Source organism: Cetorhinus maximus, chromosome 18 (genome assembly GCF_964194155.1).
Source record: "Cetorhinus maximus chromosome 18, sCetMax3.hap1.1, whole genome shotgun sequence".
Taxonomy (NCBI): Eukaryota; Metazoa; Chordata; class Chondrichthyes; order Lamniformes; family Cetorhinidae; genus Cetorhinus; species Cetorhinus maximus.
The window spans coordinates 37,137,049-37,380,841 of NC_135896.1; the positions used below are offsets into that span (position 1 = coordinate 37,137,049).

A 243,793-nucleotide genomic window follows, 5' to 3' on the forward strand; every position below is an offset into this window, starting at 1 on the left:
AACCTATATAACAATGATTACATTCATTCAAGTATAGCAGGCAATTTTAGTCATGATAAAACACAACCCATGCCTAATGTGATCTTTACTTAACAAACCAGTTAAATATTAATGTAGCCCTTAACAATGAAGCAAATAGCGTAGTAGCTGGTCATTCAATCTCCCTCCCCCCCTGACCCCTCCCCTTTCAAGCCTGCTTTTCATATACATTTATAATACTAAAAGTTACACCGTATTGATGTAGAGAGCAAAATTAAGTAAAGCTTTTGTCACTTAGTGGAGAGTGAAATATTCCTTGCAGCATCTGCTTTGAGCTTTATCCCTCACAGCTGTTATCATTTTCATGTGGTCAGTAAAAGCAAGTTTAAAAGGCAGTACTCTCCTTTTTTCACTTACCTGATAACAGCCTGCTATCTCTCTGCCTTGCTGAAGTTGTTAATTGAACATCCTCACCAGATGATTCAGCTCTCAGCCCAAAATACATCAGGATTTTGGAAGATTACGCGGAAATTGATTTTCTCATTATCTGGAACTGCACACAAATAGATTTCCCCATTAAAAAATTCGGAATTGCGTTTTCTTGGGATTTTCTTGAGCTGTACTGTGAAGAAATTGTTTGGTCACCAGTTTTTACGCACAATGAGTTGAGAGTTAACTATTTCATAAGCTACAAATTTAGGCAGATATTAAACTATGCAGGTGATTTCTTTCATATTATTACTGAAATGAAATGTTTTTGGCATATTCCTAATGATAGACGTGAAGTATAATAGAAATATAAAATGTTTCAGGGAACTAACTTTCCTGACCTATGCCCTCAGGTAAGGATCAGTTCCTGGGTCAATGACTAACCTGAAGAACTCTTGCAGCAGTATCCTGGGGCTGAGATAATTGACCTCCAATAACAGCCAAAATCATCTTTCTTTGTGCTGCCATGACTCCAACCAGTGGAAAGTTTTCAAACAAAAACAGAAAATGCTGTGGAAGAGCAGAAGAAAAGTCATACGGACTCGAAACGTTAACTCTGTCTCTCTCTCCACAGATGCTGTTAGACCTGCTGACTTTTTCCAGCATTTTCTGTTTTTGTTTCAGATTTCCAGCATCCACAGTATTTTGCTTTTATCTTAGTGAAGAGTTTTCCTCTGGCTCCCATTGACTTTAATTTTGCTAGGACTATTTGATGCCATATTCTGTCAAATGCTGTCTGGATGTCAAGGGCAGTCACTCTCATGTCATGTGTTACCTTTAGCACTTTTGTTTGTGTTTGGATCAAGGCTGTAAAGAGGACTGATTCGTTCAGAGTGGCCCTGGTGGAACCCGAATTGAGTAGTGGTGAGAAGGTTATTGCTGAGTAAGTGCTGCTTGATCGCACTGTTGTCAATACCTTCCATCACTTTTCTGGTGACTGAGAGTAGACTGATGGGCTGGTAATTGGTTGGATTGGATTGGTCCTGCTTTTGGTGGACAGGACATACCTGGGCAGTTTTCCACATTGTTGGACAGATACCAATGTTGCAGCCATACCAGAATGGCTTGGTTAGGAGCACAGCTAGTTCTAGAGCGCAAGCCTTCAGTGCTACTGCTACAGCTAAAAGCCCTATAGCCTTTGCTGTATCCAGCTATTTCTTGATAACAGTAGAATGAATTGAATTGGTTGAAGACTGGCATTTGTGATGCTGAGGACCTCAGGAGGAAGCTAAGATGGATCATTCACTCGGCACTTCTGGCTGTGGAGGGTTGCAAATGCTTCAGCCTTGTCTTTGGCACTGACATAGCATTTATCAGCTGAATTTATCGTCATAGCTACAGACACAGACACGTCATTGCTACGAGACAGAATAGTTCCAGGTCAGTATGAAAATATCAGTAAGAATAACTCTGCCAGGATGAAACTGACATAGATAAAGCTGCATTGTGGAGGCCCAGTTGTTTGACTTTTTCCCTGTAAATTCTCTAGAAAGTGCTATTGCTCCTCCCCCAAATTCTTCTTCATATTTCTCCACTGCATAATAACTGCCATATGCCTGGTGCAAAGCCAAATTAACAACTGCAGCACGCATAGACTGGTAAACCCCATTTAGACGACAGTTTTTAATTTATTGTATTGACAAATTAAATGCAGTATTGTGATGGAAATAATGTGGAGGACGGAAATCAAGAATTGGAATTTTAAAAACTCCATTTTAGATTTGGAGGAATTTTACAGCTGTTTACATTGAAACAGAATACAGTCCCCTGTGCCTGTTCCACCAATCCAATAGATCACAGTCTAACTCACCTCAACTCAATTTTTCTTGGATTTGTTCCATATTCCTTGACACCTTTACCTAATAAAAATCTGTCCTCTCAGTCTTGAAAATTTTAACTGATCCAGCATCCATTTCCTTTCAGAGAGAGAATTCCACATTTACACTACCCATTACGGAAAAAGTGCCTCATAGTTTTAATCCTAAAGGACCTAGCATAATCCTGGATTCTGGATTCACCAGATGATAGTAACCAGTAACCTGCCCACAAATTATGTTAAATTGACAAGTCTGTAGTTCCCTGGTTTCTCCCTCTCCCCACTCCCTTCTTAAATAATGGTGACGTTTGGAATTTTTTAACCCAATGGCTCAAATCCCGAATCTAGAGAACTTCAGGTACTGACCTCTGTCTTTCAAAGCTAGTATTGTCATCCTCTTCTCAAAGTCTAACTTCTCCCCTTGCAGCTTACTTGGACATCCCTAAGCTCTCTTCAATGTCCTAGAAGAACTCCAGGTTTGATTTGCTCCAGTTTGAATCTCTCCTCAGGTTTCTGCACTTGCTACAGCTTTGAATTGATCCTAATCAGTCAAACATGACATCCTCAAAGATCGTAGCTATTGTGAGTTTTCCCTTTAACTCCTCCTTGGTGTCCCTACAACCTTTGATACGGTGGATCAGATCATCTTCATCTAATGCCTCTCTTCTGTTATTCAGCTCAGTGGGACTGCCCTCACTTGATTCTATACTTACCTATTCAATAATAACCAGAGTCAGCAACAGCTTCTCTTTCCATCCCAGTACCAGTAACTCCTGGAGTCCCTGAAGCATCTAACCTTAGCTACTATACCTTCCAGATTTAGATGCTACCTCTTGGCAACATCATGCAAAGACATGAGGGTCAACTTCCACATGAATGCTGATGACATCTGACTCTACATGTCCGCCAACTGCCTCTGTGCTTTCAGACTGCTTGTCCAACATCCAGTCTTAGATAAGCCACTTTGACTTCCAAATAAATATCAATAAGACCAAAGTCATTGGGCAGAATTCTCCCATGCCCCCGTCGGCAGGCTCAATGGCTGGTGGGGGGGGGCAGGAGGTGGTGAGAATTCAGCGGGAGGTCAAAATATCGGTTTCACGCCAGCGCAATATGATGGCAAGATCTTCTGCTACTGCCCACCTTGGCAGGTCGCAATTCCCGCCAGAGGCCTGTGTGAAACCAATTTGCACCGCTAATGGGATGCAGATAAAAGCCCGACCGGAATTGCCCCCCCACCTCACCCCGCACACATCCCCTCCCCCCACCCCCCCCACTGCCCGCCCACCGGCCACACTTTATCAAAAGCCACGCCCCCAGTCCAGAGCACACCTGGACCAACGTGGCATACAAAATCCGGGACTTACTTAAGAAGTGCCTTGGGCAGCTCGCAGAGATCAGAAGAGAAGATGGAGGCCTCCAGCTACCGGACCCTGGGACACCACGTGTAGTGCAGGGTGGGTGGATCTTCTACACGAAGCAGCTTCCAGAAGGTGGGATTTCTTGGTGGAAGAAGGTTTCGGAGTGCAGAAAAACATAATTTTCACCATTGCAAGGCTGCAAGCAACTATGCCGAGCCTTGTGGTGGCAATCCCGAGATGCTGTATGGGGGTTGGGTCATCGCGAGTGGCTAGAGATGCAGGTCATCTCAACTGGGCAACTGAAAGGGATCCCAAGCATGTGGTTTTGGCAATGCTAGGGCCCTGGGACACATAACAGTTTGAAGGATAAAGACTCAGTGTGCGCGGGACAGCGTGTGCACATGGCTCACAAGGGCCCTGACCCATACCTTTGCCTCACTGCAGATGCCTCATTCCAGGGGATGGGGTGTCCACAGGAAGGAAGGGGCAGTCGGAGTGGGCGGGGTGTGCGGGTAATGCTAAGTTAAGCACTGCAGCTAAAACAATTAAGACAGTAGGTGCTAGTAAAGTGAAAATGGTTATATTTGCAATGGTTTTCTGATTGTGACTTTCAATTGATCACCCGTGCAACCAGATGTACATTTAATATTTCTTAATTTTCCTTTCCCTCCTACTTCGTCTAAGTGCTCCCCCGAAATCCACAGCAGGGTTGGAGGCAGCCGGCTGACCAGTTGTCCCTGTTGCCTTGGATGACTTTGCTGACGTCCTCTGGAGACCTAAGGCCTGGAGGGCGCGGCTTCCTTTGGCTGCCCTGCTGTGGGCCAGCTGCTCCCTCTGCAGTGACAGAAGATGCGGTTGAAGGGGTCACAGGCAAAAGTGATTCAGAAGAACTGGACAACCTCCGAGATTCCTGAGTGGAGGTCCCAGGGTGTTCCTTGAAGTGTGGCTGACCCCATCCTTTCTTCTCCCTCTCTTGTCCACTATGGCTTAGCTTGTCCTGTTCAAAGATAATGGAGAAGATGGAGTTGAGGAATTGTATTTAGCATCCATTTGTACAGAGCAATTTCACATTTCTTTCTATACTTCCAGTCTTACAGATAACCCCCTGGATTGTGTGGTATTTCATTAATGCACTGCACGTTGTCCAGAAGGGTTCTGGGCCAGCACCTTCCAGAGCGGTGAGCCCATCCACACAAGGATAAGGATCACAGCTGATTTTATTTGCCGAGGAAGCCAAATCCCAGAGAGAAACTTGTTTTACTGATCATAACTTGTTTTTGTATTTTGAAAACAATGGGAAAACTGCTGATCCCAGAAGCATAGAATCCCAGTAACACTTTTAGGGCTTTAAAATTAAAAGATTAAAATTATGCAGTTAAAACGGACTTACAAAAACATTCCCCAAAAAACCCACTTGGTCAGAACACACAAGTAACACATAAGCAGTTCCCTTATAGATTTTAACCATAAAAATCCAGTAATATCACCCAAGGCAAAAACTGCTGCTACTTTAATAAAGTATACCATATGACTTCTTATTCTCTTTTACGCTGCTGTGGAAAACTGAAGGAAGATCAGGAACAGACTGCTTTCTGAATACAAAGACTTTGCTCACTTGAAACTGGATGGCTGCTTCAATTTCACAACTTTTCCCAGCACAGAGCTGGTCTCAGGACATTTCCCCAACACAGCCAACACAACCCAACTAACTATCTCCCTTAAATATCTTTTTTTCCCCTTTCGTCCAAGATTCCATTGTCCTAAGCACCTCTTTGAACTCAACTTTTCCAAAATATAAAAATCTTTCATGTCTTCCTATTGCCTCCACTTTCGGGCAAAATAAAATTTAATAACCTTCTGTTGTTTACTTATGAAACCTTTGTAAGTTGCAAAAGTCCCTTGTCACTTCTAAACTCCCTTTGAAACTTAACAGCTGAAAAGTCAAATTCCTACTTATCTTATAATGCAAATTTCAAACCCAACCTATTTGTTTGTGCATTCAACTTCACCATAGCCTTTCATTATAAGTGCATGCATCTAGTACCTTTGCCTTTCATCTCTCTGATCTCATAGACAAACTGCCTTTCCTAACCTTCCCCCAGTTTAATTGCACACGTACACACATACAATCACAGCCTTCATTACAGAATGCCATCATATTCCCAAAAATATTTTTAAAAAACCCATCTTCATACAGGGGTGTCCAATTGCCACTCCAAATCACTTTGGGTGCCCAAAGGTCCCTGCCTGACTCCTTGAGAGGAAGGGACAGCTGGAGGGAGGTCACAGTATCCCATCCCCCTCTTGGTACCAACTGCAGAAGCTCTCCCATGGCTACCACAGTGGAGTGCAGATCCGCGTGCATCTCCAGCAGGATCTGCTGGACTAGGATCTCCATGGAGCCTGCCAACCTCCCCATGAAGACATCAATGCATGCACAGGTCGGCATCACTTCATCAGTGAACAGGCAGATGGACTCCTCCAACTTAGGTGCCAGCTTGTTAAGGGTCTCCAACACCTCTGCCTGATGTTCCCCTGCCTCTAGCTGACCCACCGCCATCAGTTGAGAGTACAATTCCAGAGTCCCATCATCGGACTCGGACCTTGCAGAAGCCCCTCTCCCAGCACTCCTCCAAGTACCAGTGAGCTCGGCTGACCCTGCCTCTTCCTGCTGCAAACTCGTGTCCGTGCAGTGACCACCAGATTGTGAGACCCTTCTTACTCTAGAGCTAATACCGACTGAGGTGTGTTTCTCCGGGCTGTTGGAGGGTGCAAGTGTCTACTGTGATGCCCCTACAGTTGCACATGTCTCTTAAGTTATCTCCTTGTTTTTCTCCGGGATTGGGCTTGCACTGAAGTTGGGCAGGTCTTCGTCTGGCTCCAGGTCTTCATCTGGCTTGGGCCTTGCCTTTTTCCAGGTGGCACCTGTAAGTGAAAGAGGAGAGAGCAAGTGACAGCAAGAGCTGCCTTTGACCTGAGGTTTCTATGAAATGCATGTATCCTTACTGTTTGGATGCCAAAATCCAGTCTCCTCATCCCCAATGGCCTGGTCCCGCTCCACCCCTGCAAGCTGGGCTGCCCTCTCCTTGAACTCAGCCACTTCCTTGAAGTGTGGCTGACCCCCTCCTTTCTTATCCCTTCTCGCCAGCTATGGCTTAACTTGTCCTGCTCAAAGATAACACAGATGATGGGTTTGAAGAATTGTATTTAGCATCCATTTGTACATAGCAATTTCACATTTCTTTCTATATTTCTAGTCTCACAGATAACCTATTGGTTTGTGTGGCATTTCATTAATGCACTGCAAGTTGTCCTGAAGGGTTCTGGGCCAGCACCCTCCGGAGCAGTAAGCCCATCCACATGAGGGTAAGAGCTCAGAGAGGCATGTCCTTTGTGGAACTTACTGGTGCCCTCTGCACCTGAGCTCCTTCCCCCACCCCACCGCCCCCACCACCCCAACCTCCCCGCCTCTCCCTTCCAGACAGCTTGTGAGCTCTCTGTCTGGAAGGGTGAAAGAGGTACAAGTGGTCACTCCACCTGCAGAGTGAATGGATTGCAGTGAGCCTATGAAGCATCACCTTGACATTGCCACTGAGGCCCATGTCCCTGACTTTCATTCATTGTGGTAACTGCAAGCAGCTGATGCTTATTTATCCTGGTGGATTGCATGAGGTTGTTCATTCTCTTCTAGTATTGGATGGCTGACCTACACTGGACACCCTGGGTACTGACAGCAGTGGTGACCATTGCCCATGCAGGGTTGGTCTCCCTGCTTGGCCTCCGCCTCCCATCAACTGGGTACAGGATGTCCCTCCTGGCCTCCACCTGGTGGAGGAGGACACCCAGGGATGAATCGCTAAACTTAGAAGCAGGAGGTCCCTGTCCCCTTCCTGCTCTCTCTCTGCCTCCACACTGCCTCAGACCATGTGCTGATGAAACAATCATCCATGTCTTTGTCCCCTCAGGATATGACTATTCCAATGCTCTCCTGGCCAATCTTCCATCCTCCACACTCTGTGTCATTAACTCATTCAAAAACCCTACAGCCCACATCCTAATCTACACTAAGGGCAGAATTTTGTACTTGATGGGCAGGCGGGCCCCACTGGCTTGGCGGCGGGCGAGCAGCTGATCGCCGCCACCGAAACGGGCCCCACCACCATTTTAGTGGGCAGGCCAATTAAGGCCTACCCAGCGGGCCGCCCGATGGGAAGCGCTATGCACTTCCTGTGCGGAGGGGGGGTGATTCCCCAACTGTCAGAGTACGCTCTTTCGCGCATGCGCCCGAAAGAGCACACATCTCCCTGAAGCAAAGTGATGCCTCAGAGAGATCGCTGAAAGACTGGCAAATATAAAAAATAGAACAATAAAAAATTCATTAACATGTCCCCCTCATGTGAAAATGTCACACAAGATGGGACATGTCAATGAAATAAACAAAAACTTTATTAAACGTTTTTAAAACCGCTATCAAACCTCATCCCGCCACTCGATGAGGTTTGTAAACAAATCACCTATCCGCCTGCCCGTTGGGCCCATGCGCCGAGCTGAAGTTCACACAGGCCCCTCAAAATCGTCAACGATTGGCAAGTTAAGGGCTTTAACAAGGCCTTTAATTAATGGCGGGCACGCGTTCCGCTGCATAGCCCGCCCGCCGACCGAAATATCGCGATGCTGCGCGCTGACATCAGGACGCTCGCGTGACGTCAGCGTGCAACATTTTAAGCTCTGGCGTGCAGGGTCCGCCACCCACACGTCAGCCAGAAAATTCTGCCCTAAGTTTTCCTCACCCATCACTCCTTTCTTGTTGATTTGGCTCCTGGTCCCTCAACGCCGTCAATTAAATATTTTCTTGCTTGTGTTCAAATCCCTTCATATGCTCACCCTTCTTTGCCTACTTTATCCCTACATCTCTGTTCTTTCAATTCTGCCCTCTTGTAGTTCCCATCCTCCCTTCACCAGATCATTGGAAATGGTGCCTTCAGTCACCTGGGGCCAGATTTTCACCATGGAGGTGGTGAGAAACTGCACGAGATGGATCTGTTTTTGTGTCAGAAACCTATGTTATGACATGGCAGATGATGTGTGCCATATGGATCAAATCCATGAAGCAAACATGATCACACGGCCACAACTGTTTTGCAATTTATATTTTATTTTGAGATGTGTGCCCTGAATTCAGAAGTAATAAGACTACCACGACTTCAGAGGTTTTTAGAAAACTAAATTAAACATTTATTAACAAAAGAAGAGATTTCAAGCACATGCATAGGTCTACAAATTACTACTATAACCCCTAAAAACCCCTAATTAGTCTGGCCCCCAGTTACACCTCCACTAAGGCAATAGTTTAAAAAAAAGATTTAAACAAAACAGGCAAAGTTACATGATACCCTGGACAGTAGAATTCAAAGTGAGTTTTCTCAGCTTTGGTTCCTATAGACAGCGATTTGATGCACAGAGGCTCGAGACTTTTCACACTTGTGTTAGATCTTAGAATTCCTTCTCCTCTGGCACATAGCCTTCTGTCCTTTTATACACATTTTCCCTTTCTAATGCAAATTCCATTGTTCCGAAATGTCTTTGAAACTTTACCTTTCTTATAATATAAATCTTTCATAGTGCTCAATTTATCAGTAATCTTTGGGAAAAATAAGCACACTGTTTGGCTTAGCTTATTCTGGTTAGGTATAACATCTTACCATCTCCTTGAAACTTAAACTAACCTAATTTATCTAAAAATGCAAATTTTCCTTACACCTCACATTGTAAAACTTCAGCCATGTTTACGCCTTTAGCATTTCAAACCTAGTTTCTTTTTGATGCACCAAAGTCTCTGGACCAGCTGTTTCCAATTCACTTAAATCCACCCCCCCCCGCCACCCCACCCACCCCACACACACACACACACACACACACAGAAACTATCCAAACCCCACTAACAAACTACCTTTACAATAAATCACAACAATATTATGAGAATTATTATATTTTCATGATACCCCCCAGCTTAAGGGAAAATGAACCGTCATAATTTAAAAAGACTGCTTCACTTTCTTAACCCATCTTACATTACCTCCTATACTTATCTATATACTCACACTATTACATTACCAGATGCATGCATTAACATAATATATATATAAATCCTTGGTATCAACAGAAATCATTCAAATCCAGTGTCCAGGTTTTTAAATGTCCAATTTTCCCTTTGAGCTTCAAACTCTTGACAATGTATCTGTGATTAGATTTTCTTGTCCACCTAATCTGTAGATTAAATGGTTGCACTAATAAACTCCATATGAACAGCCTTGCACTTCTGTCTCAAAATTTGTCCAGAAACTTTAAAGGATTGCGGTCTGTATAAACAATTGTTTATGACAAATTGTTTGCAATATAAATCTCAAAATTCTGCAATGCTAATGCCAGACCCAGAGTCTCCTTTTTGATCATTGAATATCTTCTCTGTTGGTCATTCAACTTCCGTGAAAAATGCCCTATCGGTTTCTCAATTCCAGTTTCATCTTCTTGTAACAGCATGGCCCCAATGCCTATATCGCTTGCGTCAATGGCCAACTTAAATTGCTTGGCATGATTGGCTACTGCCAAAACTGATGTCGTAGTCAATACAGTTTTTAACCTGTCAAGTGCCTTCTGACACTCCTGTGTCCATTGAAATTTCTTGTTCTTTTTTAATGGTTCAGTCAATGGAGCAAATTTCCGATACCCATTCATGCCCAGAAATCTCAAAACTTCTGGTTTTGTTGTAGGCACCGGGAAATCCACAATAGCCTTGACTTTCACATCTCTCAGAGCCACCTTACCATGTCCAATTGTATGGCCTAGATATGTAACTTGTGCTTTTGCAAATTCACTTTTAGCCAAGTTCATCACCAAATTAGCTCCTTGTAATCGACTAAATAATTCTTCCAGATATTATAAATGTTACTCCCACATTGGGCTGAAAACTATCAAGCCATCAATATAAACAGTCCTGCAATTACTTTGTTTGTAAGTCTTTGAAATGTTGCAGGTGCATTTTTCATACCAAATAGCATGACTTTAAACTGATATAGTCCATCTGGCATCACAAAAGCCGATATCTCCTTTGCTCTCACCGATAATGGTACTTGTCAATTTCCTCTTAGCAAGTCAATCTTTGTGATAAATTTTGATTGTTCCACTTTCTCAATGCAATCTTCCAACCATGGTATAGGCTATGAACCTGCTTTTGTCACTGCATTCACCTTTCGATAATCCACACGCAGTCTTTGTGTTCCATCCAGTTTTGGTACCATCACAATAGGCAAACTCCAGTTACTGCAACTACGGTGTCATTTTGAAGCATGAATTCAATTTCTTTCTGCACTTGTGATAACTTTGTCAGATTTAATCTATAAGGATGTTGCCTTATCGAAGATGAAACTTATACACACACATCGTGTATTGCTAAATTCATCCTCTCCAGCTTATTCCCACAAATAGCTTTGTGTGACTGCTTCTCCAAATCACTTTGACATTTGTCTGGAAGGTAACTCAATATTACATTTAAATTTTCAAATACTCCCTCATTATGCAATTTGATTAGAGGAAAATCAATTTCAGAATCCTTCATTTCTACCTCTTTCTCTTTATCTACCAGCACTAACACCTCCTTTTGTTCCTCTTCCCTGTCAAAGTACTTTTAAGCATACTTACCATGACACACCATCTGCTTCTTCCTTCTATCTGGAGTATTTATTAATTAATTTACTTCACTCAGTTTCTTGTCAAGCCTGCACCTTGCCTTTAATGAGTCACCCAGTACTGGTAACAGAACTAGCACTTTTTCCCCAGCCTCAAAAATATTGGCTGTAGCTTTCCTGTCTGCCCTCACTTTCATCATTTGCTGTGATATCTTTAAATGTTCCCTAGCTAACTCATATGCTCTGTCCAATCTTTCTCTGAAGTTTTGATACATAATCTAGGAGAGTACTTTTGGAATTTTGACCCATCAATTTCTCATGAATCAATTTCAGTGGTCCTCTTACTTTATGATCATAGACTAGTTCGAAAGGACTAAATCCAGTCGATACATTAGGACTTTCCCTAATGGCAAATATCAAGAATGGAATTCCCCATCCCAATCCTGTGGATAGTCCTGACTATACGGGTCATCATAGCTTTTAATGTTTGATGCCATCTTTCCAAAGCTTCTTGTGATTTAGGATGGTAAGCTGTTGACTTAAACGGTTTTATCCCCAAACTGTTCATTACTTTCTTAAACAGCTGTGACATGAAATTTGAACCCTGATCTGATTGTATTTCTTTTGGTAAATCATATCTAATAAAAAATTTAGTCAGCTCTTACATTGTCTTTGTTGTATTATTTTTCAAAGGCATTGCTTCAGGAAATCTTGTAGAAACACCCATTATTGTCAGTAAGTACTGATTCAGAGTCATTGAGTCATAGAGGTCTACAGCACAGGAAAAGGCCTTTCAGTCCATTGAGTCTGCGCTGGTCAAACAAGTACCTAACTATCCTAATCCCATTTTCCAGCACTAGGCCCATAGCCTTGTATGCCATGGCATCGCAAGTGCACTTCCAAATACTGCTTAAATGTTATGAGGGTTTCTGCCTCTACCACCCTTTCAGGCAGTGAGTTCCAGATTCCCACCACCCTCTGGATGAAAAAATTCTTCCTCACATCCCCTCTAAACCTCCTGCCCCTTACCTTAAATCTATGCCCCCTGGTTATTGATCCCTCCAACAAGGGGAAAAGCTCCTTCCTGTCTACCCTATCTATGCCCCTCATAATTTTATACACCTCAATCATGCCCCCCCTCAATCTCTTCTGCTCCAGGGAAAATAACCCCAGTCTATCCAATCTCTCCTCATAACTAAAACTCTCCAACCCAGGCAACATCCTGGTAACCCCTCTGCACTCTCTCTAGTGCAATAACATTCTTTCTATACTGCGGATTCCAGAATTGCACGCAGTACTCTAGCTGTGGCCTAACCAGTGTTTTATACAGTTCCAGCATAACCCTCCCTGCCCTTATTTTCTATGCCTTGGCTAATAAAGGCAAGTATCCCATATGCCTCCTTAACCACCTTATCTACCTGTCCTGCTACCTTAAGGGGCCAGTGGACATGCACACCAAGGTCCCTCTGATCCTCATTACTTCCCAGGGTCCTACCATTCATAGTGTATTCCCATGCTTGTTTGTCCTGCCCAAGTGCATCACCTCACACTCATCCAGATTAAATTCTATTTGCCATTGATCAGCCCACCTGACCAGCCTGTCTATATCCTCCTGTAATCTAAGGCTATCCTCCTCACCATTTACCACCCCACCAATTTTCGTGTCATCCGCGAACTTACTGATCAACCCTCCTACATTCAAGTCTAAATTGTTTATATATACCATAAACAGAAAGGGACCCAACACTGATCCCTGTGGAGCCCCAATGGACGCAGGCATCCAGATACAGAAACACCCCTCGACCATCATCCTCTGCTTCCTGCCACTCAGCCAATTCTGGATCCAATTTGCTAAAATGCCTTGGATCCCATGGGCTCTTACCTTTGTTATCAATATCCCATGTGGGACCTTATCAAAAGCCTTGCTGCAGTCCAAGTAGACTACGTCAAATGCATTGCCCTCATCTGCACACCTGGTCACCTCTTCAAAAAATTCAATCAAATTGGTCAGACTTGACCTCCCCTTAACAAAACCATGCTGACTGTCCTTGATTAATCCCTGCCTCTCCAAGTGGAGATTAATTCTGTCCCTCAGAATTGCTTCCAATAGTTTCCCCACCACTGAGGTTAGACTAACTGGCCTGTAGTTCCCTGGTTTATCCCTTCCTCCCTTCTTGAATACCGGAACCACATTGGTTGTCCTCCAGTCCTCTGGCACCTCTCCTGTGGCCAGAGAGGTATTGAAAATTATTGCCAGTGCCCCGCTCTCTCCTCCATTGCCTCACTCAACAGCCTGGGATACATTTCATCCAGGCCTGGAGAGTTATCTACTTTTAAGCCTGCCAGACCACTTAGAACCTCCTCCCTTTCTCTGCTAATTTCTTTAATTATATCACAGTCCTTCTGCCTGATTTCCGTACCCACATCATCCCTCTCACTTGTGAACACTGACACAAAGTATCAAGTTCCCCCCTACACATTCTATACTCCTCTGGGGCTTCCGCTGTTTTGTGCCCTCAGTATCTGCCATAAGCCTCCTTTTTCCTTTTTATCCAATCCTGTATATCCCTCGACATCCAGGGTTCTCTGGATTTGTTGGTCCCACCTTTTATCTTTACTGGAATATGTTGGCCGTGCACTCTCCCTATTTCCTTATTGAATAAGTCCCAGTGCTCTGACACAGATTTACCTAAATATAGCTGCTCCCAGTCCACTCTGGCCAAATCATATCTGATCTTATTAAAATTGGCCTTCCCCAATTTAGAACTCTGCTTTCTGGCCCATCCTTGTCCTTTTCCATAACAACCTTGAATCTAATGGAGCTATGATCACTATCTGCAAAATCCTCCCCCACTGATACCTCTAACACTTGCCCGGCTTCATTCCCTAGAAAGTAGATCCTTCTATGTACTAGTTTAAAAAGCTCTCCTGGATGCATTTTAAGAACTCCATTCCCTCTAAACCTATCACACTATAACTAACTGAGTTAATGTTGGGGGAGTTGAAATCCCCCACTATTACTACCCTATTATTTTTACACTTCTTTGAAATTTGTCTACATATCTGCTCTTCTATTTCTCTCTGACTGTTTGGGGGCCTATTGTACTTTCCACTTTTAGTCTTAGGGAGGGGTCCTACACAATCAATCATGACCCTCGTAAAAGGTTCTTCAAATGCTTGAATTGGAATTAAAGGTGCCGGCTTATTCATTGCTTGTGGTTTCCCTATCACCTGACATGTGTGACATGTTCTACATAACTTGACTACATCTCTGTGCAATCCAGGCCAAAAAAATGTTTCTAATTTTGCCTGTGTCTTTCTAATTCCTAAATGTCCTCCCATTGGAATTTCATTAGCTATTCTCAGGATCTCATTTTTGTATCCAATTGGTACAACAATCTGACACACTTCCCTCCAGTTTTCATCTTCTGAAACATGATACGGCTGCCACTTTCTCATTAACACATTATCCTTAAGGTAATAACATTCTGGAATATATTCTGCCTCTGTTTCTGAGTAAGCTGTTTGATATAACTATTTTATTTGTGTATCCTTTTTCCTGTAACTCTACCAACTGCCTTGAGCTAAATACCTCAGGTGTATTATCCTCCATTCTTTCTTCCTGAGCAATCTTATCAAAAACAGTGTCAGCTGATTGGACTTCAACACCTTCTCCCTACCTCTTAACTTCCTGTTTCAACCTGTGAGCCTGTGATTTTGTTACCACACAATCTGAAAACAATCCAGAATGCTCTTCCTGCAACACTTCTGTTGAAAACACGTTTACAGGCTGCTCAACTACCACAGGCATCGTCCACATCTGTGGCCCAGCTATATCATTACCTAAAATAAATTAAACACCTGCAATGGGCAATTTTTCCACTACTCCAACAATCACCTCACCTGTTTCCCACTTACTCTTTAAATTTACCTTCCACAATGGAATAGGTTAAGTATCTCTATGAACCCCACTTATGAACCCCATGAACCCTGCTCCTGTAATACTCCGTTTGAACAAAAAATGTCACTATCCCACAACATTAAGGATTGACTAGCCCCTGTGGCTCTTAAAATTTTAATATCTTTACCTACTCCACCCTGTACACATGGAAAGACTTCCTCTTCACATGCAAAATCTTTAAACATTTCTGCAACCTGCTCCTTAGAACTCTCTTGGTTAAATTCCGAACACATTCCCACTCTTTACCTATCATTGCTTCTTCCTGTTTCACCTGCACACAAAGCACTGGTTTTTCCTGTGCCTAAACTGTCTGGAGTTCAAATTTTCATGGGGTGACCTGTTAATTCATATGGGGATGAGTTTCCTGTGCAAATAAAGTGACTGGGAGCAGGAATAGAGGCAGGTTTCAATCCCTCAAAGCAGCCATCACTGAGGCTGCTGGTTATCCTGAGGGAGAGAGTTTGGGCTGGATTTTCATCACTGAGGTGAGTAGTAGGAGTTGATAAAATTTCCAGCTCAGCCTACTCACCTCAGGAGAAAATTTCAGGAAGGATGGAATCTTCATTCCGTGGTGGGAGGTGGGAGGTGGGAGGATGGTAGGTGCAAGCTACAGTCAGGCCAGCTGACCTGGTAGAAAGTCAGAGGCAGCCACAGGTGCTGCAGGCTGTGCAGAGGCAGGCTGTTTTAAAGACCCACCTCAGTGCTTTTCTGTTAATGAAACCAATTAAACTAACCCATCAGTGCTGTGGGACTTGGTTCCAGTTATAATCAAAACAGAAATGGGCTCCAGCCCTGACCTTCCCCACGGTACCCATGCCCCATGCATGCCACCTCATGCCCCTCACCCACACCCCCATGGCCTCCATGCATTTCATGCCAAGTTATGCCCCCAACCAATCTCTATGGCTCCTCATGCCCCCATGCTAAGCTGTTTGACTCCAGTCTGGCTTATGGCAGCGCAAATACCCTCTGAAATTATGCTCCAGTCATGGAGATGCAGTGGAGATCCTAATAGTCACCCGATCACAAGAGAATGATGACAACATGTAGTGAGGACACTCCATAGATCTTCACATGGCTTCTGAGAATGTCTGACTCCTGTTTGGCTGAGGGCAGCTCACTTGCACTCCATGATCAGGGCCATCTCAGAGATGCAGCCATGAAACTTTAGATGCATCTGATGCTGTGTCCGCCTTCAGCACCTCAGTCCTACAGGAGCTGGTGCACAGCATCACTGGTCGCAGATGCTGGTGTGATAGGGCCAGCCCCACCTTAAAGGTGCTGAGAGCATACAGAGAGAATGAGAGAACTCTGTGGTACAAAACAAAAACAGAATTACCTGGAAAAACTCAGCAGGTCTGGCAGCATCGGTGGAGAAGAAAAGAGATGACGTTTCGAGTCCTCATGACCCTTCAACAGAACTGAGTAATATTAGGAGAGGGGTGAAATATAAACTGGTTTAAGGTCGGGGGGGTGGGGGGAGAGAAGTTGGGGGCGGGGGTGGTTGTAGGGACAAGCAAGCAGTGATAGGAGCAGATAATCAAAAGATGTCACAGACAAAGGAACAAAGAGGTGTTGAAGGTGGTGATATTATCTAAACGAATGTGCTAATTAAGAATGGATGGCAGGACACTCAAGGTACAGCTGTAGTGGGGGTGGGGTGGAAAGACTAACAGGGCATTAAAGGTATAGATTTAAAAATAATGGAAATAGGTGGGAAAAGAAAAATCTATATAAATTATTGGAAAAAACAAAAGGGAGGGGGAAGAAACGGAAAGGGGATGGAGATGGAGGAGGGAGTTCAAGATCTAAAGTTGTTGAATTCAATATTCAGTCCGAAAGGCTGTAAAGTGCCTAGTCGGAAGATGAGGTGCTGTTCCTCCAGTTTGCATTGGGCTTCACTGGAACAATGCAGCAAGCCAAGGACAGACATGTGGGCAAGAGAGCAGGGTGGGGTGTTAAAATGGCAAGCGACAGGGAGGTTTGGGTCTTTCTTGCGGACAGACCGCAGGTGTTCTTCAAAGCGGTCGCCCAGTTTACGTTTGGTCTCTCCAATGTAATGGAAACCGCATTGGGAGCAACGACTGCAGTAGACTAAGTTAGGGGAAATGCAAGTGAAATGCTGCTTCACTTGAAAGGAGTGTTTGGGCCCTTGGACGGTGAGGAGAGAGGAAGTGAAGGGGCAGGTGTTGCATCTTTTGCGTGGGCATAGGGAGGTGCCATAGATGGGGGTTGAGGAGTAGGGGGTGATGGAGGAGTGGACCAGGGTGTCCCGGAGGGAACGATCCCTACGGAATGCTGCCAGGGGGGTGAAGGGAAGATGTGTTTGGTGGTAGCATCATGCTGGAGTTGGCGGAAATGGCGGAGGATGATCCTTTGAGTGCAGAGGCTGGTTGGGTGATAAGTGAGGACAAGGGGGACCCTATCATGTTTCTGGGAGGGAGGAGAAGGCGTGAGGGCAGATGCACGGGAGATGGGCCGGACACGGTTGAGGGCCCTGTCAACGACCGTGGGTGGAAAACCTCGGTTAAGGAAGAAGGAGGACATGTCAGAGGAACTGTTTTTGAAGGTAGCGTCATCAGAACAGATGCGACGGAGGCGAAGGAACTGTGGTGCCTGCCCACTACATTCTGGCAGCAATGACCAGCACCGCCGAGGTGCAGGCATCAGTAATGTTTCCAGGGAGTGTGAGGTTGGAACATCACTGTGGTCTGAAGACTGCACAGAGCACAGGGTAGAGGTCCTGGACTGAAACACCTGCCTTTTATCTTGTCCAGAAAGGTTTTATATCTGAATGACAAGAACAATGCTCATCAGAACAAGGAGCCATAGGCAGGGAGACATCCTTGGGAGTTTATTCACAAAAGTGAACAGTTTGTACAAGTGATCAACACCCATGCCCAGGCTGTGCAACTACTTTTACCTAACGTTCCTAACCCTGCCACTACATTTGGTGCTCCCCGGACACCCACAGCAGAGGTGGAGGCAGCCTGCTGACTGCAATGCCCTGTCTGTGATGACTTTGGCCTCTGGAGGGCCGAGACTTGGAGGGCACCGGCCTGTTTTTGGGTTCCTGCTGTGTGTCAGTGACGCCCTCCTCAGCCTGTGAACCTGGAGCTGCGGAGATCACAGAAAGAGGGTATTTGGATGCATCGGTCACTCCGAGGGTCACCTGGGTGGATAGCCCGGAGCATACACCTGCTGATCCTCTTCTCTATGGGTGCCTGAGGGCTCCTGCCTGACTCCATGAGTGGAAGGGTAGCTGGAGTGAGATCGAGCAGCCTAGCACCCCTCTCATGTACACACTGTTGGAGGCCAGCTATGGCATCAGCGATGAAGTTAAGCCCATGCAGCAGTGCAGGACCAGTGTCTTGGACCAAGGTCTCCATGGTGGGGGCCGCCATCCTGCCAGCATTGACCTCGGTGCATTGCGATGCCGGCGCTATCACCTCAGCCTGGAGACGGACAAACTCCTCCATCGTGCCTTGCAATCTGAGGAGTGCGGCGGACTTCCCTTCCTGATGTTCCAGAGCTTGCCTTTGCAGCTCCAGCAACTGTGACATGACCGAGTCCAGAGGCTCATCATCTGACTCGGACTCAGCAATGTTCTGGTCTCCAGCAGTCCTCCGACTGTTGGGAACCTGGGAAGTCCCTGCCTCCGCCTGCTGTGGATCAGAAAATGTGATGTTCTCACCAGATTGTGATCCCGAGGCTACTCTAAAGCTAGGTCCCACTGAGGTGTGTGTCTCTGCGCTGGTGGAGGGTGTAGGTGAGCGCTGTGATGGGAGGGTGCCTCCAGATTCCTCTTCGGGGTTTGATTGGAGACCCTGGGTCATGGACTCTGTCAGCTGTTTGGCGGATGTGCCTGCGAAAGCAAGGGGAGATAATTAGTGCATGGCAGTGGCCTGTGAAAGAGGACACATCACTCAAGGCATGGTTGTCTGATGGATGTTGCACTGCTGGATCCTCACTTGGTAGAGCAGCGCCGACCTCACCGTCAGTGCAGGACCGGACCCAGGCATCGCCAGCTGGCTGGATGGCTCTGTTTTCGAATTCTGTCAGAACTTTGATTTCCAGCATCTCTCCACCTGCCTGTGTCCTTTCCCTCCTGTTGTGTGCCATTTATCCTGCATGGATAGAGATGGGAGGGTGTGTCAGGACACCTGCTGGGTGAGATGATAAGTATGCGTGGCCTGTGTGGGTGATGAGTGGTCCCATGGACGGGATGAGGACAATAATGGTATGTATGAAAGAGTGAATGGTGATGCCCCTTGCGCAGGCAGTGAGTGAGATCCCTGTGGATGTGTGATGGGTTTGTGAGTGTGTGAGTTGGGAGTGATGAAAAGAGTGACTTACCCTGGCGGAACGGAAGAGATCATTCATCCTTTTGCGGCACTGGGCCACTGTACTGCTCTGCAGGGCATTGGTGCTGACCACCGCTGCCACCACCTCCCAAGCCGGGTTGATGTCTTTGCTGCCCATCCTACGGCCAGAACCCGGGTAGAGCACATCCCGGCGGGCCTCCACGGCATCCAGCAGTTGCTCAAGGGACCCATCATTGAAGCGGGGGCGGGGGGGGGCGGGGCTGCAGTCTTTTTCCTTTGCTGGCCATGTCTCCCCGGCACCGATGGTGAGCTGGTGGCGATGTGCACGTTGCTGGAAGCTGCCTATTAAAGATGGCAGCCGGCGTGATGTAACAGCAGGGTGGGGGCGGGCGGGCAAATGAAAGCCCGCCCGCCATGGAAACGGTGTGTTTCGCGGGAGTGAATAAATAATGAGGCGGGTTCGGGGCGATATGGCGTGAAAACCTGCCATTTTCGTCGGCAGATAGGATTCCATTTTATCCACTCGTTACTGTAATTAGTGCAATTCTGGGAAAATTCCGCCCAGAATCTTTACAGTGCAGAAGGAGGTCATTTGGCCCATCGAGCCTGCACTGGATCTCTGAAAGAGCATTCTGTCTAGTCCCACTCCCCTGCCTTATCCCTGTAACCCTGCACATTCTCTCTTTTCAGGTAGCAATCCAATTCCCTTTTGAACACCTGGATCAAAACTGCTTCCACCACCCTCTCAGGAAGTTTGTTCCAGACTCCAACCACCCTTTGGGTGAAAAAAATTTTCCTCGAGTCATTTTTACTCTTTTTGCCGATTATTTTGAATCTGTGCCCCTTAGTTCTTGATGCTCTCTTAAGTATGAACAGTTTCTCACTATTTACCCTGTCCATACCCCTCAGGATCTTGAATATCTCTATCAAGTGTCCTCTCGCCTTCTTTTCCCCAAGGAAAACAGTCCCAACCTCTCCAATCTATCCTCATAGCTACAGTTCTTTGTCCATGAATAATTCTTGTGAATCTCCTCTGTACTCTCTATTGCCTTCACATCCTTCCTCAAGTATGGCACCCAGAACTGGATGCAGTACTCCAGATGAGGCCTAACTAGCATCTTATACAAGTTCAACATGACCTCTTAACTCCTGTACTCCTGTATTAATAAAGCCTAAGATACTATATCCTTTATTATCTGCTCTCTCAAAATGACTTATGTACATTCATATACACTGAGCTCCCTCTGTCTCCTTTAGAGTTTCTCCCTTTATTTTATACGGTCTCTCCATATTCTTCCTGACAAAATGAATCACCTCACACTTTTCTGCATTGAACTTCATCTACCACTTGTCTGCCCAATCCACCAACATGTCCACATCCTTTTGAAGTTCAAGACTATCCCCAACACAGTTCACAACATTTCCATTCTTCATGTCATTTGCAAATTTTGAAAACATGCCCTACGCACCACAGTCTAGGTCATTAATATATATCAGGGAGAGAAAGGATCCTAACACTGACCCTGGGGAACTCCACTACAAACCTTCCTCCAATCTGAAAAACAACCATTTATCACTATTCCTTTTCCTGTCACTCAGCCAGTTTCTTATCCAAGTGCCTACTTTCCCTTTTATTCCATGATCTAGAATTTTGCTCACAAGTCTGTTGTGTGGCACTGTATCAAATGCCTTTTGAAAATCCATATACACCACATTAACAGCATTTCCCTTATCAACCTTCTCTGTTGTCTCCTCAAAAAACTCCAGCCAGTTAGTTAAACATGATTCTCCCTTAATGAATCCATGCTGGCTTTCCTTAGTTATCCTGCACTTGTCTAAGTGACAATTGATTTTGTCCCAAACTATAGTTTCCAGAAGTTTCCCTACCACTGAATTCAAATTGACTGATGCATAGTTGCTGGCTTTATCCTTACACCCCCTTTTTAACAAGGGTGTAACATTTGCAATTCCCCAGTCCTCTGACATCATGCTTGTGTCTGAGGAAGACAGGAAGATTATCACTAGTGCCATACAGGATTATCACTAGATTATCACTAGTGCCACACAAAACCATGGAGGAGTGTTTTCAGTGTGAAGACAGGACTTTGTCTCCATGAGGTTTCTGTGACAGTCACTCCTACCAATACTGTCATGGTTAATACATCTCTGACAGGTAGATTGGGTAAGGATAGGGTCAGGTAAGTTTTTGCTTCATGTTGCTTCTCTCGCCAGCTACTGCAGGCCCAGTCCGCCAGACCTGTCCTTCATGACTCAGCCAGCTTGGTCAGTAGTGGTGCCACTGTTGGTGATGGATATTGAAGTTTTCCGACCAGATTGCATTCTGTGTCCTTGCCACCCTCAGCGCTTCTTCCAAGTGGTGTTCAATATCGAGGAGTACTGATTCATCAGCTGAGGGAGAGTGATGGGTAGCATTCAGCGGGTGGTTTCCTTGCCCATGCTTTACCTGATGCTATGAGACTTCATGGGGTCCAGAGTCAATATTGAGGACTCCCAGGGCCATTTTGGTGGGTTTGTCCAGTGGAACAGGACATACCCAGGGATGGTGATGGAGAAGTCTGGGACTTTAGTTGATTTATGATTCTGTGGACGAGGTCAGGCTAGTCTATGAGACAACTCTCCCAGTTTAGGCTCAAGTCCTAGGATGTTATTGTGAAGAACTTTACAGGGTTATCTGGGCTGGATGTGCCTTTATCATGCCCAGTCTCTATATTAATGTCAGGTAGTCTATCCAGTTTTATTCTTAGATTTTTTTCTGTAATGGTTTGATACAACTGGTGTGCTTGGCCATTTCTGAGTCAATGACATTGTTGTGGGGTCCTGGAGTCACACATGGACCAGACCAAGGAAGGATGACAGATTTCCTTCCCTAAAGGACATTTGCAGACCAAATGGGATTTTACTATAATCCAATAATTGTGAATATTAGATTTTTTTGAATTTAAACTTACCAAACCTGTTGAAGCTTTTTTTCTGACACACCCTTTTTGTTCTTATGTGCTTAACTCTTTCTCACCCAGACCCAAGACAAGCTCAATACTTTCACAGCCATTTCTTGCTGTCTTAACTGAAAAGGAGTTACGTGTGCATGTTTGTTATTTCTGTATTGTCACATCCCTGGAGGGAATGAAGTTGCCATAATTCAAATTCCTTGTCTGCACCTGTCTCTGTGCATTTCAGATAAAAGGGAAAACTGAAGATATTGGAAGTCTGAAGTAAAAAAAAAGGAAATGTAGGAAAAGCACAGCAAGCCTGTCAGTACCCGAAAAGAGAAAAGGTAGTTCAGCATTTCAGGTGTGGAACCGTCATGAGTATATTTTCCTCTTGTGCTGAAGGAGGACTTGCAGTGAATCCGTATTTAATAACCACCAATCAAAATGGCTGGTGCTCCCATTGGCTTTAGCCAATTTGAAAACACGGATAACAAAAACCAGGCCAATTACAGCGCTCTTGTAAGAATGTTCGTTTCACACTTCTCAAGCATCTGAATTGGAAAGTAAATAACAATTTGTTTCAGTTATTTGCTTTTTAGCTTTTCACAGCATAAACAAAGCACGGAATAGCACAAAATGGAACTTTTAATCTGGTTCTACTTCCAGCTAGTCCTGCTTACCTCTTTACTCAACTCCACTTCCTCTTTCACTTTGCACCAATATAATCTAAATTTTACTATGTTATGACACCAAAAATTACATACATTTTATATCATTATGATGAATGATCATGATCACATGATCATTTGTATTGAATACACTAAAGCTACAATATTGTTGCAGTTATGTTTTTGTAACACAACCATCTTTCTGGTTTCACATTATAGGCTAGAGGATACTCGTGAAGTTCTGTCAATCCAGGAATCTGGAGAACTGAGGCCTATGTGACAGAGCATGAGGGTAGACAGTGTGTGTGTGGGTAGAAATAATAAGGAACTTGGAGTCAGTTCAGAGCAGTTGGATCCTCAAGCCAGGTGAAAGTATTTACAGACAAAGTGCAATTGGAGATATTTGTGAACTGCAATGCTGGTTCTGCTGTCAGTCAGTTTCATCTGCTATTTCCAAATCATGGGGTGTATATCAATCATACCATTTTTTCTCTTCATGCACAGATTTTCTCATACATTTTACACAATTAGTATGCCTCATTTTATTTTGTTTGGTGAATTTCAGCAATAGCAATTATGCAGCAGTGAATGTCGAAAGTAAATTGTAATAGCTGAGCATTAAAAAGTAGAGCAGGCATAAACTCTATATTTAGAATACACAGGATATGCAGAAATGACTCGGCACTTAATATGTTCAGAGTTCTCACTGTATGTGATTAATTGTTTCACTTTAGAAATGCAAAGGTGTGGCCATAGGGTGCACCTGCACAGAGATTCAAAGAAACAAAGATTATTTTATGAACATTGCACAATTTTCATCACTGACTCCTTTTTTGAGAACATAGGTGTGTTTGCTTATTTTGGAATGTCGATCAAAACATCTGGGTAGCTAGTTATAAACTTGCACTTCCTGTGCATGCTAACTTCCAGCTTTTAGCTGCTCCATGTGCTGTGGCATTGTTTTACTTCCATATTCCATTGAATAAGGCTTGATCCAGTACCCTTATTTATTCATTGAATAACAGCTTTTGATGCATGTCTTATTTTCCTTACTTGATTGCACCTTTTTCCAATTATAATTTGTTTTTTTCTCCAATTAAACACCCTTGCCCTTGACTTTTTTTTATCCTTTTCTAATCTAATAGTAAATGTATTAGTATTTTAGTCACTGTACCTCTCATAGATGGCTATATGCGTGTCTATGTTGGCAGGTAAACTCCTTTTCTATGAGCCAATTCTTTTTTTTTACAAGAATTCTCCTATTGCACATGTTTCTGTCATAACTTTTTCTCCGTATATGCATATTTCTGTACGGACCATTCACTACGTACTCTCATATGTCTCTTTCCCAACTTGTGTCTTTCTTCATTGTGTTTTTCAGTTTTGTGTGAAGGAAACCACTTTTCCTCACATGCCCATGGATGGAGGTTTCATGCCTTGAAGGAGAACTGAACGTGGTTTGAGATGATTCATTGAAAGGGATCTGCTGCCTTGTGGTTTTATTGCCTTTGGTAGTATCCTGAGTTACACTGCCCCTTTTACCTTGGTGTACATCCAATATGACTGTGGCAATGTAACTTCATGTACTACCCCCTTCTTGGGCTGGGTCTTACCAGACCACTGCAGATGGGCTCGGAGGTGGGAGAGATGGTAAAGTGGCCCAATGTTTAAAAATAAGGTGTTGCCCATTTAGGACAGGGATGAGGAGAAAACTTTTCTCTCAGAGTGTTGTGAATCTTCGGGACACTCTTCCTCAAAAGGCAGTGGAAGAAGAGTCTTTGAATATTTTTAAGGCAGAGGTAGATAGATTCTTGCTAAGCAAAGGGGTGAAAGGTTATCAGGGTAGATGGGAATGTGGAGTTGAGGTTACATTCAGATCAACCATGATCTTATTGAATAGCGGACAAGCTCAAAGGGCTGAGTGGCCTACCCCTGCTCCTAATTCGTATGGTCAAGAGAAGCCTGACGTGTTCCCGCCTCCCAGGAGTACTCTGAGTGGCAGGACTGGCAGCAGCTTGACCACCTGCCAGCTGGTGATGGACAGCCAATTAATTCAATTAATTTGCCTGCTGGTGGCAATTTTAACACAACACCAGGATTTTATCAGCATTGGTACAGCCCCCCCACCCACCTGGGAAGTGCCCTTTACATAAAAGCCTCCCAGCAGCTTCCTGGACAGGGCCTCCTTTCCCGACAGCTACGTGTCCTACAGAGGCTCATGAATCCCTGGAATCCTCTGTCCCAGGGAGCTGTGGCGACTGGGTCACTGAATATATTCAAGGCTCAAATGGACGGATTCTTGAACAATAATGGACCCAAGGGCTATGGGGAACAGGCAGGAAAGTGGATTTGAAATCACGATCAGATCAGCCAGATCTTATTGAATGGTGGTGCAGGCTCGAGGGGCTGTGTGACCTATTCCTGCTCCTATTACAGACGTTCTTATGTTCTCTTAATTGGCTGCAGCCAGTAAAATTACTGCTTGTGATCCTGCCGTCTTTGCATGCTAACTCGGGACCCACGTTTGGTCCAAGCAGTGGGAGGCATGGTGTGCCAGTAAAATTCCAGCCCTGGTGTTCCTTTGCTCTTTCCCTCCCTATTTCTTTCTCCTTCCTATAGCTTTGTCCTTTGCTTTCTCATTATCATTCTAATTGTGTTGAAATATCGTTCTCTGTGTCATTTTCACACCCGCAGTGTTTCTTTCTCGTTGTGTTCCTTTCACTGCATTTTTCTTTCTCAAGTCTCCCACTTTTACTTTGTATTTATTTATTCTTTTTTTCTCGCTGGGTATCTCTTTATCACTGTATAAGACAGTTTTTCACTGTTTCCATGTTTATCTCGCTAATGTTCTCACTGAATATTTGCATGTGTGTCTTTCCCTCTCTTCATTCCCCTATATGTGTTTGTGTATTTCTTGTACTGTGTTTGTATGTTTCATTGTGTACACCTCCCACTTTTACTGTATTTGTGCGAATATACCTTCCTCTCCTCTTTATTTTTGTATATTTCTGTCTTTCTTAGTTATCACTGACGGTATATGTTCTTTTGATAGAAATAAATACTTTTTTGTTTTTATGCCTTTCATTTATTTTTTTGTGCTTCAGTTTCCACATACAACACATTTTCTGATGAGAGGTTTATCTTAAAGCACAGAGCCATAATGATCTGTGACAATTATTAGTAGAACATTAGATGTTTAAACACATGAAAATTGGCAATCATTGTATCTCTTACTCTGAAATCTGAAGCACTCTTTCTTGCTGACTTGGGTTTTCTCGTAATTCTTTCTTCATACAGTGTCCCAAAATTGGATATGAATTCTTATGTGCTAATGGAGTGTATCCTGTGTTCCAAGGGCATGACTGAAGATTCTATTCACAGACTCTAGTATTAACATTACAAAAAAAATTGGAATAAAATTTTATTGACCTGCATAGCTCTTCTGAAAATCATAAAAATAGGACATTGAATTTCACTAAAATGCAATTTAGTCTTTTGAACATTCCAATCTCTTTTAGCATGTTTGGCCTTGCAAGTGGGACATGAAGGCCCTAAACATCGACTATCGTGCCTGGGAGTCACTAGCTGGTGAAAGAGGGGAGTAGCAACACCTCCTGTGAGCTGGTGTGCACTACCACAATAACCAATGGCTACAGCAGCTTGGCAACAGGCGCGAATGTCAAAAACAACAACCCACAATGTCACTTGGCGGCTTCATGTGCGATGCTTGTGGCAGAACCTGCCTCTCGAGGATTGGCCTTCACAGTAATCAGCAAAGGTGCCCCAAATGAAGACACCCCACCCAAATGGGACTGTTTGCTATGTGTCCAAGGTTTTGGAAGTAATGTCAAGGGGTGAATTTTATGTTTTTGGGCAGGGTGCAGGAGGCCAGTTTGGAAGTGCAAGGCCTTGCTGACTCCTGCCTTCACTCTTTATTTCTTTTTTTTGGTTCATTAATGGGATGTGGGTGTCACTGGCTAGGCCAGCATTTTTTCTGACAGCATTTAAAAGCCAACCACATTGCTGTGGGTCTGGAGTCACCTGTAGGCCAGACCAGGTAAGTGTGGCAGATTTCCCTCCCTAAAGGACATTAGTGAACCAGATGGGTTTTTACAACAACCAACAATGGTTTCCTGGTCATCATTAGACTTTTAATTCCAGATTTTGTTTTGTTGAATTCAAATTCCTCCATCTGCCATGGCAGAATTTGAACCCGGGTCCCCAGAGCATTACCCTGGTTCACTAGTCCAGCAACAATACTACTACACCATCGCCTCGCCCTCTTTATACAAGCCAAATAAAGCATGCTGTAGCCAATTGGCTGCCGTCTAGCGGAAACCAGCCAACTAAGTGAGGGAAGGGTGAGCAGCACACTGAATCTGGCCTCCAGGGAGGCCCATCCAGCAGGAGAGGAGTCAGGCCAGGAACCAGAAGTCGGTCACAGCCACCCATCTAAAGGCACCTTGGTATGAGTTGGTGGCAGTGCTGGAGAAATCTCCTTGTGGAAGAAGAACTTCACTGACAGAAGGCTGTTCGGAAGCCTGAATAGATTGAAGTATTGGAGAAGCAAGAGGTAAGAGTATTTTTTTGCATTTTGGTGGTTATTGTGCCAACAGTGTCTCATTCAGGACACTTGCCAGGGATGAAAGAATATCTTGGCATCGTTTCTTTTCTGAATAACATGTGTTCCAAAAAAGAATAAAAAAGTACCCTTTAACTCTGTTTGCCTTTCCACAGAAAAGGAACCTCAATCAGCACCTTCTCCAGCTTTACATCTGCAAGGAATAATGGATGAAGGGTAGATGGAGCGGCCAAAACCAAGAATAGCCCCATGGTTCAAAGATGACTCCCTGCGAGCCTTCTCCAGTCTGTGAGTGATCAGCGGGGAATCCTCATGCCAGCTGATGGGAAGACGAGACCCCCCGCCAGACCAAAGAAGCCTGGATGGCGGTCGCAGAGGTGGTTAGCAGCTGTGGGGTCATCCAACGGATGACTGTTTGGCTGTAAGAGGCTAAATGACTTCTTACAATCTGCCAGGGTGAATGTGCAACCATTTCGCAGATGGACCTATGTGGAAGGGTGTGAGGATGTGATGTGTGCCAAGTATGGGATTGCTTAGTGTTTTGGCCAATTGCACAAGGTGGCATGAAGCAGGCGTGCCACTATGCATGGCACTGGGGATTCTGTGGCCGGGGTGGGGATGGTGGGGTGGTGGGAGTTGGGGGCAGTTGGTGTAGTGGTGAGGTTCTGAGATGCAATACCTATTAGTTAGTAAGGATCATTGACAAGTTTTGGCCACCGACAACAGACATGTTGGGCACACAAATGAAAGTATGATGCTTCCATAGAAGATTCATTACAATGTCCCCTTCTCTCTGGAGGAAAGGAAGGCACATAATGCCTGCGAGAGGTCAAGGACAGGAGACGGAGTATCTGACCTTGCCATTTTCACTCCGTTGGAGGAGGAAGTGCTGGAGCTGGCAGCTAACCAGCTAACCATTGGCAGTGGCCAGGTTTGAGGATGGTCCTGGGGCGGTGGAATTTCAAGAACACATAGCTCTTTCCTGCAAAGTTAGTGCTGAAGTGAGGAAGGTGAGGGGAATCTGTGGAAGGCGGTGGTGGGGTAGCATTGATGGATATGACTTTGGAGGCTTGCAGCATTTGGGGAGGAATGTGTGTCTCAATTTTGAAGGCACTGAGGTTTCAATCCTGGTTACCATCTCCCAAAGGGTGTATATGTGTGTGTGTGTGTGTGTGTGTGTTTGCCTGTGTCTGCCTGTGTCTGCGCGTGTGTGTGTGTGTGTGTGTGTGTTTTCAGGAAGTCTGTATCTCTGAAGTCATCTCAAATGAAGATGGTGACCTTCATAATTCTTGCTTGTTTCCCCCCCCAGGTAAAACCCCTGCAGCACCAGCCACCAGCCCTGAGGGCAGACCAATGTTAACCTCTGAGGTGGAGGAGGGAGTCTCAAAGGTTGCACCGTCACATCCTTGCACAGCACCTAGCACCAGCGCTGGTATATTCAGCTCAGTGGGTATGAACAACTCAGCTGTAAGGGATCCACACAGTGGTGCTGTCAGAGACAGGGATAGTGCAGGCCCCTGGCACACGGAAGATTTCTGCAGGTGACCTAGTTACTGAGCCCCAGGCTGATGATGGACCTCTGGAGTCTTCTGTCAGGTGACAGATGTTAGATGTACAGGGGAGGCGGTGGCATTGTGGTATTGTCACTGGACTAGTATTCCAGAAAATCCAGGGAAATGCTCTGGGGACCTGGAATCTCACCACAGCAGATGGTGAAATTTAAATTCAATAAAAATCTGGAATTAAAACCATTGCTGACTGTCGTTAAAAAAACCCATCTAGTTCACTAATATCTTTTCCAGAAGGAAATCTGATGTCCTTACTTGGTCTGGCCGACAAGTGACTCCAGACCCACAGCAATGTGGTTGGCTCTTACGTGCCCTCTGAACAAGTGCAATTAGAGATGAGCAATAAATTCTGGTCTAGCCAGTGATGCCCACATCCCATGAACAAACACAAAATAAATAAGGCACATGGAGATGTGACAGAGCTCCAAGGAGATTGCATGCATTGGCATGGAGAGTGAAGGAATCTGTTGTGATATCACTTTCAGAGACAATAGGCTAATGATTAAGTAGCCAGGATTTAAACCATGCAACCAGCAGGTATTGTTCAGAGTAGCTTTCAGTTTAGCTAGCAGCATGTGGTATGAAGGAATTGCTGCTATACTTCCTTGTTAACAATAGCTGTTGAATCTTGATAGTAAATCTGTCTGCTGAGGAATCCTGTATTATATCATCAAATACACCAAACCTACAATTGGTAACTTTGTATTAAGCAGCAGTGGTTCCTGTTAAACAAATGATGCAGATTTAAATATCACAGGAAAAGCCACAGACAAGTTTTTGTGCCGTACAAAGGCTGTATATACATTGAAGAAACAGGGAGGCAGTACAGACAGTGTTTTACAGAGCAGTGAGTACCTGATTTGTGGGATAGTCAGATCAATGGTGAATCGGGCAGTCCATTTTGAATGGGCAGTTGATTTTGAGTCAGGCGGTACAAGTTGCAGGGCCATCACAATGTTCTTGGGTGACATGCAACCGATAGAAAGCAGGCGAAACAGAAAAAATCTTGAGCTCTAGCCAAAAAAAAAGAGGGGGAGAGGAAAAGAAAAACACGCAGCTTCTGCATTGCTGAGTTTTCCCACTGAGTAGAGAAGCTACAAATCCCCTACACATTGACAGCATTCATAAAAGACAGGAAACATCAGGAAGCTGACCAACAAATTTACCAGCACGAGTTGGAAGGACACAGATATCCTATCTGAATTTTGGCTTCTTAAACACATGATGGAGCTACTCTTTTTAGGTTTATTTGTTACAGAACTGGATAAACAAGCAGTGAAAATAAAGATAGCCATTGGAAACAAGGGGTTGTACAGAGTCAACATTTGGAGTCTATCTGAGGAGGATCAGAAGGATCCTGCCAAGTTGTGGAACATGTTGGAGAATCAGCTTCCTCCTACTTCTCTTTCCCTTTCCCTTTTCTTTCGCTTTCTCCTCCAAATGTAAGTTTATTAAATTATTGCAGTACTGTAAGCTATTTTATGTACAGCTACTCATGATGATTGTTGTTAAAGCTTAATAAACAAATTTTTTAAAAAATACACTGTTTAGAGCTGATGGCTTACAGTCAACAACCACAAGAATTAATCAATCGGTTCGTCAGCAAGTGCCATGATAAGGGCAAAGACTGATTTCTCAGAGGCTGAGCTGTCCGAATGAGTAATGGATCTGGTTATAATTTCAAAGCCAGTTGAAGCTTTCCAAAGAGATCTGTTGGAGAAAAAGAAAGGTCACGATATTGACACACTGCTAAAAGATGGCAGAAAATATGAAGCCATTGTAGCTGGACAACAACTCCTGCAAGTATAAGGTGCAACTACCTGTGTTGGCACAGAGACAGGACGCAGAAAGGAAGCGAGTCTTGTGGGAAGTGCAGTCTGCTGCACCCACCACAAAGCTGTGCTGCATTCCAAGAGCTTTGAAGATATGCAGTGTAAAAGGGCTTTGTGCTTGTCTACGCAGGAAATCTGGCTCTAGAGGTGCGACCAGTGGTAAGATGCAACCAATCAAAAAGTATGTGCAGTGTACTGGCAGCAACAACAGGGAGTGTGCCAGAGACCCACATAAGCACAAACACATACATAAAATTAGTGGCAAGACAGACCAGAGTGAAGATGCAGAGTGGAAAGTTCTTCAACTGGAAAATGAACAGGCTTTCCACATGGTGAATGTGACACAATGTGTGGGTGAAGTCAAAACGGTTAGAAGCTTTCGGTACTACCATATGCATCATACGCCCGAAGAAAAGCAGCAAGTATACGCCCACAGGCAAAGTCAACACTGGAGCGAGCACGAATATCTTAGCAGTCAGAATCCTGAAGGATATGTATCTGGAGCAGTGGAAGTCAATGATACAACCTACGACAGACAATCTAATTGCGTACAGTGGGTCATCGATTCATTGCATAGGTACATTGACATTGAAATGCAGCTACAGCAAGCCTGCATAGAAACCACAAGTATTTTACCTGGTGAACACGTGTGGACCAGCAGTAGCAGGGTTACCAGCGTGTACAGAACTCAACCATACATGATAACTAAAACTCATTCTAAAGAGGTGCCCACAAGATTCCAACATTAGAGGAATTGAATCCCAAATTCACAGGAACAAGGTTTTTCTCCAAATTGGGCACCAAACACTGATATTGGTGGGTTTGTTTGGTCTGTTCCAGCAGCTATTGAACAGAATTACTCAGAGTAAAATCCTCGAAGACTACCATGAATACAATCAACACTCCGACAACACACAGGATACCAACACACTTAAAGGTCAAGAACACCCAAGTGACGAGTTTAGATCTCAGGAAGGTCATACCATTATGAGATTCAGGGGGATTGTTAAACCACCTGTACATTACACAGACACTTCAACCCTTAAATTCTTAAATCTTTAAACTTCTGAACAGAGATTTATATTTTGTGTAAATAGTTTTCCCAACTACACTAACATGTATGCCCTTTCACTCTTAATGTATATAATGTTATCTTGGTGGAAAAAGGGGGATGTTGTGATATCACTTTAAGAGGGAATATGCTAATGAGTAAGTAGCCAGAATGTAAACCATGTGACCAACAGCCATTGTTCAGTGGCGCTTTGAGTTTAGCAAGCAGCATGTGGTGTGAAGGAATTGCAACTGTACTGCCCTGTTAACAATTTCACTCTCTGAGTCCATCTTTGGATGTTTTCTAGACACAGTTCTACTGCTAGGTGTTATAGAGTTGTACAGATCTCTTAGCTGGCATCTGTTCTTTCTTAAGTTCACTCCATTCGGTGTTGTGACTTCATAGGATCTAGGCTCAGTGCACGCTTTGGATACTTCTGCGGGTAGCCAAGTTCCTTGGGTAGGATGTTGAATCTTTATAGTAAATCTGTCTGCTGAGCAATCCTGTACTACATTTTCAAATAAATTGAAACTGCGTTTAGTTTACCAGTCCTGTGTGAGATTGGCAAGTTTGTATTAAGCAAACATAGAAATACAACAGAGTCTGTTGTATTTTTTTTCAAAACATGTCTTCCTCTGTTGAGGGACTGATAACTGTCATGGAGGGGCAAAGCAGCTCAGTGATGGGACACTGGGTATGCTTTCTGACCTGCATTCCATCACATTGTCTCTGAGCTCTGGGGCCCAGAACCTAAGCGAGTCAGGGATAAGGCACCTAATTCACAATCAGGTCCTGGTTCCTCTTAGGAAATCAGAGAAAAAAAATGTTTTTTTATTATTCATGTGATGTGGCTAGGCCAGCAGTTAATGCCCATTCCTAGGAGGGCATTTAAGAGTCAACCACAACCATATGTAGGCCAGGCCAGGATAGCAGATTTCCTTCCCAAAAGGCAATGAACCAGATGGTTTTTTTTTAACAACAATTGACAATGGTTTCATAATCACCATTAGACTTTTAATTCTTGATTTTTATTGAATTCAAATTCCACTATCTGCTATAGTGGGATTTGAACCCTGGTCCCCAGAGCATTACCCTGGGTATCTGGATTACCAGTCCAATGACAATACCACTATACCACTGCCTCCTCATGGTGACAGATAAGCAGCTGGTGTTGCCATTGGGACACTTCCCAGGGCACTTCTGATGGGGTCAGTCTCTCCTCCACCCCTCTGCCATTGACACAAAATGCCGCAGAGTGTCACAGCAATAAATGAGCCTCCTGCCACTTTGCAGCAGACCCCCACTTTACAGGGCCCCTCATGGCCTTAGGTGACCAGAGGACATCTACCAAAGTCATCCCATGCAAAGGGTATAAGGGTCAACAGCCTGTCTCCCCACAGTTGGCAGCAAGGGAGGTGCACCATGCTGTAGTACCCAGAAAAGATTTAAGAAAACAGCACATTAGTCACACATGGGTTTACAAGGGTGATTGTGTGGCTCTGTCTGTTATGAAAAATGTTTTAATTTTGTATTAAAATACTGTTGTTTGCACTTGCTGCTCCAGCTTCTTTAGTGTTTCAAGTGTGTGATGTGATGGTTTGGATTTGGATGGACTAAATGCTTTCAATGGAATTTGGGTTCAATGTGGGCCCTTCAGATTGGTCTCATTTGGTCCCTCACCATTAGAGTCTGCACAGGCGGACCTAATGTCGAAGCTTGGGAGAGATGAAGAAGAGGTGAGTATGGCAAAGATGGTTTCATAGAGCAAGTTGCACATTACTTGGTAAATCTCCGTATTATTAGAGACTCACACATCTCTCTGGGATCTAAAGCCTCCTGTGCACTGGCTTCCACAGCTGGCTGGCATGGCTCACCCTCCTCATAATCATACTCTTCCTCAGACTCCTCATCAGAAAATGCGGCTCGCTCCATTAAATCCTCCTCTGCCAGGGGCTCCTCTCACTTGAGCGCCAGGTTGTGTAACACGTAGCAGATGAGTGACACACGAACAGGAGAATATTGCAGTGTGCCACCTGAATGGTCCAGACATCTAAATCTCATTTTGAGCAGAGCAATGGTTTACTCAATGATCACCCTGGGCTCTTGTTGTATCTCAGACTCTGTATGTGGATGTTTGATTGGGGCCATGAGCCAACTCTTGAACGGGTATCCCTTGTCTCCCAGAAGCCAGATATCCAAAGGTTCAGATAGACAGAACATCCCTAGCACCTGGGAGTGCCTAAGTATGTACAAATCCTAGGATACCATGCACACATCTGCATAATCCTCTACCTATGGTCATGCCCTTTTTCTGTTCACAAAGGCCCCTGTCTGGCCAAAGGGGCTTTGGTTGCCACATGCAGGTATGTCATCCATTGCCCTGTTGATTCTGTTGGCAGGATAGTGCCTTCACCTAGCTCTGCCTCCACTGCAGGCCCTTACACAGCAGCAGGTTCCTCACTTTGTTGAACAAAAAGGCGGAGATGTCCTTGGTCAGCTTCCCTCCACCATTTCCTTCCCCTTCTTTCCTCCTCACCAGAGGAAGAGCCTCCTCCAGAGTGGACTATGCTCATGGGGGACAGTGATCTCTGGGTCCTATACTGGAGTCTACAAGCTTCAGTTTAGTCTTCTCTGTAGGCCGCCTTTATGTCAATGTCTCCTATTGCAGTTAAAAATATGAATTCATGCACTTAAAGCACTAGGAAACTTTCCCACTTTCACCAGCAGACTCTTCTGCTGAATGCAGCCATAGTCCCACTTGCAGCCTTTCTATCCGCCATTTCACCGCTTCCTTATACCTGGCACAACTCACATGTGATAAATGGCATGCACAATATAAAATATGAGTCTAAAGATGACTTGGCCTTAGTGAAGTTTATTTAAATTGGGGTGGCACCCAACTTCTGTATTATCGGAAACCAGTGTGATGTAGCAGTGTGTTATCAACCCAACATCATGTTGTCACATTTTACAAAAGCACGGTGGGGAGGTGGGGGGGTGGGGCAGCGCACCCAGCTTCCAAATATAAAATTCATCCCCAAAAGACAGCTGTTGAAGAGGACACAGCACAGTCTACAGGCCCTGACAATAACCTGGATGTAGTCCTGAAGACCTGTGCTCCAGAGCTAGTTGCTTTTCTATCCAAGCTGCTCCAATATAACTACAACAATGGTATTTACCTGCGGATGTGGAAAAATTCCCATCTATGTCCTGACCACAAAATGCAGGACAAATTGAACAGGGTTAATTGTCTCCAATCGGCCTCCTCTCAATCTGCAGCAAAGTGATGGAAGGTGCCATCAACAGTGCTATCAAGTGACATTTGCTCAACAAATTGATGCTCAGGTTGAATCACTAGGCTCCGGGTTTCATTACAACCTTGATCCAAATTTAGCACCAGAGCTGAATCCCAGAGGCGAGGTGAGAATGACTTCCCTTAACATTATGCAGCGTTTGACAGAGTGTGGTACCGAGGAGCTCTAGCTGAAGGGGAAAACTCTCCCTGCCTCCAGATCTGGCACAAATGAAGATGATTGTGGTTGTGGGAGTCCAATCATCTCAGCCTCAAGGCATCGCTGCATGAGTTCCCCAGAGAAGCAACCTAGGCCCAGATACTTTATCAAAGACCTGCCTATCCCAAGCTCGGAAGTGGCACTTCTAGCTGGTGATTGACAACAATCAGCTCAATCCACAATTTCCTAATGATGCAGCCTGTACTCACATGCAATAAGACAAAAGACAATATTCAGGCTCAAGCTGAAAAGGGGCAAGTAACATTCTAGCCACGCAAATGTGGGCAATGACCACCTTAAACAAGAGAGAACCTAACCACCAATGGCATTATCATTGTCAAGTTCCCTACCATCAACTCTTGTGGATCATAACTGATCAGAAACTCAATTAGACAAGATATACATATGCCACAGCCACTAGAATAGGTCAGAGGCTGGGTATCCTGAAGTGAGTAGCTCACCGCCTCATTGTTCAAATCCTCTCTACAAGGTTCAAGTTGCAGGGTGATGAAATACTGCCCAACTGCACCATCCAGAACAAGCTGTCTTAAATAACCATCCCTCCACCAGTGGCAAATCTTGGGTGCTGTGTATCCAGTCCACAGGATGGACTGCAGCAAATTTCCAAGGTTTCTTTCACAGCACCTTGCAAATCCAGGACCATGACCACAAAGGAGGACAAGGGCAGCAGATGCATGGGGACACCATCACCTGCAAGTTTCCTCCAAGTTACACACCATTTCAGCTTGGACATGTATCATCATTTGTTCATCATTGCTTGTTCAAAATCCTGGAACTCCTTACCTTTTGGAAGTACCATCAGCATATAGCTCTGGTTAGACCATAAGACATAAGACACTAGGAGCAGAAGTAGGCCATTTGGCCCATCGAGTCTGCTCCATCGTTCAATGAGATCATGGCTGACCTGATAATCCTCAGCTCCACTTTCCTGCCTTTTCCCAATAGCCCTTGATTCCCTTACTGATTAAAAATCTGTCTATCTCAGCCTTGGATATACTTAATGACCCAGACTCTACAGCCCTCTGTGGTAAAGAATTCCACAGATTCACCACCCTCTGAGAGAAGAAATTCCTCCTCATCTCTGTCTTAAATGGGCAACCTCTTACTCTGAGATTATGCCCCCTGGTCCTAGAATCTCCCAGAAGGGAAAACAACCTCTCAGCATCCACCCTGTCAAGCCCCCTAAGAATCTTATATGTTTCAATAAGGTCACCTCTCATTCTCTAAATTCCAATACGTACAGGCCCAACCTACTCAACCTCTCCTCATAAGAAAATCCCTCCATACCTGGGATCAACCTAGTGAACATTCTCTGGACTGCCTCCAATGCCAATATATCTTTCCTTAGATAAGGGGACCAAAGCTGTTCATAGTATTCAAGGGATGATCTAACTAGTGCCTTGTATAGTTTTAGCAAGACTTCCCTATTTTTGTACACCATTTCCTTTGAAGTAAAGGCCAACATTCTAATTGTATTCCCTATTACCTGTTGAACCTGCATGCTAGCTCCTTGCGATTCACGAGGACCTCTAAATCCCACAGTGCCACAGTTTTCTGCAGTCTTTCTCCATTTAAATAATATTCAGCTCCTCTATTCTTCCTGCCAAAATGCATAACCTCACACTTTCCCACATTATATTTCATTTGCCAAGTTATTGCCCACTCACTTAAACTGTCTATATCCCTCTGTAGACTCTTTGTGTCATTCTCACCACTTGCCTGTCCACCTATTTTTGTGTCATCAGCAAACTTGGCGATAATGCATTCACTTGCCTCATCCAAGTCATCAATATATATTGTAAATAATTGTGGCCCCAGACTGATCCCTGTGACACTCCACTTATTACAGGTTGCCATCCTGAAAATGCTCCCCTTATCCTAACTCTCTGTCTTCTATTAGTTAGCCAATCCTCTATCCATGCTAATATGTTACCCCCAACACCATGGGCTCTTATCCTTTTAAGTAGCCTTATGTGCAATACCTTATCGAATGACTTTTGGAAATCCAAATATATTACAACTACTGGTTCCTCTTATCTATCCTGCTTGTTACCTCCTCAAAGAATTCTAATAAATGTGTCAGGCATGATTTCCCCTTCATGAAGCCATGCTGCCTCTTCTTGATTATATTATGCATTTCTAAATGCTCTGCTATTACATCCTTTATAATAGACTCTAACATTTTCCCAATGACAGCTGTTAAGCTAACTGGCCTATAGTTACCTGTTTTTTGTCTCCTTTTTTAAATAAGGGTGTTACATTGGCAGTTTTCCAATTGTCTGAGACTTTTCCAGAATCTAAGGATTACCACCAGTGCATTCACTATCTCTGTAGCTACTTCCTTTAATATCTTAGGATGCAACCCATCAGGTCCAGGGACTTATCGGCCTTTAGCTCCATCCGTTTCCATAATACCTTTTCTCTAGTGATAGTTATTGTATTTATTTCCTCACAGCTTTTTGCCCCTTGATTATTTAGTATTTTTGGAATGCTATTAGTGTCTTCTACCATGAAGACTGATGCAAAGTATTTATTCAACTCCACTGCCATTTCCTGGTTTCCCATTATTATTTCCCCACCCTCATTCTCCAAGGGGCCTATGTTCACTTTGGCCTCTCTCTTCCTTTTTATATAATAAAAGAAGCTCTTACTGTCCATTTTTATATTACTTGCTAGTTTACCCTCAAGGTTTATTTTCTCCCTCTTCATTTTTTTTGGTCATCTTTTGTTGGTTTTTAAAACTTTCCCAATCTTCTGGCTTACCACTAATCTTTGCCACATTGTATGTTTTTTCTTTCAATTTGATACTATCCTTAACTTCCTTGGTTAACCGTGGTTGGTTTACCCCCTTCCTAGTATCCTTCTTCCTCACTGGGATATATCTTTGTTGTGAGTCATGAACTATTTTCTTAAACATCTGCCATTGTTCAACAACTGTCCTTTCTGCTAAACTCCTTTCCCAATCCACTCCAGCCAACTCTGCCCTCATTTCTTTGTAATTACCCGTATTAAAGTTTAGCACAGTTGTTTCTGATCCAAGTTTCTCACTCTCAAACCGAATGCTAAATTCTGCCATGTTATGGTCACTGTTTCCTAGGGGATCTTTTACTCTGAGATCATATATTAAACCTGCCTCATTACACATTATCAGATCCAAAATAGCCTGATCTCTGGTTGGATCCACAACATATTGTTCTAGTAAACTGTCCCAAATACACTCTATGAATTCTTGCTCATGGCTTCCTCTGCAAATTTGATTTTCCCAATCTATATGAAGATTAAAGTCACCCATGATTAATGTACTGCCTTTTTTACATGCCCCCATTATCTCCTGATTTATTCTCTATCCTACAGTATAGCTACTGTTAGGGGACCTATAGATTAGTCCCACCAGTGTCTTCTTCCCCTTGCTATTTCTTACCTCCACCCATAAGGATTCTACATCTTCCAATCCAAGACCATTTCTTGCTATCGTACTCACTCCACCCCTAACAAAGCTACCCTGCCTTTTCTTTCGAGAGGTCACATATCCCTGAATATTTAGTCCCCAGCTTTTATCTCCTTGTAACCATGTCTGCGTAATGGCTATAAGATCATACCCATTAACCTCTATTTGTGCTGTTAATTTATTTATTTCATTCTGAATACTGCATGCATTTAAGTAAAAAGCCATTAATTTTGCCTTTTTACCATTTTTCCCCCCTTTGACCCTATTTGCTGTTTTTTTTAATGTTTATACACTCTGTCCCTTCCTGTTACACTCTGGATATCATTACCTAAATAACTGCCCTGAAAAGCTGCCATATCCTTTTGCTTTTTAAGCCTAAGGATCCCCTTTCCAGAGCCCTCTTCCCTTTATTTAGCTTAAAACCCTCTCTACAGCCCTAGTTATTCGATTCACCTGGATACTGGTCCCAGCACAGTTCAAGTGAAGCCCATCCCACCAGAACAGTTCCCTTCTACCCCAGTACTGGTGTCAGTGCCTCATGAACTGAAACCCATTCCTCCCACACCAATCTTTGAGCCACGCATTTAACTCCTTGACTTTATTTATTTATCCTATGCCTGTTTGCCCGTGACTCAGGTAGTAATCCTGAGATTATTGCCTTGGAGGTTCTGCTTTTTAACTTAGGTCCTAACTGTTCAAATTCTTTCAGCAGGGGCTCCTTTCTAGCAACATATCACCCATCCTGCCATCACTATTGTATTTAATTTAATTTATTTATTAATTACTCTAGTATCCCTGCTCTTTACAATTTATTGTAATTAATTTTTACACCAGTATCAATCTTATACTTAACAAGCTATTTTTAGGAAAGAAAAAATAAGGACTAGAGATCTAAACACAAAACTAAACACATTAATTTTATTTTAAAGACTAGAAATACTCAACATGTCTACTCACCAATCAGCTGCTCTGCGCACGCTTTTTAAAATGAACTCCCCTTGCTCTCCGCTTGCTTTTTAAAATGAACCCCCCTTGCTCTCTTTTTAAAAGTTGGTTCAGTTGGTAACACTTTTGCCACTGAATCAGAAGTTTATAGTTTCAAGTCCCATCCCAAAGACTTGAACCCTAAATCTAGACTGTCATTGCAGTGCAGCTCTAAGGGAGTGCTGCATTATGGAGTTACTGTTTTTCAGATGAGAAGTTAAACCAAGGCCCTGTTTGTCCTCTTAGGTGGATGTAAAACACCCCATGGCACTATTTGAAAAAAGCAGGTGAGGTATCCCTGATGTCCTGGCTAATACTTGTCCCTCAAGAAATACTTAAAAGAAAACAGATTATCTGATCATTTCACTCAATGCTGTTTTTGAGATTTTATTGTGCACAAGTTTGCTGCCACGTTTCCTACAGTGACTACACTTCAAAAATATTTAATTGGCTGTAAGCACTTTGGAATGTCCTGAGGTTGCGAAAGGCCTGTAGAAATGCATGTCTGTCCTTTTTTTTGTCATGGACTGCAGCAATTCAAGAAAAATCCCCAACACCATCTTCTCAAGGGCAAGAAGGGATATGCAATAAATGATGTCCTTACCAGTAATCCTGATGTCCTGAGAAAGAGTTGTTAAAAAATAGCAAGCCTCCAGTATTTTAACTTAGTAACTATTCTTCACACTTTAACTCTAGGATGGAATGGTTTTTGGTAAATCGAGGGGCTTGGTGAGATTCAGTGAGGTACTTATGTATATAATATTGCCATAATTCCATATTTAAATAGGGTAAATTTTTGGAGTTTCGGGCACTGCACAACTTATGGGCGAATGGTTAGCAGTGGCTTACAAACTGATTTCATGAAAGTGAACTATCCAAAACTAGAAGGATTCTGACTTCTTGTTAAAGTCCGAGAATTGCACTTAGACACCAGTAAGTTTATTTTGTAGAGTTGCCAACCATTCCAAATTGCCCTGGAGTTTCCAGGAATTAAAGAGTAATTCCCAGATCACAGCTGCAAGCAACCTGGGAGAAAAATCGCAGGAGGCATTTTTTAAAAATGTTGATATTTTCGTTTTCTTTTATTCTTCATAGAAGTATTGGAGAAGGGTTATAAAAGGCTGTTTATCGGTGGGGCAGTCCGAGTGGGACATCATCCAATGGAGCCTCTAGGAATACATCCAACTAGAGGTAACAACCCCAGATGTCAGTGAAATGGTCAATTTCCCTATTAACTTTGGAATGTGCAATATTTCTTGTTAAGAAGCCTGTTTTGACTTCTTTAATTGGGCAGACAGATTCCAACTCTATAAAGTTTGTTATTTGTTATGGTTACCAGAGTCAGTTCAAAGCATCTATGAATCCTGGTGTACCATGGACATTCCAGCTTGACATTGGCCTTATGGCTGAGCCTTATATGGTTCTGAGTTACCTTTTCAATTTTGCTAAGCTATAAAATGTGCAATGATCAGCTGTATATGAGCTCTGGGAACAGAAGCATTGGTAGAGGGCAACAGAGGGTCACTGATCATGGAACCATTCAAAAGTTTCACAGTGGTGGTTATGGATATATTTGGAATGTCATACATCCAAGATGGATAGCAGCAGACTTTAAGAAGATGTGAACAGACTAGTGAAATGAGCAAACATTTGGGAAATGAAATTCAAAGCAGAGAAGTGTAGTGACGCATTTTGGAAGGAGAAATGAGATGAGGCAATATCAATTATATAGCAATTATATGGTACAATTTTAAATGAGTTGCACATATACAAATCTTTGAAGGTGACAGGATATGTTGATCAGGTTGTTAAAAAATCATACGGAGAGTATAAGTAGAGGCATAGGGCAGAATTTTAACCACCAAAGGAAAATGGGTTCAGGTGCGGGCCGGCAGTTAAAATGGTGATGGCATGGGAACCTGCCATGATCTTGCCCACTTTCAGGTTAACCAAGGCAGGTTTGTAAGCAGAACACAGATTTAAGATAATTGGTAAGAAAGCTGGGGGTGGGGGGGGGGTGCAGTGAGTTGTTAAGATCTAGAATGCATTGCCTGAAAGGGTGGTGGAAGCAAATTCAATAGCAACTTTGAAAAGAGAATTGCGTATGTGCTTAAAAAGGAGATATTTTCAGGGCAATGGGGAAAGAGCAGGCAGGTGGTTCTATTGGACAACTCTCTCAAAGAGGCGCCACAGACATGTAGGTTGAATGGCCTTCTGTGCTGTATGATTCTATGAATCTAAGATATATACACTTAACAACACAAGAAGCTAAGAAAGAGGAGGATCTACAACCCTCTTGGGCGGAGAATTAAATATTTCAGAATACTTGACCTTTAAGAGAGATAAGCTAAATGGAAAAGGAGGATTAGCCCTGATAATAACAGATGAGATAAAGATAGTGGTGAGAAAGGATCTTAGCTCAGAAAATCAAGAAGTAGAATCAGTTTGTTGGAGCTAAGAAACAGCGAAGAGCAGGAAACACTGATGGGAGTTGTTTGGAGGCCCCATGACAGTAGTTGTACTGTTTGACAGAGTATAAATCAGGAAATTGGTGGTGCATGTTACAAGAGAAATATAATAATCACAGAAATTTCATATTAATTGGACAAACCATATTTGCAATAATAGTGTGGAGTGCACATATTTGGAATACATTCATGATAGTTTTCTAAATCAATATGTCAAACAAACTAGGGAACAGGTTATTTTCAGTCTAGTATTGTGCAACCAGACAGGATTAATTAATAACAAAATAACAAAGGAGACTCTAGGGAAGAGTGATCATAACATGGTAGAATTTTATCTAGAGTTTGAGAGTGATGCACAAAACGAGGGTCTTAAATTTGGGCAAAGGAAACTACCTTGATATGAGGGACAAGTTAGCTAAGCTAGTTTGGGAAACTGGATTAAAAGATATGATAGTAGATAAGCAAGGCTTATTTGTTTTTATAAATAATATTTTGAATAAATAATAATATATTTTTATATTTTTCCCTTATGGAATAAAAACCCCACAAGAAATGTGGTCCAACCATGCCTAACAAGAGAAGTTAAAGGTAGTATTGGATTAAAGAAAGGGCTTATAATGTTGCCAATAAGAGTAAACCTGAACATTGGGAGGATTTTAGAATTCAGTAAAGGATGACCAAGAAATTGATAAAGCAAGAAAAAATAGGTTGAGAGTAAACTAGCAAGAGGTACAAAACAGATTTTGAAGGCTTACATTGGTCTCTAAATAGGAAGAGATTAGGAAAAGTAAATGTGGGTACCCTAAAGGCAGAGACAGGAGAAATTATAATGAGAAATAAAGAAATGGCAGAGACATGAAACAAATATTCTGTATCTGTCTTCATGGTAGAAAACACAAAACAATTCCAGATGTAGTGGGAAGTCAAGGGTCCAGTGAGAATGAGAAAATTAAAGAAATTAGAATTAGTAAAGAAATAGTACTTGAGGAATTAATGGGAGCAAACACCCACAAATCTCTGAATCTATTGGCCTGCACTCCAGAATTTAAAAGAAGTGGCCAAAGAGATGGTGGATCTATTGGTTTTTATCAGCCAGAATTCCTTAGATTCTAAAATGGTCTCCTTGGATTGGAAGATAGCAAATGTAACTATTCAAGAACAAAAAAGGAGAAACGGAGAATGATTGGCCAGTTATCCAGTTATCAGCAATAGGGAATATGCTAGTATCTATTATTAGGGATTAATAGGGCACTTAGAATATGATCGGACAGAGTCAACAGGGGTTTATGAAAGGGAAGCTGTGTTTGACAAATCAACTAGAGTTTTTTAGGTTGTAACTAGTAGGTTGCAAAAGGCATAATCAGTAGATGTAGTGCATTTGTATTTTGAAAAAGGATTTGATAAAGTGCCACACAAAAGTTTATTACACAAAATCAAGACTCATGGGATTTCAGGTAACATATTAGCATGGATTAAGAATTGGCTAACAGAAAACAGAGAGTAGGAATAAATGGGTCATTTTCAGGTTGGTAGTCTGTAACTAGGGGTTACCACAAGGATCAGTGCTTGGATGTCAGCTATTTACAAAATGTATCAATGACATAGATTAGGGGACCGAGTGTAATGTATCCAAATTTGCTGACAATACAAAGTTAGGTGGGAACATGAGCTGAGGAAGATGCAAGGAGGCTGCAAAAGGATATGGATAGGTTAGGTGAGTAGGAGTTGGAATATAATGTGGAAAACTGTGAAGTTATGTTCTTATGTTTTGTATGTACTTAAGTTCTTGTGAATCCGATAACTACCGGTTTCACTCACTATTTAGTTTTAAGTAATGTTTCACATTTACGTGGTTTCAATATTGAACCTTCAACATCTCTATCATATCATTGCTCAATTACCAGCTTTCAAGACTTAAAATCTAAGGGCTGAATTTTCCCATCAGAGGTGGGAATCAAAAGCCGGGACTGATCTAGCATCGCATTCCTGCCACCATCTCGATCCTGCCGTGAAGCATGATTTTGCAGTACCCAGATCCTTAATTGGCCCGGAGGCAGACCTGTCCCCCATTTCAGCAGGTCTGATCTGGAAATGGAGGCGGACCGATTCCAGAGTGAGCCTGATGAAAGGACCACCTTGGCTGCCATCTTTTCAGGGAATCTTGAAGTCATCTTGAACTGGTGGTGGAAGAGGTTGCCGAAAAGAGGCTGCAACTTGGCGTGTGAGTACTGACTTCCACTCTCTTTGCTGTCCGATTTGGAATACCCCTATGAAATATGACCCAGAATATTTAAACTCTTATAAAATATTTAAGAGCCTTGGAGCCTTTACTCGGTTCCCTCAGAAGTATTCTGTAGGCCCGGCCTGTCTCTGCCCCCTTCCTGCATGTGTCCACTCTCTGTCATGCGCTGCTGCAGCAGATCTCAGTGGTGTGCTGGTATTGAGCACAACAACCCATTTCAGGGGCTGTCCTTTCAGATATAAAGACACTGACAATACAATGCCCTGGGCACTCCCAATTTCACGCCATCCCAATGGAATTCGGAGCTCAAGGAGGTCTGCCTGCCAAGAACCTTGCCACACAGCAGGAACTCATTCCATGATAACCTGTAAACATGAACAGTGAGGCAACTATCACTTGTAAAGAACTGAGAACTCAGTAGCCCCTCACATTACTATAAGCTTTCCTAGCTGATGCTATACTCACCATGAAGCAAATGGCTTCATAGTGACTTCTGTACTTTTTGCACTCCACTACCAGAATGTCACAGTCAGGCAGCAGCTAGGCAAACCCATGTACATCAGCTCCATGGTCCATGGATGTGGACCTCCAAGTTCTCATTGACAAAGTCAGGTACAAGAGGGCCATCATCTTCCCACAGGGCCAACAACTGTCACCAACGATCATGAAGAAGTCATGGATCAACGTTGCTGACACAGTCAGTGCCATGGGAGCAGCACCGCACTTGGCTCCTGTAAAACAGTTCAATGACCTTTGCAGCATGGAGGGGTGAGTCTGACCTCCATGATGTCGGCTAGGCCCTTTGCCATGCAGGCTGCAACATGCCCAGGAGCTCAGGGGCACAGGATACATGCTGTTCTTCTCCTTTGGGAGAGTCTGTGCCCAGGACACTCACCCAACTTTTGTAGAAACTTAGTAGCAGAGTGCTTATGGGGATAGGTGATGTTGCCAACATGTTGCCTTGATCCATCAGGAGGAGCTGCCCTTCTCCATGCAGGACTGCAGTGCCTTGGCCCCTCCCCTTCTTGCCCTTGCAGGAGAAATGGGCACACAATACCCAGGAGATGGCCTGGACCAGGTGTGGGACCCAAGTGATGAAAACCAAGGGTAATCAAGGAGACAACTATAGAAATAGCTCAGGTTCCTCAGCAGGAGTAAGTTGGTGATCGTGAGACCACCATCCCAAGTACACATGGCCATTGAGAGGTCCATGAATGCATGGTAAGATGGGAGGGGTGTGGCACCATGTAACACCTCTGAAAGCATGCTGAGCACTGGGCGATATGAAAGATCTCAGCACTGCAAAGTCTTCAGGATCGCCAAGGCTAACTGTCATTCAGTTCCTCTTGTGTCTCCCACAGGTCCCAGCAGTCTCTGGCAACCCTGCCCCTTTGAAGAATTATTTGGGCAGCAGAATGGGGAGGTGATGTCCAAGTATGTACCGTCATAACAGATTGGCACATCATCCACTAATGCAGACACTAGCACCTCAGTGGATCCTTATATAGAAATTGTGGCGCTGCGTGAGGAGCACAGCACTTTGCGCAGGAGGAGGTGTCTGAGGCAGAGGCATCTGTGGACAGTCCTCCTCACAGGGAGAGGACAGTCACAGTGATGCTCCACTGGGCAGTGAAGAAAGGCCTCAAGAGTGGGGCTCAGTACTTGGAACAACAGGGGCAAATGTCTGGTCATCTGTTGGAGTTCTCTAAGGCTGTGCGGGTCATGGACTGCGATTGGAAGAGTCCATGGAGCAGGTGAACTCAGCAATGTCTTGGAGCTTTGAGTTCATGAGCTATACCATGAGAGAGCAGCCACCCTCATGGAGAGCTATAAGTGACAATACCCAGAATGCTTGCAAGAACAGTGATGTCCTACACAGGGCACAGAATGCTTTATGTAGCCTGGACCAGTCAGTACAAAATCTAAGAACTGATGCCCATGGAATACATGAAGCATGAGCAGCCTGGACAGGACATTTGAATAGGTGGCCCAACAATGGCTGGAGGGAATGCCAGCAATGTCCCAGCAGCAGACTCCCTTGAGCTAATGAGAAAGCTTACCAAGGTGCTGAGGATGTTCTAGAGGAGGATACGGCATCCCTTCATCCTCAGTTCCCTCAGGCCCTCTAACAGAGCACTGATCTGTGTGCCAGGTCCCAGGGACATCAGCTGTCCTTGCAAGGGCGCAGGCACAGCAATCCCAGGAGAGGCCCCAGTACATCCCTCCAAGTCAAGGATGGCCACCATGGTCTTCAAAGCTGCGAAACCAGTGATGTGAGCAGGCTGCATCCATCTCCTCCAAGGCAACAAGGGGAGAACAACGTAGGAGTGCCTAAATACGGAAGGAAGCATGTCAGGTAGATCACTAAGTGGGTCACTGTGGTGTGTTATAGATGTTGCAGGCAAATATCATGCTTGTCTCACTATCTAAACAAATTCACTCTTTTGGGGGGCATGGGGATGGGGAGTGGGTCCAAGCCTGATGTGGTGTTGCAGGTAGAGGGTGGACTAATAAATGGACCTTTGTCTGTACAGGAGAAGAGAAGCTATAATTCCGTGAGCGCACAAGAACAGGTGGTGGGGTGGTCAACCTGCTCATCCTGAGCAAATGTGAGATGGACGCCCTAGAGCTCGAGGGCGAGCGTGCACCGAGGTCATCAGGTCACAGAGAAGCAGGTATCTCGGAGAAAGCTAAGAGTCCAGTGGACAGATGAGGGACAGGCGGAGAATGCAGACAATGTAGGGTCCTCTCATCTCAAAAGATAACTTCTAATCAAGGGTCCGCAGTGATCCAGCAATGATGATGCCACCATGAGGCTGTTGTCCATAGTCCCAACAGGCTGCCTAGCATGCACATTCAATATGTGATGATTAATGCCACCGACATATTGTCTTCCTCCCTCAGATGCAACATTTTCCAGAGGCACCCTGGACCCTGAGGACCCTCAATTGACACCGTAAGAGGAGCCACACACATATCCACCTGAGTCACACCCACTCTCACTACCAGGCACAAGCTCGGATACAGGGACGTCAGTGGGCTGTAGTCCGTTGGTTCAGATAGTTGTGCACTGTGGGGACGGCATGGTACACTCACATGAGGAACTGGCAGAGGCAGAGAGTGCCCAGGGAGCCAGCTGTTGGAGGACTGCTGGAGACCAGGACGAAGCGGCGTCCGAGGCAGATGATGAGCCCCTGGAGGCATCCATCAGGAAGCACATGCTGGATGTCTAGCAGGATGCACGGGAAGATCTGGCAGAGATCCCCGAGGGTCTGCGTGCCATGGTCTCTGTCATGGAGGAGTCCATGAGGAAATTGAGCACTGTGTTGACCCTGAACACCGAGCGCACTGCCTCCTCCATTGAGAGAGTGGTGACTCTCATGAAGAAGCAGCTCCAGGAACAGAATCGGGGGTTCCAGGGATCACGCCCGGATCTGCACGCCCTCAGGAGGTCACTGCCAATGTGGGAGATGGATGAGACACCTAGGGCGGAATCGTCCCAGATTTGCACTAAGTGCGGTAGCAGGCGGGAAAAAGCATGTCTTACCCACTGGCCGCAATGGCGGCTTTTCACGTCGTATTGTCCCAATCCTGACCTAATAGTAATGCATTCCCGGGAAACACAACGGGTCACTGGCTGGAACTCCATTGATTTGCTCGCCCTGCCATCACCTCAGGCCTTCAGTAAACCGGTCGCCATATTTAAAAGCCGTCCCTGCAAAGAGCTGGCACTCTTCAAGGGATAGGAAGCTGCTGCAAACTGATAACTGTCAAAAGGAGGAAACGTGCTGCCCCCAGATTTAGCAACACCTCCCTCGACCACCTGCCGGACGCAGTGGAGACCTGCGTGAAAGTCCTCTACCTCCACTCTGGGCGAAGACCAGCCAGAAGGTCACAGTCCAGCATGGGAGGTGTTGGCAGCGATGGTCAGCACCAACAGCCTGCAAAAGAGGACAGCCACCCAGAGCAGAAAGAGGATGAATGGTCTCATCCGTTCCTCCAGTGTTAGTCACTCTTCTCATCACTCTCAACTCACAAACTCACAAACCCATCACTCATCCACAGGGATCTCACACCTCAAGGGACAACAACACTAATTCTCACACACACCCTCACATCCTCATCCTGTCCATGTCTCCGCTCACCACACAAACATTCTATGCAGTGCCGTGCATCCTGTTTACACTCTCTCCAGCTGTTTTCGGGCAGGAGAAGTTGGCTCACATCAGCAGGGTGAGGTCCCAGACCGGTGGTGTAGTGGCCCACATTAGGCCCCTCACCCAGTTTGAGGAGTGTGCCACCCTCAATGGTGAGAATGTTGCCTGCGCCTGTGGCGACAGTGAGATCGGCGGCGAACACCCACATGAGGAGCCTGCACCACACCATCCCTCCGTCAATGCAAATGTGAGGGCTCTGTCTCCTGCTTTTGACTCTGCTGCCATGCACTAATTATCTCTAACACCTGCAACATCTGCCCCTTTACCTCCTCCCTCCTCACCGTCCAAGGGCCCAAGCACTCCTTTCAAGTGAAGCAGCATTTCACTTGCATTTCCCTCAATTTGGCCTATTGCATTCGTTGCTCCCAATGCGGTCTCCTCTACACTGGAGAGACCAAACGCAGACTGGGTGACCGCTTTGCGGAACACCTTCGGTCTGTCCGCAAGAATGTTCCAGACCTTCCTGTCGCTTGCCATTTCAAAACACCACCCTGCTCTCATGCCCACATGTCCGTCCTTGGCCTGCTGCATTGTTCCAGTGAAGCCCAACACAAACTGGAGGAACAGCACCTCATCTTCCGATTAGGCACTTTACAGCCTTCCGGACTTAACATCGAGTTCAACAACTTCAGATCATGAACTCTTTCCTCCATCCTCATCCCCTTTTTTCAAATATTTATTTTTAAATTTTTATATATATATGTTTTTCCCACCTATTTCTATTTTTACTATTTTTCAAATTTATTTCCATTCATTGTTTTATCCCCACCTTTTAGCCTATTTTGATCTTCCACATTGTCCCCTCCCCCCACCCCACCCCCACTAGGGCCATCTGTCACTTGCTCATTCTGCTTTCTACTCTTAATGTCACCACTAGCACCCACTTTAGCCAGTATCACCACCATCAATACTCCTTCGACCTTATGTTTTTGACATATTTTGCAATCTCTTCTTTGCCTCCACCTATCACTAGCCTTCTATCCAGCTTAACCTGTCTCACCCCACCTTAACCAGTATAAATTTCACCACATTTTTACTTCTCTTTAGTTCTGAGGAAGAGTCATACGGACTCGAAACGTTAACTCTGTCTTTCTCTCCACAGATGCTGTCAGACCTGCTGAGTTTTTCCAGCAATTTTTGTTTTTGTTTCAGATTTCCAGCATCCGCAGTATTTTGCTTTTATCTAATTATCTCTAATTTGGTTCCCAGGAAGCTCTGCCAAGCGAACTACACCTGCAGCCGGCCAGTCCCTCAGCTCCATCCATGTCCTCGTCTCCAGCCAAGAGGACTCCTCCTCCATCGAAGAGCTGTAAATAAGCAGCCTGGAAGACCTGTCACCGTGCTTACCCACACTCTGCACCAGCGCAGAGACACAGACTTCAGTGGGATCTAGATCTAGAGCAGGCTTGGGTTCACAATCTGCTGGTCACTGCACGGACACGTGTCCACAGCAGGAGGAGGCAGGTTCAGCCGAGCTCCCTGGCACTCGGAGGGCTGTTGGGGAAGAGGCATCTGTGAGGTCCGAGTCAGATGACGAGCCTCTGGATTCAGCCTTCCAACTCATTGTGGAGAGTCAGCAGGAGGCAGGGGAATATCACATGGAGTTGTTCGAAGCCCTCAGCAGAGTGGCATGCGAGTTGGAGAAGCATATCCACCTGCTTTCTGATGAAGTGGTGTCCACATGTGTGCATATGGAGGTCTCCATGGGAAGGATGGCGGACGCCATGGAGTCCCTGGTCCAGCAGAACGCGGAGATGCGCACAGGCCTGCACTGCATCGCAGTAGCCATGGGTGAGTTCCCGCAGTGGCAATGCAAGAGGGCAACGGGGCACCTCAACACCCCACTAGGTGCTCCTTGCCCTCAAGGAGTTGGGCCGGGCCCCTGGGCGCTCGACGGGAGCAGGAGCAGCAGCTGAAAACCCCTGGGGCATTCTCTCAGGAACCTCAGAGACTGTCTGCTCCCTCCGCGTCCCTTTGCCTATGACGCCCTCAACCTCGTCCTCTGTCACTGCAGAAGGAGCAGCTGGCCCACAGGAGGACAGCCAAAGCAAGCCGGGGCCCCAAGGCCTCGGCTCTCCAGTAGACGGACCCCAAAGTCATCAGAGGCAACAGGGCCAACCATTGCACAGACTGTCTCCACCCCTGCTGCGGATGTCAGGGCAGCACCTGGAAGTGTTAAGCCTAGAAAAGTTAAGAAATTCCGATCAAAAGTGGTTGCATGGGTGAACACATTTTGTCACTTTATAATCTGAAAATATATTCACTTTCACTGAATAATGTGTAATGGTGTCTTTCAGCTTCATTTACAGGCTTCACGAGTCCTCCCCCTGCATTCCACCCCCTCCCAGGCCTCGCAACTAGCAGTTTGGCTACACACAGCCAGGCAGCGGGCGATTCTGGAGGGAGAAGTGTGTGTGTGGCAGGGCCTTTCGGAGCCTCTGGATGCTCTCTCCCATGCACAGGAATCCTTCCTCCATCCCACTCATCTCAATATCCTGTGCATTTTGAATGCTGCCTGCTGGGATTCTCTTTCAGTTGTCCATCTGAGCTAACCTGCATCTCCACCCACCCACTGATCGCATTCCCATGCAGCACCTGTTCCCGCCCAACATGAGACTCCTTTCACTTTCAATTTTAGAAGCATGATACTGGTAAAGTTTGCCTTTAGCTCCCCTGTCCTTTCCCCTCCCCCAGTCACCCATGTCCTTTCCCCTATCACTGTTGATTCCCCCTGGTATCACCTTCCACTTCCTCACCATCACCTACTAACCAGAATCTTTTTCTTTCCAGGACGAGCCAGTGAACGTGCATGTTCCCTACATTCCTGAGAACCCCACCCCCATCCACATTAACCTCCCCGACCTCCTCCTTCCCACCCCTAGAGTCCATGTCTACCTCCAAGTCCCCACCAACCAACCTCATTGCCTCTTCTTCTGCTACCATCGTACCCTCGCCCTCCCAGCCTACTGGTTCACTCTGCCCTCTCTCATTCTCACCATTCCTTCTTACCACGTCCACCCTCATTTTGCTCCCAAGGAGACAGTCATTGACTCCATAAACCCCTCCTTTGCACATTCACCTGGGGCTGAATTTTCTGCTCGGCATTCGGATGCAAGCCCGACACGCTTGAACGTGAAATAGCACGCAATTTTTTCGGGCGCCCCAACATCATTGTGCACTTGCGCAGTATTTTGGTTGGTGGGCACGTGCAAGAGCTGGTAGTGCGCCTACCGACAATTAAGAGGCCTATTAAGGCCTTTAAAGTATCAATTGACGGCAATTTTTTGCTGCCCGTCCAATGTTACGGTTGGCGGGTGGGCGAATCAGCCAGGCCTTTGCATTTTTGAGGAAACCTCATCCGAGGGCGGGAGACACTTGAGGGGCCGGGGGTGGGGGAGTCTCGGGGGGGGCAGTTAATCTTGGTCTGTACAATAGTTACCTAGAAGTTAGAAATGGTTTTAATCCTTCTTTTTCTGGGGAACTATTTGTGTAACCCAGTCGGAACCATCTGAAGTTTGTGATTTGAATCGCATTTTCGGATGGTTCCCAGTGTAGGGCAATTGCCCAGGTGAAGTTTGCACTTCTGGGCGATTGCCGTGCAAACCTTAGCTGGGAACATCTGACGGGAATTCCCCAGCACATCTTTGGGGTACACTCACAATAGGACGCTGGGCTGCTCAGAAGTTACAGCCCTGTGGTCTCATCAATGCCCTATATAACTGAAGCATAGTCTCCCTAGTTTTGTATTCATCTCCTCTTGCAATAAATGATAGCATTCTATGAACTTTCCTAATTACTTGCTGTACCTGCATACTATTCCTTTGCTATTCATGCACTAGGACACCTAGATCCCTTTGCATCTCAGAGCTCTGCAATCTCTCACCATTTAGATAATATGCTTTTTTATTTTTCCTGCCAAAATGGACAATTTCACATTTTCCCACATTATACTCCATTTGCCAGGTCTTTGCCCACTCACTTAACCTATCTATATCCCTTTGTAGCCCCCTTACTATCCTACCTATCTTTGTATCATCAGCATATTGAGCAACCATACCTTCGATTCCTGCATCCAAGTCATTTATATACATTCAGTTAGTTAGCCAATCTTCTATCTATGCTAATATGTTACCCCCTACACTGTGAGCTTTTATTTTCACAATAACCTTTGATGTGGCACCTTATCAAATGCCTTCTGGAAATCTAAATGCAGTACACCCACCAGTTTCCCTTAATCCACATGTTACTCTTCAAAGAGCTCGAATACATGAGTTAAGCATGATTTTCCTTCTCAAAACCATTTTGACTCTGCCTGATTACCCTGAGTTTTTCCAAGTGCCCTGCTATAACGTCTTCAGTAATAGCTTCCAACATCTTCCCTATTACAGATATTAAGCTAACTGGCCTGTATTTTCCTGAGGTGGAATTTTCCATTAATGAGACTCAGTGCAGCGGTGGGCTGTTTCTGCAGCACCCACGCTGCTGGCCGGAATGGTGGGAACTCTCGCCCGATTCTGCCCTTGGTGCATCATTAAATATGCAATGGTACGTATCGGTCCTAATCACCTGGCGGGTCGGCAAGCTGATTTGTCTGCCCGCCATCAGCTGGCAGGTTTGAAGGTCTGGATGCCATACTTAAAGGCCAATCCAACACGTACGGCGGGATTTTCCGCACGCGCCCGCCGTTGCAATCTTCCAGTCCCGCCGTAAGTCAAAGGACTTCTGGGTGGGGCGCCACCTCACCCGCAGCGGGTCCCACCCACGACGGAGCCGGAAAATCCCAGCCATAATCTCACCCTCTCCAGCCCACCAGAGATGTCTTGCAGCCAGAAGGCCGAGAGCCTCTAGAAGAAGGCAGCACCCAGCTTCACCAACCAGGCCCTCCAGGCCTTGATCAGAGGGGTTCAGGCACACAGCAAGTGCTCTATACCAGGGATGGCTGCAGGAAGCACAGCAGCCGTACCTCTCCGGCCTGGGAGGGCAACGCGGAGCAGGTCAGCGCGGCTGGCAACTGCGCCCGAAAATCCATCCAGTGCAGGAAGAGGATGAATGATCTCATCCACTCTTGCCAGGGTAAGTCATCCTTTAACTCCTTCCAATATCCAACTCTTATCATGGAATCATGCACTAAAACACTATTCTCTTCAGGGGTTTCAAACAACCATTAGTGGGACACTCATTCTCTCACTGAGACTTTCACATCACCAACATTCCATCGATCATGTTGCTCACACTCCATCCTCTGGCCCTTCTAGGGAGGGCCCACCGCACACAGGGAACATGCATCTCACCCAACCTCTCCATCCCTTCTCATCTCATGCCTTTCTTTCTTCTTCACACAGGCCAAGCTGGCACACAACAGGCACGAGAGAGCGCAGGCCAGAGGAGGAACAGCTGACATTATTGCCCAGTGAGTTTGAGGAGGCTGCAGCCGAGGTGGCCGGGGAGGACAAGACTCACTCCTGTGGGGAAGGGGAGATCGGCCTTTCCCACCAACCCAGTATGGATCACAGCTCCATCATTTCATCAAATCCTGACATTCATATTGAGCCACAGTCTTATCTAGCTCATGGTCATTAACTGAAAATCTATTTTCTATTTTCTCAACACGAGCAGATCGAGGCCCCCAAGCCAGTCCAACACCAGTGGGAGCCCCAGACTACATCCAAAGAGGAAGCTCTGGAAGAACCATCACAGTGCTCACTTGCACCCTCCACCAGCTCAGAGACACACACGTCGGTGGGGCGCAGCTGTAGATTAGGCTCGGCCTCGCTTTCTGGGGAACACACTGACACATTCCCACAGTAGCCGGAGGCAGGTACAGTCTAGGTGTCCAACACTCAGAGGGCTGCTGGAGACCAGCCACCCGCTCAGTCCGTGTCAGACGATGAGCCGTGGCTCCGACATGAGATCGCCTCGAGGTCAACATGGGAAGGCTGGCAACCACCATGGAGACCTTGGTCCAGCAGGTCTTGCCAGATCTGCATTTGGTACTGCACTCCATTGCCACACATCCTGGTGGGTACCATCAAGATGTAGGAAACATGGGGACGAGGCACCTTGACCTCCCTCCGGGTGCACTATCTCCTGCAGAACTTTTGTTAATACATTTGATGGTTATGTGAAAGGTCTTGGCAACTGAAGGCATTGTGAATTTGTACTTTGGAATCCTCTTATTTCGAGGTTTAGCTTCCCTCTCACTCAGCGGTAGTGTCCCCACTGTGAGGTTCACATTCCTGTGTTGTCAGCCTCATTTGAACTAGTCTCCGCACCCTTGTGTGATGTCAGGGAGATGTGTTTAAATCTTTGTTGGAAGTATGTGATGTAAGCAGTGAAATTGGTGAATCTCGCAGCCTGGTTATCTTCATCCAGAGCAAACCTGACATAATAATGGGCCTTCCTGTAAAGGGCACCTATGACCTCTTTTATGCATTGATGTGTTGCAGACTGAGAGATGCCGCACAGGCCCCCTTGTAGATTCTTGGAAAGAACCAGAGACCAAGAAATTGAATGCTACAGTCACCTTCAAAGCCACTAGCAGGAGAAACCCTCCAACTCAACATGGCATCAGGTCTTCACAAAGAATGTGGCATATGTGATGTACCAGAGCTCAGTAAAGCGCATACGTGTATGGCATTTCCTCGCACCCATTTGTAAATAAGAGACTCTTCTATGATTAACCCTAGTTCTGGCGAATCACCCCAGTTGTCTGGTCTCTCCTCCTGACCCTCCTGTTCATGCTCCATGTGACCATGTCCCTCCTGCTGGAGCTGCACGCAGAGTCGCCTCTCCCTTCTTTGCCTCCTCCATTGCATTAGGACCCTGACAAAGGCAGCATTGAGCCATGAATCCGTATCTGTTTTTGCCTTCTCTCTGAAAGGAAACATTAAAGACAATAATGATTCAAGGGGCAAGAAAATGAAGCTCAGAAGATGACATGTTTGGAAACTGTAAGGGTCCATGGTTTTCCTGCCCTACTCGTATGGTGGTTCATGCCGCCTTGTCCCTGAGACACTAGCACACACATCAAGGTGACCAAGGGGGCATCGCAAATATGTAACATCTTGAACCCTGCATGGGATGCTAAGGTTTAACTGAGATGAGTGACCCAACCTAGCTCTGTGCTCCAATCTCTGATGTGGCATATTAACGACCAATCAGTTGCTCATGGTCAATGAGTGGATGCCCTTTGGCCCGTTAGGAGTGTCACATCTGGTGAACATATGACAGGCCTTCATTGATGGAATGTCATATATGATACAGCTGTGCCTCCTTCACTATTTCCTGCATTCCCAAATTCAACATTCCTATATATTATTCTTGAGATGCAGCAACTGTGATGTGAAGCCACTGATTTCTGAGTAGCCCTTTAACAGTGCTAATGAAGCCATTGGCTTTCAATGCAAGGAGGTCTTCCTCCTTTCTTTTTAAGCAGATTCCTGTTCACTTCTGCAGCAACAAGATTTTACAGGGTGACCCCAGAAAGGCGCCCCTCATGTTTGCCCTTCCCCCTAACTGCCATTCCGAAGCTTTCCCTCCCCATTGCACCCACCTCGTGCTAGTCAACCCCACCCTTGTCTCACCCCCGGTTAAAATGTTTTTGAAAGTAGGGGCCTGCATGAGGAACAAAGCGCAGTGGTGTTCCTCAGGACAATGTAGGCAAAGAGCAGGAGCAGACCAACACTACAGCCCCAGCAATGTGGTGTTCATCACAGCAAAGCCGGTGCAGCGCTATGGCAGGAAGCCTATATATGTTCCCCTCACGTCGAAGTTACCAGCGAACTGAGGTCCGACTTGCGCACGCCACCCCTTTTCAAATTGATTTGAGGCCAACGTAATTTCCCACTGGCGTGACGAGATCCTGGTAAGCAGATGTTTTATTGAGCATTCACGACATGTTAATGAAGGCAAATGGTGTTCCAGTCGGCGGGATAACTGACCCGTCATAAACCCGCCATTGGGAAAATTGCAAGCTGCTTTTACACCAGCGGATTTCTGACTTTTTGCCTCCCGCCCGCCACGGCGAGAGGGGAAACTTCCGCCCCCACATTCTGTCTCTCTCCCTTTTTCAATAAAGGAGTTACATTCGCTATTTTCCAATCAATTTTCAGTTCATGCAGTGAGGCCTTTCAGCCAATTCAAATACAGTTTCAAAGATTTCCCTTGTTTGCTGACTCAACTTTGTTACTGTTCGCACCTCCATTCACTGGGTGTGCTTGCTGAGGGTTCCCAATTCCTGGCTGCCTCCTGGAGAATTGCTTGGGGTCTGAAGTTGGGCCTTTTAGTGTGGCCTCAATGAGCTTAACTGATTCCTCAGTAGGTACGGGTCTGGTTTTCCGCCCATGCCCTTTGCCGCACTGTGCGAAATGGGGAAGGCGGAAATGGAGGCAGACTTCTGTCCTCCTCGTTTGGTGGCCATTTTGTTTGGCATTCCGCTTCTATTCTGTCCTGAATTTGGGCCCAAGTTTCTCCAATTTGCTCATACAGATGGAGTATCCTTTATCCAAATCCCTTGGGGCCCATTGCATTTCAATATTCAGATATTTTCGGCTTTTGGATCTACCGTATATACTGTAGGCCTAGGCCTATTTGAATTACACTAGCCTAAGCCTAGGCTAGCTACAGTCTACAAATACTAGCTTGTTTCTCCATTTGCCAGCTCTCACACTACTACTTACCTGTTAACACTTATTACACCTGTAATATATTACATTGCTTTATTAACATACAAATTAACTGCATAGCTGTTCAAAAAACGTTCATTTTTTTCAATGTGTTCGTTTCTCAGATGTACCGGACAAAGGATATTCGACCGGTGCTGCAGATTTCTGGCACCACAGATTGATCTTAATTATTAGTCGCTCTCTGTACTACTTCAGTGGCTGCATGTTTTCCTTGTGTCTTGGTAAGCAGAATTTGATACAATGCTTAAGGCGTGGTCCGTCCAAAGTACTATATAGTTTAAGCATGACTTATTGATCTGTACTTTACCATTTTAGCTTCATTTTTTATTGTTGTATTAGATTGGTTGATCATTGCTCTAAAGTAGTTGAATAAGTTGTGCATCAAGTGCACTAAGTCTCCAAGGTCACTTTCAAATTCCTACTGGATATTTAACGCAATTCAAGGAGTGCTTATGTCACCCATCGTTTCTTCCTTTATGTAATTCATTATATGTACATTTTATGAATTTTGCAACATTTGGCTCAATTACATATTTTGTCTAATGCATTTTGGAATATTCTGCCTTCTTAGAATCAGCTGCCTTTTCTATTGCTCAGCTGCAAATTGATCATGTTGTATTAAATTTCTAAATTAAAGTTCAAATGCCGATCTCCAAGGCATCCCACTCACCAACTTTCCGTTAATAACAGCAACAACTTTTATTTATATAGTGCCTTTAATATAAGATGTCCCAAGGCATTTCACAGGCGCATTGTAAAACAAAATGACATTGAGGCATATAAGGAGATATTAGGTCAGATGATCAAAAACTTGGTCGAACAGGAATGTCATAAAGGAGGAAAATGAGGGAGCAAGGCGGGGAGGTGTAGGGAGAGTATTTCAGAGCTTAGGCTCGAGGCAACTGAAGGTTCAGCTACCAATGGTGGAATGATTAAAATTGGGGGTGCACAAGAGGCCAGAATTAGAGGAGTGCAGATATCTCAGAGGGTTGTGGAGCTGGAGGAGGTTACAGAGATAGGGAGGGATTTAAAAACAAGGATGAGAATTTTATAATCAAGACGTTGCTTGACCAGGGAGCCATTTTTTTTATGTCCTCCTTTATGAATGCTTATGCTTGGAGTAAATTATCATCCTGAATATTTACTATTCTCTGTTCATCCCCTATTAAAGTCTATTCATGTCTTTTATGGTTCTTGACCCTTATCTTTTCTCTCACTGCCTTCTTGCTGGTTAAGTACAGGAAAACATTTTTACTGTTATTCTTTGTATGTGCAACTGTGCTTTTTACAGGACCCCCTTTAACCTTATGATTATCCTTTTAACATGAATCTGCATATTGCTATATTTATCCCAATAAACAACTTCATTTTTCACAGTTTTGTAGAGCTTGTACTTCCTCCTTATTTCACTTCTAATTAAACTGTTAATCCATTTAGGCTTATACTTGTTTTGTCTGTTTCTTTTTGATTCTAGTTGCATACTTAGCACTGCTTAGCATGATGGCTGTGAAAATCCATAAGCTGTGATCTTGGCATTTATAGACCAGGATCATACCCTCCAGTGCCCTCCAGCACTGACCCAATTGAATTTTGCAAGTCAGTCTCTGTACTTCTGTTTAAAGTGACTGCTGACAAATCTGTCAGGATACTGACTTCCAAAGGTCCAACTGTGCGTAAAGGGGAATGCACACAAATTAATTCTACAGCACCAAACTAACCATCAGATAACATGGGGTTTAATTCATATATCCTTCATATTTCCGTGACTTTTCCAAGCTAATGCACCTCCTCACATGATCATTGCACTTTAATGAAACATAGATTGTATGGACCAAAGACACATTAATTGTGGTTCTTTTTACCCATATTAAAAATAATGGACAGGTGTTTTATTCACAAATGGAACAGGTTGGGGGTGTCGGTGCAGACTCGATGGGCCGAAGGGCCTCTTCTGCACTGTGTGATTCTGTGAAATCAATATTTAGTGAAATCGAAAACAAAAGGAACTCAAATAAAACATAACTCCAAGAAATTATAAAGCTACCACTTCTTTGTAAATATGAAAATCTGTGTTTTAAAGTACTTTGCAAAAATGTTATTATTTTACATTTTCATGTAGGTTTCAGCCTAGCTCTCTATATTCCCTGGTGCCAGAAGATTCAGTGAAGCCCTTCACACCATACACACACATGGCTCTCTTCCCAAACCCCTCCCCCACTCATTCAGTAGTTGATACTTGGGGCCCAGCCGAAACTTGGGTCCACCACCACCCCAACCCCAACCCACCACACCCCATCTGAGACTCAGGCCTGGGCCAGCCTTGTTATCAGTGGAGACTGCTCCTCTTTTTTCATTTTCTGATTCTTCTCCTCGGCCTCCCGGAGGTTGTCCAATGATTGCTGATGGTGTAGCCAACAGTTACCTGCCTGTCGACAGCAGGCCCAGCCAAAATAACTCCTCCAGCTCTTCCAACCACAGGTTCTCCCCCTCCTGCCCTTGCTGCTCCTCCAATCATAGATCCTGTCTCTTAAGGAGCAGCAAGAGTGGCAGGGAGGGAACCTGTGATTGGAGGAGCTGGAGCAGTCAGCATGGGAGGGAGAAAACCTGTGATTGGTGGAGCAGCTTCTCACAGATTCTGTCTCTCCCATGTACAGGACACACTTTTCTGTCATTGCTTCCTCCCATCATTGCATTTTCATAGGCTTTTTGGGAGCAATCGAGGGCAAATTTGCCCACCACCCCGTGTATTTTGAAACCTGCTAGGACCGTGCCTCCACATTCTATGTGATAATAGTGTGTAGAAGCGATGTGACACTCTAGAAGTTGTTGTCAACACATAAGATGATAAGATGACAGCCTCCTGAGCTCCTATGGCAGCAGTGTGAGCTGCCGTGTAGCTGTCAGAGTTGCAGTAACTCTCCATCATGGTGTCTGCCACTGCTGTGTTCATACTGTTGAACACAAGGTGCATTTTGGACAGAATGGTGAGAGGATGTTTCCCTTTGTGGGGGACTGAGATGAGGATAATTTTTTTCTCTCAGAGGGTTGTTTGTCTGTGGAACTCTCTTCCCCAGAGAGCAGTGGAGGCTAGGTCGTTGAATACATTCATGGCTGAATTAGATTTTTGATCGACAAGGAAGTCAAGGGTTATGTGGGGGCAGACAGGAAAATGGAGTTGAGGCCACAGTCAGGTCAGCCATCATCCTATCGAATGGCAGAGAAGACTCAAGAGGCCAAATGGCCTACTCCTGCTCATAATTCCTGTGTTCTTGTTACAATGACCTCCTTGTTCTGCAAGTAGCCCTGAGTTAGTTGGAGCTGAACTCCTCCATAGGCTGAGCCATTGTGTACAAGCTCACTGGAAGCTGAGAAGTGCACCAAGCATTTCTTGGTGAATGCACAACAGCCTCCTTTGACAGCTTGGTCCCTTGAAGTCAAATCTGATTCATCTACAGCAGCTGGTATGTAATCACGTCCTCTGGCAGGGTGGTATCTATGGTGTCCTATCACCATGCCCAAACTCTTGCTTGAGTGCCTAGTAATTAATTCCGTGAAGACCACTCCTCTAGACTAATCTGTAAAGTACACATGGTGCCAGTCTCTGAGCTGGTGTTTGCTGGGGTCAGATTGAGTGACAGTGCATCTTCAGGAAGTGGAAGAGGTGTCTCCACATTTTCAGTGCCTGAAATAGAGATGGACAAAGTTTAACTTTTATCGTGAGAGGAATACGTGGCTAGTGAAAACATCTGAAGTTTGTCATGTAGGTTGTAATAGAAGTAAGAAGCGGAAAATGTGTGTTAGTGACTATTATGATCCCAGCTGATGTTAGTACTGGACAAGTCAGATCCCAGTGTGAAACCTGACTTGATAGATCCTAACAGTTTTTTGAAACCGTGGAGGAAAGTTACTGAACAAATTCATAGGACTCTGCTGATGAACTAAAACACAAAGAATAAAACATTTATTAAACAAGAAAAAGTGAACTATATTACCACCAGACCAAAAGATTGAGAAGATCTCAACACAAACACAAGAAAATTATTCAAATATTCACTATTCCTTCACCCCAGCTATATCTTTAAAGGCACATACAAATTCGGAAAGATAAAGCAACTTACTATATCTCTCTTATACTCTAATATTCAGGGTAAGCATGCAGTACATGTGAATTAACAGGCGAACTGTGGTCAGACACACCACACTCCAAAGTAAATTACAGATATGACCCAAGCAGATTCTATGGATTCCTCAACAACTCACCTAGATGTTCGACACACTATGAGCCAACTAGTATCACTGAAACTCTATCTTTCTCACGAGGGTTTCTAGTTTCCACATTTGGAGAACTTGCCCTGAAAAGTGTTAGGATCTATCAAGTCAGGTTTCACACTGGGATCTGGAAATTCTCTCCAAATGTTGCTCCCACTTGGATGGCTTCAACAAGGATCCACCTCCAAGGTTTCAATCTCGCCTTCGAAGATCCCTTTCCTCTGGATCTTTGAGTACGTTCAAGTCTCACCTTCCGAGCACAATTTTTGATCCTCACCCATGCCAAACAGAACACCACTGCTCCCAAGGAGAATCTTGGCCCCTACGGCCCACAGCACGGAGTCACCAACTTTCAGCTGCCTCTTGGGTCTTCTGGGCCTCTCTCAAGTCTTTGCTTCAAGTCTGCACCCTGTAGCTCTGTCTTTAATTTGGAACTTATTTCTCTGTTCCTTACTTTTAACTTTACTTAAGGGACCTCTTTCTAATCCCTGTCTTTATCCCTGCCTGGGACTTTCTTCTGGAACCTCTTTCTGTCCCACTCCCTGGTTTGGGACCTTCTTCTTGGTTTGGGACCTTCACCCTGTCCCCCTCTCCGTTTTCTGATACCTGGGACACATTCTCTCTAATGCCGCTCAAGTTCCGATCACCTGACCTGCTATTTCATGCCATTTCATGTTTTTGCTTCTTCTGCTTATAATAGACGTGCAGGGTCAGTTCCCAGCCTAAAGAACATAAAAAACACTAACTATTTAGTGGCCAGCGCATGCGTGACAGGTCCAGGCTATTTAAAAAAAAACCCGAACTGTGCATGTGCAGCCATCCCCCGGCCGGTACATGCGCAGAGGCCCCAAGCTCCAACTGCTGATCTCAAAACCAAGGTAAGTATTGGAGTTTGTTAGTGCTACATCCTTGTGCAATGTTTAGAGAAGGTGCCTGCCATGCAAAAATAATTGGTATACAGTGTCTAAGATGTGAGGGTTGCAACAATGTGTGAATATGAAAAGAAGAAGTGGAGTGACCTGTACTGCAGTAATTGTAGAATTAGTAGGAGTAGTGCGGCTGGAGGTGTGAACTAGGAGTAACTTTTTCTGAGACTCGAACCCAAACATGCGTGCATCTTGCTGGCTGCATGCCTGAACCTTTTTCATCAGTCCTCAGCACCAATTTCAGATATTTAGGAACATTGGAACTCTTAGGCCAACAGCTTTTATCAGTCTTGAACCTGAAGATCATTTGAAGTTACTTAGATTTTGCTAACTGCTCCCTTTCAAATTTATATATATCAAGTCAACCTTTATATTCATTGCTCAGTCTTTGCCCTTTTGAAAATGATATTGGAATTAAATTTGCCACTAAATCAAACAAAATGGGAAGAACAATCCATTTATACAGCACGAAGAAATGGTAACATATATTTGAACAATCCTGAGTGTGCTAAGGAATACACTAACATATATTCATATGTAGGGTCCTGTCCTCTGCAGGCAAAAGGAACATGTCCAGGCATTGTGCCTTTTTTGAATTAAACAAAAAGGTGGGGGAGCAGTAGTTTTCTGGTATACTGTCCATAGCAATGCCTTGACCAATCAGAGTTAACTTGCCAACTAATCAGTACCCTTTTCTTATGTAGGATAAATTGTTGCTCCCTTTGAAATTTGGCATTCTTGAGTCTGTCCTGATGAGTGCAAGATGAAAAGCTCTGACAGTATGTCTCTTTTTTCAGCAATATTAAAATATATTTCTTGTTTCAAGTAACATTTGCTTATCTGTTCTTCAAATTAAAACCTTTGGCAGAACATATTGGGCAAACTTTTGTGCCCCCTGCCGCGAGCAGGCTGGCAGGCGGAGAGCATAAAAACGGGTTGACCGGTGTCGGTTGCCATGCCCATCGTCTACCCACCTTGTTGGTATTTTACTAGTGATGGGTTAGGTGTTGGGTGACTTGAGACACTTAAGTGGCCTACTAGTGATCACTTAAAGGTCTCCTCCCCCAGCTACTGGTCTTTTAGCAGTGGCCAGATGTGCTCACGCTACATGGCAAGGCTGTCAGGTAAACGCTGGTGACCTGGCTGTGGGTTTGTGGGGAGGTACCTCCTGCTTGGCCACCCTGTGCCCAATAGAGGGACCCACAACCAGCAGAAAAGGCTGCCCTGCTTTAACCCAGCCCCAACCTGTTGATCAAGGCCCTCATCCCTCACCATGGCCTGCCTGACTGACCCTGGCAAGGCCACCCCACTTACCTTCCAATCCAGTCTTCCCCATGGCACCTTGTTGGTGATAGCATCTCCAAACCCACAACCACTGCCATCTAGAAGGGCAAGGGCAGCAGACACATGGGAACACCACTATTGTTGTGTAAGGGACGTCACACACAACCCTCTTTACTCAATGAAAGCTAACTATATTTCATTCTCTCTTACCAGAGAGAAACAGAATAAGCCAGCACACAGCTTGAGGATTGCAAGTTTCCCCATGGGTTCTGGGCGCCATTGGCTTCATGCATATCACTTTGCGGGCATCACATGTCAATTCTGCCCTTCACCACATCCATATCCATTCCCTCAACATCCAGCACCAAAGGCAGTCAATCATAAAGGTCAATGCCTAGTATCCTGCAGCTGTCAAAGTGCCATCACACTGTGGCAGTCCACGGTGCCCAGCTGCATTTGAGCGACCATGGAAAATCAAATGGTGGTTACTGGGCAACAATGGCTATCTGCTGAAGATATGGCTGCTGACACAGATGCACAACCCATGTGTATGTGTGTACTACAAATAGAATGAGAGTGATGTTATCACACAAAATGTGATGGAGAAGATCATTGGCGTGTTAAAACAACCCTTCTGTGGCCTGAATCACTCTGGAGGAGCACTTCAGTACTTGGCTAAGCAGGTGTCAAGATTCATAGTGGTCTGCTGTGTGCCTCACAACCTCACCATCATCAGGAGACAGCCTTTGCCACCAGCTGTGAGGTGAGCAGCTGAGGAGCAGGAACAGGAGAGAACATGAGCTTGAGACTGAGAAGCAGGAAGAGGAATTGAGGGGGTAACCTAAACAACCCCTTTCTGGCCATGAGCTGTCCATGGGGAATGTATCTGAATATGATACTAGTAATTACATCCCCAGTTCCCCATTTACCAACAGTCCCATACTTTTGATTTCCTCCATCACTGATCATCAGTGTCCACTTGGTCACAATGCAAAAATAAATTCCACCACAAAATAAACATTCCAAACCAAATTTATGAATCAAACCATTGCCATATTTCATACAAATGCCATCTAATCACACTTGTTCATTCCTTTAGTATCTTTCTTCCATGTGCCTTTGCCTGTCCTGGTGCTACTTGAAGTGCTACCCTTATAGCTGCAGCATGGCTGATGGAAGGATGCTGACTTTCAGTGGAGAAGACTGCACATGGCCTTGCAAGATGGCATGGATGGCACCAGTCTGGGCTGGCTGGCTGGCTGACAAGCAACAAGGGCACTGGGGGGAGTGGTATGGGTTGGAGGACGAATCCTGTCTTCCTGAGAGCGAACAGCAGGTTTGTGCTCCATAGAGACACCACTACCACTCCCTGGGTAGTGCTTCAGAAATTCTAGCAATCTACTGGAGGACAGATTGCTGGAGTGCTGTGAGACTCTGCAAGATCTTTTGCACATGGTTATCCATAACCACGAAAGCAGCAGTCTGAGTTTGCAAGATAGCAAACAAACCTTGCTAGACAGCAGTCTGAACTTCCCATGCAGCACTCAGGTGTTGGGTGGCTCTTGCAATGGAAACTGCAACACCGACCATCAGATGCTGCATCATGGTTTGGTTCACAAGTGTGCTGATGAAGTTGCCCATTACTTCCATGCTGGATAGGATAGGCTCCTAGCTCTGCACAAAGCCCTGTAACAAGTTGTTGCTGGACTCCTCCATGCTCCTTGATGTCAAATGAATGCTTTCTGGCAGACTTTCCAATGCAGCAAGCATTTTGTTATGCATTGCCATCAGCCTTCTTCTGTAGGCTACTCCATTAAAGTCCTCACCCATGTCCTCTGTAGAAGAACTCTTGTTTGACCTTGCCTTCTGGTGAGCTGGCTCTTGTGCTATCCTTGTCCCCTGCCCAGGCTGCAGGCCACCTGTGCCCATTGTCTCATGATGTGCAAATCCTGTCCCTATGCTACTGTGTAAATTACACGCAATATCATTATTGGGGCTGGCAGCATTGAGTGTGAAGGCGAGTGATGGTACATCTTCATCGTTATTATTTTCTTGCTGTTCCCCCACAGCCTGGTCAGGTTGCAATTCTTGGCATCGAATGGAGAAAGGCACAAAGGTAAGGCTGTGGTATGTGAAGAGGGGGAAGTAAGAAGCACATTTTTGTACAGTCTGAAGCATATAAGTAAAAAATGAGTGTGAGGTGTGGGAGAGCTGGGATGTGAAAAGCAAGATTAGGCATGAGGATAACATTGTCTTTGGTGGTTTACCCATCTGTTGGCCATGACCTCAGCAATGGGCATCCTAATAATGGACAGCATAGTTTCCTCCATGGGAGTAAGAACATGCAGTCATACTTGTCTCTCTCTAGTTAGCTCCTGCTGCCTCTGATTGTGGACCACATTTTCCTGAAAGAGAGAAGGAAGTGTGTTGGTGAGCATTGTGCAATCTGTTTGGATGATGTGCCTTGAACAGTGCATTCAAGCTATGAGATATATGCTTGAGGCTTTCAGCAGTGCTAGGTGCTAAGTACATAAGGGTCTGGAGGAGCAAATAAATGTCAGGTACATGTTTTGATTTACAGAGATTGTTGTCAGGTAAGTAATGGGAATGTGGGGAATTGTGCAGTGGCTGGGACTAATGATGTAGTTGGTAGGATATAGCATTTAAAGATGCAGTCACAGAACTTGACCACTTGTGTGAGGTCATTGAACTTCTTGCGACACTCTGTCCAGGTCCATGAGGCTTGACTCCTGGCATTAACTACCACGGCTATCTGCTCTCATTGAGCATATATCTGGAAGGCCTCCTGTGGATACAGGACATCGCTTTACATTTCTACCTCCTCCACCAAGGCCTTCAGCACAGCATCAAAACACCATAGAGCCTGCTCTCTTCCAGGTTGTGCCATTCTTCAACATTTCCCAGGTCAGAGTCATTTAGTGCAGGACTGCCAGCACCCGCTGCAGTCACAACTCACCTCATGTTTAAGAGGTGCAAATTAGTTTTAAGTGGTGTTAGCCACTCTTGATATTGGCCCCTGGCTGATGTATCTAGCCAATCAACAGTGCGGCTAGTGCTGGTTGGATGCTGAAATCATTGCAATGAACAGGCAGCACAAAATTAGCACAGGATAATTGGTCATCTCGATCCCTGCGCCTGTTTTCAGGGGGCTTTTGAATTTAATCCCTGATGACAGCATAGAACATGATTTTAATCTGAAGATTAAGGTCAATGAATACAATATTGGAGCCAGGGTATGGACTACAAAATATACTTTTGAACCCTGAGGCTTGTAAAAACAAAATAGGCTTTCAGGAACTGTAGAAGTGTGTTCTGTTCAATAAATTTAGATTATTTCAATGCTGAATCTTGCTGTTGAAGGTATATAGTTTTACAAAACAACAAAGTTTCATGTAATTCTGGTTCATATCCTAGTTCTAATATTATAAATGTTGATCATACCCCTGGAGTCTAACCATTTTAAAGTCATGCTGTATAATGTATTTTTATTGACAATCATAACAATTGTTTCCCAGACTTGTACTGCAGCACAAATGTGGTCTTTAAAATGTGGCCAAGCCAAAAGTTTAAGTCTAATAACTTCATGCCTAGTAAGGCCACGCTAAGAATATTTGTCCAATCTCTGTCTTCATATCTTAAAATGGGTATTGATTCCTTAAGAGTCGGGAAGAAAGACATTGACAAGAGGCAAATTTATATCAGTTATCAGGGCTGAGATTATTCTGTTCAGTAAAAAAAGCTGTTAACATGGACAATAGGTAAATTAACTTCAGCGAACTCAATAGTAGAGACAAACTAGTTATTAAAATCATTTTAACTACTAAAAATGTAAATACACGGAGGAAAATAACTTTCAGTCTTAAGAGAGGATGGAGAAACTGGAGCACATAATGTGACAATTGGGATAAAATAGGGAAATCAGGCAGAACTATGACAGGGAAGAACTCACCAGAGAAGGCTATTGAAGCAGCTAGTATAAATAGGTAAAAAGATAATGGGCGGAATTTTACGCCAGCAGGTCCTGCCGAAGTCAATGGAGTTTAGAACATCTCGCCGCATTTTACGGCCTCTCACCCGCCACAACAGATCTGTAAAATTCTGCCCTGGGAGTTTTTCTGCAGTACAGACTGAACAGCTAGGAGATGCCAGACTGAGATGCTACAGTGCTATTCCTGATGGGAAGGTGTAATTACAACATGACAAGTTTACATAGCAAAAGCAAAATACTGCGGATGCTGGAAATCTGAAGTTAAAAACAATTAATGCTGGAAATATTCAGCAGGTCAGGCAGCATCTGTGCAGAGAAAAAGAGTTAATGTTTCACGTCAATGACCTTTCATCAGAACTGAAGAAAGATAAAAATGTAAAAGTTTTTAAGCTGCTGGGAGGGGAGAGGGGAGAGGAAGAACAAAAGGGAATGTCTGTGATAGGGTGGAGGGCAGGATAGATTAACTAACAAAAGATTTCATGATGCAAAAGCCAGAGGGAGCAGTAATGGGTGGAGTAAAGAAAAAAAGGTGATGTCCAGATGAGGCGCGAATGGCTATATAGCAGCCACCTGAATGCAACATAAAGGGATAAAGAAACAAACCAGCAAAAAAAAACAGGCTATGGAGAGAAAGGTCAGAGTGGGAGCAAAGTGGAGAATTAGAATGACAAGCGACGAGAAGCTCAGGATCATGCTGGTGGACTGAATGGAGGTGTTCAGCAAAGCAATCATCTAGTCTACATTTGGCCTCCCCAGTGTAGAGGAGACCATTTGGTGAACAGTGAATGCAATATACTAAATTGAAAGAAGTACAGTATAAGTAAATCGTTGTTTCACTTGGAAAGGGCCTTGGATGGTGAGAAGGGAGGAGGTGCAAGGACAGGTGTTGCATCTCTTGCGCTTGTATGGGAAGGTACTATGGGGAATATATTTACTGCAAATCGATGGATTCCCACAACTACCTGGACTACACTTCCTCAAACCTTGCTTCCTGTAAGGACTTCATTCCACTCTCCCAGTTTCTCTGTCTCCATCACATCTGTTCTGATAATGCAACCTTCCATACCATCGCTTTTGCTATGTCATCCCTTTTCCTCAATTGTGGACTCCCACCCCGCCCCTTCTCACTGTGGTTGACAGGGCCCTCAACCGTGTCCATTCTATTTCATGCTGTTCTGCTCTCATCCCTCCCCCTCCCTCCCAGAAACATGACAGTGCTCCCCTTGTCCTCACCTTCGACCCCACCAGTCTCTATATTCATCTGATCATCCTCTGTCATTTCCACTACCTCCACCATCAAATACATCTTCCCCTCCTTCCCCTTTTCAGCATTCTCCGTTCCCTCTGTGACACACAGGTCTACATCTCAAACATCCCCAGCAACACTTCCTCTCCTTCCTACAGCATCTTTCCATGCAAATGCAGAAGGTGCAATACCTGCCTTTCACCTTCTTTCCCCTCACCATCCAAGGCCCCAGGCAGTCCTTCCAAGTGAAATAGCAATTTACTTACACTTCTTTCAATTTAGTCTACTGTATTCACTGCTGACAATGTGGTTTGCTTTACACTGTGGAGTCCAAACGTAGACTGGGTGACCACTTTCTGGAATGCCTCCATTCAGTTGCAAGCATGACCCCAAGTTTTCCGTTGCTTGTCATTTCAATTCTCCACCTTGCTCCCACCCTGACATTTCTGTTCGTGGCCTGCAACAGTGTTCCAATGAAGCTCAACACAAACTTGAGGAACAAAACCTCATCTTTCATCTCGGCATTCTATAGCCTTCTGGACTCAATATTGAGTTCAGCAACTTTAGATCATAAATCTGCCTCCATCTTGTTCTATGTGTTTCTTTTGTTTTGTTTTCCTGGCTTGTATTTTTATCCCTTCATATTGCTTTCAGATGGCTGCTATATAGCCATTCATGCCTCATCTGTACACAACCTTTGTTTCTTTACTATACCCATTACCACTCACTTTGGCTTTTGCATCATGAAATAATGTTAGTTAATGTCTCTTACCCTCCACCCTATTACTGATGTTCCCTTTTGTTCTTCCTGCCCCCTCCCTCCTCCTATTAGCTTAAAAACTCCTACATTTCTATCTTTCTTCATTTTGATAAAAGGTCATTGACCTCAAACGTTAACTCTGTTTTTCTCTCCACAGATTCCGACTGACCTCTTATTTCCAGCATTTATTGCTTTTATTTAAATTTACATAGCAGTTTCTGTTACGAATGGAGATATAAAAATCTGTAATTGGAAAAGTTAAACTGCAAGAGTATTACAAAAACACAAGACTCATGTCAAAATGTAACATTTTATTTTGAAATCAGGGCATAAACTTTTTGAAACAAAAATAAAAATAAAAATACCTGGAAAAACTCAGCAGGTCTGACAGCATCTGTGGAGAGGAACACAGTTAACACCTTGAGTCCGTATGACTCTTCATCAGAACTAAGGAAAAATAGAAAAGAGGTGAAATATAAACTGGTTTAAGAGGGGGTGGGACAGGTAGAGCTGGATAGAGGGCCAGTGATAGGTGCAGATTGCCAAAAGATGTTATAGACAAAAGGACAAAGGGGTGTTGATGGTGGTGCTATTAGCTAAGAAATGTGCTGATGGTGACATTAAGGGTAGAAAGCAGGACGAGCAAGTACAGATAGCCCTAGTGGGGGTGGGGTGGGGGGAAGGGATTGAACTAGGCTAAAAGGTAGAGATAAAACAATAGATGGAAATACATTTAAAAATAATGGAAATAGGTGGGAAAAGAAATATATATATAAATTATTGGAAAAAGGGGGATTGGAAAGGGGGTGGAGATGGAGGAGAGAGTTCATGATCTAAAGTTTTTGAACTCAATATTAAGTCCGGAAGGCTGTAAAGTGCTTAGTTGGAAGATGAACTTTTTGAGCCTGCATTTAAACTTTTATTTAAGTGATGATATATCATGTGCCTTTTTCAGCTCAATAATAATGCCTCTCCAGATGCCTTCCAATAGTTTGGCACATCAGTCTTCCCTGTGCATACTGCCTTGCTGCAAATTCTTTTGATATGAGTGTCTAGGTCATTGAAGTAAAACACAAATACAATTTTGAGAAACAGTTCTTGTGAAACTCCAATAATAGCACTGAAGGTCTTTTTATGGAAATGGAGCTTTTGTTAGTGACGAAGGTAAGGAGATTCCTATCTGTTGTAGACCTATCATGTACTCAATGAGAAAAGGACCATTTAAAACAAACATAATTTCTATATTTCAAAGTATGTACCAAGCAGAATAACATCATGATCTGATTGCAAAAGGACTGCAATAGTTAAATGGAAACAATCAGTCTGAAAAAAAATGTTCAATATATTACAAAGTGTAGACTTTTAATGAACATTATTATGTTGTTTGGATATCTCAGGTTTTTATTTAAAAGAGTGTACATGCATTCACACAAGTGGTTGTTCACGTCAGATGGCAAAGTGAAGTTGAAACCCACAACCAGATCAGCCATGATCTTATTAAATAGCGGAGTAGACTCGAAGGGCTGAATGGCCTACTCCTGCTCCTAAGTCCTATGCTGCTTTATACCAGATTGCAGATGTTCTTTTGTCCAAACTTAATCATAAGGAATTCATAAGGATATGCATCATTTGACATTTTGATTTTAAGTTTTCACTTTATTTCACAATGGTTAGATATATTGGTATTGGGCATTCGATAAGGTACTGTACATAAAGCTACTTAATAAGTTAAGAGCCCATGGTGCTGGGGGTAGCATATTAGCATGGATAGAGGATTGGCTAACTAATAGAAAACAGAAAGTTGGGATAAGGGGGGGGCATTTGCAGGATGGCAACCTGTAACTAGTGGAGTGCCACAGGGATCAGCGCTGGGGCCACAATTATTTACAGTATTTATTAATGACTTGAATGAGGGAAATGAATGTACTATCGCCAAGTTTGCTGATGACATAAAAATAGGTGGGAAGGCAGATGATGAGGATGGCACAGAGTCTACAGAGGGATATAGGCAGGTTAAGTGCGTGGGCAAAAACTTGGCAGATGAAATATAATGTGGGAAAATGTGAGTTTATGCACTTTGGCATGAAGAATAGAAGAGCTGAATATTACTTAAATGGAGAAAGACTGTAGAAAGCTGCAGCACAGAGGGATTTGCAGATCCTCATGCATGAATCCCAAAAAGCTAGCATACAAGTTCAACGTGCAATAGGGAAGGCAAATGGAATGTTGGCCTTTATTTCAAAGGGAATGGAGTATAAAAATAGGGAAGTCTTGCTAAAACTATACAAGGTACTAGTTAGATCACACCTAGAATACTGTGAACAGTTTTGGTCCCCTTATCTAAGGAAAAATGCACTGTCGTTGGAGGCAGTCCAAAGAAGGTTCACTAGGTTGATCCCGGGTATGGGAGGATTTTCTTTTGAGGAATGGTTGAGTAGTTTGGGCCTGTACTCATTGGAGTATAGAAGAATGAGAGGCGATCTTATTGCAACATATAAGATTTTTAGAGGGCTTGACAGGGTAGATACTGAGAGGTTGTTTTCCTTTATGGGAGAGCCTAGGACCAGAGGACATAATCTCAGAGTAAGGGGTCACCCATTTAAGTCAGAGATGAGGAGGAATTTCTCTCAGAACATAGTTAATCTGTGGAACTCTTAACTACAAAGGGCTGTAGAAGCTGGGTTGTTATGTATATTCAAGGCTGAGATAGACAGATTTTTAATCAGTAAGGGAATCAAAGGTTATGGGGAAAAGGCAGGAAAGTGGAGTTGAGGATTATCAGATCAGCCATGATCTCATTGAATGGCAGAGCAGACTCGATGGGCTGAATGGTCTACTTCTGCTCCTACGTCTTATATATCCAATGTATTTTCATAGTTATTGATAAAATTGTAATGAGACAAGGGCAGCTGAAATAAATTCAATGTTTAAAAAGATTTATATGGGTTACTGATGCATCACAAGGCTCTCAAGGAGACGATCAAGGTATCGTTTTTGTTTACTACACTCTGAACAGAGTAATGCTGCATCCCTGTTACGTTACATCTTTAATTGCTTCCTCCATTGCAAGCAACTGAGTGATGCTGGGGACAGCCTAATGCTGAACTGAGGCTTTTTAGGCTTGCCCAACAGAAAGTATCAAATACCATATCACCCTTGTATGTCTCAACCGTCACACATCTAATGTTGCAACATTAAAATCTATGCTAAACTATTAGGAGTTTGCTCCTGGATATGATGTAACCAAATATTTGCATTGCAATATTAAAACCATCATGCATTGCGTGTTTTAACAAAGGAATGGGAATGATACACGTCTGACAAATATTTAATCCAGTATTTATTAGAAATTTTTATTAAATTCACTCGTAGTTTGAACATGGGCATTTTATAGTGAGACCCTGAGATGTAGGACCCTTTAAGTCACGAACAATCTTCCAGCATTTATGGACCTATAGTACATTAAAGTCCTCTTTAATGCCTTTGACTTTCTAGATGTAGAGATGTCAAATAATAATTTATTATGTAATCAGCTTAAATAAGAGCAATGATGAAACACATAACTTTAAGCCTTTTAAAAAGCACTTCTTCGCGGCTACGACTTTATCTTTTGAAAGATAGCAAATGTTTCAGTTCAATGCTAACTCCCTGTTTATGGAATAATTTTACTTACACCTTTAACTGTAATTATAGAGGAATAGGTGAATAAAACTTAATATTTCTTTTAAATAAAGACAATTCCTCTGTTAGGCAGCTTGTGTTCATTTTAAAGTCCTCCGCAAGAATAAATAGTTCTTAAAATATGACCAATATTCTTCGTCAAAGACGTGTATCGTACATTACTAACATTATACAGTTATTTTTTAATAAAATGTTTAATTCTTATCCGAGCTGGTGCATCATGTAAAAGTACAACAAGAGAATAAAAAGTAGATTTGCTGAGTATGTGTGTTGGTGGCGGAGTGATTGGAAACCACGTCCAGGAGTGCGCGCTCAACCGAACTTGGCGACGGGAAGTCCAAAACGCCCCCGTTTGATGGACACGCGGACTGGCCAATAGCGTGAGGGGTCGTGCGCCGAGCGGAGAGAGGCGTCCAATCGGGAGGGGGATCGATGAGCAGCAATCAGGTTGGGGTGCGCAGGGCCGTGTGTGGCGGCTGCTGTTTCGAGGGAAGCGCAGAGCAGCGCCGGAGGCTGAGGGGAACAGAGAGAGAGTGAGTGACTGAGTGTGTGTGTTAAAGCCGCCGACACCAGCACCGCTCACACACCAGAGGCGCTGACACTCACTCTGACAGGCAAGCTGAACCTGGGCAGGAGGAAAGTTCAACAACAAGAAAGTGTTTCGCCACAACAAAAGGGGGCATCGCGGCGGCGACGACGACGACGACGACCGGGCAGCTCTGGCCGCACAGGAGCAACAATGCCGACCATGATCGAGAAAGGGCCCGAGGTCTCGGGCAAGAGGAGAGGCAGGAACGGGGCGAAAAGTTTTCCTGCGGCGGCGGCAGCGGCATCAGCAGCGGCCCCGGCGGCGGTGGCAGCGGCGGCGGCGGCGACGGCGACGGCGACGACGACCAACGGCAACAACTCGTGGGAAGAAGCGAGCAGCGGCTCGGATGACGAGCATGGTAACTGGCATTAGCCTAGAACTGACTTTCTTTTTTTTAAAAAAAAAATCATCACGGTTTATTTCAATGCGCTGACATGGGTTTGTCGACGTGTTTTAATGGAAATGTATGTTGACTACTTGTTACAGGTGGAGGAATGCGAGTGGGCTCCCAATATCAGGCGGTTGTCCCTGACTACGATCCTGGTGAGTTTTGAATTGTGTGGCGAAATAGCCTAAAACTGTCGTGTTCATCCTCCCCCCCCCCCCCATCCCAAATACTTTTATTCAAGGGGTTAAATTAATATAGGGGTCAGTGAAGGAGAGCGGTGATTGGAAGGGAAGTGGCTTCGTTCTGAGTCGTCGTGAGAAGACTTAATAGAGCAGACACAAAAAGTACAGGCTATTAATTATAATAAAATGAGGGCAGATGAATAACATCCAACCCCCCCCCCCCTGCCCTGCTGTTCGTCTTGAGAATAGCAGCAACAGCAGCGTGTGCTGCAGGCGTGCTTTGCCTTAAATCATCATTTCCTACCCCACCCTGAATAAAATTGAAATATTGTACCGATGGTGTTCGTGCGTTCAAAAGTTCTTCATGGTTTAAAAAATCTTCAGCTCCCGGGTTTGAATAATAATAATTGTTTTATGCGATTTATCAAACTCCTCTCTCTCTCTCTCTCTCCCCCCCACAATCACGGTTACTTTCACATTCGCTATGAATTAGCACGAAAAATGTATTTGAACAAATCTTGTGATTTTTTTTTAAAGCCGCTTCGATTTTCATTTTCAAATTCGTTGAAGTTATATCGCTTTAGCTCAGATCGACAACGTGATTTAAGAAACTAAAGTGTAATTTGGAGTCTGCATTATTTACCGCTGGGCGCATGTGCGAGAAATAGGAAATCAAGAGGGCACTGAAAACGATGCGAAAGGTTGTGAATGCATGCATGTGTCGGGACATAATTAAAAGTTGGGACAATCACATATTCTCATGTGCTTATTGCGAGTAAGGGTTTGGCATTAAGGGGACTGTAGGAAAGCCCCTTGCTGAAAGACTTTGAAAACAAAATTTCAAGTCGACATTTTTAACGTAAATATACAACATTTACCAGTTTTTCTTCATTAGCGAGTAGTTTGCTCCTATTTAAAAGATTGGTGTTTATTCCACCTCTCAGAAGTGTTCCAAACGTTGTGCTTGGATCTTGTAGCTTGGTCAACAAATTTTTAGATGGAAAATGTTTCAGAACCACACTACTTTAGTGTATTTTTATGATTTTTTAAAAAATGACTGCTTGTCATTTTGTTTGTCATGGTAGTGAAAGATTCAGCCTCATGTCGAAAAAATGGAACTGAGTGCCAAATTGGTTCTGTCTAAAATTAGAAATTGATCACAAAAGTGAATTAAACATTAAGGTTTTCCTGTTTAATTTCTCAAGTTTCAGATTCTGTTATCTAGGGTGTTGTTGGAACATAGGGGGTGTCATAGCAATATAAGTCTACTTACTTTCCTTACTGTACTGTACTGTATGTTAATGGTTATGAACTCCAGTAAACTGATGTTTTCTGTTTGAGCACAATGGGGCTGATTATTAAGAGCAGTGACCAAAAGATTTGTTTTAAAAAATGGGTTTTATGTTGGATCTTAAAGGAGGAGAGGGAGCTTCGGGAGGTTTGTATAACTGGCTGGAATCAGAGGAATATTGAGGTGGAGGAACTTTGTAGTACTGGAGGTTATAGAGATGGGAGATGCAAACCCATGAAAGGATTTATCAGAAAGGTAAGAGAGATATTTGGGGACTGAACGTTGATGCAAGTTGGTGAGGAAAAGGTAATGGGTGAGTGGGACTTGTTGAGATAGGATAGGAGTAGTGGAGTTTTGAATGAGAGGAAGTGGTGGTTGGGATGCTGGCCAAGAGAGCATCGGAATAGTTGACAAAACCAAAAATACCTGGAAACACTTAGCAGGTCTGACAACATCAGCAGAGAGGAATACAGTTAACGCTTCAAGTCTGAATGACTCTTCATCAGAACTAAGGAAAAATAGGAAAGAGGTGGAATATAAGCTGGTTTAAGGGGAGGGTGGGACAGGTAGAGCTGGATAGAGGGGCAGTGATAGGTGGAGATTGCCAAAAGATGTCATAGACAAAAGGACAAAGAGGTGTTGATGGTGGTGATATTAGCTAAGAAATGTGCTGATGGTGACATTAAGGGTAGAAAGCAGGACGAGCAAGTTACAGATAGCCCTAGTGGGGGTGGGGTAGGGGGAAGGGATCGAAATAGGCTAAAAGGTAGAGATAAAACAATGGATGGAAATACATTTAAAAATAATGGAAATAGGTGGGAAAAGAAAAATATATATAAATTATTGGAAAAAAGGGGGATCGGAAAGGGGAAAGGGATGGAGGAGAGAGTTCATGATCTAAAGTTGTTGAACTCAATATTCAGTCCGGAAAGCTGAAAAGTGCCTAGTCGGAAGATGAGGTGCTGTTCCTCCAGTTTGCGTTGAGCTTCACTGGAACATTGCAGCAGGCCAAGGACGGACATGTGGGCATGAGAGCAGGGTGGTGTGTTGAAATGGCAAGCAACAGGGAGGTCTGGGTCATGCTTGCGGACAGACCGAAGGTGTTCTGCAAAGCGGTCACCCAGTCTGCGTTTGGTCTCTCCAATGTAGAGGAAACCGCATTGGGAGCAGCGAATGCAGTAGACTAAATTGAGGGAAGTGCAAGTGAAATGTTGCTTCACTTGAAAGGAGTGTTTAGGTCCTTGGACGGTGAGGAGGAGGGAAGTAAAGGGGCAGGTGTTGCACCTTCTGCGGTTGCGTGGGAGGGGGTTGAGGTGTTGGGGGTGATGGAGGAGTGGACCAGGGTGTCCTGGAGGGAACGATCCCTGTGGAATGCCACCAAGAGGGGTGAAGGGAAGATGTGTTTAGTGGTGGCATCATGCTAGAGTTGGCGGATTTGGCAGAGGATGATTCTTTGAATGCGGAGGCTGGTGGGGTGATAAGTGAGGACAAGGGGGACCCTATCATGGTTCTGGGAGGGAGAGGAAGGTGTGAGGGCGGATGCACGGGAGATGGGCCGGACATGGTTGAGGGCCCTGCCAATCACCATGGGTGGAAAACCTCGGTTAAGGAAGAAGGAAGACATGTCAGAGGAACTGTTTTTGAAAGTGACATCATCAGAACAGATGCGACGGAGGCGAAGGAACTGAGAGAATGGGATGGAGTCCTTACAGGAAGCGGGGTGTGAGGAGTAGCTGTGGGAGTCGGTAGGCTTGTAATGAATATTGGTGGACAGTCTATCACCAGAAATTGAGACAGAGAGGTAAGGGAAGGGAAGTGTCAGAGATGAACCATGTGAGAATGATGGAGGGGTGGAAATTGGAAGCAAAATTAATAAATTATTACAGGTCCAGATGAGAGCATGTGGCAGCACCGAAGCAGTCATCGATGTACTGGAGAAAGGGTTGTGGGAGGGGGCCAGAGTAGTGAGGTGATGGCTGAGGTAGAGAAATGGAATTAGTGGCAAGGATATATTTTATGCCTGGATCCTCGGAGGACCTCCCAAGCCGTAGGAGATGGTAAGAAAAGCCACCTCATGTTTTGCACTGAGCTGCAGTTACTGTCATGAAGTTGCTCCTTATTGGGTGAGCTTGACTTCATTTCTTCCCATGCGCCAACACACAATCCCATGTAAATGTTCATTGCTTGCTAAGGTGTAGCCTCAGATGCTGATTAGCTGTTCCCTTGAAAGTTGCCCAACTAGTCACTTTTGAAGTGTGAAGATTGGTGTGTATTGGTTGTCTGTTCAACAGCAGGCATCACGAGCCCAAGTCTGTCTTTGCCCAATATCCAGATGTCAACTTCCAGTCAGGATCACTCAATAGTCATCAGGAGTGTAGACCTTAATTGTCTTTCTTCTACTGTCTTAAAACAGAGGGGAGGGGCTTGGGGAATGCAATTTGAGAGCATGGGGTACAGGCAGCTGAAGGTAGAGCCAGGAATGATGGAGCAATTAAAATCAGAGATGTGCTGATGTATGGGAGGAACAACCCCATGGAGGGATTTGAAAACAAGGGTCATATATCCATAACTCAGCAGTATTGAATTGTGAGTTGCACTTGGGATTGTTCTGGCCTATGTCACTTGTTACTGATTGCATAAGTTCTTTGAACCATTTGGATTGCAAACCTTCATTTCAATACATGTCAAGTGTATGTTACAATTACTTTCTAGGCTAAAGAAGGCTAACTAGGACTCTAGGTTGTTACGTTGATGACATAGCCAAAGAATATAATTTATTTTACATTGAAATGGCCTTGTATGGAATTTGTTATCTTGAGTTTAGTTTGAATTTTTTAGAATTAATTTTAACCTGTAAAACTAGAGTGTGGAATGCGTTTGCATTTTTCAAAATTAAATTATGGTATCCATATTACTGTTTTCCTCTTACAGCACCCTGGTTTCTGGGGCTAAAGTTTCTTTTAAAAATAGTATTTTGGCCTTCACTGTTGTACATTTTAATAAATGATTAGAAGTATGTTCAGTGGACTTGTGTAGTGAAAGTTTGGGACACATGGAACCAATAGATACAGCATGTCTGGATATTGCTTTATAGATGATTGCAGATGGAACAAACCCAAGTGTTTTCTTCCTGCTCCAATGTATTGGTAAGCAGAAGTTTACATGTAACAGTTCGTACCACAGAGAATTATTATTTTTGTGTGTGTGATGCGGTGTTATTGAATAAAGCAAATGTCAGTCTTGACTTTTGAAAGGAACACAGTGAATTCTAGTTTTAAAATCCTTTTTATAAATGTTAAGTGAATCATTTATAAAAGTAGGAGTGCACTTAAAGTCCAAACTTCAAATATTTCTTGGGTGGGGTGGGGGGTTGGGAATCTGTTAATTAGTTGACCTCAAATGAAAAGATTGACAGTTGAGGGGAAGAAGAATAAGATGTAGCAGTGATCTAAATTGATGTTTTTGTTTCCATTGTGCTAAACTATCCAACCAAATGTGAAGCTAGGATGACTAGATGTATAGCTGTGAAGAAAGCTGGTTTTATTCCAAATCTATTAACTGCTTGCATTTAGTCATATGTCTCCAAAGATATTCAGCTTTTGGGAAGCGGAGGCAAAAGACAGAAATTTAAGGAATTACTATGGACTACAGAAAGGATTCTTTTGATGAAGCCAAGATCTTGAAATGTTGGCTGTTTTATTTTTGGAGAAAATATTGGAAATAATTATAATATGTAGTTTGGGGAATTATTTTCTAAGTGGAACAAGTGGTTTAAGGGATATATCTCTTGAGTCTATTTTTAATTCTTTCTCAAAAGTGAACTAAGAAGGACTTGAGTGGTATTTGACAGGTAATTTTAATGTACCTTGGCAATATTTTTATGAAGGATATGCTGAGATTTGGAATAAAAATCTCCAGGTAATAGAAGATTGGATTTATATAAATCTATAAAATACTGGTTCCTCTGGGTCTGGAAGCCAATATAGATGCTGTAGAAAGAATACAGGAAAGAGAAATTGGGTGCAGCTCCAGGAACTATAAGGATAAATGAAAAAAAATGTTATTTTGCATCAAAGGAATAAATAAACATTGGAGTGTGAGAGAAACAAAGTCCTATTAATGTGCTTATTGTTCACTTTTTCCAGTAGAGTGGTGGATAAAGTAAAAAGTTAGTTAAGTATTTGGAGTTTACAGCCAGCATATAAACTGGGTCATGGAATACAATGGAAATGTGTGCATGTGTCTGGTTGACTCTGGATTCTTAAAACATTACATTAAGTTGGTGAGCTAATTTTAGTTTCAGGATAAAACTGTAAAAAAATGAGTTTGAAAATTATTACTTTTAATAGTCACTTTGTACAATTTGTGACAAATGTGAAATTGCAGAGATGTATTTGGCTAGAGTCACAATCTTGATTAGAAAATGAATAGTTCACTTCTTAGTTTAAACTAGTTGATGTAGTTAAGAAATTGTGTATCCTGAAATTCAAAACACTAAAAACTGGAGGCATCTCAATAATTCAGGGTGCATTGCGGTTTACCCAGTGGTAACCCTCATGCTTCTGAGCCATAAGATCATGAGTTAGTTAGGTATTTGGAGTTTACAGCCAGCATATAAACTGGGTCATGGAATACAGTGGAAATGTGTGCATGTGTCTGGTTGACCCTGTACGGACATGTGCTGTACTGAAGGAGTTCTGCATTGTCTTTTCAGAAATTTTCAGATGAGACGTTAAGTCAAAGCCCCATTTGCCTATTATTTTGGACTTTTAAAAAAAAAAATCTCATGGCAGAATTAAAAGAATATTTTCTTGTGTCTAGACTCACATTTATCCCTCATACCATAAGCAATAGTTTAACTGGTCATCTATTTCATTGCTGTTTGTGGGACCTTAGCACAAACTGCTCATTTTAACTACATAAGTAGTTCACTTCACTTCAAAAGTAATTAATTATTAGCAAAACCTCATGTGAAGGGCACTTATATAAATGCAACTGTGTTCTTTGTTTCCATAGTTTTGATGACTGAGTTGGCTGGTAGAAAGTGCAGCTTCTTGAAGGGAAATGGTCTATTCAAGACCAATTTTTTATGGAAAAAGAAAACTTAATATTCAGAATTTTAAAAGTTGGGTAAGGATTGAACTTCGTCAAAATGTGGGGTTTGATATGAAACTGACTTCAACAACAGTAACTTGTAACATAATAAGTTGTCCCAAGGTGCTTCACAGAAATTTTGTAAAGCAGAATTAGCCACCAATCTGCATAAGGTGATTTTGAAAGCAGATGTCCAAAAGCTTGGTCAAGGAAGGGAGGGGCGAGGTCATGGAGGGATTTGAAAGCAAGTGAGATTTTTTAAATCGAAACATTGCTTAAACTGGAACCATTGTAGGTCAGGGAGCATTGGGGTGTTAGGTGAACAGGACATGCTGCAAAAAAGGGCATGTGTAGCAAATGAGGGCACAGACAACAGAGTTTTGAATGACCTCAAGTTTAGGGTGGGTAGAATGTGGGAGGCTATCCATAAGTGTATTGGTCTCGTCAAGTTTAGAGCTAATATAGGCATGGATTAAGGTTTCAACAGTTGATGAGCTGAGGCATTTGCGAATTGGACGATGTTGTGGAGGTAGAAATAGGCGGTCTTAGTGCAAGTATGTTGTTGGAAATTCATCTCTGGGTCAAATGTGACCCCAAGGTTGTGAACACCCTGGTTCAGCCTCAGACAGCTACCAGAGAGAAAAATGAAGTCAGTAGCCAGGTTATAGAGTTTGTGCCACAGGGACTGAGATAATGGCTTCAGTCATCCCAGTTTAATTGGAAGAAATTTCTGCTCACCCAATACTGGCTGTTAGACAAGCAACCTGGTAATTTAGTGACACTGGAGGAGTCGGGAGGTGGTGGTGAGGTAGAGTTCAGTGTCGTCAGTGTGCATGTGAAAACTTGACATTGTTTTTGGTTGATGCCATCGAGAGGCAACATGTAGATGAGAACTCGGGGACCAAAGATAAATCTTCGGGGAACACCAGAGGGAACAGTGCAGGAGCAGGAAGAGAAGCCACTTCAGGTGATACTCTGACTACGATTGAATAAATAGGAATTAACCTGGTGAATGCATTCCCACCCAGTTGGACAATGGTGGAAAAGCATTGGAGGAGGATGATGAGGTCAGCCGTGTCAAAGGTTGCAGGCAGGGTGAGGACATGTAGTTAAGCTTTGTCATAGTCACATAGGGTGACTTTGAGAGCAGTTTTGTGCTGTGGCATGATGGAAACTTGATTTGAACAATTGAAACATGAAGTTCTGGGAAGATGGGCACAGATTTGGGAGGTGACAACATGTTCAAGGACTTTGGAAAGGAAGATTGGAGATGGGGTAGTAGTTGGCAAGGACAGTAGACACAAGGGTTTTTCTTTTGAGAAGAGTGGTGGTCATGTTAGATTTGCAGGAGACAGAAACTGAAGAGAGGACTGTTAATATGAGGACTAAGGAGGGAAATTGTGGTCAGAATTTTATTGGGAATAGGTTTGAGGAAGCAGGAGGCAGATCTCATGGACAAGAGGTAGGAGAGAAGCTCAAGAACAAAAATGTGTGGGATATAATCCTGTAGGTGATTTCTGCCTCTGATGTTGGCTATTTCATTTACTTTGTTCACTTAGCAGCCTCTAGTAAAATTTGGTAATGCTTTCAGACAACTGTTCCATCTTATTTTAGGATTTTGAGTTATGTTTGTCCTGCAAGAAAAATAAAATGGGTTTCACTTTTGGCTACAATTCAATTTGGTTTGTTTAGGCACCAAATTGTCCTTTGAGCACCACAGATAAACAGCTAGGCAGTTGTATAGCAATACAACAAATAGTGAAGTGTAAAATTGTAATTTTCTTACATTGTCTGGAAACACTTTAAAATTTAAATTTACAGTAAATGCTCTTAGAGATGGTTTAACTGTCACCAGTTCAGTACCAGCAGCAAATCAGCATGGCAAAATATGTTTTTTGTGTGCTTGTGCTGCAACTTTCTCCCACTGAACCACTGTTGTAATGGTGCTGTCTGTCTAATATTTCACACTGCACGAAAACAGTCAGCTTTTCTAAATGGTTCAAATTGTCACCAGTTTTGAGAGTTGTGGGGCTAACATTCAAATTGTTGCAACGAATTTTTCTGAAACCTACTAATTGCCATGCTCTTTGTTTACCAACCAAAGACTTGTGTTGTACTATTTTTCAGAAATGTTCCTATCAACATGTCCCTTTGCAGGCCTAGTGATCCTGCCATTGTCTAATCTGACCCATTCCTGAGTGCTTCTGGACATGTGACCCAAACCATCCTTAAGTTCTTCTTGGCCATTTCAGTCCTGCCTTCAGAACTCTTGCTTTGCTTCCAGCCTCACCATCAGGTTTGATCTGATGACCCCTGTGGCCAATTACTTTATTCCTCCTCCCTAGCAGCCACTATGCGGCTAAATTTCTTGCTGTCCTCAGCCAGGGAAGCCTATCTACAGTAGGCCTCATTCAAGGCTGAGACAGGAAGGATTATGGGAAATAAGAAAATGGCAGAGACGTTAAACAAATATTTTCTATGCCTGCACAGTAGAAGACATAAAAAGATACCAGAAATAGAGAGGAATCAAGGGTCTAATGAGTGAGGTACTTAAAGTAATTAATATTAAAGAAATAGTACTATAGAAATTAATATCATTAAAAATCAACAGATCCTTGGAATTAAGTACCCTATATTCTAGGGTTCTAAAACAGGGTGGCTACAGTGAAGTGGATGCATTGGTGATCTTCCAAAATGTTCTGGATTCTAAAATAGTCCCAGTGGGTTAGAAAGCAGCAAATGTAACATTACTATTCAATAAAGGAGGGAGAGAGAAAATGGGGGGGCTGCAGACCAGTTAACTTGACATCAGATTAACCTGGAAAATGCTGAAATCCATTCATAAGGAAGTAGTAACATGGTATTTAGAAAATCATAATATGATTAGTCAGAGATGAAAGGGAAATAGAGGTTGACAAATCTTCTAGAGTTTTTCGAGGATGTATCCAGCAGGGTGGATAAAAGGGAACCAGTGTATGTAGAATATTTGCACTTCAAAAGACATTCAGTAAGGTGACGTAAGAGAGGTTTTTGTACGAGATGAGGGTTCGTGGAGTTGGGGTACCTCATGGATAGAGGATTAATTGAAAGACAAAACAGTAGGATAAACTGGTCATTTGCAGGTTGGCAGGCTGTCACTAATGGGGTGCTGCAAGGATCATGCTGGGACTATAGCCATTTACAATCTAAGTTAATAACTTAGACGAAGAGACCAAGTGTAATGCATCCAAGTTTACTGATGATACAAAGCTAGGTGGAGAAGTAAGTTGAGAGGACACAGTCTGCAAATGGATACAGATAGGTTAAATGAGTGGCAAGAAGGTGACAGAGTAGAATGTGAGGGATAGAAAAACAGAATATTTTTTTAAAAATGAAAAACTGTTAAATGTTGGCATTTAAAGTAATTTGGGTGTCCTTTCACACAAAACAGAAAGTTAATACAATAGCAAAATACTGCAGATGCTGGAAATCTGAAATTTAAAAAAATCCAGAAAATGCTGGAAATGCTTGTGCGTGGCAGCATCTGTGGAGAAAGAGCTAACGTTTAGAGTCTGTGACCTGAGAATTGAGAAGAAAGTTAATGCACAAGTACAACAATTAGGAAGGCAAATGGTATGTTGACATTTTATTGTAACAAGTTGGAGTAGAGAGTAAAGAAGTCTTGCCCAAATTGTACAGGACTTTGGTGAGACCATACCTGAGTACTGTGTACAGTTTTGGCCCCTGTTCCTAAGGAAGGATATACTAGCCTTAGATGGGGTGCAATGAAAGATTCACTAGATGGATTCCCGGGCTGAGAGGCTTGTGCCAGGGTGAAAGGCTTGTCCCAGGACAAGAGATCAAGTAGAATAGGCCTATATTCCTTTAGAGTGTAAAAGAATGACAAGATTGAGAGGCTTGACAGGGTAGATGCTGAGAGCCTGTTTTCCCTGGCTGGAGAATCAAGAACTGGGAGCAGAGTGACATGATAAGGGGTCAGCCATTTAGGAATAAGGTGAGAAATATTTTCACTCAAAATTGTGAAGCTTTGGATTTTTTTTTACCCCAGATGTCTATTGATGCTTAGTTGCTAAGTAGGCTGAGAATGATTAGATTTTTGGACTCTGAAGAGATCAAGGAATATGGGTATTGATCAGGAAAGAAGAGGTAAGGTCAAAGATCATAGTCTTATTGAATGGTGGAACAGGCTCGTCGGGCTGTATGACCTAGTTGTTAACCCCTTAAGTCAACATGGCCCCAACCTGTTAAGTGTAATAGACTCCAAGCTGCTTTAGTTGTATTTACCCTATTTTCTACAGTTAAACGTTTAATCTTCCCAGAACTAAACATTACCTTAAAAATGTTAATATGAACCATGAACTAGATATTCATGACACAGGTTACAGCATTTTAATTCCAGGTATTTTAAAACTGAATATAAATTAGCAAACTGCCATTGAAGAGGTTCTCTGGAGTAGTCCTGGTCACTGGAACATTTACTATCATGTGATTTTATGAAGGTAAGGTGCTTTTGCTACAGGCCTGCACCAAGTTGTAGGCTGTAGGCTCCATTTTGGAACTATTTCAGCTAGTGGCTATCTAAAATATTTTTATCTGCCAACAGGGTAAAAACTATAATGTGTCAAAGATGCATTTATTCCTTGTAAATTAACATGTTAAGACAGAATGCTTGGAAGTGCTCCTGGGGTGTGAGTGGAAAGTATGGCTTTGCTTTGTACAGGTGTGAGCTTTCACAGTTAATGCTATCATCTAAATCTAGAAAGAAGCATAAATACTCCACACCAGGCAGGGATTTGGTCTGCTATTTGTTGAAGCAAATAGTAATCCATTAGTAATCCAGGGACCGGGACTATTCCAGAGAATCTCTTTAATGACAGTTTGTGAATTTATATTCGGTTTTAAAATACCTGGAATTAAAATGCTGTAACCTGTCATGAATATCTGGTTCATGTTAACATTTTTAAGGTGATATTTAATTCTGGGAAGATTAATGTTTAACTGTAGAAAATAGGGTAAATACAACTAAAGCAGCTTGGAGTCTACACTTAACAGGTAGGGGCTGTGTTGACTTAAGGGGTTAACAGCTAAATAAGTAAGTTCCTAAAACAGCAGCTGGAGAACTGGAGACGTGGTGTCTACACTGCTAACCAAAAAATGCAGTCCAGAGGGATGTTTTGTTTTTGGAGTTAGAGCTAAATTAATTGAAAAGCATTCATTGAACCCTGAAAGGCTATGTCATCATGAAGATGGGTGGAGCTTAAGAAGGTTCCCTGGTTTCAGTTTAACTGTGTGTTTGTTGGGAGTGTATGTTCGGCAGCAGGGGAAGACGTTCCATACAGAAAAGATGCTGCTGTTAACAAGCTCAGGCAGTTAGGGCTCAACAAAGCACTGGGGGTTATTTGGTGCAGCTGAGGGTTACAGTTTGGACCTTCTGTGGATTGCAGCTCACAGGGTAGCCCTGGGAGCCATTTGGTGCTTTTGGAGCTCAGGAGAAGTCCTGGGAAGCTGAGAGGATGGAGAAGGTTGCTGGTTCCATGTTGGGGAGGGTTAGGGCTCAGAACCCCAGGGAGCCTTTTATAGCTCATTGCAGCCAGGAGATTGGAGTTGGGAGAAGCCCAGAAGCAGTGCCAGCTTAGTGAAGCTAGTGGCCTGTGATAGAGTTGGAAGTGTGCCAGTAATTAGAGGAGTGAGTGCAGCTATGTCAATCCAGTGGAACGCAGTCTCAGGAGAAAAGATTGAACCATTGGAAGATGAGCAATTGTTGAGGCAGTCTGAATCAGCGTGGTTTTTGGGGGAATTCAGAGGCTACATCTTCGAAAGTGAAGAGTTGAAATCCCTCCTGAGAGTGACAGAATTTTAACGAGATTTTGTGAATCACAGTGGGCACTGACATCTGGGTGGGTTGCTGAGAAATCTATGGGATCTGTCTTGGCTGCATCTGCCCTTTTAATGTGTCGTGTGGTGTGTTGAGCCACAATTTGTCTGTTAATTCATATCTACCTCATTGTTAATTCTGAATGTTAGCATGTCAGAGAGATATTGACCCTAACCAGATCATAATACCTGTGAAAGTGACATTGAGCTGTTGAGTTGAAAAAATTAACTGATTTACTAATGTCTTCAAAGACATCCTGGTGCCCTTTTCTGGTCTGGTCTACACTGCCATACCAAAGTGATTGACTCTGAAGTGATCCAGCAAGCAACTCCGTTGTATTGAACTACTTGAAGAAGATAGGGTTGGAAAATAAATGCCCCTCTGGCCAATGGCCCCTGTATCCTGAGAATACTTTTTTTAAAAAAAAGTTAATGTCTCCTTATATGGCTGAGGAAGATCAGTTGATACTTTTTCTCTTGCGGTTCTAGTGTTGTTCCAAATACTTAACTCTGGTAAGACCACAGGTATTTGTCTTAGTGTGGGACTTTATATTTACTTATTTCTATTGCATACACTTTGATTCATTCTACTGCTGCAATGTAGTGGGAGGTCTTTCTATCAAAGACCCTTGAGTGATGGAAAGGAGAGATGTAGGTGACGTATGGTGATCATTACTTGATGTCTTTGGACAGATATCTGTTATGTATTTTTGCACAGTGCTATCGCATTTGGGTTTACCAAATAAGGGGAGGCGGTGGCACAGTGGTATTGTCACTGGACTGGTATTCCAGAGACCTAGGGTAATGTGGCAGATGGTGAAATTTGAATTCAACAAAATTGTGGAATTAAAAGTCTGATGGCCATCACTTGGTTCACCAATGTCCTTTAGGGAAGGAAATCTGCAGTCCTTACCTGACCTGGCCTATGTGTGACTCCAGACCCACAGCAATGTGGTTGACTCTTAAATGCCCTCTGAACAAGGGTAATTAAGGATGGCCAATAAATACTGGTCTAGCCAGCAACACCTACATCCCATGAATGAATTAAAAAAACACTTACAGCCTATGAACCTATCCTGAAGCTTTTTCAACTTTCTATGACCGATGATTTCTGAATTTCACACCACCTTCTTTGTTATCTGCCACATGTTTAGTCTGAATTGTCTTGGGTTAACTTTTCACGAACATATGTAAGTGCCTTGAAATGGAGAAATATGTCTCGAGAGGATTTCAAAGAACGGAATGAGCATCAGAAGGGTTTACTTCCAGGGACTCTCAAAGTGAGTCTACAGCCCAAACATATTGAATAAAGTTTTGACCACCAGCATGTAATGCAAACTGGCTCAGATTTTCCAGTAATTAGAATTGACCAGTTAAGAGAATTTCACTTCTGACATTCTATAGATCGTTTAATGAAAACAAGAAACTGAGTGAGGTTTAAGTCTCTGAGGACTTAAGTCCTCAGAGAAGCCTCTGTATGCCAAGATGATAGAAGCCATTATATTTCAACTTTCTGTGCCCTGTGCAGAAGTTGTGTGCCAAGTTCAGCTGCTCAGCCAGAAATGTACCAAAAAAGTCAGCATATTATTTGAGGCATGGAACAGCACTCTGAGGACCTAAGGTATTTAAAACTGACCTTTTTGATTTTATATGGATATTAAGAGAAGCCCTTCACTTTCAGGTTAAGAACATCATGAATTGGCTCTGAATTGATGGTATACCAGGTTTTGATTGTAGTTATTTGCTATATGTGCTCCGTAAGCTTAGACATGTTTGTTCTGTGGATACTACTGTAGTTATCAGGGACTGACACTTATTAATGGATACAATGTTTAATATTTCACATTCAATTGAAACCATACTTGTTGATAATATGGAAACCGCTCAACTGATTCATCATGGGGGATTTAATAGCCTGAACTCGTTCATATCAATTCAGTAGTTATTTTTGTCTGGGATCAAGCTTTCAAAATCCATTTTCAACTTCCTTGTACCTTTATCACAATTGTTGGTCGAACTTTTTCGCACCTGCCCTTTTATTTTTAGGTGTCTCCGCTAATATGTTAAATGTAGCTTTGATTAACTTCCATCAGTTTGTGGAGCTTTTTGACAATTTGAATGACTGGACCATTGAGTCCTAATTATCCAAAATCTTGAGTCTTACTGATGTAAGAGACATGTCTAAGCTTTTCGTCTTGCACTCATCAGGACACTCGCAAGAATATCAATACCGAGACAACAATTTATACTGTGTGAAGAGAGTGCTGACTGGCAAGTGGCATTGCCATGGAGAATGCACCACTGATGGTGACTAACAGTTAACAGCCAAGCATTGTTTGAAATTTAAACCAGGCAGCTTGACCCTGATTGGTCAAGGCATTGCCCTGAGGGATGAGTCAGCAAATGGCTGTCACTTATTTTGTTTAGCTGAAACAGGCGCAATGTGTGTACATATTCTTTCTGTCTGCAAAGAACAGGGCCCTGTGACCAATCTTATATCTTGTGGACCTGTAATAATCCCAACATGTATATTGACCAGTGAAGATAAGCTACAGCTGCATGTAACAATTTCCTTACATGTCTTAATGGGCTCCATCCTGTGCTCAAATTCACCTATGAAATGGAGCAGTCAAATGAACTCCCCTTCCTTGACGTACTATCTGAGAAATCTGCGAGGAGATTCTCTACCACGGTCTACCGCAAGCCTACCTTCACTGGCCAGTATATGCGTTGGGATTCTTACAGTTCCACACGCTATAAGATTGGTCTTATCGGCAACCTTATAAATTGGGCCCGAGCCATGTGCTCACCATGCAAGCTTGATGCTGAAATAGGGTGCATCAAAGGCACCCTACAGGATAATGGCTACCCCGATCAGATCATTTCACGCTGTATAATCTCACAAACTCATGAACGGGCCAAAGGCCGTTACTTTCGGTCCTGAAAAGTGCCCAGTCTACCTCAAATTACCCTGGAAGGGCAAGGTATCTCAAAAAATTTGAGCAACAGGTAAAGCTAGCTGTTTCACCCTGCTGTTATGCTGTAGCAACTTGAGTGGTATTTGCCACTAACAGGATGCTGCCCTCAAGCCAAAAAGATGTTCTGCCTATCGCACAAATGAGTAATGTGGTATGAGTTTGGGTGCCAGTGTGATGCTAGGCTGTACGTCCCAAAAACTGGCGGATTGTATCAAACAGCATATCCCAGCCGCTGTTCGCAACGGGCAGGGTAAAGACCGTACCCAAGCAGGCCTGTGCTTGCAAAACTCAAAACAGTGTCCAACAGATGTGATTCTGCAATTGGACAACATTTGCTAAATAATCCTCAATGTGCTAAGAATTACGCTGACAACCAGGTTGTCACTCAGGGCTTGCAGTATGGCGCATTGGAAGCTACATATATTAATACACAGGACCCTGTTCTTTGCAGACAGAACATGTGCATACATTGCGCCTGTTTCAGCTAAACAAAATAAGTGACAGCCATTCGCTGACTCATTGGTCAAGGCATTGCCCTGAGGAATTGGGGTCAAGCTCTGATTTAAATTTTGAACAATGCTTGGCAATTAACTGTCAGTCATTTTCCATGGCATCGCCACTTGCCAACCAATCAGCGCTCTCCCCACATACAGTATAAACTGTTGTTTACCCCTTATGTAGGTATTCCTAGAGTGCCCTGATGAGTGCAAGATGAAAAGCTTCGACAAGCCTTTTTTTTCAAGCAATACTCCAGTTCTGTATGACCAAACAACTATTTATCCAAAATCTTTTAGTCTGAAAACAGGGAATGATCTGAAGGCATTCCATTTGCTCTGGATTCTGAATTTAGCACATAATTTTCTTTTGAACCGATTCTGTAGTAATCCTGTTTTATAAAAGCCTAATTCTTAGACCTGTTAAACTTCTGTTAAACAGCTGTGAGCTGTTGTTTAAAAATTACCAGATCTGATTCATTTTCTGTCGGAACTGGTTCTTGAACATTTGGTTAATTATTCCTTCCCCATTAGTGGTAAATAAACACACAACATTCAGGAACATATTTCATTTTAGTGGCATTTGGAAAAGATAATTTTATTTGGTTCAGAGTCTCAATAAACCTGATCACAGTTCACCTAGAAGCTATGCTATATTGCACACCTGTAGGAGGTAAATGTACAGCTGTGAAGTTGCTTCTATGTGAAAGATCTGGGTAAGTAGGCATTTTGACTGAGTTTTTCCCCAAATGGGACTGAAAATGCTGCTTATGAGCGTTACTATGCTCTTGTTTGATTTTCAAATATGGGCCTCTTAAAATCTTAAATTTCTTGTTCTTAAAATCATATAATTTTTGGACTTAATTTTGGTACTTGGCATTATGAAGCTTGAAACTTGGCTGACTGAATTTTATCATTTAATTGTTGAGTTGTCTGACTTCATCTGAAATTTTTCTTGAAACTTGAGTTCTGTCCACTTATGAGGTAACAGTGCATTAATTCACTTGTGTTTGCATCTCTCAAAAGTTACCCAGTGGCAGACTCATGATTAAGATCAGAGCCTGTGGACTCAGGACAAGCATCAAAATAGATAGCAAGCTGGCTAAAAAATAGATAAGTGTTGGGGTTAAGGGTAGTCACTAAAACTTCAATAGATGGGTAGTGGTGCTTAGCAAGGGTTGATGCTGGGGCTGTTGTTCACAATTTATGTAAATAATTTGGACTCTGGAATCTAAAGTACAATTTCAAAATTTATGGCCAATACCAAATTGGTTGGGGTAAGGTGGGGGCAGTACAACATTGTTAATACCGAGGATGACTGCCACAAAATCCAAGACGTGAATAACTTGCAGATTGTGTCTGTAATTGGCTTGGTACATTTTGGTAGGAAGAATGAGCAGGCCATATTTTCCTTGGGAAATAAAAGTCCAAATGAAATAGAGGAGCAAAGATCGTGGTACAGATTCCATTGTTACAATAGAACTTAACAAGAATTATACTAGAACTGACAGGCTAGCATTCATTTCTCTAGAAATGAGAAAGCTGGAAGGGTCGGTGGAGGTTGACCTATTAAAGGTCTTCAAGATTATATGAAAGGATTTGATAGGGCAGATATAGAGAACTTGAGAGAGACCAAAACTAGGGGTCATAAGTATGGATAGTCACTAATAAATCCAATAGAGAATTCAGGAAAACTTCTTTACCCAGAAGAGTGGTTAGAGTGTGGAACTTGGTATTGTGAGGAATAGTTGTGATGAATAACAGATGCATTATAAGGGGAAGCTAGATAAATATGAGGGAGAAAGGAATAGAAGATTAGTCGCTTGATAGTATAGAACTCGAGCTTTGCTTAAAAAAAGAGAGAAGCTGTCGAATCTTTTTGTCTTGCATTCATCAGGACAGAGGAAGAATACCAAATCTCAATGGGAACAACAATTTATACTGCACAAGAAGAGGGGGCTGATTGGTTGGCAAGTGGATTCTGATTGGTAGAGGCGTTGCCATGGAGAATGCACCAGGGAACAGTTAACTGCCAAACTTTTGTTCAAACCAGACAAGTTGACTCCTGTCAAGGCATTGCCATGGAGAATGAACCAGGGAGTGGCTGTCCCCCAAGCTTTTGTTTATTTGAGAAAGGTGCAATTCGTGGACATGTTTATTTTGTTTGCAAAGGACAAGGCCCTGTATGAGTATATGTAGCTTCTAGCACGTGTAAATGAGCCACACTGTGAACATGATTGATGATAAATTGGTTATTGGTGTAATTCTCAGCACAATCAGAATTGTTTAGGAAATGTTGCCCAGTTGTGGAATTACATTTGATGTTGACGCTATGCTCCGAGTTTTGCAAGCACCGGCTGGTTGGGTATGGTCAATACTCTGCCTGTTACGAACAGCTGAAGGGACGTGCCGTTTGATACGATTGACCAGCCGTTGGGATATATGGCCTATATATCTGGCATCTCACCAGCACTGAAATTCACCTACTACAAATAAGTAATGTGGTATACAGATGTTTTTTTGGCTTGACAGCAGCATCCTGTTAGTGGAGAATACTACTATGCATACTACATAGAATACTGCTGTATAGAAGTATTGTGAAATGGCAGCTTCATTTATTGTTCAAAGATTTTGAGACACCTTACCCTACCAGGGTAATCTGAGGTGGGCTGGGAACTTTACAGGACTAGAAGTTTGCATGATATACAGCGAGCAATAATCTGATTGGGGGAGCCGTTATCCTGCAGGATAGCTTTGATGCTATTTGGTACTCTTGTGTCTGACCTGATGTGTGCAAGATGATAAGCTTCAACAGCATGTCTCTTTTTTTCAGCAATACTCAAATAGAAGATTAATTACACTGATGTGGCTAGATGAAGAATTATAGGAGGAGGCTAATGTGCACCATTACGCTGGCATGGGCAGGTTGGGCTGAATGACCAGTCAGTGTTGCAATTGTATAAAATTGATCTGCCATGAAAAGCAAAAGTCCATTTAATGCGAGCCAACATGAAATTGGCTTAGCCTTAGGAATGCTCGTGGCAAATATAAGTCCACCTTGATGTCCTGTTTTGGCTCCAAGCCCTTAAAGTCATCATAAATAGCTATTTTCCCCACAGCTGTGAAAATACAATTCTTGGGGACAAAAGATGAATCAAACACAGATTATTTGCTTCAGGCATTGTTATCAGTACTTGTTTTTCACATTCTGCATACTAATTCCTTACCTTAGTACTCAGATGTTCTTGTTCCTGTTTTTATTTATTTTCCATATATGCAAGCTTGAAAAGCTGCCTGTATTGTTGAACTAAGATGGAACTTCAGCTTTTATGCTGTGTGGTTGAAAGATCCTATTTTCTGTTAGCCTCATAAGAGAAAGCTACCCTCATGCCGCCTTCATGTATATGGAGGGTAAGCTGTCCCCCAGGGTTGTGACCGGTAATGTGTTTTTGTGTCTTAGAATTCTGAAATGTACAAGACCACAGGAAGTGGTTGAGTTAAATAGCTTGGGTGTTTTCAAAAGGAAACTGGATGAATACAAGAGAAAAAGGAATCAAAATATATGAAAGGATGAGATACGGTAGATGGAATGGAAGGTAACTTGAATGGAATGTAAGCATAGCCTAATGGCCTGACTTTGTGCTGTGTTCTGTAAGATATGTGTGATGAGTTCAAGATGTCCCTTTTTGAGCAGGGTGGTGAATGCAATGACATGCTATGGTGGGCAACAATTCAACTCCCTGTTACTGCTTCAGCACTTTTCTATTACAGAATGGACTGTGGAACACTTTGGTCAGTCAAGTAGTCTAAGGTCTAAAGCATGAAGGAACCATGAAACTGTTCAGAAATGCTCATCAAGAATAAATTGCTTCTCTGGTACAGGTGTGCAGCAGATGTTTGCATTTTCTGATTAAGACAATTTCAATCATGGTCATAAATCTAATACTCGGACCTTGTGATGATCCCATGAAAAATGGCTCCTTTTACAATAGTCATACTGAGTGAAATACTAGTCTGTGTAGCTAATCACTTCTGGAATGCTTTTTTTTTGCAGAATTGAGCCTCTGTACTCATTGTGAATTTTATTCCTATTTCGCCTCCTCAGTTATCTCCAGCAACACTAATTGGTACTTTATAGATTTTATAAGGTGAAGATTTGCATTCAAAATTGTTTAAGTCTCCCATTATTTATGGATAGGCATTCTGTAAGTCTAACATTATGTACTTGTCCTCTAACCATTTCTGCAAACTTTTTCCTTTCTATAAGTTTGCTGAAGTGGCAGTATATATTGCTTCCTGTGATGAGAATACTATACTTCAAGAGTGTGGAACACAGTGCTTGGGAAATGAGTGCTTCGCAAACAGGGTGCTAAAGTAATTGGCGCAAGTGGGAAATCAGTGCAGAGAGGGAAAGTGGCAGTCCTTTTATTCTTTGTCAGATTCTGATGAAAGGTCATCAACCTGAAATGTCAACTCTGTTTCTCTCTCTACAGATGCTGTCTGACCTGTTAAGTATTTCCAGCATTTTATTAACTTAACTAGGTAGACTAACTACAAGTAGAAATAAATGGGTTTGATATAATTCTAGGATCTAGGCTTAAACCCAGTGGTTGTGATGTAATGAGATAGTTATGCTGACCTGATTTTGAGTTTTGATACTTAAACAAGATTCTGTCTTTGGAGCAAAAATGTAATTGGGTCAAATGTAATTGGTATCAAATTTGGCGGGGAAAGCTGCAGTATAGGCTGATCTGGCTTTTACTGATCTTAGAACTATTAAGTATGTTCCATTTGTTTTTAAACCTAAGGCTGTTTTACTGTAGTTTTGATCATTGAACGACCTTGTTGCTTTGAATATTCTTTTGTTGGTCGTGTGACCTGCTGCATTATCAGATTTTGTTGTTATCCAAGTACTTTGGAGGGTATGCATTTAAGTAAATATTTTTACTTTGGAATTCTGCATTTGGAATTGTGCCTTCAAAATATTCAATCACCCAAATGTCAAAATCCAGCATAATATAGTCTCTGAGATTTACAGTGCGTTGATTTTTTGGGTCATTTGATACCTACTTATAGAGAGCCAAATTGGGAACTGATCAATACCTATTTGTTAGCAACCATTAAGAGGTGTAGGAGCTTCAGGAGAGGGAGGAGGAAGAACTTGCCCCTTAAAGTAAGTGACGGGAGGGCAGCCTGTATTAGAATAATCATACAAGGCCTCTGGGTGGAGTGGACCTGAAGGATCAAAATTGTGTTTTCTGAATTTGGATTTTCTTTTCACATTCTTCTTTAAAAAGTGTATTTCTCTTTTGACAATACTCAAACTAATTATTTTTTCTGGAATAAATAATATAACTTCAGCTATTTTATCTCCATGAGCTGCATCACACAGAAAATCCAAGCTGCAATAACACTCAGCAAAACCCCTTTAAATTGAAACCAGAGAATCTCCCTAACTCCACCCATCTCCATGATGATGTGGCATTCTAGGATGTCCTCAAACAGACCTTTAGGTTAAGTATCCCTGATTTAAAATTTCTTCCATTATCTGAAGAAACAGATTTTGCAACCCTTCAGGTTTTACTGAATGCTTTTAAACCAATTAACTCTAACTCACAAAACAAAAACATCTCTCTGGACTGCTCTTACTACAAGGATTGCAGGCGTCATGTTTCCACCAAAAGGCCCAGGTCGTCCATTGTTTAAGTTTTACCACCTGCTGTTTTATGACTCTTGCCCTTCTAGATGTTAGCCTCTTGTCAACATGGCCCCTGAAAGGTCTCTTTCAAATTTTTTCACTCCTGAAAGATTAATTTCTAATTTTTAGACTCTGTTGCAGGTCCTAGACTCCTCAATTAGTTGAAATAGTTTCTGTCTATCTATCCTATCTTCCTTTGAATATTGTGTTTGAATTCCTCCAGTCAGGTTTCTGTGCTGCCACAGCCCCGAATCTGCTTTTCATCAAAGTTACTTATAAGTTTGTGACTGTGACAAAAGTAAACTTTCCCTCCTCGAACTACAGCCTTTGACATGGTTGACCATATCAACCTTCTCCAATGTCTCTTCACTGTCAATCCAGCTAGAGGGAACTGCCCTTACCTGGTTCCAATCTCACCTAGTATATTTATATCCAGAGCATCATTTAAAATGGCTCTCTTCCTGTTTCTGCACTATTATGTCTGGTCCCACAAGAACCTATCCTTGAACCCCTCCTATTTCGCATTTACGTGCTGCCCCTCTGCAATATCATCTGAAAACGCACCATTGGTTTTTACATGTAAGCTGACAACGACCTAGCTGTACCCGACCTGCCCTGCACACACAACTGCTGAAGTTATACCTAGCACAGCTCATTGAATGTAAATTCTCACTATCACCAGCCTCTTCTAACAATAAAACCCCTTTCATAGTACCAATTTTATTAGTAATATAAATATATTGCTTGATCTCTGCTAGCTAGGTGCCAGATTTGGGGTTCCGGAGTGCAGGATTTGCTTCCTTTTCATCCTTTCTCTGCAGCTCTGCTCTACCACCTCATTAAGACATTGTAACTCAGTGTGATGCAACTTGATGGACAGGTTGTCACCATTCTAAACAATTGGTAGCAAGTTCCTCCTAACCACTAATGTCAATGCTTTGCTGCACTTCAAAGAGAGCTTCAGAATCTTCGAAGCATTTCCTTTGTCCTCTCCAGAATGTTGGCCATTTGAGAGTTGAGAAAACAGGACCTGATGATGATTTTTGGCTATCCATAGTATGCAGTCCATCAAAGTTGATTTTGCAGGAGTTTTGCCTGAATGTTTGTAGAATTGGCTTAAAGGAGGACAGTAGCTTTTGTTCGATGGTCCTCCCATTGAAACCAGGGGATGTGGAGAGGCATTGCTGGTGGAATTTTTCCAGCGCTGTAGTCTCTGATACATAGTCCAGTTCTCGCTGCAGTACAGGGGTGTGATGATGCCAACTGCTCTGTACACTAGGGCTGTGATTTTTCTATGCCCATTGGCACAGGCATTTTGGTGGCATGAGCAGACAATATGGCGCGACCAGTTTCATGGCAGTGTAAAATCACTTTGCGATCGTACACTCAGCCCGCTGATGGTGGGCCGCGTTTCCCGCCATTGGACGTTGGGAACATATGAACAAGGAACAGAAGTGGGCCGTTCAGCCCCTCGTGTCTGCTCCGCCATTTAATAAGATCATGGCTGATCTGATAGTAACCTCAAATCTGCATCCCATCTACTGCCGATAACCTAGCACCCCCTTGCTTACCATGAATCTATCCACTTATGCCTTAAAAATATTCAAAGACTCTGCTTCACTACCGTTTCAGGAAGAGAGTTCCAAAAACTCTCAACCCTCTGAGTGAAAAAAATTCACCTCATCTCTGTTTTAGTGGGCAACCATTATTTTTAGTGACCCCTAGTTCTAGATCCTCCCACAAGAGGAAACATCCTCTCCACATCCATCCTGTCAAGACCCCCCTGGATCCCCTATGTTTCAATCAAGTCATCTCTTACTCTTCTAAACTCCAGTGGATACAAGCCTAGGCTGCCCAACCTTTCCACGTAAGACAATCCACCCATTCCAGGTATTAGTCTGGTAAACTTCTCTGAACTGCTTGTACATCTTCATTAAATAAGGTGACCAATACTGTGCACAGTGCTGCAAATGTAGTCTCACTAGTGTCCTGCACAACTGAAGCATAAGCTCCCTACTTTTGTATTCAATTCCCCTTGCAATAAATGATATTTCTATTAGCTTTCCTAATTACTTGTTGTACTTATATACTAGCCTTTTGTACCCAGATCCCTCTGCACCTCAGAACTCTGCAATCTCTCACCGTTTGGGTAATATGTTTCTCTTTTATTCTTCCTGCCAAATGGACAATTTCTCATTTTCCTACATTATACTCCATCTGCCAGATCTTTGCCCATCCACTCACTTAACCTACCTACATCTATTTGCATCCTCATGATGTCCTCTTCACAACTTAATTTCCAACCTATCTTTGTCATCAGCAAATTTGGCAACCATCCTTTCATCCAAGTCATTTATATAAATTGCATACATTGATGCACCAGCACTGATCGCTGTGGCACACCATTTGTTATATTTTGCCAACCTGAAAAAGACCCATTTATGCCTACTTTCTGCTTCCTGTTAGCTAGCCAATCTTCTATCCACGCCAATATATTACCCCCTATACCATGAGCTTTTATTTTCCGCAATAACCTTTGATGTGGCTCTTCATCAAATGCCTTCCGGAAATCTAAGTACAGTACATCCATTGGTTCCTCTTTATCCACAGCACGTTAGTTCCTCAAAGAACCCCAATAAGATGGTTAAACACGATTTCCTTTTCACAAAACCATGTTGACTTTGCCTGATGGCCTTGAGCTTATCCAAGTGCCTGCTATAACTTATTTAATAATAGCTTCTAACATTTTCCCTATGACACATGTTAAGCTAACTGGCCCGTAGTTTCCCTCTTTCTGTCTCCTTCCCCTTTTGAATAAAGGAGTTACATTTGTTATCTTCCAATCTAATGGGACAATGTTGATGACTCCCAGGGCAGCTCCTCCCAATTGTATACCATTGTGCTGCCACCACTGGTGGGCCTGTCCTGCTGGTGGGACAGGACATACCCAGGGGTGGTGATGGTGGTGTCTGGGACATTGTAAGATATGATTTGGTATGTGGGATAGCGGGGCCCCCTGCGGAGGATGCGGTGGTCCAGCCAAAAGTCCATTGATTTTCGGTGGGACCAGATGACCCTGTTGATGGGCAGAGCCAGAAAACGCTGCCTGGTGAATATGACTATCAGGCTATTGCTTGACTAGTCTGTAGGATAGCTCTCCCAATTTTGGCTCATGCCCCTAAATGTTAGTAAGAAGGACTTTGCAGGGTCAACTGGGCTGCATTTGCTGTTGTCATTTCCGATGCCTAGGTTGCTGCCAGGTGGTCCGTCTAGTTTTATCCCTTTTGGACTTTTGTAGTGTTTTGATACAACTGAGTGACTTGCTAGGCCATTTCAGAGCAATCACATTGCACTCGGCCTGGAGTCACGTGTAGTCCGGACCAGGTAAAGATGGCAGATTTCCTTCCCTGAAGGACATTAGTGAACCAGATGGGTTTTTATGACAATTGACAATGGTTTCATGGTCGCTATCCAGGCTTTCACTCGATATCCTGTGTTAGAATCTGTGGGTAAACCACTGTTGATGGGAGAGCTGCAGCAAGCAAACAAATGGATGAAAGACAACAGAGCCTGCGATCCTGATGGTGGGCTTTTGCTCACATCAAGAGTCCTTAGGGCTATAAACTGACTTTGTATCACCTTAAGTTCTTTTCTGAACACCTCCCACTAATCTTCTGTGGTTCTATTAGCACAATTGACCAGTTTACTGTGGCGATCTGTCTCATCGCATTGAAGTCAATCTTACCCAAATCTAACATCTTGTCTGTTTTGTGTTTCTACCTTTTAAGCATGTAGACTGAAATTTTCAAAGCATAAATTTCATGATTGTGTATGCACTGGTTATTGACAAACTGAAAGCGAACCCTTGAACAAATGCTGGCATTATAACAGCATGAGGAATAGGGCCAGCTCCACCATTTAATAAGATCATGGCTGTTCTGATTATGGCCTTAACTCCACCTTCCTGCCTTCCCTTCATAATCCTTGATGCCCTTAACCATCAGAAACCTGTCTAACTCAGCCCTCCGTTGCTCACTGGGGAAGTGAATTCTAAACAGGAATGACCCTCTGTGAGAAGAAATTCCTCCTTATCTCTGTCTTGAATGGGAGGTCCCTTATTTTCAAACTGTGCCCCCAGTTCTAGATTTCCCACGAGGGAAAACATCCTCTCAGCATCTACCCTGTCAAGCCCACTCAGAGTAGGACCATCCCTCATTCTTGTAAAGCACAATAAGTATAGATCTAAGCTGCTCAACTTTTCCTCTTAAGACGAGCCCTGCATACCAGGAATCAGACGAGGGAACCTTCTCAGAACTGCTTTCAGTGCAAATATGTTCCTCAGGTAAGGTGACCAAAACTGCACACAGTCACCTAAGTGTGGTCTCACCAATGCAAATTATTCCCCTCAAATTTTGATTTTTTTTTAAACGCACCTTTCCCTGTGTTGTATATTAGTTTGCAGTCCTACTCGGAGAACTGCCTAATTTGTACTGTAGCTTAGTTTCTATAGTAACTAGATTCAATTTAAGAAATGTTTTAAAAGATTTGCAAGGATGATACCAGAACTGCAAGATTATACTTATCATGAAAGGTATATTCAGAAAGAGATAGGTGGACTGGATTTTTTTTTTGTCTTGAAAAGAGAAGGCTGAAGGGTTACCAGATGGAAGCTTTTTAAAACTATGAAAGGTTTTGATTGAAACACATTTACTCTATTGGTGGTGAAGCGCAAAACTAGAGGCTATCAATATAAGATGGTAATTAGCCATAGTTCACAAAGAACCACAGGCATCTCTCTTCATTAGACAGAGACTATTGGTTATATAGCTTGAGGGGCACCACTCCACATCAAGCATGGACAAGGTAAAGAGGCACGCCTCCATCAATGATATAAGAGAGTCACCATGAAATCAAATAAGGAATTTGGACGAAAATTCTTTATGCAGGGAGTGATGATAATGTGGAACTTGCTACTGCAGGAAATAGTTGAGGCAAATAGTATGGATGCATTTAAGGGGTAGCTAGATAAGTATGAGAGAGAAGAGAATAGAGGCGTATGCTGCTGGAGTTCGAGTTGAATGTAGAAGGATGTGAGGAGGCTGGAGTAGAGTATAAACTGCAATATGGACTGGTTGGGCTGAATAGTCTGTTTATTTTAGCACTGTATATTCTATGTAAAATTGTAAATGGCAATCAACTGAGATCTACGTACCTTTCCTGGTCCATGCAGTTATGCAGTTCACCAACAGTAAATACCCAGCCAACTTATGTGAAGTGGAAGTGTAGCCCCTTCATCACTGACCCCCCCCCCCCCCCCCCCCCCCCCCCGTTTAAGATTGAACAGCTGCTCGTATAAGATTAATATCATAAGAAAAATACTGTCGATTGCAGCGTACCAGTTGACCTTCAAAACCTCCAAAAATCCTCCCAAAAATGGGGGTCAACTTGTATGCTGAGTATAAAATTTGAACCCCTGGTGTGGGTGGTTGTCAAAAAAACCCAGCAATTCATATTAAACTAATGTGGCACGGTTTATTGAATTAATTAATTGTACAAAGATAACTTTAACCACAATCAAAGCATTTTAAACTGTTCAATTCATTGTCTTAGGCATCTTTCGCAAAGAGTTATGAGTTATCTGAGCAATCTTGATCATCTTCTGCAATAATAGACTGTTTCATTCCAAAAAGTTGTTACTAGCTGGTGGTCTGAAATCTTTGGACTTGGTTTGATTTGGCCCACTTAAGTGTACACTCATTGCATTTCTGGTGACGATGTAATCATTCTGACAATTTTCAGGGACCCATTCCGATGCATGCTTCTCAAGATCAGGTGGCTGGTCCCTGTTCTGATGGCTCATTTGGTCTTGGGCATCATCTTTAGGACGGATTCCTCCTTCCATTCTCTTGGTAATTTTTCAATGACGCTGAATTCCCTCACTGCAGCTCAGTTATTTGAGGAATTAGCAAATGTTACGACTTTTAGCTTGCCAGCAGCTTCATTTTTTTTCTTATTCATGGGATGCAGGCGTTGCTGGCTCAGCCAGCATTTATTGCCCATCCCCAATTGCCCTTGTTCAGAGGTCATTTTAAGAGTCAACCACATTGCTGTGGTTCTAGAGTCATGTAGGCCAGACCAGGTAAGGACGGCCTTCCCTAATGGACATTAGTGAATCAGATGGGTTTTTATGACAAATGGCAATGGTTTTACGGTCATCATTAGACTTTTTAATTGCAGATTTTTATTGGATTCAAATTCCACCATCTGCTGTGGTGGGATTCTAACCCAGGTCAGAGCATATTACCCCTGGGTTTCCGGATTACCAGTCCAGTGGCAATGCCGCTACGCCACCAACTCTCCCAATACTTCATACTTAATTTGTTTTGCTGGGGGACCCATTTCTGTTTGTCACTTGCCATGCCATGTGCAGTCTGCTCTATGTGGGCTTGTCTTAAAACGCTGTGCATTATCTCCACAACACAGCCTGTATGGCCTGCTTGATCCCATGCTCCGACTTATAGCATAAGATTAGTAAAACATGTGTTTCTGGGGTGAAAAATTGAGGCCAATTACTAATGTGAATATAGCGCTTTGTAGCACGGGTGGGGGTCCACTTAAATGCTGATTATATGCAAAAGCATGATTTTGTCGCTGAAAGATGGAGTCAACTTGTGTACCAGGTCGACTTGTACGCTGTGATCTATGGCAAAGAATAAATTGTCTTCTGCCACTCATGGTTACAGTTCTTCTCAGAGTATAATTTTACATTGTTTCAGAAGTTGGGGATTGGGTTAGATTTTGAAAACCCTGATCTGCAACAGATCCAGAGTTTGTAAACCAGCCCATTTTGTCACTCTGCAACATAGAAAAATATAAAATGGCATTGCATTTGCTTCATTACACAAGTAAAGATTTAAGCTATTGAACGTACTGAAAATATCTCATTTTGGGAGTTTCTGATATGTTCTTGTGACACTTAAGAAACTCCTTATGATGAGGTGTGATGTCTAACCTGCCTCAATGTCTGCCAATATCTTCAGCTACAAGCTTCACGAAAACAGCAAGGTGGTGAAAGAGCCTGATGCTTGCAACTTTGTAAAGCTGCCCCCCTCCAAAGTGATAGGAAATGCTGTGGTACCTGACAGTGGTGCAGCAGTTGACTGTCCCTCAGCCATAAACAATCACCCAAAGCACTTGTTACTTAGGTTTAACAGAAAACAAAATTTCAGTGGTTTATTCCTGAAATGTGGAGGAAGTACTATCCTTTATTACAACTGTTTTCAAGTGTTTTTAATTGAAAGAAAGACCAAGCTTTGTATGTTTCAAAATGTAATTCGATCAAAATGCTTGCAGAATTTAAGGCTTTGTTACAGATTCTGCCGTGGCCGATGCAAGGTTTTAAGCCAAAGCATTTGATATCTAGTTTTTCAAACTTTTTTTTATCACAAACTGAATATTGCACCTGTTATGCCTGCGAACAAAACATGTTAAATTAGAAAAGACTCAACAGCAGTGCAATTGCAGCTGCTTCCACTGATGAGAACTGAGCATGAGTTCAAATCTTGTGCAGCAGAGAACAATTGTGTTCCAAAGGCTATGTTGAGCATAGCTGTTTAAAAAGTACACTTATGACTTGATTATTATCTAATCTTTGTGTGAGGACTAAAAATAAAGACTGCTGTGCCAAAAATAATGAAGTTGTTGCTATTGGATGTTTTGCTGACTATATCAGTTTTTCAGTATTTCATTTTTAAATGGTGAGCTATTTGACAAAATTGAAAAGCATTTTGTAATTCAAAATTTACTTTACAATTGGCTTTCTGTGGCTAAAAGCCTCTTGGACATGCTTGGACGAATAAAGAGAGCTAGCATGAATTTATTGAGGGCAAATTGTTTGAATAACTTGTTGAGATTTTTGATGAGGTATCTGAGGATAGATGAGGGTGTTGCATTGATTTGCATATGGGCTTTCAAAAAGCTTTTGGCAAAGTACTGCAGAATAACCTTTATTAGCAAAATTGAAGCCAATGCGATAAAAAGGGTAGTAATAACATGGATACAAAAATTGTTTTCTTTTATATTCATTCATTTGTGGGATGTTCGTGTTGCCTGGAAAGCTAGGGATAGAAAACAGAATTTGGTGAATGGCTGTTTGTATGGCTTGCTGCAGTCCATTAGTGGCACTCCCCAATGTTTGGTATTAAGACCACTGCACTTTTGGTAAGCATTAATTAATGACTTCGAGTTGGGGGATACAGAGCATAATATCGGAATCTGCAGATGACATGGAACTTGGTAGTGTAGTAAACAGTGAGGATAATAATATACTTTAGGAGGATATGGCAAGTGGAATGGGTGGACACATGGCAGAAACTCAATGTAGTGGAGTGTGAGGTGATAGATTTTAGTAAGAATGAGGAGAGACAATAGAAGCTGAATGGTACAGTTTTAAAGGGGGTGCAAGAACAGAACATCTTGGAGGTGTTTGTTTGCAAATCTTTGAAGGTGGCAGGACTGGAAAGTAAAGAAGTTAATAAAGTATATGGTATCCTGGGCTTTATTGAATAGAAGCATAGAATGCAAAAACCAGAAAGTATTGTGTCCAATTCTGGGCACTATACTTTAGGAAGGATGTGAAGGCTTTGGAAATGGTACAGAATTGTTCAAAGAATGTGGGATTACAGTTATGTGAATATGTGAAGCTGGGATTGTCCGTGTAGGAGCAGAAAAGGCTTAATAAGAGCCTTAAGTTTTAGAAAAAAGTGAGGATAGAGAAAAGGCAGAGTAGATGTGATATTTAAATGGATTTAAAAATAATTGATACGGTACCAAATAAGAAATCAAAGGATAAAATGGAATTGAGGAATGTGTTCATATAGATATAGAAAGAGAGTTGAAGTGCAGAGAGCAAATGCTCGGGTCAAAGAAAGCTCCTTGGAATGTAACGGTGTAGCTAAAGTGGTACAACAGGGGGTCAGTTTTCTGGGTGCTCTGAACTGCAGAATTTAACTGATGACACCAAATGGGGAGCACTGTAATTTGTAACAAGATCATAAAATGCTCTCAAAACAAATTTAATAGAGGTGTTAAAAAGGATTTAAATAGAGTAAATAAAGAAAAACTGTTTCCAAAGGGTGAAGAATCAATAACGAAAGGGCACAGATTGAAGGTGAATGGCAAAAGAATCAGTGGTGGCATGAGGAAAGACTTTTGAGCTGCAAGTGGTGAGGATTTGTAATTCACTGCCTGATAGGGTGGTGGAAACGGATTCAATAGCTTTCAAAAGAGAATTGGATAAATACTTGAAGGAAAATAATTGCAGAAATATGTGGGAAGAGAAGGGGTAGTAGGACTAACTAAAATAAAAGCAAAATACTGTGGATGCTGGAAATCTGAAACAAAAACAGAAAATGCTGGAAAACCTCAGCAGGTCTAGCAGCATCTGTGGAGACAGAAACAGTTAACATTTCGAGTCCTTCCTCCAAATAAAAGGTGTGGCTATAGGTACTCGCATGGGTCTCAGTTATGCCTGTCGCTTTATAGGGTATGTGGAACATTCCTTGCTCCAGCCTTACTCAGCCCCCTCCCACAACTCTTTCTTCGGTACATCGATTACTTGTTTTGGTGGTGCTTCATGCTCTTGTCTGGACCTGGAAAAGTTTATCAATTTTACTTCCAATTTCTACCCCTCTATCACCTTCATGTGTTCCATCTCTGACACTTCCCTTCCCTTCCTTGACCTCTCTGTCTCCATTTCTGGAGATAGACTATCCACCAATCTTCATTTCAAGTCCACCGACTCCCACAGCTACCTTGACTACAGCTCCTCACATCCCGCTTCCTGTAAGGATTCCATCCCATTCTCTCAGTTCCTTCGCCCCCGTCACATTTGTTCCGATGATGCCACTTTCCAAAATTGCATTTCTGACATGTCTTCCTTCTCCTTTAACCAAGGTTCAGCCATGTCCAACTCATCTCCTGCGTCTCTGCCCTCATACCTTCCCCTCCCTCCCAGAACCATGATAGAGTCCCCCTTGTCCTCACTTTTCACCCCACCAGCTTCCGCATTCAAAGGATCATCGTCCGCCATTTCCGCCAACTCCAGCATGATGCCACCACCAAACTCATCCTCCCCTCACTACCCCCATCAGCATTCCGTAGGGACTGTTCCCTCCATGACACCCTGGCCCATTCCTCCATCACACCCAACACCTCATCCCCTTCCCACGGCACCTTCCCATGCAATTGCAGAAGGTGCAACACCTTCCCCTTTACCTCCTCCCTCCTCACTGTCCAAGGGCCCAAACACTCCTTTCAGGTGAAGCAGCGCTTCACTTGCACCTCCTTCAATTTGGTCTACTGCATCCGCTGCTCCCAATGTGGTGGTCTCTACATCGGAGAGACCAAACGCAGACTGGGTGACCACTTTGTGGAACACCGCCAGTCTGCCTGCAAGTATGACCCAGACCTGGTCATTTGCCATTTCAACATGCCATCCGGTTCTCATGCCCGCATGTCCGCCCTTGACCTGCTGCAATGTTCCAGTGAAGCCCAACGCAAACTGGAGGAACGAACAGCACCTCATCTCCCAATTAGGCACTTTACAGCCTTCTGGACTTAACATTGAGTTCAACGACTTCAGGCCATGAACTGTCTCCTCCATTCTCACCCCCTTTTTTCTACATTCATTTTTTAAAATCCGTTTTAATTTTTATTCATTTATTGGTTTTATTCCCATTTTATTCCATTTTCTCTTTTTTTTTTCCCCACCTTACCCCTACAGGGCCATCTGTTACTTGTTCCATGATGTTCTTTCACACAATGCTACCCTTGTTCTGCTATTATCACATTCTGCTTTCTTACCTTTATGCCACTATCAGCTCCTTTTTTAGCACTAACCACTACCATTAACACTCCCTTTGTCCTTTAGTTCATGACATCTTTGTCAATCCCTCCTCTGTCCCCACATATCGCTGGCCTTCTGTCCAGTTCCACCTGCACCACCACCCCACCCCCCCACCCCCCTTTAGCAGTATAAATTTCATCACGTTTCCACTTCTTTTCACCTCTGAAGAAGGGTCATATGGACCCTAAATGTTAACTCTGTTTCTCTCTCCACAGATACTGCCAGACCTGCTGAGTTTTTCCAGAATTTTGTTTTTGTTTGAGCACGACTAACTGCTCTTTGAAAGAGTCTGTGCAGGCTTGTGACTGAATGGTGTCCAACTGTGCTGTACAGTTATGATTTTTAAAAGGTATTTGATATACCTAATGTGACAGTTTGTCATTTTGTTAACAGCTCCAGCTGCTTTTTTTAATTGGGTTGTTTGGGAGATCCGTAGGACTGGAGGGGTAAAGGGAATAAAATCATATTTTGAGGCTTTACCTAGAGGAGATGATTCACCCTTAAAGCAAATTGTTGCAGATTCTGAGTTTTATGAATTTCTGTTTTGGCTCTTGTTTCAGTGGGTTAGCAGTTTAATAATCTGGATTCAGTTTTCAATCCACCTGGGTACATTCTGCTTTGTTTATACTTCTGGGCACCTTTATGCATGAACAATGGGTACAGGTCACGATGCAGAATATTCAAATATGGACTGGGGCAGCGTAAGTGCAAAAGGGATTGTTTGATGGCAGCACACTGAGCTATTACTTGCACCTCCTTCAATTTGGTGTACTGCATCCGCTGCTCCCCATGTGGTGGTCTGTACATCGGAGAGACCGAACGCAGACTGGGTGACCACTTTGCGGAACACCTCCAATCTGCCTGCAAGTATGGCCCAGACCTTCTGGTTGTTTGCCATTTCAACATGCCATCCTGTTCTCATGCCCACATGTCCGCCCTTGACCTGCTGCAATGTTCCAGTGAAACCCAACGCAAACTGGAGGAACGAACAGCACCTCATCTTCCAATTAGGCACTTTACAGCCTTCTGGTCTTAACATTGAGTTCAACAACTTCAGACCATGAACTGTCTCCTCCATCTTCACCCCCTTTTTGCTATAGCTTTTGGTGAGACATTCCTTAGTGGCCAGATATATACCTTTCCTGATTCAGACTATGTAGATTGGCTCATCTTTATTATAGTAAGATTCCTTTTGTGAATAATCTAATTTGGTTGGTACTTGAAATGTGGTTTTGCATGAATGCGTACTACCATGTTGAGTCCATAGCAATTCTACAGTTAAAAGCCCTAATTTTGAGTGCTCAGACAATACGATTACAACAAAGATAATTTCTAACTTTTTGAAAGGGATTCCATACAATCTAGATTTAACAACAAGTGGGATTCATTTGCGATTCAATGTGTACAATTTCTACTTGCAACAAATTTTGAGGCAAAGAATGTTGAGGCCTTGTAAATCTCACCCACATACTTTACTAGAATGAGATGAGAGATGAGGGACTTCTGTTATGTGGAGAGACTAAAGAGGCTGGGATTGTTTTCTTTTAGAGAAGAGAAGATTAAGAGAAGATTTAATAGAGATGTTCAGAATTACGAAGGATTTTGATTGGCGTGATCTTTGAAAAATACAGCAATGGGTTGCCAAAAACTGCTTATAGTGCTCTTAAATGTGATCTTGTAATACTTAGCCTTCTCTCATTGACTTTGTATTCTATGCTTCTAGTACAAAAGCACTGATTTCCCTAGCCTTTTTTATGGCCAGTTCAAATTACAGCACCACTTTTTAAAGACCATATCTTCACATTTGAAGTCCTTCTGCTGCTTTACTTAATTTAAAGTTTAAGTTTAAAACCATTATTTATGGAGCAATTCCTGAAAACATGTATAGATAGTTCAATGTAGAAAAAATGTGAAGCAATATCTGCCTAACCTGCACAGATATCTCTGTCCTCCGTTAGCATTTTATGATCTTTGTTACAAATTACAGTGCTCCCCATTTGGTGGCATCAACTAAATTCTGTAGTTCAGAGCATCCGGAACACTGACTCCCTGTTCAATACCACTTAGCTACACCTCTATATTCCAAGGAGCTTTCTTTTACCCTAGCATTTGGTCTCTGCACTCCAATTGTTTTTTTCTGAATCCATGTGGACACATTCCTCTTAGTTAAATTTTATTCTTCAATTTCTTATTTGCATCTTTTTCAATTTAAAAAAAACTATTTAAATCACACCTATTCTGTCTTTTGTCTAATCTTTGTTTTTTTTCTAAAATTTCTAGAAGATTAGTCAAACATAATATTTCCTATAGAATTCTACCTTGCCCTGATTAGCTTATGTTTCTTCAAGTATTTAATAATTACATACCATATTATAGACTTCAATAATTTACCAACAACGGAATTATGGCCACCTGCTCATGCCTTTGTCACCTCAAGATTTGGTGATTCTGCTGCTTTCCAGACTGGCCTTCAGTCTTGGACCCTCCATAAAATTGTGCTCATCCAAAGGTTTGCTGCCTGTATCCAACACACTTGAGCCCTGTTCACCCATCGCCCCTGTAACCTAGCTTGATTTACAAATTTTCATCCTTGTTTTCAAATTGCCTACAAAGTCTCATTATCCTTACCTCTGGATCCTCCTGCTGAGATTTCTGTACTTCCCTAATTCTGGCTTCTTCCTCACTATTGCCAGCTATGCCTTCAACTGGCTAGTCCCTGGCAAGTCCCATGAGCTTTGGAATTCCTTCCTTAAGGCCCTCTGTCTCTCTTTCTCTCTCTTGGCTTGCTGCAAATTTAATTTTAACACTTCTGTGAAGCTCTTTGAGATAGTTTAATACGTTAACTGCAATATATAATACAAGCTGTTGTGCATGCCTGTCTTCCCTTCAGGTTTTCCCCCCCATTAATTTTCTCCAACAATGGCCGGGATTTTCCGGCCCTGTCGCAGGCAGGTACGGAAAATCCCGGCCATTGTTGTTACCCTTTATTTTGTGGCTTACCTTGTCTTCTATTTTGAAGAGCATTTTAATTTTGGGACCCTTGGACCACCCAGTACAATATTACTTTATGCATATTTTTGGAATATTTATAGTGTGTGTGACTCTGCTATTTCTTCGCTAGCTTCTACTGATCCTTCAATCTGAACAGTCAGGCCCCAATGATTATCTACCTTAAGTTTGAATAACTTGGTTTAGTCCATCTCCTGGACAAACAGCCTTCATTAACCTTTCCATATCCAACTCTGCTGGACCTATAATTTTAATATCCACTTTCTCTGTGAAAGTGAGGCAAAATTCTTAGTCTTTCTAATTTTCTGCTAGCTTTCCTGAATTTACCCTGGTTGTTTTTATCTATTCTGTAAGTATTTTTTGATCTTTTTTTAAGAATAAAAAAGCAGAGTGGTATTTAAACAGAGAATGACTGCTGAATTCCGAGGTGCAGAGGGATCGAGTTGTCCTAGTATATGAGTCACAAAAAGCTAGTATGCAGGTACAGCAAGTAATGAAGGCTAATGGAATGCTATCCTTCATTACGAAAGGAATTGAACATAAAAGTAAGGATGTTATGCTACAGTTATACAGGGCATTGGTGACACCACATCCCAAAGACTGTGTGCAGTTTTGATCTCCATATATAAGGAAGGATGTAAATACATTGGAGGTGGTTCAGAGGAGGTTTAGACCATAAGACCATAAGACATAGGAGCAGAAATTAGGCCATTCGGCCCATCGAGTCTGCTCCGCCATTCAATCATGGCTGATAAGTTTCTCAACCCCATTCTCCCGCCTTCTCCCCGTAACCTTTGATCCCCTTACCAATCAAGAACCTATCTATCTCGGTCCTAAATACACTCAATGACCTGGCCTCCACAGCCTTCTGTGGTAATGAATTCCATAGATTCACCACTCTTTGGCTAAAGAAGTTTCTCCTCATCTCTGTTCTAAAAGGTCTTCCCTTTACTCTGAGACTGTGCCCTCTGGTCCTAGTCTCTCCTACTAATGAAAACATCTTCCCCATGTCCACTCTATCCAGGCCTTTCAGTATTCTGTAAATTTCAATCAGATCCCCCCTCATCCTTCTAAACTCCATCGAGTATAGACCCAGAGTCCTCAAACGTTCCTCATATGTTAAGCCTTTCATTCCTGGGATCGTTCTCGTGAACCTCCTCTGGACCCTCTCCAGGGCCAGCACATCCTTCCTGAGATACGGGGCCCATAATTGCTCACAATATTCTAAATGTGGTCTGACTAGAGCCTTATAAAGCCTCAGCAGCACATCCCTGCTTTTATATTGTAGTCCTCTCGAAATAAATGCCAACATTGCATTTGCCTTCCTAACTACCGACTCAGCCTGCAAGTTAAGAGAATCCTGGACTAGGACTCCAGACTTCTGAATTCTCTCCCCATTTAGAAAATAGTCTATGCCTCTATTCTTCCTACCAAAGTGCATGACCTCACACTTCCCCACGTTGTATTCCATCTGCCACTTCTTTGCCCATTCTCCTAACCTGTCCAAATCCTTCTGCAGCCTCCCTGCCTTCTCAATACTACCTGTCCCTCCACCTATCTTTGTATCATCTGCAAACCTATCCAGGATGCCCTCAGTTCCTTCATCTAGATCATTAATGTATAAAGTGAAAAGTTGTGGTCCCAACACTGACCCCTGCGGAACTCTACTAGTCACCAGCCGCCATCCTGAGAAGACCCCCTTATCCCCACTCTCTTCCTCCTGCCAGACAGCCAATCTTCTATCCATTGCCTCTAACACCATGGGCTCTTCTCTTACTGAGCAGCCTCCTGTGCGGCACCTTGTCAAAGGCCTTCAGGAAGTCTAAGTAGATAACATCCATTGGCTCTCCTTTGTCTAACCTACTCGTTACCTCCTCAAAGAATTCTAACAGATTTGTCAGGCATGACCTCCCCTTGATGAAACCATGCTGACTTTGCCCGATTTTACCATGCACTTCCAAGTATTCTGAAATCTCATCCTTAATAATTGACTCTAAAATCTTACAAACGACCGAGGTCAGGCTAATCGGCCTGTAATTTCCGGTCTTTTGCCTCACTCCCTTCTTAAACAGGGGGGTTACATTAGCGATTTTCCAGTCCTGTGGGACCCTCCCTGACTCGAGTGATTCCTGAAAGATCACCACTAACGCCTCCACTATCTCTTCAGCTATCTCCTTCAGAACTCTGGGGTGTAATCCATCTGGTCCAGGTGATTTATCCACCTTCAGACCTTTCAGTTTTCCTAGCACCTTCTCCTTGGTAATGGCCACCATACTCAACTCTGCCCCCCGACTCTCTTGAACTTTGGGGATGTTACTCGTGTCTTCCACCGTGAAGACTGACGCAAAGTACCTATTCAGTTCCTCCACCATTTCTTTGTTCCCCACTACTACCTCTCCAGTGTCATTTTCCAACGGCCCAATGTCCACTTTTGCCTCTCTCTTACCCTTTATATATCTAAAAAAAACTCTTGCAATCTTCTTTTATATTACTGGCTAGTTTACCCACATATTTAAACTTCTCCCTCCTTATTTCTTTTTTAGTTGTCGTCTGTTGGTCTTTGTAGGCTTCCCAATCCCCTGGTTTCCCACTGCTCTTCGCCGCATTGTATGCTTTCTCTTTAGCTTTTATGCTGTCCCTGACTTCCCTTGTCAGCCATGGTTGCCTCGTCCTCTCTTTAGTATGCTTCTTCTTCCTAGGGATGAATTTTTGCTGTGTCTCCCAAATTACTCCCAGAAACTCCTGCCATTGCTGTTCCACTGTCTTTCCTGCTAGGCTCATCTCCCAGTCAATTCTGGCCAGCTCCTCCCTCATGCCTCTGTAGTTGCCTTTATTCAACTGTAATACCATTACATCTGATTCCAGCTTTTTCCTCTCAAATTGCAGGGTAAATTCTATTATATTATGGTCACTTCCTCCTAAGTGTTCCTTCACCTTAAGCTCCCTTATCAAATCTGCCTCATTACACATCACTAAATCTAGAATTGCCTGTTCCTTAGTGGGCTCCACCACAAGCTGCTCCAAAAAGCCATCTCGTAGACATTCCACAAATTCCTTTTCTTGGGATCCACTATCAACCTGATTTTCCCAGTCTACCTGCATATTGAAATCCCCCATGATCACTGTAACCTTGCCTTTCTTACACACCTTTTCTATCTCCTGGTGTATCTTGTGTCCCACATCCTGACTACTGTTCGGAGGCCTGTACATAACTCCCATTATGGTTTTTTTTATCTTCAGGTTTACTAGATTGATACCTGGGATGAGTGGGTTGTGTTGTGAGGAAAGATTGGAGAGACTGGTCTTGTTTCCCCTGGAGTTTAGAAAATTATGGGGTGACTTAATTGAAGTATGTAAGATCCTGAACGGTCTTGACAAGGTGGATGTGGAAAGGATGTTTCCACTTGTGGGTGATTCCAGAACTAGGGGCCACTGCTTTAAAATTAGGGGTTGCCCTTTTAGGACAGAAATGAGAAGTTTTTTTGAGGGTTGTGAGACTTTGGAACTCTGCCTCAGAAAACAGTGGAAGCAGGGTCATTGAGTGTTTTTTAAGGCAGAGGTAGATTGATTCCCAAGAATCCAAGGTTATCGGGGGTGGATGGCAATGTGGAATTTGAAACGCAAACAGATCAGCCATTATCTTATTGAATGGCAGAGCAGGCTTGAGGGGCTGAATGGCTAATTCTGTTCCTTTCTTGTATGTTCGTATAATCATCCTTCTGGCCCATTGAACTTAAACCTTCAATGAACCTCTTTTCCTTACTGAGTAGTTGTACCCTTTGCACCTGTTGAAATAATTTTGTTGCCAGACCTCAGTTCTAGTTTCCAGTTTTCTTTCCATTTAATCTCAGCACATTCTGTTTCATCTTATATTTTTTTCCCAGTTAAGTACATTTTGTCCTCAACTTCTAGTTATAAAAATGAAAAATAAGTTAATCTTGTGATGACTGCTTTTAAAATGCTTTTAGGTCACACATTTGCTCTGCCTTATTACCCAGGACTGGGTCAAATAGTTCTTCCCTGATGGAGCAGCAACATATTGACTAAGAAAGCAGCCCTGCATGCACTATAAAAAGAAACCTTGTTTTTATCATAAACATTTCCTTATTCCAGCCTATTTTGGATAGTTAAAATCTTTAATTTGTCTGCAGTTTCAATTAATTTATTTGCTTTGCATTAGTCTAGAGCACGTTCCCACTAGTATGATTGATTCCTTTTCAGTTTTCCAGTATGATCATTAGAATTTCACCCTTTGCAGTGTAAATGCCTAATGGTTGCATCTTAATCTAGTGAAATTGCCAAATAATAACATGTAGATTTACGAAAAATTACCACGTGCAGCTTTTTAAACAAATGAAGTTCTCTTTCAGCATGTACAACTAATATTGGATGTCCCAAGTTCAAAATCATTTTCAATATTTTTGCATCCTTGTTTTTGTGTATTATTTTAAGGACTGGGGCATGGGGTAGAATTTTAATATTTTGGTACGCTAGTAGGTTTAACTAAATGTATCTGGGTTATTCTGGATTATTAATTTATCTGGGCCATTTTACTAAATGTTGATAATGTGAACAATGGCAGAATTCTATTTTTCCTTAGTTCTGTTGAAGTGTCATGCGGACTCGAAACGTTAACTGAGCTCCTTTCCACGGATGCTGCCAGACCTGCTGAGTTTTTCCAGGTATTTTTGTTTTTCATAGTGATTAATCTAGTTCTGATGGAAGATCGCCGACCTGAAACATTATGTTTTTCTCTCGATAGATGCTACCAGACCTGAGTATTTCCAGCATTTTCTGTTTTTACTACAGTGATTATTTAGAGTGAATGCTTATTGCATTTGGAGTACAAGTAACCGAATTTCCCTGGAAGGTGCTTTTACGTTGCACTTTTACCTCTGTTCCCAAGCACAGGAATCAAGTTTAAAAACTGGTTTCCAAGCCTTGGGGAGTCCTGATGCCTGAATGTAAAACTCTGCTTTGCAAACCTAGTCCGGATCTTCTGCAGTTTAGAAGTATCTGAGGTGACCATGCCATTTTTTTTGACATTTAAAGCTGATCCATTCAGCAATGCTTAAATTTGGGATTTGGGTTTTATTTTAATGGAATGTTCATCTGTGCCACTTTTGCTGAACGGTACTATCATGGCAGGATTCCAAGTCTGATATGTAACGTGGATCAGGACAGATTTTGGGAAAATATTACTTTATATCAAGTAGAAATTAGACTTTTGAGTTGGACTTAGTGTTGTATGGCTGCTGAATAGAGTCTCAAATTTTTTTTTGTAATGAGATTGATTTTTTTTTTACCCTATGGAAGTCTTCCAAGGCCATATCCTACCTGTAACCGTGAGGAAAGGCAATCAGCTCCCAGGCTTCTGTCAGTACCGGATTTCGGCTAGCTGTTTGGCTAAGATGCACAGGACAGAAGTCCTATTATCTTTAGTTTTTCTCTTTCCTGTTCTCTTTCATCACATCATGCTGCCTATTCTCTGGCCCCACATTGTAGCAGTGTAGTTAAGGTTGGGATGTCAGGGGGGTTGGATTTTCACTTATGCTGACTTCTGCTAATATTCATATGGCTGATGCATAAAATGTGTGACAAATTCATTGCATCTCATTTGCTTTTTTTCTTTCCAGTCAGTGACAGTTTGAAAGTTTGCACTGGGATGGTCCATGCATTTTTCCGACCTCCAACAGCAGCAGTAATGTCCCTTAGCACAGTGGATTAAGCAGTTGAAGGCTTTACAGTCTTCCAAGACAGGCTGGCAAAGTGGTCTTGTTACTAATCTGTATTGTACTTTTTTCCAATCATTATCAAAGGCATTAAAAGAGGCAAAGTCTCTATATGTAAAAATAAACAAGTGTATGGAAGTTTATGCTTGCATAATTATTAAATCTAGATTCAGTGTTGTAGAAATTACCCTGAATTATAAACTCAGCTGTTTCTATAGCATTCAGAAGTTAATTGCAGAATTGCTTCCTGAAGTGGCTCTATAAATGCAGCATTAGACTTCAACTTAGAACAGCAACAACAAGCTATATAGCACCTTTAACATAATGCAATGCCCCAAGGTGCTTCACAGGAGCATTATGAAACAAACTCAGGAGCATTATGAAATGAAGACACTGAGCTGCAAAAGGAGATATGGGGTCAGATGACCAAAAACTTGGTCAGAGAGGTAGGTTTTTAGGAATGTCTTAAAGGAGGGAAGCGAGATAGAGGCAGAAAGATATAGGGAAGGAATACCAGAGCTTGGGGCCGAGGCAACCGGAAGCATGACCACCAGTGGTAGAGCAGTTATGATTGACAATGCACAAGAGACCAGAAATAAAGGAATGCAGGTATCTGAGGGTTGTGAGGCTGGAGGAGAATTTTGAAATCGAGATGTTGGTTGACCAGGAGCCAGTGTCATTGAGCACTGGGCTGATAGTGGAACGGGACTTGCTGCTCATCAAGACGTGGGCAGTAGAGTTTTGGATGACCTCAAGTTTATGGAGGGAGACTAGCTAGCTCGGAGTGTATTGGAATAGTTGAGTCTAGAGGAAATGCGGGAATAATTGAGTTTCAGCTGCAGATGAGCTGAGAAAGGGATGAAGTCGAATGATGTTACAGAGGTGGAAATAGGTAGTCTAAAAATGGCATGAATATGAAGTTGGAAGCTCATCCCAGGAGCAAGTATGTCACCAAGGTTGTGAAAAGACTGGCTTAAGCTCAAACTGTTGCCGGTGTTGAGACCCTTGGCCAGGCCTCCAAGTTGTTGGTGAGATCCAGAGAGGGGCCAATAACATTTTGTTTAAAGTAGGTAAAGTTTGAGGTTTAAGACACCGTCTAATAAAATAAAGCCACAAGATTCCACGGGTTTTGAACAAACAAAAATAAACTTTACTATACAAGGTCAGAAAGATAAAACAATTTACAATATCTAATATTCTAGCATTCGGGATAAGTATGAGGTGCATGTGAATTAACAGGAAAACTGGTAGAACACATCATGCTACAGAATAAATGTCAAATATGAGCAAAACAGATTCCATGGATTTCTCAACAACCCACCCAGACATCTGTTACATTGTGAGCCAACTAACCTCACTGAAACTTCATATTTCTCACAAGGGTTTCCAATCTCCATCTTTGAAGATCTTGCCTTGGAATTCTCTCCAAAAGTCACTCTAACTCTGATGGCTTCAATGATGGCCCAACTCACATGGTTTCAATCCCATCTTCCGCAATTACGTTTCCCTGAATTTCTGAGTACACTTGAGAATCAACTTATATGTACAATTTTGCATCTTCAGCAGTGCCAAGCAGAACAGCACTGCTCCAAAAGGGTACTGTTGCCCCAGCGGCCCGCAGCACTGAGCTACCAGCCTTCAGCTACCTTCTTGGATCTTCAGGGCTTCACTTGAGCCCTCTTTGACTATCGGGGCCTCTCCTGAGCCCACTTCACTTAAGAGTCCGCTCCCTGCAGCTCTTTCTTTAATTGGTGACCATTTCTCATTTTTTTTTATTCATTGGGACCTGTTCCTGACTCCTTTCCCTTGTCCCTGCCTCTGGGACACTTCTTGGGATCTTCTCCTTGTCCTCCCCCCTAGTCCCTCTCTTTGGGATACTTACTTGACTATGGTGCTCTGCACCTGGCCACCTGGCCTGGGTTTTCTCCTGTTCTTTTTTCTCTATGCGCAGCAGCACAGGGCCTGTCCTGACCCTGAAGAACGTGAAATATCCAAACTGCGCATGTGCAGCCAGCTCCTGGCTGGCGCATGCACGGGAGGCCCGAGGTTCATCAGGACTTGGAGTATCCGACCTCCAAGGTAAGTTTGGGTTTCTTAACACCAAGGAGAGGGTAGGAACTGGTAGTTAGGGAATGGAGTTTGGAGTGGGGAACAAAACAATGACTTCAGTCTTCCCTGTTTTTATATGGAGGAAATTTTTGTTCATGCAGCACTCAATGTCGGATAAGCAATCTGATAGTTTAGCAACAGTGGAGGAGTCAAGTGAGGTGGTGGTGAGGTAGAGCTGAAACAGTTGCAGAGTGCAGAGTGGAAGTTCCCACCATCACAGATGTCAGCCTTCAGCCAGTTCAATTCACCCTGTGGTATCAGGAAATGGCTGAAGACTATGGATACAGCAAAAGCCATGGGCCCTGACAACATCCCAACTGTAGTATTGAGTTCTTATAATTCAGAACTAGCTGCGGCCCTAGTCAGGCTACTGCAGTACAACTATTATACCGGCATCAGCCTGACAATGTGGAAAATTGCCCAGGCAGGTTCTATCCACAAAAAGCAGGACTGATCCAGCCCGGCCAATTACCGCCCCATCAGCCTTCTCTTGATCATCAAAAAAATGATGGAAGGTGTCCATAACGCTATCGAGCACCACTTTACCGATAACTTTGCCAATGTTCAGTTTCGGTTCCACCAGGGCCACTTGGCTCCAAACCTCCGTTACAACCTTGGTCCAAGTATGAACAAAAGAGCCAAAGGCAATACATGAAGTGAGAGTGACTGCCCTTGACATCAAGGCGGCATTTGGTCAAAGAGCCCTAGCAAAAATGAAGTCAGTGGGAACCTAGGTGAAAATTATCTATTGGTTGGAGTCATACCTAGCACAAAGGAAGATGCTTGTGGTTAAGATCATCAACACCCTTGGGGTTGCCATTAACCAGAAATCTTAACTAGACTAACCATACAAATACTGTGGCTAGAAGCAGGTCGGAGTCTGGGAATTCTGTGCAAGTAACTTGCTGCCTGACTCCCCAAAGCCTATCCACCATCTACAAGGCATAAGTCAGGTGTGTGATGAAATACTCCCCACTTGCCTGGGTGAGTGCAGCTCCACCTAAGAAACTTGTCACCATCCAGGAAAGAAGCTTGATTGGCACCCCATCTACCACCTTTAAACATTCTTTCTCTCCACCATCACTGATGCAGTGTGTACCACCTACGAGATGCACTGCAGCAACTCGTCCAATCTCCTTTGACAGCACATTCCAAACCTGCGATCTCTACCACCTAGAAGAACAAGGGCAGTATGTGGAAGAGAACACCACTCACAAGTTCCAGGCCCTGAGTTGGAACTGTGTTGCTGTGTTTACACTGTTGCTGAGTGGAACATCCTAATAAACTGTCAGTTTATTTGCATCATGTGGACTGCAGTGGTTCAAGAAGGTGCACCACTATCTTCTCGAGGTGAGTTGAGGAAGGCAATGAATGTTGGCCATACCAGCAACACTTTCCTTCCTTGAACGAAAAGAAATTGGCTGTGTAGTATTTTGTGATATCCTGGAATAGTGAAAGACATATTAATGGAAGTTCTTTCTATTTCCTCTTTTACTTTAGTGTGTTCTCAGGAACAGACTTTACTTAAGCTTCCCCAGATTAAAGTCAAACAGTAATCCTGACAACAGGAACATACCTAGTTGGAAAACCTGATTGGATAAAGTGATATACAATTTTATTTATACACCTTTTCTACCTACCGCTCCAGTTTTGTTGAACAATTAAAATTTCCCAAAATAACAGATCAGATTCCTGAGGAACTTTGCCTTTTCTAATAATTTTTACATAATTTTGAAATTACTAAATTTTTTATATGGAAACATTTTATTTTTCTCAACAATGCTACAGATGGAATCAGTTTGTTTGACCTTCAGTATTGCCCAGTTTCTCTGATTTTTCTTTCTGTTCCTGCATCCATCATCATTTATCATCTTTGTATGTTTTTTTTTGGTTCTGTGCATCTTCCATTTTATGGATATGATGAAATGTTCTTTTATCTGGTTATTTTACAGAATTTAGTTGGTTCAAATTTTCTCATGCAAATCAGCAGCTGACATATAAAGCTCACAAGGGCAAGAGAACAAGTATTTGTTGCCAGGTACCATCGCTATATTGGTTGAATGGGGGATGGGTGGGATACATGAGATGCACTCCTCAGGGTCCTAGTGTGTGCCAAGTTTGTGTTCAGTTTGTTGGGTTTTTGTAACCATTCGCATGCTTGACAATGTAGCATAATGTAGACTATTTCCAACATTTAAATACCCCAAAGCTATTAAAATAGTTGCTGTAAAATGTTCACAAATTTCAATTTCTTGTACATTGATAAAATGTCAAGCATAAACAATGTTTTATATTGGTGCTTATGTAGTTCAGATTGTTGGTGTATGAAATTGATGCATCAGATCCCCAGGTTTACATTGAGACTGGCATTCATATCCTAAAGCATGGGAAATAGGAACCACAAGCATGGGCGATAACCTTCTCCCTTCCCCTCATATGGTATAATATTGGAGAAAGCCACCAGTTCTGCTCAGGGATTTGGTTTACGCATGTTACCTGAATATTATTCTGGTAACTGGTGATTCTCTCTAAAGTGCTTTCTTTCAGTATCTGTATCTGTATGGAACTTTAATTTCATCAGTGAAATCAGAAATAAGATGCAAGGCAGGGTATTCACAAATACTTCCAATAGTTGTATTGGCTGGGAATGGGACTCTTGGAGGATAAGTCTGGAATTTTCTGCAGGACTTTGACGAAGCTTAGCCTGGACAATAAATAAACTATGAAATAAATGTAGTAGTGGTTAGTTTATGTTGATGCCAGTGTTCAGTTTACCATTTACCCGACTCTTGACTGAATTGTCGTCTCACCCTAGTGTTTGAGTTTTATTTGTCTCAACTGTCTGCTTTAGATTTTGTAAGCTTTTTAAGTATGTGGTATTTAGCTTTTTTGTTATCCTGTACAGGATCTGTTTTTATTTTGCTATTTGTTCATACTGTGATCCTGCGTAGGATTAATTCTTGTTTATTTCTACCGTGTATGTGAAACGATTGTTGCCAGAAGAATTGTTTATTGAAAGGAGCTAGCTTGTGTCCTTAAACTCATTGCTTTTAACACCTAATTCACAGGGGTGTATTTTTTGGGGTGGGGGTGGGAAATATTGTCGCTCAGCTTTATAGCTTGTTCATTAACAGTTGATGGTGTATTCTATTTCTTGCTAGACTGTACCACAAAGACAGCTATCACCCATGTTTGTAAATGTTCAAACAGAAAACTTAGATTTCCAGACAGGCTTTGTTAGGTACGCATAATAGACTGATAAATAAGATCAGAACATGCAGAGTCAGGGGACAAGTAGCAGAATGGATAGCAAGCTGGCTGCAAGACATATTGGAGTGTAGATAAAGGGTAGCTATTCAGAGTGGCAAAATGTGGAACATGTGGTCTCACAACGATGAGCGCTGGGACCACTAGTGTTCGTAATTTATATTAATGATTTAAACTTTGGAATCAAAAATAATTCTAAATTTTCAGATGATGCCAAATGGGAGATATAGGCAATACTCAGCTGGACTGCTACAAATTATAAGACGACTAATAAATTTGCAGATTGGGCAAATACCTGGCAAATGAATTTCAATTACATTACATTTTGCTTAGGAAGTAAGAATCTAAATGGGGTAAAGGAACAAGGGAATCTAGAAGAACAAATATATAAACTGCTAAAAGTAGCAATGCAGGCTAATAAGGCCATTAAAAAAAAAATCAAACATTAGGGTTTATTTGTAGAGGGATAGAATTGAAAAGTGAAGAAGTTATGCTAAACTTGTACTGAACTTTCATTAGCCCACACATGGGAATGCTGTATACAGTTCTGATCATATTACAAAACGGACATAGAAGCTTTGGAAATGGTGCGAAAAAGATGTGGAACAATTATACCAAACTCAGGATATACCTATCAGGAAGGATGAACTGGCTGGAAGGGGTATTTTTTTTTCTTGAAAAGAGAAGACTGACAGGTGACCTGATAGAGAGGGCTCAAAATTCTGAACGGCTTTGATAGAGTAGATACAAGAATGTCTCCACTTTGTAGAAGAACAAAACTAGAGGTCATCAATTTTAAAGGTAAGCTAGATGATCATATGAGGGGGAAGTGAATAGATTGTTTTTCAGGGAAATTAATGGCACAATGACCTTTCCAATCTCTAACTTCCAGCCATACAACTACCCCTGCACCCCCACCACACCCCCCATACTACTTCAAACTATGCCCTTTTTTTCAATCCCAACCTCCCTTTGCTGCTCCAATGGTGGTCTTGCATTCAGTAATCTAGGCTTCACGCTCTGAATTTCTCACCTTAGACACCTCTGCCTCTCGCTCTCCCCACATCTAACCTATCTTTAGGTTACCTCTCCTTGTGTCTACTTAGGCTTGATAGCCACTTGCCTTACTACAGCTCTTTACATTTTAATTTTTATTTCATATCTTTCCTTCCTGTCTCTTCCTCCTCAATCCACTCTTTCTTTCCCTCCTCGTCTCTTTGTGTCTGTTTTGTCTCTGATTCGCCCTTGTTTCTTTCTGTCATTCCTTCATTCGTTTTTAGTCCTCAACTATTTTTTGCTAAATGAGGTACATTGTTAGCCCCATCACTCACCAAGGTTTTGGATTCACTGCTCACAATGTGGTCTTTTCTACATTGGGAAAACCAAACACAGATTGGGTGACCTCTTTGCGGAGCACCTCCAATCAGCATGACCCTGAGCTTCCGGTGGCCTATCATTTTAATTCTCCACCTTGCTCTCATGCTGACATCACCATCCACCACCGCACAGTGGCAGCAGTGCGTGCCATCTGCAAGATGCATTGCAGCAACTCCTTTGACAGCACCTTCCATTGCCTGACCTCTACCACCTAGAAAAATAAGGGCACAGACACATAGGAACATTACCATCTGCATATTCCCCTCCGAGCCATGCACCATCCCGACTTGAAACTATATCGTTATTCCTTCAGTGTCACTGGATCAACATCCTGGAACTCCTTTCCCAACAGCACCATGGGTCTACCTGCACGACATGGACTGCAACATATCAAAATGTCTCACCACTATCTTAAGGATGAAAGGGATGGGCAACAAATGTTGGCCCTGCCAGCAATGCCCACATCCCGTGAACGAATTCAAAAAATGCAACATGGGCTAGTCTGCCATTTTGGGTGATGTGGCTTGGGAATGGTAGCTTTTAGATATATAACCAACACTTCATTGTGCTTCTGTATTTTTTTTTACATGGTATTAATCTGGGTAAGGTTTTGCTGTAATACTGCTGGTCTTAATGAGAACCACTTGAGTCTATTGCTGTCTGATGAGACAGAGTGGTTAGTGCTAATAGTCAGAACCTGAGATGAGTTTCACCATTGCAAGGGGAGCACAAACTATTCAGTAGTTTTCGTTTAAAAAAAAGTGAAGAGAGATGGACTTAAAAGGGCAGTAGGTAAGGAGAATTATTTAGGTCAGAGTTACACAATAGTAATTTTTGGGTTTCACTGATCCCTTTCATAGGTAAGCAAAAAGGATGCTTCAAATTTAATAAAATATGCTTGTGTTGATCAACAATTCCAGATGTAAAAAATGTAGAACGTTATTTGTGGTGCAATAGTGTGATTTAATACTATTATTTAAAAAAGCACAATGTACCTTGTTAAAGCTTGCTTATTTGGCTTATGCAAAATTAGTTGTACAGTGGAAACTTTATTGATTTCCTTGATGCTCAATACATGTTGTCAAATGTGATTTGAAAAAAAATGAAATTGAAGCAATGTATGTTTGGACATAGTTCATTCTTTATGTAACCTGTCTAGAAAATAACCTTCAAAACCATATTTATATTTGTGTGCCAAAGATCTCATTTGAAATTACTTTTTAAATTGTGGAGACTGACACTGATCAGTATAACTTCAAAAAATCAATTTTTGTGCTGCGTGCAGATTGTAGGCTAAACCAGGGCACAAACCTCCAGCATATTTTGCATTACTGTGAATTTGTTAAGATGGTAACATACTGCATTGTAGTGAGATTTTCCCAGTGCTTGTAACCAGCCTTATTTTCAACATGTTTTCAATATTGCCCTTTCAAATGGTGAAAGTATAGATTCCAGTACACTTCTTGCACCTTTCCAATTTTGTGTGCAATTATTCAGATTTTGACATGCTTTTAAAGGAGCAAGTTCACAATATTAATTAAGGCATTGATGTTTGCAAAAAGATGGAGTTTAACATTGAGTGACTTCTGCAAAGATTGTCCTTTTCACATGGATCTAATATTTGTGCATGATACAATTATTGCTAAATTGTACTAACTGTCAACCTATTCCGACACGCAGATACATGTATACTCATGCTAAGTTAGAAATGGGACGGTTAATCAGCTTATCACAGTAACCTTGAAATAACTTTTGCATGGGGGAAGGGATAGCGAAGGGTGGAAGAGAAAATTGAATCCAGGAATTGTGAACTGTTTAATATTGTGTACGATGCACAAATGCTTGATCCTTCGGAATTACAAGGGAAACCATCTGGCCTTGGCATTGTTTCCTAAATTTATCCCATCTCTTCCAACTCCCCCCCCCCCCAGGCCAGCCTGGCCTAATTAGAGTTGAGTATGTAGTTAAAATGTAATAGCCACTTTTTAAAGTTAAATATTAAAATACCAGAGCTAAATATGTGTAGTCAATATAAACTATATTTTAATATTTGTTTTTATCCTCCCACACAGAGGTTGCAAAGCATTGTCAGGAAAGGGAGAACCTTGGAATGCTGGTCTGGTCACCTAATCAGAATATCTCAGAGTCTAAATGTAAGTTTGCATTTCATTTTATATTTTAATTTTATAGTTATAGTCTTATTTTCTTTTCAGAAACCTTTTAGAAAATTTAAGTATCAAAGTTTTTTGCCAATTTTCAGTGAAGTAGTTTGCAATGAATGTTCAATTTACACCTCTAATTGCTAGTAAGTATATTTGGAAGAAAGTAATGGGAAACACTATTTTGAGGTATTCCAAGGTGAGACCCTGTAGATTTTAGTCTCTAACATCTGGCAGAGCAGGCAAGAGGAAGAAGAGAGCCCATGTTTCATTACATACTGTGTGCAAGCATGCCTCAGTTAACACTCATATATATGTAAAAAGTGAGTTCTTGACCATGTTTGGAGGCCTGTGCAAGAAAGAGGGATGTATCTTTGTTTCATTTTTCCAATGGGGATGTACCTAATGAAGAGTCAGATTAATTTGAACCAGAACAACTTTAGCATTTTTGTATCTACTCTTGTGATCCTTTTGTTCTTGTAATTAATTTATAAAACATTGGCCTGAACTTTGTGGTCAGCGGTGAAGTGACATTGTTTACAAATGATCTCAAAAGCATTCCCTGCCCTAGAGTGTCAATATTCCTCTATTCTGATGTGACCTGGAATCTGGCGCCATCTATAGGGATCTGTGCTGTCTCTGATCAGCCAATCAGAGTAAAGAATTCTCAGACCACAAACCAGATAGTAAAAATCATAGATTTCAGTTAACTTTACAAACATTTTATAGAAGGCATAATAACAAGAAAAAAGTAAGAAAAAGTCCAAGGGACGGACACATTATCCGTGGTTAACTGGAAAGGTTATAGTATCAAACTTAAAGAAAAAGAATATAATTATGCAAAGACAGGGAGGTCAGAAGATTGGACAGAATACAAGGAACAGTAAAGAATGACTAAAAGACTAATAAGGAGGGAAAAAGGAGAGTACGAGAGAAAGCTAGCCAGAAATATAAAAACAGATAGTAAGAGTTTTAGAAATATTTTAAAAAAGAAACGAGTTAACAAAGTGAGCGTTGGTCCTACTGAAAGTGAGTCTGGAGAATTGATAATGAAAAACAAGGAGATAGCTGATGAATTGAACAGGTACTATGCATCAGTTTTCACTTAAGCAGATACAAGTAACATCCCAGAAGCAGCTATAAACCAGGTAAGGGAAGTGGGGAAGGAAGTCGGGAAAATTACAGTCACCAGAGAAATGGTACTGAGTAAATTGTTGGAGCTGCGGCTGACAAGAGCTCGGGTCCTGATGGACTTCATCCTAGGGTCTTAAAAGGAGTGTCTAGTGGGATAGTTGATGCATTGGTTTTAATTTTCCAAAACTCCCTAGATTCGGGGAAGGTCCCATTAGATTGGAAGATAGCAAATGTAACTCCTTTATTCAAAAAGGGAGTGAGACAGAAAGCAGGAAACCCTACAGGCCAGTTAGCTTAATCTCTGTTGTAGAGAAAATGTTAGAAACTGTTATTAAAGAAGTTATAGCAGGGTACTTGGATAAGCTAAGGTCATCAGGCAGAGCCAACATGGTTTTGTGAAAGGGAAATCGTGTTTAACCAACTTACTGGAGTTCTTTGAGGAAGTAACGTATTGTGGATAAAGGGGAACCGGTGGATGTATTGTACTTAGATTCCAGAAGGCATTTGGTGAAGTGCCGCATATTGCAGAAAATATTGGCATGGACATAAGATTGGCTGGCTAACAGGATGCAGAGTGTAGGCAAAAATGGGTCTTTTTCAGGTTGGCAAGATGTAATGAGTGGTGTGCCACAGGGATCAGTGCTGGGACCTTAACTGTTTATAATTTATACAATTGACTTGGATGAAGGGATGGATTGGATGGTTGCCAAATTTACTGCTGACACAACGATAGGTCGGAAAATAAGTTGTGAAGAGGACATAAGGAGGCTACAAAAAGATATAGGTTAAGTGAGTGGGCAAAAATCTGGCAGATTGAGTGTAATGTTGGAAAACGTGAAATTGTCCATTTTAGCAGGGAGAATAAAAGAGAAGCATATTACATGTATGGTGAGAGATTGTAGAGCTCTGAGGTGCAGAGATATCGGGGTGTCCTAGTGCATGAATCACAAAAGACTAATATGCAGGTACAGCAAGTAATTAGGAAAGCTAATAGAATGTTATCATTTATTGTGTAGAAAATTGGATACAAAAGTTTGGAGGATATGCTTCAGTTGTACAGGGCACTAGTGAGACCACATTTGGAGTACTGTGTACCGTATAGGACACCTTATTTAAGAAAGGATGTAAATGTGTTGGAAACAGTTCAAAAGAGAAGGTTTACCAGACTAATACCTGGAATGGGTGGGTTGTGTTATGAGGAAAGGTTGGACAGACTAGGCTTGTATCCGCTGGAGTTTAGAAGAGTAAGAGGTGACTTGATTGAAACATATATGATTCTGAGGGGTCTTGACAGGGTGGGTGTGGAGAGGATGTTTCCCCTTGTGGGAGAATCTAGAACTAGGTGACTCTGTTTTAAAAATAAAGGGTCGCCCATTTAAAACAGTAGCTACAGTGTAGTTAGGGAGGGAGTTCCAGGATTTTGACCCAGCAACAGTGAAGGAACGGTGATATGTTTCCAAGTCAGGATGGTGAATGACTTGGAGGGGAACTTCCAGGCAGTGGTATTCCTGTGTATCTGCTGCCCTTGTCCTTCTAGATGGTAGTGGTCATGGGTTTGGAAGGTGCTGTCAAAGGAGGTGAATTCCTGCATTGCATCTTGAAGATGGTACACATTGCTGCTACTGTGCGTTGGTGGTGGAGGGACTGAATGTTTGGATGTGGTGCCAATCAAGCGGGTTGCTTTGTCAGAGATGGTGGTGGTGGTGCCTGGGACATTATCTGTAAGATATGATTCCATGAGGATGATCATGTCAGGCTGTTGCTCACAATTTTGGCACTAGCCCCCAGATGTTAGCAAGGAGGACTTCGCAGTGTCGACAGGGCTGAGATTGCCGTAGTTGTTTCCGGTGCCTAGGCCGATACTGGGTAGTCCGTTTGGTTTCATTCCTTTTTTATAACTTTGTAGCAGTTTGATACAACTGAGTGGCTTGCTAGGCCATTTCCGAGGGCATTGTGGGGCCTGGAATCACATAGTAACGACCATAGATTTCCTTCTGTAAAGGGCATTAGTGAACCAGATGGGTTCTAACAACAATCGACAATGGTTTCGTTGAATTCGAATTCAAATTCCACCATCTTCCATGGCGGGATTCGAACCTAGAGCATTATCCTGGGTCTCTGGATTACTAGTCTAGCAACAATACCACTATGCTATTGCTTTCCCCTGATGTAGAAGTCTTTATTTACAGTACCCCCTGGTCTGTTGGTTAAGCCATCATTAGCACTGACAGCTTCACTCTGGAGCACAATCTTCCTAAGAATTTTCCGAATAAGCATGGAAGTCTATTTTTCATAATTGAGAACATGTTGTCTCACCCTTGTCTATCCCAGTCTGAAGTACATACTGTAAACCTGTACAGAACGTATTGTCAAAATTAGAGTTGAGAATTGAAAAAGTCATACTGCAGTTGATTAATAATTATTCCTCCACTTAACCATATAGGACCTTCAGTGTCTACCAGAACTTTAAAAAAAAATTACAAGCTTAGTACCTGTTGTTTTAAGGGGTCATTTTGACCTCATTTTAATTTGATCTAAACTTTATAATTGTCAATGGTTTTTTTTGATTGTTGTGATTTCAATCAATACTATTTTGAACAGTGAGGCAGAACTATAAGACTGATTTTCACGTTTATAAGGAACTTTCATTTAACAAGTAGCTCCTTCATTTACTTTTAAGAACAGCTATTGTCAGGGTGATGAAAGGCCCTGTAATTATGGGATCGTCTCATAATTTTGCCGACGTCCTGTCCTGCGTTCTGTACCATTTCCTCCCAAGGTACCATTTGTCCCATGTTTCTGGGGAAGCAACCGGGAGACTGCTTGGGAGTCTCCTCTTGTTTCTGCCCATGTATCTTTTGGTGCTTGTGCATACACTGCTGTGACGTCAGCCCATTCGGCCACAACACACGAGGAGGCCTGCGGCCTGTTTGCCTGCCCTTGGATTGGAGCTAAGGTGTCTGGGGAGGAGCAGAGAACTCACTCAAAGTTAAGTTAAGGGGGGCCTGCGTTTGGCTGCCTCCAGCTGGTGAATGGGCGGGTGAGTAATGGTGCAGCCTGAGTCTGAAATGGGGAGCTGGTCAGGCCAGAGTTTCCGGTGTGGGTGGGGCCTCAGGCTTGAGTTGCAGGTAGGGGGAGTGGATGCTTTGGATGCTCTCCCACATTCTTGGGTCGGTGTCCAGCAGCAGTCACAAGTTGTGGGGGAGGTGGGGTAAGGGGGCTGGGAGGAGGTGTGTATGTTTGTGTGGTGAGGAGCAGCATGTGGAGCTTTAATGAGGTTGAGGAGGCAGGCTGTAAGTAAAGTATATTTGGAATGTTGCAAGGGGCCTAGCACCCATCCCACTCTGGGCCTCTGGTCCTGCCAGCGCAGCACCACCACCTCCTATTGAGATGTCCCTTATTTTATTTCCTCACCCTGAATAATGTAGCACATGTACAGTTGGGAAACAAGCATAGTTTCTCCAGGTAGGTGCTGAAATGTGTGATGTCTTGAAGCAGTGAGGAATTGAGATTGTAGTCAATTAAGTATGATTATTAGGCAGTTTCTAATATACAAAACATCATCCCTGTGAAAATGGGATTTTGATGGAAAAATTATTCATTCAATCTACCTGTCGATGTAAATCAAAATCATGAAAGAAAGGTTTCCTGTGCTGTATTACTGACTTCCACATTAGATGGGGTCAGAATAAGCGGGAAAGTAAAAAGCCTAAATCGGGGCTAATGTGCATATATGTGAATGCAGAGAGTGTGATTAAGATTGGTGAACTGCAGGCACAAACTGACAAATGAAATTATGATATTATTGCTCTAACAAAGACCTAGCTCAAAGAAGGGCAGGACTTGGTGTTAAACACCTTGTACCGAGGAATATTTAGGAGAGACAGGAAAGGAGGGAAGTGGGTGGGGCAGTGGTAGTGGCAATATTGGTTAAAGATGGCATTACAATACTGGAGAAAGAGGATGTTCCAGAGAGGTTAAGGACAGAATCTCGTTGGCTAGAGGTAAGGAATGGGAAAGGTGCAATAACGTTCATTGGTGTAGTAAATAGACCACCAACTAGTGGAAGAGATGTGGAGAAACAAATTTGCAAAGAAATTAGAGAGTTATAGAGTAATCATAATGGGGGACTTCAATTATCCAAATATAGACTGGGATAGGAATAGTACAAAAGACAAAAGGGGCGAGAGTTTTTGGAATGTGTTCAAGATAATTTTCTACAGTATGTTTTCAATCCAATGAGAGGACATGCACTTTGGGACCTGGTTCTGGGAATTGAGTTGGCGCAATTAGATCAAATCAGTGGGAGAGCCTCTAGAGAACAATGACCATTGTATCATAAAGTTTAGGTTAATCATGGAAAAGAACAAACAACAATCCAGAGAAGGGATAATTAATTGGGGAAAGCCAACTTCAAAGGGATGAGAATGCATCTGAGTCAAGTGAGTTGGAATCAAATGTTGGCAGAAAAGACAGTGGCTGAACAATGGGCCACCTTCAGAGAAACAGTATTGCAGGCAATGTCAAGGTATATCCTCTTGAAAGAGAAAGGTAGGGCACATAAATCCATAGCACCCTGGATGACGAGAGTGATAGAGGTATAGATGATAAGGAAGAAGTGTGTGTACGACAGAAATCAGGTAGAAAATACAATGGAGAATCAGGCTGAATATAGGAGGACCAGAGGGGAAATGAAGAGATTAATAAGAAAAGCAAGGAGAGAGCATGAAAAGAGGCTGGCAGCAAACATAAAAGGGAATCCCAAGGTTTTCTGTAAGCATGTAAATAATAAAAGGGTGGTAAAAGAGTAGAGTCGATTAGGGACAAAAAGGGGGACTTGCATGTTGAGGCTGGAGAAATAGTGGAAGTGTTGAACGAGTACTTTGCCTTTACAAAGGAAGAACTTGCTACCCAGGCCAAGGCGAGAGAGGAGGTAACTGGTACACTAGAAGAACTTGCAATCAAGAGGATGGAGGTGTTGGAAAGGGCTATCTTAAAATAGAAAAGATACCAGGACTGGATGAGGTGCATCCAAGGGCACTGAGGGAATTGAGAGTGGAAATTTCAGAGGCACTAGTGATTATCTTCCAGTCTTCCTTAGACACAGGGAAGATGCCAGAGGACTGGAGAATTGCAAATGTTAGAACCTTGTTCAAAAAGGGGTGCAAGACTAAAGCTGGCAACTATAGATCAGTCAGTTTGACCTCAGTGGTAGGGAAACTATAGTACGGGACAAAATCAATAATCACTTAGACAAGTGCAGGACAATTAAGGAAAGCCAGCATGGGCTCATCAAGGGGCAATCATGTTTAACTAGCTTGCTGGACTTCTTTGAGGAGGTAACAGAAGGTTGATAAAGAAAACGCTGTTGATGTGTATATGGGTTTTCAAAAGGCATTTGATACAGTGCCACACAACAAACTTGTGAGCAAAATTCTAGGTCATGGAATAAAAGGGAAAGTAGGTGCTTGGATAAGAAATTGGCTGAGTGACAGGAACAGTAGTGTTAAATGGTTATATAATGGCAAAATACTGCGGATGTTGGAAACCCGAAACAAAAACAAAAAATGCTGGAAAAACTCAACAGGTCTGACAGCATCTGTGGAGAGAGAGACAGATAACGTTTTGAATCCGTATGACTCTTCTTCAGATCTAAAGGGAGGTAGAGATGATGTGAAATATATACTGATTTAAGGGGGGTGGAACCGGTGTAGCTGGATAGAAGGCCAGTGATAAATGGAGGCAAAGGAGAGATGGCAAAAGATGTCATAAACAAAAGGTCAAAGAGTTGTTAATGGTGGTTGTACTGGCTAAAGGAGGTGCTAATGGTGACATTAAGGAAGCAAGATATGATAATGGCCGGACCAGGGTAAGCACTCTGGAAAGCAACAGATTGGGGTGAAGAGGAAAGATCGGAAATAGGCTAAAAGCTGGGGATGAAACAATGAATTAAAATGGAAATAAATGTAAAAAATAATAATAGTGAAAATAAGTGGGAAAAGGTAAAAACATTTTTAAAATTAAAATAAAAATGAATATGGAAAAAGGGGGGTGGGGATGGAGAAGAGACTTCATGGTCTGAAGTTGTTGAACTCAATGTTAAGTCTGGAATGCTGTAGAGTGCCGAATTGGAAAATGAGGTGGTGTTCCTCCAGTTTGCGATGAGCTTCACTGGAACATTGCAGCAGGCCAAGGACGGATATGTGGGCATGAGAGCAGGATGGGGTGTTGAAATGGCAAGCTACTGGAAGGTCTGGGTCATGCTTGCGGACAGACCGAAGGTGAGACAGTATAAAATAAAGGGAGAGCCACTAAAGGAGGTGCAGGAACAGAGACACCTCGGTGTATATGTACATAGGCCATTGAAGATGGCAGGGCATGTTGAGCGAGCAGTTAATAAAGCATACCTTATCTCAGGCTTTATTAATAGGGCATTGAGTACGGAGTAAGGAGGTCATGTTGAACTTGTATACTGGAGTACTGTGTGCAGTTCTGGGTGCCATACTTGAGGAAGGATGTGAAGGTATTGGAGAGTACAGAGGAGATTCGCAAGAATGATTCCCAGGCTGAAGAACTGTAGCTATGAGGAAAGATTGGAGAGGTTGGGACTGTTTTCCTTGGAGAAATGAGGGCTGAGAAGGGACTCGATAGAGGTATTCAAGATCCTGAGGGACATGGACAGAGTAAATAGTGAGAAACTGTTCCCACTCAAGAGAACATCATGAGTTAGAGGGCACAATTCAAAGTAATTGGCAAAAGGAGTAAATGTGATGTGTGGAAAAAATACTTTCACCCAGAGGGTGGTTGTAGTCTGGAACAAACTTCCTGAAAGGGTGGTGGAGACAGGTTCAATCAAGGTATTCAAAAGGGATAAAAACAAAAAACTACTGCGGATGCTGGAAATCCAAAACAAAAACAGAATTACCTGGAAAAACTCAGCAGGTCTGGCAGCATCGGTGGAGAAGAAAAGAGTCAACGTTTCGAGTCCTCATGACCCTTCAACAGAACAGTTCCGATGCTGCCAGACCTGCTGAGTTTTTCCAGGTAATTCTGTTTCTTTTCAAAAGGGAATTGGATTGTACCTGAAGAGAGAGAATGTGCAAGGTTACAGGGATAAGTCAGGGAGTGGGAGAGAGCCAGTGCAGATTTAATGGGCTGAATGGCAGCCTCCTGCACTATAAAGATACTGTGAAATTGAATATCCACCACAATGAATTGTTTTGGATTGCAATAACAGTTTGGATTCCTGTAATATTAACCATGAACCAACATCTCAAAGCACTGCAAATTGGCAGAAAATGCAAAACCTGGTTAGAGGGAAGGAGTTTTGTGGAACTATCTCTTGGTTTATGGCATTATCATCCCATCTCTTTACTTGTCTATGACATCTTTGGCAATCTCTTCTTTGCCTCCACCTATCACTGACCCTCTATCCAGCTCTACCTGTCCCACCCCCCCTCAACCAGTTCATATTTCTCCTCATTTAAGTATCTCCTTAGTTCTGATGAAGAGTCATACGGACTCGAAACATTACCTGGATTCCTCTCTGCAGATGCTGTCAGACCTGCTGAGTTTTTCCTGCTATTTTTGTTTTTGTTCCATCTCTTTACTGCCTTTGTATAGAATTTATAAGCTGAAAATCCCGTTTTTGAGAGTCATTACCAAATTTCCCATCTCCAACTGAAAAGTTTAATCCTAATTCTTTGTTACTATTTTGGAATAAGGGTGATTCATTAGAATTTTTAAATGAACTCCTAAGCAAAGCTATGTTGGTACACGTGAGAAACTATTGTCTGATACAAATTGCAAGCAGCAACAACAAAAACTGAAATGTATTACAAGGTTCTGGTTAATTTTCTTCTCTGATTTCAAATTTCAGGTTTATGGATATCATTCGGAATGAATCAGTAAAAATGACTGCAAAAATACTGGCAAATAAGCTAATGGCCACAAAACTGGCAGTGCTAATACTCATTTGCCAATATTTTAGGAGAGTGCAGGTTATTCTTAGTTATTTTGCTTGTAGCATGGATTTACTTGAAGTCACGATCAGTATTTTAGATCAATTTTGATGTACAGACCTGTTTAATTTCTGTCACAATGCTATCTTTTCATTTACGTGATATCATCTCCATTAAATATCTCAGTAAATAAAATCACATTGGTGTGAATGTTAAAAGAAAATTTATTCAAATTAATTACAGCAACTACCTAGACTACACTGAGTAGAAGTCACTGTCAGCATTGGTTAATCTACAAAGGAGAGTTGATGTTAATTTCCTTCGTAGCTGTATACTGCTGACATCAAATACATGTGCAAATATATTTGACATTTTGAATTCCTAATTCTGCAAAGAACAAGAATTAATACTTTTTATCCTAAAACCAAATACACTTTGATGTGATGTGCTTTACTAGTTACACTTAATCTTGCATCTTATTTGATGAGATTACTGCTTGCTTCAATGTCTCCTATATCATACCATATTCCCCAGTCCATACATCATTCCACAATCAAAATGGAGAATGGATTTGAGTTGACTTTCTCCCTTTTACAAAGGATTTGAACTTCAATTGCTGTACATAGAATTACATTGTGCAGCACGGAAACAGGCCATTTAGCCTACCTGAGTCAGTGTTTATGCACCACACAATCCTCCTTCCACCCCTCTTCACCTAACACTATCAATATAACCTTTCATTCCTTTTTTCCTTGTATGTTTATCTCGCTCTCCTTTAAATGCACCTGTGCTATTTGCCTCAACTACTTAATGTGGCAGTGAGTTCCACATGATAACCATTCACTGGGTGAAGAATTTCCTCACATTCTTAATTGGATGTATTGATCTCCTTTATATTTATAGCCCCAATTTTCTACTTCCCATACATTTTCTACCCCATCAAACCCTTTCATAATCTTATAGATCTCTATCCAGTCACCCTTCAGCCTTCTCAGATAAGGCCCCCAGTTTGTTCAGCCAATTCTCTTTGATATAACTTCTCAGTTCTGGTAGCATCCTTGTAAAATTATTCACATCTTTTCCAGTGCCTTTTTATCCTTTTATAATATGCCAATCATTCTGCAAATTAATTATTTTTAATTTGTTAGCCTGCCTCAGTATTGACTGTACTCCCATTTTGATGTCAACATAAATTTTGCATTTGTATCTCTATGCTTGATTTGGGACATTTCTGGGTGAAACAATTCCACAAGTTTGTATCCTACTTTTCATTTTACTGAGATGCTGTGCTGTCAGTTGTACTTGTCATTTGACCAATTTTTTGGTTTTTGGTTATCTGGCATATCTCCTTGTGTGGCTTGGTACTAGATTTTGTCACATAATGCTCCTGTAAAGCACCTTGGAACATTTTTTTACTTTAAAGGTGTTGTTTAACATTGCTTTCCTTCAAATATTTTATAAACACTAGTGAACATTCCAATCTTGTGGTTTGTTATAGAGGATAAAGTGAACTTATCCCTTCTGTTATCTTCATGTTCCTGCTTCTCTTTTTTTTAAACTGTTGATTTTCTTTTTCCTCTCTTTTCACTTCATTCCTATTTGCATTCCTGCCCTTTTTTTGGATCATAGGTAATAAATAGTTGGTATGCTGGAGAAAAATGAGAAATTTTGGGGAAATATGAAGAATCAAAATTTGTACAGTGTTTAGCATTTTTGGTGATGTGTTAACTGGAGATTTTGGAGGGATTATGCTAATTTGGAATAGAACTACTGTGGAAGTTGCATGGGGGAAAGGACCCAAAGTTAAATGTAGTTTTTAAAAAAAACAACTCATTCAAAGCAGTGCAAGTTTATCTGTAATAGAATAACTATTCTAGCTGGCTATATTTACCTTTAGGCATGCAATTTCTAATGGTTAAACGGATTACTTTCAAAGGAAGACTTGCAGTTAACTATAGCTTGTTTAGATAGTTTGTTTTAAGGTAATATAGTGGCTATATTACTGAGCTAATAATCCAGAAGCTTGGACTAATGACCTGGAGACATGAGTTCAAATCTTACCATGGCAGCTGGGGAATTTAAGTTCAGTTAATCTCATTTTTTTTAAAAATCTGGAATGCAACGGTTATATCAGTAATGGTGACCATAAAATTACTGGAGTGTAATAAAAATCCATCTTGTTCACTTATTTCGTGTAGGGAAGGAAGTGTGCCATTCTTCTGGCCAGATGACACTAAACTACCACATGAAATCCTCTAGCAAGTCACTTAATTGTATCAAGCCACCACAAGAAATAATGAATTAAAAAAAATGAAAAAGTGACAAACAGATCTCCTAGCATCGACACGACAAGCACACATCCAACTTGGGCAATTATACAAAGTCCTTAGTAATATCTGGGGGTGGGCAAAAATTAGGAGACCTGTCACAGACTAGTCGAGCAGCAGCCTGACTGAGTAATACTCATCGAACCATATGTTTCAGCCACCACCCTGGACCCCTCCATCACCATCCATAGTTATGTACTGTCCCACCAGCAGGACAGACCCACCAGAGGTGGTGACACGATGATATACAGTCTGGAGGGAGGGTCCTTGGAATCCTCAACAATTGACACCAGACCCCATGAAGTTTCATGACATCTGGTTAAATATGGACAAAGAACCTTCCTGCTGATTACCACCACCTGCCCTGCCTCAGCTGGTAAATCAGTGTTTCATGTTAAACATCACTTGGAAACTCTTTCGAGTTATCAACAGTCACAGATTGCAACTCTTTCGAGTACAATCACAGTTCTTGGTTTCCGGGAGTGGGACATGAACCCACAACCCTCTGATTCAAAGGCGAGGGTGCTATGAACTGAGCCACAGCTGACACTTGGAAGATGCACTTAGGGTAGTAATGTATGCTAGATGGGGAATTTCAATGTACATAACCAAGAGTGGCTTGGTAGCATTACTACTGACTGAAATGACCGAGTCCTGAAGGACATATGTCCCAGAATGGACTTGTAGCAGGTGGTGAGAGGATCAATAAGAGGGAAAAACCTCCTTAACTTTATCCATGCCAAACTACCAGTTGCAGACAGTATTGGTAGGATTGACTACTGCATAGTTCTTGTGGGAACAAACCTCCATCTCCACACAATGGACATCCTCCTGTATCAATAACCTGCTTGTCGATGCCCAGTTTGGTTCCGCAAGTAGCACTCAGTTCCAGATCTCATTACAGCTTTAGTCCAAACATGAATGAAAAAGCTGAATTCCAGAGGGGACTGAGAGTGACTGACCTTGACATCAAGGCAGCATTTGACCGAGTGTGCCATCAAGGAGTCCTTTAAAATTGAAGCCAATAGGAATTGATGAGGGGAATCTCTCTTCTGGCTAGGGTCAAAACTAGCACAAAAGGTGGTGGTTGTGGTTGTTGGAGACCAATCTTAGCGCCATGACATCGCTGCAGGAGTTCCTCAGGGTAGTGTCCTGGGCCCATCGATCTTTAGCTGCCTCATCAGTGACCTTCCCTCCATCATAAAGTCAGAAATGGGGATGTTCACTGATTGATGCAATGTTCAGTGGGTTATCTTGCGTGAGTGACTCATCTCTTGACTGCCTAAAGCCTTTCCACCATCTCCAAGGCACAAGTCAGGAGTGTAATGGAATAATTTCCACTTGCCTAGATCACTGAAGTTCTAACGTCATTCAGGAAGCACCACACCATCCACCATTTTAAACCGTCTCTTCCTCCAACACTAGCGCACCATGGCTACAGTGTGTACCATCTACAAGATGTACTGCAGTACTCGCCAAGGCTTCTATGATACTACTTCCCAAACCCATAACCTCCATCACCTAGAAGGTCAAGGGATGCAGGCTCAGTGAAACGCACCGCCTGCAAGTTCCCCTCCAAATCACGCATCATCCTGACTTGGAAATATTGCCGTTCCTTCATCGTCGCTAGGTCAAACTCCTGGAATTCCCTATCTAATAGCACTGTGGACCTCGCATCACCACACAGACTATAGCAATTTAAGAATTCACTGGAATTTAGAAGAGTAATATGTAACTTGATTGAAACCTTTAAGATCCTGAGGGGTCTTGACAGGTGGATGTGGAGAGGATGTTTCCTCTTGTGGGAGAATCTAGAACTAAGGGTCACTGTTTAAAAATAAGGGGCCGCTCATTTAAGACAGATGAGAAATATTTTTCTACGGGTTTTTTCTTTGGAACACTCTTCCTCAAAAGGTGGTGGAAGCAGGGCCCTTGACTATTTTTAAGGCAGAGCTAGATAGATTCTTGATTAACAAGGGGGCAAAAGGTTATCTGGGGTAGACAGGAATGTGGGGTTGAGGTACATTTGGATCACCCATTATCTTATTGAATGGCAAAGCAGGCTTGAGAAGCCAAGTGGCCTACTCCTAATTCATACGTTCGTGAGGTAGCATTTTATTGTGAGGGAGGGATCTGGCCAGTGCAGCAGGCTGATAAATTGAATGTCTTTTGAGGGAGGGCAAGGATGAGGGGAAAGAGGGACAGCAATGGAAGATGGGAGACCAATAGGATGGTGAGGGGTAAATGGAACAAGTGTTCATGATGGGAAGAGGGGCTAAGGGCATTCATTTTCTCCCATGTAAACTGTTGTTTGAAGCTCTGCAGTTGCAGGGGTGGGTGGGGGCACAGTGGGGATATGGTTGGGAGGGAGTACAGCAAAATTGAAATGACCAAAGTCATGGGGAAGTCTTTAAGGGAATCCCAGTTGAAAAAAAATTGTTCCTGACCTTAACTGGAAACTGACTCTTGAATTGTGGGTCATATTCCATACTTCCCAAAACTTAAATTGAAAGGCTTTTTTAAATTGCATTTGGGGAATCCTGCCCCCATACTTAAAAAAGTTGGTTTCTTAGTCCAGGAATGGGCTTTTAAAATGCAGCAAGGATTTTGGCCTGTGGGAACAGTAGGAATAGTCGTGGGTTGGGTAATTCCAAAAAAATTGAAGAGCAGGCAGCTTGAGGGGAGTGGGTGGATGATCGCATCCTGTTGGAGGATGGGATCAGATGATACTTCAGTTTGCTAATTTTTTTTAGCGGGCTTTGGGTTGGGGAGTAGACCTAGCAATTGTCTGGGAGGCACACAATGGTGGGTGAAGCTGGACGATTTGCCCCAAAATGTCACCAGAGGAGGGAAGACTGAATAGAAGGCATCAATGTTAATTTAAAATAATACAAGCAGCAACAGTTTTTTATTTTAATAAGTCCCTAGACATATGGAAAATTTGCAGGCAGTTTTGCCTGAGGAACCAGAGGTGTTGAACTTTAAGTTGTTGTTGGCTGCCCCTCGATGGCAGGGACGTCTACTTGATCGCGAGTTTCTGCCTTGGGTCTTCATGTGACTGAATAAGCCAGTTCTCACCCTGCAGATCTTTGGGCCTATGGGGCAGGACGTTCCACGAGGTAGTGGGATCCAGAGTGCAGGATTTGCATCTTTTCTTTCTCTGCTACTGCTCTGCCTCTTCATTAAGATGTTATGACTGAAAGCATGATGCAGCTTGATGGGCAAGTTATCACCATTCTGAATGATTAGTAGAAAGCTCCTCCTAGTCGTTAATGCCAATGCTGCTGCGCTTCAAGGAGTGTCTCTGAAGCATTTTCTTTGTCCTTCCCTGGAGCAATAGCCATTTGAATTGAGAAACAGGACCTGATGAAGGAGAGAGTTCTTTGGCCACCTGGGCACACTATCCAGTCTTTTGAAGTTGATTTAGCAGGATTTTATTCTTGAATGCTTATGGAGCTGGCTTCAAGAAGGACTTTGGCATTTGATTGATGATCCTCCCAACAAATCTGGAGGATGTGGCAGAGGCATTGCTGATGGAATTTCTCTAGCGCTCTTAAGTGTCATTTTTGCATAGTCTCTCACTGCAGCACAGGAATGTGGTGACGACAACTGCTCTGTACACTAGAATTTTGTTGATGTGCAGAGGTCGTTGTTGCCAAACACTCACTGCTGTAGTTTGTAGAAGGCTGGCGTAGCTGACCTTTTTACTCATTTAAGGGATGTGGGCGTTGCTCACTACGCCAGCATTAATTGCCCTTGAGAAGGCAGTGGTGAGCCTCCTTCTTGAACTGCTGCAGTCCATATGGTGTAAGAACACCATACATGTTATTAGGCAGGGAGTTCCAAGATTTTGGTCCAGTGATGGTGAAGGAACAGTGATATAGTTCCAAGTCAGGTACGTGTGTGGCTTGGAGGGGAACTTGCAGGTGGTGGGGTTCCCATGCATCTGCTGCCCTTGCCCTTCTGGGTTGTAGAGGTTGTGGGTTTGGAAGATGCTGTCCAAGGAGCCTTGGTGAGTTGCTGCAGTGCATCTTGTAGATGGTATTCACTGTCACTGCGTCAGTGGTGGAGGGGATGAACGTTGAAGGTAGTGGATGGGGTGCCAATCAAGTGGGCTGCTTTGTCCTGGATGGTGTCAAATTTCTTGTGTTGTTGGAGCTGTACTCATCCAGGCAAGTGGGGAGTATTCCATCACACTCCTGACTTGTGCCTTGTAGATGGTGGACAGGCTTTGGGGAGTCAAATGGTGAATTATTCTCTGCAGAATTCCCAGCCTCTGACCTGTTCTTGCAGCCACAGTATTTATATGGTTGGTCCAGTTCAGTTTCTGGTCACCGGTAACTCCCAGAGGGATGATAGTGGTGGTTCAGTGATGGTATTGCCATTGAATGTCAAAGGGAGATGGCTAGATTCTCTCTTGTTGGAGATGGTTATTGCCTGTTATTTACCACTTAAGTTCAAACCTGAATAATGTCCTGGTATTGCTGCATATGGACATGAATGGCCTCAGTATCTGAGGAGTTGTGAATGGTGCTGAATGTTGTGCAATCGTCTCCACTGTGAACATCCCCACTTCTGACCTTATAATGAGGACAGTCATTGATGAAGCAGCTGAAGATGATTGGGCCCAGGACACTACCCTGAGGAAGTCCTACAGTGATGTCCCAGAACTGAGATGATTAATCTGGTTTTGGACCTCCGTCAATGGTAGCCTTTTGAGAGAGGTGGTTGTCAAGGTATGGGAAGTGCTTCATATATTCCAAAGTCTCCTCTTCACATGAGGGAGATGGAATATTTGGCTGACCAAATATAGGTTGATATGATTTTGGTAATATTCAAGGACACGCTGAGTTTCTTGGAATGAACATTTAAAGAGATCGAGAGTAGCTTGCAAATCTGGTGCAGAGTGGGCAATGACATTGCAGTCATCCCCAAACTGTAGATCACGTATATCTCTATGGTCGTCAGTTTAGTTTTGGCACAGACACAACTGAGTTTTCCATCTGGACAATAGTTAATACTGATCCCAGAGGGCACTTGATCTTTTGAGGTGAATATCCACTCAATTGATTGTAAATAGTATGGGGGCTATTACATAGCCTTGTGATTCAGATTTTGAAGGTGTTTGTTTCAGATCTCCCACTCCTAACAGTTGCAGTCATGCATCATCATGAAGCAATATTAGTATTGTGATAAAGTTTCTTGGGCATCCAAATCTTTGGAGCACAATCCATAGAGCCTCATGATTTACTGAGTCAAATGCTTTGATCAGGTAATACAATGAAGAGCTCCTGGTGCTATTCTCGACATTTTGCTTGGATATTTCTGGCAACAAAGACCACGTCGAAGGTTTCTATAGACGGTCTAAAGCCACACTGTCTCTGCGACCATTGCCTCAGCCATGTGAAGAAGGCGATTCAGGAGAATGTCAGGATTTTCCTAGCTAAGGACTAGAGGGAAATATCTCAATAGCCTCCACAGCATGAGTTATCTTCCTTCTTGAAGATAGTTACAATTGTTGCAATCCTGAAGGAGAGGTGGGTGGGGTGAGGGAGGATTTAGTTTTCCCCCTAAATCCATAGGATGAATGCATGGAGTCTTGATGTGAGCAAAAGTCTGGCAGCTTTGAAGACCTCAGTTGACGTACCATCAGGGCCGCAGGCTTTTTTATTTTTTAGGTTGCTTGTTGCAGCTCTCCCTTTGATGGTGATTCATCCATGAATTCTACCACAGGGTACTTGGAAATAGAGCATCAACTGCCACTGTGGCATATGAAACAAGAGTGGTTAATTCCTGAAGATAAGTGCAACGAATAGAACAACAAAAACTTGCATTTATATAGCACCTTTAGTATATTAAGTGTCACGAGGTACTTCACAGGAGTATTATGAAACAAAATGTGACACCAAGCCATGTTAGGTGATACTGGGTAAATGACCAAAAGCTTGGTCAAAGAGGTAGGTTTTAAGGAGTGTCATAAAGGACCTAGAGGTAGAATGACAAAATAATTTTAATGTTACCTAGATTGTAGTTGGAATTCAAAATGTTGAATTTCTGGAATGTTTTATGCTACAGAAATCTAAATAGTGTACTTAAGATAAAACATGAATAGTATACAGGAATTTCATAGGTCAAAATGCACCTGGTGCTTTCAAAATGGCTTCAATATTATTTATAGACAAAATTGGTGTTTCTGGTGCATTTAAGCAATACGCCAGCTAATTGTACCAACCCAACTCAAGTCTGCTAACTTGACACAGACTGGAAATTGAACTTATGACTTCTAGTCTGTATGGTACGGTTTAGTGCTACAATAAATAGTTCCCTTGCTGGGAATGTGAGACCTTGCTCTCTGGAAGCAGGAGCCATTTTGTACAAATAGAATCATAAAATGATTACAGCACAGAACCAGGCCTTTCGGCCCATTGTATCCATGCTGGCTGCCTGCAAGAGCAGCTCATCTTGTTGCCTTTGCCCTGTAGCCTGGCACATTTTTTATTTTCAAGTAATTGTCCAATTCTCTTTTGAAAGCCATGATTAAACCTGTATCAACTACACTCGCAGGCAGCGCAATCCAGATTCTAGCCACATGCTGTGTTTAAAAAAATAAAGAAAAATTCCTCATGTTGCCATTACTACTTTTGCCAATCGCCTTAAATTGGTGCCCTCTGCCAACATGAGTAGTTTCTCCCTATCTACTTTGCCCAGACCCTTCAATTTTGAACAACCCTATCAAATCTTCTCCTCTTCTCCAAAGAAAATAGCCTCAGTTTCTTCAATCTATCCACATAACAGGTTCCAGGGATAAGGAGCTTCCTTCTTTTGAATCTTTTCTGCACCCTTTCTAAGGCCTTCACATCCTTCATTGTGTGGTGCCCAGAATTGAACACAGTGCTCCAATGGAGGTTGAACTAGTGTTTATACAGAAATAAAAACAGAAACTGCTGGAAAAGCTCAGCAGGTCTGACAGCATCTGTGGAGACGTTTTGAGTCTGTATGACCCTTCTTCAGAGCTAAAGAGAAGTAGAAAGTAAAATGTGGAGCAGATGAAGCTGGAAAGAAGGCCAGCAATAGTTGGGGGAATAAGGAGAGATTGACAAAGATGTCATGGACGAAAAGACAAAGGAAGTGTCAATGATAGTGGTAAGGGCTAAAGGAGGGGCTGATAGTCGCATAAAGGTAAGAAAGCAGAATGTGTTAATAGCCGAACAAGCGTAAGCACTCTGTGAAAGAACAACATGGAATAAGTAACAGATGGCCCTTTTGAGGGTGGGGTGGGGAGGGGGCAGTCGTTGGGTTTCATCCATTTTCCCCAACCACTATTTTTATTTCAGATTTTCAGCATCCGCAGTATTTTGATTTTATCTTAATGTTTATACAGGTTTATCATAACTTCTTTGCCTTTGCACTCTGCCCCTACTCATAATGCCTGGATCCCGCCTGCTTTATTAACTGCTTTCTCAACCGGCCCTCCTACTTTCAATGATTTGTGCACGTGTGAGCATGCATGTTATTTTTAAAAATATTTTTGGGGGATATTGTGTTATCCTGGAAGGGATGTGTGTGTGTGTAAATGATTTGATTAAGCTGGGGAAAAGTTACTAGAGATAGGTTGCCTGGGAGGTTAGGACATGAAACAATAGTGGGTATGCATTCGTGATAAGATATTACAGTGGGTTTTAGGTACAAATAAATATGTTGGACCTAACATTTGCATTTTTAGGTAAGTTGAGAGTCCAACTGAATATCAACGGTAAATCAGAGGCGACAAGAAACATTTTTGCATCCCACAGGAGTTCCGTGGGTAAACAGAAGAGGGTATATTACATTTTATTGACTCAAAAGCAGAGACAAAATAGAAACGTGAAAGATTTTATATTTGGAAGGATTTGAGTTTCAGAGGTGTGAGAGCAATGGGACCTGAGATGAAAGGGAGGAAAAGGTATTTTAGAGTTACTGTGGAAAACTCAGTTGGCTGTTGATTGCTGGCTGTGTGATGAAGATCCCTAGAAACAGCTCTAGGCTGGCAGATCTTACATTTTGAATCAGCCATTCAGTCAAGCCAGAAGAGTCTTGGGCTGAAAAACGCAGTCTTGTTCTGAAGTCTTGGATTTCCACAGCAGAGTGGAGGAGTGTTTGAGTTTATAAAGCTACAGCAGTTTGCCTTGGGTAATATTACTGGATTTTTATAGTTAAACATAGTAGTGTTGCCTAGAAGGTGGTTACTTGTGGGTCTGACCAAGTAGGGAGTCTTTTGGGGAACGTTTTGTAAGACTAATTTTAACTGTGTAACAGTAATCTTGTGTGCTTAAGTTTTCTTTTCTTCCTGTTAATAAAACTTCTACTTCTAATTGTTAAAACCCCAAAAGTGTTACTGGACTTCTTGCTGCTGAGATCAATAAGTTTTCTTCTAGTTTTCAGAATACAGAAAAAGGGTATGGCCTGTAAGCCACCTTTCCCTCTGGGATTTGGTTTGCTCAGCAATTGACATCATCTGTGATCATAACACACACATCCCCAGCCCCTCTACTCCTGCATCCCCTTTAGAATTGTACTGTTCATTTTACATTGCCCCTCCTTGTTCTTTCCAACAAAATGAATCATTTCACACTCATCTGCTTTAAATTTCATCTGTCACTTGTCTGCCCATCCCACCAGTCTGTGTGTTCTCTTGAATTCTATCACTATCCTCCTGCAGTTCACAATACTTTCAAGTTTTGTCATCCACAGATTTTGAAAATGTGCTCTGCACACCCAAGCCTAATATATATCAAGAAAAGCAGAATTCCTAACACTGACCCCTGGAGAACCCCACTGTATACCTCCCTTCAGTCTGAAAAACAACCATTCACTACTACTCTGCTTCCTGTCACTCAGCCAATTTCATATCCACACTGCTTTTTATTTCATGGGTTCTAACTTTGCTGAAAAGCCTGTTATGTGGAATTTTATCAAATGCCTTTTGGAAGGCCATGCAAATCTCATCAACCGCATTGTCCTTGTCAACCCTCTCTCTCTCATATCACCAAAAGGCCTAAGGAAGTTAGTTAAACATGATTTACCCTTAACAAATCCGTGCTGGCTTTCATTAATCCACATTTGCCCAAGTGACTGTTAATTTTGTCCCGAATTATCATTTCTAAAAAGTTTCTCAACATCGATGTTAAACTGGCTGGCCACAAGGTTGCACAAATGGTAATGAAGTAAATGACCAGTTAAAACCTTTTCTTTAGCGTTGGTTAAGGAATAAGTATTAGCCTCAAATTATCGGCCAAAATTCTGGGCTTGAGCCCTGAAGTGGGGCATGATCAGCGAGGGGAGACTTCAGCCTGAGTGAGACAGAGACCAAGTGAATGTATTTGGTAATTTGGTTCAAAGTGAGAATTTGGTGCATAGAGGAAAGAGGTGCTTTAGGTAAGGTTTACTGCAAGAAGTGCGACTTAGAATAGAGTGCTGGGAGCTGGATATCTAAGGTAGTTGGGGAAGGAAGGGAAAGAGGTGCTCTTGCTTTCTGCTTTCTAACTTTCAGCCTTCAGCAACTGGTCGTACTCTGCTACAGGAGAAAAAGCTAGTTATTTGGTGAGTATCTGGTAAGTGACTGAGCTTTACTCTATTCCTAAGCTTCAAAATAGTCTAGCAACTGGTGGTAAAGTTAATAAAATATATAAAAACAAAAGTAAAACGTATAATTGAATAAAAATAATTAAGTAGCTAATTAGGACTCATTAAGGATGTCAGGACATGTGACACAGCTGCAGCATATGGGAGCCCCTGGATGCCAGTTTGATCCAGAACAAACACGTCTGCAGTAAGTGTTGAAGTTTGAGCAGTGTCAGCTGTGGCTCAGTTCATAACACCCTCGCCTTTGAATCAGAGGGTTGTGGGTTCATGTCCCACTCCCGGAAACCAAGAACTGTGATTGTACTCGAAAGAGTTGCAATCTGTGACTGTTGATAACTCGAAAGAGTTTCAGCTGATAGTTTGAGCTGGAGGCTGAACTTCAGACACTGCGACGCATCAGGGAAGAGGAAAGTTACCTGGATTCTTTGTACCAGGAGGTAGTCACATCTCTTAGGGCCGGATCTTCTGATTGGCTAGTGTTCAGGGACAGAAGAGTGTGACTGAATGAGGCAGGTAAGGGGACTCAGAGGGCAGGAGCCTCAGGCTTTACAATTGTCCAACAGGTTTGAGGTTTTTTCAGCTTGTTTGGATGATTGTGGGGCTGCAGGGTGGATGAGTGGCCATAGCACAGTGGTACAGGAAGCCATACAAGTGGGGGGAGCAAAAAGGAATGTAGTAGTAGTGGGGGATAGTATAGTCAGATGGGTTGACATTGTTCTCTGCAGCAAAGAGCGTGAATCCGAGATGGCTGTGCTGCCTGCCTAGTGCCAGAGTGCAGGGCTTCTCGGTGCTAGAGAGGAACTTGCCGTGTGAGGGGGAGGACCCAGCCATCGTGGTCCATGTAGGTACCAATGACATAGGCAGGACAAAGTAGGAGGTTCTGCGCAGTCAGTATGAGGACCGAGGTATCAAACTAAGAAGCAGAACCTCAAAGGTCATAATCTCTGGATTATTACTTGAACCATGTGCAAATTGGCATAGGACAAATGAGATTAGGGAGATGAATGTGTGACTCAAAGACTGGTGTGGGGGAAGTGAGTTCCGGTTCATGGGGCGCTGGCACCAATACTGGGGAAAGTGGGATCTGTACCATTGGGTCTGTCTACACCCGAACTCTGCTGGGACCAGTGTTCTTGCAAGCTGCATAACGAGGGAAGTAGAGAGGGTTTTAACTAAATAGTAGGGGCAAGGATCAAATTTGGGAAGATGTGGTAGATCAAAGAGCAGAGACAAGACAAAAGAAAAGTATTATTACGGGAAATGAAAAACTGTGACAGGAAGGGATAGAGACTACAGATCTAACAGTAAATCAACAGATGAAACTAGAGGTTATAAAAAGAATAAAGGGATAAAACTAAAAGCTCTATATCTGAATGCACATAGCATTTGAAACAAAACAGATGAAGTGGGAGCACGTATAGAAATAAATAATTACAATTTGATAGCCATTATGGAGACATGGCTGCAGTAGGGCATGGATTAGGACCTGAATATTGAAGGGTACAGGATATTTAGGAAGGACAGGAAGTGAGGAAAAGGTGGACAGATGGTCCTGTTGGTTAATGATGGTATTAGCACAGTATAGAGAGATGACCTAAGTTCAGGAAACCCGGATATGGAAACGGTTTGGGTAAAGATGAAAAATGGTAAAGGCTGGAAGCCACTTTCGGGAATTGTGTACAAGCCCCCTAACAGTAACCACATGGTAGGGTTGAGCATAAAGGAGGAAGTAATTGGAGCTTGTCAGAAACGTATAGCAATAATCATGGGAGATTTTAATCTACATATAGACTGGAAAAATCAGATGGGCAAAGATAGCCTAGATGAGGAGTACATTGAATGTTTTCGAGAAACATTCTTAGAATAGCATGTTCTGGAGCCAACCAGAGAGCAGGCTATACTAGACCTGGTATTGTGCAATGAGATGAAAGTAATTAATGATCTCATAGTGAAGGAGCCCTAAGGGTGGCAGTGACCATAATATGATTGAATTTTACATTCAGTTTGAGGGGGAGAGGAGTGGGTCCGAGACTAAGTATTTAAACTTAATTAAGGGCAGTTATGAGGACACGAAGGCTGAGCTGGTTAAAGTGAATTGGCAAATTAGGTCAAGAGAGATCAATGGAGATGCAGTGGCTAATATTTAAGTGGTAGGAAAGTAAGTTGTGAAGAGGACATAAGGAGGCTACAAAAAGATATAGATGGGTTAAGTGAGTGGGCAAAGATCTGGCAAATGGAGTATAATGTGGGCAAATGTGAAATTGTCTATTTTGACAGGAAGAATGAAAGAGAAGCATATTACCTAAATGGTGAGAAAATGCAGAGCTCTGAGGTGCAGAGAGATCTGGGTATCCTAGTGCATGATTCACAAAAAGTTAGAATGCAAGTGCAGCAAGTAATTAGGAAAGTTAATAAAATGTTATCATTTATTGCAAGGAGAATTGAATACAAAAGTAGGCAGGTTATGCTTCATTTGCACAGGGCACTAGTGAGAGCACATTTGGAGTCCTGTGTACCATATTGGTCACCTTTTTTAAGGAAGGATGTAAATGCGTTGGCAGCAGTTCAGAGAAGGTTTACCAGACTAATACCTGGAATGGGTGGGTTGCCTTATGAGGAAAAGTTGGGCAAACTAGGCTTGTATCCGCTGGAGTTTAGAAGAGTAAGAGGTGACTTGATTGAAACATAGAAGATCCTGAGGGGTCTTGACAGGGTGGATGTGGAGAGGATGTTTCCTCTTGTGGAAAAATCTAGAACTTGGGGTCACTGTTTAAAAATAAGGGGTCGCCCATTTAAAATAGAGATGAGGTGAAATTTTTTCACTCAGATGGTTGAGAGTCTTTGGAACACTTCCTGAAAAGGTGGTGGAAACAGAATCTTTGAATATTTTTAAGGCAGAGGTGGCGGATAGTAGATTATTGATAATTAAGGGGGTGATAGGTTATCGGGGGTAGGTGGGATTCAGCTTTGAGGTTGCTATCAGATCAGCCATGATCTTATTAAATGGGGAGGCTCAAGGGGCTGAATGGCCTGCTCCCCCTTGTTCATGTCATGACTCAGACGAAAGTCTACCACTGAGGCCAAGGTTGTTAAGTAGCTTTTTGTTGATTCTTGATTGATAATTTTGTATTTCTTGTTGCTTGTGAGGTTTCTTTTTGCAGCCTTACCTGTTCAGTAATATTTCAAGCATTTAGCAGTAGTTCTTAAAATGAATGTTATTTTTGCTACACAACAATGCCCTTGGTATTTTAATTGAACACTTCACACATTGTGACAAGCTGTGGTTTTATTGAGTATGGTTGATTCATTTCAACTGGTCTGGAAACGGCCATGTGGTTCTGATAAGCCCGTGTTTGAGATTGGGGGAGGGGTAAAGAGGAAGGGCAATTTAGTTCATATCAGTAGAAGTATGCATATTTATTACAGGAGGTATGGTTTCTGTGGGTGTCTTAATTAGTACAGCATTTATGCCTCAGTAACTGGAAAGCCATATTAAATGTATCCTATAATCACAAGCCCTGTATGATTATGTTGTATTTTCTCATCACTGTTATATATTAATCAGTTTCCAGAATGACATCCACTTTATCAGCATTATTTTCAACTGGGGATTTTCATGAGAACTCACTTTTCAAGTCAAAATTTAATAGGATGTGGTAAACCAACTCAAAGCAAACCAATCAAAATGCACCACCATTTGCCTCTACTGACATCTCTAGAATAGAATGTCTAATGGATTGTCAAAAGAAGAAAATGCTGAATATGTTTTATAATGCTTAAAAAGTGCTGAAATAAAATGTTATGCTGGTAATAAAATGTCTTGTAGGTGGCTTATCATTTCAGCTGTGATGACCTGAAGGATAACTACCACCTTTTGGAAAACATAACTGCAATATATTCTTGTACACAGGATTTCAATCTAGACTTGCCTTGGTTGAAATTAGTGGCTTTGCAGTACAAATTTAAAACTTGGGGCCCTGTAACTAGCAGAAGAAGATACCTAACGCAAAGTTTGTATGAACTATGTCAACATTGTAACATTGCACACAGTGTTAAATGCTTTTTAAAGTTTGCCTTTTTTGTAATTGTGCTACTGAGCAGAACCTATGTAATGAAAAGGCGGTCTTGATTATTTCACATTTTTTGTTTTTTCTATCCATCTCAAATTTTAGCTCATTCTCATAAGTGAACCCCAACTCTGCATGCCTTTTGAGTGACTTTAATAGCCTTGATATCTATCAGGGCTTTTAGTAATTCACCCAGGACGACTAACAACCATATTGCATTAGATGCAAAATTCTCTTGAAAATTCTAATTGTTTCTTCAAAAGTAGTACAGCATCACATCAGACCTTGCTTTTAGTTTTAAAGTATTAAGCAAATTAAATGAAACCAAAATCACAATTTAAAAGCTGATACTTAAAAATTGTCTGTGTGTACATATATAAAAAGTAATATAATTTTAATATAAAATATGTCTAAATTCCTTTTGGCTTAATAGAGCTCCACTCAGCAATTCTGCTCTGTTATCCCTGCTTAATGAACAATTCTTGCTGCTAGAATTCCCTTTGGTTAGCTGTCAAGGCTTGTTTGTTGATGATTAGAATAACTGACTTAGATTCGACAATTGGGCTAGGACATTAAAAGCTGGTTTATAAATTCTAACTAACGCAAAATTAAAGGGGCAACTGCCACACCAGAAACAGAACCACTTCGTTTTTGTCATGCCGCATTTTCCACGCAACACTAGCTAATTATTAGCTTATAAGGAAATTGTGTGTTGAGCACAGAAAAATGTAGCCTTGATGTTGAAGATAGGTTGTGTTACATGTAGTCTGTTTAAGACCCTGCTAATGTACTGGCTAAAGGCTTTGCTTTTCAGACCTCCCGCAGTCAATCTTAGGGACAGGAATACTGTGTCTTTATAAGAATAGGTTAATTTAGAAGTAAGAGCATTATTTGTTTTTAAATCCAGTTCGTCCAGTATTATTCTTTTCAGCTTTTTTAGGTGCCCAGGCTTTGACAGCAGTTGACATCAGCTGATGAATTCTTGGAAGTGTACTATATTGCCCTCTCAGGACAAACATACAAAAGAGAGAATAACATTTATTTGTGTAGTTTTGAATGATGAGAAGCCCAGTTATTCCTTACGTTTTCAATTCATGAAGCCAAGGCTCATTGACAAGTCACAGTATTCCCTTTTTGCAAAAAATATTTAATGCAAAAATTGCAAATATCAGCCATTGTGAGAGACATGCTGCATTTGAACAATAAAGACTTTGGTAAATGTTGGTCCAGGCATGCTCAGCTGTGGAAGTATTTACTTGTTTTTTGATGCAGATAATATTTTGTATGAGTTAATGTTGGTCAGCATGCCGTATAATCCCTATTTAGCTGAAACGTAGGAACATAGGACTTAGGCACAAGACTAGGCCATTCAGCCCTTTGAGCCTGCTTTCCCATTCAGTAAGATCATGGCTGATCTGGTTGTGGTCTGAATTGCAGTTTGCTGTCTGCCCCTCATAACCCTTGACTCCCTTGTCTAGTAAAAATCTATCTAACTCTGCCTTGAAAAAATTCAGTAACCCAGTCTCCACTGCTTTCTGGGACATACTGTCAGTGTAACCCTCGAGCAATAAAAACAGGCAAAAGCAGTAAGAGTATGTGCAAAGAAGCTGAAGTACAGACCAGAATTCTGAACCCATTAGAGACAATATGATCCAGACAGTGAAATTTCCATGCCGCATTCCTCTTTGATTTCAAGCCACTAAACCTCATCACATTGGATGCATAGGAATTAAATTACTATTGGAGGGATTCATATTAAGGATGTCTTCCCAAAATTTAAACAAATATGTTTCCTCAGCTAATGGAAGAAAGAAACTTTGCATTTATATAGCATTTTTCACAACCTTGGGAGAATCCCAGTTAGCCAATTAAGTAGAAAAAGGTGGTAATCCGTTGACACACACAGCAGAAATTCATAAACACAAATGGGAAAAATGACTGGATAATCTTGCTTTATGGGAAAATGTTGGTTAAGACGCTTGAGAACTCCAACTGCAGCTGTTTAAATAATGCTGTGGGATCTTTTGTGCCACCTTGAGCAATGAGATGAGGCATTGGTTTAATGTCCCATCCAACAATGCAGCACTCTGCACAGTGTGTCAGTCTAGATCAAGATGTCCAACCTTTTCATGTGAGGGACCGTGTTTCAATTTTTTTCTCACTCATGCAGCTGGTAAGCAAGTTTCAGAAAGATAAGGCATCACTCTTTCCCTCTCTCCTCATTCCCCCACTCACCCTTACCCTCCTTCCCACTCTCACTGTCTTCCCTTTACCACTCTGTCTCTCTCCTTTCTTACTCTCCCACTCAGTGTCTCCTTTTCCATTACCCAGCATGCAGTAAAAAAAATTAATGCCTGTGACCTCCCAAAAATTTACTACCAGCACAATTACGCTCGATTATTTCACAAACATTTCGCATTGTCAATTTTTTTTCCAGAGCTGATTTTTGTCCCCACACAGCACAAGCAGTGAAAGCAATTTTCATGTAGTTCGGTAGCAGGTGATTTTTTTTTTAGTAAAGCAAACTCTTCCAAACAGGAAGTCCATTACACTGCATGCACACCAAAGCGCATTCAAACTGAGTGTGTCCATAGAATCCCTGATTAACCAATTGCAGCATTCTGACAGAATCGCCAATCAGGGCATTGAAAGGTGAATCAATCAGTGCAGTGAAATGCTGCCCCATCAAGGACCATTTTGCCAAAAAAAAAAAAAAAAAAATTCTCTAGCGAGCCGGATACGAACGTTTGGCCGGACTCCAGCCCATGGGTCGTATGTTGGACAACTCTGGCCTAAGTTATGTGCTCAAGGTTCTAGAATAGGCGTTAAACCAATGATCGCTTGAGATTTCTACGACTAAGTTGAGGCTGAAAACCTAACAAAAATTTGACCAATAAAAGTACTACTTCCAGGATGATATGATAGGTGCCAATAAAATTGGACACTTTCTACTTTGTAACTAAGACAACTTGTATTTATATAGCATCAGTGAACATTCTGGGACATGTTTAAGATGTTATATAAATGCAAGTTGCCTTAGTTACAAAGTTGAAAGTGCACGACCCTTATTGTCACCTCTCCTATCATCTAGTGCATATACTAGAGCAGGTGTCAGCAGCCTTTCAGAAGTGGTGTGCTAAGTCTCCACTTATTTACTCTTCATTTTAACATTTATAAGGTCATTTTTAATATATATTTAAACTATTGTTCTATGTAAAGTAAATAAGTTTTTAAAAATGCTTAAGAAGCTTCATTTAAAATCAAATTAAAATACAGATCTTACGAGTTTAAAGTGATCCTTGCCCTTGCTTTTTCTTGGTGAGTTTTCCCAATGTCCAAAATGTATTTGGATACTTTAAGCTGCACACAGGCTTTTGAGTGATCAGTTGTTAACTGGCTCTGAGAGAAACAGAGGACTGACTTTCATGTGTGAAAATACCTGTTCACATATAGGTATGTGAATCCAAATGCTGAAAGCATTGCAAATGCAATTTTCTTCAAATAGTTAAATTTCAATGGCAGGGATGTCCAGCACATCACAATAAAGACCCCATGATCTCTTTTGGTAGCTTCAAGTGCATTCTGCAGATCACTAAACTTTGCCCATAATTCTGCTTCATCAAGAAAGGTTTTCTCGTGCTTCGTTTGAAAATGTCATCAAAATATTTTGTATAGGAAGTTTCATGTTGGAAAAGACGAGTGGGCTTTGAGTTTTGTGTATGCAGTAGCCTGGATTTTCATTCATTGTATTTGTTGAGGCAGGAGTTTAGATTTTTATGCAAAAAATATGCGGTGCATTTACCAATGTGACATGTGTCTAACCTCCAGCTTAAAGGTTGACCATCTAACTGTACTATGGGATGCACTTTTATGGCTGAAGCTGAGCGAGATTGCAGCAAAGTAGAGTGAGCTTTGCCTTTGATGTGTGACAAACAACACTTTCACAACAGAAAAGCGTAGACATTCCTTCAGTCTTTCTTTTGAATAAATCCAAATTTGCCTGACATGTTGTCAAATGTACCTCTCAATTTACAATGACAAAAAAATGACAGCAGACAGTACTTGCAACGTCAAACGCAGTACGCTGTTCAGTGTTACATGATACTGACATAAGCAGCAAGCCAGGACTTAATAATATCCCAGTAATGAATAAAACACAAGCATTTACTATTTAAATTCTGTACATCTCTTTTCAATGTGACATACCTTTTGTGACAAGTAGCTGACCAAATATTTTTTTTCTTTAAAACTTTTCGTGCTGTTAATTGGACCAGCAGTGTGAGCGCCACTCAAAATCATCTCTCATGGAACGCTTGCCACAGGTTGCCAACCCTACACTAGAGCAAGGGTGTTACGGCTCAAGCCAAATTCAGCAGATGAGCAACCTTTAATCCAACCCTGTGGTTTCCTACCTGTTGTTTTTGTCTCTTGTGCCCTTGTGCTGAAGCTGCTTCTGACTTTTGTTTAGCTGTTGCTCTTTAAACTTCCTGGGCCAGGAGTTTGCCCCTTGATTTGATACATTTAGACCTTTTGGGAATCAGCCTGTCAATTCTGTGAAGGTCAATGAGTTATACCTCAAGTTTCATGTTTTCATGTTGGATAAGATGATTGGGCTTTGAGTTTGTGTATGCCATAGCCTGGATTTTCATTCGTTGTATTTGTTGAGGCAGGAGCTTAGATTCTTATGCATAAAATATGCAGTGTATTTACCAATATGGCACATCTATCTAATCTCCAGCTTAAAGGTTGACTATCCAACTGTACTATGGGATGCACTTTTATGGCTGAAGCTGAGCGAGCTTTGCCTTTCTTGGAATCTGATAGCCTACACAAAATATTGGGGAACAGAAGTCATGACGAGAGTGTCTTCAACAAGAGAGAATCTAATTATCTGCCCTTGACATTCAGGGGCATTACCATCGCTGAATACCCCACTTTCAAAGCCTGTGAGTTACCATTGACCAGAAACTGAACTGGACCAGCCATGTAAATACTGTGGCTACAAGAGCAGGTCAGAGGCTGGAGAATTCTGCGGAGAGTAACTCACCACCTGTCTCCCCAAAGCTGCCCACCATTTACAAGGCACAGGTCAGGAGTGTGATAAGCTACTCTCCACTTGCCTGGATGAGTGCAGCTCCAACAACACTCAAGAAGCTCGACACCATCCAGGACAAAGCAGCCTGCTTGTTTGGCGCCCCATCCACTACCTTCAACATTCATTCCCTCCACCTCAGAAGCACAGTGGCAGCAGTCTGTACCTCTGCAAGATGCACTGTGAGCTTGTGGATCCCCAACTCTTCCATCTCCTCTTTTCTATAAAGCTTAAGGAAGCCACTAGAGACGTCCATGCAGACATCGGCATTAGGTTCCATTCAGGGAAGCTTTTCAATCTCTCCAGACGGCTTGCTTCCAAAGTCAGAGGCAGTAATCGGAGAACTTCTGTATACACCCATTTGAGCGGGATGTTGGCAGAGTCTAAATGTTACCATCTAGTATCCAAGCACTAATTTCACCTTACAGAGTAGATGAGGCCTCAATTTAACGCCTCATTCAAGAGATGGCATGTCTGACAGTGCAACACTGAGGGAGCACTGCACTGAAGTGTCAGCCTAGATTGTGTTCAAGTTTGAAGTGGGACTTCAACCTGCAATCTTCTGAACAGGTACTGGTTGCCCACCCTACCTTATTTGAGGCAATGAAGCCTCTAAATTTCAGAGTTGAACCAGCTCCTCTTGAGTGTCGATCTCTATATCTTGTGCAGTGTCACCTCATATTCTTTGCTCCATTGTGTGGACGTCGCCCTTTGCTTCTAAAGAGGCCCATTCGATCTTGCAGCAGCAAAACTTGCTCAAAGGATCTGGACATTCATATCCACGTGGTGCTGCAACACTTCTGTTCCTGTTAGTCTACAAAATGCTTGAAGTGTTAAGTTTTGCAACTGGTATTGCAGCTTCTCTTTGGGTTGATGTTGCAGGACTTGAATTCTGCAGCAGCATAGGAAATCCAAAACCATAAACAATGAGATCTCACTGGCAGGTGTTGTTTTTGCCAGGAGCTTACTGGGGAAGATTACATCAAAGCAAAACTGGATGTTCCAGCATAATTGTCATTTACCCAATGTGGGTGCAAAACCTGCCACCGCAGCTACTATCTTCTCAGGCAGAAAGATTCATATTTGACTGTCCAAAATGGAAAGTGCTGTTTCAGCATCATTTAACTTGAGCTTAGCTGGGAAGGGGAAGGAAAATTTTCTTCTTCCTAATTTTTGAGAGAAAGGAATGGTACTATGGAATCTTTTACATCCATCTGAGAGGGCTTAATCTTTAATGTCTTATCCAATAAATGGCCCCTCTGACGGTGCAACATTTCCTGAGTACTGTATTGAAATGCCAGCCTTGATTTTTATGCTGAAGCCTTAATGCAGTGGCGAGGGCTCTATCAGCAGAACCAAGGCTGCTGAGTGACGAGATGGCCGAGAGGTTAAGGCGATGGATTGCTAATCCATTGTGCTTTGCGAATCCCGCCTTCTTCATCGCTTTAACCTGTACAAGAAGGATGGGTTGCATCTAAACTGAAGGTGCACCAATATTCTGGCTGCGAGGTTTGCTAGTGTCACTTGGGAGGGTTTAAATTAGTATGGCAGGGAGGTGGGAACCAGAGCAATAGGACAGCAGGTGAAATAAATGACTGGGAACCAGTGAATATGGCCAGTAGGACTAAGAGGAAGGGCAGGCAGGGAGAACTTACTGAACACAGTGGGACTGGGGGTCTGAAATGCATTTTTTTAAATGCGAGAAGTATAACAGGCAAGGCAGATGAGCTTAGAGCTTGGATTAGCACTTGGGACTATGTTATTGCTATTACGGAGACTTAGTTGAAGGATGGACAGGATTGGCAGATAAACATTCCAGGATTTAGATGTTTCAGGCAGAATAGAGAGGGATGTAGAAGAGGTGGGGGAGTTGCACTGCTGGTTAAGGGGAATATCACAGCTGTATGACAGGAGGACACCTCGGTGGGCTCATGCAGCGAGGCAATATGGGTAGAGCTCTGGAATAGGAAGGGTGCAGTCACAACGTTGGGGGTTTACTATAGGCCTCCCAATTGCTGGCGGGAGATTGAGGAACAGTTATGTAGTCAGATTTTGGAAAGATGTAAAAGCAATAGGGTTGTTGTGGGTGATTTTAACTTTCCCTATATTGACTGGGAATCACTTAGTGCTAGGGGTTTGGATGGTGCAGAATTTGTAAGGTGCATCCAAGAGGGCTTCCTGAGACAACATGTAGATAGTCCAACTAGGAAAGGGGCAATACTGGACCTGGTATTAGGGAATGAACCCGGCCAGGTGGTCGAAGTTTCAGTAGGGGAGCATTTCGGGAAAAGTGACCATAATTCAGTAAGTTTCAAGGTACTGGTGGATAAGGATAACAGGAGTCCTCGGGGTAAGGTGCTTAATTGGGGGAAGGCTAATTATAACAATATTAGGCAGGAACTGAGGAATCTAGACTGGAGGCGGATGTTTGAGGGCAAATCAACAACTGACATGTGGGGGGGTTTTCAAACGTCAGTTGATAAGAATTCAGGACTGGCATGTTCCTGCTAGGATGAAGGATAAGCATAGCAAGTTTCAGGAACTTTGGATAACGAAGGATATTGTGAGATTAGTCAAAAAGAAAAGGGAAACATTCGTAGGGGCTAGAAGGCTGGGAACAGATGAAGCCCGTGGAGAATATAAAGAAAGTAGGAAGAAACTTAAGCAAGGAGTCAAGAGGGCTAAAAGGGGTCATGAAAAGTCACTGGTAACCAGGATTAAGGAAAATCCCAAGGCCTTTTTTACATATGTAAAAAGCAAGAGGGTAGTCAGGGAAAGGGTAGGCCCACTCGGGGAATCTGTGTGTGGAGCCAGAAGAAATTGGAGAGATACTAAATGAATACTTCTCATCAGTATTCACCAAAGAGAAGGACTTAGAGTTTGATTTGTCTAGGGAAGAGTGTGTAGATAGCCTGGATCATGTTGAGATCAAAAAAGAGGAAGTGTTAGGTGTCTTGAAGAATATTAAGGTGGATAAGTCCCCAGGGCCAGATGGGATCTACCCCAGAGTACTGAAGGAGGCAAGGGAGGAGATTGCTGGGGCTTTGACAGAAATCTTTGTATCGTCACTGGCTACGGGTGAGGTCCCAGAGGACTGGAGAATGGCCAATGTTGTTCCATTGTTTAAGAAGGGTAGCAGGGATAATCCAAAAATTACAGGCTGGTGAGCCTTACGTCAGTGGTAGGGAAATTATTGGAGAAGATTCTTCATGACAGGATTTACTACCATTTGGAAGCAAATGGGTGTATTAGTGAGAGGCAGCATGGTTTTGTGAAGGGGAGGTTGTGTCTCACTAACTTGATCGAGTTTTTTGAGGAAGTGACAAAGATGATCGACGATGGAAGGGTAGTGGATGTTATATACATAGATTTCAGTAAGGCCTTTGACAAGGTCCCTCATGGCAGACTGGTACAGAAGGTAAAGTCGCATGGGATCAGAGGTGAGCTGGCAAGATGGATACAGAATTAGCTTGGTCAAAGAAGACAGAGGGTAGCAGTGGAAGGGTGCTTTTCTGAACGGAGAGCTGTGACTAGTGGAGTTCCGCAGGGATCAGTGCTGGGACCTTTGCTGTTTGTAATATACATAAATGATTTGGAGGAAAATGTAACTGGGCTAATTAGTAAGTTTGCAGACGACACTAAGGTTGGAGGAGTGCAGATAGTGAAGAGAATTGTCAAAGGATACAACGGGATATAGATTGGTTGGAGACTTGGGCGGAGAAATGGCAGATAGAGTTTAATCCGGACAAATGCAAGGTAATGCATTTTGGAAGGTCTAATACAGGTAGGAATTATACAGTAAATGGCAGAACCCTTAAGTGCATTGACGGGCAGAGGGATCTGGGTGTACAGGTCCACAGGTCACTGAAAGTGGCACCACAGGTGGATAAGGTAGTCAGGAAGGCATATGGCATGCTTGCCTTCATTGGCAGGGGTATTGAGTATAAAAGCTGAGAAGTCATGCTGCAGCTGTATAGAACCTTGGTTAGGCCACACTTGGAATATTGCGTGCAATTCTGGTCGCCACATTACCAGAAGGAGACGTTGGAGAGGGTGCAGAGGAGGTTTACCAGGATGGTGCCTGGTCTGGAGGTTATTAGCTATGAGGAGAGGTTGGAGAAACTCTGATTGTTCTCACTAGAGCGACAGAGATTGAGGGGCGACTTGATAGAAGTTTACAAAATTATGAGTGGCATGGACAGAGTAGATAGTCAGAAGCTTTTTCCCAGGGTGGAAGAATCAATTACTAGAGGACATAGATTTAAGGTGAGAGGAGAAAACTATAGAGGAGATGTGCGGGGCAAGTTTTTTTACGCAGAGGGTAGTGAGTGTCTGGAATTTGCTGCCAGAGGAGGTGGTGGAATCATGTACGATAGTGGTGTTTAAGAGGCAGCTTGACAAATACGTGAATAGGATGGGAATAGAGGGATACGGACCCCGGAAGTGCAAAATGTTTTAGTTGACGGGCAATATGATCGGCGCGGGCTTGGAGGGCCGAAGGGCCTGTTCTGTGCTGTACTTTTCTTTGTTCTTTGAGTGGTAAATGTGTACATAGTCATGGATGAGCCATGTCTTATTCCAGTTTAATTTCAGGATGTGGGTATTTCCTAAGATGTCACTGTTGTGTGTTACCAGTAGAGGGTGCACAGTGCTTTGGGTAAGAATCATCTGGAAGATTGGAGTGCAAATTCAAAATTTAAGAAAAATGGCATTTATTCCACAAAAGCTCCATTAAGTGTTTAATGAATGCACATTTTCGAATTACTTGATATTGAAAGTTTCCATCTCTAGGACAGACGATTTGCAATGTTTACACTTTCTCATAGACATTTATTTGTTTTGTGTGATACAAGCATAGCAACATTGAAAATTAGCACACTAGTTCTGCATATCTGAGTGTATGCTCAGTTTGAGTATACTAGGGCTATAAGTGTATGTGCAATGACCAAATAATGGGGAAACATTGTTCTCTGCAGTTATTCAGTGTTGTTGTGGGCACTGTGTTCTTTCCTCCCCTCCTAACTTATTTTTGCTGTTGTTTAGACATGCGCAAAGCGGAACCAAGTGTTAAATAAAAGCAAAAAACTGCGGATGCTGGAAATCCAAAACAAAAATAAAAATACCTGGAAAAACTCAGCAGGTCTGACAGCATCTGCGGAGAGGAACACAGTTAACGTTTCAAGTCCGATACGGACTCGAAACGTTAACTGTGTTCCTCTCCGCAGATGCTGTCAGACCTGCTGAGTTTTTCCAGGTATTTTTACAAGTGTTAAATAAGTTCCATAAGAACCAGTCAGGTGCACATGGAGCCTGAGAAAGTTTTCATGTTCTCTCCTGAAGGTAGTGACTAGTAATAGGCACAGTTCCCACTTCATTCAAATGGCTGGTACTCAAATTTGGGAATTGAACTAACCACCTGTGGGAGAGACCAGGTGAATCTACTTGAATGACATCCCCAAGCTATGTCCCATGTGGCTGAGGTGCATTCTAACATCACTATAGCTGAGATCAGCCAACTCTGCATTGAGCATGAAATCTTTTTGGTTTGCATAGCTCAGTTTGACACTGACCCAGATCTTTACTGATGGATGTAGGACAGTTGCCTGATAGGTTTTAGGGAAGAAAATCAAATCCACCAGGAAGGTGGATTTTGTTTTTTAAGCCTAAACACAAGCCAGTTATATTTTAGTAATTTGTTAGGAAGTCATTTTCTAATGTATGCCTAATTATTTAACTATTCAGGAGAATGGTGGTACCAGTTTCCTCACCTCATTTAAAAGGAGCAGGTCACAGTATCACTTAACACAACATTGGCAGATTAGATACTCATTTTTAATGGTGGCTTATACATATAGTGGGGCAGTACTTCAGTTGTCAGATTTGTGTCATCTAGGTGTAGCGACTTTTGCCACTTTTGCTTGTAGATCATAATTTACTATTGAACTAAAAACATCACTCCATTTAGGATAAATCATTTGTTTTCCTTGTTAAGTGGATCAATACTGCCTGCAATAATAAAATGCTTTACCAACTTTACTAGAAAATAGCTCAGCAAGACCCTGATTTATTTCTGCATGTGGGTGAGGCTATGCCTGTACTTATCCAAATATATATCTGAATATGCATATAATGACAAATGAAAGCTTTTATATTAAGTGTGTTCCTGCCAATGACTGGAGTATAAATATATTTTCAATAGGTGGACTATCAATATCTGACTATAGCTTGGCAACAAGAGTGAGAGGCTTCATATCTTTTTATGATCTGTGGAATCGCCACCATTAATGTATATGCAAATTTTTTGCATTCCAGGTAAACCAAAATTTTGAAAATGAACAGAAGCCTCTACTTTCAGAATGCAGAAGTCCCAAATGAAAGTGATTAAAATATTTTAGTTTCGTGCACATGATTTGGTGGGGGGGTGAGTTTTAAAAAAAAAAGTTCAGTCTTTCAAGTTATATGGCATCAATGGTCGGGCCTGCAACCTAATTTGTGCTCAGTAGTAGCTTCCTGTTTTGGAGCTGCCTGGCACTTGGAAGCTCAGTAAGTTTGAAAATCCAGTGGAACAGGCATCTGACTTGTTCTCTAGTCCTCACCCTTTATTTGATTCACATTGCAAAGCTAAGAAAGAACTTGAGTATGATGTTGAGCTTGTTGTGCAAACAATTTGAATTCTCCAACTTTGTTTGGTTTGCGTTTCTGACTTAAGTACAGAATTTTTCCTTAAAAAAATGGCTTATTTGAGGTACTCAAAATAATTTTACTGGCAGGAAATGCACTTTGTTCTACTGAGCGCACCCTATTCATATTGAATAAACTAAACTTCACTTTGTGGTCCTTTAATTGAGAAAAATGAGAAAGAAAGACAGTGCAGCAAACTGGTGCTATCCTCAAAATATACTCCAAGCTTAATGTAAAAAGGAGCTAAAAATAAGACAATATTGGAAAACCGACCTATTACCTATTAAAAATCTACCTTACATCACCTATGGTTTGCACTCCCTGTATTAGACTTTCTTCATATCGGTCAACCTTTTCTATTCTGTAAATCGCAGCATATAAGTCAACCCCATTTTTCCGGCCTCAAAATAAATATTTTTGCATATATTCTGCGTATAAGTTGATCCTCCTTTTCTGCTACAACATGCTATACTTGCATTAGTAGACAGCCTTAATTTTTCACCTCCTAAACCCATGTTTTACTTACTTATATACCATATAACTGGGTGGAAGGGATCAATCAGGCGATGTGGGTGGTGTTGGTAAGATGTGTGGGAGTTTAAGATGTGCCTACTCTTTGCATCAGATGTTGACGGCATTTCAAAATGGTGACCAGCTATGCCTACACTGGCAATTCACTTTTAGACTTGGTGTATAAGCCAACCCCTGTTTTTGGAGCCATTAGATGTCAACTTGTATGCCAAATCTCAGGCATATCTGCTCTGTACCTCTTCTAATATTTGCTGTTTTCAATTCTGGTGTCCCATGACATCCATTTTTTGCCAACTGGGGGGCTACTCTATGAATAGAATTTTATTCTACCCCTGGGGGTAGTGTGGGTGGATGTGGGCTGGGATATTAACCAGGCAGGAAGGGTGCTGGTTGCAGAACCTGTCGCCTTCCTAATTTGCCCTGATTAAGTCTGCGGTGGGGAGGCCGATTGGGGACCTTTAAGTAGCCACATATGGTTGGTTTAAGGGCCTTATCCTGCTGCTGCTGATAGTCAATCAGTGGCGGGCAGGGGCCATGCCATGTGGGCAACCCATCAGGTAAACCCTGGTGATATACCTTTGCCGGGGCCTCCCTGACTAGCCTTGGCAGGGGCCACCTTACCTACCTTCACTCGAGCTCCAACGATGATGCTGCAGCCTCGGCCCGCTGCAGTGCTGGCAGTGACCACTGCTCCCGGTGGTGCAGATGGCCTCTGATTTGATGGCAGCACTCCAAAAGCAGAATATCTGCTTTGAGGACGATAACAACGTGGACTCCAACCAGGTAAGTGCCTGATTAGCATTAAATCAGGCCTTGGGAGGGAGGGGGTGGGGTGCAGAATGACCATTGTGGGTTTACGTATGAAATAGCAGAAGTAGGCCATTCGACCCCTTGAGCATGTTCTGTCATTCAATAAGATCCTGGTTAATCTGTTTGTTTCGAATTCCACGTTCCCATCTACCTCTGATAACCTTTGATTCTTGTTTGGCAAGGAAATCAATCTATCTCTGCCTTAAAAACATTCAATGACCCCACCTCCACCGCCTTCTGAGGCAGAGTGTTCCAAAGTCACACAACCCTTTGAGAGAAAAAAATTCTCCTCATCTCTGTCCTAAAAGGGCAACCCCTAATTTTAAAACAGTGCCCCTTTGTTTAGGACACGTCCACAAGAGGAACCATCCTTTCCACATCCACCTTGTCAATACCGTTCAGGATCTTATACTTCAATCAAGTCACCCCTCATTCTTCTAAATTCCAGTGGAAACAAGCCCAGTTTGTCTAACCTTTCCTCATAAGACAGCCTGCTCTTTCCAGCTATCAATCTAGTAAACCTCTTCTGAATCACCTCCAACACATTTACATCCTTCCTTAAATAAGGTGACACAAGTGCACACTATTCGAGATGTGGTCTCACCAATGCCCTGTATAACTGAAACATAACATCCTCTCGTAAAAAAGGATAGCATTCCATTAGCCGCCTTAATTACTTGCTGTACCTGCGTACTAACTTTTTGTGACCCATGCACTAGAATACCTAGATCCCTCTACACTTCAGAATTCTGCAGCCGTTTAAGTAATAGCCTGCTTTCTTATTCTTCCTGCCAAAGTGAACAACTTCACATTTTCCCACGTTATATTCCATCTGCCAGATCTTGCCCACTCACTCAACCTATCTATATCCGTCTGCAACCTCCTTATGCCCATTTCACAACATACTTTGCTACCTATCTTTGTGTCATCTGCAAATTTAGCTACCATGTCTTCACTCCATTCATCTAAGTAATTGATATAAATTGTAAAAGTTTGAGGCCCTTGTGGGACTCCACTCGTCAAATCCTGTCAATCAGAAAAAGACCCATTTATGCATACTGTTTCCTGCCAGCTAGCCAATCTTTTATCCATGCTAATATGTTACCCCCTACACCATGAGCTTTTAATTTCCATAATAATCTTTGATGTGACACCTTATCAATGCTTTCTGGAAATCCAAGTACAGTGTGTCTACAGTCTTCCCTTTATCTGCAGCATATGTTACTCCTTCAAAGAACTCCAATAAATTGGTTAAACATGATTTCCCTTTCACAAAGCCATGCTGAGTCTTCCCCATTGCCCAGAGTTTTTCGAAGTGCCCAGCCAAAATCTCCTTAATGATAGATTCAAACAGCTTCCCTATGACAGACGTCAAGCTAACTGGCCAAGAGTTTCCTGTTTTCTGCCTCCCTCCCTTCTTAGAGAGAGGGGTTATATTTGCTACTTTCCAGTCTGATGGAACCGTTCCAGAATCTAGTGAATTTTGGAAAAATTAACAACACATCTTCTCATTAGCCACTTTTAAATCCCAAGGATGAAGTCCATCAGGACCCGGAGATGTCAGCCAATAGCTCCATCAGCTTGCTCAGTACCACCTCCCTAGTGATTGTAATTTCACCAAATTCCTCCCTCCCTTCCGCCTCCTGATTTACAGCTATAGCTGAAATATTTTTGTATTCTCTCTGGCGAAGGCAGAAGCAAAATATTTGTTCATTTCATCCACCATTTCCTTATTAAGCACTATTAATTCTCCACTGTTACTCTCCAGAGGACCAACACTCATTTTACTCTTATCCTTCATAAATACCTGTAGAAACTCTTGCTATTTTTACATTTCTTGCTAGCTTCCTCTATACTCGAATTTCTTTCTCCTGATTAACCTTTTGGTCATTCTCTGCCATTCTTTATATATGGACCAATCATCTGACCTGCCACTCATCACTGCACAGTTGTATGCTTTTTCCTTAAGTTTGATGTTTTCCTTAACTACTTTAGTTAACCATGAATGGTGGGCCCTTCCCTTAGGAATATAGTCAGAATATACTTATTCTGAGTATTCTGAAATATCCCCTTAATTGTCTGCCACTGCTTCTCTATTGATCTATCACCTAGTCAGGTATCCCAGTTCACTTATGCTAGCTCAGCTTTTAACCCACATAGTTGCCCTGAAGTTTAAAACTCTGGTCTTAGACCCACTCTTCTCCCTTTCAAACTGGATGTAAAATTCAATCATATTGTGGTCGCTGCTATCTAGGGGTGCCTTCACTCTGAGGTCATTAATTAACCCTGTCACATTACACAATGCCAAATCTAGTATAAAACAAAAACAAAAATACCTGGAAAAAATCAGCAGGTCTGGCAGCATCTGTGGAGAGGAGCACAGTTAACGTTTCGAGTCCGCATGACTCTTCAACAGAACTAAGGAAAAATAGAAAAGGGGTGAAATATAAGCTGGTTTAAGGTGGGGGGACGGGGGGTGGCACAAGAAGAGCTGGATAGAGGGCCAGTGATAGGTGGAGATAACCAAAAGATGTCACACACAAAAGGACAACGAGGTGTTGTAGGTGGTGATATTATCTAAAGGAATGTGCTAATTAAGGATAGAAAGCAGGACAAGCAAGGTACAGATAGCCCTTGTGGTGGTGGGGTGGGGTGAAGGAATCGAAAAAGGCTAAAAGGTAGAGATAAAACAATGGATGGAAATACATTTAAAAATAATGGAAATAGGTGGGAAAAGAAAAATCTATATAAATTATTGGAAAAAACAAAAAGGAGGGGGAAAATCGGAAAGGGGGTGAGGATGGAGGAGAGAGTTCATGATCTAAAATTGTTGAACTCAATATTCAGTCCAGAAGGCTGTAAAGCGCCTAGTCGGAAGATGAGGTGCTGTTCCTCCAGTTTGCTTTGAGCTTCACTGGAACAATGCAGCAAGCCAAGGACGGACATGTGGGCATGAGAGCAGGGTGGAGAGTTGAAATGGCAAGCGACAGGGAGGTCTGGGTAATGCTTGCGGACAGACCGAAGGTGTTCTGCAAAGCGGTCACCCAGTCTGCGTTGGCCTCTCCAATGTAGAGGAAACCGCATTGGGAGCAATGAATGCAGTAGACTAAATTGAGGGAAGTGCAAGTGAAATGCTGCTTCACTTGAAAGGAGTGTTTGGGCCCTTGGACGGTGAGGAGAGAGGAAGTTATGGGGCAGGTGTTGCATGTGCCCCCTACACCTCAACCCCCTCCCACGGCACCTTCCCATGCAACCGCAGAAGATGCAACCCCTGCCCCTTCACTTCCCCTCTCCTCACCGTCCAAGGGCCCAAACAGTGGTGTAGACAGTCCCAAAGGTACAGCCCCCGCTTTCCCCAGTACTGATGCCACTGCTCTATGAACCGGAACCCACTTCTCCCACACCATTCTTTGAACCATGCAATCATCTGTCTAATCTTATTTGCTCTATGTCAATTTGCAAGTGGCTCGGGCAATAATCCGGAGATGATTACCTTTGAGGCTCTGGTTCTTAATTTGGCACCTAGCTTCTCATACTGACCATGTTGAACCTCCTTCCTTGTCCTGCCTATGTCATTGATACCTACATGGACCACGACGACTGGGTCTTCCCCCTCCCACTGCAAGTTGCTCTCCAGCACCGAGCAGATGTCCCACACCCTGACACCGAGCAGGCAACACAGCCTCCTGGACTCTCATTCTTTGCTGCAGAGAACAATGTCAATTCTCCTCACTATATTAAAAGCAAAATACTGTGGATGCTGGAAATCTGAAACAAAACCGGAAAAAGTCAGCGGGTCTAACAGCATCTGTGGAGAGAAAAACAGAGTTAATGTTCTGAGTCCGTATGCCTCTTCAGAAGAGTCGTATGGACTTGAAACGTTAACTTTGTTTTTCTCTCCACAGGTGCTGTTAGACCTGCTGACCTTTTCCAGCATTTTCTGGTTTTGTCCCCTACTACCATGACATTCCTGTTCGCTCCCTCCCCTTGACTGGCTCCCTGTACCAAGGTGCCATGGCCAGGCTGCTCATCCACTTTGCAGGCCTCGCTTTTATCCCCACAGATTGTGAGAACCTCAAGCCTGTTCGGTAATCGCTAAGTCTGAGGCCCCTACACTAATGTCTGCTCGGCCTCATTATCTGCCTCACTCATGGTCACATCCTCCTGTCCCTCATTGCTGACCAAAACAGACGACCCCATTCTAAGAGGTGTGACCTTCTTCTGGAACAAAGCATCCAGCATTTCTCCCCCTCCCTTACGTTGTGCAGTGTCTGCAGTTCGGCTTCCAGACCAATAATCCTGATCCAGAATTCCTCTAGCTGCTCACGCTTTCTGCAGATGTTTTTTGTCATGGATCGCCTTGGCATCCTAAAGCTCCCACATTCCACAGCTGCAACATATCACCTGTGCTGTCAATGTTACTTATGTTATTTAGTTAGCTTAATTTAATACTCACTTAATTAACTTCGAATAATTCCCATGTACAGTGCATCGAATTCCCTCATGAACCTAATTTGTTAATCACTCAGTCTCCGTCTCACTCTGGTGTAGTCATCTGCCTTCTTGCGTGCCCTTTATTGCCCCATTAAATTCACAGAACTTTACAGTGCAGAAGGAGGCAATTCAGTCCATCGTTTCTGCATCAGTTCTCCAAATGAGTAATTTACTTAATGTCATTCTCCTGCCTTCTGTCCATAACCCTGCACATTGTTTCTTTTCAAATAACAGTCTAATTACATTTGTGCCCTCTTGTTCTCGATCCTTCCATGAGTCGGAATTTCTCCCCATCTACTCTGTCCACATCCCTTATGATTTTGAATAACTCTATCAAATCTCCTCTCAGTCACCTTTTCTCTTAGGAAACAGTCCTAACTTCTCCAATTTATCTTCATAACTGAAGTTCCTCATTCCTGGAACCATTCTCATGAATCTTTTCTGCATTTCAGTACCTTCACATCTTTCCTAAAGTGTGCCACCAAGAATTGAACTCAGTACTCCAACTGAGGCTGAGTAGTGTCTTATACAAGTTCAACATAACGTCCTTGCTCTTGTACTGCGTCCTTATTAATAAAACCTGGGATACTGTGTGCTTTTTTAACTGCCCTTCTGAATTTGTCCTGCCATTTCAGTTACGTATACGCATATACACACACAAGTCCCCCTGCTCCTGCAGCCCTTCAGAATTGTTTGTATCCTTTATTTTGTATTGTCGTTCCATGTTCTTCATACTAAAGTGAATTACTTCACATTTCTCCACTTTGAACTTCGCCTGCCATCTGTCCGCCATTCCACCAACTTGTCTACCCCTACGCTACCCTCAGTTCACGATGCTTACAAGTTTCGTATCATCCGCAAATTTTGAAATTTGACCCTTGGTGACTCCAGTACAAACCTCCCTCCAGCCTGAATAACATCCATTAACCACTGCCGTTTCTTGTCACTCAGCCAATTTCATATCCATGTTGCTACTTTTCTTTTATTCAATGAGCTATAACTTTGCCCACAAGTCTGTCATACGGTACTGTATCAAGTGCCTTTTGGAAATCCATGTATATACCACATCAACTGCATCGCCCTCATCAACCCTCACTCTCACCTTTTGAAAAAAAACTCCAAGTGAGTTAAACACTATTTTACCTTAAGAAATCCATGCTGGTTTTCCTTAATTAACCCATTTTGTCCTGAATTATTGTTACGAGCAGTTTCCCCACCACCATAGTTAAACTGACTGGCCTTTAGTTGTTGGCCTTTGAACCCTTTTTTGAACAAGGGTGTAAGGTTTGCAATTCTCCAGTCTTCTGGCACCACCCGAGCCGAAGAAAGACTCAAAAATTATGGCCAGTGCCTCTGCAGTTTCCGCTGTCACTTGCCTCTGCATCCTTGGATGCATCTCATCTGCTCCTGGTTCTTTATCAACTCTTAAGGAAAGATAGCCTATACAATACCACTTCCTTATCAATTTTTAATAAACCCTTCTATTGACTGAATTACCCTTTTTTTTCACATGGCCTGAGTAGCAGCTTTTTTCTTGGTAAAGACAGATGCAAAGTATACATTTAATACCTCAGCTATGCCCTCTGCCTCCATGTATAAATCTCCTTTTTGGCCTCTAAATGTCCCTATTCTTCCTCTTACCACACTTTTACTATTTATGTGCCTATAGAAGACTTTGGATTCCCTTTTATATTAGCTGCAAGTCTCTCTTCATATTTCCCCTTTGTTTCTCTTATTTGTTTGTACACTTCCCCTCTGAACCTTGTATATTCAGCATGGCTCTCAATTGTATTTTCTACCTGACATCTGTTATAAGCATACTTTTTCTTCCTTAATATAATTTTTTCATCCAGGGAGCTGGATTTGCCTTACCATTCCCTTTCGAGGGAATATACCTTGACTATGCCTGAATGATCTCTTGTTTGAAGATAGCCCACTGTTCAGCTGCCATTTTTCCTGCCATGACTCTAGTTTATTAGGCCCAGATCCATTCTTACCTCTTTGAAGTTGGCTTTCCCCAGTTAATTAGTCTTCCTCTAGATTGTTCATTGTTCTTTTCCATAGTTAGCCTAAACCTTATGATATAATAATTGCTGACCTCTAAATGTTCTTCTCCTCACACTTAATCCACTTGGCCCACTCCATTCCCAAGAATCAGGTCTAGCAGTGCCTCCTTTTTCATTGGATTGACTCATAGACGTCTGCATCATAGAAGGAGGCCATTCGGCCCATCGTGTCTGTGCCGGTCAACAAAGATCTGATTACACTAAACGCATTTTCCTGGAGGCAATGGCAATGCAAGTGAATATCTAAATACTTCTTAAATGTTACAAGAGTTTCTGACTCAACCACCCTTTCAGGCAGTGAGTTCCAGACTCCCACCTCCCTCTGGGTGAAAAAATTCTTCCCAACTCCCCTCTTAACCTTCTACCTCTTACCTTAAATCTATGTCCCCTGGTTATTGACCCCTCTGCTAATGGAAGAAGTGCCTTCCTATCCATCCTATCTATGCCCCTCATAATCTTATACACCTAACAGGTCCCCTCTCAACCTTGGCTGCTCCAAGGAAAACAACCCCAGCCTATCCAATCTTTCCTCATAGCTCAGACCCTCCAGCCCAGGCAGCATCCTGGTAAATCTCCTCTGCATCCTCTCCAGTGCAATCACATCCGTCCTATAATGTGGTGACCAGAACTGCATGCAATACTCCATTTATGGTCTAACCAGCGTTTTATACAGTTCCAGCATAACCTCCCTGCTCTTGTATTCTATGTGTCAGCTAATAAAGGCAAGTATCCCATATGCCTTCTTAACCACCTTATCTACCTGCCCTGCTATCTTCAGGGATCTATGGATATGCACACCAAGGTCCCTCTGATCTGCAATACTTTCCAGGGTCCTACCATTCATAGTGTAATCCCTTGCCTTGTTAGCCCTCCCCAAATGCATTACTTCACACTTTTCTGGGCTGAATTCCATTTGCCACTGCTCTACCCACCTGACTAGTCCATTCATGTCCTCCTGCAGTTTACGGCTATCCTCCTCACTCTTTACCACCCCACCAATTTTCGTGTCACCCGCGAACTTCTTGATCATACCCCCTACATTTAAGTCCAAGTCATTGATGTACACCACAAACAGCAAGGGCCCCAGCACCGAGCCCTGCGAAACCCCACTGGAAAGAGACTTCCAGTCACAGAAACATCCTTCTCCCATCACGTCCTGCATGCTGCCTCTCAACCAGTTTTGGACCCAATGTGCCACTTTTCCTTGGATCCCATGGGCTCTTACCCTCTTGACCAGTCTGCCATGAGGGACCTTATCAAAAGCCCATTATCAAAACCCTAAAAAAAGTACTGTTGTAGAAAACTTTTCTGAACATACTCTAGGAACTCTTGCCCCTCGCTGTCCTTTACACTACTACGATCCCAGTCTTTATTTGGGTAATTAAAATCCTCCATTATATCTACTCTATAACTTTTGCATCACTCCATAATTTTCTTGCAAATTTGTTCCTCTGCACCTTTCCAATAGTTGATGGCCTGTAGTCCACACTGATCAATGTAATCACACTTATTTTGTTCCTTCACTCTAGCCAAATAGGTTCTATCCTTGACCCCTCTGGGATATCCTCCCTTTCCAGCACTGCGATGCTCTTCTTAATCAATACAGCCCCCCCACCTTCCCTTTTTCTTTTCCTATCTTTCCTGAACACCTTGTATCCAGGAATATTTAACACCCAGTCCTGCCCTTCTTTGAGCCAGGTCTCTCTTCTGGCCACAACGTCAATCTGCACCTGTAACTCACCAATCTTACTTGCCATGCTCCATGCATTCACATACATGCACTGTAATCCCTTATTCTGAACCTGCCTTTTAATTTTCTATTCCCTACTCTAGAACTATCTCCCAGCATCTTGTACAGCTTGATGTTCCTCTCTGATATTATCTTGTGGTTCTCAAGCCCTGGCAAGTTAGTTTACACCTTCCCCAATAGCACTAGCAAAATGCTCCGTAAGGAACTCAGTTCCGGCTCTATTTAGATGCAACCCATCTGGCCTGCGCAGGTCCCATCTACCCTAGAGCCAGTACCAATGCCCCAAGAATCTAAAGCCCCCCTCCTTGCACCATCTTTCCAGCCAGGCACTCATTTGCCTTATCCTCATTTCTGTACTCACTTGCCTGTGGCACTGGGAGTGATCCAGTGAATCCACCCAAAAATTTTTTTCATTTATGCTTCTGCCATTTCTAACCTCAGCTTCCTTGACCAGATTTGTGGGCCACTGTCCCCCTCCTTTTCTACCACACTCGCCATATACTGTTTCAAATATTTAACCATAGCCCACTCCTGGTTCTGCTTCAGAAAGGCTTATTCCATTATACATACAGTATTATACAATAACCATAAATACTATAGAACAGTGAGGGAAGGGGGCTTGGGAGTGAGTTGGGAAAGAGTGCGGAGAAGGCCAACTGATGGGACGTGGGTGATGGGAAATTTGATTTAAGGGTGAGAAAGGGGTGAGCTGCATTAAGTGCTTGAGTAAGAGGAATGGATGAAACAATTGACAAATTGGTGCATTGGGTGCATGGAGGAAGATGAGGAAGTAATCGTAAATTGTTGGAGGTGTAGCAACTGAGGGACAGAGGATACAGGTATAAGACACTGTGAAATAATAGGCCCCTACCCTCATACATCATTCATTGAATTTGCTCGTAGTGAGTTGAAGACTTTATAACAGGAATTCTGAAAGCTTATGCTTCTGAGGCCCCCATGCTACAAAAATTTCACAAACCACCTATAATACAACAAGTATCTTTTCCAGCAACTGCAGTATACTACTTGCCTGAATGTGGGATTTTAAAAGCACAATAGTTGCTCTCCAAGGGAGGCTATATATGGAACTTTACAGATGAAAATCAAAGATGCAACACCTACATTATGGAAGGAGATTAAAATTAAAAAGTTATGAAACTGAGACCTGTAAATCTCATGTATTAGAAGTCACTCACTCACATTGGTATAAGAATGTGAATTGCTGCAAATGCCACTGAAGATTAAGTACCAGTTCATGTCTTGAGAAGGACTACAATCCACCACACTCCTTGATAAACCTGACACCTCTATTGCCTGAATGCTTACTAACCACCAATCCCTGCTGCCAGGATGGTCCAATTGCCTGTGGATCCAAACCCTGGTCACCGGACACCACAGAGCATGGTATCCTTTTGTCCTGAACTGTTTAGCTCTAACCTTGCTGAGGCCAGTGTTACCTGCCCTTTCAAGGGTTGCTATCTGTCTCTGGTGCTGCTAATATGTTATCTCATTGTGCTTTTAGACCTTGAAAGCATGCAGACATCAGTTTACCACTATACATGCATAGCTGGGGTGAAATGACAGTGGCCGAAAGAAGACAATAAAAAAATTAGTTGATCGATTGCTTTTTAGCAGTGACAGTGATGGGAGTGGAGGACAGATTTTCTGCTTTTGGTGAAAGTGGCACTGTGCAAATTACTGTATTTTTGATGAATATTGGCAGACTGTTGAACGTCTTGCAGACCCTTGGTTGAAAATTCCTGCTTTAGAGTGCATTAACAGCTGGTATCCAGAAGAATTTGGAGGCAAGCTAGAGTCGGGTTGTCTTGGAATACGGTCTTGAAATCGAGCAATATTTTGAGGGGTTTCTTGAATCACTGGGAGGGCAGAAGTGGGAGCATGGGGGAAGAGAGAAAGTTGGGTGTCGAAGCATTATGGATTTGATCAGGGTACAGTTGTGAATGTGATCTAGGGGTTTGAGAACACAAGACAACACAACACAAGTTCAGGATCTTGGGAGTGGTGGGAACGTCATGTGAAGGATGATCTTGAGGCCCAACAAATCTGAGGAGTGGGTTTAGGAGGACTGGGGCCTAAAGTCAGGCACTGAGAGGTTGCTGGGATCTCAGTAGCATTAATGAGAGCTTGGCCTAGCAATCTGGGGAAAGAGTGATTAGGAGAATGGAACCGAAAACTGTCCTTGCTCCCCTTCTAAAGCTTGAAGTGCACTTTATATCCCCCCAAACCTATTCACCTATAATACCATGTTTCCTTGGGCACTCTTCCGCAACTTTCCCTGTTATCAGCTGGTTTCCACCCTTGCATTTTGATTTAAGCATTTTAATGCAAAGTTGTTCATGTCTGGATTTGTAGAATAGAATCATAGAAAGTTTATGGCACAGAAGAGGCCACTTGGTCCATCATATCTGCACCAACCTAAACCCACTTTGCAGCATTTGGTCCATAGCCCTGCAGGTTATGACACTTGAGGTGCATATCCAGACACCTTATAAATCAGTTGAAGGCTCTTTGCCTCTACTACCCTTTTCAGGCAGTGAGTTCCAGACCCCTACTACCTTCTAGGTGGAATTGTTTTTTCTCATCTCCCCTCTAATCTTTCTACCAATCACTTTAAATCTATGCCCCTTAGTCACTGACCTCTCTGTATTCTAGCCTGTGACTTCCTCACCATTTATGGGCAGAAAATCACTGGCTGGGGTGGTGGGATATTTCAATTTGCAACTTAAGTGCAATTAGTGCAGAAATGAAAGCTTTATCCTTTGGTGTGCTGTTGGTGGAGTTTGCTAATTTATAGTCTTTCACAAATGCAATCCTGAAATGACACAATAAATCACTTGATGTCATGAATTCATACTTTGGTATATGAATTCCTTAATGCACAAAATAGTGCCGAAGAGGGAATTTCAATAATTAAAACAATTCACTCGTGATAAACAATCTTTTACTTTTAAATTCTGCCAGGAAAGGTGTCGAGCTGTCTGCCAATATTCATCAAAAATACAGCTTACTTGCACAGTGCCACTTTCACCAAAGCAGAAAACCTGTCATCCACTCCCAGCATTGCCACTGCTAAAATATAATTGACCACCTAATTTTTTTTATTGTCATCTTTCGGCCACCATCATCTCACCCTGGCTATGCATGTGTAGTGCTAAATGAAACAGCAGTAGTGCTGCTGATGTCTGTGCACTTTCTGCCAGCAAAAAATTGCAGGTGCTGTCTGCCTGTAAAGTGTTAAACAACAGTTAGTAAATTTAAATGTCAAACCTGACTGAAATAAACCTTTCATATTGTGATAAGTCAGGAAATTCTCTCAAACTGAGAATGAGGGGGCATACCCTTCGACATCAATTCATGCTGGTGAAGACTGCATGCTGGAAAATGTTTGCGTTACTGTCCAGCTGTTGGGGCAAAAATATCCAGCTCAAGCCCAGACTTGTGTTTTCTCCACCCTGTCCAATCCCCCTTTGTCAACCAGTGTCCTGTGTTTGGAGATAGGTTTTTATCGGATAATAGCTACCAATAACAGGTGAGACTTCAAAGCACTTCCATAAACCTGTACTAATTGAAATAAAATTCAACAAAGTATCAATACAGTTTGCTGCTCTTACCTGTCTTTTCGACTGCAACTTGAAACCTGATCTTAATACTGAACTTTATTTTTTTACATCATGCACTTCTTTCTCTGAGACTTCATTAAGTTGCCCATGATCAAACATTAGGTACCTGTCAAGTAGAAGGGAAAGCAGATTGTTTTTGGCATTGTACTTGATATTCAATTTTAAAAGCATATGGTATTCATCTTGAATTTTCTTTAATTGAAAAACCATAAACTAAATGCAAGCCAATGACAATAAGGCCATGCAGATTGCAGTTTTTTTAAACTTGTCCATCTTTGTATAGATTATAGGAGCATTGACCTAAAAATGTTTAATGAAGGCATTAATAGGCATTCATGACATTCCTGTGGGTAAATTTAAAAATATTGTGCAATACTTTTTATTGGAATTTTCAAGTTGTCACTTGGTAGTGCAGAACTTGAATATTGCTTAACAGAGAAACAGGTTGTCAACATTTTTTTTCTTACACTCATCAGGACAAACTCAAAATGCCAGACTTCAAATGATCACAACAATTTCCACTGCAGGAGAAAAGGGTGCTGATTGGTTCCCCAAGCTCCCCGGTAACTCAAAAAAGGCACAAGACTTGAACATATTTCTTTTTGTTTGCTTATGAATGAATATCGCTTCTAGCAAGAGTAACTCTTTCAAGTTATCAACAGTCACAGATTGTAACTCTTTCGAGTACATTCACAGTTCTTGGTTTCCAGGAGTGGGACATGAACCCACAACCTTCTGATTCAAAGGCGAGGGTGCTATGAACTGAGCCACAGCTGAAATGAACCATGTTACAACCTCAACTGATTATCTTAAATTGGTTGTTAGGCTAGCTATTAGCACATTCAGGAATCTTCAAGTGTTACCCAATCATGGGATCACATCTACCAGTAGACTTTTTATTTTGGATTCTGCGAGTGTGGGCTCTGTTGAGTATGATATATGTTCTGCCTATTGCAAACAACCAAAGGAACGTGCAGTTTGATTCATTCAGCCACTAGGATGTACTGCCTACGTACCTGGTATCACACCACAGAAATTCATACCCAACATTTCCCAATTGTGTGGTCGGCAGAACTTTATTTTTTGGATTGGCAGCATCTTGATAATGGAAAATACCACTCGCCTAGCCACTGCATAGTAGCAGCGTGAAACAGCTTGCTTCACCTGTTGTTCAAATTTTTCTTTGCCTTTCTAGGCATTTTAAGGTAGACTGGGCACATTTCAGTTCTGAAAGTAGCAGCCTTTAGCCCATTTGCAAGTTGATGCAATACACAGTGAACGATGACCTGACCAGGATAACAGGATAGCTTTGGTGCACTCTATTTCTGTGTCAGGTGTTTGGCTCATTTATTAGAGGTCTTTGAGGAGGTAACAAGAAACAAGGGAAATATGTAGATACTTGGATTTAAGGTGCCACATCAAAAGGTTACTTACTACACAAAATAAGAACTCCTGGTGTTAGGGTATAACATATTAGCATGGATGGAGGGTTAGTTAGCTAACAGAAGGCATAAGTGGGTCTTTTTTCGGGTTGGCAAGCTGTAACTAATGGAGTGCACAGGGATTAGTGTTAGGTCCTCAATGGTTTTCGATCTGTGTCAATGATTTGGATGAAGGGACCAAATGTATGGTTGCTAAATTTGCTGATGACACAAAGAGAGGGAGCAGAGTACGTTGTGAAGAGGACATAAGGAGTTTCCAAAGGGATATAGATGGGTTAAGTGAGTGGGCAAACATTTGGCAATTAGTGTATGATGTGGGGAAAATGTGAACTTGTCCACTTTGACAGGAAGAATAGAAAAGCGGTATGTAATTTAAATAGGGACAGATTGGAGAACTGCGGTACAGAGGGATTTGGTTGTCCTGGTACATGAATCACAAAATGCTAGTATGCAGGTACAGCTAGTAATTAGGAAGGCAAATGGAATGTTGACATTTATTGCAAGGTGAATAGAGTATAAAAGCAGGGAAGTTCTGCCACAGTCGTACAGGGTGTTGGTGAGACCACATCTGGAGCATTGTGTATAGTTTGGGCCTCCTTACTTGAGAAAGGACATAATTGCATTAGAAGCAGTTCAGAGAAGGTTCAGCTGACTCCTTCCTGGAAGAGGGGGTTATCTTAAAGGATACTTTGGACAGGTTGGGCCTATACTTGTTGGAGTTTAGAAGAATTGGAGACCATCTTATTGAAACATATAAGATCCTGAGGGGACTTGACAAGGGTGAATGCCAAGAGGATGTTTCCCTTTGTGGGAGAGACTGGAGCTAGGGAATACAGTTTAAAAATAAGAGGGGTCTCTCATTTAAGACGGAGATGAGGAGGAACATTTACTCACAGAATCAGTGGGGAGCCTATAGTTCCCCATTGCTTTCTCCATGCCAACACTTCAGCCAGTCAGAGTTGACTTGCTAACCAGTCAGCACCCTTTTCTCCAGTAATAGAAATTGCTCTGATTGTTTGGTATTCTTGCGTTTGTTCATATGAGTGCAAGACAAAAAAAAATTCAGCAACATGTCTCTGTTTTCGGCAATATTCAGTTTTCACATCCTGTTTAGCACCTTATTTCGGAAGCCTTACAACTACTTTCTGTGGTAATGAATACCATAGGCTCACCACTCTCTGGGTGAAGAAATTTCTCCTCATTTCAGCCCTAAATGGTCTACCCCATATCCTCAGACTGTGACCCCTGGTTCTGGACTCCCCCACCATCGGGAACGTCCTTCCTGCATCTACCCTGTTAGTCCTGTTAGAATTTTATAAGTTTCTATGAGATCCCCCCTCATTCTTCTCAACTGCAGCGAATATAATCCTAATCGACTCAATCTGTCCTCATATGTCAGTCCCGCCATCCCAGGAATCAGTCGGGTAAACCTTCCCTGCACTCCCTCTATAGCAAGAACATCCTTCCTCAGAGAAGGAGACCAAAACTGCGCACAATATTCCAGGTGTGGTCTCACCAAGGCCCTGTACAATTGCAGCAAGACATCCCTGCTCCTGTACTTGAATCCTCTGGCTACGAAGGCCAACGTACCATTTGCCTTCTTTACCGCCTGCTGCACCTGCATGCTTACCTTCAGTGACTGGTGTACAAGGACACCCAGGTCTCGTTGCATATTCCCCTTCTCAATTTATAGCCATTCAGATAATAATCTGCCTTCCTGTTTTTGCTACCAAAGTGGATAACCTTTGTCCACATTATACTGCATCTGCTATGCATTTTCCCATTCACTCAGCTTGTTCAAATCACACTGAAGCATCTCTGCATCCTCCTCACACAGCTCACCCTCCCACCCAGCTTTGTGTCATCTGCAGATTTGGAGATATTACATTTAATTCCCTCATCTAAATCATTAATATGTATTGTGAATAACTGCTACTGTTGATAGTGAAGGTTGGTTAGATTCTCCCTTGTTAGAGATGGTCACTGCCTAGCACTTGTGTGGGGCGAATGTATCCTAATATCTCTCCTCATGTCCACTTTGAAGCTTGATTTTGTTTCATAGTACGACCAAGTGCTTCACAGGAACACTATGTAAAAGGTTTACAGGTACAAGTTATTGTTGTTTAATGAATCCTTAGGAGTTTGATTTGTTGGTTTCTGCCACTTGAGTATTCCTTGTCTCTAGTTCTTACTGGCTGAAAGCAAATCAGCCAAAAATCAATAAGGCGTGATGGTATATGGGCTTACAATGCATAACTGAAAATGATGACAGGATGTGTACAGGAAATTTATGCTACAAGCAAAGCATTTTTGCAAATTTGAGTGGTTATTGTAAAATATTTTGTACCAATTTGGTACATAAACTCAATGGAATAGTAAAGATTATGCCTACAGCTAAAGCAAGCAACTCCTTGTAAACTGTATCAGGACAAAACTACCATTCTTTTGGAAATGAACTACAGAAAATATGGTTAACATTTTAAGATTCTAAGAAGGATGCTTGTAAAAAGCTGCTTTGACCTAGATCTAATAATGGGTCTGTACAGAGGTAACAGAATTTATTTATCATACTATGCCTGAATTTATGCCCGTGTCTTAAATGTTATTGAGTTGCTGTGTTCATCAGCAGCAGGAGAATTTGATTTCTTATCGAGATATACCTTGGCTGAATGCAGCCCTGAGACCTGACCCCATCCATTCCCAGCATTGAATGTGCATGGAATGCAGACAGCACAGCTCTGAACTTTTTCTAAATCGCTGTTATAGTCGAGCGCTAACGAGATCTAAATTGTTTTACATCTAAATTTACATTAATATGTTTATAAATATATTTTTCATATTTTAAAAAAATGGAATAGATAAAAGTGTTGTGCCACTCCTTGTTCTGGCTTGCAGTATTTTCCATGTATTTAGCACAGATCCTCACGTGTGATCTGAGCTTCTTGGTATTTAACGGTTCTCGTTTCTACTGCGCTGCAAAGTGAGAACAAACATAAGTGATAGGATCACCTAAAGTACTTACATCCGTCCCACACTTCACAGTCCTGCATTTTCAAAGACTTGAAGGATAAAACCTAGGTGATTTGACGCTGGAATCCTCTCTTTAAATAGTCTTATTTTGTCTCTGGGTGCATAGAGAAACGCATTTGCCTAAGCTGCATGATCTGTTCCAGGTCCTTGCTTGGCCTTCTCTGGGTTATGCTCGGCTCTACTGGATATACTGATGGAATGAAATTGAACGTGAGGGGCAATTTAAAAGGGAGGGGCCTCAGCAGAGCTGATAACCTGAACATTTGAGCAAACTGGAGAAAACTGCCAGGACAGTTGGTGCTTGGTGAAAAACCTGGACTGTCCCAGCCAAATTGGGATGCCTGGTCACACTAGATATAAATGAGTACCGATACTACAACTGAACTCCTCAGAAGTGAATGTTCCTAAGTAGATAGAAGGGTTGAATTAAAGTTTAACGTGTATTCAACTCCATAGTTCACCTAACGCAAGCCCTTTATCACAACATTAGATTAAGAATTGATTTTTGTTAGGTCACCGGCAAGCATGTAAATAAAACATTTCAATTTTGTCAATAATTTTGAATTTTGAAAATGTGTTAAAACTGGTTGTTTGAATTATTATGGTGTTCACAATGGGTCGTGTGCTAAAATGTCATAAAAACCTTTAAAATTATGTTTAAGAAAGCTCTACAAAGGAAATCAGGGTTTTGGTAATAAAGTTAACAAAAAATTGAAATCTTCAGGCAATTGTTAGCAAACTCAAAACCTTTGAAAGATACCACCTGAAAGTGAAAGAAAATGTGCCATTATGACTCTCCAGGAAAAAGTTAGTAAAGTGGAAGTAGCATCAAGATTCAAGTTTGAAAACAAAAATAATGGCTTTTACCTGTTACCAGAATGTAGAAACTGGATTCTTGCTCGACCTATATGCAAGATTGAAATTACATGAGGTTTAGTAGTAACTGTGGTCATTCTTATAGACATTAGAAGTTAAGCAAAGGACTTCTACTGCATAAAATAAGTGCATAATGTTCCTTAATTTCTTGATAAAGAATTGTTTCCTCTTAAGATATGCTCATGCGTTTACTCCATGCTTTAATTTTTTGTCTTGCAGCTCCCAATAATTTTTAGACATTTTTCGAAAAAGACTGTTAATATAAAAAAGATTACTGACCCCTGCAATAGAAAGAGTGCAGAAAAAGCCAGCATAAACTAGTTGAGCAGAATGGCCTGCTTTTGTGCTGTGTATTCTATGTAGTTCTAGTGCAACATTCATCTTGGTTTTGAAAATAAAGTTGCTAAGTATTACAGTCATATATGCTTATTTGCAACAAAAGCTATTTGCAGTTCTCATTTTAATGCAATCACTTCCATAACTCCCATTCTTTTCACTGCACTGCCAAAAACCTGGCATAGGCGATATTGCAGAATTATAACTTGACCAATGTTCCAGACTTCTCCATCACCATCCCTGGGTATGTCCTGTCCCGCCACCAGCACAGACCCACCAGAAGTGGTGATTCAGTAGTATGCAGTCGGGAGGGAGCGACCCTGTGATTCTTCAGCATTGATTCCAGACCCCAAGAAATCTCATAGCATCTGGTCAAACAAGGAAACTTTCTGCTAATTACCGCCTACTGCCCTCCCTCAGGTGCTGAATCTGCACTCCTCCATGTTGAATGCTGCAAGGAAGATGCACGGAGGATAGTAAGGGCACAGAATATGTTCTGGGTGGGAAACTTCAGTATAAATCACCCAAGAGTTGCTTGTTTTTACCACCACTGATTGAGCCCCGAATGAATTTGCTGCTAGAATGGAACAGCTGCAGGTGGTGAGAACCAACACAACAGGAAAACCTACTCAACTTGGTTTTCACCAACCTGCCTGTCACAGGTGCATTTGTTCATGATATTGGTAGGAGTGATCGCACAGCTCCATCCAGGTGGAGATGAAGTCCTGTCCCCTCACTGAGGCCACCCATGTTGTGTGGCACTACCATCATGTGAAAAGGGATAGAATTAGATCAGAACTATCAGTTCAAAACTGGGCATCCATGAGATGCTCTGCGCCATCAACAGTGGCAGCAGTGGCAATCTGTAACCTCATGGCCCAGCATATCCCTCACTCTGCCATTATCATCAAGCCAGGGGAGCAGCCTTGCTTCAGTGAGGTGTATAGGAGAGCATCAGGAGCAGCACCAGGTGTACCTTTAAAATTCAGCACCAGCCTGTAAGCTACAAGACATTTGTGCTAAACAATGGAAGCAGCGTGCTATAAACGGAGCATCAATTGCAGAGCAAGCAGATCAGATCAAAACTCTGTAGCCTTTCTACATCTAGCCTTAAGTGTTGGTGGCCAATTAAACAAATAACAGGAGGAGGCTCCAGAAATATTTCTATCCTCCATGCTGGCAGAGCCCAGCAGATGAAATACTCTTCACTTGCCAACATTCAAAGTTCAACACCACCCAGAACAAAGCAGCCAGCTTGATCTACATCCCATCTACAAACTTAAACATTCACTCCCTCCTCCACTGGCGTACCATAGATACAGTGTTTATCATCTACAAGATCCATGCTAACAACTTGGTAAGGCTTCTTCGACAACACCTCTCCAAACCTCTCGCATCTAGAAAGACGAGGGCAGCACCTGCATGGGTACACCACTGCCTCTAAGCTCCTCTCCATGTAAGGCACCATCCTGACTTGGAAAAATATCAATGTTCCTTCAGTGAACATTAGAAAAAGGACAGGAATAGGCCATACAGCCCTCAAGCCTGCTCCACCATTCACTGAAATTATGGCTGAACTTCTGCATCAACTCTACTGTATCCCTATGTCACTTGATTACCTTAGAGTTGACAAATGTTTAGATCTCAGTCTTCAATGTACTCAATGAACATCCACTGCCAACTGGGGTATAAAATTCCAAAGATTCACAGCACTTAATGAAGAAATTTATCCTCACCTCACTCGTAAATGAGTGACCACTTAGTCTGGACTTCTAGCCTTTCCAGCCAAGAGAAGTAGCCTTCTAGTATCTGCCCTGCAAAACCCTCCCATAATAATGCACGTTTCCAGTGAGCGATTCACATCTCATTCTTTTAAACTCAAGCGATTATAGGCACATTCTACTCAAACACTTGTCATAGGACAGCCCTCCTATCCCAGGAATCAATGTAGGAAAACTTCATTGCACACTCCTAAGGTAAGTATATCCTTCCTTAGGCAAGGAAAACCAAAACTGTACATAATATAAAATGTGGTCTCACCAAAGCCAAATTTCTTCTCCAACCCAGTTTGCAGTAATGGCTAACATATCATTTGCTTCCTGACTGCTTGTTGCATCTGCATGTATTCCCTACCTAACAGCACTGTGTGAACGCCTTCACCACATGGGTGGCAGTAGTTCAAGGAGATGGTGCACCACCACCATCTCAAATGCAGTTATATACAGGCAATAATGCTGGTCTCACCAGCGATGCCAAATGCTATAAATGAACATCTTAAAATTCTGAAATATTTACTTTATTGCAATTTCATTTATTGCAATACCCGCTTATATGCAAGCATGATAAGACAGATTCCTTGAACGAGACTTTCCAGCTTTGATTCCAAAACATTTAGCTCGCAGGATTGGATTCATTGGTCAACATGCCGTAAAATGTTTTTTCCCTGTTTAGATTCCTCTCAGGTTTAATTGTTGTATGTGTAAGGAAGGGCCAGAAGCCAAATTTCAAAATGGCTCAACAAAATGAATGCTGTGATTTGTTGCCGCAGTAGTACATGGGTGTTGTGAACATGGCATTTAAGATTCAAAAGTTTTTTGTACAGAAGTGCATGGCATTGATTAATTTCTGGTTTCTAGTTTTCTGAAAGTAAAGCAAATGTCTTTGAAGGTTTGGGAAAGGAATAAGAACTGAGATAGGAAACAGAAACATGCCTGTGAGACTAGAACACTAATGCAGCTCTGTTTAGATGATTTAGGCACAAAAGAGGTCAAAGTACTGCTTAATGGTTGCCTCTTGAAAGCTAACGAACATACCAAAGAACACATTGTGAAAAGTTTGAAGCATCAGTGGGTTACTGTGCTGCTGGAAATTGAGAAACAATGTTTACAAAAAGCTAGAAAAAGCAGACAGTGGCAACACCTTTTCTGGTGTCTAGAATAAGGGTATGTGTTGCTGGATTTGCTCATGAGTATTCACTCATGTACAATTGCAAGAAGAGCAGATTTTTATATCTAGTCCTTTCTGATTAAGGATGTAAAGCCTGGGCAACATTTCACTGGCAAAACTGTCATTTCACAGGTAAGGCTTGGAATACAGACTTTCAGCTACATCTGTGGCTCATTTAGAAACTGCGTCTTGGCTTCTAATGAGGAATCCAATCACCCAGTCAAAGTTGGAATTGAAGGAGAGATTCCCAAAGCTTTGACCAAGGCACAGTTCTACTTTTTGGTTTCAATGATGACCTTGATCTCTGTGAAGAGATGGAAAATGCAGAAATAATTTTTTCTTCTTGAGACACTCTGTGAAGCAGAGGCTACAAAGAAAATGAAGATGTTCCAGAGATGGAAATTCCCAAAGTTAAGTTAATTCAGTACTCTGCATTTTCTGTCGATTCTTTGAGTCAAAAAAATATTTTTTATGCTTAGGAAGGGATAGGCAGCAGTTATGACTTTTGATCAACAAAAAAAAACCAAGAATTTTTCACATTTTAAAATAAAATAAAGTCCTGCATCTTTCTTCTAGATTTTTACAACATTTTACAAGATGAACGGAGTAAAAAAAAAAAAAATTAGCCAAATAAAATTGATGCACTTCAGACCGATTTTAATTTTTGTTGCTTCCTGCTTTGTGGAAAAGTCTCACTTTATTGTAACCTGTGAGATAGCTCTGAGCTATTGCATTTGAGTTTATTTAGCTAATGACAAGTTTGTGATTTTGAAGCTCGTAGATCACTGGTTGGAAGGAAGGATTCAACAATGCTTTGAATGATTAATCTTCGACCGTATTCTCACCAATTCTGTTTATGATTGATCATTTGGCAGTAATTTCTATTCTACAAACTTTTTTTATCCATCTCGTTAATCCATGCTCTTAAGAGCATAAGAAATAGGAGCAGGAGTAGACCATATAGCCTCTTAAGCCTACTGCACCATTCGGTGTGATAGTATGATCATGGCTGATCTTTTCCCTGAACTGCACCCTGCCTGCTTCCCATATCCCTTGATTCTCTGCTGTTTATTTCAGCCTTAAATATATTCAACGATGGAGCATCTTGGACCAATATCTCATTAAAAGGAGGAAATTCTTATTGCTCAAGGATGTAATTCTTGGCCTTAGGAGCAAGGTTTTGAGTAGTATTTTAGTTGTCTTATAGCTGCTCATACATTGAGATACAGTACTGTACAGGCTGCTGAGTCTAGGTAGTCAGTAAGATGGTATACTGGTGTAACCTGAAAGATGTGGGGTAAATTTTTCTCTTTATTATAAGGGCAATAATCTGATGGAGTGGATTCTTAAAAAACTGCCCAATTTAATTCCACTGATTTAGGTGGAATAAAAATTGGATGGGTTCTATTGTGGGATGGATAATTCACTCCATTAGGTTAACATGCAGGTGATGGAAACTTTTTTTAAAATTGTCACTAAATATGCTAATTTGAAGTTGTAAACTTTTAAACTTTTTTTTGCATTTTCAGTGGATGAGTACATTTCAATAGCCAAAGAGAAGCATGGCTACAACATGGAACAGGTAATAAAACTTTAAGATCTAAGATTTAATCCTTGACCTGGTTCTGACAAATCTGTTGGCCACCCAATTTCCCTTGCTGCCCTCATGCTAACTGATATTGAAGATGACTATCTCGCCTCTGACCTTAACCCTTCCATTTCAAAACTATTGTCATCACACATCCTTCCTGCTTCAAAAATCTATCTTCAATCCCTTCTAAGTTACTGCACTATCTTCAATTTCCCTTTCTTCTTGTTGAATGTTTTATCACATACCTTTTCCACGCTCCATCAGAATCTCTCCAATTAGGCTTCTGTCCCTGCCGCAGTACTGGATTGAACATAAATGGATGTTTTCTGTGACCATGACGCATAACCCCTATTTGATCTCTCTGCATTGTTTAATTTGGAAGACCATAACGTCGTCTTCATACTCCTCTCCTCTCAATTGCCTAGTTCGGTGGGATGCCCCAACTCAGTTCTACTCTTACCTATCTGCTTATAAACAGAGCAACTGCATGGAGTCTCTTGCTGTCCCTACATTATCGTCTGCAGAGCCTTCCATGGATCTATGCTCTGAAGAAGGGTCTTGAAACATTAACTCTGTTTCTCTCTCCACAAATGCTGTCAGACCTGAGTTTTTCCAGCATTTTCTGTTTTTGTTTCAGATTTCCAGCATCCACAGTATTTTGCTTTTATCTTCCATGGATCTATCCTTGATTCCCTTTTTGTCCTCCACATGCTCTCTTTGGTGATGTCACCTGCAGATATGGGACCAGCTTACATGGGTGTGCTGACGGCATCCAACCTACCTCTCCATTGCCTCTTTGTTGTCAGACTGCTTATCCAACACCTGTTTCCTCCAACTTAACACTGGAAAGGCCAAAGTCATTATCTTTTGCCCATGTCAAAACCATTTACTCTAGCCACCAATTCCATCCCAGTCCCCAAGGCCTCAAATGTAAAATTATCACCTAATGTTAAGAATCCCTTTGTAACTCTATCCTATCTTTTTCACCTCTTCCAGCTTTACAACTAACTTGTCCCCAAATTCACAGTACCCATGACTCTGGCCTTGTGCTTCCTGCTGCCTAGATCCCATGCCCTGGAACGCCCTTCCTAAACCTTTCCATGTTCCTCTCGCACTCTAATCCCTCTTTATCTCTCATGATCAAACTTTTAGTCATCCTTCCTGTTTTCACCTCCTTTGCTTGACATCCTTTTTTTATTATGCCCATGTGAAGCACTATAAAAGGAGAAAGGTGCTATATAAATGCAAGTCAACTATTTCACAAGTCAGAAGTGTGATGGAATACTCTTCCCTCGCCTGGGTCAGTCCAGTTCCAACAACACTTAAGAAGCTCGACACCATCCAGGACAAAGCAGCCCGTTTGATCAGCTGCCCAACCACCAACTTAAACATTCGCTCCCTTCACCATCAACGTGCAGTAGCAGCAGTGTGTACTAAAAGATGCATTACAGCAACTCCCCAAGGCTCCTTTGACAGAACCTTCCAAATCCACGATCTTTAATACTTAAAAGGACAAGGGCAGCGGACGCATGGAAGCACCACCATCTGCAAGTTCCCCTCCAAGCCACACACAATCCAGACTTGGAACTATTTCACCATTCCTTCACTGTCACAGGATTGAAATTCTGGAACTTCCTTCCCAGCAGCACAGTGGGTGTACCTGCACCACAAGGACAGCAGCAGTTCAATAAGGTGGTTCACCACCACTTTCTCAAGAGCAATTAGGGAATAGCAATAAATGCTGGCCTTGCCAGTGATGCTTACATCCCATGAAAGAAAAAAAAATGAATCTCAGCCTCTGGACCACTCTTGTAACCACAATATTTATATTGCTGGTCCAATTAAAACCCTGATCAAATATTTATCCACTTCCTTTTTATAGGCTATTATGATTTCCCTTCCACTGTTTCTGGTTCACGTTCTAACAGCTGCCTAATTTGAAATATATAATAAATCTGCTGGCCATTCCTTTTGTTCTTTCGGTGCTTTTAAATTCATGCCCTTCATGGAGTCACCAATGTATCAACCAATGGAAATAGTTTTTCATGATTTACCCTATCAAAACAATCATAATTTTGAATAATTCTGCCTGATCTCTTCTTGACCTTTTCAGTTCTAGTTTAAGAAGTGCTCAGTTTCTCTAGTATTCTCTCATAACTGAAGCCTTTCACCCAGTATCATTTTTAGTGAATTTCTTCTACACCCTCTGTATGACCTTCAGTTCCTCACTATTGTAGGGTGCTGCAAACTGATTATAATATTCTAGCAGTTGTCTAACCAATGATTGCAGAAGGTTTGGTTGCTTGCCTCTCCTCTGGCACAGTTTCCATTTCAGGAGTTTGAAAAGTTGTGATTAGAATTTTTGCTTTCATCCTTTGACTACCTCAACATTTTAGAATGTCCCCCATCACGTTTTTCCACCTTTTGAGTTCTGCTAACCTTTTGAGTATTATCTCTTTTATAATTATTTAGTCTGATGTCTCCAACTCATTGTCTCGAATGCTTTTCTTCTCGCTATCATACATCTCTGAGACAACTGAGGCAATGTACTTTTTAACTATCTCCACCATTCTTTTTTCCTCCTTGAAGATGTACTTTTTAGTCTTCCATTTGTGTGACCATTTCTTTAACTATTAAAGTTTGTAAGTATTTTACAATTCCCACTGTGTTTACCTCCTTTGTGGGGATAATTTTAATTTTCCTGCCCATCATAAGAAACCCCAGCAGCTGCTCCTTTAATTTTTCTGAAAGTCTGTCTATTTTGACCCATTCATGTTTCAATTTCCTTCAAAATCTGGTTGGTTCTATTTTTATCTTGCTGAAATATATTTTTCCCCAATCTTGTTTTTGTATAGTCATTTCAATTTTTGAAATCAAAGCAATTTTTCTTGTACATAGGACAGGCCCATTATTCAACAATGAAAAGTCAAAAGAACAGTGCCCCTTTCCAGAGCTTTGCTTACTGTAGACTCAAAGCTGTGATAGCTTTCTTGACTCCATTTTGTATAATATCAGACCTCGTTTTGCGTGCACTTTTGTTTGGGAGCAACAACTTATGACTGTTCTTTCTCCCTGTTAAAAACAATGCATTTCTGTTCCTATCCTAGTAGGAAAAGTTCTGAATTTCTTTAAATTAGTCAACCATTCTTGTTATCACCTTTTTTTTAATGATATGAGTGTGTTTCTGGAAAGGCCAGCATTTATTGCCTTTGGAGATGGTGGTAAGCTGCCATCTGGAGTCACTGCAGCTTGTTGTTGTGGTTTTTGATGCAGCATAATTGCTCAGTAGGCCATTTCAGAGGACAGTTAAAATTTGACCGTTTTGCTGTGCGACTGAGTTACAAATAGGCTAGGGTCTCCTTCCCGAAAGGACATTTGTGAATCCATTGGTTAATTTTTCCAATTATCTGGTAGTTTCATGGTTACCGTTACTGATGGTAGCTTTTTATTCCAGATTGTTTAATTAACTGAATTTAAATATCCTAACTACGTGGTGAGATTTGAACTCCCGTCTCTGGGTTCTTGTTCTAGGTCACTGGATCAGTTGCCCACTAACATAACCACTTCTCTACCGTGCCCGACATGTTTTGCTGCTCTGCCCCAGGGCAATTTTTGTTTGATTCAATGCTAACTTTGTCCTTTGAGCTCTGATCTTTTTCACACTAATTGATACGTAATAAATATCCTCTTGTTTGCATGGGGAGAGATATTTGAGGAGAGGAAAGTTAATTTCCATTGCTGCTTGAAAGTGATCCTTGAGTTTGAAGAATTACTTGACTGTAGTTCCTCCTCACCACAATGAGTAAGCCATTTGAATTATGTATGCAGCCAGAATCTAAAATTTGTAAGTACCTCAAGTCAAAAAAAAATGACAATTGTTAAAATGACAGCTTGCAGTAACGTACACAAGAGGATTGATCAGTCTTAGCACAGCATCACCATTGGCTGGAGGATGTAAGGTACAGCGATAATATGTTTACTTCGGTAGTTTTCATCCTAAATGTGAGTATAGAAATTTATAGGGGAAATATATAAGTTTAGAATGTGCAGCTTTTAAAATGGAGACTGAATTATATTTATGCAAGCTGGTCTAACTCTGTCGACCTTGAATCCCCCCTTATCTGAAAGACTAGATTTTGCTGTGGAATTGAACTAATCCTTGTAATCTTTTATTTCTCCTTCCTTCCCCCCACCTCCCCCCTCCCCGGCCCCTCACTCCATTGGATGATTAGAACACCATAGTGTATATGGAGAATAAACTTCAAAGAATAAGACCATACCTCATTTTCAAAGTTGCTTTATTGAACAGATGGCTTGAGCTGCAGACTGCCTTGTGGGCAATGTTAATTCCATTCTCCGACTAAGATGCACTTTTGTACAGTGGAGCCGAGCGCGGCAACTTTCACTTCCCTGGAATTGGGATGCCATGGCATCATGTAGGAACATTGGGAGCTAATAGTGAATTGTAAAAATTACCATGTTACTTAAACATTTTTATTTACTCATTTTGATTGGGAGAACTGTTTATATTCTATTCTGCTTGACTTTTTTGAAGCAATATTTGAGCTGACTGCCCAAAAAGATATTTTTGTTGTAAACTTTCCATGCTAATTTTGATCACTTGCTTCATTCTGATGTGTAAAGTATAGCTTCAAATGTCAAATTAGCCTAATGCTGCAGACTGGACTTCCTGACCATCTGATTAAGTACTAGTAGATAACACTTGTGGATAACAAACAAAATTATGTGTCTAATAAAACTTGAAATGCAGCTAAAAATCAAAAATAATTCTGTAATTGGTAAAAGCTTACCAGAGCACAACGTCTAAAAATATAGGGTTTAGCTATGTCATATCCTAGCTGTAAATATACTTCATTTTATACAGAATAACAATGTAATAGGATGGCACCCAGGTTATGCACAATTGTCCAAAACCCATAGAATATGAAGTTCTGCTCCTTGTTTGTTTTAAACCAAATGTCTGTAACCTAAATAATTTGGCACAATAAAGCATTTTTGTGCATTTGGGAAAGTTAGGGGAGAGATTGGTTGAATTAGCCCTATGCTGTTTCTAAAAGACAAGGATTGGCCCTGGCTAGCTTCCAATCAGTTTCAGTGTAACACATTAAATCATAAGACTTTAGTAAACAAATTTTGCAATACAGTATCACTTGTAAAGAGTTTGAAAATGGCAAAACTTGTTTTCATTTAATCTGCTAGTCCAATTTCACTGCAGTACATATGTTGATGTGTCTCGAGTTTGCGAGTGACAGAACTGTTCCTTATTCTGCCCACTATCTCTCATTCTGAACATGAGTATGTTCTCACTCAGTTGTGCCTTTCTGGATAGACAATACCTGCTGTTTCAACTGTTGAGAGTTGACCAGCCAGCTGTAACTAGCTGACAGTGATTAGATGAAACAAACAAGTTATGAAAGAAAAACTTACATTTATAAAGCACCTATCATGACCACATGAGGAAATACTTCAGAAGTGTAGCTGCTTTTGTAATACAAAACACAATTTGATCACTTCAAGGTCCCACAAACAACAATGTGATAATGACTGGATAATTTGTTTTTGCTGATGTTGATGGAGGGATATATTGGCCAGTGTACTGGGAGTAACTTCCCTGCTGCTCTTCGAAATTTTACATCCAGCTGAGAGGGCAGACGAGGCTCAGTTTAACCTCTTATCCAAAAGGTAGCATAGCACTCTCTCAGTACTGCGCTATTACTGTACTGCTTCTGATTTATGTGCTCTAGTCCTGGAGGGGGACTTGAGCTCACAACCTTCTGGTTTCGAAGCAAGAGTGCTGCCAGCTGAGCTATTACTGACATGGGAATCTTTTCTAATTTAGGATTACAGTTGAGTGAGTAGACCAATTATAATTAGAAAGTTTGGTTACCCAAAAAGCTACCACTGAATGTTGTCACATCTTACCAGTGAATGACCAAACTCTTAGGCCACTGTCCATGCAGATCTGCAATTATGACTGCCAATTTCAACATCTGTTCTGTCATTTGTCTTTCACTGTAGGATTTTGTTCCAACCCCCTCTTGCTTCAGCATACAATGTATTTAATTTTAATATCTTGAGGATTTTATTTGAACTCATTAAATGAATTTTCTATAGGCTTTAGGTATGCTTTTTTGGCACAAACACAATATTGAGAAGTCCTTGGCTGACCTTCCAAACTTCACACCGTTTCCAGATGAGTGGACTGTGGAGGACCGGGTCCTATTTGAACAAGCATTTAGTTTCCATGGGAAAACCTTCCACAGAATTCAGCAAATGGTAGGAAGAAATGAATTAATTAAAAACATTTTTTTTAATAAACTGAATGTATGACAATAGTTGTGAATTGCACTTAGTAATTATATTTAGTTATGTCTGTTGGGCAGAGCACGTGTATATCCTTCTGTGACCTTTACCTGCTGAAACTTTGTGGCCATGTTATGCTAAACATAAATGATCAGAACATTGATATAGTTCAGCCTTTTGTGCAATTTTCCCTCATCCTTTTGTGCAGTGTACCTTCCCCATCGAGAGACTGAGCTTGAGACATGCAGATACCTGTTAAGCGGTGCTGTATAGCAGGACAGCACAGCAGAATCTGTTTGCTGCATTTCTTTGAAGTTCCCAGCCTACTGCATCACCAGGACACTATTAAATCATCAATAAATACATAGTCTAGTCAGGGTTCCCAACAAAATCCAGTGTGACTTGTTTGAAGTTATCGGATCCATTTTGAAAGCTTTTTAACACAGTAAAATGGAAGCAAGATTTACTTTCTTGCACACTTAGCTTTTAGCATTCTTCAGTTTTGAATAAAGATGTCATGAGCTGAGGCTGATGATTTCAGCTATCAGAGAAAAGAGAGCCCTTGTATTAGTGTCAGCATCCAGAGACCACTGGTGGAAGTGTGCATCAGATAGGGCAGAGCTGGGGTTCTCTGTGATCACTCCTGCAGTTATAAGCCTACCAACAATCATTAATCTAGTATTGCGGGTGAAGACTAGTTGCTTGGATGAATTATTGGTGAATGCATGGCATCTGCCGAGCCACACCATAAGGTGTTTCGGTTTTCAGGAGAAGAGGGAGACTAGTGAAAATTGAATGAAGGCCTTTCATTTTGGAGCTCAAACTTCTGTCATCATCTGACAATGCAACAGCATTAACTGAAGCCTGCTCTCTGAAACCCAGGGAACATCCATAGCTTTAGAAAGAATAGGAGCGCATACACAGAGGACTGAACTGCCAAGATGTGATCCTTTGAGTTTGGAATAGGCAGGCATTTAAATTTCAACAGATAAGAACACAAAACAAATTAAAGAATGACACAAACATAATCAATGCAATTGCTATATCTACATGCATATATATGAAAGACATATAAATAGTTTAATTTGGACTTCTTGGTAGCAAATGTGTTCAAATAAAAATGCAACTGTATTTTTCCAATACTTTAAATTTGTAATTTTATTGGGACTTTTTAATATTTGTTACTTAATATTTTGAAAAAAAGTAGTTTTAGGAAATATGTTTCTTTTAAAATACAACTTAAGTTGCACCTCCACATTAGTTGATTTTTTTTTTCTTGCCTATAATGTGACGATACTTTTTTTACTTTGACGTATTCATCAGCAACTACAAAAGATAATGGACTTGGAGGAAACAATACATTTCAGATAGGGTATCTTCATATGGCCTACCTTTGCTGATGGCTTGAGAGGCAGGTTCTGTACATGAAGCTACCAGGTGTCATTGAGTGTTGTTTTCCGTGTTGAAGCCTATTGCCAAGTTGCTGTAGCACTGGTCATTGTGGTGGTGCATGCAAGCTCACAGGAGGTGTCACCATTTTCCTCTGTCTTCAGCTCATGACTCTGATGTACAACAATCAATGTTTAGGGCCTGCATGTCAACTTTCAAGCATCCTTCAAGTGGAGCTTTGGGCGCCCTGCTGGTAGTCTGGCTCTGCCTACCTCACCATACAAAAAAATCTTTGGGTATGCGGTCGTCATCCATCCTGTGAGCGTCTCCGAGTCAATGAAACCGCCTCGGTTTGATGAGTGCCAACAAACTTCTCATGCTGACCAGGTCTAGGTGCAAATGTCCAGACTTTGGGTGACTTCATAATGCCTTGTGGCGATATCTGCGCTGAAAGGAGGTGTTGGTGACACACAGTTCATTCAGAGCACAAAGCTCAAGAAGGTCTTGTCCATTATAGTTTATTTTGTTCACCCCATGACCAGCAAGACATGTTGGCCATGAATCACACTCTTTCCTCAGACATGCATTGAAGTCGCCCAGGATAAATAGCCACTTGCCATATGGAATATTCCTCAGAACGCCACCTAAGGAGTGGTAGAAACATTCTTTATCTAAGATGCTGACATACAGAATTGGTGCGTGGACGCATATGATGCTGACTGAACCTCGAACAAGTGATAACTGCAGGGAGGTGAGGTGCTCCAAGGTTGCCACTGGCAACTCAACTGACTATCAGTTGGTTGTTCACTGCAAAGCCTACACCATGCTTAATTTGGTCTTCAATGTTCTTTCTATGCTGGTAGAAGATGTAATTAACCTTACTAATAGAGCCTGTGTCAGCCAATCTGGTTTCTTGTAGAGCAGCAATGTTGGCCAAACTTGCGTAGCTCATGGTTAATCAGGGCTGTCTTTCGTATGCTTGCTGTGGAGTGTTGTTGTTCATGCCAGGACACACAGTCCTCACGGTCCAGCTTCCAAGCTGAAAGGTTACATTTCTTTGTTTGCTGGTAGCTTTAGAATGGTTTTAGGAGGTGCAGACTTTCCCAGCATCTGTATCCCACTCTTGGTCTTGTAGGCTGGTATCCAGAAGAAAGATAAAAGCCTATATGTCTGGTCTGGTTGCAGGAGTTGCCAAAAATGGTAAATTGAGGGAAACATCAGCTGCCTAATGGGATTCCATTCCAGATTTTAAATTGGGTTTACTCCCTTAGCCATTCACTCTTGCTGTTGATAATGTTGGAAGGCACCGATCCACAGTGCTCAGATCATCAGAGAGAGGAGCCAGGGAATGGTACACCCAGAGGACAAGATCACATCTATTTTGACGTATTGATGTTGCTAAATTGTGCGGCATATACAGGTTAAAATAATGCATTTTAATATCCACCATGGCATTAGTTTATTTTCATAGAAATCCAAGTATTTTCATGCAGTGGGGTTTTGAGAAACCTAATAATGTTATGTCATAACTTTGATATCCTGTTTGTTTCATTGAATGTTTTCTACCATTTGACTCAGTAGCAGTATTCTTAACCATCTTCAGCTGCTTCATCAATGACCTTCCTTCCATCATAAGGTCAGAAGTGGGGATGTGCACTGATGATTGCACAATATTCGGCACCATTCGTGACTCCACAGATACTGAAGCAGTCCATGTCCAAATGCAGCAAGACTTGGACAGTATCCAGGCTTGGGCTGACAAATGGCAAGTAACATTTGCGCCACACAAGTGCCAGGCAATGACCATCCCCAAAATGCCTTGACATTCAATGACATTACTATCGCTGAATCCCCCACAATCAACACCTTGGGGGTTGCCATTGAGCAGAAACTGGTGGACCAGCCATATCAATGCTGTGGCTACAAGAGCAGGTCAGAGGCTAGGAATCCTGTGGCTTGCAACTCACCTGCTGGCTCTCCAAAGCCTATCTACCATCTACAAGGCACAAGTCAGGAGTGTGATGGAATAATGTCCACTTGCCTGGATGAATGTAGCTGCAACAACACTCGAAGCTTGGCACCATCCAGGACAAAGCAACCCACTTGATTGGTATCCCATTCACAAACGTTCACTCCCTCCACCACCAATGCACAGTGGCAGCAGTGTATACCATCTACAAGACGCACTGCAGGAACTCACCAAGCCTCCTTAGACAGCACCTTGCAAACCCAAAACCACTACCATCTGGAAGGACAAGGGCAGCAGACAAATGGGAACATCACCACCTGGAAGTTCCCCCCCTAAGCCACTCACCATCCTGACTTGGAAATATATCTCAATTTCTTCACTGTTGCTGGGTCAAAATCCTGGAACCACCTCCCTAACAGCACTGTGGGTGTACCTACACCCCATGGACTGCAGCGGTTCAAGACAACAGCTCACCACCTCCTTCTCAAGGGCATTTAGGGATGGGTAATAAATGCTGGCCTAGTCAGCGATGCCCACACCCCATGAATGAATGAAAAAAAAGGAATTGGACCAGCCAGATCGATACTAAATTACTGCAGATTACAGACTGGATGTTTATCACTAGACCTTTAAAAGCCTGAACTTTTTTTAAAAAAAAGTATTGATTGGTGGCTAATAGGCTGAGTAGAAGTTAAAGGTAACTGGTGGAGTGGGACTATTTATAGGGATTCAGTAAATGATTTGATTATTTTCATCTTTTACTGTGATAAAAGTATTGCAAGGCAGATTCACTTTTTCTAATTATTGGGAAGCGTTCTGAAGATATGTCATATTGGACTAGAAATATTAACTGTTTCTCTCTCCACAGTTGCTGCCAGACCTGCTGAGTTTTTCCAGCACTTTCTATTTTTATTATACTTTTTATATTTACTGGTTTGATTGTGTCACTGAAGTGTAAGCTCCAGCATCTGAATGCGTCTATGTACATCTTAATTAAAATTTTCAAACTCGGATGTATGGCTTGCTTTACACAATATAAGGATCAAGCTGTAGTGGAACAGTGTCATTTTTCATTGACCTTTCTAAGCCTTCCATTTTGTGATAAAACCCTGCCAATGTAGTTAGTCAATTATCTCTCAGATGACATAAGTACATGTTAATGGAATCTTTTTAATATATAAAAAAAAATCAGTGATTTGTTTAAAACTGTCTCACAATAAATCTGTTTGGGCAAATACTTGTTTAAAGGAGGGCACTTTTTGGAAACATTTTCAAATGCAGGGATGAAGTCTCCATTGCACAGAATGTGCTACAATCTAATCTTAACTCTACTTGTCTTCCACACTCGTAATTTTTCTGCCGAACCTTTTTGAAGGTCGTGTCCATGTTAGGACACCAACAATCCTATGGTACTCTCATACAAAAGGCAATTCTTTTCATCCATGAACATGGACAGTTAGTGTTGATGGCTAATTTGACACTGGGAGCCAAATGCTTAACTTATGTGCAATTTTCAGATGTCATTGGAGAGAAACTTTGGTTATCTTAGACACAGCCCTTCACCAAGTGCAGGAGTACCAGGACTAATTGCAATACTCCTGCGGCTGCCCTGGTTGAGACCAACTAAATTAGCACAAACTAGGAATTGTACCTAAGATTCTTCTGGATGCCTGGCTCAGTAATGCAGCTAAAGGTAATGTGTTTGCCTGTTGAGCTGTTGGGTCACTTTCATGTGTATTTTTACAGGGCTATGTAGAATTCTACAAGAGCATAAAAAAATAGGAGCAGGAGTGGGCGATATGGCCCCTCAAACCTTCAGTATTATTATTCCTGTCCTATCCCCATATCCCTTTTATTACATTAGTGCCCAAAAATCTATCATTCAGTCTTGAACATACTTGACTTACTTAAGTCTTTTTGCTTGATTAAAACCACAACTGTGAGGTAGATGCACTGACTGGATTTTTGAGATTTGATTGCATTTCACAAAATCTTGTTAACCATGTATGTCTTTGCAGTTGCCTGACAAATCCATAGCTAGCCTGGTAAAGTTCTATTACTCATGGAAGAAGACACGGACCAAGACCAGTGTAATGGATCGTCATGCTCGCAAACAGATGAAAAGGGATAAGGAAGGGAGGTAAGTAAATGTATACCAGCTCATCTGGTTAGCATGAGCTGCTGGAAGCAATGAATCATACAGTAACTATTCTCTTGATGTAAAGCATTGGAATAAATAAGAATGATGCTGTGTGAATGACCAATTTTTAATTCCATTATAAAAATAGCTGCCAATAAAGAAGTGAATTTGCTTCCTTAATGAAATACATGTAACCTACAAAATAGGTCTTAGGGTAAGTGGGTGGAGCTGGTCAATTTATAACTGAGTAACATATATCTAAAGTGTGAAATGGCTAAGCTGCTCTTTAAAGTTCAAAGTTCTTCTCTCCCAAAATGTAATTTTCTATAATCATTCCTACATGGATGACTTTTTTTGCTTTTTAAGGTTGCCTTTCATTTATTTACTTGTTTACCATTTTTCTGTTAAGAGTTCTGAAAGTAATAGTTTCCAAAATTGTGATAGTTTGCGAAATGATTTCAATTTCTCGTCACGGCAGTTGCCAGTGTAAGTTAAATATCCAAATACCATTAATTCAAAGCTTTTTTGCGGCAAGGGAGAATGCAATAGTTCAAATTAAGCAATTTTAATGGGGTTAAAAAACACTATTTGGGCACTAACCATAAGACGTTAGAACAACTATTAAAATGCACTGACTGCTGCGCTTGAGGTGCTCAAGTTTTGATTATAACATTCAGCCATTTTGCAAAATACAGCAATCTGATTTGATTCCAGTTGATTGCATTCATTATAAGTATTTAATGCAAAAATAAATTCCATTGGAACATCCAAGTTTTAAGCCATTTCCTCAATTGTCATATAGCTTATGGCCATTGTCATGAGGATGGGTCCCTCTACCTCCAGCATGCTGGAACCAACTGTTTTGAGCTTCATCCTTAATCTCACCAAGCATCATTATCTTCCATTCTAGCATCAGTATCTGAATGTCGAGACTTCCTTGTGAATGCTGGCAAACAACAGAGAATAAATACTCAAGAGTTTTGCTCCTTCAAAATTTTCTATTGGTGCTCATGCAAGATCCTCAATAATTAGATCCTCCTGCTACCTCTGCCAGCAGGTTGAATTAGTAGTACCTAAAGAAAGTTGGCAGTGGATTTTACTTCAACATGCAGGTATTCATGAGGGCTCAGCAGTTGTCAACTATCGTGGTGATTTTTCTGTTTTGTGATGCCATGCTTTGATCAAACTTATGCATTCTCTCCTAGTCATCCATGTTTTTGATTTTTTTTAAGGTTACAATCAGAATAAGAACACTACATTGCGTAATTCTCAATTACCAGCAGCTTTCTTTTCTTTGCAGTTGTACTAATGTAGACCATGAGGATAATTTTACTGTTTAGCTTTTTTCTCCCCATAATGTTTTTATTCATGAAAGCTAGCATTCTCCTTGGTTGAAAATGTAATGGGGAATAGCTTTATCAGTGTTAAATAAGTTTGACTGATAGGGTAGCATTTCAGAAATTTTATCACTCACTCAGTTGTCAATGCTTTTTGTCAGAACATTATTTGCTTCCTTGTGTGTTAATGTTATGACCACAGCTAATAATTGCTATGCAAAGCAAATCAAGAGGGAAACTTGGTTTACGGGCCATATCTTTTTTTTTGTATTCTGAAAACGAGATGAAGTCGTACTGATCTCAGCAGCAAGAAATCCAGTGACATTTCTGGGATTTTAAAAATTAAAAGTAAAAGTTTTATTAACAAGAATAAAAGAAAACTTAAGCACACAAGATTACAGTTGCACAATTAAGGTTTGTCTTACAGCACATTTCCCCCAAAAATACAATCTCCCCACAAGTAAATACCTTTCAGGCAACACTCCCTTGTAGATGCTTAACTATTAAAGTCCAGTAATATCATCCAAGGCAAACTGCTAAAGCTTCAATAAAGGCATACCACATGACCTGTAACACACTTCCACTCTGCTGTGAAAATCCAAACTTCAGAATAAAACTTTTTTTTTTGTAGCACAAGACTTTTCTGGCTTGACTAGGTGATTGATTCAAACTGCATCCTTCCTCAGCCCACAGCTCCAGCTGCTACACTTCACCAACTTCAGCCACAGTTCAACAGCTGAAACGGCTACATCTCATAGCTCCAGCTATGCTAAGCTTTCCACAGTAACTCTAAAATATCTTTTTTTTTCTCCCTTTCAGGTTCCATTGTTCTCACACTTCTTTGAAACTTAAATCCTCCTTTTATGTTTCAGCCTTGTCTTTGCTTCCAGGTCAATAAAATATTTTTTTAAAACCTTCTATTTACCTATGGAACTCCTGCAAAATGCAAACATGTTTCTTGTCAATCCTGACTTCCCTTTGATATTCAAACAAACTCTCAACTTATCTAAAAATGCAAATATTAAACCTAACCTATTCACTTGTACCTCAGACCTAACACCTCTATCCTTCTCATATTTCAAACCCTCCAGGCAACCTGCATCCTATTAATCTCTGCCCAATTTAATTAAATCATATACACAAACACACACAGCCTTTTTCATAGAATAACACAATATTCCTCAAATATTTTTAAAATAACATCCATTTTCACAATCGGTCTAGAATTTGTTTGGTAGTTTCTGATGATGTTGACCTAAAATTGAATGACAGGACCCATTTCAAGTTTTGAGCATATTTACTGCTTCCAGCAAGGTAGCCAAGAAAGGTGTGCCCCTCTGGCCTAAATAAATAGGGTTTGAATCTGAACTGAATAGCAGAATTCACTGAATAGGACTAATTTGTTTGGGAAATGCATATTCAAATTAACAGAGTGCCTGTTATTTGAGGAACAGATATGATCGGCTAAATGGCCTATTTCCAGTTCCTATGTTTGTTCGAACTAAACATAAACTGTCCATGTATTTTGAGTGTGATTTATTTTTGCATAGTTTAATTTGAATTAACATAGCCTTAAGTTTATGTTAAAGAGCGAACTGTATACTTGTGTATATGGAATTGAAAATTGTATGGTTTTCTTTGAAACAACTTTTCATTTGTAAAGGTTTTTCTTGCAATTTTTCTGTTTAAGGCAGTTGTGTAATTTGGGTCTGCTAAGTGTTGTCTTTACATAGTAATTTGTCCAGTTCGGTGATTCATCTGCAAGTCCTGTTTCCTTTTGCAGTGGTGATGAGATTGAAGAATCCAATGCAAATACAACCAATATTGTTGACAGCGAAATTGAGCCAAGCAAAGAGGCAAAAAAAGAGGTGAGTTGGCTTCATTTTTCACTTTCAAATCAACTGTACACTTGACAGAAATACTATTACATAAAACCAGTGAAGGTAGATGAAAATAGATTTTAGGCACGAGTTTCCGATTTTTACCGAAATACCAAAAGCAGAACTGCGTAAATTAATGTTATTGTGGATTATAAAATCTGAATGAATGACCTTATTTGTGTAATTTCTGTTTATAACCTGAATCAATTCCTGATGCAAGAAAACTCCACATATATTTGAGTTGGAGGTCCAATTTACACTTCTAACTGCTGTTTTTCAGAATTTATCCCAGATATCCCTCACGCCAATAAGTGATGACTCATTTACGCTGCCTTCACAGCATTACTATCCAATTACAAAGTTACAATTTTGGCTGCATGTCCAAATTGTACTCGTTAGTTGCACATCTAAGCTTCTGACTCTATATTGTTTGTATCTGATTAGAAATACAGTTGTATTTTTCTTTATATTTGGTCGTGCTTATATGTTGTCTTTCTTTATTGAAAGCACCTTTTAATGAGTGTGCTATTGTTAACTTTGGTTTCTGCTTTGGATTTGCCCTTGGCCACCAGTGCAAATATGGCTAAGATGACAAAAGGAAATGATAAAGGATAAAGCAGTTTGTACAGTGAGTTTGCTCGGAGTAACTACTTGGCATTTATTAAGACGAGGAGAAGGTAGTAGTTTTAAAAAAAGCACGTACCCTCATTGTGAAAGTATCACTTACTCGAACATACCTATAAATTTGAACAAAATATACTTAGAATTGTGAACAAAATGTGTCAGGGAACTGGCCATATCAGAAATCTAGTGATTTCCCAAATGCCTCTTGAATAAGTTCATAGTGCTGTATTATGTTCTCCTCCCGCTTCCCCTTTTCTATCCCAAAGAATCTCTCATGTTAGGGAGCCAGTCCACCCCTGCTTGACATTAACATTTCACTGGCATTCAGACTTGTATACAAGAGTATATTTTGGTTAGGTCCTTGATGATGATCCAAAGTGGGCAATCTTTTCTCGTTGTAATGACTTTGCAGCAGCTTTTGTACTTAAAAATAAATGCAGCATTCTGTACTGGACATGTGTTAAGGAATTATGTACAACCTATACCAATGTTTAAAGTTGTATAAATGGAACATGTAAAGAAATGGTCAGATCTAAATGATGTTTATATCTGATTGTGTTGAAGCCTTTTTGAAGGTTAGGATTCAGATCCTGGATCGTGCAAAGTACCACTGGTACGAATAACACCAGTGATGATCAAAGTCTTCCCTAACACTAGTAATCTACACTTGGTGACTAAGAGTGCTGCAAGCCTGGTGATTCCATAAATAATACATTTCAAGAGGAATTGGTCAGTTAGTTGAAGATGAGGAGCTTAAGAGTTACAAAAAAGTGGAACTGGGGGACTAAGCATTGCTCTTTCAAGAAGCCAGCACAGGCACAACTGAATTAATGGTCTCCACCTGTGCTGTAAGGTTCTATGAGTTTACACCTGGCGACTTTAATGTGTGCCCTTTTATCTAACAGCAGGGATCTCAAACTGTGAAAAGTGTCCCACCCAAGAAAGACACACGTACTGTCCAAGGAAAGCAAAGAATAAGTCAGAAGCCTCCAAGAGGGATGTTCCTGATTCAAGAGGATCTTGATGCATTGTCCACAAGTTCTGGTGCTGCTAGCACAGTTCTCAGACAGCTTGATATGGAGTTGGTCTCACTTAAACGTCAAGTAAGTTCTGCAGTTTGTTCATTTCAGTTACATTCAGCAGCATTCCTTTCTAGTTGCTTTTTGGAAGTTTTTGTAAGAAAACTTACTTGGTATTCTGCTATACTTCACATAGTATCGTGCATGCAATATTAGAAATGCAGCTGTCTGTCAGCTAGGATCTTTCCTTCTCCTGGCTATTAAACTGGACCTTAATGCACAATACCTGCAATATCATTTGTGCATATCATTGTGATACTTCATGATTTCTATGCTTGCTTTTCCTAACAAGACTACAAGTTTAAATGAACAAACAAACATGCAGAAAATGGGTGAAATATTTAGGAATAGCCAGATCGTGGTTGTGAACCGTTCTTGACTTGATTAATTGTTAATAACTATTAACTTGCATGTCAGTTCCAGATGAAAGATCCTTAAATAAAAAAGAGACCCCCTTGTAGCTTCTGCACTTGTCTGATTCAGGGCTGGAATGAGACAAATTAATATATAAACAATGAAAAAGATTGCTTTCTCAAATGCTGTCTGTGAAGTTTAAGAAGGTGAATCTGGTAGAACTGCAAATTAAATGCTGAGCTAGTTCCATGCATGGATTGTTTTATAAAATTAGATTTATGCTAATTATTTCTGATTTAGCTTATGCAAGAAATAGCTTCTGCTGCAGAAGTGTTTGACTTTATTGTCTTTTTGACACCAATATTTATAAAAAATGCTTTTACACAATATGCTTCCCTGCAAAATGTGATTGCAATGACTCACAGAATCGCAATTGGTACAGTGCAGGTGGAGGTCATTTGGCCTAGCGTGTCTGCACCGACTGTCTGAATGAGCAATTAATTTAGTGCCATTCTCCCACCTTCTCTCCATAACCCTGCACATTCTTCCGCTTCAAATAACTGTCTAATTCTCTTTGGAATGCCTCAATTGAACCTGCCTCCATCTCACTCTCAAGCAGTGCATTCCAGACCTTAACCACTTGCTGCGTGAAAAAGTTTTTTCTCAGAACGCTTTTGCTTCTTTTGCAAATTGCTTCAAACCTGTGCCTGCTCATTCTTGATCCTTTCATGAGTGGAAACAGTTTCTCCCTATCTACTCTGTCGAGACCCCTCATGATTTTGAATAGCTCTATAAAATCTCCTCTCAGCCTTCTTTCCTCCAAGGAAAACAGTCCTAACTTCTTCAGTCTGTCTCCATACCTGAATTTCCTCATCCTGGAACTATTCTCGTGAATCTTTTCTGCACTCCAATACCTTCATATCTTTCCTATAAAGTGCAGTGCCCAGAGTTGGACACAGTACTCAGCTGAGGCTAAATAGTATCTTATACAAGTTCAACATAACCTCCTTGCTCTTGTACTCTATGCCCCTAATAATAAAGCCAAGAATACTGTGTGCTTTTTAAACCACTGTTATCAACCTGCCCTGCCACCTTCAGTGACATGCGCATATACGCCCAGGTCCCTCTGCTCCTGCATCCTCTTTAAATTTGTACCCTTTGTTTTATAATGTCCCCATGCTCTTTGTACCAAAATGAATCAGTTCAATGTAAAGAAATGTGAACTTCATCTGCCCCCTGTCCGCCTATCCCATCAATTAGTCTGTTCTTTTGAAGTTCTATACTTTCCCCCTCACAGTTCTCAATGGTGGCAAATTTTAAGGAAGAGGAAGGGTCCCAACACTGACCCCTGGCGAACTCCACTGCAAACCTTCCTTGAGCTTGAAAGCATCCATTAATCACTTGTTATTTACAGTCACTCAGCCAATTTCATATCCATGTTCCAACTTTCCCTTTTATTCCATGAGCTATAACTTTTCTCACAAGTCTGACGTGTGGCACTGTATCACAAGACTTTTGGAACTCTTTGTACACCACATCAACTGCATCACAACCTTCAATATTACCTCTTTAAAAAAAAAACTCCAAGTTAGTTAACATCATTTTCCTTTGAGAAATCCACGCTGGCTTTATTAATTAACCCATATTTGTCCATGTGACTTAATTTTGTCCTGAATTACTGTTTCTAGAAGTTTCTCCTCCACCAAGATTAAACTGACTGGCCTGTAGTTGCTGGCCTTATCTTTACACCCTCTTTTGAACAAGGGTGCAACATTTGCAATTCTCTAGTCCTCTAGCACCACCCCTGAGTCCAAGAAAGATTGAAAATTATGGCCAGTGCCTCTACAATTTTCACTCTCCCTTCCCTCGGTATCATTGGATGCACCTCATCTGATCCTGGTGCCTTATCAACTCTTTAAGTATAGATAGCCTCTCCAATACCACCTCCTTACCAATTTTAAGCCCTTCTAGTGTCTGAATTACCTCCTGTTTCACCATGGCCTGGGTAGCACCTTCTTCCTTGGTAAAGCCAGATGTAAATTATTCATTTAATATTTCAGCTATGCCTTCTGCCTCCATGCATAATTTCCCTTTAATTTTTGCACCTCTCTGTAATTTCCTTGTAAATTTGTTCTACATCCTTCCCACTAGTTGGTGGCCTATAGACTACACCGAGTAACATAATTGCCCTTTTTTTGTTCCTTGGCTCAAGCCAAATAGATTCTGTCTTTAACCACTCTAGGTCATCCTCTTTCTCCAGCACTGCACCTCACACCCTTTTCTACCTTTCCCATCGTTCCAGAACACCTTGTATCCAGGAATATTTAGCACCCAGTCCTGCCCTTCTTTGAGCCAGGTCCACATGGCAATCTGCACCTGTAACTCGCCAATCTTATTTGCCACATTCCGTGCATTCACATACATGCACAGTAACCCTGATTTAGACTTTATTACATTCTCCCTTACTCTGACCCCATCTATTAACTTGCTATTCCCTATTCTAGTGCTATCTAACTCTCCCAGTATACTGTGCAACTTGGTTTGCTCTCTGATAATGTCGTCTGGTTCCCACACCCCTGCCAAGTTAGTTTAAACCCTCCTAATGATGTGAATCCAAACCCAACCTAATGATGTGAAATTACATGTAAACTTCATGAATTAAAGAGCAGAAATATTTAACAGCAACCTTTTTCTTGCCCCTTCTGCAGTGCAGTCAAACAAGGAAAAGGTGATTTGCAACTAGACCAAAATTCTGCACAGGGCAGAACATGCCAAACATCAGTCTCTAGAGGTGTCAGTCACTTCCATGAGCAATCTTGCGTATCTTTGGTTCTTTGACTCTACATGCCCTGTACTTACACTCTTGGATTCTGCATTGTACAATTGTAACAATGGAACTCCTGCCCCCCATGTGACCTGAAATATCAATATCTCTGACATGTATTTCTTCAATCTCTGAGGCGAGACTTATGTTGAATCGTTCAGCTATTTTATTTCAAGGTTAGGTGAATATACAGAGCAATAGTTATGATCAGGTTCACTTGCTCAGTCAGTACATGTTAGTGTAACAACATAAAATAATGTACACATCATACTACCCTGCTTCAGTGGGTCACTTTGACTTAGACAGCTCTGAATTTTACTTTTGAGCGTGTTTTTCTGGAACTTTACTGCTTCAACTGTAGCTTCTATTGCAAAGGCTTTTTAGGTACCTTACCTTCTTTTAAATGCCTGAACATCTAATCACGAGACCAAAAACTTTGCAACTCAGTGGGTGTGAGGTATTCATCAATTATGGAAACAAGCCACCAAATTGCTTATTTCCTCAGATTGTAATTAATATTAAGTCAAGTTCATGATGTCATTTCAGACCTTTTTTAAAAAATTGTTGTACAGTAAAAATACATTTAAAGTAACTTTGTTTCCTAAATTTGTTCATTAAAAAAATGGCTAAAAATCATGAAGCACGTGCAGCCCATTAAGCTGTCTGTGTTGATGTCCAGTGTAAACTGAGTTCATAGAATGATACAGCACAGGAGGCCATTTGACTGATCATGCATGTGCTCTTAGATAGGAGAGAATTATGTCTGCTATCATCCATGCCCTGGAATTAGAGGAAAAAAAAATAGCTACTGTTCACACCACTGATTTACCATCCAGCAAACTCTGCATGAAAGTGTTTGTGTGTGATGTCAGTCAAGAGCAACAGAGTCACCTTTAGCTCTGAGAACCCTAAAACCGAATGGCCTGCCAACATTCTCTGTTTAGGCTTACACGTGAAGAATGATATGGTGCCATAGTGTGCAAGATATCCTTAGAAATGTACACCAGCAAGGAGTTAATGGTTTCAGAATATAAGGAGGGGAGAAAATAGTCATGCTTTATCTGTCTCCTGCTAATGGGAGAATAAATTCTGTGGCAGGGTTTAAAATATATAAATTAAATCTCTTAGTCTGTCTTTGACAGTTTCATCAGTGACTCTATGTTTACTGGGTCATTAAAATCTAATATTCTAGATCCAAAATGTGAAACAGATAAATGGTGCTCTCAAACAAAAATTAGACGGTGGGATAGAGGAATTCAAGCCACCTGAGGTAAGGAACTATTCACCTTAATAAATAAAATTGGGGTATGATATATATTGTCTTTGGTGTCTGTGCCTGCCCAACACACTGTGACATTTAAATAACAGTACAGTCCATTTTTTAGTCCATATTATCCATGCACCTTAAGAATACAGGGTGGGTTGATGGCACTTTTGAATATGCAAATAGGCAGTGCCACATATTGTATAAAATCCCATGACTTCTGCCATTGTTTCAGTTAATATTATCCTGTTACAGATTTTTTTCTTGTCACAAAACTTTTGGGACAAAGTTTCATGACTACTTCAGATAAGCTAGTTCTGCCAGTGATACTTACGCCAAGATTGGCCAGTATCTTGGACCTATATGGTGATCACTGGTGAACAGTGTATTGTAAAGCAATCCCTTAGAGTGCTTTTCCATAATTGACAGCAGTGACAGTCGTAACAGCTGTGCACTTCATAGGATGATGCATTCATCTGCAAGTTAACTATGCTCAGGGCAAGTCTGCAAAAGAGTAGTCCACCTCTTTGGCTGTAAGTTTTTTTTTTAAACTTAGGAAACCAAGCCATTCATGTTAGTTTTATCTTTCAAATTTATTGAACTGTGGCAACAACTTGCACTTGTATAGCGGTTTAAACTTGGAATAGTACCCAAGCATACACATTTCAACCACCCTTTTTGTGAAAGTGCTTCCTGCTTTTGCTCCTTAATGGCCAAACTCTAATTTTAGAATTATGTATCACATTCTTGATTTCCCCATCAGAGAAAATTCTCTCTATCAACCCTCTTGAATCCTTTTGACATTTTAAACACCTTGATCAAATCTACTGTACTTGAGAATATGAGCCAAATTTATGCAACCTGTTCTCATCATTTAACCCTCTAAACCTGGCATTATTGTGCTGAATGTGCGTGGCACCTGCTCTAAGGTCAGTATATCCTTTCAGAGGTGCGCCACCTAAAACTGAATACAGCCTTTCAGATAGGGCCTGACCAAGGCACTATTGCAACTGAAGCATAATGTTCTCCCCTTGGTGTTCCAGCCCCATTGTGATAAAGGCCAATTTGATTACTTTTTGCCTTTGTTTATAGGCATTTACTGATTTGCATATCTAGATACCTAAACCTCTTTGCTCCTCCACAGATCCTGGCGCTTCACCACTTAGAAAATACTGATTTATTTATCTTTAGCCAAAATGGATGTCCTGACACTAGCCCGTATTGAACTCTTATTTGCCATGGTTTTGCCCACTCACTTTAATCTGCGTATACCCATTTTGTAACTTGTTACTCTTTTTCTGCACCGCTTGCTGTTCCTCCTAAACTAGTGTCATCTGCAAACTGTCTAATCCTTCATCCAAGTCATTACTAAATATGGTGAAAAGTTGAGCTCCCAGAACTGATCCCTGGGGAACACCACTTGTTCCATCCCACCAATCTGTCTCCTAGTTCCCTATCTGTTTCCAATCCAAATCTACCTTAGTAGACAACCTCCTATTTTATGTGCTTTCATTTATGATGATCTCTTGTGTGGAACTTTATTGAATGCCTTATGGAAGTGTAGATAAATAACATCCCATAGGAATGTACTTTTGGAGGAGGAGGGGTTAGTCGATTTAGATTAACTCCTGGTAGAAATGAGCTGTCACAGTGATAGAAGTCCAGGAGTTTTACAAAATATAGAAGTAGAAGAGACTGTGTAGAACCTGTCGGAAACTTAGCATTTTCATATGTATGCTCAGCATGTTTTTTTCATCAGAATATCAAGTTTAGGCTAGACTGGTGTGGGGAAATGCACATAATTTGAAGAAATGAGAGGACCTTACTAGGTAGTTAATTTATTTTGCAACGTCTCAATTAATATATCAACACCCATTTAATAAGGTACATTGCAGTGTATTGTTGGGTTAATGTTGAACAGTTTACAGATTTACAGTAAGTAAAAATTGTTCAAAATATGCTGTTGTATTTTAAAACAAATGGCTGATGAAGTATTTTGCTTTAGTATCCTTTTATCTCGGAATCAAAAGATTGCAGGTTCCATCCCCAGTTCACTCTAACTCAAATGCAGGCTAATACTTGAGTGCAGTACTGAATAAGTTTTTCATTTTCAAATCTTCTGTCTTTTCAGCTGAGATATTAAAACAGGACCCTGGCAAGATTCCTTGTTTAGGTGGACTTAAAAGATCTTGTAATATGTAAATGAGAGCAAAATGTTCTTGTACTGTACTGGCCAACTTTTATGCCTCAACCATCATCACCAAAATAAACTAACTGGTCATTTATCTTGCTTGTTGTTTGTAGTATATTGCTGCACTCAAATTATTCTGTCACATTTGCCAACAAAATAACAGTGATTATCCTTTAAAAGTAAGTAATTGATTGCGAAGCACTTTTGGGAGACTAAATTCAGATTTGTTCTTTAGGCAAATCAGAAAATTAACGCTCGTTGGACAACTGAAGAGCAACTACTAGCTGTGCAGGGTGAGTAAATATCCCACTTGGGTTTATGTTTCAGCTTGAAAAGAAAATGTAAAAATGGTGGTTAAAATGCAGTAACTTTTTTGTTGATTGTAGGATTTTTTTCTCCCCCACAGCAATAAGAAAATATGGCCGGGATTTTCAAGCCATTTCAGATGTAATTGGCAATAAGACAGTAGTACAAGTGAAGAACTTTTTTGTGAATTATCGCCGTCGTTTCAACCTTGAAGAAGTTCTGCAGGAGTGGGAAGCAGAACATGGTAGCAGAGAAGAAAATGGAAGCATTGCTGATAAACCCCAAAAGTCTCCAGATATTGCTACTAAACTTTCTGAGGAGGAGGAAGAGGCAAGTATCCATCCTTTGCCTTAAGCATTGTTTATTAGACTTTAAAAAGCAACTATGCAGTGAAGAATAACAGGTTATTTTTCTGGTTGGGTTTCCTTTTTCTGCTTGGAGCACAAGCATTTAAAAAAATAAGTTGATTTAAGAGAATAGAATAATGTGATAGCACTCTGGCAAAAATGTTTGTCAAATTTTACTGACATTTTATTAATACAAACTAAATACTAAACTAGTATTAAACTAAATTGGCAAGGGCTTGGGCACCAGTATATAAAAGTAGAAAAGAGGAATTTTTAAATTCATTCATGGGAAGTGGGCATCATTAGCTGGGCCAGCATTTATTGCCTATCCCTAACTGCTCTTGAGAAGGTGCATAAAGGAGTGAGTGTTGGACAGTCTTCAAGAATAAAGTAGTACCATATTAGATAGGAGCAGACTAAGAAGAACTATAAGGAATATAAGGGCATGTTTGAAATGCATAATTACAAATGCGCAAAGTGTGGTGAAGAAGGTTGATGAGCCACAAGCACAAATAACAATGCAGGAATATGATGCATTGGCAATAATGGAAATGCGGCTTAAAAATGGTGAAAACTGGGCACCTAATATTCAGGGATACAAAGTGTTCAGAAAAGATAGGGAAGGAAAAAAGATGGAGGTGGAGTGGCAGTACTGATGAGGAAAGTCATCGTAGTGTTAGAAAGAGAGGATATTCGTGAGGGCCCAAGGACAGAATTCATTTGGCTAGAGTTGAGAAATAAAAATTGGCTGATCATGCTGCTTGGGTATTCTATAGACCTCCAAATAGTGAGAGAGAGAGAGGAGCAAATCTGCAGGAAAATCGCAGAGATGTTCATGAATTATGGAGTGGTAATATTGAGGGACTTTCAATTACACAACTCAGTTGGAATGACGTTAGAGTAAAAGATAAGGAAGGGGATAAATTTCTGAAATGTGCTCCGGAGAATGTCCTTGACCAGTATGTCCTTGGTCCAACTAGGAAGTGGACATTGCTGGATCTGGTGCTGGGAAAAGATTTGGGCCAAGTAGTCCAAGTGTCTGAGGGAGAACACTTGAGCAAAAATGATCATCATATCATAAGGTTTAGATTAATAATGGTGAAGAGCAAGGAAGAATCTAAAGTAGAACTTGTAAATTGGAAGAGGGCCAAATTCAGTGAGATGAGAGGGGATTAGCCAGGGTAAAATGGAACGAAAGACTAACAGGAAAAGCTGTAACAGAACAATGGGTGGCCTTTTGAGAAGATGTTTCGGATGCAGGCTAGGTACTTTCCAACAAGGGTGAAATGTTTGGATCCAAAGCCAGGGCCCCTTGAATGATGGGGGAGATAGGGGATATGATGAAACAACAAAACAGTGTATGATGCATGTCAGGTGAATTTTTCAAGTGAGACCCAGGCCAAGTATAATAAGTTGAAAGGGGTGGTGAAACACAAAATAAGACTGGCAATGAAAGAATATCAGAATAGAATGGCAGTTAACATAAAAGGGAACCCAAATATCTTCCAACTGGCATGTAAATAGTAAGCGGGTAGTAAGAGGTGGACTAGTCCTATTAGGGACAAAGAAGGTAATATATGCTTAGAGGTGCAGAGCAAGGGTTGAATACTTTTCATTGGTGTATAGTAAGGAAGACAATCTTGACAAAATATTGGTAGAAACAAATGGTCTAGGTAATGGATGGAGTGAAAATTGATGGGCAGGATGCACTGGAAAGTTTGGCTGTGCTTAGAGTGGATAAGTCACCTGGTTTGATGGTTTGCATCCTAGGATGCTAAAGGAAATGGGAGTGGAGATAGTGGAAAAGCTTGCCATAATATTCCAATATTCCCTCTATGGGGAAAGTGCCAGAGGATTGGAGAGTGGCAAATGTGACACCCTGATTGGAGAAAGGGTGTAAGGACATTCCTAGTGCCTACAGGCTGGTCAGTTTAAAATCAGTGGTGGGTAAGGTATAGAAACAATTGTGGGTGGGGGAAATCAGCAGGCATTTGGAGAGGTTTGAGTTGATTAAGGAAAGCTTGCATAGATCTGTAAAAGGCAGATTGTGCTTGCCTTTTTTTATTTGAGATGTGGGAATCACCGGCTAGGCCAGCATTTATTGCCCATCCCTAAGTGCTCTTGAGAAGGTGGTGGTGAGCTCCCACCTTGAACCGTTGCAGTCCATGCGGTGTAGGTACACTCAGTGCTGTTAGGAAGGGAGTTCCAGGATTTTGGCTCAGCGACAGTGAAGGAATGGTGGCATATTTCCAAGTCAGGGTTGTGTGTGCTTGGAGGGGAACTCCCAGGTGGTGGTGTTCCCAAGCACCTGCTGCCCTTGTCCTTCTAGGTGGTAGTGGTTGTGGGTTTCGAAGGTACTGTCTAAGAAGTCTTGGTGAGTTCCTGCAATGCATCTTGTAGATATTACACACTGCTGCCACTGTGTGCCGGTGATGGAGGGAGTGAATGTTTCTGGATGGGGTGCCTATCAAGCAGGTTGCTTTATCCTGGGTGGTGTCGAGCTTCTTGAGTGTAAGGCAAGTGGAGAATATTCCATCACACTCCTGACTTGCGCCTTTATAGATGGTGGACAGGCTTTGGGGAGTCAGGAGCATACGAACATATGAATTAGGAGCAGGAATAGGCCACTCAGCCCCTCAAGCCTGCTCTGTAAATCAATAAGATCATGGCTGATTTGATTGTAACTTCAACCCCATATTCCTGCCTACCCCTGATAACCCCTTGTTAATCAAGAATCTATCTAACTCTGCCTTAAAATATTCAAAGACTCTGCTTCCACCGCCTTTTGAGGAAGAGTTCCAAAGACTCACCACCCTCTGAGAGAAAAAAAATTCTCCTCGTCTCTGTCTTAAATGAGCAACCACTTATTTTTAAACAGTGACCTCTAGTTCTAGATTCTCCCACAAGAGGAAACATCTTCTCCACACCCACGCTGTCAAGATCCCTCAGGATCTGAAAGGTTTCAATCAAGTCACATCATACTCTTTCTAAATGCCAGCGGATACAAGCCTAACCCGTTCAACCTTTCCTCATAAGACAACCCACCCATTCCTGTTTTTAGTCTAGTAAACCTTCTCTGAACTGTTTCTAATGCATTTACATTAAATAAAGAGACCAGTACTGTACACAATACTTCAAATGTGCTCTCACCAGTACCGTGTACAACTGAAGCATAACTCCCTACTTTTGTAATCAATTCCCCCCACAATAAATGATAACATTCTATTAGCTTTCCTAATTACTTGCTGTACCTATATATTAGCCTTTTGTGATTCATGCACTAGGACACCCAGATCCCTCTGAATCTCAGAGCTCTGCAATCTTTCACCATTTTGGTAATTTTTTTCTTCCTGCCAAAATAGACAATTTCACACTTGCCCACATTATACTCCATTTGCCAGATCTTTGCCCACTCACTTAACTATGTCCCTTTGTAGCCTCCTTATGTCCTCTTCACAATTTACTTTCCTACCTACCTTTGTGTCTTCAGCAAATTTAGCAACCATTCCTTCGGCCTCTTCATCCAAATCCATCCATCCATCCATTTTTCACACTGCTTCTCCTGGTGAGGGTCACGGTGGCAGTAAGCTGAGCAGGGCCGACCAGGCTTTCCTTTCCTTAACCACAGATTCCAGCGCCTCCTGGGAGATTCCCAGGCCAGCCGAGAGATGTAATCCCTCCAGCATGTCCTGGGTCGACCTTGAGGTCTCCGTCCAGAGGGCCGTGCCAGGTACAGCTCTGGTGGGAGCCTACCAGATGCCCGAACCACCTGAACTGGCCCTTCTTGATCTGGAGTAGCAGTGACTCTACTCCAAAGCTCTCCTCGATTGCCAAGCTCCTCACCCTGTCCTGAGAGTATGCCCAGGAACCCTGCAGAGAAACCCCATTTCCACTGCTTGGACCCACAGCCTTATCCTTATGGTCATTACCCACGGTTCATGACCGTAGGTGAGGATGGGGACATAGATCCACCGGTAAATTGAGAGCTTCATCCTAAAACTCAGCTCCAACTTCACCACCACGGACCGGTAGAGCACCCGCAGACCTGGAGCCGCTGATCACCAATCTCACCCTTGCCTCTGCCATCACTTGTGAACGAGATCCTGAGATACTTGAACTCCTCCACTAAGGGCAGCTGTTTCTTCCCCCCCCTCACCTGGAGAGAGCATTTATTTTCTTTTATATATAATTCTTGGCACAAATTCCTGTTTGTAATATTTTAAACCTTAGGAATAGAGTAGACCTTGACCACTTACCAGATACTCACCAAACAGCTAGCTTCTTTCCCTGTAGTAGAGCAAGAACCAGCTCCTACAGGGTGATAAAGTTAGAAGCAAAGGAGCACCTTCCTTCTCCCCCGCTCACCAAACTCCCTCAGCTCACCAAACTCTCTCATTCCATTGAGCTTGCACTGTCAAGTGAATTATTTGCTGCAGGATTCCTAATCTCTGACTTGCTCTTGTAACCACAATATTTATATGATTAGTCCGCTTCCTTTTCTGGTCAATGGTAACCCCCAGGATGTTGATAGTGGGGGATTCAGCAATGGTGATGCCATTGAATATCATGGGGCAATATTTAAATTCCCTCTTGTTGGAGATGGTGACACTTGTGTGGCTCAAATGTTACTTACCACTTGTCAGTCCAAGCCTGGATATTGTCCAGGTCTTACTGAAGCCATCCTTGTCCAAATGCAGCGTCTGAGGAGTCATGAATGGTGCTGAACATTGTGTGATCATCAGCGAACCTTCCCATTTCTGACCTCCCGATGGAAGGAAGGTCATTGATGAAGCAGTTGAAGACGGTTGGGCCGAGGGCACTACCCTGAGTAACACCTGTAGTGATGTCCTGGAACTGAAGACAATTGACCTCCATCAGTCACAACCATCTTCCTTTATGCTAGATATGACCCGAACCAATGTAGATTCTCTTCCCCCCCACCCCCCAATTCCCATTCACTCCAGTTTTGCTTGGACTCCTTGATGCCACACTTGGTTAAATGCTGCCTTGATGTCACTCTTGCCTCACCTCACTAATCTGCTGATGAAGTGAATGCACTGGATGTTGTCAATATGGGTTCTAAGAAAGCCATTTTGTCATTTGACAAAAACACAACAAAGGCTGGTTAACAAAATTGAGGCTCGTGGAAGAGGAGGGTCATTGCCAGCTTGGATAAAAGTTTGGCTTAAAGACAGAAAACGGTAGAGTCACGATAGATGGTGGTTTTTCAGATTGAAGGATGGGAGACGAGTGTTTTTCCCCAAGGACCAGTGCTAGGCTCACTGCTTTTTTTGGTGCATCATACAGATAAACGACTTGGATATTGGAATACAGTAAAATTTTAAAGTTTGCCGATGATAACAAATTTGGAGACATGGCGAACAGTGAGGATGACACAAATCAACTGCAACAGAATATAGACATGCTAACAGAATGGGCAGACAAGTGGCAAATGGAATTTAATACTGTGTGGTGATGCATTTTAGCAGAAGGGTTAGAGAGAAAAGAAATGGACTTAACAGTACAATTTGACCAAGGGACCTGGAGGTGCATGTGTACATCCTTTTGAAGATGGTAGAGAGTAGTTAGCAAAGCATATAGGGGGTTGGGCTTCATAAATAAAGGTATTGAATACAAAACCAGGGAAGTTATGCTGAGCCTGTAAAAAGCTCTGGTTAGGCCTCAACTAGAATATTGCATCCAGTCCTGCTCACCACACTTTAGGAAGGATGTGTGTGAGTCCTTGAGAGGGTGCAGAAAAGATTTACCAGAATGATTCCAGGGATGAGGGATTTTAGCTACAAGGTTAGGTTGGAGAAGCTGGGGTCATTCTTGGTGCTGAGGAGGTTGAGGGGAGATTTGATTAAAAGTATCCAAGATTATGACAGTTTTAGTTAGGTAGACAGAGAAAAACTTTTACATAGGATATATGGCACAGAAGTAGGCCATTTGGCCCAACCAGTCAGTGCCTGTGTTTATGCTCCACTCGAACCGCTTCCCATCTTCTCTCATCTAAATCTGCTATTGTAACCATCTATCCCCTTCTTTCATATTCTTGTCTGGTTACCCCTTAAATGTATCTATACTATTCACTCCAATCACTCCCTGTGGTAATGAGTTCCACATACTCACCACTCTTTGGATGAAGACGTTTCTTCTTGCTTCCCTATGGGATTCCTTAGTGACTGTCTTATTTTAATGGCTTCTGGTTATGCTCTTCCCTGGAGGAGGAAACATTTCTGTATCCACTCTGTCAAGACATTTTGTAATCTTAAAGACCCCTATTAAGTCACCCCTCAGCTGCCTTTTCCCTAACAAACTTACTGTGCAGCTGCCACTAACAGGCAGCTGATTTACCACTGACAGAAATTTGAAAAAAAAACTACAAGTTAAAGTTAAGCTAAATGCTAATCTAGATGAGATTTTAGAAAGAGATCAGCCTTAAAATGTCCTCACTCACCAAATTCCCTGAGTTAAGTAAGTAGTCTGTCTAGCAGTGCTCTGTCAAGCTGGACTTGATGCTACTTCCTTTTGTCATTCGCTGATGGTGCAAAATCTAGGGGTCACAGATTTAAGATTTAGGGCAAGAGATTCGAGGAGGATGTGAAGAAGAATATTTTTACGTAGTGCATGTTAATGACTTTGAACTCGTTCTATACAATTGTGGTGGACGCCGAGATGACTAATGATTTCAAAATTAAATTGGATGAGCATAAGGGCAATAAGCTTGCAGGACTATGGGGATAGAGCAGGGGGAGTGAGACTGACTGACTGCTCTACAGAGAACCAGCATGAACTTGATGGAATACTAAACTGATATATATAGTACGGGATAAAATCGATAGTCACTTAGACAAGTGCAGGATAATTTAGGAAAGCCAGCATTAAGGGGAAATCGTGATTAGTTAACTTGCTGGAGTTTTTTTGAGGTAACTGAGAAGGCTGATGAGGGAAACACTGATGATGTATATATGGATTTTGAAAAGGCATTTGATGTGGTGCCACACAACAGACCTGTGAGCAAAATTCTAGATCATGGAATAAAAGGGAAAGTAGGCACTTGGATAAGAAATTGGCTGAGTGACAGGAAACAGCATAGTGATAAATGGTTGTTTTTCAGATTGGAGGAAGGTTTGTAGTGGAGTTCCCCAGGGGTCAGTGTTGGGACTCTTGCTCTTCCTGATATATATTAATGACCTAGACTTTGGTGCTCAGGGCATGATTTCAAAATTTGCAGATATGAAAATTGGAAATAACTGTGGGGAAAGCCTTGAACTTCAAAAGGACATAGACATGTTGGTGGATTGGGCAGACAAGTGGCAAAGTGAAGTTCAATGCAGAGAAGTGTGTGTTATTCATTTTGGCAGAAAAAATATGGAAAGATAGTATAAAATAAAGGGAGAGCCTCTAAAGGATGTGCAGGAACAGAGGGACCCCAGTGTATACGTACATACATCATTGAAGGTAGCAGGGCACGTTGAGAGAGCAGTTAATAAAGCATATCTTGTCGGCTTTATTAATAGGGGCATTGAGTACAAGAGTAAGGAGGTCATGTTGAACTTGTATAAGACACTAGTTAGGCCCAATCTGGAGTACTGCATCCAGTTCTGGGTGTCATACTCGAGGAAGGATGTGAAGGCTTTGGAGAGAGAACAGAGGAGATTCACAAGAATGATTCCAGGGATAAAGAACAGTATTTATGAGGATAGATTGGAGAGGTTTGGACTGTTTTCTTTGGAGAAAAGAAGGCTGAGAGGAACTTGATAGAGGTATTCAAGATCCTGAAGGGCTTGGACAGGGTAAATAGTGAGAAACTGTTCCCACTCAAGAGAACATCAGGAATTAGAGGGCACAATTCAAAATAATTGGCAAAAGGAGTAAAAGTGATGTGAGGAAAAAAATTTTCACCTAGAGGGTGATTGGATTTTGGGACAAACTACTTGAAAGGGTGGTGGAGGCAGGTTCAATCGAAGTATTCAAAAGGGAATTGGATTGTATTTGAAGAGAGAGAATGTGCAAGGTTACAGGGATAAGGCAGGGGAGTGGGACTAAGTGGAATGCTCTTTCAGAGAGCCAGTGCAGATTCGATGGGCTGAATGGCAGCCTCCTGTACTGTGAAATTGAATACCCACCACAACGAATTGTACTGGCTTGCAATAATAATTAGCACCTAGTACAATAGGTGCATCTGCTGTAGACTCAAGGGTAATAGAAGGATACAGTTGTAAATCAGGCCTACAGATTAAGCCTTTCATAGGTCACAGACCTGAAATGTTGACTCAGTTTGTTGTCTCCACAGACACTGCCAGATCTTCGAGTATTCCCAGCATTTTGTTTTTATTTCACACTTCCAGCACCTGCAGTAATTTGCTTTTGTCTAAAAATGAGACTAATTTGTTGGACTCAAAGGCAACGTATGATAGCAGTGAAAGAAGTGATTGGTATGGTTGTCTGCAAGTTTAATCACAGAAAAAGCTTACACATCAGCTGTAAAAGATTGATATAAAGAATTATAATGTGCAGCTGAAATTTATTAAATCCAGTGTGTAATTTCCTTAAGCTGAAAATTAGAAGTTGAACGTGCATATAGCTATATAATAATTACAGAAAACGTGGGAAATGGCAGCAGGTGAAGCAGTATCTGTGGAGAGAGAAACAGTTAATATTTCAAGTCGATGACCTTTCAGCAGAACTGGAGGAAGTTACAGCTGTAACAGTTTTTAAGCAAGTATGGAGGCAGGGAAAATAAGCAAAAGGTGAAACTTGTGACAGGATGGAAAGTAGAAATGATTAAATGACAAAAGGCATGATCATGCAAGGCGAAAGGCGATGGTAAGGAGAGAGATGGTAAAGTAGAGAGAGAGAGTGTGTTGAATCTAGAGGAGCTGCAAGTGTAAATGGACAGAGCTATTACCAGTAAATCTTTCCAAGTGAAACAGCAATTTATTTGTACTTTCAATTTGGTATTCTGTATTCATTGCTCACAATGCAGTTTCCTGACCAAACCATGGAGCACATAATAACATCTTGCCCCTGACTTGTTTGAGGGCGACATCCCGGAGTTAAACTTGCTCTCTAACAGGGCATTGTTCTGTTTAGGGAACTTGACATTAAAACTGTGACGACAGCTCCTGCTCCTAAAGCCATAAGAAAGCAGAAGATCTCCAATACACTAGGGAGACCAAATGCAGATTGGGCCATTTGCTTTGCTGAACATCTCCACTCAATCCGTAAATGACATTGAGCTTCTCATTGCATGTCGTTTAATTCTCTGTCTCACTCCCACTCTCCATCTTCAGCCTCCTACACTCTTCCAATGCAGCCCTAGGAATATGGCCTAATTTTTCAGTGAGGCATTTTACAATCTTCCGGACTCAACGTTGAATTCAACAATTTTAGATTGTAACCATGGCTCCCATTTTTTTTCAACAGGAAGTGCTGGTAATGGTTGTACTGTTGCTATTTTAGCTCCTCTAAACTCAAGTTTTGTTTCCTTATTTGTCCCCTTTCCTCCCCATTTTGCCTTGCACCATCATCCCTTTCATCATTTAACTATCCTGTCTTCTACTATATCAAAGACCTTTCCTCTTGTTCTTTGCTGCCCCCACCCCCCTTTCCCTGCCCCTCTGCTTGCTTAAAACCCATAAAAGAAACACAAAGTTAGCATGCAGGCACAGTAAGCAATTAGGAAGGCAAATGGTATATTGACCTTTACTGCAAGGTGATTGGCGTAAAAGAATCAGAAAGCCTTACTGCAGATGTAAATGGCTTTGGTGGGACCACACCTGGATACTGTGCAGAACTTTGGTCTCCCTATATAAGGAAGGATATATTTGCTTTGGAGGCATTGCAGCAAAGGTTCACTAGATTAGTTCCTGGGATCAAGGCTTGACCTATGATAGGCTGAGTAAATTTGACCGATACTCTGAAGTTTAGAAGAATGAGGGGTGATTTCATGAAGTCTATAAGGTTCTGAAGGGACTTGATAGGGTAGATATTGAGAAGTTGTTTCCCCTTGCTGGGAAATCCAGAAGACGGGGACACAGTCTCAAGTAAGGGGCAGATCATTTCAGACCAAGATGAGAAATTTCTTCACTCAAAGATTCTGTGTGAATTTTTGGAATTCTCTAGCCTAGAAGGTTGTGGATTTTCCATTATTGAATATGTTTAAGGTTGAGACAAATTTTTGATATCTCAAGCAATCGAGTGATATGGAGAGTGGATGGGAAAGTGCAGTTAAAGCCTGAGGATCAGCCATGATCATAGTGAAAGTGGAGCAGGCTTGAGGGGCAGTGTGGTTAACTCCTATCTCTCATAGGAATGTTGTTAAAACTGTTACATCTCTAAAGATAGTAAAGGTAAGGTCATCAACCTGAAATATTAATTCTGTTTCTCCCATCTCTCAGATGCTGCCTGACCTGAATATTTCCATCATCTGTAGTATTTTGCTTTTGTACACTATAATTACAACATGACATATGTATATGTAGATGCCTGGTTAGGGCAAGTCAATATGGCTGTCAATATGGCTGTGATGCCCCTGGCCCAGTGGTCAAAGAGCCTAAAATAAAACAAAAAATTCTGGAAATTCTCAGCAGGTCTGGCAGCATCTGTGGAGGGTGAAACACAGGTCATGGAACTGAAATATTAGCTATCGTCAGAACTGAAAAAAATGTGAAAATGGTTCTGATGAGGTCATCAACTTGAACCATAACTCAGTATTATCAGGTTTCTGATACAGTTAAGCCATCAAAAGCTGTTAGATGTTTTTATAAATATCTTAAAATTTGTGTATTTCTGAAATTCTGTAACCTCTTTTAACAATATTTTTCAGGCTCCTTCTGTGCTTGATGTAAGATATCATTCTGCATCATGAGAGTGATGCACAGTAGGTGATCTGAACATGCTATGTTGACTACTGTTTAGTCCAGGTTATCCAATGATGCCAAACTTCAACCAACCACCTCCACAAACTCACCAGGACCAGCTAGCTTAACACCAAAAAAGCTACAATGTTCACAAATGGACGCTTCTGCCTTACCCTGCCTCTGCCACCAGGACAGCTTCCACTATTCATGGAAGTCATAGAAAAACCTTTGATTTGACATCCTCCTTCAAAAACAAAATGGGAATTCACAAAAATGTTTGTGAATGTCTATTGTCTTCACTTAATCAGTTCATGACTAATGTCTCCAGGGCATTGATAATTTGTATATTTTTGGAACCGTGACTGCCATCAGATGCATCTTTTATTATTTTCCTCACGGATGTTTTATGATTTAATGTGAATGCCATGATTGTATAACATATAACTGGCATACAGGAAATGGACGTCTGGACTGCCTCTAAATTATTGGGTACTTAAACTGTATTTTGGACTGTGTATTGTAGACTTTAAACATACCTCCCAGTCTGAGGAAACTTGAAGGTAAAATAGGGCCTTTTTATTAGCATATTCATGAAAAGAAAAGGATCTTTTTTATTTAAGTTGCATCTTTTTTTGCTGTACAGTATTTTAGAGTAATACTTCTGCATCATGTATGGAGAGACTTTTTACTTGAATATTGCAGTTATTAGATTGAAACTGATCATATTCAGGTACTATAAATGGTGGCACAGCTAAACTGTTGAACTCGTTGCATAATCTGTTGTGCTGACCATATGGAGTTCTTGCTTATTTAGCATGGTATGGGTCAAGCACAACATGCTATACAGACCCACTGGGTTCATTAAAGTCATTTGAGTCTATGCATGTTTCTGTGTAAGAATGGGTGTTTACAATTTCTACATTAATATTTACCTGAAATTCAAACCCTTATTAGTCCTTTCTGGGAGTAATCCCAGTATTTAGAATTTTCTAAATTAAGTTTGTTAAATTTGCTTTATGGGTTGCTGCTGATATATGTAGTGATGTTTGCCAGAATTTCAAAAAAAATATAAGGATTTAGTTTGCAATAAATTGGGCATGTTTTTTATATAGCCTCTTGATGTGCTCAATAGGATGACGTTCTTTTTTAAAAAAAAAGTCAGTGTGTTTATATTGCAGATTTATATTTTATTGCCTGTTACTGCTAATTTTAACTGAGATAATTATGTGACTATTTCTAAGGTTTTAAGCATTATATACCATGGTTCCACATTGAGAAATGGTAATATTACATACTGCTTTGAATATTGTGCAGGATTCTTGTTAACCTTAAATTTTTAAGAAACTATTATTTCAACATTACGTCCCTGTACCCAGGAAGAGTGGGAGGGATGTTAATCATAGAACAGAAGAAACAAAGAGGAAAATTGGAAAATTGTAAATGCCACTTGTATAAAATTGTACTTCTAACTTCTCAAAATGCACACGAGTTTTGCTACAGTAAAACAACATTGAAAATTTTCAGAAAGGAGAGTTAACTTCTTAAACCCCTCTATTTTTCTAAGACTAAACTTGTAAAAATGCTAGTAAGATTCTGACACATGACTTTTTCTGCTTGTGAAGATTGGAACAGTAACATAATAGCCATAACCACAAATATCAAGTAGCCAACTAATCATGTTTTATTGATTGGGAGGGGCAAGAATTGTGAAGCCTTTGACCTCAAATGGAAAATTGGTCAAAATTTACATTTTAATTTGCTTGAAATAACTTCTTGGAGTAAAAAAAAAACAAATTACATCATTGAATAAAATATTCACGTTAGGTATTTGGACAATTGCTGTGCTACAAACCACATTAGACAAAACAAAATTCTGCATTGCACGTCATGAAAATACATAAGTTTCCAAGTCAGAACGTACAGTAATGCATTAACTAAAATGAAGGCAATTGTTCAAATACTGTGAAAAAAATCATTTAATATGGGCAAATTGTAGGGATAGAGTGCCTTGTGTGCTGAGAAGTTTGAGGAACAAATGGTCACCTCACAAGACACAGCATTGTTTTTAGAAGTTCTGTTATTTGTTTCACCTTTAAATTTGAAACCCAAGTGGCTGTTTGATTTTAAGCAAGCTTACAATGGTTGTTTTTATTCTTTCTAGATTATCTTCTTTGACTTGACAACCAACTAAAGTAACATGAAAAGAATGATTAAAGATAAATAAACTATTGTTTGAAACAATTTCTCTCCGTACGACCAGATTTATTAAATCTTTACACCTGTGTGCAAAAGAAATCTTCAGAGGGCCTGAAAAGCTGATAGAACTAAAGTCTGTGCATACACATTAAGTGAGAACATGGAAATAATGTCTATCTTGGTAAGAATATTGTACCAGGAGGATTTGGATTAATGTGGAAATCTAATCCAAGTTTAATTCAATTTGATTTCAATAGACCTTAAATAATCTGAGCAACTCATAACAGTGATCAGGAGTGCTAACTCTGTAATATCCGAATCCATCCTGATAACTGAAGTTCCAAGAGATTTCTAATCTGAAAAGACAAGAGCCCAATAGTATAATTTCCCTTCTCCAGACACATTAAATGTATTTTTAGAAGCTCATCAGAAATAGCATGACTAAGCACTTGGGCAATCATCAGCTGACCAAAGAGAGTCAGCATGAATGAGTTCCAAGAAGGCATTTGATAAGGAAATACACAAGCATATCAGCAAAAATGAGAACACCCAGACTCCGAGATAATCTTATGAAATGGGTTGGTAATTGGTTATATTTCCTTGGGCTCGGTATCAAATTTTGCTTTATACCTCCTGTCAAGCATCTTGGGATGTTTTATTACATTAAAAGGTGCTACATAAATACAAATTGCTGCTTGGGAGGTAGAAGTGTGGAGATAAAGTGAATGTTCTTTGATTTACAGGATTTGATAAATGGTGTTTCCCAGGATCTGCACTGGGGCCACAGCTTTTCATCAGATATAAAGGATTTGGAAAAAGATAGAGGATTGTGTATCCAAATGTGCAATGAGATTAGAGCAGGAAGTTGCATAGGAACATCAACAGGTTTAAACAGATTGAACTCCATCTGTCAATGGTAAGAGTCTAGGAGCTGTTGAAGAGCACTAGGATTTAGGTGCCCATGTACCCAGATCTCAAAGCTTTTACACAGGTTAATATTGCAATGTTGGCCTTTAATCAGAGTTTGTAATACAAAAGTGAAAAAGTATTGCTCCTCTGTACAGTTGTTCTTTGGGCCAGAACCTACATGGAGTAAGCATTGTATTCCATATTGGGCAATAAACCTTGGGGAAGGTACTAGCCGTTGGCAGGGATAAAAAAAATAGTTTCACCAGAATGATTCTGGGGCTTAAAAGGTTAAATCAAGAGTAGGGTACATAAACTTGACTTGTATTCCCTTGAGTTTACAAGATTGGGTGATCTAATCAAGGTGTTTAAAATGACAAAGGGATTTGATAGAACAAATACAAAGGAGCTGTTCCCTCTGGTGGAGAATACAGAATGAAAGGCTATAATCTTAAATCAGTTAGGACATTTTAGAGTGAAGTCAGGAAGCATTTTTCACGTAAGAGTATAGTGAATCTGAAACTCTTTTCCATTCCACCCCCCACCCTCTGATCCCCTGCCACCACCACTACCAAGACTGTGGCTGCTGGATCAGTTGAATTTTTCAAGACTGAGAGAGATTGATTTCTGGTGGGTCATGGTATCTATATTTTGATCTGCGCTACTTCTCGGCCTGGGGCTATCAAGTAGCAGATCTCTGCCTAAACGCGTTTGGTAAAATGGTCAGGATATTCTGCAAAATCTGTAGCTCTGAACACTCATGAGTTCCTTGAGGAAGCCAGTATTAGCGACCCTCATTCCAAAAGCACATTTTATCTACTGTATATTTCCTTTCAGTTTAGCACAATATCAAGTGCTAAAATTATATGAATTGGGCTGTGACTGCACTGGGAGAAGATGCACCATTTGGATTTACTGTGAGCAGCCATTATTGAACAAACTTTATTTTCATCTCAACAGAGGGCAGCAGAGATGGTGCTACACTACACACCCCTTCCACTTAAAAACAACTTCTACAGTAAAATATAAAATGGCACAAGTGAATAAGCTCCCAGAATATAACTAAACCATTATCAACAATACTTGAAATTTAACAAGTTTGGTTGCATATTTGTTTTCACTGAAATCAATTAAAACGCATATGATCAATACCACCAGAGTAATTTACATGTAAAAGCAAATTGCTTTTCTTTAAGGCCACTATGTGTTTAACAAAAATATCCTCATTTGGCAAGAAATAATGAAACTAATAACTTTTTTCTTCCTACATACTTTTCATATAACCTATCTGGCTTCTTTCACTTCCTATCTGGGTATCTTATATTAAGATCTGTGTATCTTATTGAAACATATAAGATCCTGAAGAGACTTCACAGGGTGGATGCTGAGAGGATGTTTCCCCTTGTGGGTACTAGGGGACATTTTTTTAAAAAGGTGGGGGTGGTCTCCCATTTAAGACAGAGATGGGGAGAAATTTTTTCTGAGGGTCATTAGATTGTGGAATTCTCTTCAGAGAGCAGTGGAGACAGGGTCGTTGAATATTTTTAAGGCTGTTAGTTAGATTCTTGATTAACGAGGAAGTCAAAGGTTATAGGGGGTAGACAGGAAAGTAGAGGAGGCCACAATCAGATCAGCCATGATCTTATCAAATGGCTGAGCAGGCACAAGAGGCTGAAAGATCTATTCCTAATTCGAATGTTTGTTCTTTCGTTTCCATTAGCTTAACTCTGCTTTCAATATCTCTCTGTCAACCCTGAACTTTGACTGCCAATTCCACTTAATGGTTAGAACTGTGGCCTTTGATTGATTAGTCTTAATCAAAGAATCTGGCTCACTTTGTTCTACGAGTGGATTATGTGATACTGGCAAACTTTCAGTTTTTTTGTGACTTTCACTTTGGACTGCAGGAGGAATTTGGGCTACATGAGGTTTATCATGCTCTCTTTTTGTCAGATTTACCCTTTCAAGCAAATGATCTACATGACACTGACAGGGTCCCTCTCCAATCTTCACTAAATATGTGAATGCGACTTGTGTCTTTACAACAACCCCAATCACATCTAATCACCTCGGTTTTTTTACCATGACCTTCTGACCAATACTGAACTCAAGTTTCATGCCTGGTTTATCATGATTCTTCATTACTTTGTCTTGCTTTTTTCTTACTTTGCTATTGACAGGCTTAAGCAAACTAAGTCTTGCCCTAGTGATATGTTTAAACACTTAACTCGTAGGTTGAGCAGCATGTTGTAGACTGTGGGGCTATTCTGTAAGAAAACAGAATTATCTAGTCTATGTTGAGGAGAAACATGGAAATTACTGCCTAGCTTGTCAACTAGAAAATAGTTCTGCAAAGACCGCTTCACAATCTGTACACTTTCTGCAACACTATTCAATGTTGGGTGATTTGTGTTTGACTCCATTCTTACTCAGAAATATTTCAAACTCTTCTAACATGAACTGTGGACCAATCTCTGATACCATCACCTCTGGCAAACCAATAAATTGCAAACCAACTTCTCAAAACCTCAATAGTTTTAGCACTTGTGGCATTGGACAGACCCAACGTTTATTCACTTGTTATAGCTACCAACCATTGGAAAGTGGTAAGCAAAATAATTTGTATTATTTAAGGCTCCAGTGCAAGCAGGCTACCTCAAGTATGATCTGATGTAAAAAAAAACACTTTTAATGAAGTTATTGTTCTAAATGTAAAATAATCTGCTAACACTTAAGTGCTGTAATATCAGAGGTGCCATTTTCAGGTGTTACTTTAAATCAGGGCCTGATAGCCCTCTGAGAGATGGACACTTTTTAATAAAAAGTCCTAATATGCTATTTGGTGTAAAAAAAATCCTATAACATTTCTCTCATGTTCTGTCCAAAGTTTATGCCTCAGTCAATGCCAGTAAAAACAGATTAACTGATCATTCATATTGCTGTGTGTGTAGTCAACACCAGTAAAAACAGATTAACTGATCATTCTTATTGCTGTGTGCGCAATATTACTTTCTGTATAACTGGCTGCAACATTTGCCTACAAAACTGCACATCATAATTAATTTGTTGACTGTCAAGTGATTTAGGATAATTTGAGATCTGGAAAGTGCTTTATACATGCAAAATTATTTTTGTACCTGAATGTTCAGCCTTGTGACCTTTCAAGATAACCTGGCTCTAGGTAACCCCATCATTAGGCAATGTATTGCGAGTCAATTAAGTGCACCTTAATCATGAACAAGTAAATTCTCAGCTTCCCATGAAATAAAAATGCATTCTACTTGCTGTGGCCACTTTGCGTCACTTCATTATTTGTAAAGCAATCTCCACAACTTAAATATTTAGTATTGCCTGAACAGTTTCAAAGAAAATTTTGTTGTCGACTATGATTGGGTAGAAAATCTATGCTCCTTCCAGCTATTAAAGTGGGTCTTAGTTTTGGTAAAAGGTTAACCTCGATGCTATGTTCATAAACATTGAGTGTTGTCTCATGTAGTCTACAGTTGATGACTTCCCTTGTCATTTTATCATTGTTTAGGAGTTCCCCAAGTGCTCAACCTCCTGTTCTCTTATATGTAATGGTGAAATAGACACAAAAAGTCTAATCCACTGAGTATTTACCTTGATTGCACCTTTAGTGAGTCAACCCCTTTGACATGAAATGAAACTCCCATTTCCATTACTAAAGTTGCCTTGAGGATAGGCTTCCTTTTTTCATGTCAAGTGTGTCCTTATCCATCAACAGCTCTTAATTCTTAAAATTACCAAGTCTACCCAAAGCATGCAAATTGCTTGCACATCTGGAGAAGCTCTGTAACCTTTCCCATTCCTGGATACAATGCAAGAAAAGGATGATTTTCCCTTGCCATCTTCCACTCTGATCTCTGGTAATTTTACTCGCCTCAATTTTATTTATACTATGATGGTCAACATTGTTCTGAACTTCCCTCTTGTTCTTTAAAAGATCCAAGTATTCCATGCTACATTTTCTGCTTCCGACATCTTCGCATCAAGGCTTATCACACAATCTCCATCTTTTGGCAGGACTTGTAAACAGTAACTTCATTGCTCCCTCAATCTTCTTTTCTGCAATCCTAATCCTGGTGTTATTAATCACCTGGTTTTACCTCTTATGGAAATCTGAAATAAAAGGTTTCTGCAAATACTAAGCAGGTCAAGCAGCTTCTGTGGAGAGGGAAACAGTTAACATTTCAGGTCAATGACTTTGCATCAGAACTGGGAAAAGTTAGAAATCTCACATATTTCTAACTTTTCCCAATTTTATGAAAGGTCATCAACCTGAAATGCTAACTCTGTTTCTCCGAAGATGTTGCCTGACCTGCTGAGTATTTCCAGCATTTTCTGAATCTATTCCTCCAGGCCGCTTTTAGGAAGTAATGAGCCTCTTTAAAAAAATTTGTGGTTTGTAATCGCATAACTTCATCCGGGAATTGTTCAGGGTTATGTTGCTGCCGTTTGCATAGCATTGTTTAGGTAGTAGAAATTTTTACAATGATGTTGTGCCCATGACTCTGCTCTATACAATCACAAATATACCCTGAATATGTAAATTATAAAAATCTAGAACATTTACATCTCAGACCATGCAATAGGCAATCCAATCTAGTCATTAATTGTTGAAAAATGTGTCTCTTGCCAGTCGGTCTCGGTTTCCCCTTGAGCATTAATTCCTTCTGAATTTGTCTTTGTTAAACAAAGACTTGTCCTATAAGGTTTAAGGCTCATATAGGAATAAGTTGGTACATAACTAAGTTGGCCAGTTTTGAATAGGACAGAATTTAGAAAGATTATTGAGCTAGTTGGGTTAGAAAGTGATTTTGAAGAACTGATCATGAAGAGATATTGAAGTTACATAAGGCCTGTAGACACACAAGAAAGTAGGAGTAGGCAGGCCATTTGGCTCTTCGAGCCTGTTCCGCCATTCAATATATCATGGCCGATCCTTTATCTCAATGCCATATTCCCACTTATTCTCCTTTTTGATCTCTTTGATGCCCCTAATATCCAAAAATTTATCAATTTCTTTCTTGAATATAATCAGTGACCCGGGCTCCACAGCCTTGTGTGGTAGAGAATTCCACAGGTTGACCACCCTGAGTGAAGAAATATTTCCTCATCTCAGTCCTAAATGGCCTGCCCTGTATCCTGAGACTGTGGCCCCTGGTTCTAGTCTCCCCAACCAGGGGAAACATCCTCCCTGCATCTAGTCTGTCTAGCGCTGTTAGAATTTTATACATTTCAATCACATCCCCTCATTCTTCTAAACTCTAGTGAATACAGGCCCAGTGGAAACAATCTCTCCTCATACGACAGTCCTGCCATCCCCAGTATCAGCCTAGTGAGCCTTCGCTGCACTCCCTCTATGGCAAGTATATCCTTTCTTAAGTAGAGAGACCAAAACTGCACGCAATACTCCAGGTGTGGTCTCACCAAGGCCCTGTATAACTGCAGTAAGACATCCCTACATCTGAACTCAAATCCTCTTGCAATGAAGGTCAACATACCATTTGCCTTCCTAACTGCTTGCTGCACCTGCCTATTTACTATCATTGACTGGTGTACAAGGTCACCCAAATCCCTTTGTACATCCACATTTCCCAAATACCACCATTTAAATAATGCTCTGCCTTTCTGTTTTTCACACCGAAATACATAACTTCACATTATCTACTTTATACTGCATCTGCCATGTGTTTGCCCACACACATAACTTGTCTAAATCGCCGTGAAGCTTCTTTGCTGCATCCTCACAACTCAAAACTCTGCCCACCGGGAAAAAGACCCATTTGTTTCCTGTCTGTCAACAATTTTCAATCCATGCCAGTATATTATCCCCAGTTCGATGTGCTTTGAATTTGCCCACTAGCCTATTATGTGGGACCTTACCAAAAGCTGCCTTGAAATCCAAATACACCACATCCACTGGTTCTCCCTTATCTATTCTACTATTTACACCCTCAAAAAACTCCAGTCGATTAGTTAAGCATGATTTCCATTTCATAAAGGGAATGCTGACTTTGTCTAATCATGTTAATGTTTTCCAAGTGTTCCGTTACCATGCCTTTTATAATAGACTCTAGCATTTTCCTCTCCACTAATGTTAGGCTAACTGGTCTGTAATTCTCTCTCTCCCTCATTTTTATAAATAGTGGGATTACATTTGCCACCCTCCAGTCTGTAGGAACTGCTCCAGAGTCTCTAGAATTTTGAAAGATGACCACCATTGCATCCAATATTTCCAGGGCCACTTCCTTAAGTACTCTGGGATGTAGATTATCAGGCCCTGGGGATTTTTCAGCCTTTAACCCCATGAATTTCTCTAGCACCATGTTTTTGCTAACACATCAATTCCTCCCTCTCTCTAGACCCTTGGTTCTGGGAAATTGTCCTCTTTTCTGAAGACAGAACCAAAATGTGTGTTCATTTCTTTGTTCCCCATTATAATTTCTCTTGTTTCTGATTGTAAGGGACCTACATTTGTCTTCGCTAATCTTTTTCTCTTCACATATAGAAGCTTTTAGAGTCAGTTTTTATGTTCTTTGCAAGTTTACTCTCATACTCCATTTCCCCCTTCTTGACCAATCTTTTTGTCCACTTTTGCTGAATTCTAAACTGCTCCCAATCCTCAGGCTTACTGCTTTTTCTGGCAATTTTATATATCTCCTCTTTGGGTCTAATACTATCCCTAATTTCTTTTGTAAGCCATGGTTGAGCCACCTATCCTGTTTTATTTTTGCGCCAGACAGGAATGAATAATTGTTGTAATTCATGCATGCGATTCATGCATAAGTGCCATAAATATTAGCCATTGCCTATCCGCCGTCAACCCTTTTTAGTAAGGTTCCATAATCCATCATTGCCAACTCGCACCTCATACCCTTGTAGTTCCCTTTATTTAGATTCAGGGCCCTAATTTTGGATTCGACTTCTTCACTCTCCATCCTAATGAACAATTCTAGAATTTTATGGTTGCTTTTCCCCAAGGGACCCCACACAAGATTGTTAATTAATCCTTTTTCATTGCACAATACCCAGTCTAGGATAGCCTGCTCTCGAAGTAGCTCCTCAACGTATTTGTCTAAAAATCCATTGCGTACACACTCCAGGAAATCCTCCTCCACAGCATTATTGCTAGTTTGGTTTGTCCAATCTATATGTAGATTAAAGTCACCCATGATTACAGTTGTACCTTTATTGCATGCTTCTCTAATTTCCTGTTTAATGCCTTCCCTTATATTTCCATTACCATTTGGGGGCCTAAAGACAACCCCCACCAATGTTTTCTGCCCCTTGGTGTTTCTTATCTCCACCCAAACAGATTCCACATCATGATTTTCCAAGCCAATATCCTGCCTCACTATTACATTGATTTCCTCCTTTACTACAATGCTACTCCACCACCTTTCCCTAAATGTCTGTCCTTCCTCAATATTGAATACCCCTGGATGTTCAGTTCCCATCCTTGGTCCCCCTGCATCCATGTCTCTGTAATTGAACTATAGCATAACCGTTTATTTATTTGCGCTGATAATTTATCTAATTGCAAATGCTCTGCGCATTAAGATACAATGCCTTTAGACTTGTCTTTTTAAGTTTGTTAGTCATTTTAGCTTTATTTTGCACTATGACCCCATTTGTTTCTCGCCCTTGTTTTTCCTGCCTTCCACTTTTGCTTCTTATTTTTCTGTCTTTCCTTTCTATCTTTGTTTCCCCCTCTTCTGTCTCCCTGCTCAGGTTTCCATCCCCTTGCCATTCTAGTTTAAGCCATCCCTGACTGCACTAACAAACGCTGTCCTTCCCCACCCCCCCCTCCACCCCTCAAAATGCCCCGAGGATATTGGTCCCGGTCCTACCCAGATGCAACCCGTCTTGTTTATACTGGTCCCACCTTTCCCAGAACAGGTCCTAATGTCCCAGGAATCTGAAGCCCTCCCCCCTACACCATTTCTTCAACCAACGAGTCATCTGATATATCCCGTTATTTCTACTCTCGCTAGCACGTGGCACTGGTAGTAACCCTGAGATTACTACCTTTTGAGGTCCTCCTTTTTAATTTACGTCCTAACTCCCTATATTCAGCTTGTGGGACCTCATCCTCTTTTTACCTATGTTGTTGATACCAATATGTACCACGACCACCAGCTATTCACCCTCCCCCTTCAGAATGCCTGGCAGCCTCTCCGAGTCATCCTTGACCCTGGCATCAGGGAGGCAACATACCATCCTGGAGTCTCTCTTGCAGCTGCAGAAACACCTGTCTGTTCCCCTTACTATTAAATCCGCTATCACTATAGCCCTGCCACTCTTCTTCCTCCCCTCGTGTGCAGCAGAGCCACCCGTGGTGCCATGGACTTGGCTTCTGTTGCTTTCCCCTGAGAAGTCGTCTCCCCCAACAGTATCCAAAACGGTATATCTGTTAGGGGGACGGCCACAGGGTACTCCTGCACTACCTGCCTTCCTCTACTCTGCCTGGTGCATCCATCCCCTCTCTGCCTGTTCAGTGTTTACCTGCGATGTGACCACGTGCTGTCCACGATAATCTCAGCATTGCAGATGCTCCACAGTGAATCCACCCGCAGCTCCAGCCCTGAGACGTGGTTAGCCAGTAGCTGCAGCTGGACACATTTCCTGCACACGTGGTCACTAGGGACACTGGAAGTGTCCATGACTTTGCATAGTGCAGGAGGAGCATATCATGGGTGCAAGGTCTGCTGCCATGACTTCCCTTTAGATTAAGATCATTAGTTACTCCCTTTAAAGAATATTAATTACGCTAGTGGCTTTATTCCACTCCAAACACTCCCACTACAGTCCAAAGTCCTCACCTTACTTTGTTTAAGCTAATGGATTGCAGCAGTTTAATAAATAGAAAAAGTAGAAGTACTCACCTGACCCTACTTTCAAATCAGCTGCCTCCTCTGCGTCAGGTCATTTTTTGAATCGTGACGTCACGTCGAACTCCACCGCCTGAAGGTCCTGAGGGTACGCCTCTCCTCTCTGGTCTTGGCCTCTTTTTCGCGCCCTTTTATACCACTGTTGTTGGCCTCTCCTCTCCAGTCAGCCCGCGTCTCCTCTGAACTCTTGCTCTGTCCTTGTGCCGCTCTCAGCCCTGAGTCTCCCTGGAACGCTGTCTCTGCCCTCACGCCACTTTCAGCCCCGAGTCTTCCCAGAACTCGATCTGTCCTCGCGCCGTTTTCAGCCCTGTGTCTCCTCTGAACTCTCACTCTATCCTTGCGCCACTTTTAGCTGTGAGTCTTCCCGGAACTCTCGCTCTGTTCTCGCGCGGCTTTCAGTCCCGGGTCTCCTCTGAACTCTCACTCTGTCCTCGTGCCACTTTCAGCGGTAGCTATGCTAAATAGTCAATCAGTAGTACAGACTTGATATTGCTGGGAAAAGGGACATGCTGGACAAATGCAAGAATGCCACTTTTCTAAGGGAGTAACAATTTGTACTGCATGAGAAAAGAGGTTCAGATTGGTTGATATGGTAAAAATAAGAGAATGTATGGTAAAAATAAGAGAATGTAAAGAAAAATAATAAATGAAAAAGATTTAGGGCAGAACAGGATTAGAAACTTTGAAACAGGGTGTTAATTTCTATCTAATTGGTGAAGGACCCAAGCTGAACTGACGCTAATGAAGTTCAGGTTGATTTTGCTGCCTTCCATTATTCATGTCATCAAGCTGTGTTGTACAACTTCAGACCTAAGAGATATTGATTCGATTAAATTATTATCGAGCGCGGTAGGAATTTCTTGGGTTTTCATTTAATTAACAATGTGTTTGTGTTCCCAGGGGTTTTCAACAGGTGCCAGTGTTGTTGTTCTTCTGTGGCTTGTAATGACATACCTACCCCACCCAGACTATCTGCTTATTCAGATGAACTTGTAACCGCGGAATACTTCACCAGTTGAATTTAGTAAAGAAGTCCCAGAACTTGGGACATTTGCCCGTGAACCAAATTTAAAAAAACATTCCTCTCCAGAAAAATGCAGAATTCTGGATATCTTAGTTTCAACCATGGATAGCATTAACCACGCATTAGCAAGATTTCTGACATCACCTAGGCTATTTGTTCAGTCTGTGCATAATATGGGCCTTCAATTAGAACCTTTCAAATTATAACGCAGCTATTAAGTAATCTTTTCACCTCTTTAGAAGGTGCTTGACTTTTCTACTGTATGAACTTACAAACTTCTGAATCCAAGCCTCAACTAAAAAAAATAGTTTTATGGGCAGAATCCACTAAATGTCAGTTATGGGTACTGAATAATACTTAATGTGGCATGATTCATTAGTCTTCGTTTTCTGGTATCTAATTTCAATCCAACTTACTGTCTTGTATCATATTTGAAAGGTTTCTTTTGAAAAATAACCCTATAAATGCCAGACACGCACGCTAAGTGGTGAATGGATTGGAATTTTCAATATATGGCACCGTGGAATATTGAAATGTGGGTTCATAATCTGTGCTTCCAATTTCCAGAAGAAAAATTTGAATGTACCATTACAAAAATGGCAAGCTCTGCTGTTATAAACATGGGTCAAAAGCTGCCTTTGATTTATGGAGAGAGGACTCTGATGCACCCATTAGCAGACAGTACTGCTTCTTGGAATCTTTGACATTTGGAGCTCTAGCAGTTATTTTGCCAACAGTCTGCCACTGTACTCACTTTGATTAATCCATGTAGCATTGGAAATTATTACTGCTACAATTTGACAGTTAAGGTGGGCATGTGGTTTAGTACTGTTATACTTGCATGCTTACTTTTGCAGAGACATAACGATTGGATGTTTACCTGCAACTCCGCTGCTCAGTTCACCTCTTAGACTGCTACATGTAAATAAGAACAGCCAGCCTCCCCTAAACTTGTGAGATTGGCTCAAATTACAAATCCTGGCCTGGATTGAAGCACCTCATGGAGCGCTCATCAACCTGCAATTTTTAGAAGCTACAGCTCTTGTGGATTGCAATTACAATTTAAAGCTAATATTAAGAGTTGACCATTTAGGAGGGCAAATGGTAATGGCGACGAGCGCAAGTGCTGTGCGTCTGTTGGTGCAGATTGGAAGAGGAATTTTTGGTTAACTGGTGGAGCAGTGCCCCATTTAATGGGTTGCAAAGTCAAGGTATATCTGTATTAAGTGGGTGAGAGGATGATTGTACTGTTTTGGCACACCAAGTAATGCAATGTGGCCGGCAGGAGGTGATGGGCAAAGTCAGCTGTGTCAACTAACCACACGAATAGTTGTGAAAGAAGTTGTCGGAATCTAGAGAAACTACCCTTTATTTAGCTGCCTACTAGTTTTGTAAAAGCAATAATTGGTTAAGTAGACGCTACTGATTGGTATCTGTTAACCTTTTTTTTATTCATTCAAGGGACGTGGGCTTCGCTGGCTAGGCCAGCATTTATTGCCCATCCCTAATTGCCCTTGAGAAGGTGGTGGTGAGCTGCCTTGAACCACTGCAGTGGTGTAGGTACACCCACAGTGCTGGTAGGGAGGGAGTTCCAGGATTTTGACCCAGCGACAGTGAAGGAACAGTGATATATTTTCAAATCAGGATGGTGAGTGGCTTGGAGCGAAAATTCCAGGTGGTGGTGTTCCCATGTATCTGCTGCCCTTGTCCTTCTAGATGGTAGCGGTTGTGGGTTTGGAAGGTGCTGCTTAAGGAACCTTGGTGTGTTTCTCAAGTGCATCTTGTAAACGGTATGCACTGGTGGTGGAGGGAGTGAATGTTTGTGGGTGGGGTGCCAATCAAGCAGGCTGCTTTGTCCTGGATGGAGGCAAGCTTTTTGAGTGTGGTTGGTGCTGCACTCATCCAGGCAAGTGGAGAGTATTCCATCACATTCCCGACCTGTGCCTTGTAGATTGCGGACAGGCTTTGGGGAGTCAGAAGGTGAGTTACTCTCCACAGGATTCCTAGCCTCTGACCTGCCCTTTTAGTCACAGTATTTCTAAGGCTAGACTTGCTACACAGTTACTGGTGGCCAAGCCAAGTCCTTGAAATAAAGCAGAAAATGCTGGAAATACTCAGAAGGTCCGGCAGCATCTGTGGAGAGAGAAACAGAGTTAACATTTTGGGTTGATGGCCTTTCTTCAGTCCCTGGGCAGTCTTGTAGCTCTTTCTCTGCTTACCATATAACCAGCCTATTCACAACTGACGTAGGGCTTTAGAAAGCAAATGATGTAGCGGAATCAGTTACTGATGGAGAAGATAAGCTGCAGCATTGGCATGTCTCACTGTATATGTTCTTTCAGTTTTGCAAAAGCTCAAGATGATTATTCTGCTTGCAGGGTACATTGGCACATAATGCAGCTGCAGCAACACTCGCACTTGACACTATCCATACACCGCTGTTTATTTAGACCGTGACAACAGAATTCAATATCCGTCTTCAATGCACTGTGGCTGCAGTGCTATCTACCAGATGCGCTGCAGCAACTTCCCAAACCTGTAGCCTGTACCATTGAAAAGTCACATGGGTGAGACCATAATCACATTGTCTCGAGGTGGAGATAGATTGCCATTCACTATTGCTAAGTCATAATACTGTAATTCTTTACCAAACTGCAAGTATTCAACAATATTGTCCTTCACCACGTCCTCACAGCACCCAGAATGTGCACTACCCACAGCTTTTACAAATTCAGTTGTGGATAACTTCTCTGGTTCCATGACATCAGGCCCATCCATAAAGAAATGCTGTATCCCTAACATTCAGGAGTTAACTCATACCCTCATTAGCTCTTGGAGTGAGGCCAGATTGAAACATTAAGCTGTTTCATTTCTCAGAAACCAAATGAACATACAAAACAACTGTCATGATTGGACTCAATTGCTTTAATTGTTCTTACTTGTCATTTGCATAATAATACAAAATAATGAATGTGTTACACTTAACATCAGTTATTTTGACTTTAGCTTCTTATCACCCAACTGCTTTCTAGTCATCTTGGAACCAGAGAAGTTATCCACAACATAACCGAATTTGTAAAAGCGTTTGGACTACCAGCTTTGTCTGAGGACAACAGCTGGGTGATGTCCCTTAATTCTGCCAAGGCCTTTTTCTGTCTTGCTACTATCCAACTAAAACAGTTGTGCCCAATGCATAGCCTTTCCCCCAGAAAGGCATGCAGCCTCTCTTGTTCCCTCTGAAGTCTGTGCAAGTATAACACAAGACTATTCAATACTGCATGAGTTGGTATGCAAACCTTCCTGAACACCTGGTGCTCACCTGTGCTATTGAACACTGGCTGAGAATTTGGTGCTTTTTTTAAAACTGTGTCTGAGGTAAGGAGGAGCTTTGTGTCTTACTTTCCCTGAGCCCACTGTGTGTTCAGGTAGTTGCACCTCCTTTATTTTCCTCCCAACCTAAGCCAGTTATCTCGACCTCCTTGGATTGGGTAGCCCATGGAATCATTTGGTGCAGGGAGCCTACTTGACAGATCCTTCTGTGTGGCCAGACTGCAGCCTTGGATCAAAAAGGTCAGCCATGCCCTGTGTTGCCCTCACCTAATTTTCCTTGAACACATTGGCATTCATGTCATTATTTATCAAATGGCATGTACAGGCATTGTGGATAACCATGGTTCCAGTACTTGATTTAATTGCCTTCAGATACTTGGCTTTGGCTTTTATGCCCCACTTGTCTCATCCAAGGCAGGTTATGTTTGTTCTGAGATTACTTGAAACATTTGGTGTCTCATCCAAGGCAACAACTCACCAACTGTCTGACCAATTTAGAACAATAAAAAAGCTACAGTATGGTGTTGGCCAGGGGCTGCAGCCGAACTGCTGACACAGGCAAAAGCAACTTTTGACCTGAAGTAACCTGAGTTCAGTCACTGGCCTGAGCTGGCTGGAACTGGTTTGAAGTAGCTGAGTTTCGTGAAGAACAAAGGGAATGTGATAAGACACAAGTCCTTATTTAGAAAAGGAGTAATGAGGTAATGCTACCTAAGTCCTTGGGACAGAGCCAATGAGAAGATGCCACAGACTAATAGGCAAGCAAACCTAAACCAACGGGAGAGAGACAGCACAGCTTGAAGAGATAAGATTCAGAATAAGAGTGGAGAATCTCGGGCGTGGAGCTAGCGAAGACTCCGGAGAACAGCCATCGCGGAAGTGGAAGAACCTACGTCAGCAACGTAGAGACGACATCAAAAGAGAGAGAGAACGGAACGCCTGGCCAGTGCCAGCTCTCCTTTTCGGGTATTAGCTTTTATATTCTGTGACCACTCAGGGAGTGTCAGAGAAACCTAGTGGGTGTGCGTTTAGATCTTAGTATTGGGTATAAGACTGTATAACCTGCTGTAAACTGCATATCTATATCTAACCAGACATAAGCTATATGTATATGATCTAATGACGTGAATAAAGCGAGTTTAGAGTTAAGGGAGAATTGACTCTTCTCTTTGTACTAAGCCAATAACCGTTACCGGTGACCTCTGGTCAACAATGGAAAGAGACCATTCAGCCCATTGTGTCTGCGCCAGCCAAAAGGAGAGAAAAGAACCTAGCTGCTCATTTTAATCCCACTTTCCAGCACCTGGCCCAAAGCCTTGCAGGCTACTGCAGATCCAGATGCAGATCCAGGCATCTTTTAAATGAGTTGAGCATTTCAGTCTCAACCACCAACTTAGGCAGTGAATTCCAGATGCCCAACACGCTCTGGATGAAAAAAGTTTTTCCTCATGTCCCCTCTAATCCTTCTACCAATCGCCTTAAATCTATGCCTCCTGGTAATTGACCCCTCAGCTAAGGGAAACGAGTCATTCCTGTCTACTCTATCTCGGCCCCTCATAATTTTGTATACCTCGATTAGATCACTCCATAGCCACCTCTGTTCTAATGAAAACAACCCTAGCCTATCCAATCTCTCCCCATAGCTACAATTTTCAAGACCTGGCAACATTCTTGTAAATCTCCTCTGCACTTTCTCCAGAGCAATTATATCCTTCTTGTAATGTGATGACCAGAACTAGTACACAAAATTCCAGCTGTGGCCTAACCAGCATTTTATACAGTTCCATCATTACATCCCTGCTTTTGTATTCAATACCTCTCCCAATAAAGGAAAGCATTCCATATGCTTTCTTGATCACCTTGTCCACCTACCCTGGCACCTTCAGGGATCTGCAGACATGCACTCTAAGATCTCTCACTTCCTCAACCCCTCTCAATAACTAAATGCATTACCTCGCACTTTTCCGGATTGAATTCCATTTGCCAATTCTCCACCAATCAACCAAACCACTGATATCATTCTGGAGTCAAGCTTTCCTCTTCACTATCAACTACATGGCCAATTTTTGTGTCATCTGCAAATTTCCCAATCATGCCTCCCAAATTTAAGTCTGAATCATTAATGTATACAACAAACAGCAAAGGCTCCAACACTGAGCCCTGTGGAACACCACTGGAAACTGTTCTCCACTCGCAAAAACATCCATCGACCATTACCCTTTGCTTCCTGTCACTGAGCCAATTTGGGATCCAACCTGCCAACTTTCCCTGTATCCCTTGATACCTCACTTTCCTGAACAATCTGCCATGTGTGGGATCTTGTCAAATGCCTTACTGAAATCCATGTAGACAACATCCACTGCACTACCCTCATCAATCCTTCTTGTTACTTCCTCAAAAAATTCTATTAAGTTAGACACGATCTTCCCCTAATAAAATCACGTTGACTATCCCAGATTAATCCGTACCTTTCTAAGTGACAGTTTATCCTGTCTCTCAGAATTGTTTCCATTAATTTACCCACCACCGAAGTCAGACTGACCGGCCTATAATTTTTTGGCCTATCCCTCACACCCTTTTTAAATAAAGGCACAACGTTCATAAACCTCCAACCCTATGGGATTTTGGCTGTATCGAGTGAGGATTGGAAAATGATCCTCAGAGCATCCGCCATTTCCTCCCTGGCTTCGTTCAACAGCCTGGGATACAATCCATCTGACCTGGTGATTTATCCACCTTCAGATGCCGGTCCCTCCATCACTTCCTCTCCCACTATGTTTATTGTGTCTAATAGTTCACACTCCTCTAACTAGGATATCTACATCATCCCTCTCCTTAGTGAAGACAGAGACAAAGTACTCATTGAGAACCCTGCCCACATCTTCTGCATCAACCCACAAGTAACCATGTACATCTCTGATGGGCCCTACCTTTTCCTTAGTTATTCCCTTGTTCTTAGTGTACTTGTAAAACAATTTAGAATTTTCTTTGATTTTACCTGCCAATATTTTTTGTATCCTCTGTTTGCTTTCCTAATTTCCATTTTTACTTCACCCCTGTACTTTCTATACTCTTCTAGGCTTTCTACAGTATTAAGTATTTTGTGACTGTCATAAGCTTTCTTTTTCTGCTTTATCTTTGCCTCTATCCTTCTGGATAACCAGGGGGCTCTAGATTTGGTAGTACCACCCTTTTTCTTTGTGGGGACATGTCTATACTGTGTCCGTAGAATCTCGCATTTGAATGCCTCCCACTGATTTGACATTGTTTTTCCTTTTAATAGCTGTATCTAGTCCATTCTCACCAACTCACCTCTCAGCTTTGTAAAATTTGTCTTCCCTCAGTTTGAAACTTTGACTCCTGTTCTATCTTTGTCCTTTTCCATAATAATGCTAAATCTAACTGTATTGTGGTCACTATCTCCAAAATGGTCCCCCACTGTTACTTCATCCACTTGACCAGCTTCATTTCCTAAGACTAAATCTAGAATTACACCCCCTCTCGTTGGCCTTGTTACGTGCTGGCTAAAAAGGTTCTCTTGAATGCAGTTCAAGAATTTTGCACCCTCTGTGCCCTTCACATTGTTCATAACCCAATTGATATTATGGTAGTTGAAGTCCCCAACGATTATTGTCCTATTATTTTTGCACTCAAAAATCTGTCTAGATATTTGCTCTTCTAACTCCCTTCCATTAATTTGGGGAGGGGGGGTTCTATAGTACATACCTAGCAGTGTGTCTGCCCCTTTTTTTATTTCTGAGCTCAACCCATATGGCCTAATTTAACGCTTCATTTAGTATATCATCCCTCCTCACAGCTGTAATTGATTCTTTAACCAATAATGTTACAGCCCCACCTTTTTTATCCCCCTCCCTACCCTGCCTGAAAACTCTACATCCGGAGATGTTGAGCTGCCATTTTTTGCCCCTCCTTAAGCCAAGTTGCAGTTATAGCAATGATATCATGCTGCCATGTGTCTGTCTATGCCCTCAGCTCAATGTCTTCATTTAGTATGTTCCTTGCATTTACATATCTACCTTTTAACACTGCCAAATCCCTGTGCTGTACACTTTTTAACCTGTGCTGCTTCTGTCTTTGAGTCACTCACTAATTCTCCATCTCCCGCTTCCTGCTCTGAATTTGCCCTCAGGTTCCCAATCCCCTGCCAATCTAGTTTAAACCCTTCCCAACAGCACTAGCAAATCTCCCTGCAAGGATATTTGTCCCAGTACTCATACAGTGTTTTGAACAGCTGGCATCACAAGCTTTGTTTCGAGTCCGTATGACTCTTCTTCAGAGGAAACAGGATGCTGGGTTATACTGCTGCATCAGTTTATTGTAAATCCCCAGAAGTTGACGCTGAAGCTATACAATGCTTGTCAGGCCACGCCTGAACTATGATGTCACCATGACATAAGATGACCATCCAGGCACAGAGACATTGCAGCATCGAAGAACTATAAGGCTGATATCAGTATTAGAGGAATGAACCATGAAACGCAACTGGAAAAGTTGGGGCTCTTCAGTTTTGAAAATATGTGTCATAGGTGATTTTATAGAGCTGTGTAAAATATTTAATAAAATGGTGTACCCAGAACAATAATTTTCAATGTGTCAGTACAAAGAGCACAAATTCATACCATCAAAACGCCGGACTCCATTTCGAATCAGATAACTGCTCTGATTGAAATGAAATGCACTGAAAAGGCCTTCTTCGTCAGAAATTATCTTGTAAACGTTTTGTGGTTAATATTTTCAATTTTATGTGGAAATGCAACATTTAAATCACTGGCGATCACTTTTTAAAATAATGTCAGTACTGCATAATTACAGCAACATTATCTTCAAGTTGTGGCAGCGGCCTCTGCACATTCTTGGAAGAAAACAACACAGCTACCTTGACACACCATGTTACCCATTCAATTTCACCAGAATGCCCATTCAGTTGTCAACAGAATTGACATAAGAGAGAGGATGCTTGTTTAAAGACATGGCCAGAACTCCTGTTTTGTGATGCTTTTTAGACCACTTCACCACAATCCACAGTTCCATTGCACAGGAGTGGGTGCTTTTGGTTAAATCCAAGTTTTTAATGCACATTTTGGACTTGTATTTGCATTAAGAGAACCAATGTTTATTCTGTTATTTTTGTTTTCATGCATTTGCAGTTTGTTGCTCAATAAAAGCACTTGATCATGTTAGGGTGATAAATTTGCACAATTCACTTATTACCATTGATTTAATTTACTGGTGGTTATAAATTGTCATATAGAAATGAGGATAATGCCATTCAGCTCTTGACAACCAGTTACTATTAATGCTGTTAGAGTCAAATACCTCAATAAACCCCTATTTCTTTGTTATATATTTAAACTGGGTTTCAATTGACTGGATTAAAGGCAATTTAGGATTTTTAATGAACACTTAATATTGCTTAAGTGGGGGACAACAGTTTTGACAAACCACAGTATAATGAATATCTTTCAATACAAATTTAGGTAAAGATTATGTAAAATGAAGGAGGCTATTGATGCCAAATTACACCTCTTAAGCAGCAACTACAGAGTAACCAACTTCTCTTAGTTTAAATAGTTTGTAGAATCTTGCATTCAGTATAATACTAATTATATTGTTCAGTTAATCCAAATAAATTGAATTAAAAGTCAATTATGTCTGAATGGTTTGCCCTATGAGATTAAAAGTTCTGAGCCTTACAAATGATGGGTGAGGAGAGCAATTTTTTTTAAGCCATCCTTGGGTCGAGAGTGATGCTGGCATGGTCAGCATGGATAGCCCATCCCTAATTTTCCATTCCCAATTGCCCTTGAGAAGGTGGTGGTGAGCCGCCTTCTTGAACCGCTGCAGTTCTTGTGGTATATGTACACCCACAGTGCTGTTAGGAAAGGAGTTCCTGGATTTTGATCAAGTGACAGGGAAGGAATAGTGTTATCTTTCCAAGTCAGGATGGTGCAACAATTAGAGTGAAACTTGCAGGCGGTGGGTTCCCATGTTCCTGCTGCCCTTGTTCTTCCAGGTGGTATTTGTTGTGGACTTCGAAGATTCTGTCAAAGGAATCTTGGCGAGTTGCTCTAGTGCATCATGTAAATGGTGAATGGGGTGGCAATCAAGCAGGCTGCTTTGCCTTGGATGCTGTTGAACTTCTTGAGTGTTGTTGGAGCTGCACACATTCAGGCAAATGGACAACATTCAATCACACTCCTGACTTGTAGATGATGGACAGGTTTGGAGAATCAGAAGGTGAGACACTCGCTGCGGAATTCCCAGCCTCTGACCTGTTCTTGTAGCCATAGTATTTATGTTGCTGGTCCAGTGAGGCTCCTGGTTAATGGTAACCCCCAAGCTATTGATGGTGGGGGTTCAGCAATGGTAATGCCATTGATGTCAAAGGGAGATGGTCATTGCCTAGCACTTATGTGGAACAAATGCTACTTCTTACTGGGACATTGGCTGCAAGGTATGATTTGATGGATATGATTATGCCAGGCTGACAAGTAACAATTTTGGCACAGATCCCCAGATGTTAGCGAGGAGGACCTTACAAGTGTGTTTTGTCATTCCCAGTGCCTAGATTGATGTTTGATGGTCCATCCAGTTTTATGCTGTTCAACTCTTATGTAGTGATTTGATGCATGAATGGTTTGAAGAGGCATCTTAGAGGGCAGTTAAGAGTCAACCACATTGCTACTGGTCAGGAGTCAAATGTAGGCCAGACCAGGTAAGCAAAGCAGATTTCCTTCCATGAAGGGCATTAGTGAGCCATATGGATTTTTTTACAACAATCTGGTAGTTTCATGATCATTATTAATTAAACCGACATTTTATTCCAGATTTATTAATTGAATTTAAATTCCACAGCTTCCATGGTAGGATTTGAACTCATGACTCTGGAGGTTTAAACTGGTCCTCTGGATTATGAATCCAGTAACATTACCACTAGCCTATC

General features: G+C 41.9%; 1 protein-coding gene across 5 annotated transcripts; it reads left to right on the forward strand.

Moving 5' to 3' along the window:
* The first annotated feature begins 74,484 nt into the window (after positions 1–74,484).
* Positions 74,485–222,699, forward strand: rcor1 (REST corepressor 1). 5 transcript variants are annotated; one of them, XM_078562414.1, is made up of 12 exons: positions 74,485–74,966; positions 75,095–75,151; positions 125,080–125,160; positions 185,501–185,553; positions 191,698–191,859; positions 197,263–197,384; positions 200,505–200,589; positions 202,131–202,328; positions 206,675–206,752; positions 209,173–209,230; positions 209,344–209,573; positions 220,425–222,699. In XM_078562414.1, the coding sequence occupies exons 1-12, from the start codon at positions 74,759–74,761 to the stop codon at positions 220,464–220,466; spliced, it is 1,374 nt and encodes a 457-aa protein (XP_078418540.1). In that variant the 5' UTR covers positions 74,485–74,758; the 3' UTR covers positions 220,467–222,699. The 5 variants fall into 5 exon arrangements, with proteins under 5 accessions (XP_078418540.1, XP_078418541.1, XP_078418543.1 ...); XM_078562415.1 differs by having other exon boundaries at positions 202,134–202,328; XM_078562417.1 differs by lacking the exon at positions 206,675–206,752.
* The last annotated feature ends 21,094 nt before the right edge of the window (positions 222,700–243,793 follow it).

Excerpts from the sequence above, each read along its gene's own strand:
- rcor1 (XM_078562414.1), top strand. The coding sequence starts at position 74,759 with ATGCCGACCATGATCGAGAAAGGGCCCGAGGTCTCGGGCAAGAGGAGA. Across the intron at positions 191,860-197,262 it reads TCCACAGAATTCAGCAAATG|TTGCCTGACAAATCCATAGC; the intron begins GTAGGAAGAAAT and ends ATGTCTTTGCAG. Across the intron at positions 206,753-209,172 it reads AGGAATTCAAGCCACCTGAG|GCAAATCAGAAAATTAACGC; the intron begins GTAAGGAACTAT and ends TTTGTTCTTTAG.